Source organism: Poecilia mexicana, unplaced genomic scaffold (assembly GCF_051168715.1).
Source record: "Poecilia mexicana isolate PSO_F unplaced genomic scaffold, ASM5116871v1 scaffold_20, whole genome shotgun sequence".
NCBI classification, from domain to species: domain Eukaryota; kingdom Metazoa; phylum Chordata; class Actinopteri; order Cyprinodontiformes; family Poeciliidae; genus Poecilia; species Poecilia mexicana.
In genome coordinates, this window is record NW_028263389.1 from 19,601,215 (window position 1) to 19,889,572 (window position 288,358).

A 288,358-nucleotide genomic window follows, 5' to 3' on the forward strand; every position below is an offset into this window, starting at 1 on the left:
TCAAGGGAGAAATCCCGCAGGAGGAACATAACCAGAGGCGAGGTGTCCACCCCGAAAGGAAGATCCAGTTGTTACTGCTGGGTGGAGTCCTGTATAATATATGGACTTCCTTTGACTCAGTGTGAGTAATGTCATTAATGTGTTGAGAGGGAAGTGGAAGATGCGCGGCAGAGGGACCTTTGTATTGGGTTTTTGATGTAGGGGATATTTCCCCTGTGACGACTTTCATATCTATTACCTGGAGTGCCTCGCTGTCAGGGCCACAAATGGAGATCCCACTTGCTCTTTATCATCACTCTGACAGTCAATATTAAAAATACATTCAAGCTTGATTGAATGTTTGATGGCGTTATTCAATGACTATATCTGCCAGCTGCATATCATTTGGTGTATTTGCAGAGGCGGAAATAAAATATTACTTCTCCCCAGCAGCGGTAGCAGCTCCTCCAGAAGTTTTATTTTTTGTTTCCTGGTAATCATCACTGCTGCATTCTGGGAAACGCGGCGGTCGGCTTGTGCGTCATGTTAATGGGCATTATGAAAACGTGCGAGATGAGTACAAACAGCAGCTGAACATTAATCACGTTTGTTCGCTCATTATCTTCATATCGAGGTTTCTCATCACAGACTCTGGAGGCAGAGCTGCGTTCCTCCTTATCAACACAGATAATCGTACAGAAAACATCACAATATGAAAGGCTGACGGTCACCAGCACAGAACAAGACGGAAGCCATCACTCATCTGACACTCAGCCCCTTTTGTGGCCTGCAGAATGAATAACCATCCATCCCACTGAGGTGAGGTGGAGGCTTTTAAAGCTACTGGCAGCAGCCATATTGGAGGTTTAGCTCGTTATCCACAATTAATATTTAAACATAAATAATCTTATAGGTACATGAACATGTCATACAACAAGAACAGGTGATGAAACTGACATTAGAGGGGTAGCTCTGCAACTGTATACTCTTTAGCTTTTGACTGTCAACATGAACTTGTTAAGCATGCGATTAATCTAAAACCTTTAACTCGTTAATATTACATAGCACGGATTAATCGCACGACCTATTTTGACCTGAAAGCCTCTCTAATGCAGAGGGTTTCTTAGTTCATAGCACAAAGCTACATGGGCTAGTGCTGCGTTCTGCAATGCAGAAGTGAAACGAGTGAAAAGATGAGCGAGGAGAATCAGAGAGCTGAGCTCAGCGATAGAGAGGCGCCTCGACCCGGCCTGCTCAGTTCGAATCCCGTCTTCCGTTCTTTATCCACAAGTCTTTTCGCCCGTCTCTCTGCCCCCTTTAGATTACTGTCAAAAGTGCCAAAAGAATTCAATAACTGTTTGGATAAAACCAAAGAGGTATATCGCCTATTTACTGCAACGCTGAATTATCCTTCCACCGACGCACAACCAGTTTATAGCCAACACATCTGAAACAAAATGACTTCAAAACATTGCATTTTGTTTATAATGCTCCTTACATCTTGAAATCTCAAAGGGCTTCTTTTAAAACTTCCTGACCATGAAAAACTGAGATTTTTTTTTTTTAAGACAATAAGTCATTTTCTGCTAGATTATTTTTTTAAATGTGCAATTTTATATATCAAGCTTAGGGTGCGATTAATCTGACTAAATTATTTGACACAATAAAACTACAAACTTCCATATAATTAACACATAACTGCCATTTGAACCCCTCAGTATTCTCAGTTGTTAGAGTATCCTTGAATAACTGACACCCCTAAAAACCTTTTAAAACACTTATAACTGCTTATCTTAATCATTAAAAACACAAAATATACCTTAAGATTAATATGTACAATGGAAACTGTCTTAAAACTGCAGCAGAATCCAATTTTTACATTCCTCCTTATTTCTGTTCTTGGGTTTATAACCAATCAGCGCCAACAAATTATCGCTCCTGGATTGCATGTTAAGAAGCATCGTATTCATGTATTTCAGCTTCCTAAGCTGCATTTCCTTTTGGAAATGTTAGATATGCTCTACACTGTGCCCTGATACCTTAAATGTAATCCATTGTACTTCATAGGTCATCTAATTCTAGATGATCTGCTTTGACGTACGGCGTTGCTGCACTAGTGCCTTCGATGGTTTTGTGTCTGTAGCGAGGGATTGCTCTGGTCAGAACCCACTTCATAGCCTCACCCTCCATCCATCCTCTGGCTCTGGTCTGTCAACAGGAAACCTATTAGCTATGCACTCCACAACTCTGGCCTTTATGGAAGAGAAAGTAATTAAGAGAATGACTAAGTCCATTTTTAAGCATTACATTTCGTTAAGGTGTATGAATATTTTTGAAGGGATTATACATGAATAAAAATAGTGGAACCTTCTCAGTTCTACTATGATACTTGTTTTATTTGGGGTTCTGAACCTATTATGTTAAAAATGATACTTTATCAGCTCATAACCTGAATGTTCGGTCATTTTGTACCACTAATCTCTTTTTTTCTTCTTCTGTGAGATAGAAACTTATTAGATTTTCCATCTTATTGATCTCATTGATTTTAACCCTTCTTTTTATGAGCTTTTATATCAAATTTATTTGATTACCCAGGAGAGACACTACGAAATATTGCTGAATTGTATCGTATTGAACATTTGATAAGACCCAATATTGCTACATTATTTTGCAACTGTTTAAAATCCGTCAAACTCTGAGTTTTATGTCCGAGTTGCAGCTCTTACAAAAGTAACAAAAAAAAGGCTTGCTCAACTCCCCGCGATATTAATTCAAAAGAACCTGGATAGTTTGAGTTTTTTGATAAATATTTCAGGAATGCACAAGTGCATCATTCATGACGTGAGCGTCTTTCTTTCCGACAGGATCTGGGAATGTTTTCAGAGGCACGACAGTCGGCTCTTGGTTCAGCGGAGTTATAATGACCACACTTGACTGCTGCCGATGTTGTTGCCATCGCTGCAGTAATGAGGCGCTGATAAGTCAAACTGTGATAGAAGCACAACTCAATTACCTGGTGACAACAAACAAGGATGTGAAGAGGTGCCGATTCGTGATCCTGAGAAGAAACAAAGCATCTTGTTGCTCAGTCGAGATTTGTTGGAACATAGTGATCAGGCTGCTTTATTTCACTTATAGAGCCCTCCAGATTCACTAGCACCTCTGGAGAAGGTGTGTAAAAGGTCTTGTTTTAAATCTGTGTTTTATTGCAAAAACAATGTTTCACTGAAAATTCAATTCTATAATTTTAGTACAAGTATTTTGAAGGGAATACTCTTGGTGACATTATAATTAATATATTATTGAACCACCAAGGCCACAATTATTGGCACCCACAGCAGTTCTCTATAATTTAAGTGTAAAAGATAATATAATACAAGTATCTAGGAGCCACTAAGCAGTAGTTACACAATGGTACATTAAAAAAAAAAGATTTCAGTTCATTTAAGGGAAACAATTTCTTCCTTTCAAAAGTGATGTTAACATTCAGATGGATGTTGTTTTAGGTGCCTGGATCAGTTAAGTGCAAAAAATAAAAAATAAGCATAAAATTGTGGCTCAGTCCAAGTTTATTTCCTCAACTCCCAGGCAGCAGAGTTGGGAGACAGCTGGGGTTCCTGTCTGTCTTGGTGTCACTTTTTACAGAACATTGCATTGCACACTTAGTTCTGCACAGATCTGGCCAGACTAATGACATTTTTAGTAAATGTTACAGTTTAAGAACCTCATACCAGCCTGTCCCTCTCTACACAATTATTTTAGCAAAAGTAAATGTCATTCTATTCAAACTATGCCTAAAGTAAGGTTTCAAACGCCTGTGTGATGCATCTCAGCATTTCTTTAAGCCATCAGAATAACAATGAGAAGTGACTGTGTTTCCAGAACAATTCTGAATAGAAGCAGAGTTAATAAAGTGCCATCTCTAAATCTTTGCCTGCAGGGTTTTTCAAAGCCTTCAAGTTTAAAATCACTTGCTCCCTCCTGTCTCTGACAAACAGGTCAATATGAAGAAACCCACGTCTTCCAGTTATTTGCCAGTGAAGAAGGCGTCCATTTTTGTGGTAAACAGAAAGAGCAATGGCTGTTGATTAACATAGGGCATCATATTCAAGTTGGCAGCCCAAGAAAAACAAACAGTCCACACTTTAATTAACTCTGCAGAAGAAGGAGTATGACTGAGTCAATATTTATCACGTCTAGCGATGGAGGCCCACGCTGGTATTCCCCCCACAAGGCCCGGCGCTAATTACCTGAGGGCCAAACGGAGCGCTGCTCACAAAAAGATGAGATGCATGGCAGATTGCTGCTCAAACTCCGACCAAGTGCCATGGGTATCAAAACAGATCACATCAAGAAAACGATTTTTAAGAAAAAAAATGACTGGAAATGGATCAGATGAAGGGATCTTCAGTCATTAAAACTAAAACTGTTTTTGCTACTGTGTTCATCTGATGGGAAAGGTCATGCTAACCCAAGAAGTGACACCTTTGATTGGTTGCTTAAAAGAAAAAAATATGAGAATGTCTTTGGTATTACAGTTACAGTATTGCTAATCTCCAGAAATATCAAAACATAAAAGTCAAAGGTCTTATTTAAGAGCCGTAGCAATAAAAAATATAGGAAACAAAGTAGATTGTGTTTCAACTCAGCTAAATATTCAAAAGTCTCCATTTTTGTTGTTAAAATGTAGTCATGCATGTTCTAAAAACAGGAAGTAAGAGACACAAAGTTATCTAAAAAAGTACTAAGTAATTCTTACTGTCACTTTTAACTTTAAGCCCATACTGTCCACTCCTACTAACAGCCATTTTGTGTTGCAGCCAGAAAAAGCTTTCAACTCCCTCCTGGTGCCTGTTTGTTAGGTCTCCAGAGAAAACTTTACTTTCCCCTCCTCTCTGGGTACATTATCATGTTTTCACTGCATAAACTTAAAATCATCACTCTGGATAATTTTGTTTTATTCTCAGTTGCCTCATGCCCCACCACCTTTTTTTTTTTTACATATTTCTCTATTCAGGACATGGAAATGAATTTAGCCACTGTGAGCAACTAGTATCTGAACACACCTAAAAAGGAAAAGTTGTAAAAATGATAAGACAGGCTTTGCTGCACATTAGGAACACAAATAGTTTAAATGTCTGAAAGTGGGTAGAAGAAGAGTCTTTCTGAAGCAATCATCTAAGAATACTTGAAGTTTGCAGGATGACAGTGAGCCTGCTGTTAGGCCACTGAACCAAAGAGATAACATATTGCAGCTGCTCAGCATGGGGACGATTTCTTATCGAGCAAAAAAGTATGTCTTTGAAGGAACTATTTTAATTAGACACTCTTAGACATTTTGTCTCTTTGTATCTTTTGCTTTCCCTTAATGCTCCTCAGTCTCGCTCTCTTTCTCCCTCCGACATGAAACGGTTTCAGGCACAACTTGCTTCCTGTAATTGTCTCCAAAGTAGAGCTATGAAGGTCGAAGCCGAGTAAGGGTCATTTGAATAATTTGATTATGCCACATTTTTTAACCTGCAAAGCTCTTAATCCTGAGATGGTGAGGGAATGCTAATGAGTCACCTGCCTTGTTGTGTTTGCTGATAAAAAAAGGGAGGATCCGCTTTGTTTCTCATTTTTTATTTTGTTTGTCTGAAAAAAACCCCTAAACTACACCCATGTGCTGTGTTGTAGGACTATATCTAACTCTTCAGAGTATCATTTGCGACCAAACGGTAATAGCCCCCAGCTGTTATGCACAGCGGTAACTCATAAGGAATTAATGAGACAATGTGACCCCAGAACACAGTTTCACTTTCTTCACTTAACAGAGCTGGAACCAAACAGAGAAAGTGGTAGGTGATCCCAATTATCCCTGTAATATACAATGTCTTCCACATTTACCGGCACAACTGATAAAGAAATGCCTTACAGTAATCTGCTTTACTGTATTGAACTGTTGAATGTTTGTTTTATTTGTATGTCGTTTTATCTTTTTTTGTTGGTTTTCTGCACAGCACCGTCTCATGGTTTGTTTGTAAAAGGTGGTTGACAGCTGAACTTTACTTACTAGTACAGTGGACCCACAGGGAGGGGGGGGGGGGGGGTTAATGTGTAACTGCAATTTATTTGTGGAAAATTCACCTAATGCACATTTTTTTGTGGAGTTTGTCTAAGATATTAAAAACAAAATGCAGCTTGGGAAGCTGAAATACAATAATAATTATAATAATGATAATAATAATAGGATATACTGTTGGACAACAGAACCAACTGAATCCTTATAGATTGGATATTTATGCTTCATACAGCTAATAAGCAAACATAAATAATTTGTTTAATTAAGGTATAATGATATTTTAAATGCTCCTTAGTTAATTTCTTGACAGTGTAGGTCCCCACATGACCACAGAGTGGTTCAGTTCTGTAGTTGGAGGGTCACAAAGTTTTCGACATACATTCCAGGATTTCCCAGTGTAAATGTGTCAAACCTGCTGAACTTTAACTGGAATTGGTGTAAACTCGATCAGATGAGACTAAGATGGTTTCAGCACCCAACAGTCCAGGTGGGTCTGGTGAGCAGGACACATGAAGCTATGGGTCCGTTTGCCTTCCACACCGAGTTGAAGATATCAAATTCATTAGATATAAAATCTTGATTTTTCTATTCAAATTAGGCACAACTCCAACCAGAAAACCTTTCAATACAAAGCATCTTGATTTGAGGCAATTAATTCCCTTGTAGAAAACAAGGATGGAGTCGGTTTCTTCTGATGTGTTTGAGCAGGAGTTAGAGTTTCTTAATTTAAAGCCACAACCTTCATTCGTAACATCATTTTACCTTCTATATCGTGTTGTATTTTGCGGCGTTGTTTCTCCTTAACGAGAGTAAAAACATGTTGCTCTTTATTTGCTAATGAGACACATATGGGCAATGAAAGGTTGTCATGGAAGAAAACGTTGATATTATACTGGTTTCAGAAGGTATTTCCTGTTTCAGTTTGGTTTATATTAGCAGCCACTTTGACTTGCACATCATCAAAATAATTTTTTGCTCATATAATTTTTTGTACAGGTAACTAAAGATTCGTTGTTGTATCCAACTCAGTTATCTTTTATTTAAACAATTTACAAAAGATATCAAGACATCAAAAATAAAAAGGGACAAAATCACCCAGAATTCCCCTGAAACGACCTAGCGTTGTCATAAACGTAGCTTCCTGCTCATCTGGATGTACAACACACCGTCCGCTGTGACTCATTATTTAATACATAAACCAGAAAGCAGAAATTTCACACTTTATTAATCTGTATTCATTGTGAAGCAAAGACACAGGCCAGCACGGGAGTTTCTTGCTGAAATATTCATAAGAGTCCCGCAGGGCTCGTCCCATTAAGACACTGGAAAAACAGAAAGAGCAAATAACATCCCAGCTAAATTCATTTGGGGGTAAACATTTTACCTTCCAAAACAAGTCACAATTACAGAGATTTTATGCTGATTTGCCTCAGTAAAGACAGAGGACAGATATCATCTCTTTTCAATTTCTGGGTCTTTATGACAGGCCGGCTCGGTGAAATGCATACTAATACCTGCTGCTAATCCCAATGCATACTAATAGTCTGAGTCGTGTTTGAACATTCAACAATCAGTGCCTTTTCATCTCACAATACATACTTAAGAAATTAGATATTACAACACCACAGCAAAGAACAACACCATAGTGGAAATCATTTTCATGATTTTGTATTAAATCAAAGTGAAGCTTTTGGCTGAAGTTGAAAGAAAACAATGTCTGGTTTGCAAAAGTTTTACAGGTTGGTGTGGTTTTATATTCAGCTTCTCTGAGGTCTTGATAAAGATTTCCAATTAGCTTTGGGATCGCAGGCATTCAAACACACGAATAAGTTTTCATTTACACAATCTGAAATTGATCTGGACGCAAGTTTTGGGTCATTATTCAGCTAAGTTGCCTCAGTTTCAACGTGTTTTCCTAAACAATTGCCCTGAAACCAGCTTCAAAGACTTATGTATCCAGACTATGCCTCCAAAATTTATGCTTCTGTCATAAACATAATTCTATTAAATGTTAGTTAACTATTTCAGATTATTTTGAAGTTACAGTGACAAGCTTTATCTTATTTTAACGATCTTCATCATTCGCCACCAACATAATTCACTGTGAGCGTGGGTGGTATTATATGCAATGTGTAGGTTGTTAATTCTTTAGTCTCCTCTGTCCAGAGCATCTCCTTCCACGTGTTTGTTGTCCTTTCACATCTCCTGCAGGCTCTTCTTACGGCATGATTGGTTACCAAGTCTGGACAGAGTTGCAGTTGTACCAAAACTGAACTTTCTCAACTGTGAATGTTTAGTTTTACAACTTACAAAAACACATGATCTCATTAAACCTTTGCTACACAAACTTCACCGGCAGAATACAGTTTAAAGATTAATTCAAGCTGACAAAAGCATAAGCAGATACATTATGAAAAATGTCACCAAAGTGGGCGGGGCCACGAGACAAAGAGGGGCGTGGCCTAGTCTGGGGGATGAGCAGGGAAAGCTCTGTTGACAAAATGTAATGCGTTTGGCTCGTTTCATAATTGATGTTTTTATGATGTAAAGCACTTTGAACTGCCTTGACGATGAAATGATCCATACAGATAAACTGGACCTGACTGTTGCCAACAAAGCTGCAATGTCTTACATATCTAGGAACTTTTTTCTGTGTTTTTTTAGATTTGAATTCCTGTCTCACCACAGGGGAATCAGGTTTTATCAAATGTGTTATTGTAACACATACGTCAGCCAAGCTGTACGTTTGTAACCAATAAGAAAATCTGACTGCAGTAGCCAGAATTCAACCCAAGGGGGCAGCACGACTTGCTTTTAGGTCAAATATTGTAGAAATAAACAAGTTTACACAAACCTAAGGCACAATTTATACCTGCAAGATAATTTTATTTTGAGGTTGAGTTACTCTTTAAAGTAGGTCTTCTCCTTCCTCAAGGAGCTGCTCATATTCAACTAACTCCCTTTGCTCTCAAGCTTCCTCATGTCATGTGTGAATAAATTACAAAATAATAACTGAATTTACAAATTCAGTGACTTTTGAAGGCATTTGGTTGCCCTACATTTTAACAGTGTGTTATATCAAGGCAGGCTGGACTGTATCTGAACCGTCTTTTATTTAATATTGGATAAAATCTTAATGAATTTCACAGAAGGTTTTGAGTAAATGTAAAAAAGAGCTTTCAGGGGAAATTAATACTTTTTCATGAAGCTATGGGTTGTAGCTGTGTACGGCAAGCAGTTGGTCCTCATTATTTTACAGCACGACGGAGGTTCACTGAGGCACTCCTCAAAAGCCTGTGAAGCACAAGTGTCTGCGCCGTTTGTTGCTTTCCTTCCAAGCACATATTGACAGACTGAAGTGTGTTCATCACAGTTCCTTTGGACGTTTGCCTTCATTGGAAGCTGAAATCCGAACGGTGCTGAGACTCTTCATCGCTGATTGCCTGCAGGCTGAAGCGAGTGAGATTCAGCCTGAAACTAATGAATCCCCAAGTTTGTTCTCGCTTGTTTCTGACAACTCGTGGAACAATGACTAAGCAGCTGTTTTTTTCAAATCTACCGTCTGATTTCCGATGTGTAACCTCAGCTGCGCTGCTGATCTGATGAAGGCGAGAAGCGTAAACATGCGTGGAGACACTCCACCTCCCCCATCAACACTCTAATCTGCATGTGTGGGGAAAATTGGATCCTGAGGCTTGCAGATCCACCAGTGTGTCTATGACAGTACATACATCTCCCATAATTAACTCAAGTAAAAAAAAAAAGAAAAAGTCTGGATTTCTTTGCACCATTGCAGTTTGATCGTCACAGCGCCGGTGTGGACAACCAGAAAAACAAACCGTGGAAGGAAAACTAAAAACAGCAGAAATAACTGCAACGTGGGACGAAGGCAGGATCAGAAAAACAGACACATAGCAAGACAAATACACCGTCAGGAAGATTTTCAATAAACTAACATGTTCTCACATTTGAGTTATTATACAAAGCCTGTTTTCTGTCACATAACACCACAAATACTTTCAACAATAAAGTTTGCTGGGCTTCAGAGTTAGTATAGCTTTATGTGCATGTGTATCTATAATAAAATTCCTAGGTTTTGTTAAAAATAGAATGTCTGAGTTTGCTTCAGTTAAATAAAGGGAAAAAATGAAACAGAAAAAAAACCCTGTAAGGCTAAAAGGACACCCTTGGATTTCGTGGTATTTTGGGAAATCAATTTTTAGAAACCTTGGGATAACCTTCGACTCAGATTTCACGTTTACGTCAAATCTCTGGTTCAGTTTCTGTTACAAGAAATGCTGCCGAACTTAACTGTATTTTCTTTCATCACAGAATTCTTTTATGCTTTTGTTGCACCTGTCCAACCAAAACTTCTCTGCACCTGTTGTAGTTTGTGCAAAACGCTGACGTTAGGTTCTTGACTACATCTTTCGTGCTGAAGGCAAAGTGTCGGGAAGAGCAGGAGCTTCTTAAAGAGACCAAGACCAATTTCAAGAAGTCAAAGTGAAGTCAAACTTCTTTTAAGTTATATTTGACATACAATATGTTTTTGACAACTAAACATAACGGTTACTTGGTTGTGCTGTAAAAGGTGCCTGGAAAATACTTAATGCTGCTTTTTTTAAAAGTCATCTAAAAACATATCTTTTTAAATCTGCTCTTAAATACGTCTTGTGATTTCTATTCCATTTTTATGATTTTTATTTTACCTCTACAGCAGATTCCCCTCTGTCCCTCAGCTTGGGAACCTGAAATACCTCAGCAAAATTTGATGACATGCTACTGGCTGCACCATTCATTTTTCTTGGGCCTGATTGGCTGTTTTCTCAAGATGTTAGCTTCTGCAAAAGGGCAAAGATGGTTTTGACTGTGCATATTAATGCATATTCAGATATATTTGGTGTTTGAACTATTAAAACAGCCTTAAGCATATTTAGAGATAGTTTTTAGCTATTAGCAGTAAGGGACCACAGCGTCTCTTGCTCCTGTGAATGCCAGGCGTCCGCTGTATGTAATAAAGCTGTAATCTTTGCTTCTGTGTCCCTTGCTTTTAATGATGCTGTTTGTTCATTAATGTTCTTTAAGAAACCCTCCAAGGCCTTCACAGATCATTTGGTTTTACACTGAGATTAAATTAAGCACGGCTGGACTCTGTTGACTAATTAGATGACATGCGATGCCAATTGGCTGGACTGGATTTCACCCAGGTGCATCATAGTAAAGGAGGGAAAGTACAAACCACTTTCCAGCAGCACACTCTCCACGTTTTTATTTGATGCATGAAATCATAATAAAAATCCCAGTAAAAAAAAAAACAAAGCATAAAAATTTGTCATCATGTGGGAAAATGTGAAAACGTTCAAGGGGTATGAACACTTTTGCTGCGCAACGTGGTAAAATGTTTGCAGCTCGTAATGCATGACTGTAATCAATGACCAGCCTCTGTGAGAGTGGGTGGCAGAGCCCTGAAGCCCTAAAGTGTTGAAAAATGATTCCAGACATGACAGTACATCTACATATGGAATCTCATTTGTTTACTGCTCTAATAATGTGGGCAAAGCGGCCGTGTTGTGATAAGATCTCCCTAAACTAATGCATAATTTGTAGAGGTGAAATGTGCTCAGTATTCAGTTCAGTCGGCTGCTCAGCAGGTTCCTGGCACTGTGTGTGAGGATGCTGCTGCTTAGCATTAGCTCCAGCTGGCAAGATTTCCCACAGTCATGCTGTTTAATCTCATCTGTGCTTCCTGGCCAGCAGAAGAAGAAAAAAAAAAGCCAAGCATATTTTCAAATATTAGCTTTTCTTTTCACATTTAAAGTAAATATTTTCCAGCAAATATTAAATAAATCTTGTTATAGTGTTTGCTGAAGTATTTGCTGATGTGTGGGCTTTGTCTGGCTGAGCAGAGAGAGACTGTTTCTGGCTACAAATAGATTCTGCTGCTGACACGTCAGCCCTGCCAGATAAAAGACCATAAAAGTGAGTCAGTACAGAAGTTATCGATCCAATTTGAAGAAAAAAAAATACTATTCAATGATTTTTCATTCAGACATAGAAGCCGCATAAAGAAATGTAGTGGAATGAAAAGAAACCTGAAAAGGAAACCAATGGTTTTGGTTATTTAAGAAAGTTTCCTAAAATGTTGTTTTTCCACTGAATGACTGTTTTCATTCGGTTATTGGCATCTTGCCTGAGGATACTTCATAATGAAGCAGCGCTCCCAAACCTTAGTATTAACCCTGAATGGGACAAGGAACTCTGGGTGTCACAGTCGTATGGAAAGAGGAAGAGTAATGTACACAAACCTCAGAGTTCAGTAAACTCTGATTGTGGGCCACAATTACAACATTTTATACATTTTCAGCTTCTGTGGTTCACTTTCACACTGCACTGTGTCAAACAAATCAAACCCTTTGAAAAACCTGTTCCTGCCCTCACCTGTGGTGGCGCTGCACCAGGAACGACTGAAGGAAACAACACAAAAACCGCAGAAGAAGAGATGAACTTCACAAAATGTCAGATTTTAACAGTTGGAGGATTTGTCTTTTGTCTTTGGTACTGCAAACAACGTTTATGGGCGTCGCGATGTTGAAATTTCAACTTCATAACCAAAATGCTGTTGCCGTATTTTTCGGACTATAAGCTGCTACTTTTTTCCTAAGCTTTGAACCATGCAGTTTACAACCCGGTGCGGCTTTTCTGTGGATTTGCCTTCAACCACCAGGGGGCTCTTTAGCAGGAAGTGAATCATTGGGAGACAAAATTGGCAAATCAAAGAAGAAAGTTCTAATTTTCATTTAGAACAAGCACATGCTAGCAGCAGGCATGACGGAGAAATGTTTTCAAACTCCCCCCTCCTCATGGAAACAACACTAAGTAGTTCATATGAAGCAGCTTTTAAGTTGAGCGTTACTGATCTGGTAGTACAGGAGGGAACTGGAGCCGCTGCACGTCAACTCGGCGTGAACAAAACCAATGGTTCGGCGTTGGAGACGCAGGGCTGCGTACTTAATAGCAGATTTATTCAGGACGCTTAAAACCGAGAGCGGCGGAGATACCAGCGGCTTATACCCTGCCAGCATGCCTAGGTGGGCCCCATGTGGGGAAAAGGAGGGCAGGCCACATGGGTCCCATATGGGTTTGTCCGCGGGTTCCATGATGGCCCCACATGGGTTTGCCCATGTAGGGCCCATGTGGGCTGTGGCCCTACATGGGCAAACCCATGTGGGGCCATCGTGGAACCCGTGGACAAACCCATATGGGACCCATATATCAGCCCTCTTTTCCCCCACATGGGGCCCACCTAGGCATGCTGGCTGGGTATATGCATGTTTCCAGTTTTTTTTTTTAACTTTGTGGGTGCAGATTGTAGTTTGGTGCACTCTATAGTCTGGAAAATACGCCACCTCCAGTCTGACAGCACACCAAGCTCCAACTTATGACTTCCTAGGTATCTGTTGTCCCTCCCCTGACGAGATTTATTTGTAAACAGACCCCCGCATGAAAGTAAACTAGTTCCTACTGGGAATGTGAATTTAGGCCAAAATGTTCCTCCAGAGAACTCTGAACATGAATTTGGTTAAAGAAATGTGGGAGCAGAACTTAAGACCGGTTCTTTTGAATAAGTGACAGATGAAAATGTCTTCACAACGAAGATACAAGGAAACAAAACACTAATAATTGTTCCACTGTGAGAATTGCCATAGATGGTTGCTCTCTCAGTCTCCACAGACTGTAAGTCAGTGAGCCAGGGAAGAACAACAGGCTGCTTGTTGTCTACACCAAACTGTTGCTTCAGACAAAGCGTGCAGCACCTTTGAAGAAGTCAGAGCTGTAATTGCTTACTTCAATCACCAGAGCCTATTATCTGCCCCTGAATCAAGACTTCAGTGTCATCCTCTTTTAATTAGCGTGACAAATAGCACGATGGGTTTCAGCTGTTTTTAATCCTTGGTGGCACTGTGGGGTGGGGAGCTGTTATTGTGTTTAGCATCAGGAAGGTTTTTTTTTATTATTAAAAACGAAATCACTTCCTGCCAGCATGCTTCGAAGGTACCACAATCCAACAATCACACCTGCACTTTCACTTTTCGCGCTACTTAGCTGTTGTCACCTGCAATACCTGAGACTCAGCAGATCAGACTCGGCACCTGGGGTTAGCAAATTCATCTTGAAGAGGAACCTGTGCTCAGTTTTCAGCTCAGTGTGTGCACATTTGTCCTGTGTGGAGTTCTTTTCAACCATGATTGCCTTCTTAGTAAAAACACTGTCAGATTTTTTTTAAGCTGAAGCAGAAAAACCTAGGTGCAATTCTACTTGATATATTATTGACTGGCATTAGCAAAGCAGCCCATCTGGAGTGCCATTCATTTTCTTGCCACTGATTGACTGTATCCCCGAGAGCGAAGACAAGGAAGTCTGTGGATATTAGCTTCTGCTGTAGTGCAAGACGGTTTCCACTGTGAATATTAATGCATGTCAAGGTGTCTGAACCACTGAAATATGCATCTAGAAGAGTTTCCAAAGGGGGTCTGAGGTGTTCACACATTTCACCTGATCCCATGAATAACTGGGATCCACTGTAAACAACGAGATAAAAACCTAAGTATCAGTTTAATCTCACAGGTTTGTTTTCTCACAGGTTATCGTCATATATAATCATACAACTTTTAAATCAATCAATGGCTTAAAGCTGCAGTGTGTAACTTTTATGAAACATGCCTGTTGAAACTCACTATGTCGCCTCTTCCAGTTCTAAATAGAAACAACCAATCAGAGGCAGGATGTGGGTCTTATCACTGATCATAGCCCCACACTACAGTTAGCATAGGAGTACTCAGACTAGTTAGCATAGCCACCAATGATGGAGGATAAATAATTTTCCTGTAATGATAGGTTGTTTCATCACCATTAGCACATTTAGCAACACACACAAGATATTGATTGGCAGCGCTAAGACCCTCCTCCTGGCTGTGATTGGTTGTTAATGTTCAGGATTAATACACTGTCATTAAGTTTAAGATTGTTTTTATCATCATTTATGCTTGCTGCCATGTCCTTCTCTGTGCACTGAAAGCATCACACAGGACCTCGAGGTCAGACTTTGACGTTTCCTTAGTGCAGAAGAGCTGCATGCACAGTGAGTCCTCTGGGCTTCTATCAAACACATCTCTGCAGGAACGGCAGACCTACAGTGGTAGTGGATGCAATCTGCAGTCTGTCACCAGCGAGCCAAGCATCCATTATGAACACCTTACTTTTGTCCACATTGATCTTGTAAAACTGGGAACAGTGGATGATATAATAGAACATTTCTGTAGCCATTCCTCTATAGAATCCCCACCTTTACATTTGGCAGTTTGTCCCTAGTAGCTGGACAAATGGAGACATCTTGACAGACAACTACATGCATTGTTTTAACTCTTGGCTGACAGGTGTTATTGCAGTGACCCTTCTATTAAAACTGAATCGCAGTTTACTTTATTTATAATATTAAAAAATTCAACCACATTTGCTAAAAGCTTTTTAAAAATCACTAAATATTCTCTGGCATTTTGTTAATGGTCTTTGGTGATTAGAGCCTTGACGAATCCGCTACACAGCTGATGAATGACCATATTACCTGCAGCCAGCTCCAGGTTTCAGCTCCATCAGCATGGCCAGATATTTTCTGAGCCGCAGCTCTGGCCCTGGCTTCTAGTGTCAACAAGTCATTTACTAGGATAAGCAAGAGAATTTTCCACAGCAGGCAGCTAAAAGGGCTGGGATAAAATGAGAAATTTCTTCACTCAAGCATGATCTGTGACTCATCTCTGCAACAAGCCAAATGCACATATAAACAGGACCAAGTGAACATTTCAACTAGTTTTCTGTTCACTTCCTTCAGAAAGAGACGTCTAGTAAAGGCAGATTATGTCACCTGGTAATTACGTGGAAAAATTAGAGTGTATGATATGAATCTTCATTTCCTGGTTTCCACTTGCAGTTATGTGAGACTTAATTGAGCTAAGTGATTTCACAAGAGTCTTTTCTTTCTTTTATATGCTCAAACCACAAAGATTTGTGAAGATGAATGTTCATCAGACAGACTCATCCATTGAAGAGCGACATCTACCAGTGTGGCATAGACTCTGGAGTTTCTAAAATCGATTTAGACTGTGGAGAAACACATCACAGAGCAACGTCCAAACCAAAGCCAATAAGAATGGCTGCCCTGTCCAACTTGTTAGGCACAGCACTGGATCAGAGAGACAGTTGCTGGCAGAGCTGCTGTCAGAGATAGAGGAGAAACCTCCTTTCCTCCTTCCTCTGTAAGCACCTCATGTTGTAGAATCCATGTTTCCAATCCAGGCATCTGACATTATCCGGAGGAATTTCTGTTGAGAAATGTTCAATGACGGATTAACCTGCTCGTTTTACCCTTGGTATGTGGTTTCATGGCAATTAATTATTGTATTTTTTCTGTTTTCCACAGCCACTAATCCTTACCAACCTTGGAACCTTCTATGATTGGGGGATTTAATCAAAATGCTTGGGAAGTCTGCATACGAATGAATAGCACCTGCAATTATTGCAGTCCTAATGGTTGTTGCTGTACCGAGTTTTTCACAAGTTTCTTTTTAAAACTCATGTCATTTGTCATAACTTTAATACCGTAAATGTTTTGGTATGTCAAAAAGCGTTAATGTTTCAGGACCAATTGCAATCATTCACTGTGCGGAGTCATCTTGTGTTAAATTCAGACCTCTGTGCTTTGTGGGGATTTTTTTTTATTAAAGCTTGTAGAGATGCATATCTTTCACCATTTCTCAGTTCAATTCCAGGTTTTAGGTAATTGATATAAAAAGAACTTTTAACTCAGAAAACACTCTTATTTATTTACTTATTTAAACAATCCTATAAGGTTACATACTGTTTCAAATTCCACTGGTTTTTATTTAAACAAAAATAGGTTTGTGCATAAAATTCAGCAAATTAAATTTCTATTATGTTATCTTGAATGCCTGACTTTCTCACATAGAAAGACATTTTAAAAAATATTCAAAATATATATGGTGTGCAAGATGGCTTTGTATGGTGGCCAGATGGAGACAAAACTTTTACAAAGTATTTTTTTTGTTCAAGTGCAAATAACTTAGTAAACTTGAAATAAGACAAAACTGGTTGTTAGTTCCACTGGCAGATTATTTCTCTTCTAAGATATTTTTCCATGACATAAGTGAGACAGTCATCATTGTTAAGGCATGACTGCAGTAGGAATAAGACTAAGTGTCCCACATGAGACTGGTGTTTTCTATTACCGGGATTCAGGGCTGGAAACACACAGTGGAAAGGTTATCTGCAGCGCTTTAATCTGTGCTGGTTTTATAATGACTACTTTCACTTTGTCATTAATGCTACAGGGTTCTGGACGTTTCTGCAATGTATGAAAGAGGGGAAATCAATTTTGAGCCAAGCTGATAAAAGTCTTGTGCAGTGACTGTCATTAGCACACACCACTTCTTCTACGAATCCTGCTGATAATTACTTTCCCTATTCACACATTGGCTCAGTCACGGCTAGACTGACAGAGCACCACCTGGATTTCATCTAATCTGTCTAATTAACACCCAACTCCCTTTGTTCACTGGTGTCACAGAACTGCCTTCATGGTTAATACATTTACAGTTTTGATGCATTTAATGTGATTTTCCAAAATCTGTAACTTCTCACGTTTCGAAAATATTGAAATGGCCTGAAGGTTTTCATGAATTAATGTGAGAAATCAACAGGAAGGGGTGCAGAACTCCATGAAGGGCACTAAATCTATGCTTTATTGATTTAGACATGTAGCTAGCTTTGCAAATCTAGAGGCAGAAGTTCTTTCACCCGTTCTTTACCAAATGGCACAAGATTAGTCAAATTTGATGGAGAGCATTTCTGGACCTCAAATTGAGGTTTGCCATAGATTCAACAGGAATTAGCCCTGTAGTTTGACTAGGTTGTTCTAACTTATGAATATGCTGTTTTTTTTATCTAAACCATTCCAATGTAGCTTCCAATGTATATTTCATGCTTGATTTCACAATAGAGTAAAACACAAGAGCATGTAAATTTGAATTTGCCATCTATGCACTGGTTTGTGTTTTATTGTATTCCAATAAAATACATTAATATGTGAAGGCCATAAATATTTGTACAAAGGAACGTAATAAACACACAGCAGTAAAACCAGCTGACCAAATGTACTGGAGCTCAGCACGGGTTGCTAGGTGATGGGCTGGGCTTTGCTAGGGTTGCTAGGCAACAAGCTGGGGTTGCTAGGTGAGGGGCAGTGCTTGGAGATTTGTGACGTTACATTTCGGAGGTTTTTGAAACTAATAATTTTCCAGGCACTAGAAAACGTGACCTTATTGTCAAAAACTGGCTGCTTTTTTTTTTTTTTTTAAACACACTTGCTCTGTTTTTGAAGCAGCAGAATCCCAAGTAAAAAGTTAACAACTTGCAAAATGTGAATGTTGCATTATATGTCCCCTATAACCAAGCAAAAAAGATTGAAAAGAAAAAATAAAATCGGAAATACATTTCCACAACATGAAATTAATTTCATGTTGCTTATTTGAGCATTAAACCAACTCCATCCACAAACACTGTACAGGTGAAAACCTGCTGTCTTGACTACACCAAACTTCATAAGACCTATTGAAGCCAACTTATAGAAACCTATTTTCCCCTATTCTTGGCTCCTTACTGAGAACTTTCACACTCCTCACACCGCGTACCAAGGCGGAGTGAGATCTTGTTGCTGTCAGCAATCCCAACACCCTCTCTTATTCAGCTCCTGGCAGCTGTCATTTTAAAGTGCAATCGATGCATCCAACATCCCCTCAGTTCACCTTCGCTTTTCTTCACATTCAGCCCAGGAAGTCACTCATTAATGACCCTCTTCAGGTTTTCATCTGTCCGCATCCGTTGCTCCATGTGTTTGTCGTTTGCCATCAACAGAACTATCCATTGAGACCCGACTCTCTCTCGCTCTCTTCTGCTTGAAGACATGATTGCCTCCACTGAAAATTTGCAGGAAGCTCACATCCCTCCGACTTTCTCCCTGTTGTGCAGACTGCATCAAATCATTTGTTCAATAAATCCCTGTGGCCCGCTCTCTGATCGTGTTTCCAGAGTGAAAATCAAGAAAGTGTACAGTTGAAAGTCATGGATGCCTCATTTGCCAAACCAATTCGCAGAGCCCTGACTCGGCAGATATTCAAACTCGTTCATATTTTCTTCTTCCGAATGCAGCAGTCAGCACATTTGGCTTGCAGAGAGAAGGAAAACACAACAAAAGCAGACAGACAGCGGTATGCAGCCGCAGCGTGGCTCCGTCGAGGAGGGGAACTGATTCTGTTGCAGCAAGCGGTGCATGCTGTTAAAATGCGTGTTAGAATCAGAGGAGCATGAATCTCTCCGGCATCTCTGCACCGAGCCACACTTTGATGGTAATCTTTTGCATTTCTGAATATATGAATACAGTGTGTTGAACAAGTATTAATAGAACTTTAATTTTTTTCACAATTAACCAGATTTAAATAAAAATACACATATTGCTACAGTTATCCGCCGATTGAACACTCGTGTTGGAATGGCTCAAAGATGACAGATCACTGCTCCATTTGAGTTTGAGGTATTTAACAACGAGGGATAGAGATGCATTTCAATCTATATTCAAATGTGAAACTCAGGAACAAGTTGATAGAGCAGAAAGAGAAGAAAAGGAAAATATTTGAGATATTTCTTTTCTTTCAAAGTATCCCAGTTGAAGTCATGAAGAAACCATTTGGTGAAACCATTTACATAGCAGTTTCAGAGGTTGTAAAATGGTACATTTTGTGTTTGAATTCAGCTTGTTTACAGAGTAAATCTGACCGGCAGGAATTTGAGTTTCAGGTTGGGGAAATGCACAGCTGATTAAAGTACCAGCTTTCTTTGGGTATCCACTCTGCTGTTATTGGTTTCGTCCAGTAAGCTGCAAGTAGCAAATGGCAACATATCAGAATCTGTTGGCACCACAACATTCCAGTAAGATAACCAATGTCCTCTTTTATCTGGACATGTCCACTTTCACGCTCCGTCTGAGGCCTGCAGGGCAGAGGGGGTTAATTTGAGTCTGGGTTTTCATGGTTTCTCAGGTAGTACTTAAATTGCCTGGTGTGATGCTTTGACTAGGACGGCCTTTCCACAGATCCGTTCATAGATGGAACAGAAAGTGCATTTCTCTCTGCTCTTTGCATCCATTTCAGCTCCTTTTTAACTCCTCAAGGTGTGTGTGGTTGTAGCTCCACTGTCATTGTAAAAACAGAAACCGTTGCTATGATTAAACAGCATAACTGTCTGAAAGTAAAAAGAGCAAAAATCCTTCCAGCTGCACAGCCTCCAGAACCAAAGGCAATAATGTTTGTCAAATAAAATCACAATAAAACTTACTGAGTTTTATGGTTGTAGTGTGACGATATATGGAAAAGTTCAAAGGTCAAGGGGTGTGAACAGCCTTGCAGGACTCTAAGAACTACTGGTTGCTTTGTACTCAACAGCTGACTTTCCAACGGTCTGATTGTACCAAAGCAGCTGCTGGCTGCGGTCGTCATACATGACAAGACGAACGGCGTCATCCATCAAACGAGAACAGAGATGGAAGGACTGGAGCCATTTAAATGCTGCTCGATCAGCGAGTTACCAATCAGCGATGATCGTAATGTTCTTGTCTTTGCCCGCTTTCCGAGTTGAGATGACAAAAAGATCACGTTAATGAATTCCTCCTACGTGCTGCTATAATGTGGTGTCATCTGTTTCTGCGATATTGCCTTTCTGACAACGGCCCCCATCAAGCCGTGGACGAATCTCCCTGACATACCGCGAGGAACTAATGATGTTCCTCTTCCTCAGCAGCTGTCGCAGTACATTCTCTTGCTCAGCCTGTGACTGATTGTATCTTTTCTCACAGGTTCAATTGAGTATTTAAAGGTCAAACCGTGTTCTCCAGAGACCACGAATTGCATAAATGATTGCTAAATGTCAAAGCCAACTGATCAGACTTTCTAATCAGCCAATATGAATCTTGATAGGACAGTCCATCTTGTGGGGCTTAATAAAATATTTTCACTAAGTCCTAACCTCCACTATATCCATTTATATTTCATTAAATAGGTGAAATGCAAAGAGTGAATTAATTAAGACTTGTCATGCACACTTCTTCACTCGTTTACTGAGGTGAAATTGCATCATTCATACCCAAAAAGCTGTTATGGAGCATTATGTTATGTTCTGTGTTGGGTGCAGAACTGACTTGGTTCTACATTTAAAAACTCAAATAAATGAATGTCCAGCTCTCTGCATATTGTAGGCTACTTGGTGTTTTAAATGTATTTCACTTTAGATCAAACACATTTAAGTAAATTTTAATTATTTTTGTTGTCAAATGATTAAAAGTGTTGCTAATTGGATAAAGTAGATGCCACTTTGAACACATCTGGGTTCAGCCACCCATGGCAGCAAAACCTGCCATCAAGTGTTTCCATTATTTGGCAGCGATCTTCCATGTCACTGTTGTGGACGTCTGGCCTCTCCTCTTTGTGCATTTATCCTAATTTAGAAATTCAACAGCAGTGGAGAGACCGTAACAAAAAAGTTAGTTGTGCTAATCCAGTCATATCATAATCGTAAAGATAGGTTCTGCTAATGATGATGTGCTACACCAACATAATATTTAGTACTAACATCCACTAGGTCATGGCAATTTGGCTTAAAAATAAAATCTCCAAACCTTTTTTTTTTACACCATATCCAATTTCTGATGTTAATTTTTTTGCTTTTTTTTCTAAATAAAAAAAATGGGATCAGACAGAGTGGGGGACTGAACCAGCAACTGATTATGAACATGCGACATCCATACCTTCCGATTTGAATCCTTCCATTGCAGCTCTAGCTTTATGCTGAACATTGTTGAGCCTCAGTCAAATCTTTTGCAACCTTTACCAAGTTTTCTTGCATCTGTTTAGTGCACAACTCCAGTGTGTCCACTCAACCAATTTAAAACTGTTTAAATCATTTGGAAAGCATTGTTCATACTACTGCTCTTTCATTAGAAAGATTTAAAGTTGGTTTAAAGTTCACACCAACTTTAAATCACAATCAGAAGGATTTAATAAACTTTTTTACTACAACAAGTTGAATTCCAAATTGAAATGACACACGACTCTTCAAACTGGAAAAAGTCTGCGATATACGCCTTTTTTTATCCACATCTTTCATTTGAAAAAGTAGAAACAAAAACATGAAAGACAGAAAGCTGCTCTCATAAATGCAGATGACAGCCAGGCAGCAGATGAGTGTTGCCTTTGGCCTGTGGAAAACCCTGAGAACAAAAGCAGGAGCATCCATCCGGCTGCCACTGAGCAGAGCTTCCCCTGGGGAGCCATGGCGAACACGGCTCTCTCCTCTCCGTCTCTGCCGCAGAGCTTGCTGCAGAATAAGGATTGCTCCTTGCTATTCGCCTGTGCACGCAGAGGAAACAATTACATCTCTTTCTTCTTGGAAGAATATAGCGGGGAAGGAGTCGGCTGGTATTCGGCTGCCACCTGATTTCACTGCGTTAAGAGAGACAAAGTACCGGAATGCAACTCTGACCTTGCTGCTGGTGATCTCTAGAGCTCTGTCATGTTTCGTGACAGCGAGATACGCTACATCCATTGCACAGTGTCGCAGGCTAATTGTAGATTTGGATCTTGAACCTGACCGAATGACACTTGGAGCTAGGAATACCAATTAAGCCAGCGAGTGGGGTTTGTGCAGGAGGCGTTTGAGCAGCATTCACTGAGCAGCTGCTTGGAAGTGTGTTTGTTTATGCAATGAATAAGTCATGAATGGTGAATTATCTGGGCAGTTACACTGTTAAAGCAGTGTTGGGACTATGGGATGGTGGTTTAGGGACTTCTTATTCCAATAACTAATGAGCAATTGGTCAGTTTTTCAATACAACTTTGACATACTTAAGGGTCACATTTACTGTAAAAGTAGCAAGATCATATTTTTTTCTTTACAATGTTTTACCTCTTTTTGATAGCATCCAGTCATATTTACAATGATTTCCCAGTCAAATGTTGATAAAGATGTAAATCGGCAAGGAAGTAATAATGAAATTCTATGTTGAAGATTTATAGTGAAACCCAAATATTGATCCAAACTGCATTAAAAAAAACAACTAAAAAAATATTTTTCTTTTAATGACCGACAGTGATTCAGAACAGATGTTGGGTCAGTTAAGGTCACCACAGATATTTGCTAAATGCTGGTTAATGAAGGAGAGAAGCAGAAACTTCTAATAACTTTCTACAAATTAAGATGCAAACTTTAAGATTACTATGATTTTAACAACTTGGGACAGTCTGGATAACAATGCATGACGAGAAGCTCATCCTGATGTTTAATGGTCTTTTAATGTTTCCTCTTTGCAGGTCTCTCTTTTCAGATTGAGACTGAAGTCTTACGGACAAAAACTTTTGATATTTTTAAATATTTGCTGAATAATGGGCTGCAGTATTTTCCCTCCATTTAAGAACCGACTAACTGTGTGTTTGGTTAGTGTGCACAGCTGCACCAATCCTGGTTTAGCACACATGGAGACGATACCATTCATCTGTCCTCACTTCAAACAGAGAATTATTTATGCTCTAGTTTTTAACTTATGACCCCAAATAATAAACATTTTAATACGTTTTAATATTTTGTCATCTAATGTGCTTTAACACTGTAAAAATTATGTTAGAGACAGCTATTGAAGCATTTCAACCTCTGATCACAAAACATACATACATACATACATGTATATCTAATCGACTTTGGTTTGGTGAATCATTTATGAACTGCATTGAATGTTTTTCTTGAAACAACTTCAACTTTCAGTAGAGTAGTATTAGTAGTTTGTCAGTTATTCAGTGTTTTGGTTTTTGAGAGTTCAATGAACGTTTAAAGGGCAAAAAAACTAAGCTAAGGGATTAAAAGTGACATAAATGACTGATAAAAATTAGTTTTCTAGATATAAAAGTGTAATAGATATATGTAAAATATGTACTTAAATACCTTTTACCTGAAAAATGTAGGAACTTCCAATAAACCCTCGCAATCAACTCAATGGTTTCCAAAAGTTTGATGTGCACCATAAAGTATTTTTTGATTTCTTACATGCTTTGAAAAAAACTATAGAAATGCGGATTTTTCTTCACGGTAAGTGCTCTACAAATAAGGTTAGACTGATTGCTGTATTCAGTTTTTTGGGACCATGCTGCCCTTTTATGTCTCAAAAATATATTTCCTCTTTAAATCAGGTAGTTTAGCTTCCACTCTGCAGGGGGTTTCCATTTTTAAAGAAAGACTGTAGCTTATGGAAAGGTTACAAGTTCAAATTGTAAATGCAAGACAGAACATCAGTCAATCATCCAGTGAGTCCAGAAGAAAGACCATTTAAAAATCACCTTTTGTGCAATGGTAATTCACTCTGGATAACAACTGCTTCAAGGTTCTTCAAATCAAATCCACCTTGTGTACCACTACACAGCTGGAGAGGGCTTAGTGGAAGTTCAGTCAGACAGAGGGCATCATGAAATAATCATCCCTCTCCTCCTCTAATTTTAAAAAGCACAGCCCATCGCCGGCTTGCATCAGACAGTTAGCCAGGCTAAAGTCCTCCCACACCTACTGAGGAATTAATCAAGAATCAATAAGATTTTTTATTACTTTAAAACAACCTTTGCCAATTAGTGGATTTCCCCGAAAACATCAAAAATTGAATTTTAAAGAGCTTTTAATCTTTAAACTGGAAAGCATCCTTCATAAATATTTTAGAGATGTTTCGCAGAAGATGGTGTCAGTTGCCTTTTCGACCTAAATTTGGCTCGTCACCAGTGGGATTCACAGATCTGAAACGCATAAACAAACTACATACAAACATCGTCCAACAGCTGCTGCCTCGGTTGTCCTCAGTTAATTAGCAATTTAAAAATATCACCTGTGTCAACTTTGATGCCTCCAAAGATGATTTCTCGTGCCATCTGTGCTGCTGTTCCTCAGCGTTGAGAGAGGAACACGCTGCCCTTTCCACAACTTCCTGCTGTCACAGATCAGTGAATATGAGACCTTAAAGAGCACCGAGCATTTCCACATCATTATCCAACAAATGCAACTAGACTTAAACTTGGTCATTATTTTTTTCTAAAGAAAGAGTAAAAACACTGAAGAGGCAGCAGACCGTCCCATCGCACTAATTTAGAGACCAATACTGGAGCTCCTGCTGCTACGTAAGACCACCACAGTTGTTCACAAATGACTGCTTTCACGAGTCACATGAACATTTCCTGCAAACTTTGAATTTGTTAGATTGTAGTGGCAACAGGTCCAGCAACTAAACTCAGACATTTCATAGCCCAGTGTCTCTCCACCTCATTCTGGAGGATCCTAAGGTTCTAGGTTGGAAAAAACAATAATGGAAAAGCTTACGAGGCGGGTTGAATATAGGGCTAAGTAGAGTCACTGGAAAGGGGCGCTGGATCTAAGATTAGAGGAATAAAAGAGAAGATAAGATATAAGGCTGCAAGGAAAAAATACAGCTTTGTTCCTGGTCATTGTGTGTAAGTACAGATGAAATAGCAGCACAGAAGTTGTCTTTAAAAAAGTATGGAAAACAATAGAAATGTTGTTTATAAGACAGACCACAGAGCAGCAGGTAGAATAGAGAAAAAAAAAAAAAAAACTTCATGATACGTGTCGTCATTCACAAAACGTTTTTAGACCATATTGTGAAAAATGCTCAAATTATTTACAGACATGGTGAGTCGAGTCTTTGGCTCAGACACAAGTCACACTCAATTTGTGGAAGCAAATGCTCAACTTGCTGTGTATTCCTTTGGTCTGCTTGTTTTGTCCAGACCAAAGGCAGAATTTACTTTTTCCATTTGGCTCAGTTGCGTTGAAGTTGTGCTCACAAACTATAAACTGTAAAAAAAAAAAGAAAAGAAAGGCAAACAGTTTGCGATGATCTTTGCTTCCGTTTGACAGAAACGACGGGGTGGGACATGTAACCAGGAAGGAAGGCAATACGGCGACTGAATATCATTTCTTCAGAAGATTAATGATGTCCCTTCTGAGGTACTGTAGTGTACATAAAAAACTGGTTGTCTTGGTAATAATATTCAAAGTATAAATAGGTTCTCTGGGTCGTTTTATCCGTCTGGTTTTTAATCCCTTCATTCATCTATCATGTCCGATCAATTCAGTCATTCACCCATCCCTCCAGCCACACTCCAACCCACAAGACTAACGATTAAGACCTAAAGAATTAAACTAATTTAGCAAATAACATTAATAAAGAGGTTCAGAATGAAATGCAACAGCCATGGGATACTTGCACCAAAATAAGGTGGTGTGTACGTAGGACTGTTGTACTCCGTTGACGCCAAAATTGACTTTCTTTTGGAGCGCATCTCTTTTCTGCTCCTTCCTTTCAGCAGCAGTGGGGCCTAATTTAAAGATGTGAGACCAATTTATACATGTAGACTCACAGTGAAGGCAGATTTGTGGTGCACACCACCGTCTCCTGTCTTCAGTGGGACTCCTGTGGGTTTCCCATCATCTTCCACAGGGATGATGATTTCAAACGCCATCAGTCCTCCAGCTCTAACTAGGAAGTTGAAAGGAAGACAGGAAACCACATTGCGAGGAGACTGAACATGTGAAATGCAATACTTTCAGGAATTTTTTTTCCAGCAGGTAATGAAAGGACTTGCCACTTTAACCTTGTTGGAGATCTTTTGCTTAAAATATTCCTACCAGGAGCTTTTGGTGCTTTGAGGGCGGATTTTATTTTAGAGGAGTGATGCTGAGAGGAAGAATAATGTGCTGCAGCAGGTCTCTGTGTGCATGGAAAAAATGACTGATGTCTTTTTTTTTTTTTTTGAAAGTCATTTTGCAGACTCACATGGGCAAAGCTGGTTTAGCTCTGTCAAAATAACAAGGCCACAGGCCTCAGGCTTCGTGTTCCACTGGTTAAAAAAGCAAAGTGCACGTAGGAGCCATTTCTGCTCTTACTTCAATATCAGTTGTCGGTTGTTGAAGCTTATACCAAGACAGGCAGAATTTTTCTGTTGGCAGCTGCAGCAACAAGATTTGATGGAAAATACCAAAAGGCCATCAGGATAAAGGGTTTTACAGGTGTTACCTCAGATCAAGACAAGCATTCAGAGTTCATCTGGGTGGAATGACACCTGGGTAACCTGACTCAGTGTGGGATTTTTTTCTTTTTTTAAATTCATACATGGATGAAATGCTTCCTCATGCCCACTTGTAAAACTTGGCAAAGCTAATCTAGTTTAACTGGAGAGGCCAACAATCCACGTCTTGCTAATACGAATTATAATGGTGGCTCTGTAAATGCTGTATGGCCAATTCAACCATCTTTGCTCTGAAGATTTCTATCTTCATCGCTCTGAACCCTCCTGATCTCATCAATTCTCCATTAAGCCAGTTTGCACGAACTTTTGTGATTTAGGAAAGTGGACAAAAACATTCCAGTTAATATTCCACCCCCTGTCGGTTTTGGGCCCATTACCATCATTTCTTGTATTAATGCACTACCATGTCTGCAGTGTTGAAAAGCTACCCAGTTATCATTATAATTACTCTGCCAGATAGATAATATATGTGTCCTTTGCCCTTTCACTTTGGAGGAAGATAATATCATGCTTGATGCCCTGACTTTATTAGGTCATGAATTTTGAGCTCTAATTGTGCATGATACATTTTAATTAGAAACTTATTATGGGGAGTTGCACTGCACATGTGGCGCTGTTTGCAGAGAGCATGACACCTTGTTCTTCTGCTTGAATTTTTATTTAGGTGTAAAAACAATGATGATCCATCCAGCTTTTGTGGAGCTGCTGTGAAAAGTGTTGAGTGGATCTAGTGAGTTCAGGTATAAACTTCTGTTTTAACTCAAATAAAAATATATACAGCTTTTTTAAACTATTGGTAATTTTACTTCAATAGCTCATTTTAAAAAATATGTATATTAAAGTAGTAACACTCCTGAAACAACTCATGCTTGGGTGAAAGATATGAAAGTTGTAACCCATCTTATAATTATTATTATGATGTATTTTTTTTAAACTTCCAAATATTTGACCAGTCATGTTTTCCGTTATTGTGTTTATATGTTCTTCTAGTCATAGTTGTGATGCATTTTGCTCTTGCAAAATGTAGGTGAGTAATTACTTAATAAACGTAAAGTCAGCAGAAACCAGCCATTTGTAGCCACTGCACACTTTTACTGTACTGGACTCAGCTTGATGCATTCATTTTGATTTAACCACTACGATGCAATGATAACAAAAACCTTCATACAGATGAACATGTGGCTGTTTAATCACTGTAGTATTCAGCTGCTCATGAGGTCGGTCACAAGCATTTATCCCTCACTCATTTTTCCAGGCTCAATTTAGGTTCTGGGAACTGAATAAACCGGTGACGCTCTGTAATGATTAGCTTTTCAGCAAGAGCCAAATTGTGATGACTCGACAACCGGGTCAAACTATCGCCAAAACTACGACTCTCGTGGCGCAAGCCGCTCCGCCGTCGATGGAATCTGTCAAAGTTATCCAAACGAGTAGCAGCAGTGCAGCGGCGACTTTCTTCTCAACAACACAGAACCACAACACTGCAGTGAAACAGACATAAACTGAAGTGCAACAGCTTCTTGACACTTTTGTAGTCTGCATGTTGGTGAACAGGAGTCACCCTACTGGGCTTTTAGAAAGTGTTTTCAAAGGATCAGTAGGATGTCTGAGTCTCAGTACAGCACTAGAACATTTCCTTAGATATTAAGAGAGTACGTCTTGCTGTTGACATTCTCTAACTCTATAAAGCACCACCATGACACAACAGTATGTTCACCTACCAGCAGCTTCCCCATAGACTGTCTATGGAGGAGTACAGAGTAAAGTTTCCATGGTCGTCCTTGTGGCTTTGTTGACAACAGAACCTCAAGCACTTTCCTCAGCTGTTTGCCCTTCATCACCTTGCAAACTGTGTCGCTCCGTGAAAAGAGAGGTGACACTTGTTTAGTTACTGCAGAACTGAGCGAGTTAAGAACAGGCAGCAAAGTGGAAATGAAAGATAAAAGCTGAAAAAGTTCAGCTCCTTAAAAAACTTGATTCATTTAACTGTAAGCACAGTTCTTGAGTGTCACAAGTTTTTCAGACAGGAGTCACCGTAGAGACCCCGAGACGCCACGGTAACGTCAGCGTAGATGTGTCAGCCGGGTTGAGATGACTGAAGGCTTGTCACACCAGATTTTCTGAGACCTAATGTCACGCTGTCATGTTTAAGGAATTTTTAAAAAAGAAAATCAAACATAAAACGTGTAATAAATATTCAGAGGCTCCTACATGGATGCCATAAAATGGAGACCAAGTAAATGTTCTCCTTCTTTCATCAAGTATGATCTATTCCTGAAGGTCTGGAAAGAGGATTGTATATTGTGAATCTTTGTTACAGTATATAGTGAACAGGTAAATACAGGTTCAGACAGAAAAATCTATGAATAGGTGAATCTACAAATATAAGGAAGAAAATGCAGTTTGGGAAGCTAAAATATCTCGGCACAAAGATACTTAACATGCATTTACAAAGCAGCCAATCCAGAAGTGCCATTGATTTTCCTTGATGCCGATTGGCTGAACAGCCAGGAGCAGAGTTAGGAGGACTGTGTAGCTTCTGTGGTAGTGCAAAAATGATTTTATATTTGGTGTTTGAATTATTAAAATCTGCACTTATAGGTGTATTTAGAGGGGATTCCAAGTAGCCACTGATTACAGCTATAGGCAGGCTTTGGAGTGCGTAGCATTGTTATTGTTGCCAAATGCTCTAACTGGAAAATTAAGGAGCAAAGATAGCCTATGATGTAATTCTCTTATATAAATAATTTCAAGATAACTAAGAAAGAAACATCAGATCTAAACTGGTTTGTTGAAGAAAGAGGCCTCAGATCACTGTGTCCACAGTTATTACAGTTATGCTACTTCTATTCTTATTTTTCAGTTTAATGTTCCCAGGTGAATTCAGAGGATTTACAACCAAATATGAATTTAACATTTTAGTATTATAAAGTGGCAGGGGATGAAACTGGCTGTAATTTTGCTATATAAATAAAACTGGAAAGAAAATAAATAACTTAATTTGATACCAATCAATGTCTAATTCTAAAACCGCTACTCTCTAGCCCAAGAAGGTAACCCAGTTCCATTTTGGTTCCTATCAACTCCAAAAACATTTGAAAATTGTGGTTTGAAAAGAAAAAATGAACTGGAAAAACACCTCAAGAACCTGTCACCATGACATTTGTCCAATTTGTTGGCCACATACAGGAAAACTGTCATTGGATATGAGTTTAAGTGAAACAGATTTAGCTTTTTTAATTGAGTGTGACACTTTTACATAGGATGAGTTGCATGCAGGTTGGTTTACAAGGAAGCCGTCCGTCTCCTGATCAGCTTTACGTTCTGCCTGATGTCTGCCACAGAACCAAACCTGATCAGAGAATGGCATGACCCTGTTAGCTTCAGCCTGTTGAGCCTTTTCATTGCTCCTCGAAACCTGTCAGATGTGGAAGTAGACTGATCAGGCTGATGGATGAATTAATCCCAACAAAATGGTTTTTTTTGGCCAGAAAGCTGGTTCTCTAATGAAGAAAGCACATAGCTCACATAAAAGCCTGGGTGTAAAGGAAATAAAGCAAAGAAGCACAAGGCATTAATTATTAACACATGGTTAATTACAATGTCAGACAGACGCATCTCCCTTAACATCATCATATATTGCACTCGAGTGCGTTTGTAGGAAAAGTATTTAGCAGATCCTTGATTAAAACCTCCTCACTGTTTCTGTTTTTCTTCCTGTGATTATAAAATATTCCCATTTCCTCTTGAATTGGCCTCCCTGCATCTGCCTGTGCTCTCAGCGTCGAGCAGCGTGTCAAACACTGCAAGGCTGGATGCATCTAAACTGTAAGTTACGTTGAGGCCCGGGCGATGACTGGGCTCCACTTAACGGCGATGAACATCCCCAGAATAAACATAATGATCTGCAGACTATCACCAAGCTTTTAACACAAATATATCCTGTAACAAACTGGATGCAGTTGTTCCAGGCGATGTTCCAAGTCATTACATGTAAGTGTGTAAACAAACTGAATTAGAAAGGCAGCACATGTTAAATTGTCCTGAAGCATTGTTTTTTTTTTGTCTCAGCTATACAGGTGTGGATTTGTTGTTTATACTTAAACCATCTCAGATTCACAAGGAAATCTTATGATAATTATTCCCATAAAGCGAAACAGTTTTCCAATTCAGGATGGAAAGCAATTGCAATGAAAGTGTTGGTGTTGGAGACGGAGCAAAAAGAAGAAGCTTACTTTATAACAACAAACTGTTCAAGATTAAGGGTTTGGCTTCATTGTTGTGCCGTCACTGGTCCCCGTTTGGTAGGTTGGGGAATCCTGATTTAATCAAGTAAATCATGCAATTAGGAAGTCCCTCCAGTCCAAGAAAACCAACAAAGACTGAAACCCAGCAGCAAAAACAACGAAGAACAGAAGACTAGAGCAAAAACAATCACCTCCAGTAAATCCTGATTGTTTGGGACACCTGGACAAGCTTTTGTGCAGAAATTAAGTTGAGCACCCTCACGAGAGCCGTAGTGCCAACACTGAAGCATCCTGACATATTTCACATGTGGAGTTGCTTTTCATCCCAGAGAGTCAAAGTATTCTCCAGGAGTGAGTTATTTTAACAACTGAGGCACAGCTTGGTGATAATCAGTGTGTTATCTGGCCAAATGGATGAAAGGGTTAAAAACATTTAAATGTTGACTCCATGGTTTAGAAACTCCGTAGGTCTCGACTGCGTCGACAGTAAGACGTTGTAATTAGACAAGATTTGGTCCATCAGTCAGAATATGGTCCAGAATTTAATGAGTTAAGAAGGAGGGTTATTTAGAATAAAAGGAGGCCATTTTGGACTAAGAAAAATCTAATCTAAATAGATAGATATATAATATATGAATAAAGACAGATAGATCCAGACAGACACTAGAATCCTGTTTTGACTTTCAATAAAGAGAAAAAAACAGCTGTAATATAATTTGAAATGCTGAGATCTATTGAACAAAGTGTTCAATCTAAGATCACTTGTCAATAAACGGTTTTAATGTTTAAGCGCGTGGACAGAAAACCGAAAGGTGGCGACACAACGAGCCCGTCTTCTTCCCCCAAATCAGAAAGGAGCGAGCTGAACGGGCCACTGCTCTCCTGCACCTCTGTGACTTACAGTTAGCCTCTCTGGCTTTTTACTCCATCTCTGCCTCGGCTTCATTACCCATTGACTACAAAGGCTTTCTTCTCTCTGGTGACTCACTGCATGATCACCAGCTCCTGGCAGTCACCGTGTGTGTGTGTGTGTGTGTGTGTGTGTGTGTGTGTGTGTGTGTGTCTGGGCTTTATTGTTCTCATTGCTCATTTAAGTTCTCCTCTGAGGGATGCAATGGCAATATACACAACTGTATTAGAACACAAAATGTTTCCTTCTCTCTCCTGACCACTGAAACGGTCACTAGGATCGATGGTCCTGGCAGTGGGGGTGACAACCGCAGGGTCACTCACCACATCAGGCAGCTGATAGCAGGAGAGGATGCAATTGTGGCTGCCTCAATGGGTTTTTAATTAAAGCATTTATTGGAAGGAGAACTGTAGCATTGCCCTCCAGAAAGTAGCACTCATTCTCTTCAAGGCCGACCTTGGAACAGGAGGAGGAGGAAATGTTTATCAGTGCAAAATCTTCCTGCATCCACAGCATAGAATGTTAGACAATCATTTGCTTCAAATGTTGTGAAAAGATGTCAAAGAGTTATATTTTAGCAGCTGATTTTACAAGGACAGTTGGGTCTTATGATTGAGTATTGGTCACAGATAAAAGAAATGAAATAATGGGAATTATGTATTGTAGGTCAAACAACTTATCTCCAGTCCCAGATATTTTATATTTCATGGGACAAAAACAAGCACTGAAAGAAAATGTTGGCATTTTGCCGACCTTCACATTTAGTCCTCTCTTTGCGTTCCTGTCTTCCTGTTAAAGCTGCAGGTAACTTTTATAAATGTGTTGTTTTTTTTGTTTTTTTTACATATTTGTTGTTAGAACTGTCTCCATGTCCGGTGGAGTTGCCACTAATAGGCTCCCATATCTCCTGGTTCCCACGCCTAATGTCGACAGTCTCACAGTACCAAAAATACAATTCTTACTTTTTTAGGTGAAAAACAAGAAACCCTTTTTCCACTTTATTAGTTCTCAGCTTCATTTCATACATGTTTGGAGAAACAACAGTTTAAATAAAACTGATCTGATAATTTGACTACAATAAATCACCTGATATCATAATATTTGATTGTGGCCTGAATAATCTGGTTCAAACGTGGATAAGAAAGTTAAAGAAGCTGGTGAGAAACCTAAAATCTTTAAAAAATATTCAGTGTATGTAGATATCAGATTTCAACTGTAGTTATATTTAATTTTAGTAGAGCCTCTATGCATTATGGGAGATATAGAAATGCAAAGGCGGAGTACTGCTTATTTAAAATGTACAGGATTCCCAGTGTTCATCAAACTTACATAACATACAGACTTCAAGAACAAAACGATGTAAATCTGATTTTTCTCATGACCCAAAAAATGAACGTCTGTAATTCCAGTCAAGAAAATTCAACGAAGCTTTTAGAGAAGTGGATTGTTCATCTTGTGTGTCTTTCTGTAGGATCTATTATTGACCAGCAGCTTTTCCACAACACCTGGTATCCCACCAGATGAGGGTCAGAAAAGAACCAATTTAATATACTGATGCTTTATTTGGCATCATTAAATCTGAGTTTATTTTTTAAGAAATAGGCAGTAAAGTCAGCAACAACCAGCGCTCTCTTCTATTCAACACAATTAGCTGTAGTCTGCATATTGTTTCCCCTGATGGTCCTTCCTTTGGTTTGATCATTGAATCCAACCATGTCAGCTTAAAATACCAACCAGCATTAAAACTCTACAATCCAGTCATTAAACCCAACTGAACACTTTTGAAACAGCAAAGTCTGAAAACACTGTCGTCAAATGTCACTGCTGCCCACAAGCAAAAGGACTTTCTTCGTCCCGGAAGGACAAGTTTAACTCTAGGGTACGTACACCGTCACCTGCGAACCCAATTTAAGATGATTATGCACAAAATATGGCAACCTAATCAAATCTATAGTGAAAATTCAAGTCTTTGATGCTGGCAGGCTCTCATATCAGCAGAGCAAGTGACAAAATAATTAGCAGTGCCGACACCAGCAAGAACAAGCACCCACTTATTTTTGAACTTCCCTCTAGAAATGAGTTTGGAGGAATCTGAAACTTTCCTCTGATTTCTAATGACTGCTGTGCTTTATGAGGACTGCTGGTTGTGTATGCAGAGGAAAGCAGTAATGTTGGCTGCAATTCATCAACTGTCAAAACAAGAGAGGCAAGAATAGCTACACAACCACTACTGGTGATGACTCAGAGTTTCTGCACGTTGCAAATGCCAAACTGGAAAAAAAAATAGACCAGAAAACATCCTGGATGAGGCATTTTGACACAAAGTGGCATTTAGGAATTTACGGTCACTCATCATGAGCATGAATGTTGAGTCAAGTGAGTTTTTCTCAGGATGGGATGTTTATACAACCATATGTTGATCAATAGAAATATGGGTTTTGTGTCCCAGTTTGAATGCACAGTGGAGTTTCTCCAATCCAAAAGATTTAAATACATATTCTTACCCACTAATATCTGCTTTCCATGTCCCTCGTCAAGCTGCTTTGGCTGTCAAAGCTTCTGGCATAATTTCTGCTCGACACTTGACTGGTCGTCTTGGCAAAATTTGTGGATTTCCTTTAAACTGGCTGGTCACTGCCACAAAGTGAGCTTTTAGCATAATTCATGCAGGGGTGAGGTCAGACTTTTCTACAAGCACAATGTTAGCCTGCCTACTCCATTCCAAGGCCAGTTTGGATGTGTTTTTGGGAACATTTTCCTGTAGGAACACCCAGTTTCATCTTTGCAAACGACAGCCAGTTGCATGAGAAGTAGCATTATGTCCAGGCATCTCAGCTTCCCAGGCTGCAGTTTGTTTTTAGTATTAAATGAAAGGGAAAACCTAAGAACACTGGACCAATTGCCAAGCATGGTGGAGGCAGCACTGACGGCAAAATAAAGAACCATTACCTCCAAATGCCACAAATTCATCTCCAGTCAGCATCGAGATGATTGAAACTCTGCGTGCCAAACGGACAACGATCCAAGAAACAAATGGTTGGAATGGGCAAAGCAGAATAACATTAGGTTTGTCAATGCCACCAAAGTCACACTGAAAATTTGTCGACCATGTTTAAAAGTCTTGGAAAGCGACTGATTTGCATGAATCCTTCCAGTTCTTCCCTGAGGAGCCATGAACTATCCAGCCAGAGTTATTCCAGGACGTGGTCGACGGCTATATAAGGAAGCATTTCCTGTGCAACTTGCTATGTAACCAAACATTAGTGGGGATGTGTGTATGTCTCAATCATAATTGCAAATGTATGCTGTATGATAACTGTTTTGTTGAAAATGATGTATCATTATGCAAAACACAAAAAAATCCAAAAGCTGAAAACAATTAAACAGGCAATACACACCTGATGGGCCCCATTATAAAGACATCCAAAAGGTAACAGTTATTATTTTCAATGAATGTGGATCTCTAATGTGTTGCCTGCCACCAGACAAATGTCTGTACATTTCCAGAGTTTAGTCTTAATTATCCAAAGTGATTAAGCACTGTGAAAGGCTTTCCAATCGCAGTCATTATGGCACATTGAAATTCAATCTACCAGCAGGCAAAGGCTATTACAGCCAGCATAGATTTTGATTACCGATTATATGCTTGGATAGCTTCAAACCTCTTCCTCACATCACTTCACACGTCTGAGGGGGGGAACAAAGCCACCTTTCATCGGCATAAATTTGTCACTTCTCTCTTTATCTCCATCTCCCACTGACCTTAAACCTGAGAATAATGGACAACACAGGATTTCCGTTTGTTTATTTGTATTTATTGTTTTGCTTTTGTGCGTGTAATGCACTGTGCATCAGTAGAGCTGTCGTGATGCAGGGGAGCCATCCTTAAATTGCACCTGCATACCCTCCAGAAATACAAGAGAAGCCAGGTGAGGCTGGGCAATAACCGGCAGCCAGAGGACGTGACAGAAAACACAGGAGGAATGCAACTCAGCCGGACAGACAGTTTCTATTTGCCGATAATGACCGCTGACTCCTTCTTGATGCGGCTGCAACACGCTGGGCTGGAAACCAAGAGTCACGGTCAGCCAGAGCCAGACCGGCGTGTGCTGCAATATTCAAAGGATGAGTGGGTTTTCACAGCGCGCAATTTTATAACTCTCCAAAAGGTTTTGTTTTACTTATTTTAATCAGAATACCTCATCTAAGCTGAGGCAGATTTTGTATCTCACCATTTATAGACTTCCAATCCGCTGTGTAATACATTCTTTCTGTACTAATAGATAAGACTTTTACAATAGTATAAATTAAAATCTGCTCTAATCAAGAGAGGAGTTGGAGGCTCGATAACCTTTTAAGACGAATGCATAAAAGCGGCAGCCTTTATCAGCCCCACACTTCCAGGGACCTGCTTGTCTTTGATATATTACAAGAAATAGGTTTGTAATAAAGGACTTCCATGCTAATTTAAAATCGCTCTTGTCTTCATCTGCAGGATGTGAGGGTTATTAGGGGCAATTGTAATAGACTGTGCTCTATAAATCTCTCTACATCTGCAGCACATACAGTTCCTTGAACGTCTATAATTTAAAAAAAAAAAGAGTTCAGATCCTTTAAAAGTAAAAATTTCACACCTTGTGACAACTGGAAACCTCGTTGTATTTCATTAACATTTTATGTGACAGGCCAGCTCATGTCACAGCATTTTTCTCTGCTGAAATTAAAAATGTGCATAGTTCAAAACTTCTCTACCAGTAAAGATCTGGGAAGTCTGACTGGAATCATATTCAGCCCCCTGTTCCTGATACCCCTCAATGAAATTCAGTGCAAAAAAAAAAAAACCTCCCCTCAGTGTTTGCCTAATCAGTAAAGATCAACCACATTTGCCTAATTTAACCTCATTGTAAGTTCTCAAACAAACAGTGAACAAACTGTTACAGTCTTCAAACACTTCAAACATCCTCTAAAGATGCTACTGTAAATGCTCAAAGCACCAGATGGACACCAACAGGATTAATTTCCCACACTGAACACCGTCTCATAGAAATGTTCAGTAACTGTAGAAATTGTCAGGAGTTGTAAATATGTGCAAAAATATTCATGTTACTAATCTTAAGTAATCTTCCTGCTGCACCACACACCCATTACTTTCATCCCTGGCTTTAGTCGGCCTGCAACACACAGAATCTGGGAATTTGGGTATTCTGCTCTAATCCCGCTTTTGCATTTAATTAATCACCACTTCAGAATGCTTGGTGCGTCCTGGCTGTTTTCAAAATAAATATATATAAAAAAAATATATAGCAGGAAGTCGAGCAGCTCTCCACAGCGCAGCATCGCGCCCAGGGAGCAGGGCTTGGCTGAACAATTGCTCATACTCCTCACATCCAAGCCTCATTAGCATATCTGCCTGCCTGCACAGACATTAAATGCAGGTGAAGCACAACCAGGGTATTATCACTTTGTTTAGAACACAAAGGCAGCGCCTGTGCTCCCTCCTCTCCCCCCCCAGCTTCATTTACCACAGACACAGGAGGCATCATGCTTTGCATTCTTATGCTTCTAATTGCCGGTTTGGATCCCGAATCCTGACCCATAATCTCTGCTTTCAGCCTCTTGTAAAGCACTTTTCCCTTTGTACTCTTCTTTTATTTAGACGTGTTGTTTCATTGTAGCTCAAAGCGTTAACCCAACACCATCTGTACAATGAATGCAGATGTTTACGTGCCAGAGTATCATGTTAATTTTGCTGCCAAGTCCATGAAACTGAATGGGATGAATGAGCGTTCACAATGCAGAGCATGTTCCTTCTCCAGACTGTATTTAATGTAATCTTCTCCTGTTTGTGCCGAGACCTAAGTGGTCACGCCAGCACGTCATTTTTAAGGTTTCTTTGTTAGACATTGCGTGACTGTTCACAAACCAAAAACCCTGTGAAATTACAGCTGGAAACCCAGACGTGACATCCAGAATAGATTTAGCTTTCATTCAAATGTGACTCAAATTAAATCCAAACCAACACATTTTAAGTTTTAGACTTGTGTGTTTTTGTTTTTTATTCTCTTTTTCAGAATACAAATGAAAATGCAAAAGATTCAAAAATAATGAACATACATTTTACCACCAGGACACAAACAAAAGCTCCTACAGTCTGTTGTGGCCAATCAGGTCAAATTATTAAAGGTTTATGCTAACAGGGGGAAATTATTTCTACTTTTTTGTATAGAACTTTATTACCATCTATCTGCCAGTCTATAGCAGTTCTATAGTGTTGACTGAGTATTTTCAAAGTTTAGCTTCTGAAGGAGCTTAGTATCACTCTGGAAATGACCACAAACACACAAGGCTCGAGTGGAAAATGTTATTAAAATCATCAAAGACAAATCTGCATTTTTTTTTTTTAACATTCCCATTCAGCTAAAGCAAATATCTGAAGCTAGAGTCAATGCCAGTTAAGAAGCCACAGTTTCTATCAACTCAGTGTGGCTGTTACAGATTTCACTGCAGTATGGAATCATTGAAAAAGAGCACAAAAAAATGAAACATGAAATATTGTGCAAGCATTTTGTTGCATAATATATTAAAACATTTTTCCCTTTAGTTGTAGTTTCAGTTTTTTTTGTAAATAAATCAATAAACATCGTGAAACAACATTTTCTCTCCATCATAATCCAAAGCATACAAAATGACTGAACTGGAAAACCTCAGTTTTTAAAATGCTAATGGGTCCAAAGCTTTTTTACTAGCTTCTGATATAGATTGTAGCACTAAGATATCACATTTAGCTTTATATCTTGCAGCAAAAGAAACTTTTGGAAACTTAATCTCTGAAATTGGTTTAAATTGTGAAATCAATTAGATGCTAATGACTAATGAACACAGTTACAGGTAGAAAGTTTTTCTTAAAACGGCTTCTCAAGCAAGCCTTTATTAGACTGACAGAAGCAGTATGAAAACAGGAAGTCCTATAAAGTCGCAGTGACTCTTTTTATGCACTGCAGGAAGGAAGAAAAGAACATTTCAGTGACGAGGTACTGAAGCCTGGATTGAACGTCCTTCACCATGTCTGCTTATTTTTCTGCATGAGGGACTCAAACCAGCAAATATCAGCTTTATTTGGAACAAGCAGTTTTAACAAATAACCTCACAAACACTATAAAAAAAAACATAAAATGTTTAATTTTAATAGAAGTTATTATTTATGACAACATTTATTGGGAGACTATGTTTTCCTGATTTGCTGGAGATAGAAAAACATTTTTAACTAACACACATTCTCCATGTTAACAGTCTAATTAGACCATTTACAGTTCACAGTGGTAGCAGACAGAACGACGAGCGAAGCTGGGAACATCTAATTAGTTATGACACTCCTAAACACAGTGGCTCTGTGATAACACGCTGATCATCAGCAACATGGAAATGGAGCAGGCAGGCTTCCCTCCGCCTCTTCTGTTCCCTCAGTTTCACACTCACCTGATGATACGATGGCTCATTCATTCAGCCGCTTGTCCCCCAAACACATGTAAACACCTCTACTATTACAAGACCCTTCCTTCTTGGTTATTCACAAATCAGTCAGGTAGGTTAATCCACCAAAGATTTGTCCTGAAAAGCCACAAGCTTGTAATAGGATCAGGAAAAACAGCTCCATGTGTGGGAACACTGTGCAGCCTTCAACTTCGACGAAACAAGGATTTTAGACAATACTAAACCGCACTCTACCAGGACCTAATGACCTTTAATATAGACAGCATTTGAAAAATTAGAGGACTAATCTACACATCATCAAATTTAGTACCAATGCTAATAGTTTCTTTTCTCTATAGAGAAAACAAACAATAAAATTATACAATTAAGCTCCTCCTGCCGTCTCATCTGACCCACGTTTCCTTAAGAAAGAACATTTACAGGATTAAAGGATTGATGTTCCAACAAGATTTAAAGAAACTCATCCACGCTTTAAAAAAAAAAAAAACTAAAAAAAATCTTCTGCCTTCTCACTGAAACCAGGAAGGAAGAGCAAATCACCCATTTCTAAAGTCCTTACTGGCTTCCTGTCTTTAAACATTAATTTCTTAGGTCTTGCAGATGATTCCTAATCATACCGAGGCCTCTGACAGTTTTGATCCAAACCATCTGCAGTCCTGTCTGTATGTTTAGATTGTTTTCCTGCTGGATGCCATTCCTCCTTTCAGTCTCCGACATGTTTCCTTCCAGGATGTCCTGCATTTAGCTCCATTTAACCTCATAAACCTCATCCAGGTTCCCTGTTGCTGCTGAAGGAAGCATCCCCACCATGTTGCTGCTCACCGTTTTCCACCGAGTTCAGGATGCTGAGTAGCTCTAGGTTTTCACCATACTTTGTGTTTGGCCAGTAAAGTAAATATTTGCAGTTTTGTTTCATTTATTTGCCAGGTGCCATATTTGCTGATATTTTAAAAGTATCCAATGTTGCTGAAATAATAATAATAATAATTAAAAAGTAAAAATCTGCAAATGAGGCTGAACCAATTACATTTAGGCCACTTTCATCCCAGATAGACTGAGAATTGTTAGGACAGATGCAACCCCCTGCATGAAAAAAAAATAAATCATTAAAAACTACTTTTTGTATTTGCTCAGAATCTTTGTTTTTAAGTTAAAGAATATGTAAGGGAGCAAATACCTTTCCCACAACACTGTAATTGCCTATTTGCAAACCCAAGTCATTGGTGGGGTCACATTGACTCCACATGAAGCAGTTTACTCTGTTACACCCTCAGAAGCTGCTTATTCATACAAATGGTGGAGCTCATTAATATGTGGATGCTCTCTGCATGACACACAGAGGCCATTACCAGCAGACACTGGGTGCCATTATCAGACAGGAGGAAGTGAGACACAGCTTCTCTTCACTCCATCCATGGCTGATGTTAATTTAAACCTTTGCCACTGGGAGTGGTATGTTTTCCTAACAATACTCTCCTAGCTGGTAATTAGTTGGGACATCTACTGCAGACAGGTTCTTCTGTTGGATTGTTTGAACTGTGCAAAGACGGGCGAATAGTGGGCAGTGTGTGTGACGGAGTGCAGGGAGGACGAGCATGCACACACATGTTTGTTTTGCTATCTTTGTGGGGACTTTCCATTGACTTCCATTCATTTCTACAGCCTAAACCTTACCTTTACCCTTTTCCTAACCATCACATACCAAACCCTAACCCTAACCAAAACTCAATTCATACCTTAGCCCTAACTCTGACCCCTGACCCAAAAACAGGGTTTCCCCTCGTGGGGACCAGGCTCCGGTCCCCACAAGGAGCAATTGGTCCCCACAACGTAGTATATGTCAGGAAAATCGTCCCCACAAGGTATTACAAACAAACGCACACAGAGACACACTCACACACACGCAGAGACACACACACACGGTTCGGTGTCATTGACACGAGCCGAGATGTCCCCTCCCGGACTTAATGAGTCATTAATCATGGAGCGCACCGAGAGCGGGACGACAGGAAGCCAAGAGTTTACACATACAGAATCAACATCATAATGACACAGTCCGCAGGAGAGCGTCGCCAGTATGTGCTCTGCTTGATGAGGTTGTTGCAGAGATGGAAAGAAGCTCACGTCCAGGTGACAACATCTGTCAGTCAAGAATTGACAAATGTGTCAGAACAAACCGAAGAAAACGCCTCAGAATTAGTTAGAAGACAATTCAACTTTGTTGTTGTGCAACAGCAGCTTCGGTTCATCAGTTACTGACTCATTTAGATCAAAATGACCAAGTAGGGGCATCGCCGGATTATTAGGGAATAATAGTCAAATAGTTTTCAGATATCTGAGGTTCAGTACTGATACAACACAGAAAAACGTTCAGAATTGACTTAAAATATTTAATAAATGTACTGAATTACAAATTTATTTGTTAACTCTTCACCAGTCCAGCTCACTTAAATACACCACGGCTTCACAAAGTTGGTCAAACATGAAAAACAACTTTAATTTGTTTAGTCACTGCAATCAGATTTTAACAGCAATGTGGAATAAAGAAACTGGCAAAACAGGTCAACAATCTTGACCAAACGTAAAATAAAATAAACTGCAACAAAACTTCTGTCAAATTGTTCAGAAAGTGGAATTAGGAATAATAAATATAATGTAAAAAAATTAATAAAGCATTGCATCATTCATAACACAGGCACAAAATGATCATTGTCACTGATATCCAATCTAGAATTTTTTTTCCATATCGGGTCCAATGCAGATAATCGGCACTTAACTATTAATTATCTGCCTAGATATTAAATAACACATGAAGGATTTAAGTTTGGCATCGACATGCTCAAATAAAATTTATCTGCACATAATGCATGTATGTAAAGAACAAACAGCTTCTTTCTCATATGTATGAGCTTAAAACTAATTCAACCTTCCAGATAAAATGCTCAAACTGACGAACACAGTTCCACTCGGCCAAAGTAAAAGGGAAAGAATAATGAAACTAATTACCTAAAAGTTAAACAAGAAGAAGAACAGAAAAATAACTAGTAAAAATGATGCGTTGATGTCACAATTCAGTATGAAATTAGTAATAAGATGCATGTTGTGCACGATGAACTGCCTGCATCACTCAGCGTGACGCACAGTGCGCCTGAGGTGAGGCGCAGCTCATCATAACCTCACCTCACCCTTCTTCCATGTATTTGAAGAGGCCATAAAAATAACCACTGACCATAAAAATGTGGAAGTCATACATAAAAAACTTTCTACAACATCAAGTGGATAAATGTATTTTCTCTTATCTTTTTTAGTACCCATTAACTTTCCTTGATGACTGCGTATAACATTAGCCACCAGTCTTAGTACTGTACGAGCTGGCAGTTAATATGTTGTTGACGTGTTTCATGTATAAAATGCATCGGATTGCAATGTTTAAAGTCACTAGCTTGGTCCCATTGGTTGTAGTAGCACAGCAATAGTTTGTACCAGATAAGAATATAAAAATTAATACAAAAAAAAAATCCAATTTGATGAACTTTAGAGTAAGTGTAGGACAATTAAAAAAATAAAGAGTTGCGTTGTATGAATTAAATATTATGTAACTGTAGGAAAACGTGTGGACAACAATAAGAGGAGAAGCAGACAGAATGAGGTTACCGTTTCTTTAATTGTCAACATCATTACTTATGTCCACCCACAGGTCTCAGACTTTACCCGAGGGTCCAACTAACCAAAACACTGCACACAGTGTGCACTCAATTAAAACACGTTCTTTAGCTCCTTCTTTCCAGACTGAGACGAGGCGAGTGAGTTTGATGTTGGTATTTTTCTCTAAACACAGAAATCAGTCAGAAAGACCCCACAACCCACATGGGGGTGGGAATATGGTAATGGGTTGATGGTTTACATTAAAAAGATTTAAATAAGTAATTGCTTTCATTGAGTAGTCTCTAAATCAACATTCATGACGACATGGAAACAAAGGATTTTATGCAATGAGACATTCCTGGCTTCAGTCATCAACATGAAAAAGGTTCAAGGGAACAGTATTATACATTTTCCAGGCATATAGCAATGTTACCTTCAATTATAAACATGCATATATCAAACGTGACTTGACGTCTTGAAATTGGGCCTCTGTCTCTTTAAGAAGCTCCCACTCTTTCCAGATGCTCCTCCTTCAGCACGTCATCACAATTTTCTCTTCTAGACATCAATAATCACGCTTTGGAGTGAGACTGAGTTTGTATAGTAAGCTCAGCAGTGCCACCAGGTTTGCTACTTGCTGCTGCTAGTCTGGAGGAGCCCAGGGGGGGGAGAGGCAGAAAGAGGTGCTTTGTGAAGTAGAAGCTCCGCTATTTACCATTCAAAGATCATTTCGGATTTCATTCATGGATTTCACAGTTAAGGGGCTTTTAATGGTTTTTCAAAGTCATTAAAAAACCTTTAAACTTTTAAATGTGTTGGTACGTCACACAAAATTCTAATAATATGAATTGGAGATTATGATGGCAACAAGTGATTACAGTTTTAATACCATCAACATGATATTTATGTTACTAATACTTTCTGCTGCCACCTGCATGTAAAGCAGGGCCAACCAGCATCACAAACTTCTTCAAGTTGCTTGTTTATCACACGTAGTGGCTGCAATCCGTCATGTTGCCACAGGCTCTGTCAGCAGGGGTGTGTCACAACAAATCGGAGTTCAGCCCAGCATGATGGAGTGTCTGACTTCTTCGCTGTGATTTACTTTCTCCTGTGCTCAAACCAATTAGGACTACATTAATCAAGCCCATGTTTGACCTTGATAGATTTTGTAATGTGGTTTTGGGTTTCATTTCATGAGTCAACATCTGCACAATAACCCCAAAAGTTTTAATGTTAATTTTTTTTCCTACAAGAGACTGAATCTATTTTTTTCTACCCTCGTTGCCATGGCTGTGAAATCTCTCTTGAAGTGTTGAAGCTGTTAAAACATTGATGGCCTGGACCTACATAGTCCAAACATGCCAAACTTACTTGTTTCATCACTTCAGCCGCTCATATATAATAACTTCAACGTAGTCACCGACCCTTCGCAGTTCTGTAAGTATGTATGTCTCCATAGTGAAGAATCCAGAACATAAGGAACTTCAAGTCGAAATCTTTCAAGGAACATCCAGGTGAGGAGCCAGACAGTTTTCACACTGGAGGTAGAGGAAGATGGAGCAGACAAAAGATGTGCGGGTGTGTTGTTGAGTGAAGATGCTTATATGTACAGACAAGAACACACAGAAATGCTCGTGGTGAAGGAGAAAAACAGAAAAAAGCAGAACCCCAGAGAGTAAGAAGGAAGAGAAAATATTCTTTGATTGTTGGTATTTCTGGTTATTTACAGGGGGAAAAAACCCCATAAATATTTAATTTCACATGTGCTCTATTGCAGGTGAATTTTGGGATGTAGTGAAGTATTATGTTAAGCTCCTGTAAAGCATTGTGCACACAAAAAAACATGTTTGGATCACTTTGATGGTAAAATGTGGGAAAGTCATGAAAATTACAATGTGAAGCTGTAGGGACTACATGTAAAGAGGTAAACAGACTGACTTTATTTAGCGCTTTTCTAGTCATGCCAATCAGCCCCAGCAGAGCGTACAGAGCGCACCGAACGCCTGAGCATGTGGCAGCCTCAAGTGTTGTCCACTGCAAAAAAGTGAGAAGTTGGTACTGCACATGTTCTTTGCAGTTCTAATTTAGTCACAGCATTTTGCAGAAGCAAATTACAAATTTATTTAGAACCAGTGAGAAAGTTCAGGTCCACTGAGAGAGACTATGTAATCTGGGAGGCATTTCTGGAAAGGATAAAGAAATGGATAAAATGTACATGGCACATTTTGACAACTAGCTCAGGGTTTTTTCTTGTAATGACTTAAACAAGGAATTAGGGGCTATTGGTTGCACATAGATACTTTTGAACACACAATTCCACTTTAGAAACCTTCTAATTAAATGGTCATAAGATTTCTTGAAAACGCATTTAAATTCTTCTGCAATTGCAGTTTGCTAGCCAGTAAGAATGTCTCTTAATGCAATAAAAAAGGGTTATTTAGCATGCATGTTCTCACAGCTGCTCCATCTTTCGATATGTTTTTAAACAGATAAGAGCAAAATCATGTCAGAAAGGTCAAAAACCTCCATGTGTAAATTACATTGTGTCACAACATGCCAAGCACATTTTGCACACAGGTTTCCACATGTGGTAACATGAAAGGTGTGGGAAAACTTCCACAAAGTCTAACACATTTGGATTGTGTTCCTTGTGCATTTTTTTCTGTAACGTTAAGCTTCAGTCATGCAGCGTTAGGCGTTAAGGGAAAAGAGAGCTTTAAAAAAGAAAAAGGCTGGAAAAATTCTCAAAGGAGATCGCAGCACCTGACAGCCAAGGCAGCCAGTCTGCAAATGTTACAAAGCAGAGAAGGTCCTGGTCACTTATGAACTGGAACAGCTTGACTGGCCTTTCACTGGAGCGGTCAGGTGGCTAAGAGATGGATATAATAAGAAGGGCCATTGTGTCTGTATGGGTATGTGGCAAGTCAGGGCACCGAAGGTCTAATGAGGCATCATGTTCCTACAATCGCACATGCAGGATGGCCACCTGATCGCTGCGCTTCCGGCAGAAATTGAACAGCTTGTTGGAAATAATAGAGTGTGCAAACCTCTGCCCTCAGATGTAAACTGCAACGGGATAAAAAGCAACTGGAAGTAATAAACTCAAATGTAAATACACTTGCAACAGAAGCTTATTGGATTCTAAGACTTGGATACGTTGATGCATCGTTTCCAAAAAGCAAAGAGAGCTGCTTTGTCAAAATTAATCTAACAAAATTTGTTTGTCGTTATTTTATTGTACACGTAGTAGCATACAGGAGAATGAGACGGATATTCCCTTGAAGTTTTAAATCTAAAAGTGTCAATTTGCAACACAGATTTTCTCAGAGAGGTGGGTAAAATATTTTAACATGCTAGTCTTAGCCTTCATTTCACCAGCATTTAGTCAGCGAAGGCAAATATTTAGCAAAACATTCATATTTATCCATTCCCTGCACCTTTTTCTACATTGAACAGATGAGATCAGCAGGAGCCATAACTTCCCACACCAGCATAAAAAGTTTAGCAAAACTGTGTTCAATAACATGCTAGTTAGCATCATTGTTAGTAATCTGTGGGGTTTCTCTTTGCTCCATCAGAGCAAAGCTGAAATATTTATGACTGACAGAAATTCAAACAATCATGAAATAATAATTTAAAACAAAACAGCCTCCTGTGTGGGCAGCTTGTAAGCACACTACAGACATATCGTAACTTAACCCCCCGTAGAGGAGTTTCACCTAAATGCAACTACAAAGCATTTATGGAGAAGTCTGTGCTGCTTCACATACAGTCGGTACATCGCCTGCGACTGCTGCAGGTGGGGAAAAAAACATCAGTAAGCTAAAACAGATAAACTATTTGAGGTTCACTGCATCTCAAAGGCTTTACAGTTTTGCCAAGTTGACCATTGAAAGTCAGTTGGATAGAAAGACTTGATCAATCACTTCACTAGGAAGAAGGCTCAGCTCTGGGTCTTGTTGAGTCAGGCTGAGCAAGAGTCAAATAGCATATCTGAGGGAAAAGTTTGGGTTTCAGAAGTTATTTGTTCTTGTCTTCTTCAAAAATATTCTGTTTCCACTACTTTGAAAACAGCAAGCAGTGAAAACTCTTGCTGTAATCTTGATGTTAATATGTTTTAATTTAATTTGAGTGCTGTAACTTTGATGCCAATACATTTTAGTTTAATTGTGAAGCTACACATCTTACAAGTTGTAATTTTAAAAAGGTTATATGGTTACAAATGAATAGGTGTCTTTGTGTCATTAGCTTTCAAGAATGTTAGAAGAATTGCTTTATTTTGGTAATTAATATAGACTTAAATACGACCTTTAGCACAATCTTTTCATCTGCTTTTAATAGTGAATTAAAGGTTACATAAAAAGTTTTATATTTTGTCATGGGACCCAAAATTCCTGGTGCTTCTGATGCTGTCGCTGACATACAGGCCATGATAGCCACTATTCTAACTTCCTGTCTTAGCCAGCTGTGCTGCTGCTCTGTTCCTCTTTTATATGCAACAGGAAATGGTGTCATTTGTTATTCCTCTAGAAAGAATCCACAAAACCTCATTAAAAAAAAGAATAAAGAAACTTTATGAGTCACCGCTTTACCTGGTGGTCAGAGTGAGCAACGCTGATCGTTTTTATCCCACTTTGATGAGAACTGCAGAAGCAAAAGAGTTTCACCTTAAGTGCTACATTAAGACTGCTCACTCATTTTTTTCTGACTCAGGTGGAATTTGAGAGTTTTTTTTCAAAGTCAAGCCTATTTTGTTGCAATTTGTCAGTCTTTGATCTGTGAATAGCGCTGAATGTACCGCCTTGGTGAATTTGATGGTTCTCAATGGAGGATTATTTTCTCAGATGTGTAAAATTGTGAAGTATCCTGAGTGGGAGGCCTGTGTGCGGCCGAGGAAGTGGCGCATCATGCAGCAGCAGCAACAGGAACGCCTCGGCGTCTAATGCAGTAATCAGACCAGAGAAGATGTTTATACAGGCCTGCAATCACATGGTTTTAGATCCAACCAGAGACAGGGCGGTGATTTACAATAAACAACCGAGGGCAATCAACAGCAATCTTCCTACCAGCAGCTTTTCATCATTTAATTTGGTCACACTTCATTTTTTCATCATATCTACTTTGAATATGCTTAAAGAAAAAAAAACTGGTTTGAGATGATCAACTTTTTGAGGCATAAATTCAAAGCATGTCTGATTTTTTACTGCAAGACATTTTCAATTTATTTTATAGAGGGAAGGCTTTTTTATTGAAAAATCTTAAACATATGTTACAGCCGAAATTTACAAGGCACCTGACAGATATATCAGTACTTATACAACACTGCTGTGCAACCAATGGTGTAATAGGAATTTTTACATCTGTACCACCCAGTGAAGTGAAAAATCTCCTTTGTGGGACTATGTATGTTGAAAAACGATGGTAAAATAAATCTCAGTGAAATTCTACATTGGCAGATTTATGTCCTGGTACATTAGTTCATCTTTCCACTGGTGAACTCTGTTGTGGATGATGGTTGTTGGGTAAAAACAATTAAAATTTAGTTATCGATGTAACATTTGACAATAAAGTCAGAGGAACAGAGATGGAAGGTGCTGTGTAAAATAAAACTAAAACTGGTTGCAAGAGAGCAAGACTATGAATAGATAACAGGAAGACTGACCTAGAGTCAAAATTATTGAAGCCGACGGCAGGTTAAGGTTTTAAGTCATTTTTTAATGCTACCAACATGTATACAGCCATTATATAACCACCTGTGAATGGCTATACTTGCAGCCCCTCTAATAATGCTTAGAATTGCCTATTTTGATCACCCAGACACCAAATATACCTTAATATTAATTAATTTGAACAGCAGAAACAGCCTTAGCCTTCATCCACTGTCTTCTCCATCTCTAATCAGCAGCACAGAAACTGAATGGTGCTCCTGGATTGGCTGCTTTGCAAATGCCAGCCAATGGTGTGTCAGGAAGCTTTGTGTCAAAAACAAAAGCTAAAAACAGTTAGTCTTGTGCATTAATTACAAAATGTCAAATTGGTAAGATTTAAAAATGTTTGTATTTCCACAAAAAGTTTGTGAACCGTTTTACTACATGAGAAAAACTGAAGAATTTCTTTGCAAAGCACAAAATCAGGATCTTTTTTTTTTAAAACTTCCACTTTCTGTTTAGTCTAAGGGGAAATCATAACACCTGCACTCAATTTTGCAAGAAAAGTTTCCCGTAACAAGGTTTAAAGCCGATTCCTAAAACAGCTGATGTAGTAAAACCTACGTTTGTGGACATAAGTTATTTTCTGAGAAGATTCTAAACAGATGCAATTTCACACCATGGGCCAGAAAAATCCTTTTTAATTTCATTTGTTGTGTTTGATAGTGGATGTTTCATAAGGAATTAGTCACTTGTATTTACATCTTCCTTCTTAAATATTACCATCATCCAGGGAAGGATAATAAAAAGTGTTGGAAAGCGAATTGTTTATTCATCCTTTAGCTTTATATTAAACCAACCTTCTTTGCAATTTTGTCTCATCTGCAAGGGCATAGCTGTACTATCAGGCAGCCAAACTGGAGGTAACATGTATAATCTGCAGAACAACCAGGACATAACTCCATGCTGCTGTATGAATTCAGCATGTAACTCACACGTGTGCTTTAAATTTCCCCAGAGCTTTAGCAACAGCGTTCATGGAGCTGCAGTTTTCCCTACGTGATTTACTCTTGATAACTCTTGATAACTTGATTTAGCCTTATTCTGTGCAAACACACCACAAAACAGTCTGACCTTGAATTTTTTTTTTTCCATATCTACTACCGTTCATATCTACTCGCCCACCCTTTTGCTACTGATGCAGCAAACTCTCAATACTAAAACTTTTTCTCTCTTCAGCGAGTCAATCCAAGAAACAATGCCTTCCAACAGAATACACACTTCTTGAGCCTTTGCACACTGCTACGTTTCATCCATAAACAGGATATTTAACCAAAATATTTCTTGTGAGACAATCTAAGGTAATGCAGAATTGTATAGAAGAATAAAATATTCTTGGTTTTCACATTCCTTTTACAAACAATCTGATTAATGTCTCATGCATTTGTTTTCAGATACAGTTCAAACAGCTTCATTCAGAAGTAAGTTGTGTCATCTGTGTATGAACAGAGATCCACAGCTTAGGGATTGAGAAACTGTTGATAAGAAAACTGCTCTAGGATTGGATTGAATTAGCGTTAGCATGATGAACCATGACAGTGTTTACAAAAGCATTTTACGTTTAGGTTTCGTTTGTGTGTTGCAACACCATGTCTCCTAAACTCCTCTGGCTTTTTATTAGTTTTTAAGATAATATTAGATTGATTCGGGCTAAAGCAAATTACACCAGCATCATCCTAATGAAGGTCATTTTCTTGGCTGCCATGGTGAAACATTCAACTGCTTTCCATATCAACAAGGTTTACTTTCTTTCATAATATCTGTTCTTGTAATGGTGTTTTCCTTCCATTCTTCAAGGTTCTGGATGATTTCTGAAGCAATGAGAATATATTTAGTGTAATGAAAAGCTCATATGCTAATCAGATAAACATTCAAACGCGGCATGAGACCGGGCAGGATCAGCAGCTGAACGTCCCCTGAGGCTGGTCTCAGTTTGTCTTTTTATCCACAGATCAAGAATAATACAGATTCATCTCAAGACCCACATAAATATGCATAATCATAAAACTGCAAACAGGAATGAACACCAGGAATCTGCATTAGCTCTGACTTGCTGTTTTGCTCAGCAGGTTTTCACAGATCACGGTATCTCTACTGCTTCTCAGCTCTATAAATAATACCACCACAGTGCAAACATTGCTGAGGGGGACCTGTTACCCAAAGGAATACTTCATGCTTTTTTATTTAAACTGCTGCTATGAATTCTGTTTTTTTTTCTTTATTATGGCTGTCAACCAATTGACAATATTACACAGGGGTTTCTTTCATACCAACAAACTCAGAAGATCTGAACTGTCTGTAAGCCCATTTTATTCACAGAGTGACGATAAATAAGGCTAACCAGGTCGAATAGAAAAAAACCAGCAAAGCTTCACTTGATTTCCTGAGATAGTCTGTGTTGCAGATGATATTACAGTTGCTCCCTTTTAAGGGTTACAGATAAGTTTAAATAAAATGAGGCTTTTCAACACCAAAATTAACCTTATAATATCTTGTAGAAGCAAATTATTTTATATCCCAAAAAGGTGTCATATATTTCTTCTTTTATTTTCTTGGTCATACTCACATCAGGCAAAAATATGAATAAATGGGGGGCAGGGGGTAATGCAGTTTTAAAATCTAACAATTAAAGCCCAGTTAAGCAATAAATTAATGGTCTTTAAGCACAGGATCTAAAAAATTCACACTACCCACATCTGGGTTAATGCCAGACTTAGAAAGTCAAGAGATCACTTAAATGCAACATGTCTGACAACATAAAGTAGGCTGGAAGAGCTCAAAGAGCAACATACATCGCCCTGGTCGAAAGAAACTCAAGAACGGATGAGTATCAAAGTCACTGACGTCCATCAGACTGAAAAGGGTCGTAAAATCATCAAACAACAGTGAGAGCAGCTGCTGTTTGTTGTTAGGAGTATTAGCAATACTGACAGCACAAGCAGTAAATATTGTACTAGCAGCAGCAAATGTAGCAGTGGTAGCAATAGCAGCAGTGTAATATCACTGGCACCAGTGGCAAAAACAGTAGCAGCACAGGAAGCATCAGTAGCAATAAACGTGGCAGTGCTCACATTTGCAACAGCAGTAGCGATATTAGCAGCCCTAATGACAACAATAGCAGCAGCAGTAGCAGGACTAGCAGCAGGAGAAATACCTTAATAGGAGTAGCAATGATAGTAGCAACAGCAGCAGCAATAAAACTAGTTATGGTGGTATAGTAGAAGCAGTATCAGTAGCACTTGTACCAATACTGATAGCATTACGAATGTAACAGTTTCAGACAGTACTAGACAAATTAGTGGCAATAACAACAATGAAGAAAGTGGCAGAAAATGCTAGCAATATTAGTACTAATACTGAGGGAAAAGCAATAAAAGAAGAGCTGGTATCAGTAGCCACTGTAGTACCATCAGTACTTGCAGCAGAAGTAGGAGTGGCAGTAAAATCTGAAGTAGCAGTAGGAATGTCAACAGTAGTCCTAGCAAGCAAAGAAGCAGTGCTAATAGCAGCAGTAGCTAAAACAACAATAGCAGCAGCACTACTAGCAACAGTAGTCATAGCATCTTTAGTGGCAGTAGCAATAACAGCATGAATTAAGTGACTGTATCATTAGTAACAACAGAAGCAGTCATAATAATACCAGTGGCTAATGGCGGCAGCAGCACTGTTAGCATTACTAACAGATGAAGCACCACTGTATCAGTAGTGTAGTAAAACTAAAAGTGGGACTTGCAATAGCTAGCAGCAAAAGCAGTAACTTTACCAATGAAGTAGCAGTTGTGCCAGTAGCTACAGCAATACTAGCAACCAAAGCAGTAACTATACCAATAGCACCAGGATCAAAAACGTTAGCAGTAAAAGTGCTCTGTAAATGCCGTAGGACTTTAGGTTATTGTAGAAATGCTTATAGCAAGAGAAGCAATACCAGCAGCACTAGTGACAGCAGCTTTAGCAGTACAAACAGAAGTAGTACCTTGATCGCAGCAGGAGGCAATAATCCCAGTAGTCACAGCAACAGGAGAAGCCCTGCAGGAGTAGCAGCATTCATGCTTGATAGCTAAATGTTTTGCTAAAGTTTGCGTTTGTGTTTTTAACTCTCACTTGATTCTAATTTGTTCCTGAAAACACCTGCCGATGTTGTGATTACCTCAATCTGGATCTGTTATTGCCCACTGTCCTGACTTCATATTTACCTGCTAGTAATTAGATCAAAAGATCTAATTTAAAACTGGTTATTTACCAGGTGTAAAACACTCATTTATCCCTTTATTGTGGGAGCTTTTTAATACCTTAAAACCTAATTTGTCAAATTTTAAAACACTTTAAAATTTGCCCCAAAAACATTGTGAAATTTAGTGAAAATTAACAAATGTCCAAAGAAAAGTTTTAAAGGGATTTCTGACAAAGATGTTTGAACAACAGTACAATGATCCTTTCTTGTGAATAAAAAATACTTTCATAAAGTTGTTAAGGTAAAAACATAATAGACAGATAGTTTTAGTCAGCTTAAAATGCGCTACTTACGCTGACGGTAATGAGATGTGATGTCGCCTAATACTTTATTTAATAGTCTGCCCACTGTTGTGTCTACTGTCAAACTTTCTAGACTTCTTGGATCAGGTCAAATACATGTTAGTGCTGCCTTCTTAGCTGCTGTGGTTTAGCCTCATTATAAAAAGGTACTTTCAGTTTTATTTTTATTTGTAATGAACTGATATAACATTCACTTGAGTTTATTTATTCCTTTTTGACAGTGAAATATTCTAAGTTTGTGTCTGAGGAAGATCTCAGAGAAAATGATGAGTTTCTACAGACAGTCTCTACCATCACACTGGAGTCCAGATTTGTTCACATTAACAGACAATCAGCTGGCAGAAAAGAGGAGCTTCATAATGTACTAAACTGAAAATCATTGTTACTATTGTTGCTTAACAAGCACCAGGTTTCACACCTTTCAACAATAACATTTTTAACAATGGCTTTTTTTAAATGCAAGACAAAACCACACCACTGCACTTCATCAGAAGACCTCATCCTTTCAACAAGGGTAACTTATCAAACAAGGCTCTTTTGTTAGGTTTTTCCTTTATATGTGTTATTAGAAGTAAAATTCTGCAGTGGCCTCCTTTCAGAAGCATCAGCTTGAGAAATCCTGGGTTTTGGAAGAAAATCAGATACTGTTTTAAAAATCTTCCGTCCCTCCGACAGCTGAATGTCAGAAGCACTCGTCAATGTCTCCCTAAAGACCTCATTATCCTCTTAATTTCCAATTATTTCAAAGACAAATGAGGAGACCTGGCATCCTAAGCAACCCTGTCAATGACGAACATGGAGCACCGAGCCATCCTCACCTCCCTCGCTGGAGATAAATGGGACGATGATCAAGACTCTTTTTTTTTTTTATTCCAACTAGAATTTCCCTCTTTTGAATGAATCCTTTGTTTTGCATTCGCAGGTTCATTTATTTCTCATTAATTTACTGATGCTGTGTTTTTGTGATGCAGCCTGATTTGATCACCCTGGGTCAGTTTTGAAACAAGGTCACAAATATCTGTTATCAAATATCTGCAGTAAAGATAGGAATAAACTATTTGAGACAGGAGTATTTAGTTCAGTACCACCAGGGTATCAGATGACTGGCAAACAGCTACATGTGGCCACAGCTGGGACTGTGTTCTTTCCAATCAGCTAACATTTAAGGAACTGCTTTAGTCTCTGTTGGTACTTTGTTGAGGCCAAATTCCTGCAGGATCTCATCCATTTCCCAATGACATTCCAGTGCCTAACTTGCCATTTGCCCAGGCTTCTTCACTAAGCGAGGGCAAAGGGCAGCTCAACATGACCTTTGGAGGCAGTAGACAGTTGGGATGGTGATTTATCCCTCCAAACTCCTTGGCTTGTCATTCTTGTTCCACTTTGTATCCTTGAACCATGTCAACTTCAACATGCAAAAGCAAATTTTTCTTGTAAATTTTGGGACACAGGGTCAGAAGGTGTTTCTCAGTCAGTTTGTATGTTCAATTTTTAAGTTTCCATAGGTTTCACATCCTATTCCTACAGCCTTTTTCACTGGACTTCACTGTGTATTACCACTCCAACACGTTGGTCTTCTCTGCTCTGGTCTATGTAAATCTTGTTCTGGTGTACTTCTCATCATAACTTCCTGTTCCCCCAATATTTGACGTAGATTTTGTCAGTCCAGGTAGTGTCAGAGCTAAAATTACTTCCCTTCCTCATCTCTTCATGAACTGAGCTCAGTTTTGATGGACACCCTGTTCCACATGAGGCATAAGAATGAGTTAAGCCTTTATCTGCAGCTCTGCTCTGGTCTGTCATTCTGACCCACAACAATAGATATGAGATATGAATGTTGACTGAAAGAAACAGGTCTTGTACACAAGTACCTGAAAGAAACAAAGAGCAGGATGGCTGGACTCAACCTTTGAGCTACGGTGAGGAGGAGCTCCTACATCCAAACAGTCAGCTGAGATTCTTCTGTCGTTCAATCCGGATGTCCACTGGATGCCTTTGGAGGTTTTTATCACGTCCAACTGGAGGAAGACCTCATGGTCGACCCAAAGCCCTTTGGGAGGACGACATAAATCTGCCTGAATGTCTGAAGGTTTACTGGGTAGAGATGGTTCATATCGCCCAGTCCACCTTAGAAAAGGACACTCAGTCCATCTGCTCCACTGCTCCAGTGCATCTTTGCCCTTGGCTTATTTGTACTTTTCATTCTCCTGTGTTTCTTTTAACGATGATGTTTCCTCCAGTGGAGCTCTGTGTTGACATCTCAAACACTTTAACTATCTGCTGTGTATGGATGTGGGGGTGTAATTAGGATTTCTGGAGGGAAGAAATGGAAGCTTGCTCTCATTCCACAAAGCACTTTGGTATAAGTAATTCATATTGACTTTGCAGTGTTTGACCTATTTTGCAAACTATAAAATACATGTATGCTAAACATTTTAAGATGGATCCGTCTTCCTTTTGGTATCTCAGATAAGCATCCTAGCTTACAGTTCACTGACCTACATTAAACCCACAAGCAGCCAAAGACATCAACTCATTTTAATTCAGTGCAGAAACCACAGCGTACCAACTGAGCACTAGGAATAAATAAGTCATTTCATGTGTGGTACATGTGGCTTATTTCACATTTTATAATTTATACTGTTGATCCTTTCAACAACTTGAAACAGTCGGGGGTACTGCAGCAGCTAGATTAATTGTTAATGTCTGCAAAGCACCTTCAGTAATCTTTTGTTTTGTGTATGGGGTTTTTGTGAGTGGATAAGGTATCAGAAGAACTGCACACATCGGCTGCACAAACCTCAGGTTTTGAATTATTAAATAAGTGATTCAATTCAATCATCTAACACGTTATCTTCTTTGATTTTGGAGGATTTGTCACTTGAGCTGTAACTGTGAACATCAAAAGGAGGGCAACTCTTTCCAAACTTCTTCAATGGCAAACAAAAGGAACAATGTTGGTGTCTGTGGGGAGTGCTTTCAGCGGATGAATCAGTGTTTTCACACTTCAACTGAAGCGTAACAGACTCAACCAGATAGCGACTGCTGTAACACACTCACATTAGGGGGCTTTGAAACCTTAATGTAGAAGGAAAGAGGATGTTTTGTAATTCATAAGCAGCACAGTAGTCCTCCGTTTCTCAGAGGAAACATTCAGCTGTGTTCTCTTGTGGTCTGTCTTTCCTCATAGTTTCCTTCATAGTCCAGAGAGGCTGTCACTTTGTCGTTTAGAGTCTGCAGATGAACAAGGACAACTTGCCGATCTTTACTGGATTTGTGAGAGCCTTTCCGAAGGGACCACCAACACGAGTACCTGAGCTCATTTTTTCCTGAGTTTTTTCTCGAAGTCTCGCAGGATCTCTGAAGTAACACATGTGTAGTGTAGTTGGCTCCACACCACTTTCAAAACAAAAGCTAAAGTGCAATAATTGACATCCGGATCTTTGTAATTTTGGTTTAGTCTGGAGGGCACAGGGGTCACTGCTGCCATAAAGCACAACCAATCCCTCACTCTGCCTCTTTACATTTGTTATTTCAGTTGTAGCAAAAGAAGCATGTCAGTCAAGGTTGCCCAATAATCATAATTCAGCATTCTTGGGGAGAAGTAGATGAAAACATCTGACCAGAAGTGCTTTCCAGTGAGTGTATGGATGATAAGTCGATCCCTCTTGAGAGCTGAATGTGTGACGTTGATGTACCCAGTATTGTACTGATTGTACTTCCCATATTTGGATATGTTATCTGTTGTAGGCCACTTTGAAATTAACCTTTTGGACCACTAAGGCCAGCCACTTGAACTTTGTTTACAGTCATTCCCACCTGTTCTTTCCTCTCACCCAGAAGGAAGTTTTAGTTTCTGTCCTGGATGAGAAGGCGCTGACCTGCTGCACTCTTTGTCGAGTGGGGATTGATGTATAATTCCACTTTTCAACAGCATTGGTCTTTGACAATTGGATGCTTTTTCGCATGACTATAACTTTACATAAACATACCCATAAAAATGTACACAAAATATGTCATTTAAATTTGGATCACATGAGACATATGTCTTCCTTATGAGGCATATTTAAGGGGGCACAGACAGAACAAAATTAAATGTATCCTAAAATGACTCAAAAGGACAAATAACCTTCAAATTTGGGTGCAAAAATGTAACATTTCAAATTGGAGCTTTGTGATTTGTCTGCCAGCCTCCATGAAAAGCTTTTCTTTCATACGCATTTAGCACACGATCTGTCTCAAATTCATAAAGAGGTTTCAGTTACATCATGTAACTTTAACTTAATCACACAAAAAGCAAGTCACTTGCAGCAGCCTGCTTCCACTCCCCTCCCTGCATAACTTTTCATGTCTATGTAGGTCAGTTGTCTCAGTGATGCTGCTGCTGTGAATCACGGTTCTTTTAGGCCTTTATTGTTCATTCAGTCATTTTACTAGAATATGCATGATCCAGTAGTGGGAAAGTATGAAAAATTAAACTTCTAATTAAGAAACTGGCTTATTTATGGCAGTGAAAAGCCACAAAATTCAGCTTAGTGTGTTTATTTAGGGAACCGATTTTGTTTTCAAATGGTACACAGCCTCCTGCTGCTCAGGCTTTCAGGTAAAACAGCTTTAATGATCACACATCATTTTTAGTTCCTTTGATCTCATTTATTTCCAGTTCACCTTCTCATACTGCAGAGTCATGAACATTTATAATATGCAAAACCTTCCTCTGAAGCTTTCATGTTGGGTGCGATTTAACAAACCTTCTTGGAGGCCGATGACGTCAAGCGCTATAAAAAGCGTCTTGCCCCCGCCTGGATGTGCCGGGCCTCAGGTCTCGCTTCCAAAATAAACAAACCAAAACAAATAAAGACAAAAATACCCACCACACCTCTCAGATATGCAAACGCAAACACATATTCATCCTTGACCTGATATGCAAACTGCAATTAAAGCTGTTTTGGTATGCGAACATGCGCCCTGTAAACAAACTCCACTGATACGCCCCACGATGCAATTCCAGCAGATAAGAGGGAGTTAGGAGTGAAGGAGGCAGTAAAACATCATGGAATCCATTAACACTTGCATTGGGACTGTTGCTCTCTCAAATAATCCATTGTGCTTCTTTTGTCGACAGATAAAACCTGGGGAGCTGTTTCCACAACAAATATTCTCATTCAGCATGTGAGACATTACCCTTGTCTTATCTCAGAAACATATGGGAAAAGCTTTGATAGATTGTGTCTCCATAAAAAGCAATCTTTAGTCAGAAAGCGACACTTTAATCCACCTAAACCTCTTATAGTGTCTATCGTTCATCTCTCACTGCACTTTGTTTTTGTGAAGAAGCACAGCTTAGCTTTCAGGAAACTTTACACCACTTTTTAATTAATTAACATTTGATTACATTTCTCAGCTTGAGCTGTGAGTCTAAGTGTCATGTATGCCAGTAATTGCCTGGAGATTAGTTTTGCCAGTCACAGATGGAAAAATCTGCGCTCCCCAGTCTGTGCTTTTAAAAAGCTTTCTTGTCCACCAGATTTATCCTCCACACAGATTGCATGCCTATGGATTAGCTGAGTGCTGCACTAACGGACGATACAGAATCAGATGAGGGAATTATGTTGATCATCATTAGCTCAGCAAAGAAAGATGGCAGTGTTGCACAGAGAACACGCCATCCATAAAGGGTCAAATGTATTTCTCTCAAATTAAATGAGATCTTTAATTACACATAATAAAATCAGTTGATTGTGCTCTGAAATAATTTAGTAGAAATAAATGATCTACAGCCTGAAGGCTGATTATTAATGAGACTCATGCAGTGCAAAAGCTGTTTATTTATTGGATAATTTCACCCAAAATCCTGCAACCTGAGATTCTATCCGAACATAAAGTTTAAAGTCTAGCAAGTTTTAGAACCACTGTCCAGTATAAACCAATAAAGATCCTGGAATTATTATAAAGATGGCCCCCGCTACCTAAATGTTTAAGGCAACAGAAATCCAATGTGCAAGAGAATCAGGAGGAAATATCATAGTAAGACATGCGACTGACAGACTGAAGCACTAATCATTGCAGAACTGGAACAGAATCCCAGTTTGGCGATAGAGGCAGGTGTCTATCACACTCCAGCCCTCAAGGGACGCTGTCCTGCAGCTTTTACATGTCTCTCTGCTTCTGCACACCTGACTCCAGTATTAGCTCATTAGCCTCACTAGCACAGCATGCTAGTGTGGCCATTTAATTAAAGTGTGTAGGACATCAGCATGTGTGTAATTAATCTGTATGTGTGTGAGTTACTGAAATGATAAACTGTTCACTTCTGTTGGAATTAACCGAGATTCACCTGTAGAGAAAGACAGAAGTACTTCCAGTTCTTGTCTGTGTACAGACCCAGCTCTCTGGGGCAGTTACAGGAACATCTGTTGCCTAAAGAAATATATCTTGACTCGGATGACATCAGTAAACCGAGGTGTTGCAGGCTTTACTATCCTTGGCAACCACACCAGGAAAGAGCGAACATGAGGGTGAAAGTAAAAGAGGAAAACATGACAGACATTAACTAGTGCCTTAGCCTGATAATTGAGTCATATTGGCTTTAAGTCAAACACAGTTATTGCAGTTTAAGCCGCTTCCTGTGTTTCAGTAAAGTGTGATGAAATAAACAAACACTAATTGTGCAGTCTGGGAACTTCCATTCTTGCCATTGGCTAACTTAAATGACCTTTGCCGTGGGCCAGCCGCAGGCACAAAGCACATGCTGGTGAGATTTCTCAGCCTTTTGCTCTGGAAATTAATGAATAAAAAGACAGAGGACTCTCACAGTGATAATTACAAACTGAATAAATGGGTGACCTTAAATATTCATCATCATAGTTTTAAAGACAATCAAAGATTTCAGTGAAAAAATTATATCAAACTGAATTAGCGCATGAAACACGAGGTGTTTTAACACATGATGGTTCGATTGGCGACCAAAATTGTTACATTTTCATCTGGTGCGGTTCGCTTTCACACTGTTCTGTGCCAAACAAGCCAAACCCTTTGAGCAACCTGTTCCCCCCTTGTCCTGTGGGGGCGCTGCAACATGAACCACTAAAGGAAACAACACAAAGATCTCTGAGTGCCCTGTGCTATAATCCACTTCCATGCATTCAAACTTCACTTCAACTCAGCCAACAGTTTTTAGACAGACCGAAGTTCACCATTTTGGTCCGCATCAGAGTTCAATCGCATATTCACACCTCCCCAATCAAGCTGGACCTCATAGGTAGACAAGGTCCTGTCTGATGAAAACTGACTGGACAGGGCTGGTGTGAATGCAGCCATACAGATGGTAATACAACAGAACATATGTTTCCTTTTAGTTCTTCTAATTCTGAAACGTGTGGTTGAGATGAAACTTGGTAAGGCATTTCTATCAGGGTTAGTGGATGTATGGGAAGACATTTGAGCCTGTAAGCATAATTTTGAGGCCATGTGAATTTTAAAAAAATGATTACAGATGTTTGTTCTGCAATCATTCCACTCTGGGGGAAAAAATAAACTGGTTAAAATAAATAAGAAAAAGGGCCAAAGTAAAGTTTTCTCTCTGCACTGATGATCCATGATGCTCAACATTTCATCTTACAGAAATAAGACAAATGTACCAATTTTTCACATATCCACTCAAATGGATTTCAGGACTTTATTGATCAATAAAAAATATACACCAAGGAAAATATCATCATTTCCCTTTTTCCTCATATTTGATCTTCTCTTAATTTTTAAAATCTGACAATTCCAGACGAATAATCCATGATCCAATGTGACTAAATAAAAAAACAAAAAAGAAAATATAGAGCAGTCGATTTAGTTCACCAGTAAAAGTTGAGGACCACTGAGACTGTCTGTGTCCGTGTTATTCATTGAAAATCTGAAAAAAAGAACAGGTTTGGAGCGGATTTGGTTTGAACGGGAGTGAAATCACAGACTAAGTGGTCACATCCGACTCTGCTTCTTCGTAGAGTTCTGCTAGTTTCTGGAACTCGGGTCCCCAGTCCTCCAGGTAGGTGTACTCCTGCTCCGACTGCACGCCGGCAGAGTCCAACGGGCTTATGGACCCTGTGGACGAGCCCTGCCCCTCGTAAGCGTAGGTCTGGAGCGAGTCGTAGGGCGGCACGCTGGTGTCCATGTCCGCCTCCACTAGTCTCTGTTTGATGAATTCATGCACGTCCACCTCGTCCAGCTCCACCGTCGGGCTCCTGCAGGGGGGCATGCCACAGTGATTCCTCGCGTCTGGGCGAATGTCTCGTCGGAACTTGAGCTCCTCGGCAGCAGCTGGATTTCGCAAAGCAATGATGTCAAAGGCCTCTGTGTCCTCCTCTCCTCCGCCCTCGTCGTCGTACGTCACCACGTTTTCTCTGATGTCCTCTTCAGCGATGATGAGGGGTTCCTTCTTGCTCCGCTTCAGTGTAACAAAGAGAACCACGATTGCTGCAAGACAGAGAAATACAATTTTTGGTATTGATTGAAAGATAAAGCTGCCTTATAGGTAAAAGAAAACATTTACTTTGGAGCAATCAGCAACAGGAATGACTATTTTCTCCATTGATGTGAGGAAATGCTGACCTTTGAGTTGTTTCACTACAAAGAAATTGCTCTGAACTCCAATCAATTAAAGTGTGATTATGTGACTCTGTCAGGACTCTGAAATGGGTTGAGCATTGAAGTCAATACCAGGCAGTGGCTGTCATTAGCATTCTTTAAATCTAAGCTTTCTGTGGTTACAATGCAAACTTTTTAATAGTACATAGTATGTAAACTTCAGGTCACACAAGGTGCCACTCATGTAACATGAAGGTTTAACATTCCAGGAACTAAAAACACAAACATGTACGTCACCAGATTCTAGGATCCTTTACTTCTGTCCCTCATCCCTGCACAATTAAAGCAAAAAAAGTAGCAAAAGGTAAAACATTTCAGCTACTTAGTTCTGTGATTATTTCCGTCAAAGGACAGTGATCGCAAACACAACAACAGATCTACAAAACAAATGAATCAATGCCCCATTCAAAGACAAGACATGAATTTGATTAAATGTCTAAGCTGGAAGACTCAAATGTCTGCTAACCTAGAGGAGGTAATGTTAAAAAGAAGACGGGGCCAAAATTCACACAGAAATCTACTACTGAGGGTAGCTACCATCCTGCCAGTGAAACCCATCAGAGATTCACTTATCTCACCATTTTGCTAAATTTTTCCTTTGAAGTTTACCTCCAAGTTATTTGAGAAATAATTTCCCTGATTTTATAAAACAGAACTAAAATATTTATAAGAAGGCGCTGCTAAAATACCGTGGTGCAGTAGTACTTGACACGCTAGCGGCTAGCATTTACAAAGCAGCCAATCCAGAAGCAGCATTTATTTTCCTTGGTGCTGATTGGGCAATCCGTGGTAGAGCTAAAATGGTTGGTTCTGTGCAAATGTATATTTGGTGTTTGAATGTTTAAAATAAATAGTTATAAGCCTTTTTAGAGGAGTTGCTGTTCCAAAGTCCCTCACGCACAACTTGTCTTTTCCCTCAAAACTCGGGAAAAGAAAGAGGTTGCATTTCCTTTCTTACCAAACTGGGTGTCTTACGCATCAATCTTTAAGACTCAGGAAGAGTTGACTAATGAGGAATAAAACAAACTTTCCAAGTTTAAAGTTTTCTTTCAAATGACAGGTTCTAATTAGGATCTGCTTTGAGCTGCTTCATCACGCTAATGATAACCTCTTTGAAAAAGATTAAGCTCACATCAATTTACAGAAAAAAGCAACAAAGAAGACACTTTTGTACAGGTGAATTGTCTAGAAGGAGATCATTTGCAGGATTAGCTGAGAGAAGTGGGATATATCCGTCTTTTTTACGGAGGTAATGTTGCCTCACAGTTGCATCGTAAAATGTGCAAGAAGAAGAGGAAAAAACCCATAATGATACAAAGGAACATAAAGAGAGATATAACTGATAAAACTGCTTGGAAGGTGACATAAACAGAAAATTGCACATGTGCCAGAGCATTCTGTCAGGGTGAGATATCTGCTAGCTGTTAAAAGGTGTGAGACTGGAAGGAGGAGGAGTGAGGAAGGACTTATAGGACTCAGCTCTCTTAACCTAAAGCAACAAGGAGGTTTGGACTAATAAATGTACCCAGGCAACTCCTTTAGGATTCCTCTCATCTGGTGGTTATTGAAACCTATTAAACAACAAAACACTTTCAAGTTCTCCAGTTCACTTAAAGCCAGGTGAGAAAGAAAAGAGCAGGTAGATGGAAAAAGTGGGTAAAAGATGCTTTAGGCTTTATAGTCAGAGATAAAATTCAGAGAATTTAGATTTTAAACTAGATTACATTGTTTAGCCAATTACTCAACTTTCCTCTAAAGGTTTTGCAAAGTAAAAACCAGCATCACTACAACATTTTAGCTTTTATCATTCAGATTAACATATTAAGTATATTTACCATGGCTTAAATTCAGATTTTTATGTTTTGTAGCTTCAACTCCCCAAAATTATGACAGATTTTTTTCTTTACTTTTTTTAAGAGCACCCTTAGACGTATTTCCACAGATGCAATTAAAAGTTAAACACAAAGTTCAGCAAAGAAATGTTTCCTTTATAGCTTTAATTAAAAATAAATAAGTTGACTGCGCCCCAAGAAAAAGAAATTAATCATTTAGATTTGAGGCAATTTATTAATTGAAGTTGGAGGTTTGTGTTTTCGGGAAACATATCACAACCTGCACATGTGGGGAGAAGGAAGAAATCATATCCAACTTTCTTCCTGCTGAATTGGCCCGTCCGATGTGGGGTCAGAGAGGGTAACAAAATGCAATTTGTCTCCGACAGCCCTTATCGCTCTGCTAGTTTAAAACACCCAATTACAAAATGCAGAAATGTAGGGCTGCGTGAGGTGAACTGGGTCATCACTGGGGGAAATTTAACTTTTGTTCCCTTATTTTCTTCATCATGCAGATTTCAGGAACAACACATTGTTTTTCTCCACCTCCTCGTTCTCCGATCTGCACTTTAGCACATATTAGTAAGTAACTTGACTGTGACAGAGTGTTCCTGGTAAAACCGGGTCTGAGTTTTCACAAAGTGGACTGCAGTGTTAACAGTTCATCGGTTTGTTGTGTTTTTCTATCCACTCTGCTTTGTGTTGCAGAACATAAGATTCAGACGTTCGTTGTGTGGTGGTTGAGGTTCTTACACATGTCAGGCTGAGCGGACTACAGGAAGCCAAAAGGTTTTCTGAAAAACCTAAAAAAAGGAAAAGAAAAATGTATACGTTGCTAAATGCTACTGAAACTTTCACTGGACGTGGAAACAAAATGTCTCCTCCTCTTCTTCTTCTTCTTCTTCTTCTTCACTGATGCTGTTTTGATCTGATGATGGCAAACCCAGGGTGTTCAGTGCTTTTTGGGAAAGCTCCTCACGCCCACGTTTAAGTACGGTGAAAGACTGATGATGCTGTGGGCCTCTCTCTCTCTCTCTTCCCCCAACCTGGGAACTTTTCCACAACACGGCATCATGAACTCTCACTTAGTTTTTAGTCATTTGACAAAAATGATGCAGAAAGGCTTCGGGAGTCATTAAACTGGCTCTCCTCCACGGTCATCTCAGTTCACAGCCTTAAATCCTGCAGAAAACCTGCAGAGTAAGCTCAGGTTGTACAGAAGGGAATGATGAAGGGATCCTCTCTCTGCAGGCTTCAGCCTCATAAAATGTTCACAGAAGAATAAGGGCCGTCGTTCCCTAAAGCGGGATGTAAATAGTTGTAGCACCAGGAGGGCCAATAATCACTGAAGTCGCTTTTAGGCAGCATCCTCTGGATATGGAAAATTACACTGGAACAAAACAGAACTTGAATTAAACTGAAAATCTTAAATAAAACCAGTTTTCTTGTAAATCCTAATGGAAAAGACTTTAATTTAAAGGGGATGTTCTTGCTTTCCTGTATCATTTGCCAAAGGGATTCGACTGAATTTATATGACAAAGTGAAATCTATTCCCCGCCAAGCAGCCGTGTGCTCGCTCTCCTCAGCCCCTTTTTGACTGTTTAGTGATATCAAGTTGTTGATGGTTCTTAATTGTTTGATTTGAATGTAAAACCAAAAGGTTTTATTTAGTCCAAATTGCTCCAACAGTGCTCTGAAAGTCTGTTGGCTTCCTACTTATTTCAGTTCAGTTAAAATGTATCGTCTCTAAAGGGGAATTTGCTGCAGTGAATAAAAGACAAACAACCTCAAACTGTCAGCAGAAAAAGGCCGATCAAACACTGGAATTTATCAAACAGCAGCGTCGATGAAAGATTTGGGTTTTACAGGGTTTCATTCTGTACCTAACCTTGACGGCCAAAGTTAAGTCAGACGTAATAATCTTAGCTTTCCTTTCATTTTCTATATCCACTTATTCTTATGGGGTCGCAAAAGGTGTTGGTTCCCGTCTCCAGCGGTCATTGGTCAAGAGTCTTTTTATTTGTTTTCCAGTCTTGCATCAGCATATAGGTCCAACCCTTTGCTCCATTTTGAAGGCATAAAAATGCCTCTGCAAAAAGACAAGCTCTTTTAGGCGACGCGTTTTTGTCCCACTTGAAAACAAACATTTACTCCATTGCTTTTAACTCGGTGTGAAAACAGCAGATTAAGCTTATTAAAGTTTTAAATGATTGTGTTTCTGTCTTGAAAAGATCTGAACAACTGTGATAAAGTCATAACAGGCTTAAAGAAATGCGCAGAATCACTTTAAATCCTCTTTAATGTAATTACATTAAACTGACTAATGCATTTCTACACAAATGTAAAGAAATGAAGGAATGTTGTAGCAGTTATCATAACTACTCATTCTCTGTAATAAATTGTTGGAATTGAATAAATGGTTAGATGTTTAATATATTTGCCGGTTGAAACCAATTAGTACTGTGATGCTGTACCATTTTCTCTGAAACAAAATTAGTATTTGTAATTGAATCTGCTTATTAAAATTATCTAAGTTGCGTGGAAATAAAAGCATTATCCGGCGAGTCACAGCCGTTCAGAGTGAGTATTCCTCTCTGGTCCGCCACAGACTTAATTAAGGCGGCTTATTAGTGAGCGCATAGGTAAAGCACGGACATTAATCAGACAAATGGAAAACAATCAGGCATAAACAAATAACAGAGACACTCAGACATGAGCGGGGATTGAATGTATGAGCTGTGGAAATGTTATGCTCATGCTGTGACACTTTTGTTCTCAATACGATAAAAAAAAATCAACTTTTTCTGCCATCGAACGGCCATGCGGTATTGCGGTGGGCTGATTTGCTGTTTTAGTTAATTAAAATTGTGTGATTGAATCTGGTGGGACAATAAGGTGAGATATTCAAAAAGAATCAGAAAAACACATTTTTAAAGGTGATTTTCATGACTAGCAGTTCTGATTGAACAGTTTTTCCTTTGTTTGGTGAATTTGGTAACCAAATTGTCCCCAGTTAGGGTTCAAGCTTCCCAGTGTTCACCAGTTAACATACCAGTGTCTGTTTCTTGTGCACACAGAAACAGATGCTTACACTGCATGAAAATATGCAGAACTTTTTTTTTTCTCCACTGTTCCACATTAAATCAGGGAAAACTTTTCCTGTTTTAGGTCAGTTAGATTACAGTTTACAAATTCACTCCTGGACAAATACTTTTATCTTCAGGAACCTGAGATCTGATGAAATCAAAACTGAATGAGGCAGACACAATTACCCATAGAACCATCCAACTATGAAGTAAGGAGGTGGTGGCATCATGCTGTGGGGTTATTCTTCTGCAGCAAAGGCTCTCAAAACACACGGCATCGCAAGGACAGAACTGTATGCGCAAATATTGAAGCAACATTTTAAGACATTGGGCAGGAAATAAAAGCTTCTGGACAAATTGGTCCTTACTAAACCACGATGACCCTGTGTATGAATAAAAACAGAATGTGATGATTTGGGATTTCTAAATGTTTAGTTTACAAATTATTGTCTTTTTGCAAAGTTTCACTTATTTGGATTTTGATCACTGAGCAATGTTGCAGATTACTAATCCAGGGCAGCAAGAATCTTGTCAATACATTTGATTTTCCTCTAAATGTGTGTTCCCAAATGTTATTAAGCTCTGCATTCAGAGGAATCAGTGTGTTTAATCTGAGTCTGGGATAATGCAGCTGGAACACTGTGTTCACATTCTTAAAAGGAGACACACACACACACACACACACACACACACACACACACACACACACACACACACACACCAAATGTCCACCAATAAGCATAAACAAACCCTGAGAAAGCTCCATTTTGTAAGTCAAGCTGCCAAGTCTTTCTCTGCAAAGAATCATTCAAAATAAACAATGCCTGTGCATGAAGTTATCAAGAAAAATGAACCTTTTTTTTTCTAACCCACATTTGCAAATATTTTTCTTGCAAATACGTTACAGATGGGAAATAACAGCAACGCTACTGACAGTTACCTTATATGGAAGGTCATTTATTTGGCTGGCACTTACAGACAGCCTCAGGTCTCTGGGGTTACGGTATGCTTAATGGCTGAGGACACAGTGAATGCAAACGGCAACACAATTCAATCTTCCTCTACAAAAAATAAATAGGAAGCCGATATTATCACTTCCTCAGGCTCAACATGTCTGTTTGCCTTCCTCATATCTGCATTGTGCTGATGTTTAGGTATTCAGCAGGCATCCGTGACCACGACCGTTTCCTCCAAACAGCGGCGATGGCCTTTTGTTCTCCTCAGCCAGAAGCTCCGGGTTGGAGGAGGAAGACGGTCTGTATGATTACGCATAACCTTCACGCGCTAATGTCCACAGACAATCAGTAATGAGAGGAGGGAAGAGGAGAGACTCAGTTATTAGACAGTTTTATCTAATCACGTCCAAATGCGGAGACGCTGTAACACCTAACAGAGCTGATGGCTGATTGTTTACTTGTGGAAATTTAATGAGCTGCCTTTCATCTTTTTTACTTTTATTTCGGTCTTTCTGTAGACATTTCCTGCGCTTCCAGGGTTTTTTCCAATTTAACCTGTTACACCGACTGTCCACCCATCAGACGCGATCGTGTTTGCAAGTTCAAGCAAAAATCATTTGCTGTCACTGGAAATCTGGGTTGCCATAGGAACACAGTACAAATTCCCACTAAGGCAAAAGCTGTCTGGCTGCTAATACAAGCAATACTGAAAAAGTGTTTTCTGTTTTCGCAGGATTTCTGACGGTCTTTTGTATTCGCGGTGGAATGTGAAACAGAATCAGCAGGAGTGGAGGGCGTGTTGCTCCTCACGTCGGTTGTTGATGTTTGCTGCGCGACCGACGGGACGCAGCGTCTCACGCTCACAAGAGAGTAAAACTGAGCTTTTCACTGGATAATGAGATCCTGGGCACTTTCCTGTGAATGCAACAAGAAAAAGTGTTCATCTTTTAAAAGCAAGCATAGAAATATAAAAAAAACTAAAAAAGGTGGTTCTTTTTAGTTTAGTTAAAGGTGTAGAACAGCTGATTTGCACAATCAGCTGTTACACATTTTTAGCTTAACTTTATTAGTCATACTAAGAAAATGCATTTTTTATAAGTCCTTTTGAATTTTAAATTTGTTTACAAAACTGCATCTACAGTCTTTGAGTGAAGATGATGCAGCCAAATGCAAAAAGTATATTTTCAAGCTATTTCTGTAAAACACGACACAAAAAAGGAGAGAGTTTGGACTTCAGTTTAACTTCTTTCTGTAAAAGACACGGTCCAAAAAAATGTGTTTACGGAACAATCTGTTAAAACATTAGTAAATAGTTGTCTTTGCATTGGACAGGTACATCTTTTCACATTGATGTAAAAGATAGAAACTGCTTTACTTTAATAAAAATAACATTCAACTGAGTTTGAACATGTCTGTCTGTGGAGAACCTGTCCTGCAGTGGTGTTGACTTTTGCAGGAGGAAACTCACCAAACAGATGATTTCAGATCTGCTGCAGTCCAGACTTTGGGCTTTCAAACGGCTCTAACTGACAGTGGGTCTAATTTCTGAGTAGATGTGAATGAAGCCATTAATAATCAGTTAATGCTGAACATGAATCATCATTCACAGGTATAACTTTTCCCTAACATGAAAAAACTGAACACCACTAACTTTGTTCTTTTCTCAAATTTTCTTTTCTTTTTTTTTTTTTAGAGTTATTTTACCTTCAGACATGCTTGTAAAAAGTGGGATGTGTTATAGTGGGATTAGGCTGTTTAATGGGACTCCTCTGAAAGCAGCAGAATCGATTTATTGGTCAAAGTGTCGACCTCTGCTACAACAGTTGTCAATAAGCCCCTTTCAGCATGTTAGTTTAGTTTTTTCTTGCTGACCTATTGCCTTGGAGATCAAAACAATTGACAAGCAATTTGGCTGGAATCAAACAACAAAAAATATATGAAATACCAAGTGCTTTTTGAATTAGCCTTGGTTCTTCACTCAGCTCAGGGCAAAAGACTTTCTTCTTGACTGGGTTAGCTCAAGTCCAGATAAGCAGCTAAATTTAATGATTGTTGTTTTCGCTTGTCCATTGTTAGGAAATTCAGTTTCTTGGTGATATTATAATGTAATTGTACTGTTAAAGAGGCAAAATAAGCCCCTGTGTCTCTCCTGGGATTTAATTTGTTCAAACAGAAACAACAATTGTGCAAATAAAATGTTGATTCGTTTGAGAAAGAGCGATGTTCAGGGTTAGTAATGAGTTGCATCTGAATGGATTGTTGTAATTAAATACCTCCTCACCCTGTGACACTTATGGATTATATACAACGCTTGGGGTGAAGCGAGCAAAACATCTCAGATTTGTATTTGTGGAGCAGTTTGAAAAACGTATTTATTTTACATCTCCATTTCATTCCAGTTTATTTAAACTGACCTCAAACTTAGAAAAGAACCCAGCAGAACAACTGGGCTGTTTGTCTTCCACTTTTAAGGCGTCTCACTCTGACAGCTGTGTTTAGTTCTGGACACCGTTTAGGATCAGAACCAAAAGGTTCTGCTGACTAGATTGTGGGGAGTATGGGGGATGAGATGAAGAAGCAGATATTAGATAAATGAGACAATCCTCTGTGCATTTAGTGCTTAGTGTAAAGATTGTAAAGATTTGATATGAAATTCACACTCCTAATGTTTCATGTGTTCAGTGAGTTGGGGATAATTTAAAGCTAAATATACTTTTTTGTGGGGATTCATGTGTGATTAGAGATGTACCCAGTAAGACTGTCATTTTTAGTTCATGAAAGATTTAATTTATTTTTGGGGTTGTATCAGGACTTGCCCCTTTTATGTCAGAACTTTTTCAGGTCTGAGGATTTTATGAATCAAGAATCGTTTATTGTATTTATGTGATCACATATAATGAAATTCTGTTTGGTAACTCTCATTGTTATAAGAGGCCAACAAACTTTTAAATAATACATGTGCATTTGTTATTTTTTGTACAAATATACATAAACTCTGTAGAACCTCAGTTAAAATAATCCAAACTATCCTTTTACACTCTTGTAGACTATTGTTGATAGTTTGAATCCCACTAAAGCTTGTTGATGCAGATTTTACACATACTAAAAATATTAGTATCACTTTCTCACCAGTTAGTGGTCTAATTTATGTCTGATTTAGCTACATAAATCCTGAACCTGTGTATTTTAGCCAGGTTAACAATAATCTCTTCCAAATTTAGCATCTGCTTGACAGCAAAACCACCGATTACTGTTGACCTTTGGTATTTACAGGGGATAGCTGCCAATAAATAGCTTTTAACTGCCCATGTTAGTAGTTCAAATGCAAAATATACCCTGGTATGCAATAATACATACAGCATTTATTGAAAATGTTTTAAATAGTCTATGAAAACTGTGAATATTTGAATTTTCTGCAAACAATTTGGAGTCACGTTCTACAGAAAATATGTCAATACTCAAGTGGTATTCCTCTGTAATTTATGTTTTATGTACTTATGAATAAATTCAAAAAGCCCTGGTAGAGATTTAGTTTTAATTCTTTCTGGCAATGGCTTCATTGCCACCATGTTGTTCATGCAAGATAGAAACCAGCAGGATTTACTAATGATTGTGTTTAGTGACCTGAAAATGATTCAAACCAAGAAGACTAAAGATGAGATGGATGAAACAGGCATAAAAGAAAAAAAGAAGATAACAATCTCCACCTCTAGTTTCACCCAGAACAGGCAGGCGACCAGCTGAATACATTTTCCACCTTATGTTTTATGTTTCAGGTGCACAGAATAGAAAATAGCGTCCCATCGCTGTAGGATTGTTCCTGGCATCCATTCAGCCGGTGTTGACCGGTTCTGGTTTTTGATAGCCATTGTCCTGCATGTTTTAGCCGTTTGGGTGAAACTTCAGAGAATGTCTTGGAAGGACTTGTTCAAAGCCTGCAGGACACTGATGCTGAGGACCAACACTGGACACCTCCGGTTTCAGCTGCATATATTTCCCTCCTGATTGCACCGACTCTCCAGCTGAACCTTCTCTTTCCACCGGCCTCCTCCCTCTTCACTCTCTTAAGTCCTCCACATACTTTTTGACCCTCCCTGAGTTGTACTTACTCATTTGAAATTCCACCAATATCTCTCCATATCTATCCAGCCCCCTCCCCATCTCTGCCCTTGTCATACTCCTTCAACCTCCCACTCTCTAACTCCTCCACGGTCCATCTCCTCCATCCATCGCCCTAGGATACCCCCCCCCAGAAGTCCCAGCCTTCCGCGGCTCCCCAGAGCGTCTGCCCACCAACTCACCCAGCAGGATGACGATGCACAGCAGGATGGCGATCAGAGCCCCCGTGCTGAGGCCCGCAGAGGAGAAGAACGCTTCCCCCTGGCAGATCCGGATCTTGCCGTGGCGCTGGCATGGGCACACCCGCAGGGTCAAGGTGCTGGTGCCACTGAGCGATGGCTCCCCGCCATCCCACACCACGATGGGAAGCTCATAGAGCTCCTGGGTCAGATGGTTAAACCGGCGCCGCCTGGCAATGATGTTAGCTGTGCTGTCTGCAAAGACAAAATGATAAAAACGGTCATACCCTTGGGCTGAAAGACTAACTGTGCACCTCTTTCAGAGAAATATGCAATTACTTCTATATTGGTGACAATAGTTTGCTAAACTTAGTCTTGGCATTGTTTGTTGCTTTCCTTCTGAAAGCATCCAAATACAGAATTATTTACTGTGTCTGCAGCTTCTTGGCTTGCCAAGGCTAATTAATTTTAAAGGTGTTTGTTTAACTCTTCTAATATGCAACAAAAGAACAGTTTACCTTGATCTCTGCACAAACACGTCTGTTATTGCCACGTAAATAAGCAGAAATAACAGGGAGCAAAAAAAGAGCAAGACAGCCGCTGGAGATTTTCTGACAAGATCGGCAATTTGTCCCAGACAAGCAAATGTATGAGGGCTGAAGTTAATGAGAAAGGTTTGGTTTGGTGATTGTAGCAGGAAATTATTTCACACCTGAGCCTAAACGACCAGCATTTATTATACACCATTTTACTCCATAAAACGACAGTACTGACAAAGTTCAAGAGTTTCAAACTGAATGAACCCTGACCAGAGATGATCTCAATTTGATCAGAAATAAACTAAATAATATTTAGGAGTTTCATAAGGCGGCTAAAAGTGTCTCCTGTTCTTTGTCAGGTGAATCGGTCTCGTTCGTTGCCGACATCTAAACAGCAAATAACACCAACTTTGAGCTACTTCAGGTTCCATGTCACACTTTATTTATTAAATTGAGCCACTGAAGTTTCAAATTACTAACATATTTATTTTATAATGACTGTTTCCGCATTTAGGCACAACGATTTTATTAATTTTATTATTTTAAGAACAACCTAGCCAAGGTGCCCTTAACAAATATTGAATCAACTGTAATGAACATTTATTTTGTTTTTTTAGTTAAAGTTAAAGAAATGAATCTTTAGCTAAAGAAATCCATAAACAGATTGGAGAAATCACATCAAGTCAAACAAGTTAAACAACTAAATGACACAAACAGTCCCAGGGTTGAAACGCAGCTTTTAGACTTAATGTTTAAAGGAACAAAGACTCATTTGAAACTTCATAATCAACTATCAGTAGGGAAATAAAAGGTTTGATGCCTGTGCAAACCAAAAATATTGGGTTTTGCTAAAAACAAAACTCATCATGACAGTGGAAACAACAGTGAAGATATAAAGATATAAAATATAAAGATGTGGCGACAGTTTTTCTCTAACAGTTTTTAAAACTCTGTTTTTCACACAAGATGCCAACATTTTCTTAAAAAGCCAATTTAAAAAGTTTTATCCCTACATTTGCTCTTTTTTTTAAGTCCTCTCTCCGTAGGATTCATTTTACCATGTAAGACAATTCCAGAAAAAATGTACTTTGCATATATAAATTGCACAGCTTTTTTTTCTTACAGTGTAGAACGATTAGGCTAACTCAGTAAGCCTCAATTTAATAAAACATGCAAAGCAGTGAGACAGGACAGCTGAAGGGAAGGAAGAATCAATAAAATAAGTTTTGTCAGCAGGTTTCATTGTATTGATTGCAGAGTCGGGATATGTGGGCATATTTCATCCAACAATTTGCTCATATTAGCTGCTTATATAAAAACTGGGGTCTCTGTGTTCTTGGTGTCGAAGGCAAAACTTCAGCTAAGCTAACAGAGAGCATTCCTTATTTTTATTTTACTTCTCAAAGTCAAGCAAAAATGTTGAACATCTGTTTTAAATAAGAAAATATCCTTTAAGAATATCATGATTTTACATATTTTCTAAACTACTAAGGTATTTTTAATGCTGCTAATTAATTTCCGTGCCTTCTTTCCTTCTGCTGGTGAATTCTAAATTATTTAAAGAGCAACAAATTTATCACAGCCAGCTGTGCAGAACATCCTCCTCTGACCAGATGGATAAATCTGTTCACCGAGCGCCTTGTTCATTAAACTAACACACTCTGTTCACAAAGGAACGGACAGTTTGTTCAAAGTAGCACGGTCAAGTTTTAGAAAAGAAAAAAAAAAATCTGATTAATCAATTGTGGTGTAAATAAGCACATTTTCGAATAAACTCAGTACAAGACTGTATAACACACTACTGTGAACCAGGTGACACTGTGAAAGAGGCTTTTAGGTCAAAATAGTCTGCATTATGTAATATGAACACAGTTTTCAGATTAATTACATGCATTAATGATGACAGACCTAATTACAAGTCACTTATATTTACATCCATTTAGAGGCTATTTTAACAGTTACATGGCCTCTAAACAAAGACCAGGACGTATTAAAGCAGCTTGAAGCTGGGACTCTGGTGAAATGCTTGACAGATTTGAGTCTCGACTTCTTTCTGTCTTATTGGACCAGACAGAAGTCATATGTGGGAAACCACAAGGTTCAATCCTGGGGTCTCGCTCGATGTATCAAAAATAACTCAAAGAAATGTGACTTTGTAATTTGATGCCTTGAAATTGGGGGAGGGAGTCTGAGTCTCATGACCCAGGAGTCCTGCCTTCAGTCAAACGTTTGAGATCTGTAAAAACTAAAACCAAGAGGCTGAGCAACAGTTTATACCCATTACACCATCCTGAATGATGGCTAAGCAGTTAATTTGACCTTATCTATTTTTATCTATAATTTTGTACAGTTTTAAATTAACATTTATCAAGTGATGAGTGCAACATATATTTTCTATTGTCCTTTTTTCAAATGAGACATTGTTTTTGTCAGGAAAATTGCACCTAAGTTGTTTTGCTACAAATGCAATCACAAAGCTTGACACAGATTCTGTCAAAGGTTTGATCGGCGAATGAGAAAGGTCATTTACAGATGATTATTGAACGTGCCACATCTTTTCATTGGAGTATGATAACGTCAGGAGTCCTTAAAGATACTGTGGGTGAAAACTTAAGACAACTTAACTTTGGGTTTGCATACTGATGACACACTGTGCGCTGATCTCGATGTTCACGCTATTTAAGTTCTGAAAATGCTGAATCGTGCAGCAGGGCAGCCTTTGTCCCTCCGCCCGGTGAAAACACCTCCGCCGTGCTGTACTATCGAGCTGCTGCCGCTCTGAGACCTCGCCTCCCACTCCAATCTCGACTCCATCTATGAATAATTATTATGATCGACAGTTGGAAAGACATCACGTACTTCAAGCTTTATTAAGCCAGGACTCGTGTACCGCCGCATCAGCACGCAGACGGGCGGAGGCTTCAGAAGACGCAAATGGCACAGAGGAGACGGGGATTCAGAGGCTGGACGTCTGAGCAGTAAGCAGAGAGCAGGCTGGGTGACAGCCGAGGCTGAACCAGAGGAGGCTCAACAACAAAAAAAAGAAATAATCAGTGTGGTGTGTACGCGCAGGTCCTTGTACTAAACACACAGAGGAAGCTCAGATCCATTATGCTATGGTAATTCACATGAACCCATGTCTCGTCACAGGTGAGAGGAGGAGAGCGGTGTGATTGCAGAGTGAGTGTGATTAATGCCTCAGCGAGACAGACCATCTGCAGCCAAACTGCATCCACACACACACGGGACACCACGCTGAATACAAGTTTGACCGTGGCAACCGCAAAAAATGACCAGCGCTCAATAATTTGGAATCATTAGAATTATGTATTTTGCATAAACCAGGTAATACAATGGTCCAGTTTAGTAAGCCGCCCAGCAGTTTCCCCTCCACACGACACAAACACAGTAATTAGTATGCACTGCATGCGAGGCTCTCCTCACGCTCTGGTTCCGCTCGGCGCTGGCAAACAGGTTCTTTTCCCCAAAACCATCAACACAAGGCAAGAGCCACTTGGATAAGTTTCATATTCCCACAGTGCATTGCAAAATGTTGCAAAGCTGCTCCCAGTTTTGTCTTGTTACAACAGCTAAGTTTATGAGATTATTCTGAGGTAGGCGGGGAAGGGTCCAAGATATTTGGAAAATAAACGTTTTAAAAGTGTGGTGTGTGTTCGTATTCAGACGCACTGATAAAAGTTTAGCACAACCAAGTGCTTTTTTCAATATACATGCATCTTGTGTGGAAATCTGAGAAATAAGCTACAAAATAATAAAAACTCACAACATGAATAAGCTCAAGACTATGCAACCCATCAGACAGGTTAAGGAAAAGTTTGAAAACAAGAACCCACATTTTAAACATCCCAAAATGATTCATCTAAATATAGTTTTCCACCAAAACTGACAGGCTGACCAGGAAAAACAAGAAGATGCACAGATCCAGAGCTCAGGTGGGAGAATCTGTTGACATTCGTAGGAGAATGAACTGATCTGGTCTTAATGAAAGCACTGAGAGGAAACAAGGAAATTGTTGGAAGAAGACAAGGAACGCCACTGGCCGTTTGCCAAAGGTCATTCAGGTGAGACAGGAAACGTGGAAGAAGTTTCTCCAGTCAGGTCAGTCTTAAAATATTGTTTGTCTAACATGCAAAATGCTGAGCTTTCAGATCAGCAAAGGAGACAGGCGTGATAGGAGGATAAGGATAAGGAGACCAGGAAGTAATGCTGAAATAGAAGGAAAAGATTTACCCAAAGGTAGAGAGAGAGGAAGAGAGAGAGGAAGAGAGAGAGAGAGAGAGGGAGAGAGAGAGAGAGAGAGGGAGAGAGAGAGAGAGAGAAGGCTTGGGGAGCAGAAGCTCCAGTAGGAAGGTCAGCTTGGTGATGCTGCCATCAACTAATCATTCTCACTCTCCTGCTGTTAACTTTTTACTTTTGTGAACATCAAAAATAATCCCAGTCAGTTAATCTGTTTCTTGTTGTAAATTGGGCTCAAACCCCCAGTCGATCTCATTCTGCTAATCCAGGTTCTGGTTTCTTCTTGCTGCATTTCCTTAGACAGAAACTCTCCAAGTCGGCAGCAGAGATGGGTGGCGAGGCAGAGCAGATTCAGTATCCGTCAGCCTTTGACCGTAATCCAGGGACATGAAGCAGAGGTTGAAGGCAACATCAGACATACAGTAAGAGCAATCAGGGAGCAGGTAAAGGTAATGTTCAGGATCAGGAACTCAAGATAGAACAAAGGTGTGGTAGGGGGATTGATGACAGGACAGGAGGGGCAGAGCAGAGAAAATATGACAAGTGGATGAAACTTGTAGACAAAACTCAACAGATCTTTAACAATCTAGTTTATAAAACAGATGAATAACGTTGCAAGGGATGCATCTTAGGTTTTCCCTTCAGGGTTTAAGGTTTGAGATTGAATTTTTCATTAAAAAAAATAATTACTTTACTGTAATGTTGAAACTGTTTTCTGCAAAGTTAACTTTCAGGCCAAAAGTATCAAAAATAGTCAAATAAATCAATAGCACACAGACACGACACAAACGTATCTACAGAATTCGGAGTTGCCTACACATGCACTCGGTTGCGTTTCTTGTAAACGTTGGTGGGAGTGAGTAGGTGCCAATGACTGGAATCTGCAGCACTCCAGTTTGCACTTGAAAAACGGAGCTGTGGAAATCCCTTTCTGGAAGAAACGTCTCTGTTGTGTCCTAGTTTATAAGTTAAACTTTGGCTGTTTCTTCTCCAAGTTAAAGTTTGACTGTCAAGAAAAAAACCCAGTTACATTTTTAGTCTCCACTTTTACAAATATTCTTCACATTTGCAGAAACGCTTCATCTCCTCAGACAAATAGACTTTATAGTTTGGCTCTGCTTAATTACATAGTACTTCTATCAAACACCCCACAAAATATCTATTTGAATTAGATTTATAATTAGGAGGTAGCACTAAGGAAACTTAAAATACACAAAAACAGAAAACAAGTTCACACATTTGCTTGAAGTCATTACTGTCTTTTCTTAAAAATAACTGATACTCATTATGGAAATGGAAATAAGTGATGAAATGCATCCAACCTGGTATAACTCCAGCTGTTTCCAGCCTGAACGTCCTAACAGGATTTATCCCAGAGAGGATCAATTACCTGGATACCTTCAGAGGCTGAAACAAACCCAAGAACAGAAACTTCCTTTGTTTTCTACAGATGGATATCTGCAGTATTCTTCATTTTTCTTATGAGTAAAACAATTACTTGTCTCTTGAGCTACAGCTGTGAGCCAACACAAACTTCAAACACCCTAATGAGGAAGGTGTCTGGAAACTGGACCATAACTGTCTGTTTTAGTCTTTTTTGTTGTCAGTAATAAAGTCCAGTTTTCCCTGATACTTTAATTCAACTATTTCTCTCATATTAACTTTGGTGTTTGCACTTGGTTCCCTTTAGGACTCTTCAATTCAGAAAATGAACACAGCTGCAGTGCTTGGATGCTCTAATTTTCCATTTGCATGTGCTATTATATTTTGGCTTACAGCTGCTGTACAGTATAAATCTGTGTGTTGCTTAAGCTTTCCCCCGTGGCAGATTAAAAATCCCACAAAGGAAGCTGATTTTAGTATCGATAATTTAATCCTTTCATTCATACTTACTTACAAAACTTAGAATTCTGACTTTTTTTGCTTAAATTGTTTATGCACAATCAGGCAAGTTTTAAAACTCAAATCTAAGAACATATTTTGGGACAGAGATTTGATTATTTTCATATGCCATCAACATAACTCACATTCATTTGTATTTTGATATAAAAGGACAAGTTAAAGTCAAGATCCTGATGGTTTTCAGTAAGTTTTCAGTCAGAAGAGAAGAGTCTAATATTGATTCATAGCATGTGTGCGTATGACTAAATTTATAATTAAACAGAAAAAAAAATGAATGCATTCATTCTGAAAACAATAATTACACTTTACAACACTGGCTTAGTTATTACTCACAGTTATTTTCTGAAACGGAGTCATAAATCTGAGTTAATAATCCTGACCTTTAAGCAGAAGGCAACCATTGTGCTCTATTTGCAACTATTTCCTGTGTGATGTTGAGAAAACCAACATCACTCTGGAGCTCTGCCGCTCCACACAGCCCAACTCTTTCAATAGATCATCAACTGTGAGTAAAATGAGCATGACATAAAAGCTAATTGACATCCTACGTATCTGACAGCCGTCCTCTCAATACGGCCTATTAGCTGTAATATCACAGGATCCTCTCTGTGCGCATGGGAAGACGATGCTGTCAGAAATCAAGTGATCAGTTTAAACATGAGGCTTATTTATAAATCACAGCATTAATTGGTTGTTGAGGTGAGATGTGATAGAATGAGACAGATATCAAGCAGATCAAAGAGCCAGTCAAAATTTCAGCCACTGTAAACGATAAGGGAGGTTGATGTATTTAAATTGACTTCACCAAAGCAGATTTTCGCCACAGAAGGATTTCCAACTTTCTACCTAAACGTCATTTTAACAAAGATTACAGTTTCTTTGAAGCTAACATTTAGCACTAAACCACTACACTTATCTGATTCAGTGAACAAGAGCTGGCTCTCTTAGAGGTCTCAGTAGCAGAAGAATTAACCTGTTGTAATAAGATAATAGCTTGAAAGAAATCTAATATGAATAAGCGATAAAAATGTTCTGGAAAAAAATCCACAACAGTTTAGTTAATAGGCTCTCTTTATACCCATTACTGTCAAATTACCAAAAAATGAGAGGAAAGGATGAATCCACTGCAGGTATAATTGACTATTTAACTGCAGAGGTTTAAATGAGCAGAACCTCAAATTAAAAATCTAATTGTAAATTTAGCAACAACAAAAAAAAACTTCAAAAAGTCAAGTTCAGAAAGATCCTGAAATGAGATGCATAAGAGACGAGGAAGCGATTGGTGTGGATGAAAGGTAATTTTTTCAGCTGCCCAAAAACAGATGGAGGTCAGACGTACAGACGGCTGTAGGTCGGATGGTTCCCGATATAAAAAGGTATCGGCGATCAATACCTACAGCTAATTACCTCTTTATTGTAAAATAAAAGTTCAAAGTGCTGCAGTGAATCAAGTTTCAGGAAAACACTTTAATGATCAAACTGCAACTGAGAAGAAAAGGAGGTCATGAGAGAGTTACTGGTGTGAGAGACTGAAAGGGATTTTCTTCAGTTGCACAACAACGGAGGGCGGTATTAGGTCCTGGCACAGCGAAGCCACCAACTGTTAGTCTGCAACAACAGGAGTGAAAGAAGCTGCTCCGAGTGTGAAGAGCTTACTTGAATTATCAGACACAGGAGTCAACAGTACGATGCGCCGTCTGGATTTTTTCTTCTCCAAGTTCAAGTGCGAATGCAGCCTCTAATTGAGCACATTTGACTGATATCAGGAAAAGCCTGAGAGCAGCAGCTTAACTTTTCACAGGGAGCTTTATGTAGATAAGGCAGCTGGAGAGAGTAAAAGGCAAATACATAAGTAACATTAATTCAACCAGAACACGGATTATTGAAAAAGTAAATAGGTAAGCAGTGAATACAACAATATAAATATAAAACAAAATCGACATTTTTCAGCTTCATATCATGTTATAATGTTATTCCCTTCATCAAAAACATACCTGGAGTGTTACCTTGACCCGTACATGCATGTGTAAGAAATCCTTTAATCTCCGTGGCAACCATTAAGCTGTGGGTGGACTGAGCTCCACCTTCGAGTTGCAGTTTTCACGCTTCAGAGTTTCTGTCTCATAGAGCAACCCTCCATCGCATCTCCCTCCCTCAGCTCCTTCAGACTAGTGGCAGCAACGAGCAAACACCTGGTGGAACTGCAAGCTGCTTCTCAGTGCAAAGCTGGTAAAAACATTGCTAAAGAGTTGAAAAAGGAACGATGCGATGAGGTTTCAGAAAGGGCAGGAGTTCTTAAAGAGACAGAGGCCCAATTTCAAGGCATTAAATCGTGAAGTCAAATTTCTTTTAAGTCATATTTGATACATAAAGCATATATTGTTTAACAACTGAAAGTAAAAATAGCACTATGTGCATAAAAAATACACAATACCGACCCTTTAACAATTCTGGTTTCATGTTTTAGATTGTAACAAAAACAAAAATACACTCTGATCAAAGTAGAGAACACATTTTGATGGTAGGTTATAGGATATGCATTCTGATAAGGTTCCTTTTTCTATAAGCAAGTGTTAAATATTACTTTCATTAAGCCAATATGTTATTATTATTTATTATTTTTTATAATTTTTATTGATTTGATGCAATATAATGTAACATAATTCTAAATGTCAGATTTTCATTAGTTATAAGCAGAAAATCCTCATAACATCAAACGAACTAGAGTTTGATTAAAGTGGACAGAACAAGGCTGGTGTGAATGCAGCCAGAATAAAAATCCTTCAGCAATGAGTCCTGAGGAGCCGATGTTTAGAAGAAAACATTTATCAAGAGGAACAAAGACGGCATCTCATATCAAACGTCTTCTTTCTTTATACTTGTTTCTTGGGGATTTTTTCCCCCCCTCCTCTCCTTAAATTTATAGTTTTCAATTAGTAGCCTTTCATCATCAGCTTAAAGTGGAAATCTCTTTGAATTGGGAACATAAAATTCCTGAATATAACCCATTTAGGCTGCAAAGGCTTCAGGGCTGTGCTGAATTTATGGTCCTGTCTGCTTTTCCCATTTATTGTTATCTCTGCTGAGTCAACACTCACACAGGTATGATTTACTCATCTGTTCCTTTTTTATGCCTTTTGTTCAGGGCAGTAAGTTTCTGCACTTACTGTCATTGCATTTCTGAAAGAGTTATGCATTTCTACACTGAATGCCAGAACTCTGACTATTTCAGTGGGCCGTTCAAACAAGAATATTCCACTTCTCAAACGTGATGCATGTTTAAACTCTGCAAGTATGAAATTCATGTCATTCTTATAAATTATGTAGGTTTACATGATTCATATTTTCTATCAGTGAATGTCATCATTACTGCCTTAAATGCACTTCAAAGTAAAATTTCAGTGCCTGTATCTTCATTTTCTTAATTCTTGTCTTTTTTATATGTATTCAGTCATAAAATTCAGGATAGTTGCATTTCCATGTAGTTGATCTCAGGGATCAGAGGATAATATAATATCCATCCAGTATATGTTTGATCCTAAACATTTTATCAAATCAATGCTACACATGCAGTGGATAAAAGAAAAGTTGCTGAGATGCAGTCAAATACGTTCTCCGTCATTTGGCTCAGACACTGAGAAAAACCTGATGTAAGCTGATTCTCATAACCAAACATGCAGAATCATTATTTGTACCCAATTATATTTGTCCACTTGATAAGCTTTGCTCACAAACAGCTGACATCACCTTAGTGGTCTGGTTTTAACTCCCTGCTCAGACTCTCTCTCCTAGCAGTAGCATTAACCCTTGGTGTTTTCCTCCCTCATGTATGAACTGTTGCTTTAAATCCAATATTCATGTTATTTCATAGTCCTCTGGCAAGAAAAGCAGGAGGGTTGTGCTAAACAGAAACGATATCTGGAGGAAATGTCCTAATTGTGTTACTGACCGTATTTATTCAGAGTTGGGGTTTGAAAGTTAATGAGTTATAAACAAATTAAATCTGTGACTTTTGTAAACCAGAACACCATGTATTGCTGTTTTGGATGAAACATGCCGACAACACAAGCTTCTACAATGTACATCGGTTTGGGCAAAATACCCTTTTGTTCTCTCATATCTACACTGAAAAATAATTAAACAAGGAAATCCTGCCCATCCCACATAGGATTATATCAAATAATCTAATCAGAGAAAAACAAGAGCCTGTGGGCTGGCATGCATCAAGAGGTAAAGAACAAATTAAAAGGCACCGTATCTCAAAACAGCACTAAATCAAAAAAATCTGTTATTAATCCTTCATAAGAGAAGAGCTTTGAATATACATTACAGCAGGGATTTAAATTTTACAAAACAAAAATATTAAAAAGTGGATAATTTTATTCTCCTGTATACACTTAAAGCAGATCTTGTCCATGTTTTAAAGGAGCGTTTGCCAATTAGTGGCCTCTGGTTCATTCCCTGTCCAGTCACCTCGTTCCAACAGAACAAAGATAATAAATTAAACCAAATAAATCAACTGTAGACCAGCTCAGTTGATTTAAAAATGTATTTGTCTTTTGCAAAAGGTAAAACTTCAGGAAAGTTATAAACATAACAAGTATTACCAAACCTTTGACAAAATAAACATTGCTAACCAAATATAAATGATCCTGGAAGAAGTTTTTATATTAAGTTCATAGATATTCTTACTCTGAACAACTGCTAACTTGTGACCAACTGTCTTAAAATAGCATTATGTGAAAATTATCTGAATAGAGAAAATAAAAATAATTTGGTGACAAGACATAAGAAATAGCATGTCTTTCACAGCACAGTCATCATTATCACACCCAAGGTGAAAAGACAAAATATCACTTTTCAAGTAGGTGAAAGTTAAGTAGAGATTGATTCAGTTCCTGGTGTGAATATTTGGAGCCTTAGAAAAGCATCAATTCCCTTTAACCTTGTTTATATTGTTTTCATGTTTCAACCAAAAAAATTCAGATGGTTTTCAGATTTCATGTGATGCAAAGCAATGCATAATTATGAAGTAAAAAGTAAAAAAAAGATTTCAAATGGTTTTTATAACAAATACCAATCTGAAAAGTGATTGATACATAGACATTAACATCCTTCCACATTAGCACTTCTAAATGTCATCACACCAATGTTTAAAAAGATTATAGATTGTTTCAGATAAGGTCTCAAAGTGGACGAGGTTTTGTCCACTGAAACTTCCTCTGGTTGCCAGTTTTACTGGAGATTGTCTTCGACATGTGTCCTCTGTTTACAAGAAGAAAAATAAGCTAATTGCAAAGTCCTGGCTTGAAAAATTAAGGGAAACTGAATCACTAAGGCGAGTTAGCATGATGGTCAATACAATTAGCATGCTAAGGCTAGAGCAGCAGGCGTTCAGCATCGGACTGCAGGCTAGCTACCTACATCAATACCCAAACTAATTAACCAGATAATAGCTCAATAAAATCCCACAGCTTATTCCCACTGATGTAGACTTTAATTCTTGATTTTTCTAAATCTCTTTAGCTGGAATTAGTTGATAAATCATCTGTACATGACAATAATCACTGATTCATTCAAGTTCTGTCATTCGAGTGGATATTTACGTAAAAATCTGTATTTTTTTTAATCAAGATGCTAATAAGGTAAAGCCATATACAACACTTATGACTGTAATAATATCTTGTTTTAGCTGTAGATACAAAATTATTTCTTTTCCTTTTTAAATTAAAGCAGTTAAATCCTGTTTTGTTGCAAATGCTTTGTGTTCAAAGAAGTTGTTCAAGCTGTTAGATTGTGGCTCAGTTTGCCTTTTGTAATAGAAATTTGTCAAATTTTTACTCTTGCAAATTAGATTAACATCCATAATTTCCTCTGAGGAATTTGTTGATGTTGTACAGACTGATGGCTCAGAACTAAAACCACGTAACTAGAGTACTTCTCCCCTACTTTTCCCACTCATTCTTTCACTTCTGATGTTTCACTGAATTCCGTTTTTTGGGGGGTTAATAAGAGTAAAACTAGAACTTAACAACCTTCTTGTCCCATATGTTTGTTTAAAGTCAGTAGTTCTTTGTTCTCATGGAGTCTTTGCAGGCTTGGCTTTGCTTTTATTCTCTTCCACCTTGAGACTCGCTGATGGTCAAGAGGTGAGGGATGTCTGCAGAAAAGCCCTGCCTCAGAAACTCGAGGGAGGCAAAGACAGGCGTATGATGGGAAGGAATTGGACAAAGAGATAAAACGACCTATCTTGTATGATCAGGGATTTTTTTTCTTCTTTATCTCGCTACTGTGACCTTCATCTTTGTTTTTATGCTCCTCCATGGCATCCGGAGTGCCGTGAACTCCTCTTCTCTGTGGGTAACCGTGAGATCTTCTGGCTGAGAGCTTATAAAAGCCCTGTGATTGCCGACCACCCCGGGGCTAGGTATTCACCTGACACTGAAAATGGTTTCCACGGCAACGCCCGCTCGCCAGCCACAGGCAGGCTCGATATTATACACAGGAGGCGGCGACAGGGAGCGGCTGAGCGAGGTAATCCATTTGACAACACGACGCGCAAACACGGCACAGCTCTGTGACTCTGCTTAACGCAATCAGAGGGGATCCCACTGAGTCTGCAGCTTACCATGCTCACTTGTTATAAAGCGTGTGGTTTTACTGCACCACAAGGGCACGAGAGCGTCAGAACGACTTGCTGAATGCTTAAAACCCGAGCAGACGGCCAAAAAAAACCCGGAAACAAAACGAACAAACGTAAAGATCATCTCGGTTACCTCCGTTGTCCTTTAGGGTGAAGTTGGGGTTAACTGGCAGTTGGCTTGGCAGAGCAAAAGAGAATCTCTGTCCATTGGCAAAGTCGTCCTTGTCCACTGCTGTGACGGTCTGGATCAACTGAGAAACAACATGAACATACTTTTAAAATCATTACTACAACATTTTTACTTTTTTTTTGTTTTTTTTTTGTCATGCCTGGAAAGTAGAAAATCACATGAAACATTCTCCTTCAGCTGTGCACTTTGCTTGAAGCATCTAAGATTAAAAAAAAAGAAGAAGCTGCGATTTAACACTCTAGAATGGCTCCACTCAAGCTGGCAGCGGATTGGAGAAGCTCTCATGTTACTTCTGATTTGTTTGGAGACTTTTGTTTTTTTCAGTTGAGGCTCTGCTTTTATTTATTTTTTTTACACAATTGTGATTTTGGATGCTGTGCAGCTGGAAGGATTTTTGCTCTTGCTTGTTGTTTTAACCTTCATACAGTTGTTCAGATGTGCAACCGTGGCAACAAGGTGATTTTTTTATACAACCTGGAGCAGTTGATGAACTGATTAGTTTCAAAAAGATGAAATAAAACCCCAAATCCCAAAGGTGTTGAAATCATTTGGATGTGATACAGCATGAGTTCTGTTGTTAGGGAGATAATTGGGCTTTATTAGCTTTATGATTGGCAGTAACTCTATACATTTACAGTTGTAATAATTAAATGAGGACAATGACTGTAAAATCAACCAATAACTACGTTCGTAAGTTGTGGACCTTTGTAATTGAAACATTTACGACTGGATTCATTTTTCAATTGCTATGAATACTTGAGCAAATGTAAACAAACAGAAATACATTTGAAGGAAATTATATAAATTATAGAGTACGAAGCGCAGCCAGAAGAATAAGCGTGATACGCCTACATCTTTTTAGAATCAATTTAACATAAAGGGCAGCATTTACTTCTTTCCCACTATAGAACAAGAACAAAGACTAAACATCATCAGCCGGGGTGGATTTCTACGTTTTCTTTTACAATAAACTGGGAATAAAAACAACCAAAGCTGAGTTTCATATGTTTGCCACATTTTTTTGCACATATTTTCTGTTAAATCTTCATGAAGAAGACTGTCTGAATTATTCCAGATGTTTATTCCATGACAGATTTACCATTTTCTCAGTTTATCCTTTAATTATGTCTTTTGTTTTATATAATACTGCAAAGGTTTTTATATTTTTTACTTTTTTAATGTGTTATGTCACATCAACTAAAATGCTAAAATAAGTTTTTAGTACAACTGAGGGTCAAATATCTGGTTTAACAAACTCTTACAATTAGAAAAAGACTGGCCTCATCATAAAATTGGTTATTCCTAAATATAACATTTTTCTTGAGAAAATTTAGGTAATTTTATAATTTCCAAACCATTTTTGTCTGACAGTCAGTTCCTTTTTGTTTATCTGCAGAACTTTTAAAAATGACATTTAATTCATGATGCATCCCATTTTTGTGTAGTATAAAAAGTTTAGGTATCCAACACACAACCAAGTGGTACACAACATTAACCCTTAATTAGTCAAATGTGAACTTTATCAGGCTAAAGGACAGATTCAGTTTCCGTACATCACATCCATGCTTGGTGAAGGATTCAGATTATGAAATACTTTGCTCTAATGTGGAGGCAGTGTGTACAGATACATTGTTGCTCTTATTTATCGAGTGATGCACAGTTAGTCTAATATCATGACATCTGACACTCAGGTGGTTGGAGGAGTTTTGGAGTCTAGTAAGTCATAAGCAGTTCCTTAAAATAGCATTTTATAGTTTGAATTAGCTTCTCCAGATTTGCAAAAAATATTTGATTCAGTTGCACTTTCTGATGTAAATGTGAATCATTTCCAAATAATTACCACAAAATGAATATAATGTTGCCCCATGCACATTTCCTGCTGAATGCAAAAGTTTTACTGCATGCAAAACATTGTGATTCTTTCTATTTAATCCTCCGAGGCAGGAACCCTGAGCTTGCAAACCTTAATTTAAATTTAATCCAAACTTTCTTTTAGACTCATCTTAAACCAGCTCCTAACTATTAAAAATGTATTTAGTTGCGTCTTTCGCTGCTTTACTCCATCATCCTTTGCAAAACCACACTTTCAGCCATTTCCAAGCTGCTGATTGCTCTATATCTCAACAACCTTCTTAATTTGAATGAATCAAAGACTACTGTGAGCAAATTGGAACAAGCTTCGATTTAGAGCTGTCATGGTTTGCTGCTGAGATACTCATTTTGTATAAGGGATGATTAAGCAGCCTCTCTGCAGCCCCGTCTCTACAGCTCTGGTCTCGCTGAGCAACTCAAAAATTGCTGAGGGAAACAAGAGTTCAGCACAAAGAGGTGCGGTCAGGGAAACGGCTGTGGTTAATGTGCAGCTCTCCACACTTTCTTCTTTTGAGTTCAAGGAAGTTTTGAACATGTGAGGCCAGAGATAGGGAGAAAAACTGTAAAGGGGTGTTTAGCATTTTTTTCCTTCCCCAGATGGGTTCCAGACACTCACCTGGTCGAGCTTTGAGCTCTCGCACACAATGACTTCCTCGTTGGTTGCTATTTCTGGTGGATTGTCGTTCATGTCCAGCACCTGCACGGTAACAGGAATGTGCCTGAGCAGACTGGGGTTGTCTGTAAGCAGAGAGAGTAGGAGGCGGAGGGAGAGAAGCCAAATTTAGGCTTTCATTGTAAACATTTTAAAAACAGGTAGAGATACTGGAAACAAGGAATGCCAAAGCTTTAAAGGTGCCCTATTGAGGGTCAAATATCTGGTTCAACGTGTTAAGATAGGTCTATGGCAAACAAAACATGTCCATTAACGTTTTTGTACAAACTCAGTGTTAGATAATCAGATTTCAGTCTGGTCAGTTCTGCCTATTTTGAGCTCATTTCAACATGAGCTTTTTATGGATTCTGTCTCTTTAAATTCAGATAAGCTGCTGCTGGCCACACCCCCCGACTCAATGTTTACAACCACAGGTGAAAATGGCTGCAAACTTGAAAAACATTAGTAAGGACTCCTGCACAGCCAACAGAAAGTGGTTTCTAAATAGTAAGTCAAAAACGAAACACGTGTCTTTTCCAGCAGCCATTGTACAGTGCATACAGTACAACCAGCTGACCAAACTAACTGGATCCAGTCTCAATTGAGACTGAACATTTTTGAAACACCAAAAAGCAATAACTAATTGAACAACTTATTGCTGGGTGTTTTTAAGATACTGTTGAAACTGGAAGCATAAAAATGTGCAAAATAAGCATTTTTTTCATATTTTAAAAATGTTTTAATGTTTTTCATTATAGTTTAAGTAATTCAGCTACACCACTTTCTCACTTGTTCCTGAAACTGGACAAAAATAAAGCTTCTAAACTCATCTGAGTTTTACTATTTTATGAAAAGTATGAACACAAAGTAAAACACTCACTTGTTGCTTATAAGCCAGCGACTTTTTGTTACGTAGAAATATCTACTGTATGATTAAAGAATACAAAGCTGCAGTGATTTTCCACCAATTGTGTCAGTTTATCTGCATTGAGAAAAGGCTCTTAAAGTAAACTTGTCACCTTCCAGACTGACAAACGTGACCTTGAATTTGAATATATTGATGAGTAATGCAGTAACCGGTGACATCGACTTGTTGCTGTGCACCAGAGGACAGACGGCAACTCAAAGGTTACAAAGCAGATTCCTCACGTTTGGTTAAAATTAGAAAGCCTAAAATTAACCTAGCAGTGCCCCTCCCCTACTTGTTGCTGGGTACTGCTGTTCACCTGGCTTAAAGAAAGGTTCCTACAATTATCACTAATTTACAGTAGCTGCCCACAAATTATGTAATAGTAAATCAACCAGTATCAGATATACTGCAAGGTTCACTTTTTATCACTGGCAGACTGTGGTAGACTCAAACAAACTGCTTAAACAACTCAGAGTATGCAGGACCTTCTGTGGCCCTGAAGTAGGGGTCCTTGAGGAATGCAGCTGCCTGTCGACCCGTGAAGCACCTCTGTCCAGGACTGCAGAGTGCTTTTACTGGGTGGCTTCCAGGAGAGATAATGATTTACGGTATGAGTGTGCAGTAGAACGGCTGAGGTGAAACACTGCGTTTGCTCAGCGAAAAATATCACTAACGAGAAAAAAGAAAAAAAAAAAAAACTATCTTCAGGTGCTCAAATCCCCGAGGGAATTCCTGGTTCTACATGTTTACTTTTTATTTTGTCTTTAGGAATATGTGTGTTTGCGTGTGCATGCGTGCGTGTCTGTGTGTGTGTGTGTGTGTGTTACTAAATAATTTATTAAATTTATTAAATAAATTATGAACGGCTGTGTGCTTTGTAATATGCTCATCATACATCGATATCAGAATATTCCATTCCTATTCTATTGTTATAGCCACTAAGCATATTTAAATATGATGAACTATGTATAAAAAAAAATACTTAAATAATCCAATTGTTTATAAATGTAGCTTTGATAGATGTTTAAATATGGTTTACAGTAACAAAAAAGTGTGTTATGATCGATTAAATCCCCTGATACGTCATTGTGCTGCTAAACACATAACGTTGAGTGGAGTGGTGTACCGCTCCAAGATGGCCGCCCTAAATCTCGTCAGCGACAATAGGCGAGAGCGGTCCATGAGGCGTCTATCCTTATATTATGTCTATACTCAGCACTCTACTAGTCTGCCGTCAGTTTTCTTCCTCTACACGTTAATTCACGTACCGATACAAAGCAACTATAGAGCCCTCTAGTGCAGGGATGTCAAACTCAATTTCACCAAGGGCCACTTCAGCATATTGGCCACCCTCTACGGGCCACATTGATGGTACAATTACCCAATTATACCCTAACCCTTTAAAGATTATTAGTCAAAATTATATACATCTAAAAGACACGTACTGCAAATATCACTTGATTCATTTTTTTAACTCTATAAATATCCCCACACTTAGTGAAACAGTTAAATCAGAGCTGGATATCCCGATATCTATAGATGAAATTTCAAATGCAATAGATAAATTAAAATCAGGAAAAACACCCGGTCCGGACGGGATCCCTTTGGACCTTTATAAAATATTTAAAAACAAACTACTACAGCCCCTCTAAAAAATGCTTGCAGAAAGTTATACCCTTAAAGAATGACCTCCTTCTCTACGAAATGCAATCATAACAGTACTACCCAAACCTGGAAAACCACGCACCAGATGCGAATCTTTTCGACCGATCTCTCTTATAAATTCTGACGCCAAAATGATATCTAAAGTAATCATTATTTATTTTTGTTTGGGCTTGAGAAATTTTTACCATCTCTTTCTGAACCTGATCAGAACGGATTTATAAAGGGGCGGCAAGCCCACTGTGGTGTACGTCGTGTGCTGAATATAATCTATGCTAAATATGAACATCCCGATACAGCTTTCACTTGATGCAGAAAAAGCATTCAATAGAGTGGAACATAATTATCTATACAATGTTTTATCTCAATTTGGCTTGGGTAGTTATTTCATAACCTGGATTAAAATAATTAATAATAAACCCACAGCCTCAGTTATAACGAATAATATTATATCAGATTCATTTAATCTAGCTAGGGGAACACGTCAAGGGTGTCCCCTCTCACCCCTTCTTTGTTCTGGCAATTGAACCATTGGGTTTTGCCTTAAGGAACAATCAAAACATACGGGATGTCAGAATAAAAAGTATTGAATCTAAAATTTGACTGTTTTCAGATAACATTATGTTAATGTCTAATCTGAAGCGCTCAATCCCTCAACTACTTAAAATTATTAACGCGTTTGGTTATAATTTTGGTTATAAATTTAACAAAGCTAAATCCGCCATCCTATTTTTAAATCAGTCCACCTCAAAATTAACATGGGGACGCCGACTAAATCTCGTGGACTAAATCTCGCTCAAGTTATCACGATAACGAACAACAATGATTTCTAACTTGGCGTTTGGACTGATACTTAGCCCTCTCTTCGCAAGTTCTGCAGGCGGCGTACTTTGACTTATTAAGAGCACGAACACCATAGATGTCCTCTTCTTTTGCCCTTTTTTGGAGCACAGAAGTTAATGTCTGGTAGTCTGGTCTCCTCTTTCCAGAGCAAACGTCCTCAGCCGAGGACGTTTGCTGTTTTGGAAGATTGGCCAGATCTTCCCCTACGACAGCTCTCTCTTGAGTCCGGTCTTCCAACGCCGCTTTTGTCGGTGCAGAGGTTGAGCTTTTAGACTCAACAGCCTCCTCTGTACCGCTAACTTCCCCAGCCGGGGACAGATCTGTCTGAAAACTCATTTCAGACACAGCCGTCTGAAATGAGTTTTCAGACACAGCCGTCTGAAATGAGTTTTCAGACCGATCTGAGTGACTCCCATGATGGTCTGACTCACCGCAAACTTTTCCAGCCGGAGAAGTTTGCTGAGAGTTTTCAGACCCATCTGACTTAAAACTCCCACAGTGGCCTGATGGACCACAGCAAACTTTCCCAGCCGGGGAAGTTTGCTGCGAGTTTTCAGATCCACTAGAGTTTAAACTTCCGCAATGGCCTGATGGGCCACAGCAAACTTTCCCAGCCGGGGAAGTTTGCTGCGAGTTTTCAGATCCACTAGAGTTTAAACTCCCGCAATGGCCTGATGGGCCACAGCAAACTTTCCCAGCCGGGGAAGTTTGCTGTGACTTTTGGCTCTTCGGGGAAGTTTGTGTCACGGTCGGGGAAGGGTTGAAAAGATAGGCGTCGAATTCGTCGTACTCAATGGACTCATCCTTGTAGCTACTAATATCGAAAGTTACGCCAGGAAGGATCTTATTAAAGATCTTCCTCACTCCTGTGGTGATCAAATATCCTGCACTAAAAGTTAAGGGGAAAAACACGGTAGCTACAACCTGTTCCATCCGTAAAATCGCTAAAAAACACAGAGATAAGAGTCAAAGAGAGGCTTGGATATAACCTCCTGTTTTGAGATCCAAGTATTCATAACCTCAGATGTTCTTTGATCTATGTCATAGATGAGGTCATAGCTACAATGAGTCACTGTAGTTCTGGGGGAATGTCTTGCTTCTGATCGTTGCTATGGAAACGGTCAAACCAGTTCTGCATGACTCAAACTATTAGCCCTTTGCAACTGCATCACTTAATCATTCGGGCGCCATGACGGACTTCAGAAGGGTATATTTCAGGAGGCTAGGGATTAAAACAGGGATTTTAATGGTTAAATATTAAGTTTAGATTGACAATGATATATTAAAACCATTAATTTAAGTCGTATTTTTCATCATTCTATCAGGTTTAAAATTTTGAATCATACTTGACTTAAAAATATCTTAAACGTAAAATTAAATGCAATGTACAAACATTTGCTGTGACAAGAAATTTTGCCTGTTTGGAGAAGAACTACAAAGAAATAATTTTGGTTTCATAATTTTGCATGTTAGCATAAAAATAGATTAAAGTATGATCCCAAAGAAATGGAGTTGCCGCTCCATATTTGATGGGTTGTAAACGACCCACTCAAACACATTTGTTCTGTACAGTGCGGAAACATAAACAATAGAGGAACTGGGCATAAAGTTTCCAGGCTCTGCCTTGCAAGCTTGACTAGCCGGTTATAAAGCCAAGTTTACTCTTAGAACATTTTGTAAATAAACACCGACATTCAAATACAACAGCTAGCATTTGGCTAATTAGCTCTAGCAAATTCACCAAGCGCCCGTTTAGAACAGATGACAAAAAAATAATCTCTCACCACGTTGGGCAACACCCAGGAACAGCAGTAAGATATGATTTTATGGGAGATTCAGCTTTTTAGTTTCAGCTAACGGCAGCCTCAGCACCACAGACATAATATAAGAGCACTGGCTGTTCCGGCGCAGGACTCACCGTAAACTTTCCCAGCCGGGGAAGTTTGCTGAGAGTTTTCAGACCCATTTGACTTAATGACACCCGCTGACGGACTCAAGGTTCTCTAGTCTGACTTTAAGGATGATAACAAGGATAACAAATCAGTGTCTCAAGATGACATTCTCTTTCTGAATACACTAGAGCAAGGCATTTATAAAAACTATGAAGGACATTATGAAATGCCACTTCCATTTAAGGAAAGACCTCTGTTACCAGACAATAAAAAAATGGCCACTGTATGACTGTAAAGCCTCAAAAACAAACTGTCAAAAGACCAAAGATACAAGGAACAATATGTAAAGTTTATGGACAAAGTCATAGAGAAGGGTGAGGCAGAGGAAGTTCACAATGAAGCAGAAGAAGGAGAAAAGTGGTATATTCCTCATCACAGAATATATCATCCTCAAAAACCAGACAAACTCAGAGTAGTCTTTGACGCCTCATCAAAAATACAAAGGAAACAGTCTCAATGATCATTTAATGTCGGGCCCAGATTTGCTGAACAATCTAATTGGTGTTCTAATGAGATCTATGGCATCAAGTTGCATTACTATGCGACATTGAAAAAATGTTCCATCAATTTCATGTGCACGAAGCAGATAGAGACTATTTAAGATTTTTATGGTGGAAAAACTTAGACACGGAACCCCAAGAGTTTCAAATGAAGGTACATCTCTTCGGAGCCACATCTTCACCAGGATGTGCAAATTATGGACTAAAACATTTTGCAAATGAAAACAAGACCCAGTTTCCCCTTGCATCTCAGTTCATAATAAAAGATTTCTATGTGGATGATGGTGTAACAAGTACTACAAGCATCAAGGAAGCTATTAAGCTCATCCAGGAAACTCAGACACTTTGTGCTTCAGGTGGCCTCAGACTCCACAAGTTTGTAAGCAATGACAAAACAGTGTTAGAAAGCATTCCACCATCTGAACGGGCCTCTCCACAGCAAGCATGTGACCTAGCGTTTAATGACTCTAAACTTGAGAGAGTGCTAGGTATTCACTGGCACATTGACTCAGACACTTTATGGTTTCGCTTTCGCCCCAACAACCAACCTGATACAAGGCGTGGGATTCTATAGTTCTATAGTTGCATCGTTGTACGACCCGTTAGGATTCATCTCCCCTTTTGTGCTCACAGGTAAAAGAGTGCTTCAAGAGACATGCAAATAAGGTACAAGCTGGGACAATCCCCTTCCCAGTAAACTAAAGCCAATGTGGAATAAATGGAAGGATGACTTAATGAACTTGGAGAAAATAACAATACCACCCTGTTATGTTCCTAAAGACTTTGGCCAAATAGTAAAAACAGAGCTGCATCACTTTTCTGATGCCAGTTCATATGGTTATGGTCAGTGTTCGTATTTAAGATATACAAACGAAGATGCTAAGGTGCATTGTGTTTTGGTAACAGGAAAGACCAGAGTTGCTCCTATTAAAGTAACAACAATACCCAGACTCGAATTGACAGCCGCTGTGATCTCCATTACTGCGAGCAACGTATTAAATGATGAGCTTGGATTGACACAGATTAATTAATATTTCTGGACAGACTCCAGTTTTAGGCTACATCAATTGTGAGGCACGCCGTTTTCATACCTTTGTTTCAAATCGAGTTCAAAGAATAAGGCTCAATAGCACACCCCAGCAGTGGAGATATGTCTCTTCTGAACAAAACCCAGCAGATATTGCCTCCCGAGGCTCAAGTGCAAGTGAGCTCATTTCATCTGACTGGTTCAAAGGGCCACAGATTCTGTGGGACAAAGAAATTCCTCCATCTGCAAAGATAGATGTAAACTTGCCACTTGGAGATCCAGAAGTTAAAAAGGCACAAGTACTAAGCACCTTCAAAACAGAAAAAAAGGGTTTGGCAGACAAGTTAAAGTTTTCTTCTTGGTACAAAGCCACCCAAGTCACTGCTAGACTGATTCGTTGCGCCCAAGGAGATAAAACAACGAGTCATAGCACAGTACAAGAGAGGCAAAACGCTCAAAGTGTTATTCTAAAGGACGTACAAGTAAAAGAATACGCCAAGGAAATAAGGATGCTGAAACATGGAAAGGCTCTTCCTCATCATAAAAACAAACTGTTTCAAATGGACACTTTTCTCGATAGTGACGGACTCCTTAAGGTGGTAGGAAGGTTAAAGGATGCTTCTTTCTCTTCCTCACTGAAACATCCAATAATAGTTCCAAAAGGTCACCACGTCACTCAACTGCTAATTACTCATTTCCACGATAAAGTGCAACATCAAGGGAAAGGACTGACAATTAATGAGATCAGATCAAATGGAATTTGGATTCCAGGCATCAACAAAGCCGTAGCAAAGTTTATACACCAATGTGTAAAGTGTCGCAGACTCAGAAGAGGAATAGAACAACAGAAAATGTCTGATCTACCAACAACACGCTTAGAGCCATCGCGACCGTTTAAATTCTGTGGAATGGATTCTTTTGGTCCTTTTATAACCAAACAAGCTCGAAAGGTGCATAAACGTTATGGACTACTTCTTACTTGTCTATGTTGCAGAGCGATACATATAGAAATGCTAGACGACTTGACTACAATCGCGTTTATCAACGCGCTCTGTTGTTTTATAGCCATAAGAGGAAGAGTCAGCAAGATAAGGTGTGATCAAGGAAGCAACTTCGTTGGAGCTAAAAATGAACTGCAGAAAGCTTTAAAACAACTGGACTCTAACCGCATTACCACATTTCTAGCCGAAAAGCAGTGTGACTTCAAAATGCACACAAATCAGAACTGTTCGAAATATTCTACGCTCAACAGCTTCACTTTCTTCAGGCAGAAGAAAGTGAAGAATGTCCATCTTTAAGGACATTCTTTTATGAAGCAATGTTGATTGTGAACAGCAGACCTCTTACAGTGGATAACCTCAGTGACCCAAACAGTCCCGATCCATTGACTCCAAATCACCTGCTCACTATGAAGTCAAAGGTAGCCCAGCCTCCTCCAGGTAAATTCATCAAAGACATTTATGCACGGAAAAGGTGGCGGCGGGTGCAATATTTAGCAGAGCAGTTTTGGTCAAGTTGGAAAAGGGAGTATCTATCCAACATTGCAACAAGGCAGAAATGGCACACTCCAAGAAGAAACTTGAAGGTCAGAGATGTTGTCATGGAGGAGACGGATGACTTACCTCGTAATGAATGGAGATTAGCACGTGTGATAAGCACAGTAACTGATAAGGACGGACTTGTAAGAAAAGCGAAGATTCGTTTTGGAGAACGGAAGATGGAGAAACGACAATGTTCCAGCAAGGCTTCTATAGTGGAACGTCCAGTGCAGAAACTGGTTCTACTACCGAAAGTAAGACAGTATCTTACTTTCTTTTTATCCCCAAAAGCCCCACTATGTCTTACTTTCGGGGTATGTCTTATATTGGAAAAGAATTGTTGAATTTTTTGTTTTAACCATAAAATTAACATTTATTAACAACCTGAACAGTATTGTATTCACCACAAAACGGCGCGGTGATGTATGGAGAGGGGGACGGCGCAGGCGTGGGCAGGAGGCGGCGCTCATTTGGATCAGACGGAGGCGGCAGACACGGTGACGTATGGAGAGGGGGCGGCGCGGAAGTGGGCGGGAGGCGGCACGCAGCTAGATGAGAGGTGTTTCCCCGAAAAGTAAGACATATGTCTTACTTTGGGGGTACGGCTTATATTAGCCGACCCCCCTGAAACCCCCGATACGTCTTACAATTGGGGGTGTCTTACTATCGGGGATACACGGTATTAGAGACTGTTTAACTATAAGAAATCATTATCACTCCACTTGTTAAGTTAAGTTCTAATGATTTGAGAGTATTGTGTTTATTAAATGTGATGTTTATGTTTCGATATGAAATGGTGTTAATATTTGATTAACTGTCAAACAGTTGGAATACATTTTAGTTAATGTGTAATATAGAAATGTTAGTTAATTAAATACATGCATTGTAAATTTAATGTTATTACATAAAGTAAGGTTTATAGGTTAAGGTAAAAGGTTAAAACCACTAAAGGCGCTTTTGCACGGAATGGTACGGTTCCAGCCCTGTTGTGTTCGCATTACACTGTATTACCAAACTGGGCAGCTGCAAGGTGGAATCGTCAGGCTACTCAGTACATGAAAGAAACTGGGAACTTTCCAAGTTTAAGGCACTTTATGTCATGATCCGTGGTTTTCTGTGTGTTTTTGAGTTTTTCAATGTGTTCCTGTTTCCCTGTGAGTCTCTGTCCTGTCCTCCCCGTTGATTGTCTCCCAGGTGTGTCTACTTACCTGATTACCCTCCATGTGTTTTTAAGCCCACCTGTGTCTGTGTTCTTCGTCGGATCCTTGTCGTTAATCTGTGTCTAAGTTGTCCATGTCTAAGTCACGTTTGTTTTCGCTCCAGTAGAACTGTGAAGTCCTGGATTGCGTTAGCTCTCGTTTTTGTCCTGTGTATCAGTTGCTACCGGTATTTGGCTGTGTGCCTGTCTTTCTGCCGTGCTGCCTGTTTTTTGGACTGAGAGCTTCATCATTAAATTCGTTATCTTCACCATAACCTGGGTTCTCTGCGTCTCTCCTCACCACCATCAACCATCGTTCATGACAGTAGGATCCGACCAGATCGGTGAGGAACATCATCATGGACCCAGTAAACACCCCAGCAGCTCCACCTCCGTCTGCCCGTCTCCAGCCGCCACCTCCGTCTGCCCATCCCCGAGTCCGCTGCCGGAGCGCAGCCGCCCGAGCTCCCCGAGTCCGCTGCCGGAGCGCAGCCGCCCGAGCTCCCCGAGTCCGCTGCCGGAGCGCAGCCGCCAGAGCTCCCCGAGTCCGCTGCCGGAGCGCAGCCGCCAGAGCTCCCCGAGTCCGCTGCCGGAGCGCAGCCGCCAGAGCTCCCCGAGTCCGCTGCCGGAGCGCAGCCGCCAGAGCTCCCCGAGTCCGCTGCCGGAGCGCAGCCGCCAGAGCTCCCCGAGTCCGCTGCCGGAGCGCAGCCGCCAGAGCTCCCCGAGTCCGCTGCCGGAGCGCAGCCGCCAGAGCTCCCCGAGTCCGCTGCCGGAGCGCAGCCGCCAGAGCTCCCCGAGTCCGCTGCCGGAGCGCAGCCGCCAGAGCTCCCCGAGTCCGCTGCCGGAGCGCAGCCGCCAGAGCTCCCCGAGTCCGCTGCCGGAGCGCAGCCGCCAGAGCTCCCCGAGTCCGCTGCCGGAGCGCAGCCGCCAGAGCTCCCCGAGTCCGCTGCCGGAGCGCAGCCGCCAGAGCTCCCCGAGTCCGCTGCCGGAGCGCAGCTTCCCCCCGAGCCAGAGCTCCCCGAGTCCGCTGCCGGAGCGCAGCTTCCAGTTCCCGAGTTTCCAGAGTCTGCTCCGCCCGAGTTTCCAGAGTCTGCTCCGCCCGAGTTTCCAGAGTCTGCTCCGCCCGAGTTTCCAGAGTCTGCTCCGCCCGAGTTTCCAGAGTCTGCTCCGCCCGAGTTTCCAGAGTCTGCTCCGCCCGAGTTTCCAGAGTCTGCTCCGCCCGAGTTTCCAGAGTCTGCTCCGCCCGAGTTTCCAGAGTCTGCTCCGCCCGAGATCCCAGCCGGCCTTCCTGCCGGCCCGGCGGACCCGCCTCCACGTCTCGGCTTTCTGCGCCGGAGACGCCGCCCGCCGGACCCGCCTCCACGTCTCGGCTTTCTGCGCCGGAGACGCCGCCCGCCGGACCCGCCTCCACGTCTCGGCTTTCTGCGCCGGAGACGCCGCCCGCCGGACCCGCCTCTACGTCTCCGTTTCCTGCGCCGGCGGAAGAGACCGCCGGACCCGCCTCTACGTCTCCGTTTCCTGCGCCGGCGGAAGAGACCGCCGGACCCGCCTCCTCGCCTCCTGCACCGGCGGAAGAGACCGCCGGACCCGCCTCCTCGCTTCCTCGCCCACCCTGATGGGTAGTTTTGTTTTGTGTTTTGGACTGTTTTCTGGACTCTGGCCCTCCTGCCGTCGCCCCTCCGCCCACCCTGCTGGGTTGTTTTTGGTTTTTGGACTTTTCTGTTTTTGTGGGCGTCTGGTATCCGCCCTTGAGGGGGGGGTACTGTCATGATCCGTGGTTTTCTGTGTGTTTTTGAGTTTTTCAATGTGTTCCTGTTTCCCTGTGAGTCTCTGTCCTGTCCTCCCCGTTGATTGTCTCCCAGGTGTGTCTACTTACCTGATTACCCTCCATGTGTTTTTAAGCCCACCTGTGTCTGTGTTCTTCGTCGGATCCTTGTCGTTAATCTGTGTCTAAGTTGTCCATGTCTAAGTCACGTTTGTTTTCGCTCCAGTAGAACTGTGAAGTCCTGGATTGCGTTAGCTCTCGTTTTTGTCCTGTGTATCAGTTGCTACCGGTATTTGGCTGTGTGCCTGTCTTTCTGCCGTGCTGCCTGTTTTTTGGACTGAGAGCTTCATCATTAAATTCGTTATCTTCACCATAACCTGGGTTCTCTGCGTCTCTCCTCACCACCATCAACCATCGTTCATGACACTTTACTGAGTTCATGTCCACTGAAGCTGAGATTGTGTGTAATCCAATTACGTCATTTCAGGCTTTTCACTCAACAGACTTCACCAAAATAACCAGCAAAGTTAACCAGAAAGAAAAAAGGCCCATCTCCAGTGTTCTCCATATGCAAGTGGTAACAGAAACAGAAGGCACAAAACAAAGGTCAAATGTTAAACCAACATGCATGCTCTGTCAAGGACACAAACTTCACAGTTGCCCTCAGTTCAAAGACAAACCACTCGAGGAACGAAGGAAATACATAAGAGACAAAAGACTTTGTCATGGGTGTCTTGCGCCGTGTCTGGGTTTAAAGGACTGTTGTTACAGACATGTATGTGAAATATGCAAGAAAAAACACCCTACCTGCCTGCATGACTTTAACTATGACAACAACAAATCACAGACAAACCAATTTCAAATGAGCACGGAACAGACTGCAACAACCCTGTCTCTCAATGCAAGAACCAATGAACAATGTATAAGCACCTCTATGATCGTACCAGTATGGGTTTCTTCAGAGCAACAACCAAGTAAAGAAAGGCTTGTTTATGCACTCTTGGACACCCAAAGTGATACAGTGTTCATTGACTGTGATGTGTCTAACGCTCTCAAAGCTAACGCAACCCCAATAAGGTTAAAACTTACTACAATGCTTGGTAAGGATGCAGTTGTGCCAAGCGAGCGTGTCTCAGGTCTCAAGGTGAGAGGATACAACTCTTCAGACATAATTTAACTCCCTCCTGCTTACACTAAAGACTGTATACTGGTTAACTGCTCTCACATTCCTTCCTGTGAAATGGCAAGGCAATGAGATCATCTCAAGGTAATAGTGAATGGGATCCCCCCACAGCTAGAATGTGAAGTTGGGCTGTTAATTAGCTACAACTGTTCCAAGGCATTAGCTCCAAGGCAGGTCATCTTAGGAGAAGGTGAACCCTATGCTGTCCGCACAGCATAGGGCTGGAATATTGTAGGCCCCACATCATCTCACAGTAACTCTTTTAGCTTATCTGCTGCGTGCCACAGAGTCACAATCAAAGAGCTTCCTTTAAAGAGAGACGGATTCTCTGCAGCATCGATGAATCTCGCATCGGATTTTGGACTCAATCTCAGCTGCTGAATCACTCTAAAGCTAGAAATGCTAGGCTGAAAAACATATACAGATATCTATATCTATATATATATATATATATATATATATATATATATATATATATATATATATATGCTTTATATACATATATGCGTGTGTGTGCGTGTGTGTGTGTCTCTTTTTTTTCTCCAAAGTCTAATAAATATTTAAAATAGGATCTGCTGTTTTCACAGTTCAATGTCTGCAATGGGGATCCAGAAGCATTGAACACAAATAACAAATAAAAGAGGAAAATAATTAATTTCTACATATTCTATATTTATATTTTAGATTGAAATAAGTTCAATGTTCTTCAATATTAAAATTAAATGCGTCAATAATTTATCCAAGGTAAAACTGCAAACATTGTGAATTCCCTTCAGACTCTAAAAGGAGTTTTCTTCTCCAACTCATGGTTATTCCTGCTGCTTCTGCAACTGTTTTCACACCAGGATTTTCTGATTCAACTTTCCAATAACATGCCTCAATAAAAGACTCTGTGAACCAGCATCTTCTTTAGCAATGACCTAAATTTAAACTCTCTAATTCCTTTTCCACTTCTGTCTTCGTCTATGAACTTCTAACCTCTATAAGACAGTTTGCAACATAACGGAAACTGTCTTGGTTTTCTTAATGTAGCTGCATTACTGTGCCTGGGCTTATATTGCTGAACACTAAAGAGAGATGAAGAGATAAAGAAACATTAGCATGCATGACCATTGGCTGGAGATTTGCCTAATTGTGATTACAAATTATCCAACTCACCGGAGGTTAGGGGGCTTCGCTGATTTAATTAGTTACCAGACTAGGAAAGGACATTTGAACAGTAGAGACCGGTTCGATTTTATAGGCAATCCAAGAGAAATGACCTGCAACATGTATAAATACAGGATAAACAATGTGCAAATGAAATCAACCCAATACTTTCTTTACCTAATATCTTCATAAATATGTGAACTATACAATGCTTTAAATGTATAATTTTACTTGCAACTGGACATTTATGTAAACTGATGTGACACGATAAAGGCCAGCAATTACTGAGAGAAAGATGAGTTTCTTGTTTTTTTGCAAAATATACTTGCTGAAGCTATGAAGAAGGGACTCGATGCTTTAAATAGTTTTAAAATGACAAACTTTGTGTCTGAATTCAGCCTGTTTTTAGAGTAAATCTGAACTCACAAGACGTTTCACAAGACGGTCGCTGTCAGCCTGGTTGGAAAATGGAACAAAACCTGAAAACGTCTGGAAATATATATTTCTCACTAGATAAGACAAGTCACACCTGTTGAGAGTAGCACTGACGTTCATGAGCGATCCGATTCTTCTGAATGGCTCTTTAGACTGAACAACAGGAGTCGAGTCTCAGCCAGTGAGAACTGTTCTTTGTTTTTTATGACTCAGCTCGGTTTTAATGTTCTGCACACACACCAATAGATGTTACTATTTTATGTCATTTAAAATTGTATTTATTTTACTGCCAAATAAATACAATGCAGAAGAGCGGAGGATAATTCTTATATTTAATGATGCAGAAGAGGATGTTTGCTTCTGCCAAACTATTTTAAAGCTAAAATATGTATTTTAAAAAATGGATGTTTTGAATCTTCTTTTTCATTTTACTTTTATTTCTGTGTGTTTGACTTCATTAGAGCGCTTAAACCCGTCACTTTCAGAATCCATAAATAACTCAAAATGCCCCCGGGGAGACTTGTTCCTGGTTTTGTCATTTTCAGTCACAAATACTGCACCATCTTTCATCTTTACTGCACCACAGTTAGATTTTTTTAATCGCCTGTCCAGAGCGTCCACAAATCAAACCTGCCAAGCTCCATTAACATGGGAAAACGGGTCACAACAGGTGTTCATGGGAGCTGATTATGGTATGATTAAGCATGATCTTTCCAAAGATGCTACATCTGTCAGCATGCAATCTAACCAGAGTGTCTTTAAATAACACAAACACTATCAAGTGCTCTGTACTTATACGATGTGCAACAGATTTGATTCTGTAGCTGAGGGGAGCATGTGTGCTGCTGATTCATGTACTCATTGCTTTTTATGGATCCCCTCTTTTATTGATATTGATTCTGACTCCTGTGTTACTCTCTATGAATTTGAACCCGCGCTGCCCTCTGACTATACGATCCCCTCAGGGTGTCCTGTTATCTAGAGGGAGAGAGAAAAAAGAGGCAGAGCAATAGGCAGGGCCTTTTTCCACTTAATTGTTTCTATCTAAATCATGCTGCCATGGTGAAGGACTTCTATTTGAAAGCATCTCTGAAGAAAAAGATGTAAACACTGCATGGGAAACAGAAAAGCATGTAGTAATCACCTTCAAAACTCAGATTCATCCCTCCTCATTTTGCTTATTTTTATAAATTCTAGTTTTCAGGACAATCATCAGGATAAATGTAGGGTCTCTAGAAAAAGTTGCTATTGTGAGATCATCAATCATTTGGGGGTATTTTTTATTCTTACTCACCAAGTTAATCAAGGAAACTGAAGTAGTAGAAGCACCGTTTTCTTTCTGCTAAAGGTTTTGCAGAGGTGCAGAAACCACCTCAACATTTACGAGGAGATTCTGAAGAATTTCAGCAAAGATTCTTGGTAAAATCTGGCACCAATAGTAAAGGTTCAGATTGAAAAGCAGCAACTTGAATATCCTGAAGATCACAGGACATTTAATCCATTGTGAAGGAAGCTAAACGGGAGTTAAGCATGTCTGCAGACGCTTAGAGGAAGAATAAAGCTGTTCTTAGGAAATATCAGCCAATTCCTAGACCAGCACAAAGATGCAGTCTAGATGTTTATGAGTAAGTCAGTGCAATATGTTTTTCATACACCTGGGTACCTACCAACCTCCGAGGCCATTACAGTGATGTTGTGCCAAGGTATGTCTTCTCTATCCAGAGGCTGTGTTGTACGTATGACTCCGCTGCTTTCATCAATCCGGAAGTATCTCACTCCGTCCTCTTTGCTGTCCAAGTAATATCTGTCAAAAAGATAAATGCATTTTCAGGTACTGAATTAAAAAGCATTTAGGTGTACATACGCATCAGGCAGTCATTGTCCCAAAGATTAAAAAAAAGAGGCGTACACAGATTCATTTGAGCGTAAACATATGTGCCAAAGTGCAAAATGCATACACATACATATATATAAATATATATAAATGCTGTGCTTTCTTTGAGTCATTACCTCTGGCAAGCGCTCCTTAGAGCTGCTGATGATATTAAATAATACACAGTGACTAATAATGCTCATTAAAACCAAACAAATCTCTATGTCTGCTTTGTCTCAGAAGTATCTGGTTGCGGTTTTCTGCTCTCAGTCTCAGGTTGAAAGGTTTGACAGAGAGGCTGGTCCAGACGAAGCAACGATCTGACAGCATGACTGCTGAGTAAAATTACCACAAGTTCATAGTATGAAAGTATTTACACAAACTAAAAATCTAATAAAGTTGTGTTTAATTAAAACCACAATGTCTATGATTATTGCTGTGATTGCTCTCTTCTGTGCTTTCATAAACATTCAATTAAATTCCTAATGCTTCAACAATAATCTGCTAATATAGTAACAAAATCTCATATATTATTACACATATAGTGTAATTAAAAATCTGCATCACACACTTTTCTATAATTTGGAGTTTTATGGATATTTAGCAAAGCGTAGTAATGTTAAGATACTTCGTTAAGTCTTTGGTTTGATGGAAAAAACAAAAAACACTCAAACACATGAATACCACACACACCAAATGCTTTTTGAAGTCACAAATTCAGACCATTAAAACGGCTGTGGAAAAATAAAGTCCAACTTTCTGAAAACACCAAATATATCTGATTATGTTATCCAAAAACTCACAGAAGAAAAATTAAATATATCTCATTTAATTTCCCATTATTCTCTCATGAACATGAGCATATGAGAGATCAACTTTTTTCTCTTCTTTTTTCAGTGGTTATGTTTTTTCATCTCATAAGAATCTAATTAATTTATAAGTAAGTATCAAAAATAACCTTATTATCAAGGAGGACCTACAATCATTTGATTAAAATATGGTATTTTCAGCTTCTCTGATGTTGGTCAGATGAGTGGGAAAGTTTTCCTGCTTCCAAAGGCTGTTTGGGGAAAATGTGAAACTCTGTAGAGAAAGAAGAACTGGACCCTGAAACATTACGATATCCGAAAACAGATCAACTAACCCACCAAAGAGAGGCTGAGGATTAAGAAAAGGAAAGTCCAAGGCCAAACAAAAACTCCCTCACATGCTGTGAGGTGACTTCAGCCTGGCTCTACAACAAAGTAAATGACAAAGCATCTCACTGCTTTATATTTTCACACACGGTCTCACGTCTCCCTCATGTACCTCAGGGAGAACTCCTCATTAACTTTATGGCGTTGTGCCGGACAAGTCCTGAAACACTTTTGCACAAAGCTACTTGACATGCTATTGGCTGCTGTTTGCAAAGCAGCCAATCCAGGAACGCCATTTATTTTCCTTGGTGCTGATTGGCTGTGCCCCCATAGAGATAAGAAAGACAGTAGTTAGCTTCTAATGGGGTTTCCTCTGTGTGTATTTATGCATGTTTGGGTGTATTTGGGGTTTGAACTGCTAAAATTGACATATTTTAATAGCTAAATGCATTTTTAGTGGGGGGTTTGATGTATCCATGGATTTCAGATATAAAGGTGTTTTAATGCACCAAATGTTTCATTCATTGCTTGATTTACATTAAAATGTAACATTTCTCCTTAATTTAGACTTTGGCAATAAAAGTCCAAACAGCTATTTTATGTTATAGTTTCTAATTTTTAATATATACAATAAAAGTATGCAGCCTATATTGAAACAGTAAGAAGCTAAAGTTTTAAAAGTGAAATCAGAATTGGTTACAATCAGTGTTGACTAGTAAAAGCTTTAACAAACATGTGAAATGCATGTTGAGCTGGGCAGCTCTGCTGCCTGACAATAGTCTCACTCAACAGAACTGCAGGACAAATATCTGTGGTCTCAGGCAATTATACTGTCCTGTTGTCACGCCGCGTTCAGCACCAGCCTCCGTCCGGTTTTAAAAGGCCACAACGACCACAGGGCATTTCACAGGCGCAGTAAAAGTCAGGTGAAGTGAATGAGCTCAACAGTGCAACCAGACGCACAAATGATTTGATTCTAACTCAGGGAAATGGGTTTCGCTTCAAGACTGCAGGAAAACTGAACGCGTGGAATATAAAAATGTTGTTAAAGCACAAAGTGTTGGTTTGTAAGAAGCATGTGTAAATCTGGAGGAGTGTTTGTTGCTCCATGTTAAGGAACAAACAGACGTTATTAACATGTGAGGACATTTTCAGTAGCCATATTTATACAGACAAATATTATCTTCTGGAGCAAGACGCAAGAAAAGTTTGAGTTTTAATAACTGACCTCTAACACAGAACCTTGAACATTTCTCACCTAAAATCTTAATTATTTTATATAGATTTTATGTAATATATGAAAACAAAAGAGTGTGCAGTTGATCTGTGCAAAAGATTCATAAATTGTACAGCTCCAGTTAACTCCACAGCTGTGAAATTCTGGACAAGAGTTTGTTTTTCTTTGTAAAATCTCTTTGTTTTTCATTATTATACTGTGTAAAAGTCCAATGGGTTTCACCAATACTAATATAAAATATTAATTTCTCACTGAAGTCATGCTTACTTTGTTTTGTCTGTGTTTGTTTTCAGGATTTTAAACAGGCCTAAAATAGTAACGGAAATGAAATGCAGCCTCCTTCCTTAGAGACAACGCAAAACTCGGCAGTGACTGATTTTACAAATGAGGCAGCGTCTGATAGAAATCACCAAACCAGCAGCTGAATTTGCGTATAAAATGATTTTCAGAAAGTTGGTTCATATGCGCACTTCATAACCCACCTATCAGGACTCGGCTGCTCTGCAGAGCAAACTGAGATAAAGGAGGAAAAGCCAGTCAGTCCCTGCATTTTATGGACTTTGTTTTTTTTACCCCCTCATTCTCAGAGAGGGCTTTTATAGCTTGTCCTGCACATTAATGGATTTCAAGTCAGATGCTGAAAACAGACAGACAAAGTAGCTAAATTGTAAACAATGAGACGCTGTGATTCTGCAAGTCATCGCGTTTCTTCGAGGCACAGAGAGAAAACAAAAGGAGGTCTGCAGTCTGAGTGGGAAGAGATATACACACAGCAAAGGTTTATCTGACAGCGAGCAGAACCGTTTGAATTTATTTCTCCTCTGAAAGAAAATATCTTTATAAAACAGAAAAGGGGAGATAAAGCATAAAAAAATATGTGTATGGACTTAAACCTTCCACATTCATGCATTCCATCCTCACATGCTCAGGTTAGGAGATTCAGGAGAAGACAGAAACAAAGTAAATGTCCTAAAGGCCTAATACTAATCCAGCTTTTGACCCACAAACACATGGCGCCGTTAGTCCTGCAGGGTTTTTTATCTCTTCAATATAAAGAGGTCAAAGGTTAGGGTGGCAAAACAACAACAGAAAAGATAAAACAACATTATATCTTTATTCAGAGCTGGGCCGAGTGTTTCACATGTCCTCCCAAAGTCGACTCTTGCAAAAGAAATCTATATATTTTCTGTTTACTGCTTTTTTCTTTTTTCACTTGCAAGTTTTCTCCCTCGCCACAGCTTGTGCTGCTGCCGCCCACTCCATAAAGCAGACAGAAATGGCAGCTAATTTTACTACAACAGAGATAAAAAGTGAAACAGAAACAACAGTAGATATCAAATGCTTTGAGAGTCAACCAAGCAGAAATGTTCTGTGGCGAAAACTGCAAACCAAAACCAGCTTTGTGTAATCATCATTTTGGGACGCAAATCTGTTATTGACACCAGAAAACATTAACTTGTCGGCAAAAAACAGCTGGGTGGGTTTTTTAAGCGCTTGGGCTGTTTTTATAAGTAGCAGAAAACCCAAATGGAAGAACAAAAAGTACAAATGTGAATTTTGTGTAATAACTAAGCCACATTGCCATAGATTTTGGGGTATTTTAAAACAGTATTTGGCTTTACTGCAATTCAGAGACACAATATAAAATGTGTATAGACCAAATCTAAGGTTTTGAACAAAAAGGTTCATTTAAACGCCTCGGCAACGACCAGATATAAACGTCTGCTCATTTCATGCTGTGCTATGCAGAAACTCTGTCGGCACTGATGAAGATTCCCATTATGGTAAATGCTTTAAGTGGGCGAAGAATGGAAGTGGTACTTATTTTCTGAATATTTCAGTCAATATTTAGTTGAACTGTGTTTATACAGTCGTGTATCATTACAGTTAAATCTCAGACAACATGACGAGTTTACTTACTTGTTGAATCAGAAAAGGCTAAAATAACTGCGAATATGCAAAAATCTAAAAATAGGTGAATTTTTCACAAACAATATAGATACGGTCAACAGAAAAATACTGAAGTGAAAGAGGCAGGTCCACTGTACAGCTAACCGAAAGCACTACTTAATATGCCAAAAAGTCCAAATATAATGTTGCCTTTGTTTACAAATACTGGTAAAATTGTTCATAACATAAACAGCTTAATGCTCATAAGAGGAATGACTGAAAATAATATTCTGAATATTATTTATTATCTATTTTTTAAAAAGAGAAATAAATTAGATTCAGTAGTGCTGGCAGGTCAAACGTCGCAGAGCAGGACGTTGAAAACTGGCCACAAACGCCTGGTTAGTACTCCAATTAATTTTAAAAGTTTATAGAAATTCACTTCTAACTTCTAAGATCACATGTTTGATGGAAGTCTGAGGCGTGTATGTGCTGTGAATGGAGTCACATTAATTAACCAACACGATGAAAATGTTCGAAAAGGCAGGCAGACGTCGAGTCATTTATGCAATTTTGTCCTCGGCTTCCATTATTGATGTCCTGAATCTCAAATGTTGTGACAGATTTGTTCTGCTCAAAATAACAGGCGGCAAAGGATCTTTCATGTAATTACTTTTCTAATTTAAAAATTTAAAAAAGCTTTTGCAAATGATTCACGTTTAGCTAATTTTAAACAGTAATTAACGTATTAGAGGGTCAATATCAGCCTGACGTTTTATTCAACAAAACCTCCAACAGCAAAGCCAAAAGTTTTCATGTATCTCTTTACCTGGTGATGTATGTTTAACCCTTTCTGCTCTCTCTTTAGCTTAAACATCTGAATAACTGGTTGTACAATGTAACATGGTCACATATCCTTTCCTGATTAAACAGTTTTGCAGAAACTCCAGGATCTCCAGCACCCAGCAGCTGACCCGAGTGTCCCGACTCAGTGAGGAGCAGAGAAGCTGAAGGCAAACAGCAGGGTTGCTACAAAATAATCTGAAACCAAGCCTGGTAAACTGCACCCATTCTGGTGGGAGACACAATGTTTTTGTCAGTTTGCTTACTTTAATATGAAGTTCCTGAGAGTAGTTTCCTTTTATCGGTACGTCTTCGACATTCCTCAGTGACATTCTTACGGAACATTTCTGTTATATTTACTGCTGCTCCAAATCCAAAGGGAGGCAACCCAAAGCAAAAGCCAGAAGAGGTCAGGTAACTGGTCCCGCAAGGAGCGACCTCAGGGCCGACTGAACCTCTGCTGAGGCCAAAGTCACTCTCAAGTTGGCAGAACAACAAAGCAGATATTTAAGTGGTTCCAAATCAATAACCAGCTTCGTTTGACCCACAGTATTCCTGATCTTTCTCTGAGGTTCCGGTTGAGTTCGATGAACGCCCAGGCAGGCGCTTCCTGAAACTTTCCTTTCTTTATTTTCTCCACTCATGAACCCTGAAATTACAGTTCGATATTATAACTCAGAATTAGTCTGGACTTCTTTAAACTTCAGAGAAGACCAAGAAAAGTTTTGAGAAACCTGTAGTCACCTTAGATAATATTCTGAATATTATCAGGAGGTAGTTTTTTATTCCTAAAACTACCTTCGCTTAGTTTTATTACCTCATTTGTTTAAATTTTTATTAATTAATTCACAAGGAAATACACTTTAGGCCAACAGATGAGTAGTCTTTGATTGTGTACTTAATTTGACAGAATGAGTAATCTTAACATCCACAAACTCAATTTATAAATTATATAACTCATATTACATAAATATGATTTATTATACTAATTATTTAAGTTCCATTTTAAACAATACATAAATAAAAACTACCACTAAAATAGGTACATTTGTATTTTTTTCTCCTGTGTATGTAGAAAAAGAAAGAATGATGGTATTAAAATGACACTTTCATCCCAACATGTCTACTGTATATGCAAAATAAATCAAAACACTAGTAGCAATAAGCACATTTTGTTACTGAAGAAACATGAAATTGTGACATTTTTTAATACTGAGCGTCTTAAACTAGACTATGCCGATCTTGTGATCCCTGCCTTTTCCCTTTATGCCTCTATGATGTTTTCCTTTTATTTGTCCCAAGCTGCCTGTCAGTTACAGAAGGAATGATCTGTCAAAAACACCCTCAGACATGTTTGAACTCAGCGTGATAAAATGCTCCTTGTTTAATGGAAGTGGGAGTTAACCGCCTGGTACAGAGGCTTCCACCTGTTGCTTCACATAGTTGTGATTTCTTGGTGTTACAGCAGCTCAAAAAGCAGAAGGATAAATGCCTGACTTGGCTGATGGTGCCACTAGCTGTCATGCTACCTGTCACACACTTTCACTGCCCTCAGCGTTTCAGAAACATCCACTACCACAGCGTGAGCGACACAGACCGCCATACAGAGCTCCAGGAAGTTCTGGGTCCCGCCGGACTCCTGTGGCTGCCAGGCTGTTTATGTTTACAACATTTTGTCACAAGGTACAAGCTTTACACCTGTGTTTGTTAATGTGTATTATTTAGAAAGATCTTCCATTATGGAGGGGCATGTTGTGCATGCTGGGTCCAACCGGTGCCACGTATGCAGAGGTTACTATGGGGTCAAGTCCTGACCTGAAGACCTTAGCTGCATGTCTTCCATCCTTCTGGTTTCCTACATCTCCCTTCTGATTCCTGTTCATAAAGGTCACAAAAGTTGCATTAAAGTCAAGTTATTTCTTACTATAGAGCAAGAGAATCAAACTCAATGTGCCGAAATGAAGACAAATCTAGACATATGCTTTTTATGGAGCATATATAATATCATACTACTGGCTGGCATTTGATAAGCAGCCAATCCAAAAAGAGCCACATTTTCCATGCTGCTGACTGACTGTTGTCTGTAGATTATGCTAAGATAGTCTCCACTGTGAGCATTAATGCAAGATATTAGTGTTATTAACTATTCATTTTAATTATTGGTTTGCCTCCTGTAAACACTGGGTGTCCACTGCAGATGGCTTCCCACTGGTCCAGAAAGATTCTGCTTTCCAACTTCTGCTTGACCATTTTGGTGGACTCTACCCTGTACCAGCAGAGCATTCTCAGATCTGCAATAGCAGTTTTCAGGTGTCTGTTAGCAAACTAGCTCTATTAGACTCTTAAAAATAATGTGAAGGTCAATTAGGATTAGACTGCAGGCAGAATTTGGCCCCCAAGCTTGACTTTGACACAAATGCTATGAAGCAACACCAGGATCTGGGAGGCGAACACTTCTAGAAGCAAAGTTTTTATGTTGCTATTTTCTGCTGCAGCAATCGAATAATAAAGAGAATACAGTGGGTATATTTTCTTGCAAATAACCCAATGATACATCAACCACCAACAGGTTATGTCTTTCTGTTCATAAATCTTAAATGCTTTTTATGGACCCTCTGGCCTCTGCAGCACCGCTAAACATACCAAATAATCTCCCATTACACGCTGCAGCAACAGAAGACTGTTTCTTATTGATGTAAGACCAATGCATTACCTCTTAAGGAGTATCAGGTTCACAACTATTCCATCAGTTTTGTCAAGAACATGAAGCAAATTCAAATCATTACAAGCGCTGTAGTTGCTGGAGTGTACTGCCAAGGAACAAGGCACCTGTTCAGCACGCTGCCTAAGGCTAGCATGAATTTTTATTTTTTCCTCCCCCCATTTCCCACCAGCATACAAGCATCTGTTTAGAGTGCATATAAATGTGCAGAGTAATTGTCTTGCCTCAGGTTACTTCTCAAGCTTGCAGGAAAAATAAGCAGATTCCTGGTGAAGCCAAAAAACTAACATGATTTACAGGGAACACTGCAGAACTCCCTGTGAACCCTCTGGATGATCCGGAAGTTAAATAAAAGGGAATATAACAGTAAAGAATTTATTTTATAACATTACAAGTTTTACTTCACTGAAAAACAATGACAAATTTAGAACCTGTCAAAAAGAAGATCCTGTGCGAAGCCAAGATGATGTCACCAGCTTGAATTTATCAAAACATACAAAGGGAAGCACAGTTTGGAGGAGAAAGTACAATTTTAATGTCAAAGTCACTGAAAACATGGCGTACAGGAGTAGACTATCGAAGGATGATGAAACTGTCAGGTACTGTGTCACACCTATGTTCTGTTTTTTAAAAATGATTTTCAGAAACTAGAAATGTTTTTCCAGGACAGACAATTCCTCTTTTGTTCCCGACTCATTTACTTCTCTGAAATTCATCATCTGGAGAACAACTGATGCAGAACACCTTGTAAGACTGAAGAGAATAAAACGTCTATTCACATTTTACATAAGCTACAAAAAAAAAGCTATAAGGCTTATTAATAAAGTGGAATATCAGGAACCAACTAATACACTTTTAAATTAGAGTAATATTTTAAAATCTAAAGTCACTGAATATGACAATAATCCTAATGCTATAAAAGTTGATGTAAAAGGCTTCAAGGAATAATTTTGTATTCAGAAATTATTAAGATGTCAATTAAAATCTGGATGTTTCAGTGGAATAAACCGAATGATGATCTAAAATTAGTGAGCTTTAAAAGAGCCTTAAAATGTTGAATTATAAATGTTTATACTGTTATGATGTATACGTACATATTGTGTACCCATGTTTGTATTTGAGAGTGTGTATTTATGTGTATATATATTCTGGGGAGCTGGGATTTTTTAAAAATCGTCCATTGCTGAAAACATCCTGCAAGTGTGAGCTTTGGTTATATAAAACTATTTTTGAGATAAAAAGAATATGTTTGGTTCACATATCCTCCAATCTGCAAATACAAAACACCTTTTGATTTAAAATCAAATCACCCAAATGCTGTTTATCTGCTGCAAGTCAGCAGAAAAAGTGCTGAGCCTCAAAATAACCAAACTGCTTTATCAATGCTGGGCTTTCTTTGCGTTTGCAGTGTGTAAGTCTAAAGGAACAAAATCAATTTTTCAGAAGTTTTTGCTCAGACTGTACGTTCAGATTTAATGTGACCGAGTCTCCTACCTTACAGGACTGTTTCTGCTGTCTGGATCCCGGGCCGTAACCGATCCCACTTCAGTTCCACTCGGTGAGTTCTCGTAAACATCCAGGATATAATAATCCATAGAGAAGACGGGGGCTTCGTCCACATCGCCCACTGTGATTTTAAGGGTAGCCGTGTCTTTGAAAGCGCCCAGGTAGGAAAACCGTGGATCCACATGTGTATTCACTCCTTCGATGTGCAGCATGTAGGTCTTCTTCCTCTCATAGTTCAGGGGCTGCAGGGAAAATAAAACGACACTAAACCTTTGTTTGTGGCACAAAAGAAAGCTGTGAGAATTCTGTATAAAAATGAATGCAAGAGAACAAACAACAAACTGTCAACTCAATCAAATACCTTGAAACTAAGTGATTTGGTAAAGACAGAAAGAGACTATTGGCAATTAATTGACAAATGTTCTGCCTTAAGCTCAAGTGACAGAAATAAAGGAAGGAAATATGATTTCAAAGCAAACCTGCTTTAAAACAAATGTGCATTTTAGTGCATGGAGTAAAATTATGGATTTTTTGAATGATGAGTTGAAAATGTTCTACCATAAATCAATTCAAAACACTTTATGAGAAAAAAAATGCTTAAGTCTTAAACACTTTTGAGTTAAAATGAGAATGATCTACTGTTTGCAACTCATATTTTAATTTACACATTTTTTTTTTTTTTTACAATTGAGGAAGGCGCAGGTTGATTCAAGATTAAATGTTAAATGTAAGAGAATGTAGATTAAATTAATGATGAAATGTGTTGTATTCAAGTGAATAAACTGATTGAAGTGTACATATTTCTTTTGTAAAATGGCTGCCACTCAGGGATGATATTTCATCAAAATAACCTTTAAAGAGTATTTCACTCGCTGTGTGAACATTGTAGGTGTCTTATAAAGCATGTCGGATCCAAGAACATTTGATAAGCACAATATGAGGACCTCACCATGGTGAGGATTCTTAACAAGGTGCTATTGGTCAAAACTAAATGAAAAAAACAACAAAAAAAACTCATATACCAAGAGCACCACCTGGGAACATTCATTTCTAAGTCAAAATTGTTCATCATGTGGTCTGAAATTCTGAGAAAAACTTTCTTCTTGAACATGACAGAACTGGTTTGGAAAACTGATGGACAGACAGATGGATTTGGAGAGCAGCCGGTGTTTGTGTGGCTGAGGGACAAAGCCACAGATGAATGGCTGAAATCTGGGGATATGTGAAACCCCCTCTTAAAACGCTTCCGGCTATTTTAATAGTTCAAACACCAACTATCCCCCAGTAAGCATTAATACACTCTATGGAAACCATGTGAACACTACTGCACAAGCTAAATTCTTGTTTTCCCACGTCCACTTAATCAGCAATAAATGGTCAAGTAGCATTGGACCCAGGTATTTCATTTGAAAATTTTAGATATCCTAATACAAGAAATCCACAAATAAGTGACTCTACAAATACTGAACCACAAATAAACGGGGATCCAGCATACAAAATGAGAACATTTAATTAAAATGTAAAAGTATATCTCCAAGACACTTGTAAAAAAATTACTACTTTCTTCTTGTGGTCAAAAATCTTACACTACAGAGTATTTAAGCAACTTTCATTTCAAAAATCTGATCAAATTTATTTTACCATCCAAGTACAAATAGCCACAGTACATTTTTATTAGATGTCAAAGAGTAAAAAGAAGAACCCAAACTGTACATACAGCCTGTCCTAACACAGACACTGAAGGCTAAAACTTTATGGTTCTGGGTCAAATTATCCCTCCAGGTATTTGTGTCTCCATAAAAACTTCCTTTCATTTGATACCTGTAAACAAACCCTGGACGCCAGCCGCTTACCTTTCTCAGGCTGATGATTCCCTCCTTTGTGTCTCTGTCTGTGGATATGGAGAACATGTTGGCGCCCTCCGAGTTGACGATGCTGTACCTAATGTCCGCGTTAACACCGAGGTCTTCATCGTTGGCTTTGATCTTCCCCACTGGTTTCCCAACTTGAGCAGATTCTGGGACATACAGCTGGTAATTTTCTGTGAATGAACATCCATTTATATATAAAAAATCAAATTAAAAATCTCTACTGCACCAAACAGTTGAATATCTATCTGACTGTTTACCGAAAAGCTTGGCTAAGCAGTTTGACTCTGTCACTATTTGTTCCTGAGGGAATGTCATTAAAAATACTCTGCAGTGCTTCAATTGACATTAAGCGCTAAACTGTGGTTGATAGCACTGCAATGAAGCAGATATTTATTCAGGGAAATGTTGATGGTTCTTTGCTGCAGAATAAATGGGAAGTTCGTTGCTGAAGGGCAATATTCTTGATGATGCTCTGTCGTTACTTACATTTTTCATTATAATCGAGAGAATTCAGCCTGGGAAACAGAGTGGTTTGAGCAATATTCATCTGGTTTTGCAAATTATAGAAAACAAAATAAATTTAGACTTCTGAGTTCAAAAGTTGTGATAAATTACAATAAGAATTACTGGCTGATATTATTAATTAATGTTCATGTTCTTCAGCAAAAAGCTGCTAGTCACTCTGTCCCTATTACTGGAGCTTGTTTCTTGCTTAAATTAATTTTTAAACTTTGTATTTCAGAGGCGATCCTTTCATCTTTTACCGATGAAAGGATTGCACGGTTTGTAAAAATACTTTTTAGGTTATAAAACTGCACCAGGTAATTCTTGTTGAAAACTTCTTTCAGCTCAAGGCTGGAGATGTTTCAGAGCGGTGCCGTGCTCGGTTTGACAACAAGCATGGCTTTGAAAAATGATTTTAAGCAGGAAGGGAAAAGCAGAAAATACTCCAGCTCAACCATAAGCTTCACATATCCAACCTAAATGGGACAATTTCTTCAAGTTTGGTAAGCCACGTATAGAGGAATCTGCTTTTTTTGTCGACAACTCCACTGTTACGGTACTTACTTTGGGGAAACTTGGGTGGGTTGTCATTGACGTCTGTCAGGGTGACGTTGATGGTGGTGGAGCCAGAGAGCCCTCCAACTTGGCCTGCCATGTCTTTGGCTTGAATCACAACCGTATAGTGTTCTTTGGCTTCTCTGTCCATTTTTGGTAAGGCGGTTCTGACAATTCCTGCAAATTTAATGCAAAAAAGCAATTTAAGATGATAAAGATAACATGTGGAACATCTAAACATTCATTTGTTGTTTGAAAATTGCAAGACCAATGCACCCCCATTCTGGTTCTTATGAAGGAGGTTATAGCTTAAACTCTGCTTATGTGATATGAATTTGTTCATTTATGTCAGGTCATGAGGATCCATGCACTACAGCCTGACTCCCATTCAAAAGAAGAGAAAACCTGAGTCACTGCAAGAGTCAAGGAAGAAAAAATAATAACTTCTTTGTAAATAGAGTATCTGAGATCGACTAAAGCCTCGTTTCACACACTTCCCACAAAGGAAACAAAAAACGGACCCAAAAGATTCTGCAGTAGAACAGAGTGAATGAAAAACTGGGCCATGCTTTAGAGAGTCTAGATAAAGTTAAAAGGTTCATTTTCATAATTACCATCCAGACTGAACACAAAATAAGACGGTTAAACGTCGGAGCTTTGTGCATTTTGCATCTATCTACAAGTTTTGGGGTGTACATTTTCACAAACTATGATTTTCGAATCATCAAATGTATTGAATAAGTTACTATACAGTGATTAACACTGTTACTGCTCAGAATATGATCAACACATAATCTGGTAACAGGTTAATAAAACTCATCCATAACTGTATTCCATCTTTTCGTCACTTCCCTTTATTTTTCCACTGCAGTGTAATGTTTCATGCTTGTTTTATGTTTTCATCATGCAAATCAATTTAATTTGCTTTATTGACATGTGCAATACAAATAAAACCCCTTGCCTATTGTAGAATTAAAATGTAGTAAAAACCTGGTGACAGCAGCAGAGAAGCTGCTGTATTTTAGGAGAAGATTTTTGGTACATATAAAAAAATAAAAACAAAATTCAAACTTTACATTCAGGTTTTAACAGAATGCTAATGGATCATTTATATACTAAAACTATCAAATTGATACTGGGGGTATCTTCTTTTTTTGATGAATAAGAATATTATTTTTATTATCATAAAGGAATAATAAAATATATTTGTTAATATACTGACTGTATATATACTTCACATTTTGTAAATAATATTGTTCGTAAGACAGATATTTCTTTCCTCCCAAAGTTTCAGGTTTATTTCATAGTACTGAATGTAATAATGAGCCTCTTTCATCTTTAATTCTGTAGATCCTTGATCGCCTTTTCCTTCCGATTCTATTACAGCTAAATATGCTTTGCAATCTTCAATCATATTATACTGTAACACCCTGAGGCTCTTGCACTATCACATTTATTCATAATGCAGAAAACAGGATGCTCAGCCGTGAACCTTCATAATATGATATACGATTGGATCTCTGACTAAAAAGAAACCGTCCCTGCGACACAGCAGGAGCCTAAAACAAAAGATGAGTTTGCTCCCTGTGTTGACTTTTTAAAAAAGGGTTTTGTGGCACGAGTGGCCTCTATTTGCAGTAACCAGACAGGAAATGGGCAGAGGTGCAGCAGGATCTTATAAGGTCAATGTGTGCTACTTTATTTCTTCCAACAACTGTTAACAGGGGAATTTACAGCCTTGGCTTTTGCACAAAAAAAAAAAAAAACACCACATAGGACAAGAATCCATATGTTCACACTTGTTTTGTTGTAAATTGTGTTTTTGACTGGCGCCAGGACATTGTGGTCACCGCTGACCTTGTGCCTGCAACAGATTTAGAGATTATACAGAAACATTGAGACCTTGAGGTAAACAAAACACGGATACAATGACTAAATGGATGTTAGCGCACCAAAACGTGTAAAAAACTATAGACCATAAATCTTTTCTTATTGGTATGTTGATAATTATGTGAGAATAATTATCCCAAACATTCTGTGACTCTATCTTGGCCCTAAGAATCCTGAAATATTATGGTGACTGTATGATGTTTTTATGACTTTGTACTGTTGTGGTTTTATGAAGTAAAACACTTTGAAGTGCCTTGGAACTCGAATGTGCTGCACAAATACACTGAATTGATTGATTGACTGATTGATTGATTGATTGATCTTGAGGCATAATATTTAGAACTCAGAGCAGAACATTGCAAAGGGATGTTATGACTTGTTCCCCAAAAGTAATGCTCTGATGTTTTATATACAGCCCAGTTTGCAATGTCTTGAACTTGTTACAACCAAAAACCACACAGTTCAAATATTCTCTACATTTCGGTTCCACCTGACTCAACCACGTTTTGTCCCATCTAAGCTGGCTCTCAGAATGGCTCCAAGGCAAAGTTTAAGTAAGATTTCTTAAGGATTTCTGTGTGTAGTAGTAACAGTAGAGCTTACAACCAGCCTTGTCCGTCCTGAGCTGTAGATCACTTCAGGTCCTCCACAGTTTTCATATTCAACTTGGCTTTTTTCTGATTAACGCTGGTCTTTTTTGAGCCTGTCAGTTTTGACAATACGTTTGATATATTTGAGAAATCAAGTTGATTATTCATACCATTATTCACACCTTACACGATTTCTGCACTTGTATAATATCGGTTAGTCAAAATAATAAATACATTTTTGTGGCCTTGTTTAGGTCATAAACATTTACAGCATTTGCAATTATTCTTTTTTTTTTTTTTACAATAAAATGAAAGTACATCAAATTTATTAAGATGTCTTTGAAATACTCTGTCAAGCTAAAACTCAAACTACTTCATGGGTCTCAGTTTCAATCCAAGCAGCTTGAATTTCACCAAACCCCATTTAGGAGTTAATGGATTCAGTTTTATTATTTCCTGTACTTCACAAAAGAGCTAGACATTGGCGTGTTACACAATATATCATTTTCCTCTCTTGTGCTTTCAGGACTCTATAGACAGAAAGTAATCCTTTCGCATCAGGCTGAATAATCATTAAAAGTGGGTCAAGAAGCCAGGCAGGCAACAGTATTAAGATCTGAGGTTACACATCATCCGTCACGGTGAGGCTGGCTGACGTCCAGGCCGCTGATAGTGAACCTGGATTTACCAGGAGGTAATCAACAGAAAGGGCTAAATATAGGTGGTGGATGTAGATCTGTCTAAACAGAAAACTTAGAAAGCTGTAATCAAGATTTCACCTGTCAGATGAATTTGCAATTTTAATGTAACCTTTCAAATATAAACCTGTCAAGTTGAAGATATTCCAGCAAGCGAGCAGTAAACAGAAGTTTCTACTCTTGTATTAGTATGAATAAGGATTCATCCTCTTTATGATACAATAAAAAGGGAGACTGGAGCGCAGCTGATGAAAAAGACAAGTTTTCAATATAAAATGAGACAAAACACTCCATTCATAAACTTCTACCTCAAGGCCACAAGTAAAACCAGAGGCTGCGTTGTGTAAAATAAAGGAATAATAGGTTGAACCACTTTCGCTCTTAATAAAGTCCATGGGACTATATGGTGGCAGTTCATTCTCAAGTACCACTCTCAGTAGCAACGACTGCTTTCACAGTGTGGTTCTGTGCATATTACCTCCGCTTGAGAAGATACAGCAATAAGTAGGGCAGCAAAGGAAGCTGCTTTTATTTCAAGGCATGTGACAGAATTTAATTTACTTTGGCCTACAAGGAGAATCCTCACTAACAAGGTTGATTTTTGTAGTCAACTGCAGATCCATTTTACTTTCTGATTCACACTGCAAGACAAACACAAACTTACCAAGCATTTAGGTCCAGCTTACAAACAGAAGACAGAAAACTAAAGAGATTGAAAGAAACAGACCTTGACATTTCCCAATCAGACATCCTAACTTTTACAACTACACCCTAAAATCCTGTTAATGAACTTCATAAAGGATCCAAGACAAGAGGCAGCCATGGAAAAGACACAACGCTCCATCCTGAGCTGAGGATAAGACATTAAACTTTTCTTTATGTTCCCAGAACATAACAAAAATGGTGTCGTACCCTCCAAGATGTGGACATACATTGCAAAAACATAACATTTTACCAACTAATTTTGGTCTAGTTAGTTTCCAGCGAAAATATCAGAGTACATTTGAAATAAAACAAAACTAACTTAAAAGTAACTTTTCAACCAGATATAGGAGCTTATTTTAAGTAAATAATTCCTTAATATTGATGAAAAATTATGATTTCATTGGTTTATAGAAGGGAAGTCTGAAGACACAACCCATCCTTTAACGACACATAAAAACAGCAAATTATTACTGCTGGAGTTGGTAAAGTTCAATAATGTGAAAAGACATCATGAAACTCTCTCAAACGTTCAAGACTTTGATAAACTGCAGAGCCTGGCAGACTGAAAGGGTAATGGCTTCTAAGAAAAAGAAAAGATGCAATGCTTTATATAATACAATGCAGTTTTTCCAACTCCCACAGGGAATGAAAATACATTTTCAACTAAACATTTTCAAGACTCACAACCTGAGTAGCGTATTGGCGTCAAAGCGTTCTGCTGAAATGCCAGGTCTCAGCAGGGATCTGCTGCTGTTCTTTGTTCCAAAAACTAATCAAAGTGCTGCTAACAACTTTCCTGTAATGATACAAGCCCTGCAAACTGCACTGAGAGTCCCTAGTTATTACCCTCAGCCTTAGCAACATTTGACCTTAAGTCCTTGAGACACACTACTTGGAAAGTGGTCAAACTTTTTGAGTAAAATCCAACTAAGATGGACGACCTGACCTTTCAAATTTCATATTACCTCTTTGTTCATAAAGGTGTGACATTCCTGAACAATATTTCACAGCTGGAACCAAACCAATAAGCACATACAAAAAAAAAAAGAGAGAGATTTTCTTTCTGTGGCTATGAGAATTTTGCTTTTATCCACCAGCAGAGAGAATGACCAACTGTGAGTCACACAAAGTAAAACAAATAGTCTTAAAGGTTTTCACACCTTCAGACTTTTTTCCATATTGAATCCCAAAATGTACACTGAGAATCTAGAAGATCAGGAGCACAGCAGGTCAGGGAGAAAGATGAGGAGACGCTCGAATTAGAGATGTTTTTAAAACAACATCGCAGGTGGAGAGTCTACTGACGGGACGTCTAAGAGTTTTTGGTTAGGAGGAAAAACATTGCAAGACGAAACAAGCTAAAAATGTAGAGAAGGTTTCTCTCATTAGATGAGACTCAAATCTACCATTTTTGGTTTGTGTGGTGGATATATTAAACTGCATATTTCCCAAAACAAGTGTTGCAACAATTGAAAAATAAAAAAAATACTACGAGGTGCTCATATTATATTCTTTCACATCTATGATTATAACATTGGCATCACTCTCTGTGACCTTTAATGTGTTTGGTACAATTATGTGTGTCGAGTATGAGAATCCACTGCAGTTAAATTAAATCCAACATTCTGGATGTAATAAAGTATATCATATTTTTTACCGTGCAATATTACTATTGTATTCAATGATATGAAGTGTTTTCATCTGGTTTCTAGTACAAATATCTTAATACACTTGAAATAAGACAAAACTAATTGACAGGAAATTTTTCAGCTAGATATAGGAGCTCGTTTTACATAATTTTCATTAAATACATTAAGACATTTTCCCATTTTACAAGTGAAATATTCTGCCAGTGGAGCTTTTCATCAACATGTAAGGAACTTGATAAGATTTTTTGTTTTTGCAGTGTAAGCAGATAATTCAGGCTCCATACCTGAAAGGACTTGTAGCTGTAATGGTTGTGTTGACTCAGGGGTCTGAATACAAAAGCACCTTTCACACTTTGGAAAAGACTGATTGATTGGTGTTGGTGTGTCACAGAAAATGCAAATGACACTGAAGTTCAAGGGGTTTGAATACTTTTAACACTGTAAAAATGTCATCAAGGTTTGGTTGCCAAATTTTATCTGCAGCCTCTTCATTCGTAAATCAAATTATCTTCCAGCACTGAAAAAGTCACTGGGGCATTCTTAGGAAGGAAGCAGGAAACACACATCAGTGTTCTGACACAAAGATCAGACCTCTGATCTCTCTTCCCAGCTCAGCTCTGAGCCGCATCGCCTCAGACCGTCTCTCCTAAATCTCTACGGTGCCCGAACGTTAATTCAGAAAATAATTGAGAAAGAGCCGACTTCCATGAACCTGGCCTCATCTGACACGGTGAGGTGGTTAGCCTTTTCCTCAACCTCCTCAGTCTATTATAGTCGATACTATCGCACTATCCACCTCTTTGTCTGGCGGGAAACTTCTAAAGGAGAACAATCTCCCAAGTGAACAAAAAGGATTATAGGAGATTACTAAAGCACTCTTCAATCTCCAGCTCTAGGAATCTTGGTTTTTTGGCTCATCTAATACAGTCTTCATGCGAGTACAGTTGGAGTTTGAGGGGAAAATGTTGGATGAAAGCAGCAGCTGAATTTAAGAAGTCATGAGAGCATTCTCCTCCTTTACAGGTACAATAAAGACATTTTTATACAGTTATTATATAAATACAAAGCCAGGAGAAGTGAGAGTCTCTGAAGATTTATTCCTCTGTTTTGGCTTTTACATCACACTTAAATGTTTAAAATAGAATAGAATATTGATCTCCAATAATAAATCATTTACTAGTTAAGCTAGGTGTTAAATATTAATAATACAAATATAATAAGCGATGAAATTGGTGAAATACATACATATACCTAAGAGTGACGCAAGTATTTCAAATGACTGAATATAAATAAAATAATAAGCTTGCACATGCAATTATGTCCATCTATAAATAATCTATAAATGACTGCAGAGAAAATTTGATCCGAGTTAGGATTAAATGAACTACAAACTGCACTTTTTCAAAAGAATATTTAATGTACAATGTGCAGAAATAAGGTTCAGTTGCCTATTCAAAGTGAAATACCATAGAAAAAAGAAACCATTAAAAAAAGGAAACAAGGATGTACACCAAATAAAAAGACACTTTTTCCCTCACTGTCCAAAGTTAAATCAACCAAACTTCTCTTTTAGATTTGTTAAAATTACTACAATTATTTTAATTTGCTAATGAGAAAAAGTAAATGTCAGATATTTATTTATTAGTATCTAAAGAAATCAGTTTATTTATTTAATCACTTTATTTATATACTTTATCAGTGAGACAAACTACTTAGAAAAAGGTCGATTTTTTACAGTAAAATCCACATCAAGATGGACGACCGGACCGTCCATCCCTCTCTGTTCATCAAAGTGCAAATGTAGTCTGGAATCACTTTATAAACAATTTCAATTAAATCAACCAAATACTCTAAATAATCTTAGTTCTCAAACATTGCATTTAATTCAGTTTATTCAAATTTGTTTAAAAGGTTTTCTATCCCTGGATTGCATCAAGTCCTTGACTTGTGCCATTTATTGTTCCTGGACACGAGACAGTATATAATCGATTGCATCGTGTCATTGACTTTAGAGAGATCTTTAATATTAAAGCATGTGGTGACAGTGGGGAGGAAAAACTCCCATCACACAGGAAGAAACCTGAAGAAGAACCAGAACCTGGCTACATGTCAGCAACCGTCTGCCACGTCTGAGAGGGGGTTAGAGAAGACAGCAGATACTCAAAAAACAGAATAACTGATGGTGGGACTTTCTATGTTAATGGAAAGTAAAATGCTAATAACAGGAGACGGAGAAGGTTTAGTTGTTTGCAGCTAAAACATCCAAGAAAGCATCACAGCCAAACAGAATGCAGGGACATTACTATGAGAAGTCTGTGGAAGAAAACCCAAAATGTTTGACATGTTGAAGGCAATTCTACCAAATACTGACTGACCAACACGTTTGGTCTGATCAGACGGTGAGGATAAAAGGTGTGTTGTTCTGTTGGGTTTATGCAAACTTATGGTTTCAACTGTGGATAATGTGCCATCCTAATACCTTTAAACCCTTTAAGCAATTCTAGAAAATAAAATAAATTCCTCCACAGTTATGTTAAAGACGCATAGCTGGTTACTGTAAACACTTAAAGTTTTGCTACTGCTATCAAGAGAGGTACAGTTAGTTTCTGGGTTTAAAGGACAATTCAGTTTTCAAATCAAGCCAGGTTGATTAGGATTACTTTTATTCTTTTTATAATTTGAAAGTGCTGATGTGATTAAAATTTTAAAACAAAATAAACCTGTAATGGGTAAAATATATTTTAGTAGTAATAAGTCTTGGAAGGAACTGCTTGGACTACATCACCAATGATTGGCGTCGGGAAAGATTTTCCTTGATTTAACCAGAGCAAACGCTTAATCCACTAAGTGCAGAAACATCCTGATCTGTGTCAGCTCCTTCAATAAACTCAAACACTCACAAATCCCAGATCAGCAGTCAAATTAGCCTATTTAGGATTGAAAGGGGACTCTGGGCTTCGGTAATGTAGAGAGTCTTTGCATGCGCGCGTGTGTGTGATGGAGTACAGATGTGAAGCGCGGTTAAGGGGTATTCGAGCGTGAGTCTTGAGAGGAACAGCCTTGATGTCTCGGCGGGTAAGTGACAGATGCACAGTGGTGAAGGGGAAGACAGGAGTTATGGCCAAACTATAAAAAGGATGAATGCAGCACCACGTCTCAGATGTGCTTTCAGCTGAGATATAGAAAGTGCTTTACCAAATTCCGCTGGCTTGCAGTTTTGAGATTTGCAAACCATGTAATCAAGTAAATCCTCTGCAGTGAATGTTGTTGAACACAGTTTGAATGTCACTAATCTTGCTACAACAGCCCAGTTATATTTGCAAATACAATATTTCCTCTGGACTGGTTTGCATTCGTTGGTCGTCACTAATTCTCTGCTCTCCTTGTGCGTCGCGATGAGCCTCAACATGTACTGCAGGCGGCAAGTTTATGGATCTTCATCCAAAATGATGATTTTTAACCGTTTTTCAAAACTACCCTGATTGAATATGCAAAAAAAACAAACTTTTACCAAGTATTGGTCTAGTTTCTTGAGCAAATATCTTAGTGCATTTGAAATAAGGCAACTTGAAAGTAACTTAAGCAAGAAATGGGAGTTTGTTTTAAGTCAGCAAATCCCTAATATTATTGACAGATTACTTCACCTGAACATGAAAAAATGCCTTTTTGAAAGTGAAACAATTTCCAGAGGAACTAGCAACTTTTCATCAATATTAAGGAACTAATGACTTATAACAAGCTCCTATATGATGCTGAAAATGTACATATAAGTCAGTTTAGTCTTATTTCAAGTGTACTAAGATATTTACACTAAAAACTGGACCAAATACTGAGTAATATTTGGTGTTTTTTCCAAAACTGAAGCACCAAATGAAGTAAACAATCCAATGATGATTCCTAATGAAAACAAACAGCAATCCCTCCAATGCCAGCCAATAGAATGTCAAGTAGCATTGCACGTTTTTATTCCACCATCCCAAACTGTGTTGTCTTCTGCATATTATAGATATGCTCAACAGAATGAAAAAAATACAAATAAAGAAATTAACAAATTTTATGTGAATAATTTGGTGTTACTTTCCACAGAGAAATCAAATTGTGAATAGGTTGGAGATGGCTGTATGACAAAACAATTCAACTTATGTTTTATCACACCTCAGATTCATTTATTTTTTAATTCAGGGTTTTCTCCATACATGCATTTGGTGTAAGAGTTTGTTGCTTTTTGAGCAATGGCCACATCCTGTGTGGGACCGCCTTCCCAGTCCAGGGTTTACACATGAGTCTTGCTTTTGTTCTGGGGTTGAAATCCACACTTTGCTCATCTCTGAAACAAAAATCTGTTCCTGATTATGGATTATCATACTCCCATTAAGCTTTTGGAAAATAAAAGGCGGATCGGCTTGGTTCTCTTCCTGACATGTTGACTGATGATGTCACACAAGGAATGTTTATTTGGGACGTTTCCTTAAAGCATATCTAAAAATGTTTGTTTTTTCATACACTGTAAGTTAACGTGTGGTTTCAAATGTAGTTCAGGCAGCCAAACAGAGAAACTGGAAGCTGAAACTGTTCATTAGCACTGACTGAAGGAGTTGAGTTCCCTGCTCGGCTGTCACCTCTGCCTCGCCCACTTTTCTCTTCCCCAGTCGGGTTTTTGGGAGTCTTTCTCGAATGCAAATCAGCATGTGCAAACCAACGTTCAGGACCGCTGCCTTCGCTCGCACCACATCCTGCCTACCAGCATGACTGATTGGACCCGAGTCACAGTACCGGGCTCTAATCAGGCGCCAACAATCAGCTGCACCTGCTGCAGAGAAGTGCAGCTAATCTGTCCGTCAGGGTGGCTGTGGTTTCATGTGAGCAGCTTGCTGTCATGGCTCCCGGTGTTTTATGTTGACTCGCTGGTGATTACAAGTCACCAGTTTGGCCAGTTATAGTGACTGGTTTTTGTTTTTATTTTTCTGTGAATTTAGCTGCAGCCGTTTGAAGCGCAGTGCTGACACTGTATTTGTGCAAATCGGTGTGTTTCCTCACTGAGCTTTTTTTAGGTGTTGGGACACTGGATTTATGTTGGGACTGCAGAAAAGACCAAATCCTGTTCAGTCCCCTGTTCTAATGCAGATGATGATGTTTGGTCAAGCTGCAAGGCTGACTCTCCCTGAAGTAGTTTAATATCATCTAGCACTTTACATGTTTATTCATTAGAAGAGGAGAGAGAAAGGTTTAAAATTGCACAAGCGTTTTGTCGATAGTGGGTCCCTTTTAGGACAAATTTCCTCTTTTTGAACAGGTGAGGCCTTCCTTTTCATATAAAAAAGTACTTGTATTTTCATAACTATGTACATTTGATCAAATAAAAGTTCTTACTCAGAAGTAGATGTCTGTGTAAATAAGTGAACCATGTTACCAAGAAGAGATGACAAGAACAAAATATGTAGTCTGGAGAAAGAAGATGGAAAACAATTAACCTAAACTCAGGAATAAAAAGTGTGAGTAATTTTTCAGACACATTGTTGAATCTGTTATGAAGAATCACAGCAGTTTGAAAGCAAAAGTCCCGGGTTTGATTCCCGGCCAGGGGTCTTCCTGAGTGGACTCTTCATCTCCTCCCTGTGGGTGTGTATATATGAATCAATAGAGCGCCTTAAATATTGTGAATGCTTTCTGCAGTGAACAGAGGCCAGCGTAAATTGTTTTTTTAAAAGTCCACAGCCGTATATGTTCTGACAGTCTCAAGTCAAAGGACTATACTTTCCCCTCTTGGCTCCTCAATAATTTCCAATACAAGCATCACTGGCTACACGCCAGCTGAAGGTCTGTGCCATCTTCACTTAGGTCCATAACAAATTCAATCGTATCCCAAGTTTCCGCCTGTTTCTGCATTTTAGATGAAACCATCACAGTCCTGTCAGTTGTGATTCCATCATGGCTTCGGTTCTTTTTCTTGTAGGGATGAGAAAATGCCTCCGTGTGATTTCAGCCGTAATTATAAAGAAGTATGAACTCATTTCTTCTCACCCTTTAGCACATCTGTAAGTGACTTTGAGATGTCAACCGTCTAAAAGAATTAGCCTTTGATTTAGCAAATAGGCCCGTTTGACTGTTACACAATTAATGTCTGCTAATCAAACTGAGGCAAAAATTATTATTAGCTCAATGCATTCTGAAAACATATTTTTTATTTCAACCAATACATAATGGGCATATCATATAATGTCACAATTTACCACTGCTACACAAAATTGTGAACAAAAATACCATTTTGGTCCAATTTCTTTCAAAGTTTGTCTTTGTTTATTTTCTGAAGTGAGCAGCCTTCTGAAAACACTGACTGAATGTGGAACCTTTTTATTCCGTGGGCTCTAATTTGCAGCAAGTGTGAGAAAATATATTCAGTATATGTAGTGTTTTAAAATGGCATTGAGAAAGTTCCCTTACAATATATTGTCATTTCACAGCATCCAGGAGGGAAAGTGTGAATGAATATCTGGGTGCAGACAGGTGCTTTGTGCTTTAAATGAACATGAAAGCGTTGCAACCTTGACTGCAGCTGGTTCCTGGCATGCAATGGGAACAAAACAAATAAAAAAAAAAACACCTTGAGCTGCTGATAGTGCAGCATTAATCCCAACACTGTGCATAATGTCAGCATGCAGCAGGAGGAAAGAAAAAAATATTGTTTTTATTGATGCTTGCTGCCTCAGACATATATGGGTTCAATTCCTTCAACAAAAAACAAACACCCAGTGTTTGCACTGTAAATGCATGCATCCGTACGGACAGCTAAGTCAACAGCCTTGACAGTCAACCTGGAGACACTGTATGCAAAGCAAAGTGTACATGAGGCAAGGCGTAATAAACAGTACGCCTTGCCTGGGACACGCAGAGGAAAGAATGGCTCTACAGGGACAGACTCCGTCCACACACACAAAATCAATTCTGATTAAACAGTTCAACGTTACTGCCAGGGATTAAGCTGTTTTCTATGTTAATTTCATTTATAGTGTGACCATAACAGGTGTGGGTTGTGTAAGCAGAGATTCCACATTTCCACTGGGAAGAAAAGCTTTACAGTTGATAACTTCAGGGAGTTTCACACTATAGTCCATCTGCCTTGTGCAATAATAATGTTGGATGACATGATGCCAGAAAATATGCTGCAGCATCACCTTATCATGCAGCTTAAACTGTAAGCAAACAAAACCTGCCACAGATTTTTAGGACACGTTGGAAAAACTCCATGACGACGCAGTGACCCAACAATAACATGGATTATTCTCACAGCATCCAGAGCTGTCTGGACTTTCAAGATTCCTTCATTCCTTCAACAAACCACATGCTTGAAACTGAAACTGACTGTATTCATAAATGAAGAAAGTGACGTCATGAAAAAAACTAACACATCTTGTCCAGATGATGAAGAACATTAAGTTTAACATCCTTGACCCCAACACACATGGACTACTCAGAGCAAAGTAAAAACAAAACGCACTTCAACCAAATTCCACCTCGTAAGAAGCCTGGACTCATTTTGCTCTTGATTGTGAGAAGCAGCATGTTTTGGTACATATGTCAAGACAGATGTGTTGAATTTGAATTTCCAGCTACTCTGAGTTACAAGCCTAAACAGCTGAAAGGCTCACATATGTAAACTGAAGAATGAATCAGAGTTACAGTAGCATCTGCATTGGCTCTTAGCTGCAATAGCTTAACTTCATTAAGCAGCTGCAAGCCATTACGGATATTAAAGCCATATTTAGTGAGCATTTCCAGAGCTGTAATAAACGTTCATGATTGCTTTGGAGATAACTTCATCTCTATTTGTGACATCTTCCCAGGTTGAAGAGATCTCTGCCGTTTCATGCAGTTTGTCAGCAGTCAGACACGTCTGCTTCTGCTTCTCCAGTCATTCTGGGATCTGAGGGGATGTTATCACACCAGCCAGGGCAGGAGAAACAAAACTGAGTGAAAGTGGTCACTTTGACTCCTGCTGAGGATTTGGGTCAAGTCCGAGGAAATCCCTTATGTCTTTCTTCAGCGCCATGTGTGTGTGCCAAATGCCATGATTACCTTCTGTGCTTAAATAATCTTCAGTCACTTCTATGTCAGGATGCCAGCCTTTGCTCAGAGGGGAATACGCTGCATGTGTGAGCGCTCATATAACGCCCCCCGAATAGTCTGTGAATTTCCCATGAAGGTGTCTTTGCAGGTTAAGCATAATGGACGCCGAGTACAGGAGGATGTGAGGACGTGTAAGCATGATAATGCACCGTGAGACATCTGCAGAAGTGGCTTCACCTCTCCGGCGGGGGGCTGGAACGTGGCGCTGCGCCAGCACAACCGCTTTAATACCCGAGCCGAGCGTGTAAAGCATCAAACCAAAGTGCAGCTCGCCGCATGCGTGCGTCCTCCGCTGACCAACAGGAGTCCGGCTGCTAATTTTAGAGACAAGGCCGGTGTGCCGGTGACAAAAAAAGGCAGCAGCCTACTTGTATAAATTAATATGTGTGGGTGGAGTAGTGCTGTGTGGAGAGAGCAACTGGCTGAGGCCTTCCATCACGTCCCCATCCTCTGCACGCCCCACGCCCAATTAGAAGTCAGACAAGCTGCAGCGTCAGCTCAGGCAAAGTGAGGCATCGGATTCATCCAGAAGGGCTCAGTTTATGGGCAAACGGAGGGAAAAACTGCACATATCATCCTTTTATCTCCATAAAGAATGATTAAAAAACATCAGGTTACAACTCGGCTTGATAAATTCTTATTGAAGTTATTGCAATAACTTCAAGGACAATATTAATATTGTTGTTTTGAGACCATTTTCAAGTAATATAATAGTCCAAGTACACCTGAACGTTTAACACTGGAACTGGAGGGGCTTTTCAATCTCCAAAATAAATGAAAAAAACAACAAATAAAATGAATTATAAAGTGTCTGTAAACAAAAACGGGGCTAAATGAGACCAAAACACCCGAGTGAAGTAAATTATGCAAATGGATATTATTGAGCTCATTTTAATTTATCATATGATTAATTGATTAATTGATTTATTGCCGATTGCGACAGTCTCCAACCAACCAACCATCCATCCATCCATCCATCCATATCTTTGCAAGTTTTATATTGTAGAAATATGTTACATAAAGTTACAAAAAAGTTGAATTAATAACTTAGTATTAAGTCAAAAAGGCAAAAACTTGATGGAATCAGCTGGGCTTCCTCAGAAACAAACTTTTTAAACTGATTTGAATAATGAAGTGAACTAAATGTACCGTTTGAAATGTTTGTGTGATTGAATTGAAAAGTGCCTCAAGAGGACAGAAAGTATGGGATGTTAAAGTGAACAATGTGGTGAAGTGTGTGAAAACATTGGGTTTCCACTGCAATAACAAAACACAGGATGTGGTTTCATTAATTCCCAATCGTCTTTCTTTTCCTCACGGTAAAGTCAAAACGTACAGCTGTTCATTTGTATTATTCATTCAGCATGAAAATTCCCGTTTCACATGGGCGGTGTGGTCTCTCCGGAGGTGGCAGTGTGTCCCAGACGGCAATGAATCAACTCATACAGGAGAGCAGCGCAAACTTTAGATGCAAGAGCAGCGCCAGGACAAATGACCGGGTAAGGTTCAGAGATAAGAAATAAAAAAGACCTATACACGCTGAAAATGTTGCATTTTTTACATCATATAAAAGTTATATGTGTTGTACCTTAGAAGGCTTATTCATGTTTAATAGATTATAGAAGACGCCTCTCAAACAAAGGATGAACTTTAAAAGACTGAGCACCGCTGAGCAGGAAACAATGGCTTTCTGGAGAGAGTTCTGCAAATGTCTGCTTGGTCCCAGGAGAACTTACTTATGGTCCACAGTGAGGTTCGCGTGCTGCACAACATGACTCAGCCATAACTGTAGCTTTAACTTTTATGATGTCAGATGTGGTGAAAATAGCACCGGAACGTCCACAGCAAAGATTTCTTACACTTTAAGAGATAAACAACAATAGTTGAACAATACCCTGCAAGAGCATTTTTACCCAACAATCACTGGGTTACATTAAGACAGCAATCTATGTTGTATTTTACTACAACTTTAGATGATAGAACAACAAAATGTGCAGTGGACCTGTGAGGGGATCAAGAGTCACCTTCCATCAACTTCAATTACCTTCAGGCCTCCTCTAAAAACGACTAGAACTGCCTATTTTAAGTTAAAACATTAATATACACAATGTCCATGTTAGAAACCGTAATGGCACCAAGGAATCTAATATCTGCAGTTTTCCTTATTTCTGCTCCTGCATTTAATCAACTAGATTGTCTGATTTGCAAATGCTAACCAGTAGCATGTCAAGTGGCTTCTTTTGAATATTTTATATATAATCTACTGAAAAATCTCTGAAAAGTGACAACAGTGAAATTTTCCAGATTTTTAGATAGCAAACTAATAATGATCTCATCTGCATATTCGTCCACCTGAGCTATGAATGTAACACAGCCTCTTAGCTGCTCATTGGATTTTATTCTGAAGCATCAGAGTAACAGGAGCTGAACAAAAAATCTGCTTGTCAAGTCAGAAAGATCTTTGAAAGTCACCTGTTCCTTTTGTCAATGTCCCAGTAAAAACATTCAGGTTTGTAGTTGCCAAAATGTAAAGAAGTTCAAGGAGTGATAATACTTTTGAACATTGTTTTTAGTGCTTCTATGCAAATAGGCGTTTACTGCAACATTTTATCCCCAGCAAGCAGGAATACGGCACCTGTTTTGGGATCCACGGAGAAATATGGCTGTCCTTGTAAAATACTGTAGACTATCCTGGCGCTGTTTCCGTAGGTTGGGTCGTCAGCATCTGTCGCTGTGACTTGCAACACGGACGTACCTAAAAATAGAAGAAAAGAGAAGCAGAAGTGATTTCCTGCTTTCTTTGTAAAAAGGTTTTCGAATGGCAGCGTAGGGACACTCTGTATAATTGTGCGTTGGTTTGAAATCTCCTAGCAACCACTTCTAGAACATTAAGATCCCAGAAGATTTAAGGTCACATGGCTGGAAACAGAAGAACAGTTTAAATACTAGTCAGACTTTAAACAAAGTCACCCTGTGTAATGTAAGGAAACAAGGAGCTGATTTAGCATGTTTCAACCCTGGTTAACATTTGGCTGGAAAAATCCTCTGAGGTTCTTTGATGCCTGCAGTGAGTCTGTGGTGGAGATACAAGATGCAAAGAAAAAAATATACTAAATAGTCGGAGCTTATGAATAATCATCAAGAAAGAAAAACAGATTTTTCAATATCTGTGTAACAAATGTAATGGGAACATTTTAAAAAAATCATTTTGTACTGGGCATGACCTCCATCACATGCAAGTTGTTGAGAATGTTTTTAACAGCCTTTTCCAAATGAGAAAATATTATGAATGCAATTGCTTTAATGAATTAAAAAAGCACCATAAAACAAAGACAAGTGATTAAAAAGCTGAACTAATGCTGACCTTTTACTTAGCAGCTCATTGTAAAAGCAATTGAGGTTCAATTTTACACACCAAGTGTTGCTCACATGGCATTACAGGCTTCATTGACCCCTTTTAATCACATGATGAGTGCGCTGTAATTGCACAACTGGCTTATTTGATGCACTGCTGTATTTATATATGGAAGCACGACGGTGCGATCTGACGTAAGCAGAATGATGCATCCTGCAGCTGCCTGGACTCTCGCCTTGCTTTCCTGAGCTTCTTAGGAAATCACACAGTGAAACTCCTCTGAGTCCTACCAGATGTGATTTTTTCCCTTTTTTCAGTTACCCGGTGGAGCAGAGTGCAATGTCAGCCACCATAAATCATAAACAGTGCACAGCATGCCGGTTAGCTGTGAATGCAAGCAGCCATGCAGGGCTGGTTTTAGTGGAAACCATCAACTCCTTTATTGCTTTGCAATCTAAATATGTTCTAAATGAATAAAAGTTAGAATCCAATATTTAACACAGACAGCTTTACTCCTGTTTTTATGAATTCATCTTTAATGAACAGTATCTATGCAGGTTGCATAAGATAACAGTGCATTCATTAGATATTCACACTTACACTTAAAGCTGCAGTGTACAACTTTTATAGACAATGTTTTTACAAATTTGTTGAAACTGTTGCTATGTTTGTAAAAAAGTAAAAATCATGCTCCTCAGCTTTCTACATGTAGCTCTACTGACATCTACAGAAATACACAATGAGAAACAACCAATCAGAGCCAGGAGGTGGGTCTTAGCGCTGTTAATTACTCCTGTGTATGCGCTACTCACACCATCCTTCCCCTTACTCTCTGCTACGTTACAGCTAGTTAGCATGATCACCGATGACAGTGGATAAATGGTTTTCCTGGAACAGTAAGTCGTTTCTCTGCCATCAGTACAGGTGCAGCGTGTACATGAGGTTGATTGCCAGCGCCAAGACCTTCCTCCTGGCTCTGACTGGCCGTTTCTGACCGGGAGCGGTGCATTTCTTCAGACCACAGGGAGGAGGTAGATGAGCTTGATTTTTTTGACAGGTTACTTGTGAAGCATTGCTTATAAATGTTACATACTGCAGGTTTAAATGGAAATGTTAAATCAGCCATAGCACTTTATATTTACAGTCAACAAGATGATGATAATAAAAGGTTTGTAGTCATTAAACTCAATGTTCTGTGTGCCTGTTTTTATAAACTATTATTCAAAAATAAAGCTAAATAACAACCTTGGTGCATCATAATGAAAAACAATCAACTTTTCACCTCATTAAAACATCCTTTTACAGTCTCTGGGTGAGACACAAAGCAAAAGCCAACAAACATGTTTTTGTTCTTTTCAATAGAAGCACGCTCAGCCCAAAGAGGAAAATCAGTGTTTATGTGAATAAAATGAATGTAGTATTTTCTGTGCTTATTTTTAGTTGCGGCGAATTAAATAGGCCTTCATTTGGGAATTTTCAGAACATTTTCCAACAACATCATTATCAGTGACTCATCGTGAGGAGCCTGTTTACTCTCTGCTTTGGAGTTTAGATTGGATGGGATTAAAAATGGAAGCGTTTGTAGTTGCAGGTTTTACTCTGAGCAGCGTCAAGTGTAAGGAAACAGAAACACACAATGTTGTAGAATCTTAGAGTGTTTTCAGAGATAAAGATGCCAACAAACTGTGTCTCATGTTGACACGTAAATTGGCTAGAACATGAGGAAATAAACCTTATTTTATAATAAAGATAAATCCAAGTCCTGCTGGGTGTTTTAAGTATGTGTAAGACTTTCCATGTCATTGTATTTTGTGCCTCATGTGTTTGTCTTTTTCTCTCTGGATGCAGAGATCTAAGTCCATGACTACACCCAGATTTCAGGCCTGATCAGGAGTTTCTGGCAGTGATGGCTGAAGCTGCAAGTTGACTATTGATCTTTAATCTTTTTGTACAAAAAATGTCAGTTTTTGGGTCTTTTTCAGCTGGAGAAAGCACATTCACACATTGACTTGTTCAATGATCTACTCAGCCCTTGAACTGTAATATTGCAAAGCAAAAGTAAATAATGTGGTCAATAGCAGGTTTTAAAGCCAAACTGCTGTAAAAATCAGAATGATCTTTTCTTAATTTCTTTCAAAAATGTATTTTAAATGTCTATTTAATTCGGCACATTTTTACATCCACTTATCACACCTACTGACAAACATCAATTTATCCACTTCTTCAGCACTTACTGAAGTCAGCAGTCGCACCGAGATGCATAATGGCCTTTTAAGAGATCAAAGCTGGGCTCTGAAAACGGATCGCGGGTTCTTATCATCCTTCTGCAACCAGAATCAAGGCATTAAGCTTGAATTTTTTTTAAATCTGCTGCACTGACATGAACTCCCAGTGAGATGTTATTTGAGACTTTATAGGTCAAAACTAGGTGTCATTTTGATAAGATAAAATGTGTATTTACAAAGGAAACAGCTGTTCTTTTGGAGAGATCTGCCTTCAGTTATTTTTCCATTTATATTTCATAACTGAAATATAAACAGACAAGTCCTATTTTGGGTTTTACGATGAGTGCCAGCATGGAAACACTTCTAAATCTTTTAACTTACTTCAGATGAATGTATTGTGATACTAAAGACACCTTAAAGATTTCTGGTGGTCGGGCTCAGCGGAGAGTTTATGAGTCGTTAATATGTCCTGTCAACATCCTGTATCGTTAGATTTGTGCCTTCTCCAACACACCTAATTCAAATTCAATTTACCCCCTCAGTATGTCACTGAGGTCTGCAGAGGCTTACTAGTTAATCACTCATTAAGTTCACTTTTGTTGAACCAGGAAATCACCTAAACATGCAGGACAGTTGCCCTTGGACACCACTGCTCTAGTCAAGAGGATCTTCAACAACTTCCACTTTAGAAAAAACATTCAAATATTACCAAGCTGACAGATATCCAAAGTGGGGCTCAGACCCAACTAGATTATGTTTAATATGTTTTCTTTAAACACCATTAATATATAATGATTCTGTTTCCAACAAACTTCAAATATATGCTGAAAAAGTTAATGCTTGCAGCAAAAGAGTGCCAAATAACACGCAGCTGGTTAGGAAGAATATATTCATGTGTTTAGCCTAGCACTCCTTTAGCCGTGCTCAAGATCTTCCTTTGTGTTTTGAAGTTTTCATTCCCAGCCACAAGCTTAAATCCAACAAGTGCATCAACATTTCTGATTGAAATTCTTGACACAGATTATTCTTCCTCGATCTTATGATCCTTCAGTCGTTCTTCATCTTGTCACAGAAGCTAAATGCATCTTTAAACCACTGCTGGAAAACAACTACTGCTGACTTGATCCCCTTTAAACCAGCACTCACTACAATACTATGTCCCCAGTGAATATAGTAAAGATCATGCAGCTGAACTACCTGACATGTACCCAGCTAATCACTTAAGACGGGGGAAAAGGAACATCACAAGCAATTAGCTGCCACAGTCCAACACAGACCATTCCTACACTTAGGAGATTTAGTATTGACAAATGTGGAGGGGGGATTAGTGCTGTGGAGTGTGAGGACAGTTGATTGTTACAGCCGATTTGACGCTGAAGACACTCGGCTGAAGCCGATTTACTTTAATGACCATGGGCAAAAGTATAATGGGGGCGGGCAAAAAGGATAATTGCTTTACCCATCAGTGGGTAAAAATGACTTATTTCTTTGGGATGTCAGTGGTGATTGATTTTATCACATGCAACTGATGATTGAGTTTGTGCCAAAACCTTGGAATAGGTAAGGATGAAAACTGAGACGTTAACTTCTCAAGAAAACAGACATTCTGAAGTATTGACACCCACAACCTTAAACTTTAACATAGTTTGAAAGGGAATCCTGCAAAGTGAAACCAATCTGCAGCTATCGTTTGTCACACTTGCATGTTTTTCAGGGCGCAAAATGTTTGCATCAAAGAACCTGAATGCACAAACAGGTAATTGTCCTCTGAACATCACCTGCCATCAAGTGTTTCTTACATGACGGAGGAGAAATTTTACCTCTCTTGTCTTTGCAGAATTGTTTCATTTCAGCCATATTGGATGGTTTTGAAGCAGACACGTCTTTTTTAAGGTAACGCCAGTTGAGTCGTCGGTGTCACCTTCACACGGACGTCACATCTGTGTTTTAACACCCTTCACTTTTCCCGGTGACAGGATTAAACACCCTCACGTTTTATGCATTTAGTTAAAAACTTTATGGTATTACATTTGTGCCACTGTTCTGAGCGTGCTGTGAGACTGCTGTGACTGCATGCGTCTATGTGAACAAAGAATTTGGGAAGTTAGCATTTAAATCTCACACAAGCTCTCCCAGTATGTGTTCACACCAAGTGGCTGAAATTACAAAACCAAACTGTTGAGTTTAAGAAAAACTCAACAGACTATTTAACCTTGCACTCTACATAGTTTATTTTTCTCACAGGACTTTTCTGTCAAGCAAACGTTTGAGTCACGCACAGACATCTTCACAGTCGGTTGTGGCTATTGCTAACTAGCAGCTAATAAACCCTTGTTAGCTAGATACATAGTTTTAATTGGCTGGATGACATTCTTCTCCGCCTCTGTTGTTTCCAACTCATACAACTCTACATGCATTCCTTACTAAAAAGCCAGGCACTACTGAAATATACAATTTTGTGGTTTTCTTTTGTAGATTTATGTTGTGATACAAGTTTTACATTTCATTCATAGCGGTCTTAAAAAGTCTTAAATTTGAGTTAGTAAAACCTGCAGAAATCCTGATTTAAATCAGTCTTGATTCAACAGGTCTAAGAATATGCAGTCCTTGGTGTTGCTTGACTTCTTAATTAAATAAACTTTAATTAATTCACCTGATGGTGAATTTATCCATTCTAGTTATCAGCTATTAAAATCAGTTTAATAATCTGAACTGTGACCAAAAAACCCCAAAACTGAATAAATATTTAAGTGGTCTAACTATTGTTTTCCAGCACTGTACTTGTAAATTTGTAGTTCCGACATCATCATGTATGTAATAAAGCAGAGGCGGTATAAATACTTTTGCACAGCACTGAGTTTAAGCCACTTTGCTTTCCATTCAATCTAGAGGTCAGGATAGAAAAATTAAACTCCTTCACAGTTGGTTAAAAATGTATGATTCTCTCCCCTGGTAGCAGCCAACACATTTATCCCTAAACCAACACCTAAATATTTATCACCTGCGATTATGAAACATTTATTTGACATGCTTTAGTCAGAAACCTACACAGTAACAAGCAGAGCTCTGTGTGCATCAGGCCTGGCCTGCTCATGAATATTCATGACAGCAACCATCGAGATATTGACCGTATATAAAGAGGGCTCTGACAGACCTGTCGAGCTCTGCATGTTTAATCGGATTCCTGCATCTCCTCCGACCCAGATGAAGCCGTTCATTCTCTGATATATTTCTGTGGGTGATTTTATACAGGACAGAAATAAACGGGATGCTTCCACCTCACTGTCAGTTCCACAAACCTGCTTCTTTATGTTGCATTTGAAGCAAAATCACTCTGACAGCAGTTTGGCTGCAGTTTGGGCCAGCAACAAATCATTTTAAAGTATTAGAGCGTCATATTTTAAAGCTGTTGTGCCGTGAGGCAAAATCCACTGGACTGAGAAAAAAAAACAAAAAAAAGCAGCAGCTTTTGTTCACCCGAGCTATAAAAGGAAGCAGAAAAAAAAAGAAATAAAACATGGATGTTTGGCCACATGATGCTAGGGCATGAGAAGAGTGGCTGTCTCAGCGAAGGAGGTTGGAGGCTTTACATTCCTCCGTAGTGTGGGGGTAACTCTGCAGTGGTGATGGTGGAGGCACTATTGAGTGCTCATAAAGACCTGCCCACCCAAGAGAGAGAGAGAGAGATGAAAAAGAGGACTCGGGCTTAGAAAAGATCAAACATACTGGAGAAGATTGTCAAACCAGAATGCAGCACAGGGTAAATGTTTGATTGCACTTTTTCACATTAATACCGTCTTTTCCACTGGGGCATTTTACTCTGAGTAGTTTTAAATTATACACAAGGGTGAAGCCAAAGGTCCTCCCTTGATATTTTCCCTTTTTACTGCAGAGCACAAACGTAATGATGGCATGAGTGTTACATAAAAAGTGGCAAATAAAACCACTCAAGTTCATTTCTAACTGTCTTTTCCATTCTCTCTCTCTGACTTATGGCAATTGACAAGAGAGGACAATCATGTAGAGCTCCAGGTTATTAAGCTGCACTACTCACCCACTTCAGACATCTCGGGCACCGTAGCTACAAAGGGTCCATCTGGAAACTGAGGTGCGTTGTCGTTGATGTCTTGGACTTTGATGATGAATTCCGACATCGGTTCCAGGGCCTCCTGCGTGTTGCGGTCCAAGGCTTGAGCATGCAGGACATAATGTCCTTTCCTCTCTCGATCCAGGCTCTTGGTGGCATGAATATCACCCGTCACCTCGTCGATGATGAATATAGACCCGGCTCCCTCTCCACTCAGAATGTATCGGACGGATCCATCGCCTTTATCTGAGTTTGAGTGAAGCTGCATGGAAAGCAGACAAAGAAAGGGTGTAAGAATGTGGAGGACAAGATGTTCCTAAAACATTTAAATGCTTTTATTTTTTTAAATCAACTGAAATGTTGCGATGGAAAATACAGCAGCTTGTAAAAGTCTTCACACGCCTTTCACTTTTTAATGAGACAACTACAAACATCCATGTTTTTTAGTAGGTTTTTAAACACAGACCAACAAAATGTAGAGCATAATAGTAGAGCACAAAAAAAAGTCACATGGGTTTCAAATCTTTCATAAATAAAATGTAAACAGTATATCATGCGTTTGCATTCGACGCTCCCGACTCGATACCTTGTAGAATCGGGTTTCGCAGTAATTACAGAAGAACTTTTCATGCTGATGTCTCTACCAGCTTTGCACACAGCAAACCTTGAATTTATCTCCTTTCTTTCAAATCTCAGTCATATTCTATAGAAACCATTTATTCACACAGGTCTATAAGTTGTATGCCTGATTCCCAGTGGATTTATGTCTGCATACTGAAAGGACCAACTAACAAGAGTTGGGTGTTTCGAACCAGGCGTGATGGAGCATGTAAAACAAGAGGAACTCTGGGTAAAGAAACACTTAGCTACACCATTACATTATAACTCTGGCTGTATGTTTGGGTTGTTGTTCAGCTGGAAGGTAAACCTTTACCCCAGACAGCAGTTTTTTTGCAGCCTGTACAGGTTTTCCATCCATCTTTCTATTGTTAGTTAATGGATCTAAAAGAGCTCTAAACATTCAAGAAGTATAAACATTTTTGCAATGGACATTTAAAGCTACTTAGAATACAAAACATTTATCATTTTATTCATCACTTAGAAAAATTGGGAGAGCCATGGGCATTTTCCTCCTCAGGACAGAAACTAATGAAGAGAAAAAGGCTATGAGTTGCATCTCAATAAGCTGTACTTTATGTAGAGGCTCTGAACTCCGTAGAGTAGTAGGCTTTACAGGATTAATTCACTGCATGGTGGTCTCTGGCCCACATTCCTCCCCTTTAAAAATCGGTCAGACATCAAACTCAGGCATCACATTATTCAATATACCTCTCTCAGGCGCTACTATACCCAAGCATCCCTGTAGAACCGCATCTTTAGAGATTAAAGGTTTGAAGGAAATCCTTACAAGTGTTCCCTTTTTTCTCTAACCAGAACCCACAGGAATAAAGCAGAAGCTAAACCATTGGTTCAGCCATAATTGATACCAAGAGGATTAAGACTTTTATGCCAAAAGCTCAGCAGGGAAGCAGTTTTACATTTTTCCAGTGAAGCTGAATTTCAAAATAAAGGTGGCATGCTAATACTATTAAATATAAGAAGTATTTTATTAACTGAGTGAAACGTTGCAGCAAAAAAATCACTGTCAATCAAACAACCTTTGGAATAATATATGAGTTAGAGTCTATTGGTAAAATAAACAACCCACTGAAAGCTAGCTACAAATGCTAAATACCTGACAATCATCAGCTCCTGTGTTTTAATGGTACTTAGCAAAAACAGTGGGGTAGAAAACATGCATAAACAATCAAACTCCTGAAATTATTATAATTTATGTTATGCTATAGTTTGAGATGTGTCTTTTAGCAGTAATAAAAGTTGCACTGATTTTCTTTTTAATTGTACATTTTTGTTAAAAAAAAACTTACATTTTAACACTGTAATTCCATGAAGTCCGTGTATTTCTCTCCTGTAACTGGGTCATCCATAATGGTTACACAAACCCATTAGGGTAGCAAAAAAATAAACTCACTTAAAAGTTCAAGAGCACCTAAAAGCTCCACATGCACAGAGAAAATCTGAAACTAAATCTAGATCTTGTTGATCTTCAGGTGATTGTGCTAACTGTCTAACCACTGTGCAGCCCTGCTGAGCGAGTGATTATTGTAAATTAGGAGCAGTTAGACTAATTCCCTGAAATGCATAATGAAGCTGAACGGCTCTAAAAAAAGACATTCTGCATCAGACAAGATTTTGTACAATGTTTTTGTTTTATATAACCAGAAGACCAACTGTGCAAATTAGCTACGTGGTATTTGTTGTTATTTAATACTTAATTTAATTAAATAAATACTATTGAAATTGAACATGTGGTTGGTTTTATGACATTAGAGGATCTAAAATGGCTGGAAAACTGTAACAAATGGAGACACAAAGTTTGAACGTCTTTCATTTATTATGTCTCATAATTTCATTCTGATAGTTTCTTGATCTTTTTAAATTTGTTTCTGTAATCAGTGCACTGTTCAAATTGGGACAATATTTTAGAGCCCAGGATAGAGCGAAGGACAAGACAGTCTACTTTCACAGTAATCTAAATATAGAGGCTATCTATCATTATGGGGTACTGGTCCAGTGTGACAGTCTTAAAGAGACCACCCTGTTATAATGAAGCTTTGTGCAGGAGCTTTTCTCCGCTCTCATTGTTTCATGTTTAGCATTTCCTTAGCTTGACCTCCATCTGCTACTGTGGCTGTTAGTTTTACGACTACAAATATGGCTGCATAATGTAAGGAAATTACATAATGAAGATATATTTGGAAATAATTGTGATGGCCATAAATTCAAAATTTCCCCACTGCTTCTGTGTCCCATATACTTTCCTTTTCAGCCATGTCTGTAATCTATGTCCGGTTGGGAAATCTACTGCTGTGAAGCTCTATTTAACATTCCCATGATTACAGTGGAAAGAAAAATGTGACCTCATTGCAGCTGTAGTATCTTACTCAGCAATTACTCCATTTCAAGCAATCCTTTGCAATATTAATATTACAAGCGTACAGAGATGTTGATATAGTTGCACCATACGGCGAGGCTCTAACACAACAGCTTGACTCTTGCTACAGGTGACCCATTATGCTTCTTTGAAGAAGTACGTTTACACTCACACATGAAAATGGCTGCAATTATACAACCGTACATCTTTAAAAAGCAGAAGTGGAGCCTCCTACACAACCAACAAGATTGAAGTAGATAGTTTCTGAATCGTAAGTCAACAACAAAACGCACGTCTTTTCCAGCAGCCATTGTACAATGAAGAGCAGCAGTAAAACTGATCATGGTAGTATTTTTTCATTGTTGTTGTAAGATTTTTTTTCTGTACTTGTGGGCTTTATTGAACATTGAAAAGGCAGACTATGGGGAAGACAGAGGAGGAGTAGACATGCACCAACAGCCTGAGACCGGGAGCTGAACCCAGGAGTTTGATTCATTTTGTCCATTTCAAACAAAGAATGCAAATGTTCAGCCATGAGGTCCGGTCCAACAGGCTTAGCTTAGCATCAGCATTAAATACAAGTTCATAACAGTTGAAATATATTAGCTAACACTCCAAATAGTCAAAATAGTCCTAATCAGACACTAATACTGTGATGACGTTATATTTACGATATATTGCGCAGCCAGAATGGATGGATGGATGGATGGATGGAAATATATATATTTGCAAATATATGTATGTTGTACATAAAACATAATGTTTTTATGTACATTAAGCAGAATTATGAAATAGTAAAAAATTTGGAGAAAAAAGGAAATACAAATATTTCCTTTTATTTTTCATACTTATCCAGACCTGTAAACCTTAACATGTTATGCTTTTCCATAAATCCCCAAACTGCATGGAAACACTGATAACTTCCTCTGCAGATCCACGTCATGAACGTTTCTCCTGGCTGATGAGTAAATATTAAAAAAACGCATTAAAGTGCATCTAGGTGGATGTTTAATAACAGACTAAACTCAATATCTATTTCAATGCACAGACAGTGGGTACTTAACATATCGAAAGGTCTGAGGGCCACTTCCAATCAAAACCTGAACTACTAAATGAATTTCCAATTAGAGAGCTGCTGTGTATTCTGGGCCTGACTCCTGATGAGCCGGCTGTCCTTCCCGTTGTAAATATCCAGCCTGTAATTAGATAAGGAGTCATAGATCCCGATGAATCAGGTATTTAATTAGAGGCTAGATATAACTAATAAGAAACACAACTTACAGAGTGCAAGGGAAAATGAATTGGACATTGTTTGCATACAGCAGCAGTGAGGGAGAGCCCCATTACCCTGTTGCTTTGTTGGTGGACTGCAGCCTGTGAATGCCTACTGCCTACTCTCTTTTGATTTATTGTCACTTTCGCAGAAAAATTCATGTTCCACCGCTGGCTTGAGTTGGATAATCAATTCCCAACTCTAAATTTATGATTTCAGGTCAAAGAATTAGAGTTATTACTTAACAACAATCCAAATCCATACCTGCTAAAAGCATATATCCACTTCAGCTCAGCAGCCTCCACTCCACCTCATAAATGTAATTTTGCCTTCAGACAGACTGCTAATTTAGCTATTGACTTCCTTTGCAAGAGTCAATAAATCATGAACCGCAAAATTCGAACCAATGATGTATTCACAGGCTATTGCCTTCCCAAATCTATTGGTGATAAAAGAGTCAACAGGTTGCATGCTATTACATAAATGTTACAGGCTTAATGTAAGGCAGTGCAGGCATTGTGATGCATCTGTGTGTGGCTTTGTTTACACTAGGAAAAACTGGATTAGACTCAAATATGTCAGTTTGTGCCATTATACCAAGAGCTTATTTAAAAAGATGAATAAATCACTTTTACAGGAGTCCAAGCAATTTATAGACAAATTCCATCAGGAACAGAGTTTAGAGGAATTTTTCCAATCAACTTTTTTTAATTTACAAAGACTTTGCATAACAACACACTGTTTAATTCAGAAATGCAAAGAATACAAATCAACATAAACCTTAAAGCATTGCTAAAAAGCAAATCTAATCACTCACCAGTAGCAGAAGTACAATTGATGTATTTTGGGGAATCTCCGTTTTTATGTACATTAAGCAGAATTATGAAATAGTAAAAATTTTGGAGAAAAAACTAGCCGAAGCTAGTAATCTTTTCAGCATTTTTGTTGACAAATTCTCTCAGTCTTTGTTTCTCCTTTCACAGCAAATAAATCCTTGTGTTTCAACAATAGCTGAGAGGATTCAGAAATTGTCCAATTTACTCAGAAAGCTCTTGTAAAACTTAAACCCAAAGGAAGCAGCATGCTATTATGAAAGACCAGCGCCGTTTATGACACCGTCAGCATGAAACACCTAATGCCTGCTGAAACTGTTCATCATACCGAGTGATCTGAGTTTAATAGTTCTTCAAAATTAATTACTGCATCAAAAAAGTTATCAAAATCTGTGTTAAAGTTCTGTTTTTGGTTTTTATTGTTTTGTTTTTGTTTTACTTTTCATCACACAATCTGGCTGAAGTGTTCTGGAGAAACTTGATCTAAATAAGTTAAGTTTTTCTGTTACTGAGTAAAATTAAGAGGCTGTAAAAATGTGAAGAAAACACAAACATTTATGTTCCAGTTTAACTTTATATCACTAATTGTTGAAGCATATTATCGCAATGTCTAAATATAATAATTACATATGTATATTTTTTTTACTAAATACACTTCCTTTTTAGTGAGTCAAAGGAGTATATCATTCCCACTCTGCAGCTATGTTAAAAAAATGAGCATTAGTTGCTAGTTTTAAATAAATCAATTTCTAATATGAAGCTACAACAGTATGGATTAGACTAAAACAGTCTAACTTGTACAGTTTTAAGTATTTGTTAGGACAAAAATATATTTTTTTCTCTTATCTATTTGAGAAAAAAAAAAAAAACTGTAACTGGATCCAAAGACAGATGCACATGTGCTGGAGTTGGAATGTGTTTGTTTCTGCATGTAGTTGGAGAATCCAGAGCAAAATTAAAGTATAAAGTTTGTGCAAAAAATGAGCAAATTGCATTGCGTTGTAAATATACCACTGAATTTTTCTCAGAGCGTTTCTATTTGATTGTTCACAATGTTACACAAACAATACATTTTATCCTAGTTTACATTGCTCTGCATTTACAGCACACACATCAGCCTGGGTGCATGGTGACTGTGTGAGTCTAAAAATGATATTTTTAAAATCAAATGTTAGGTCCTAGAAACATTTCCTGATTTTATTGCTTTTAGAGAAGGATTTTATAAGTGGTGAAAATAAACAAATGTTATTTTAAGCAATAGTTTTACTACCCAATCTGAAGTAAAAAATAATGCAAATGTAATTCTAGGGATTCCTACGGCAAGGAGAAGCATTTCTGAAGGAGTCGGCAGAAGAACTGGAGAGGAGTCAATTTAACCTGGATGCTGTTCCCTCATTTGCACTGCAGGGATCTGGATGCAAAATGAAAACACAGTTGGTTTTCCACGTATGAGTACATTAACATTTCAGATTCTTTGTGTGTGTGCATGCAAGTTTTGTGATTCAAGTCTGCAATCTTTTGATGGAAATAACACCCGTCTTTAAATATAGCCTGAGGATTTCTTATTTTCACAACAGCGTCCATTTAGTTCACACCACATTCGGTACACAGAGATTTGTTAAAACCCTTAAAGTAAACCATTTATTGCAGCAAAAATAATCTCACTAAAAACATTTTTAAAAACTGCATGTTTAATCTGAGCGCCATGTGGAGAAAATCCCACCGTAAGACATGATTGTCTTCAACAAGATCCCCAGTGCCAATTAGTCACTCAAGCCATTTCTAGAAAATAAACATAAATTAAACATTAATTGTTAGTTGTATATTAAACAGTCGCCTGCAAACAGCTGAAGTTCATAACGGCTTATTTTAATATTTCAAACATCAGATATACCTTAATGTGCATTGATGCACACAGAGGAAACCATCTTAGCAATACTGCAGAAGCTAACATCTGCAGACTTTTTTGGGTAGTATTGAAGTGCAATAAAATATTTTTAATGTAAAATGGCTGCTTCTAAAAGATAGATTATTGGGGGATAATCACATTACAGCAGGTATTAATAATAAATATATTTCACATTCCTGCTTTAACAATAAAACACATCTGAACAGCTGCAGAAAAATGTCCATTTATCTTCACACAGCGCCACCACAATGTTTTATTTAATCAAAGTTCATTTTAGCCACACAGAAAATTTCCTGGTAGAAAGCTTTACCCCAGTTAGAGTCAGTTTTTTAAGCTACACAGCTGAACTGATGTAAGTTTAACATACATCAGGACTAAGTGCAGGACAGTGGAAAAGATGGGGAGTAAAAAAACAAAACTAAGATAATGACGTTATGCTGTAAATAATACATGAGAATTTCTGAGAATCATATTCATGCTGGTGAGAGCAGAGGCATCGCAGCTTTATAATGAACTTGATATATAACCTCTGCCACCATGTTGTGCTGTCATATCTACACAAAGACTTTGAGAAATCCATTTCATCTACAGGGCATCAAAACAAGGGATTGTGTTTATCTCCAGGTCTCTATGGGCGACTTTATTAAAGACTAGTGGGATAGGTGACTGGTATGAGGCTGGCAGCTGGCAGGTGGAAATGCATTTCTGTGGAGATAAAAGTAATCAGCAGAGTCTGAGGTTCCAAGGCCACATGACAGAAAAAGAGCACTCCAAGCTCAAAGCAGCAGGCCCAAAAGTTTTCATCTTCGCCTCTCTCCCTCTCTCACAGTGAAGATTCAGCAAAGTCTTTGCCAACAACTAGACTTACATTGTTTGTGTTCACAAGCTAATCGGTACTTGCAACCAAACGGCTTACTGCCAGTGCCACTTGTCAGGTGCCTAAGTCAATTACAGAAAGGCAACAGATTTGAGGGAGAAATCAAACCCGACAGAAATCTGTGCGAATAATGTTACTTCTGCAAGGCAAAGCGGTAATTCTGCTCATTTTGATAATGAAACTTAAGCTGGCTCTTGTGATTACAGCTGCACAGCCAATCAGTGGATGTCACATCTCATCACAACCGAGAGGTCAAAATGAAAAAAATACAATTTCAGAGAGGAAGAATTAGAGTAATCTTTAATGGCTGAATTGATTATTGCTGCTTAATATTGATTCTAAACAAATCTAAACATATATTACAGGGTTTTGTTCAATCTTTTAAATATTTGTCATCTGCATTAATCACATCTTTTATTGTTAAAAATAATAGGTCTATGGGCTACATAAAAATATTCATTAGATATTTTGCACAAAATTATTCTTAGATTATCAGATTTTATTCTGTCAGTTCTGCATTTTTTAATCTCCTTTCAGGATGAGTTTAATCAACTCTAAATTCAGATTAACTGCTGCTGGCCACGCCCCCAGCTCAACATTTACACTCTCATGTGAAAATGGATGCAAACCCATGTGCAGCTATGCAATCATACATCTTTGAAAAGCAAAAGTAGAGCCGCCTGCACAACCAACAAGAAAGCAGACTTTAATAACTTTTCCAGCAGCCATTGAACAATACAATGGAGCTCAGTTTGCGTGGCCAGGTGACGGGCAGGGGGCCTGAATTAATCACATGTTGATGATCCAGGTGTTTACTTGAAGATAGTGACTTTCTGGACGAAACCAATAAAAGCGCGTGAATAGTCAAAAAAATAAAAAAATGGTATATTAAGCTGAACAAGCTGAATTCAAACACAAAGTTTATCATTTTAAAACATGCCAAACTAAAATATAAAGCACAGGGTGGATTCTGCATAACCGCAAATGGTATATTTTGCGAAAGAAGAAAAGTCAACGTAGTTTTATCTTTTTTTTCTCCATTTCTGCTCTGGCGAGTTGTTCCTGTTTTACGTGTGCATGTTCACCATGCTGCTTAGCTGCTGCTGCCTTTACGTAGCAATGCCTCTCTCCATGCATGTGGACTTTTAGTTATAATCTAGGGCTGGTATTATTGGAAAAGTGCAGAGATGAGAAACATGCATGTCATGCTTCCTGTGTGGGTTCTCGCTCAAAAAGCACCAACACTAAAGCACATTTAGTCTTATGCAGCACATTTAGACATAAATATGTAAATGTCCTCACACTTTGAAGGGTTTGGGTAATCCCCTCAAAGAACTCTTAGACACAAGAGCCACAGCAGAGCCGGTCGGTGCTGGTATTTTCCTTTAAATCCTTAATTCAGAAACGTAACGACTGTCTGATAAAGGCTATCTCTATTTTATTGCATCTGAATACCAATAAATCAAATTCTAGTAATTGCTTGCCCTGTTAAGTGCAGTATTGTATATTAGATGTTACATAAGGCCAGGTTGGATGTGTTGAATGTTTTTATTCTTCTTTCTGGAATCTCTTTGTATGATCTGAAACATTCCCATACGAGGCAGCAGAAGAATGCATCTTTATTAGATTTCCACCTGACTGTAAAAGTTTAAGAAAAGTGATGACACACTCGGTGTAAAGAGCCAGATATGAATTCTGCCAACAGAATAATCACTGAGTCATTCAGTCTTTTCATCACTATACGTTGAAATGGATTCCATTACAAAGAACCATCAATACCTCCATCTTCCTACCAGTAAATAAAAAAAAAGCACCATTTGTTATGAACATCCTCAGAAGGAAAAAAAATAAAAAGTGTGCAGCCGGTGGGGGCGGCGTCTACCAACAACCCTATTCGACAATAAAACATAACGGATAAAATTCTCTGTTTATGCACAAAGAGAGCTGGCTGCACATTTCCAGCATTTAATCTTACTTCAGACATAAGCACCATGCCAATTATGCTATTCCTGCCAATTTGTCTGCTGAACAAATATAAGGCTGAGTGGCCACCTGCCTCTGGAGCCATCAGCCAAAAGCTTTAGGAGTGGCAGCAATTCAAAGAGACACAGCAGCCATTTCAGGTGAAGTCAAGGAAATTACTTAGTCTGACTGAAAATTTTATTGGAATATGAAGAATAGCTGTTTAAAAGAGACTCACCGCACATAATATAGTCTTTAGAATCCAGCAGACTGGTGTAAAAATGCTCTGTGGAGGATCATATAAATGTGTTTAGGTGCCATGAATTCTCTTTTACACTCCGTTTCTGTTTTCAACCGCCCTGGCTTTGTGCTTCCTGTTGTACAGACCCTGAATTGTTGGACTGCTTTACTGGTGGACGTTCTTTGTAACGACTTGGCTGAACTGGGCGTACGACGCTCGGCGTGTGCGCCTGCCTTGGATTGTTTGCTTTGTGTTAATTTAAAGAGGCGCTTCCTTTACTGCTGGAATATAAGAGAGAGAACTAGAATATTATGCAGGAAAAAAATGCTGGTGAAAGCAGAATCTGAGATGAAAAAGAAATTACATTACATTGGCAATGCCTTTCCTAATCAAACCTGTATTGATTTCTAATCGATTTTGCAGCAGTTATACCCACAGAGATCCTGGACTTCATGTTTGTTTCATGATCCAATTAGGGTTACAATCCTGAGCAACATTTAAGGTGGAACAAGCCAATATTTCAAATTGTTTTAGAGCTAAACATTAATACATTCCTCCTCATTACGTCTACTTGGACTAGGTGGGGATTGTGTCTGATATATGGAGCATTTTAGTCAAATTTCACCTTAATTTACTATAATAAAAGAGAAACATGCACTTTTTACTTATTATGACAGCCACAGTCAATATATTATTGATCATTTCAGGCTTCTAGACGTAAGAAAGACTTCCTGAAGTTCAAATGAAGCATCCGGATGGATTGGAACGGAGAGTTAAATGACAGTGAAGTATTTCAGAAACTGGTGATTTTCACTCAACCATGTCAGGTTTACAGTATACAGGCTAAAATGCTCTGAGTGGTCAGAGGACACAGAGTAGGTTGGCTTGAGGTTACAGAAGGGCTACATTAACTCAATTACCTGTTAATCATAACGAAGGTAAAATACACAGATCCATTTCTGTCAACTAACAGGAAACCGAGGCTTTTTTTAATGAGGATGAAACATGAACAAATCCACTATATGCACAATTTTCATGAGTTTTTGAGAATTATACAACATGATAATATGTAAGCACATTGTCTTTGCACAATTACATAATTTCAACTTTGGTCCGAAAAATTTGCTGCAAGACTTTTTAAATAAACATTACTATTACCCACCGACTCTACAGGTTTGTTTATTGCAACTTTGTAAATCTTTAAACACAGAATCTGAACGTCTCTTTAAAACTTTTGTCTAGAATTGAAACGTTAAAAGTGGAAATCTTGGTATTCCAGCAGCACACGCTGGGCCAGGTAGCAGACGGGAGGGAGAAATAAAAAGACGACTGAACATCCAACCAAATGTGATGATCCGTTTCTTGGCTTCTCGTTTTAAAGGGGAGGGTTTGTTGTTGATTAAATCCGGGCTCCCATACTTAACTCAAGGGGACTTAATCTATTTCTTTCTTATGTGGGTGTGCTTGATTGACTGATTATCACCACCTTTTGGCCATACTCCCTTCCAATCAACTCCTGTGAGCGCCCCTTCGCTTTGATTGATTTGCAACAGTCACAGCGAGCCCTGATGACGGAGCGCCTGCCTAATGACCATACATCAAGAGGAAGTGATGAGGGGCGTGCTGAAGACACGCCGTTAATGCACATCGCGCCGATCCGCCCCAACAGTTGTCCTCTTTTTTGACATCTGAGAGGAAAAATGGAAACGAGTTGCTGTTTTCCCCAACAGGGAGGATTGTTATATTTATTTATGCTGATGAGATGCTCTGAGTCCTGGGAGCAACTTGGTAGCAGCTGCTGAAGTTTAGCACACTGTAAAAATCGAGCTGTCAGATCAGAGGTTGTTACCTCATGCGGAGTCAGAGGCAAAGAGAAATTGTCTTAAGTGTCAAAGTGGAGCTTGTTTTTCTGTTGCACATAAAAAAAACAGAGCAAATCACTTTTGAAATTATACATTATAGTTTCTGTTACACAGATTTAGCTAATCTGGACTAAATCAAAGATACAGCCTAAATTAATATTTGATTTTGAATCAAATCAAACAACAATAAAAGTTTAACAGTTATTTTTGCCCTTCCTTTTTCAGTATTTTTGTAAATATCCTATTTACAAAATACTAGGATTTAATTTAGTCTTGAAACAATTTTTCAATTGCTTATTTTAAATAATTAATATTGATGAAAAAGTACTTGCTCCATTGACAGATTATTTCATATATAATATGGGTAAATCTGCAAAAAACATCTGCAAGTCTAATAAGCACCTTTTCACCAATATTAACTATTTAAAACAAACTCATATTTCTTGCTGAAAAAGTTAATTTTAAGTCTTTTTTTTTTTAAGTGTAGTAAGATATTTATATTGGGAATTAAACCAAAATGAACTGGTAAGATTTGTGTTTTTGCAGTGCTGTGTTGCATTTATATCCTTTTTGTATTTCAATTTCCCCTTCCTGTTCTGATTCTGTCTAAGCAAAGGCCAGAAAAATTGAAATGAGCAGTCCAGCACCTTGGCTAAGCTCCCTCAAACCTGGAGGGCTTGGCAAAATTCATAATATCCAAGGCTTCAGAAAAATCACAGACTGAGATCAAGGAGCAAAATACAAGGAAAAATAGACGGAGAAAAATAAAAGCATGCTTAAAAGTGCAGAAGCAGTGACCTCAAACAATGAGAAATATCGACCCAAAAGAGAATACATGCACCAAAAGAACGACAGTTATGAGTCATCGTTCTCCTGAAACCTTTAGCTGAAGTATTTTAGGCTAAATTACCACTTAGGAAGCCCACATTTTAGTTTGCATAGCAATGCTTGGTAGCAGAGGAGACAAAAAGGTTGTTTGAAGACTTTTAGGAAAGACGGGCAGCGACATGCACGGCTAAAGGCCAACAACTCAGGCACTGATGCTGAAGTTTGCATCTGATTTTCATTTAATTCTTTCAAATCCATCCATGATTATTTAAACCAATACATTTTATTGCTGTAAATGTATAAAAGAACAATTTTGTTTTCTGTTTTAGCCTGTAGTCACAGCAACAAAGTGGGCATGGAATAAGCAGCTTCTATTTCACCAAAATGATTCCCAGAGGCTCTTTAGGAATTAAGACCATATTTAAAAATCTGAGTAAAGCTGAAAAAAACAAATTAACTGTAAATCTTTATTGTATTTGGAAAACAAGGGTTCATTATACATACTTTTGTACAGTCAACATCCTAGAAGTGTCAATCATAACTTTCCATTTTCAAAATTATACCATAAAAATAAATGCAGATAAAATCTGTGAAGTGAAAGAAATATAGACAAATGAATGGATGGAAAGTTCAGACGGTGCAACTGTAATACAGACTAGAAATGTATATTTTTCATACCTATCCAGACTTGGGAAAGAACTTAAATCTTGTCATTGTTCAGTTTTCTTGTTACAATTCAGCACATGAATAAAATGTGCTGATCAAAGCATATGGAGGTTTTTCTTTGCATGAACAGTTTTTCTTATGGTAATTTCCATAAAAACATGAAGAGTCTTATGTAATTTTATCAGGGCTAATAATTCTGACCTCAGATGTACACAGAGAACCTCCACCTGTTCGTGGTTCAGATTTCACAGATTTGCATATACTCACATTTCTCTGTGGAATGGAAATAAAAATTATTCAAAGAAACAAATGAAATGCATCCTGGGAAGCTAAACTACTTGACGTTTGCGAAGTGCCATTTATTTTCTCTGGTGCTGACTGGTGGTACCAAAGAGGAGAGATAAGGAAGGATATAGATATTAGTTTCTGCAGTAGTGCTAAGATGGTTTCCAATGTGTGTATTAATGCATATCAAGATATATCTGGTGTGTAAAACCATTAAAATAGGAAGTGATGAGTGTTTACAGATTATGGTTCACTGTAATCAGGTTATCTTTGCTTGGTATGAAAATCTGATGACTTAAAGCACATGAATGTGATAAAAAAGCAAAAACAGATCAAATATGTAAGGCAGCAAATCCTTGCTGCAGCATGAGGTGTTGGTTATTTTAACTTTCCCGTTGCAACCTTTAAATTCCAGTCTTAAAGACATTAAAAGTTTCTGTGTGTTTTGTATGGTTTCCTATTCCATCCATGCTGTTAATTATCGTGGTTCAGGTTGTGAACTGTTCCTTGTCACACTTCCAAACGGTCCAGTTTGCAGGGACTTATTGCATGAACTGCGGGTTCAGGAAGAAAAGCGCTTTGAGAAGCACATGACTTTTCCTTCCTATTGTTCAGATCTTACTACACACACACACAACGTTGTTGCCTGATTCTGTCACAGAGCAACCCATTTTCAGATGCGTGAATAAAACATTCAGGCACCTTTCTTCAAAACTGCGGGTTTGTTATGCAAATGAACACAACATGAGACAAGGAGCATTACTCCAAGTCCGAGCTGAAGCATCCATTCTGTCATATATCGTACAGCTTACTGTCTTGTTCAGTAGCAGAATGATATCCAGAGATATATCAATGTTTTCTGCCCAACAGCCAAGTTCCTCTTCTCCAAACATTCAACCTCATCCTGCTGCTAGTTCACAGCAGCACACCGTCTTCCAGGGTGTGGGTATTTGCATCATCCAAAATTACCATCCAATCTGTTCTCTGACTACTTCAAAGCGGCATGCTGAGCTGATTGACACAGAGACATTCATACCTCCCATTGGGAGAATGGGTTGTCTGCTGTCTGGTATCTGGACAAGTCCTGTCCTTTACTGAGCATTTGCGTCTCACTCATGCATGAAGCTGTCATTTCCCCAATGCGTCAGCCCACCAGAAAGGTGTCACAAGGGATTAGGAGAAGCCTAAGGGGGATTAAAGTGTTCTTGACAGACTGGCCGCTTCACTTGTTCCAAAACTTTATTTGTATTTTTGTTTGTGGGAAAGTATTGGCAGAAATGCAACTAATACGGCACAGTCAAGACCCTTTATAGACAAGTGAAGAAAAGTTTTTCTTCACTTGTTCATAGAGGGTTTTTTTATAGCAGTATCACTATGCCACACATTAAAAAGATTTGAAAAGTCAATCCTTAATGTAAGCCCTATTCTTGCATGTGAAACAATGCCAGTTTTTATCCACTCTTCAAAACAGGAAAGAGAAGAGAGCATAAGTTGTGACAGACTGAAATGGTGACAAGAAAATAGATATTTGCTTAAATGTGATCATTTCTACAGGAAGGATGATGAAATCAACTCTGTTACAAAAAAAGATCATAAAGGACCAATGACCAGATCTAATAAGGAGGATCTTAAGAAAAACGGCTAACACCTTCTACTGACTAACAAAAAGCCAAATCTTGTGGTTACCAAGTCTATTAAACTGCTCTTAGTTATCGACATGCTGTAGTAAATTCTTTTCTTGACACAGATCAGTTCCCATTGAACTTGAAAAATGCAAAAATCAAACCTAATGCTTCACTTATAAGTAATTATCATATCTTACATAACATGTTTTCCAAAGATTATTGGAAAGGCAAACGATCTTTGGCTTTAACCCACAGCAGCAAAAGAAGTGAATGACACATCAGTCGTGACAGCAAAGGATCTAAACGTCTGTGTTGGTTTGATCTTTCTGTAAACAATCTGGGTGAACGATTACATGCGGCGTTCCTCATGGCTCCATTCTCGTGACAATTTTATGCCCTTGCTCTTGTTCTGATTATGGAGTTTTACAGCACCTGATGATGCAAAGGTTCATATTTCTGTCATCACATATCATGGCCTCTCACTGAGTCAAAACATTAAAATCAATATTTTCAACCACCATTAATTGGTTTTTATTCAGTAAATTATGTCACTGTAATGATGTGTTTATTCATCAGGCAGCTCTATTTAATATACTCCATTGGGTATTTGATAACACTGGCATGTCCCCAACTGGATAACTGTACTTAAAATAAAGTTTGGGTTTTTCCAAATGTTTCACAGTGAGATTATGTTGCAATAGAAGATTATTCCATAGCTTCTGGCTTTTCACACAACTTTAAATATAATTATCGATAGCGTTGTGCCTCCTATTTCCAATTTCCATTTCATACATTATAATGTGATTGTTTTCACTTTATGCCTCAGCACCTCTTTAATTTGTTATCCACATTTCACCTCTTATCACCAACTTTCTCCTATACTTTCCAACTTTTGATGAACCAATTATCGTCGAAGGGGCTGTTTGCGATTCCCTGCAGTCGAGCCGTTCATTTGCTTCTCGCTAATGTCCAGAGTTTTTAATCAAGCAAAGAGACGACGAAGGAGAAAAAAAATACAGTGTGGGCCATGCAGAGTGTATTAATCCTCCTCCTCCTTCCTCTCTGCTATTTTCATCTAATTAAGGGTCATTCTGTCTCCTGGCCACATTAGGACACTGCACACCCATCTCAACCCACATAATTAAATGTTTCTTTGTGCTTGCCATCTGGAGACCTCATCTCTTTAAACATGCATGTCAAATTGATTTCCTAATAATGTTTATATTTCTTTTCACCGCTTTGTTATCATCCAGCCTTAGCTGTTTATGTTTATTTTGCTTTCATCAGCAGCACCATCGCACGCAGCCATACACACACAGCACGCTTGGAACAACAGAACCCTTGAGGTAGTTTGCAGCACCAGCACAACACAACCAGCAAAGCTGACATAATGAAGTTCAAAGCAGCCCAACAATTTAATGTATAAATAATTGCATATTTATGCAGTCAGGGCATCGCTAAGCTGGCACTTTGAATATGCTGCGAACATCCTCGTTGTAGCTTTCACCGAGGACACAATGCCTGCTCAGTTGTTTTTTGACGCGGAAGATTTCATGGTTCATTTTTGCATCAAAGACTGGCAGATTATCCATGTTTCAACAGTAAACAACATTTCTCTGTCAGCCCAACGAGGCGATATGCGATTAAATCCCCAGGTTGATTCAATAAGCACACATCTGAAGCGCAAAGTGATGTTTGCTGTTCTTTTCCAGGACCCATGTCCAAGCGGATCATCGTCTCCTTCTCCCCTTCTCTCTCGTTCTTTGGTGCTATCAAATGATAGTTAAAATACAGACATATGTGTAGCCAGAGACGCGTTGAGCGCTTCTCATTCTTTTTTCTCTGAGTGCAGTTGAGGATTAGTCTGTGCCTGAGTGCCTAGAATAATGATCACTGCAGCAGAGAACCACATTTTCACATTCCAGGAGATAAGGGGTAGGCAATCTGCAAGCAGAGGATTTACCCGGCTCCCTGTGGCTTATTGTGAAGCTAACAGAAAAGTCACCACCAACAGCCAATAACTGGTCTTCAATGTACCATGCACCAGCAGGAAGCCGTCTCAGTACTCATATTTTTTGGACCCAAAGGAGTATAAGTCACTCTGAAAAAGGCTCTGAAGGTCTAAGCAGTGCCTTGCAAAGGTATTTTTATCCCTTGAACTTTTTTTCACAATGCAGGTAAAAACATGGCTTCCAAAACATTCACAAATAAAAACCTAAAAAAACGGTGTGGGACACTTTCTTCTACTCTGATCCCCATAAACAAAATGGAGAAATCACCTTGTTTTCTAGAGGTTTGCACAATATATTACATGCAAGAGTGAAAGTGCAAATTGGAAGGACAGCAGTGGACGCCTGCACCTGACAGGAGCTGTGTTTCCATTACAAATGTGCAAAATGTTGGTGATATTCCGCTAATGTCAAAAATGCACAATTTCACTGTTGTGGTGTTTCTGTTAAAATTAGAATCACAACTGACGTCACACATGAAAAGGTTTGCAACAAGTCAACAATCAGCATGCTGCGCCGTCATCCTCCCACCACTGTATGTCGCCGTCTTCATGTTTCTGTCGGCAGCAACATCTGGTTGTTGATCATGTGACTCGTGATGCAAAAACACTTTTTCCACTGCAGTTTTGAGAAATACACAAATTTTGATACAACTGAAAAACCAAAGCAAGAACTTGATTAAAAAAAACTTTTTTTTTTTTTCAAAACTGCTGTGAATCCATTAAGAATCACATTTAAGGCATCAGGAAATGCAGCTACTGATAGTTGACAAGATGTGCTGGCTGCACAAATTAGAAATGCAGGGTGGAGGAAAATGTTGATTTGTTGTGATTGATAACAGCATCTCAATATTTACTAATCATTTAGCCCCAGGATGATATCAAAGTTGCTCCTCATGGTCGATCAGATGTTGTCCATGTCTGGCCTGAATCTTTTTACCTTCCAGATTGGTGAAGGAGGATTTTATATCTACACTTTGAGCTCCTCAAGTAGGTCAGAAAGGTATGACAAAGTTTTGCTAGGCTCGGTGTTAGCTTAGCTCATCTGTTTGCCAGACTTTTATATATTTTCTACTTGACTGTCAATGATCCATTCCTAAAGAGTGTAAAGGGGAGAAAAACAGCAAGGTTGGCCAAGTCATAGTGAGAAACAACAGCCACATCCTGTTCAGTCTACAAGTCTCCTCTGAAGGTTGTTTTAAATACCAAAGCTGTGTGTAGGTTCATCCCAAGGCTCAGATCAGACCTCGGTCCAGTTAGACAAGACTTGAAAACTGATTTTTATCAAAACAAAATCTCTTCATCCAGTCTGACTGAGTTTGAGTTCGATTGCAAGGAGGAATGTGCAAAGAGGTTCAAACATACTCTAATACCACTAATGTTTTTCCCTCTAATTCACAATTATGCTTTAGTTTGTTGGTCAGTCACATAAATTCATATACAGTATATTGAAGTTTGTGGTTTTACCAACAGAAAGCATTGTGTGACAAGCAGCTTTCATGGTCTAATCTTAGTTTATTTCCCTTAACAGAGCAAATTATGCATCTTAAATGAAAAATGGCTTGATAAGGAAAGCCATTTTCAGATTTAATGCATTTTGAAGAACTAAAATGACAGAGACACCAGGATGTGCTTCTGAAGAACTCAGAATAAAACATTTTCAGAAAAGAACCATTAAACTAGAAGAAATATCTTTAAAAAAAAAAAAAACACTCACATATAACACCCAAATCACAAGACAACAAAAGCTTGCATAATGCTGACATGATAATCTGAAACAGCAGAACAGCTTGTTCTGTTTGTAACCCATTTCTCAATAAACAAGAGGAGCGAGAAAAATGCCAAATAAGCTGTTCAAAACGCAGGCTCCATGGGATGGAAATAATTCATTTTTACACTCTGAATCTGTTCAGTGAAACTCCTACCTTTCCCACATACTGTGCATCCGGTCCTATGTGTTCTTCTAAAACAAAGAATTGGTTCCAGATCCAGCCACGCTTGGGTCTGTGGTGCACCTCTGTCTCCCCGTTGGCCAATCTGGTCTGGTTCTTGGAGGGCACTTTGGTAGGGACGTGATGGCCCGTCCCAGAGCACCTCTGGATGAAGCAGAGGCAAACCAAGAAGGGACAGAGGCAAGAGGTGGTGGGTATCCTCATGATGGCGCGGCGCTGTGCAGCTGTATTCCTTTACTCCGAGGCGGCGAGGTCCTCCCACCACTGCCGCAGCAGCCGCCTCCAACAGCCACCGCTGCAGTGGTCCAGAGAAAACGACAGTTTAAATCCAAACTACAGAAACGATCTTCGAAGGGGATCCTCTAAGGTTCATGGTCCAAAGCCAAGGTACATTTACATTATGGAATTTCCCAGACTCTGATCGACTTTTCAAAGGAACGCCAACTTCTGGGTAGCTCTCCCTCTCCCTAAGAGAAGGGGTTATTCCAGGAAGCCATTCTGGATGTCCTGAAAGAGAAAACAGAGGAAACACAGATTAATTTGATGGATATTAGAGTCTAAATGTCCACTAATTCCTCCAATTAAATTGCGGCTCATAAATCCTTCTAGACGAGGACACACACGTCAAGCTGTCTGACTGAGAGAGCACACAAAGGGAACAAGGAATCCTGCTGCATTATCTCAGCTGTTTCTCTCATTACGCACATGATGGAAATATCTTCTGACTTAAAGAGTAGAGCTGCTATTAAGAAGGTTGTCTCAGCCTGTACCGTCAGAGGTCTGCTTGGTCACTGATATCGCCTGATGAGATCGACATCATGAGTCACAACCATGAAGCCTTGGGAATCTGCCTCAAAGCCTGACTTCACTTCATTAAAAGTAACTCCATGTGTTTTGATTTGGACGTTTTAACAAGAAAAATTAGTGCGTTTCTGATGCACGGTGAGTAATACAAATGTAAGTTTTTACAAATTGGCTGCAAAACCTTTAAGTAGGATATTACACGAGTAGTGAGTGAATAGAAAATGCTGATCGTTTTTAACTTTTTTATGTTTTTACCAATAAGAATTCAAGAGTTGGCGTTTATGTTCAATCACTTTGAGTCAATATTCTGTAGCGCCTTCATTCTCTGCAAATAACTCTCTTCTTGGGTATGTCTGCAACACTATGAGACTATAAACCCTACCCAGAATTACATGCAAAACATTTAAATCTAAAATATAATGGATGGAGAGCCTCTGGAGAAAAATTTGTCTTCAGGTTTGCCAAAATTGTACAATGGATTTAGGTGCAGACTTTAACTGGACCATTCTCACACATGAATATGCTTCAACTTAAACCCTTCCATTACTATTCCATTATATAACATTTCATGGTCTAGTTTTAAGTCTCTTACAGCTCTAACAGATGTTCTCCCATCCCCACATGATGACACTGCCACCACCGTGGGGATAGTGTGTTCAAGACTTGCTGAAGTTACTGTGGGCCTCTTGATTGCTTCTTTCATTATTGCTCTACTTGCCCAGTCTATCAGTTTAAGTGGACAGCCATGTCTTGATTGCTTTGCAGTAGGGATGTAACAATTAATCAAATTATGATTAATAGTTTATCAGCAATTAGTTCCTTTTGATTAACTATAATGGCAGTTTAGACCTTCTGTCAGTGTTGTAGTGTGGCTGTATTCCAGCAGAGGGCACTGTTGGTCATCCTTAAGTGGAGTCAGTTGATACAGAAACAAAGATGGCAGGGCCATACTAGAATAGGAATGAGAAAAGGTCCCAACAGAGTCCGATCCTTAAGTTTTACATGAATACAGCTGACTCAAGAAATTAAGATGTATTGATGTGTCCTTTTTTTTAAATTCTGCATATTATCAAAAATATAACTCTTCATGTTATCGAAATACAATCAGCCGTCTTGATAAAAGAGAAAACTCAGGTTTTCTCATTTAATCATTAGTCGATTGATAAGTTCAAGCAACTTTAGATTAAAAGATAATCCAAAACTTGCATCCCTGACTGCAGCTGAGCCAGTGTATTTATATTTTGGGACAACAGAATGGTGCTTTGGTCACTTCAGAAAGCAGTTAGCTGCACTTAATTTTATTTAGGGGTATAATTATAAAAGGAGTCCAGTACTAGTGCAGATCATTTAAAATTTCTCCTAAAAGCATTTAAAAGTCATTTCCTTCAACTTCATAATTATTCACTACATTGTGTTGGTCCATCAAATCAAATAACAGGGACAAAGTTGTTGTTTTTTTGTTTTTTTGTCAAAATGTGACCAAATATAAGAAATATTCTCTATGAGTACAAAAAGTTTAGATAGGCAGTATATGCATGGTTGAAATGGACCCTTTTCCTATAGTGACATGTATCAAATTTCTCAAATGTGATTTAAAAAAGTGCATCTTAAGTCGACATTAGCAAAAAAAAAAAAAAAAAAAAAAAAAAAGAGAAATTTCTAAAGACTAATGAGAAGAACAATTGAAATTCTGTCTTGGTGAGCATTCAGGACAAGTTCTCTCAGCCACTGCAAAGAATATGGATAACAGATCCACCAGAAAGCATCAGTGAGTAAACTGTCTGTTCTTGGTTTGGATTTTAAATGTAGATTTGCTATTGTGGTGATGCTGATGCATAAAATCAGTCTGTTTCTTGCAAAGAAGAATGAATCATTTGACCTTCCTGTTCTGTGGTGTCCTTAAAGCTTCAGCAGAAAAATAAGATTTTAGACAAGAAACTGCTGATCTACTGAAGGTAAGGTTGAATCCTGGAATGTGTCAGATTTTTCTATCATGTTTTAGTGTAGATGGAAAGTACAACACTACAAATACCATCAATTTCATTATCTAAAGACTGATTCAGAAAATACGAGCCTGAAAATTTCAATGACTGAAATGTACGAAGAGATCATTAATAAAAGTTAAAACCTAAATCAAACTGTTCTCAGATATACCATACTCTGTATTGAAATGTAAAGTTTCTAACACTAATTTATTATCAGTTCAAGTCAAAGCCTTCACAGTTTTAGTGTTGCATCATAACCTCTGCAGAAAAAAATAGATATTCAGCAGCATTAAAAACTCTCTAACCTTCACAGAAACACCCAACTGCAAGCTCTTAGTTCCCAGCCTGCTCCTTCCTGAGGTGCTAAAAAGATGGTTGATCAGAGCGTTTGAAGATTTACAGAAAAGAACCTAAACACAAAAGAGGAGGGCTGACTGAGACTTATCCAGAGGATTATGTGACAGCCATGGCAGAGGAACAGAGGAGCTGCTCTACCTACAGTGATTCTTCTGCTAGGTAAAGCTTGTAGTTTGATGTAGAATTCATCTCAGCAAAAATTTGGCATGAATACATTAGCATTAATAATAGCTTATGTTTGCATATAAACACTAGCAGAAAGCATTTGTTATCGCTGCATTTCATCACACCAGGCGTCCATGGACACCTGAACACAGGCAGGATGTGACTCAAGGTTAGAATAACATATATATATATATATATATATATATATATATATATATATATATGTCCAGCCTGTTAGCAGTTAAGTTGCTCTACACCAATATTTCAGTTATTTTCACTTAGTCGATGTTATTTAAATTGACTGTAATGCAGTAATAGAACACATACATTTTGTGATCACATCAGTATTAGCACTAGACAGAAAAACAGGATTAACTATTTGTAAATAGGGACAAATTAATCAAATTTAGTTATATTTGCCATGTTTTTGCACACAATAAATTTGACTTCAGTTATGCTTTACTCTTCGTGAAGGCATACAGAAGATAAATGCATAAAAGGTTCGTTTTATTTATTTTTTTCTAATCTACACAGTGAACTCTCAGCTATTTACAGTTCAGTTTTCACAAAATCACCTTTTCCCCTTCTGCGAACCACAATTCAAAATTTTCATGGAAAATTTATCTACTCACATTTATTTGTTGATCACATCTAAAATGTGTTTTTTTAAATGCAGGTTGCAGAACTGCTGCAGCTAACAACATTTAGCATCATGTTAAAAAACCGTTTCCTCACTTTGACCTCTGAAGACCCAAATTTTCTCCACTAACTGGCTTTGTTTAATTACCTTCAGTCTTCTGTAACAGTATTAGAGACATTTAGCTATAAAAATCACAACAGATAAACATGAATCCAGGAGTTTTGAAGAAATGTCATTAGGGAATTTTAATTTTCAACTTTTCTCTCTTCCTACGGAGGGATTTAACTGCCGTTTAGTTTGGTCAGATATGCTTCAAAGTAACACTTGATAACACTTTAATATGACAAAACAGGGACAATGGAAGCACACTGCTTTCATTACAAAATAAAAATTAGAGTCAAAAAAAGTACAAAGTGCTACAAAGGTGTTTACGTCCCGTATTATTAATAGGATGTAGCACAGTTTTAAACGGCCCTCTTGAAGCTGAGAGCACGGAGCAGCAGCTTTAAAGGGATTATGGAGGCATGTATTTGATATTTAACAGGATATTGGTGCTGAAAGACTTCACCATTTCTCCTCCTCGCTATCTCCTTTAATACACGCGACAAGATTAGAGGGGAAAAGCCGCAAAGTAGCAATAATGGAACTTTTGATTGTTACACACTTTGAAGAATAATTATTAAAATATTTTTCAAAGAAAATAAATATGTTTTACAAAACCACATGGATTAGGATATGCTTAGAACCCTTTGACTAATCCAAATGTTTCTAATACCTACAAGCTAATAATGTAGCTGAGCAGGATGCACTCCTGGTTGCTGGGCATGTTGACTAAAAGAGAAAAGCCACACACTAAACGTGTAATCTGGGAGACAGTTCTCATCTGCATGCACTCTAAATCCCAAGTCCGGTTTTATTTCTTTCACTGAAAATGTATATAAAACCCCAAAGAGAATAACTAATGAAGTTTTTGAGACTTTAAGGGTTTTTTTTTCCATCTGCTACGTTGAAAAAAAGAGTTCTTTTGATTGTATCACAAAGACTTGTTGAGACGTTTGTGGCACCTCAGTGAGTAACAACAAGAATAGCTTTTCCACTGGTTTCACTTGGGCCTCCTGGGGCTCTCTTCAATCAGTCTCCTAATTGTCTGATTATCATGCTGATTCGAAGCAAAATACATTTCAGGGAGCCGTGAAATCAACAGCATCTGGCTCTATCAACAAAAATAATTTCTCGCATTCCTGATGATGATGATATTGTTTCGAGCGGGGCCCGTCGCTCACGCCGTGTTTGTGCACAGCATATGCAGAGTCAAACAAGACGGGTCATGATGCGGGAGCTGAATCACAAATGTGGTACATTTACACGCTCATGTAATTTAGCTTGAAATTGGATGTGCAAACTTCATTACAGGAGGTTAAAGTCAGAATGTAATTTTGAAAAATTCTGTTATGACTCAGTTTTTACTTTCCAGAATAAAACAAATGTGTCAGATTGGTAAAACCATAATTGATTCTTATCTTATCAACACTTTTGCACAAGAGAAACTCAAAGCAGCAGGATCTTTTTTCTGAAGCAGTCATTGAGGACGGAGGACGAGTCACAAGTACATTACAGGGAGACAGACACACCACCACACACACATGCACACGCACATGCATACACACATGCACACGCACACACACATGCACACGCACACACACACATGCACACGCATACACACAGACAAATTAGAGCAACCACATGATTTAAAAGTTATGTTTTTGGACTGACTCTCAGTAAAAGGCTGCATTTCCTTATGATTTATGAATGATTTCTCTAACATCCTTAGCTAAAATCTGATCTCTAAAGTGGTAACAACACTCTGCAATGTGGAAGGTGTTACTGAAGGAAAAGTAATCAGAGATTAATTTATGAGGCCCTCTAGAGTCGCACACCAAGCCAAAATAGATGACAGAATGTGCTGTGGACATCAGCTTCTGTAGTCGTGCTAAGATGGTTTCTACTGTGCATATTAATGTATATTTGAGGTTCAAAAAATTAAAATAGGCAGCTTTAGGTATTAGTGGCTATGGTCCTAACCTCCACTGTGGTCCGTCTCGGTAGAATCTATTTAGAATTAAAGTTTCAGGCCAACAAAGACGGCATAACACCATGACAGTTTTAGTTTCTGTTTTTGGAGTTTTCAGAAAACAAAACTGCAAAACGCTTCTCAGATTGACTCTTAGTGATCTTTTATACATGAACTAAAAACTTATGCACTGACAGCTAAGACTGTAACAAACTGGTATTGTGATAAAATATAGGAGCTTTACAAGGGTGAATAAATACAGAACATCTGTATAACATGCTGTCCTTTACCGTGTTCATGATCTAAATCAGTAGTAACACAAAAACATCACATTAATTCATATTTTTGTCTCAGGAACGTTTCTTATTTCAGATATTTTCTCAGTTTTGTTTCCCTATTTTCTCCTTCCTTGCTATTTGAGGTTTCCTGCTCCAGCCCTCTGGTATACTTACTTACTTACTGTACTCAAGCTCAGCAAAACATCTTCTGAGACTGCAGGCAACAAACAGTCCTTTGTAAACAGGCACAAAATGCTTAATTTCTTTTCTTCTGGTTAGGTGAAAAGTCAAGATGCTCTTTGGCTGCGGCCGCCTCTCTGCGGCTGACCCTCATTGTTCCGAGAACGCAGCAGAGCCCCAGTGCTGCATGTTTTGATCCGGCTGGTAAGCTTGACATCAGCAGAAAGTCAGAGCCGTTAAAATCAAACGCGCTGGATGAGCTATTAGCAGAGGGGGCCAAACATTAGCTGTTTGCAGCTGAGGAGCGCGCTCTGCCTCTCAGCCCTGCTGGATCAGGAGCCTTTCTGTTGTTTCTTTAAACATCTCATCCTGTGCATTGAAGGGTTTGGTGTCATCACTGACCTATTCGCTCTACTTCTGGTCTCTGGGTTCTCTTAAATCTGTTAACATGACCGTGGAAATCCCCAGTAAAGTTTTTCAACAGATACACTGTCTTGGAAAGCGTTGCAACCTCTTGAATATATTCTATACCAAATTTATGCATGAGGTGTTTTTTTTTTTTTTGTTTTCCTGCAAATGTACAACTTCGACATCAGACAATATCCAAGGTTCTCCTTGTAAATATTTGTCTTTGGTCGACATTTTACTCCTCCATGGCCGAGTATTTTTTTATTTAAGCTACAATAACCCCAACACTCTCCTGTAAACTCGTGGGAGATCATCTGAGAACCACTTTATAAAAGTTTCATTCTTAGAAAGTATTGTTTTTAGGGTGTTATGGAACTTTCTTTTTTTTTTTAGCCAGTCTCTTCTTTGTTGGTCAAAAAGTTCAAACATTTCTATGTGGTGTTTGTGGAAACCTGCGCTTGCTAAGAGACATTTTCAATTGGCTTTTATTTTGCCAATCAATAAAATCAATAAAATTTAATGTGCATGACTAATCCATTCTCCTGGATTGCTTTGCACTGGATTTTCATTAGTGGTAATAAAAGTAAAAAGAACAGAATGCAAAAGAAGTCAACACTTTATAAGTTTTTAGTTGATGTTTTAACTTTGACGTTTTCCTTTCATTTCACAACTCTGCTCTACTTTCTATTGGCCTAGCTGAAAAAAAATAAGTAACATAGACCAAAATTTGGTAATATAACATTACAAATTGTGCATCAAATAATTTAGTAATCACTTAATCATTAACTAAAGTTTACAGACTCAAAATAGTTATTGAAAAACCAACATATTCAGAGCATTGCATTTTAGGCAATAAAAAGTTTACTTTCTTATTTAATGATATATTTTAATACTGCATTAAAAAACGACCTAAGTGGTTAAATTAAAATTGAGTAGAATATGCCAAATTAGATTCAATTAATTGATTAATAAGCAATAATCTATGACTATAATTGTTAGTTGCATGCAGACATATATGTTTATATGTTAAAGTGTTTTATGAACCTAAAATACTTTTATTTAGTCTCAACAGCCTCCGATGAGACGAACTCCAGTCGGGAAGAGAACATCTGTGGCCAGAACGAGGCAGCTGGCAGATATCGAAAGTTGGACCAACATAACAGGATTTTATGAACCTAAAATACTTTAATGAGGCTGAGCGTTTGGGTTTACTCCTCTCTGATAAAGCATTTTATGGACATCTTTTTTTATAGGAGAGTGATTCCAAACCAGGGTGAGAGGAGTCAGATTTTAAAGCTAAAAATATTGTCAATATGTTTTGCACATTTACAAAATAATAAAAGTCTACATTAATCTTTAATCGCCTCAAATTTTGCTGCATTTCCAAGTACGTAACTGTTTTTGCATGAACATTGTTTTTGACTTATGGACATATTCATATGTCCCAAATCGTCCCAATTTAAACTTCAAGTCCAAAAGACTCTACAGGCTGAATAAAAAGGTTAAGTTTGGAGTTAAAATATGGACACAAATGAAAAATATGCAAGTTTACAACATGCTTGGAGGGGATTAAAGAACCTTTTTACTGTTGTTTACAGGCGTTTTAAAGGAACCCCAAGTGTTACGAGCCTCATCAGACTGATTCAGAGGGAGAAGATTTCCCTACATGATGATGACAAAAAGTCCAGAACTGTCACAAGATGTTCAGTGTCAGATTAGTCTGTCATCCCTGAATGTCTGAATTCAGCTGCTTGTAAAAGCTTCAGACATTGAATCCCTGGACAGAGGCATGAGAGATGAAGGTCGCTGTTAGTTTTAATAGGAAAAGATATGCATCTGGAGTATATTTCGTCAGAGGACTGTCTTCTGATTCTGAAACCTTGATCATACTAAAGCCGAATGTTTTCATGTCTCTGGGGACGTTTAAAGAGCCGCTGCTGTTCTTAACATAGACACTGCTCTTCTATTATGTTAATTCTTTTGAATTTTTTTACATTTTCTGTGTATTTTGACTTTACTTTGATCCTCTTTAGCTTGTAAATGTGCAAATGAAACCGCTGTTTTGTCAGTTAAGTTGCCGCATCTCTAAATGTGTTTTTTGTGCATTTAAAGGTGAAGAAATCTTTCACGTGTATAAAGTTTGTGCATCACTTGTTGTCATTTTGAAATCAGTTTTATTTTTTCAACATTACATAAAAAAGTGAGTTTATGTATTATTTGAACAAACATAAACCAGTCAGGCCATCTGCACTGAAATAAGTGATCAAATTATTTAACAGTTTGTAAACAGACTTAAACATTCATATCATTTATTTTATATCAATGTCTTTTTTCCCAAAGACATTTCCAGCAGGACTGACCGAAGTGCTGAACATAGATCAAATAAAAGATATTACATACAACTTGGCAAATAAAATGGCTTGTTGGGTGAAAAGCCAATGAACATGAGGCTTTATGAACTAAATTAGTTTCTGGTGTTACATTCATTTAATTCTTTTTAATTTTCCTCAATTTCCTTGATTATACGTAGCAGTTTGCCGTTTGTTCGTTCAGTGCTAAAATATAAACCGCTCCAGTTTTCCCATTCCTCTCCACCTGGAATTAAATGCAGCAAAATGGCAGATCTTGCGATTCTCTGACAAATGACACCGTCGTCTTTTACCATAACTGTGGAAATATGTTTGATTGATCGGAAACGGCTCTATAAATAGGCGCTTCCCGCCGGCAGACTTGTGGATGCTTTGACCTAGCTCTGTAGGTGAAAGAAAGCAGATTAGTGTGATCAGCTTCACAAGCGGGACAATCCTCTAACTGTGCAACACACCCTGGAGGCTCCGCAAAACTGAAAGAGACACATAGTTTGGAGAGCGGTGCCAGCAGTTTAGAGGTTCAGCCAACCAGAGTACAATACTTCCACAATGTCATCTCACTGAAATAAGACGAGAGATCCAAGCAGGTAAGTTATTCTAATAAACCAGGTGAGCAGTTAAAGCTCCTGGTCTGGTAGATGCACCGTCTTGAAGAAACAAAACTTCAGGAATTTTGAAGCCAACTCAAATACAGTGGAAGGGAAATTATTTGATTTTCAGCAAGATTTTTAAAGTTTAAAAAGTTTTAAATAAAAATCTGTAACATTTTTTTTATCTCTTCATTAAAAATTTAATATAGAAAATCAGGTGCAACCAAATGCCATCAAATATACTAACTAGCTAAAGATTGTTGTATCGATAATTCTGAGGATCAATCAATTAATCGGATAAAGAAATTGGGACAATTTGCTGATTTTTTTCATTTGACCACAAAAGCCTTTTTTATGCAATATTACAAAGACATTAAACAATCCAATTCATTTCCTTTTCCAAATAACATTTTGCGTGCAGTTAATCATTGGATAATACAAATACAGAATGGGGCTGATCTGTTGATTATTCTTTATGATTAACCAATTAATAATTGGATAGCAGAAGTTGCTTAGTAGGAGATTTTGTTTCTACAGAATTTGAACCAAGTTAAGATAAAACTGACACTTGAGGAGTTCTGAGTAGAACAGACTTCCATACAAAGTTTTTTTTTTTAAATGCAAACTCTATATAACTTTGTGCAGTTTTGGCTAAATTACTGCTTTGGGCATGTTGTTCTTTCAGCAAATGAACTTTTTTGACTCCATATAGTCTAGTTAATGGTTAATCAACTACTCATTTTGCACAACTGATACCTCATGATTAATCAAATCGTTTCAAAATTCTGAGAAAAGTCAAAATTCAGAGATTAAAGTCAGAGTTATTTTTGTCAGTGACTAATCCTCTTCCATATGCCAATGCCAAACACGGTTTTGTTTTTAAAACAAATTCACATTACAAATACCAATTGTTTTACTCAATTTAAAAAGAAATGTTTTTGCATTACAAAAGCATTAGCACGCCATTGTAGAAAATCTCACTTGCCTGAACTGTGGAAGCTCCGTTCACACCTGGCATTGAGATGCGCCGCGGGTCATCAGACCAGGCAGCGGACGGCTCTAACTATGTCAGTTCACACTTGCCATTAGAATGTGTCTGCATCCGTCTCAAGTGACCACTTGTGATCAGATCTCATTTCCCCACTCTATATGCAAATAAACACACAGCCTGACCGACACGCTGGAATGTAAAGCACCGCCAGCTGTGGGCAACAAACAGGACATTATAATGTCTCGTCCACAGTCCTAAATTACATTCATCGGCGTATTAACGCAGATTAGGGTCTTTAAATGAACACATGTCAAATTACCAGCTGTGGTTTAATTACACGTTAGCAAAAAGTTATTTAGTGGAGGCTGAAAATTAAAACTTCCTTCTCAGAGGCCTGGTTGATGCTGATTTCTTTTGTCTTTAGCAGATTGAAAAAGTCATAAAATTCCAGAATGTGTTCGACTTTAAATGTGTTTTTCTGAATTTGACAAGCTTTGAAGTTCTTTTCTGTACTGAAGTACTCAAGGCCAGAAATGCAGATATATAGGGTATAATACAGACATGTAGGATTGACGCCACAGGCATCGCTTCAATAATGACGAATTACATTACAGAAATGTGTCTGTATAGAGAACGCAGCACCTCGTTTGACTCATGGTTAGCATGGCTGGGTCACAGCAGGGGGCTTCAGCGGTGGATTGTCAGAGGGGGGTTCTGTGCAAGAAGCTTGGAGTCGTGCCTGGGTGGGTTTTCTCCATCTATAGCCCCCCTGCCAATTTGAAGAGGATAACTTTTTTTGTACTTCTAAGTTTTCTGAGGTTTTACTTTTATTTTCTGAACAACTTTAGTGGTTTCTCTAAGCAAGAACTCCATTTTCAAATAGAAATATTAGTGTGCTTTATTTTACAGTGGGTTCCAGCAGGGTTGGAAATAGACATACAGGCTGAAATGTAATATATACACATTTATATATTTACACCTCCCTTTATATTTAGTGAAATGTTTCTAATCGTGTTGCAACTCATCCTCACACTTTGTGTAGCCATCACCAATCTTCTCTTATAACCCTGGCTGCATATCCAACTTTCCATCCTGGCAGAATTGATAGAATTCATTTAAATCGTCTGGTTTTCTGTGAGAGGCCAGGCTTTTCAACCGAGAAACACCCACCCACTCAAAAATCGACAGAGTTATGCTCAAAAGAAATTTGCAGTTGCCTACATGGACAAGTTGAATCCCCTCAGTGAAAAAGTTTCGTCTTCAGACAAAGATTGAGCTACTGGATGCAAAATGGTTCCTTCACTTTTGAAGAAACCAATAAAAGGTTTTGTGAATGCAGGAACAGAAAAAGTTGTCAAAAATGGCGGCGTCAGCTGGATTACCTCCACATTATTCACCCGAGTAGAACAGCTAATCGTTTCACTTTTGGGTTATTCTGTTTAAACTAATACATTACATTTGAGTTTGTGGTTTTAATGTGTAAAAATGTGGAAAAAAGTATGAAGACACCAAAGTTTTAGTCTCTGAATATCACCATAACACAATCCTGCTCCATAATGTCTTATTATACCTAAAATTGGACCACAATCGAATAGATGTGAGGAGCATTCAGCAGAAACTGCACTTATTAAACACTATTGTGAAACCAATAACTTAAAATTAGTTTTGTCAGATGAAACTTCCGATCAAAACAAAGAATTTCAGTCTGATATACTGGAAGTGCTTCATTTCCCACATCTCCGTGACTTCATCGAGCTTTTCCAAATACCTAACATCGCTTCCATAGTTCCCCAATTTGATGTAAAAGTACTTAAAGATTTCTCCCATCAGGGTAACTTAAGCTCACTTTCCAACACCTGCAAGGCTGGAATCTTGATCATATTATAGAGGCACAGGATGGTGGGCACAAAATTACTTGAAGATCATCTAATAATCATGAGCTGGCTCTATGCATATCACGGCCCAAGGCCTGTCTTCTTGTCAGATCTGAGGATCTGAGACCCTCTCCTGCCTAATATTAGGAAGGTGAAGCAGAATTATATTTCAGGGTACATATAAAATAATTAAAATAAAGTGTGGCTGTTGATAAAAAAAAAAAAAAACTATCATCAAAGGTAGTTGTGTGAACAGTGAAAGAAAACCATTTTAAAAAGTTATGAGACACGATATACAATAAAAAAATCGTTTTTTCTCGTTAACATCAAATAAGACTAAGAATTTCCTTAGTGACAGTTTTCACGTGACGTCATGCATTCAGAAAACGATCCACTCCTTGCCAAAAACAGACGGTTGGTAGCCTAATATCACTTCTATTCAGTTGATTTCACTGTAAGAGAGGTCATGCCTGCTGCATGGTTGGCTGCACAAACAGACAATGATGCAAACCAAACTTGTAATTTAAAGTAAACCTTTTGATGAGGAGGAACAGAGATGGATGGCAGCTGTCAATCATAAGGGCTGGCAGACATTATCTATTCACAGCAAACACTTTTTACAAGGCAGGATGATTAACATTCATATATTTTATAAGTATGATTAGTAAGATGCAATTAATATTGAATTATGAAGAAGGTACCTGTCTAATAATTAGTAATCATGGAGAAAATGCCCCACCAACACGTAGCTTAGCAAACTGGTGAGAATCTAGACTTTTGTAAATACTGCTGACCAAGAGCCCCAACTATGTGTGGTGCTTCCACAGAGCAATTAGCTCGACTTTAACAAGTAGAAGCCATGGCCATGCTGGCAAAAACGATGTGGGTAAACAATCTCAGCAGCTCCATGCAATCCTCCTTTCCCTCACTTCTGGCGTCCATCATGGCACCTTGCATGATGAAGTGACGTAGTTGCAAAGGGTCAATAGTTAATTTGTGGGCAGATCTTTGTGAGCGACGTGGCTTACACACCTGACCTAATTACACCGGTTCTCTTTGGAGAAATGACGTCTCTAAGCTGTGACGACGGATATCAAAACACCCGAGTCAGACAGATTATAGAGCAGTTCTACCAAATATTGAGAAACTTTAGGTACATTTTTGACTAAGAACTCTCAGTCTGATTTAATGTCAGACGGTTAGAAAGATGCCTCCCTGTTGTTTTAACAAAGTATGTAAATAACTGGTTCCAGCTGCACATATACAGAAATATAAATGAAAAACGTTTGAATTTCAGTCTTTTTTCAACCCCTGTAGTGAATTACAATATATAAAGCTCTTGTTCCAACACTCAGAATAGCCTTGAAGGTAATTAAACCTCCTCCAGTAATGACTCCCACAGCATCCCCGTCACCCCCTCCCACCATCCTTCCTAAAGTCAACAGTAACTCGTCCTTCCGCTACACTACTCCCCAAATACCATCTGTCCTAATACTCGGTTATGATTACCTCAAACCAAAAACTTCCTCACATGAACCAGCAAAACAAAGCTTGGCATAACTGGAGCCTTTGATGTTTTCATCTCCTTGTGTTCTACATGCCAAGCTAAAAAAAAAAAAAACTTATTTATATCAGGGAATGCGTTTTTGTTACCGTCTCTTTTTCTCCCTTCGTGTTTAATTAGAAAACATGCCTGTACTCCTCAACCCCCACTATATGTTGTTTGGCTGCCTAATGAGAACTGGGTAGAAGATGGAAAATATCCCATCTGTTGTGTGTTTAATGGCTGGATTCTTGAGCTCTCATCATACAGCAGGAGCGCTGGGATGGAGCAGACAGCACCCATCTGCTGGCCACAGCACAAAAAAGAAACAACAAATCACAGTTTTTCAGCTCTCATCACCGTCATCACTCTCCACGCTAAGTGCAGAGGTGCCACAAAACATTTAGATGAGGGTCCATCAGCAGTAGACAGCATTGACATATGCCTGAACGCAAGTCTTCGAGCCAGCGGAGTATTGCAGTTGTCAGTCAGAACGCTGATGATCTAATGAATCAGGCTTTTGTCAGACGAAAACAAAACGCTTCTCACAATTCAATGCGATGGACAGCCTTGGGTAATTATTCAGCAGCAGTCGCTGTCTTCTTGATGTGATTCAAGGATGTAGAAAGAAGCTGAATTTGAATTTGATTTAAAATGAGAATCTTGAACGTCGTTGAAATTATGTTGTTTCCACGCTTCCTTCAGGTTCAGAGCACAACAGAGAACTGAAGCTACTGGGAAATTAAGAGACTACTCCTTTAAACGTCTATACACAAACCAAACACATACCCTGATAGATTTCATATTCATCTAATTATTTTCCCTTCTACAGTTCGAAACAGTCATGGAGTTCCACCAGGCCCTTTGTTCGGACCAATTCTTTTTACTTCATATTCAGTTGCTATGCAGATGGCACTAAAATATACATAAAACCATTCAAGAAGTTAGACTACTGCTATATGGAAATGTATGAAACAGATGATTTTCCTGCTTCTAAGAGAAAACAAATATCTAATTCTCCTTTATGTGATGTTTATTGAAAAGTAGGCTTCAAGAAAAATGATAGTTTCATCATTCTGAAAACAAATAGACAAAATCTAAAACCCTAAGATAAAACATCTAAAATCACGTGCAAAGTTAACTGCTGCTTAGCATTACAAAAATGAAACAGCCAAATATTTAAAGAGTACAACAATTGCTTTTCTCTTGACTCTCGGAAAGAATGGCTTCATAAACCAAACAGGAGGATTAAACAGTCTTTATTTCTCTGTATTAAACAGGGTGTTGTGCTCGGCAGCATCACTTTCCTCTGAGCAGAATAACGATCCATTGATTTGTAAATAATCCCCAGACATACTAACATGTAAAGTGTCAGTTATTATCCCTGATGCTGACACAATATGTAAACTTCTAAACTCAAAGAAAGTTGCAAAACATATATATTCCTACTACATTTATGGCATTTATCTGGTAATTCTAACTAACAAGAGACGTTTTCTCTGATTTAACCTCAGAAAGTGAGAAAAAAAGTGTATGTGTCTTTTTATTCAGTGTATGTAAAATTCTGGTTTTAACTGTAAAAACTATACATAGTTTGGCAAGAATTGCAGCCACTTCAGCTGCTCTGTTTTCTAGAGACGGCCTTGCTCTCTGTCTAGGTGTACACTGTTATTGCTGCTATTTTTGTAATACAAATGACCTAAATGGTCTAAACTGCTTTACTGATGTAATGTGGAACAGAAATAGCAAATGATGGTCGTACAAAAGCAAAAGCACAGTCACATTCGTGTAGGTGTAACAGCAGCGACTCGTTACACGGAGGATTAATCCACTTTGAAAGTCTGAATGAGCAGAGCGTCACTTTGCTGACGATCGTTTTTTAAGCTTAAAGAAATGATACCAGAGCTGATCGCTGTCATTACTCTTTGATTTTTATTTCATATCTGATGTTAAAATGGAAAAAGAGCAAATACTTAAATCGTTGTTGATAGTTAATTTCATTACAATTTTCCAGTAAATTACTTCATACACGCCTGTAACACACTGTGAAAACTCATGAACTCACAAAATGTTCGTTCCTCCCTCCCACACAAACGTATAAAAAAGCTGCAGATGGCGAGGCGCCGGTGGAGGACAGACTGTATCCTTGAAACATTACAGCACATTAATCAAGAAAATGTTGGGGACCACAGACCTGGACTTGTAAAAATGAAAATGTATGCAGTTTTTTTTTTTTTTGCAAGGAAATATGCCAATTAATTTAGTTTACAAATTGTTTTGTTGCATTCAACAGAGAATCTACATTTATCATCTGAATGCTGGATGCTTCCTATGGAACCTCAATCTGTTGCGTTTTGGAATCATTTTATAGGAAATTAATGGGACATCCTGAGAATTAACTGAGAATTGTGGGCAATTTAAACAATAGAGGTTGTTTAAATCTATTTCATTTTTATCTAAACATAAAAATAAACACGTTGGTTTGTCAACGGCAGGCAAGCAGCCAGGAGACATTTTCATTTTAAACTTCAACATCATCCAACTTTTGCAGAATACCATCAAAAGAAGTTACTCTACTTTGCATATGGCTACAATAGTTTTGTGGTCTGGTTTTGTGAAATTTTACTCTTCTATCCCATCTACTAACAGCTACCATAAGGAGACAATCAGTGTTATGCACCTGCCAGTAAATATAATGTTATAGAATTGAGGTGTTTAATAACAGATCATTTGTGAAATTGGTTCCATCTAGCCTGGTAAAATCCAGCCCCTTGATCTACGCTTTGCTTCGTCCAGAGGCCCGGGTCCTCGGCTACTGAGAAACGATTTGCTGTAGGATGGACTCTGATAAAAGTTTTAAATTTCACCCAATCACTAATATTTATAAGTGAGACCAGCATGAACTGAACGGCTTTGTTCACTTCCTCCGCTGCCGATATCAGAATCACCGACAAATTATAATTGTAAAATCGACGTCAACATTCACAGCTTCTCCTGTTCACTGATTGGTCTGGTAGAGATTCTACTGCAGGGAATCCAGTTGATTCTCTGTGGCTGATGCTCTGATGGAGCAGTGAACAGTGGTGCTGGTAAGACCGTTTCCACTGCATATTTGGTGTTTGAACTATTAAAATAGACAGTTATAAACTTTGTTTCAAGTAGTCAGAAATCTCAGGTGTTCATGCATGGTTGTGGTCAGTAACTCCTCACCGTACACTGTATTATTACACCCCAGATGTCCAGTGTTGATAGACCAACTATTCGGTTTCTGATAACCTTCATTTGTTTACAAAGAACAACCCGCATATCAACTTTTGAATTCCTCTCATAATGAAATCAACCTGGAAAGAGCAACATCATCATATTCAAGCAGCAGCAATTAAACACATGAATGGCTGACTGATTAATCACAGTTACACTGTTTGGCAAGTTTTCCATCAATCCACTAATCAGCAAATTACAGATTTCAGAACTGCTTGACTGAATGTCGAGCTCTTGGGATTAATGTCGTCCCTTGCCAAACAGAACAAAAGACAAAGACACAAGGTGGATTCAGGATGGTAATATATTCATACCTCCTCCAGCACTGGGCTTCTCCTCCTGTTTGAGAAGTCTAAATTCAGGTTGAGGCCACTGGGGTTTGGCAGAATTCACACTTTCAACAAATGCTAAAACACACGGAGCAGGTGGGTTTTACAATGAGGAAAACGCATCTGTGCTCTCATCCACGAAGTGGGGCCGCGGCTATTCGCATTTCATACACAGATAAGCTTTCCTTCTCCCTGCCAGGTAGGTTCCCACATGAGTGGATGAAGTGTGAGAGATCTGGGGGTTTCACAGATGCTTGCTGCGTTGCTTTTCAACGGCCCACAGCAACTCGTGTAAGTGTGTGTGGGGGGTTGTTAGGAGCAGCAACAGACAAATATGCCTCATCGTCCAAATAAAGAAGAAGCTGGTGAGACAGACAACAGAGACGAAGCTGCATGTGAAAGGAGAGTCTAGCTGGGGGGTTGTGTTGATAAATTTCTTTCAATCCTTTTAATCCAATTTTGAAAGTGTTTAAAAGCGGAAATTCAAACAGTTGCATTGCTTTCTCCTTCACTCCAGGTTTTATTATTCTGAGTTTTTGAGTATTTTCTTGCATCTTCTTGTACTGTTACTTGGAGTCTGATTGAAGTATATTTTACTTCTATTCATTATCTGTTTCTAGAGTTGCTCATGGTGGCAGCATGTTGGGGTAGCCCTTAGATCTGAATTGTTCTTTTTGTAGACTTTGTCTTTTGTTTGACACTGTTTGAACAATTACTCTCTGCATTCAATGTATCGTTTTACAACTGGGAGCAGCTGATTAGCATCTCAAAAGCTCAAATAATACCTGAACTAGAACACAAAATCCCAGTGGAGTTGAAACAGAGAGAGGAAGAGGTTCAAACCATCTGTTCAATTGGTCATAATGGGCAAGAATCATATCCCCTACTCCAACATCTCTACCCGATTTCTGGCCAGACAGAAATTTAATGAAGAGCACCAAAAACAGACGAAGTGGATTATCAGTGCTTGCCACCGATTGATGTTATCCAATACATGCTATTGCGAAATATTGTCTGTGTCCGTGGACTGAGCTGTTAGCATCCTACTTTCTTCAGTCAGTGCCATTTTGTAGATTTGTTGCAAAACTAATTGCTGTCGGAAATCCTTCCAACATCTCCATCCACAATAACACGTTGAAGATAATTGAATGATATGAGTTACAATAACATTTAATTTTGATTTTAGGACAAATTAAGCACTTTTGAATTGCACTGAACTGAATGTCAATTTCTTCACTTTTTCCTAAGTGACCAAATCTTAACCTGTTTTTAAATCTTTATAACAACCTTTCAAAAAGCCTGCAAAGGGATAGAAAGAAATGGCAAGCAACTAATTTATCCACAACTGGCAGAGGAGAGAAGTGACTGGTACACACCAAAGTCAAGCTCTTTGTTGAATGAACAATCGACTCATTTGTGCTCTTAACGCGTTTCGTGACCTTCAGCATTCTGGACACTAATCTGCACCAGGCGTAGACATCTACTGCAGCAAGTCACTTAGAATACATTAGACAAAAGTTATTGCATTCCAAATGTCCTTTGCATTTTTGATATTGCACATTTCGTCAGCTCAGTGTAAAACAAATGTGCATCTTATATATGTAAGCATAGACATGTGAGGAATATTCCCAAGGTTATCTCTAGATTTCAGACTGCAGTGTTTTTTCCACATTAGGCTATAATGGAATGCTAATGAGTAATATTAATATTAAATAGCAATCACATAATTTTAGTACAATAGCAGAAATTGGTAAGTCTGTGCACAGGTTTTAAGTGTCCAACACTGAATTAAATGACTGGTTAAGATAATAAATATGTGCTTAATATTTAAACATGAATAAATAACTACTTTTAAAACACTCACTAATACACTATTTTCTTAATGCACAAAGAGTCTGGAAACCCCAACAACTGGACACATTGTACATAACAAAGTGTGTTATATTTCAAACACTTGTGTGGGAGAGAACAGAAGCATCAATAAAATAATCTGGTTCTGTCTGGAATGTTGTTTTTAATCAAATATGCCCAATATCGCAAATTTGCATCATACCCAATTCAACACTCTTAATAAATGCAAATAGATGCATCTCTAATTAAGTACACTGGCAGCAAAAATCAAATATATTTTTGACTGGATATCAATTTAAGAGAAAAAAAAGTGATTTTTCAAGCATTGGACATGGTAATAAATATTCAGAGGTAAATAAAAAATCAGTTAATTCATTAGTGCTTCACTGCATTGTGGTATCTGTATTTCTGTTCTTTGACTAAATAAATCTAAATTTGTTAGATCATGAGCTCTAATACAGTGAAACAAGATCTCACACTGACCTATCTACATTATAGATAAGTACTGACGAAACTGTTAACACTGATTTCATCAGTTTGATCATTTAAAAGAAAAGCTTTAAACTTGGAAATATGGAAGATTTTCAGTCCGTACATGACCTTGGGTGAAGAATGAAATGTCAACAGCCTACAGATTTTTCAATAAATTCAAAGTACATCTAAATTATTTTTCTGATTGTAGATTAGATAGTTATGTTTACATTATTTCTCACATTTTTCATTTAAGTGAAACATTTTCTGACACTAGGGAGAAACGTATTACATAAAACCATTTTAACATTGAAAATGATTTTAGAGTGAGTTTAGAATCTGGCTGCCGGCACGAGGCTGTTGACTTGTTTCCCTCTAATTGCTTTCTGAGATTCATTCTGATACACAGAGAGCAATTTGACACTTTGGAACATGATCTGACAGCCTGGCAGCAGCTACCGAGTACAGTAAAGCCCTTGGGGTGAGGAAGTGGGCAGATGTTGCAAAGTGAATGGTGCAGTCACAATTTTGGAAGCTGTTCCAATGAAATCTGATTATGTACTGCACATCTTTATGGAGCGTGAGCAGCAATAGCAATGCATTAAATTGTATTGTTGTTTTACACTATGGATGAAACAATGTGAATTATTGTGGTGTAAAAAGTTATTAATATGTAAAGCTACAATGACATAACTTACAACTTGAATATTAATTTGAGTAACACCTGACAAACTTCAGTGTATTTTAGTAGGATTTTATGTGACAGAAAAGAGATGAATAAATCAGAAATGAAAATGATGCATTGCTTTAAAAAAATATTGAAACAAAAACCTGATCAGTGTTCAATATATTTGTATTCAGGTAAATAAGTGTACAATAGAACGGTGCTTTGCTGCCATTTACAGCTCCAGATGTCGTGGGGTTTGTTTCTACCAGCCTTGCACAACTTTCACTTTTGATGCACTTCAATTCTGAACTGTGATTGTTTGGATTGGCATCAAGGTTGTGGAAATTTGCACTGCTGTATTGAGACATTACTTTAGTGTAACGTAAGTTAACCATATTGTTTTATATATATAAGCTCTACAACTGCCTCAAAATGGCTGGACAATTATTAGCTGACTTAATCAGCTAATATTTGCTTGTTTTTTTTAAATATTACTGTGTCATACACCAGTAACGGTGATAGGAGAAGGCGGGTTTACAGTTGATGAATTGAAATGGGAAGGAGGACATGTTTCACTCAAGATTTGGAGGGTGCTCTTGCAGAGTAGGTTCTCCTGTGTTGGCATATTGTTTAGGTAAAGTGGTTAAACTTCTGCCATGTGTTTGCTATGAGCACTGCATGGCCTGTAAATGTACTTTCTCTGCAATTACACCTGCCAGACTTTGGGGATCTATCGCTACTAGCTTTTCACATGTAGTTCCTTCTTTGTAAAATGGGTGTGAAGAAAATGATTCCATCAGCATGACCTTTCGAATTAAGGATTGTGTTTTCAGAATGAAGTGTTAGCTTTCCTGCACACCTAGCATGTTAGAAATTATGCAAAACTGCAGTATATTTCCGAATTGGGTTACTTCAAAAGCAGCATGAGTGTAGATATTATTTTCAAGAAATATTTTTAAAAACCAGTTTATTCCAGTTCAACAGGATGTGTTACTTTTTAATGGCCGATCACATAAAATAACAAGTTTGTGTTAAAACTGCTGTCAAAACTTGATATTTATTTTTCTTACTGTCTATGACGCATACATCTACATAATCCTTCTAGCTAGTGAGTTGGAAATGGATCTAAATTCCAGTGCATTCTGGAAAACAACAGCTTCAGCACTGAATATATTCTTTGCTGCAAGTATTCAAGTTGCATTGAAATTCCGATGGCCGTCTTAACTGGAGCGGACAGCCCCCCACGGCTCGCCTCTCATCCACCACAAATCTGCAAATCACTATGGATGCCATGTCCATCACCTCCTCACCTCCTCCTCTTTCTTATGAGGCACTGGCATGGTCCAATTAACATCCCAGCGATGCATCGTGAAGGGTGAGCCGGCCTGGCAGGCGTGCAGCACACTAATGTTTTATCAGTGCCACGCATTTGGCTTTCTCTTTGCACTGCGACTCTGACAACTACCTGACACGACTCCCCCCCTTCCACCCTGTCAGGACTCTACACAGCTTCTAAAATAGACTCTATACAGTAATATATGCAGGGAATGTAAATTAAAAAGCCACTCTGCTGCTGTTCCACAGTGGAGGATGTGTGAAAACACATGTTTTGCACTGTTTTATTCAATCCTTGTCATTTTATGTTCACTCCAATAATGCCCATCAGCATGCTTCCACTCCTATCTGCTGAGCTCTCCTCCAGCAAACTGCTGAATATCTACCGCCCCATTCTGTGATTTGCTGACTACAAATGTGTAAATGAAATGCCTGAAGCTTAAAATGTAAATCTGGCGGGGGGTAAGCGTGATACGAGACGCACCCAGGTGACTAGAACACAGCTCTTCCATAAAAAAAAGAAAAAAAGGGTGAGGCACCCAGAGTGAGACCAAAAGGCATTACCCATCAACCCGACGCTATAAAGCAGAGAACAAAAATGAAGCACTTTGAGGCAGCCCCCAGGATGCCAGACACAAACGCACAGCGATTACATAATGACAGTTCATCCTTTACAGCTATTTAAAAAAGGCAACGTCTCTGAGCAAACACTCACGAATGGGAGATGGAAATCCAAACCCTCTAATAGAGCATTAACTATTCATGCAGCATATTGGCAATCAAATGGCTCTGTTTTCATATTCTGCAAAGTCATTCTCAGGCCTAAAAAACGGAACAAAAATGCAGAGGGAATAAGCTCATATCCATCAAACCGGAAAATATGTTTTTTACAATATATCAAGCTATTCAAACTTTTTAAATCTCTAGGTGAAAATAAGTTTTTTTTCATCTTATTTTACTTTGACTCAAATACAGATGAGCAATGCTTTCCTGATGCCACATGGTCAAAGCCAAACCCAACACGACACCTCAAGTTGGTGCTGAAGCATCTTCTGGCATAAGTGCTTCTAAAACTAAGAACCTCTCAGATTTAAAAGAACTACACTGGCAGGAAGTCAAGCTTTCATTTTTCTTGTAGTTTAAAATGCACAGTCCTGTGAATAAACTATTTTTCTATGATGAAGAAACTGCCATTTCTGGTGAGGATCGCCACATTTATTCCACTTGAAATATTTAAAACAGCATCTATTCGTGGCTAAGTATACAAAGATGTACCTATTCGTTTGGATTTTCTCTGGAACAAAATGTGTAAATATTCACAGAAAATGTGCCTATTCATGTTTTTTTTTTTAAAGACCATCTATTACTAAGAATATACATCTTGGGAAGCTGAACTACCCAAACACAACACTACTTAACACACTATCGGGAGCGGTTTGCCGTCCAGCAGTCATCTTCCACCTCATCTGGGTTTTGGTCATGAGCGCATTTATTTTTTCTGCTTTTGTTTTTGTGCCAAACCAGTTCCCACTGTGTGCAGTTCTGGATCAGACTTCAGTGAAATTATTGAATATTCGATCACACTTATTTTCTGTTGATATTGATCTTTTGAAATGTACATTGTTACTGATTTTATGCTCGGCTCTACCTATTGTCACATTCACCCATTTCACTCATTAATACACAATCTCACACATTCATCCACCAATCAGATGATCAGCAGGCAGCTTGTGGTGAAGTGTCTTGCCAAAGGGTAAGAAGGAATCAAACAAACAACTATTTTATGGCAAGACACCCACTGAGGCACAGTTACCACAACATATACAAGTAGATTCTTTCCACCATGGCAACATGAATACCTAAGATAAGAAAATAGAGCAAAATCAATAACCTGATACAGACAGACTTGTAATGATCACCTGCATTTGACAGTACTACAATATGATTTGAAATGGTCTACCTGTAACTGGTTATGATCAAACACTATACTACTGGAACACAATAGCAAACTTCATTTCATGATACTCGACTGCTTGAATCGCATTTTGAGTTCTCAAGTCTAAAATGTTTAACATTTACCAATGAAAAAATCCCTGGAAGGTGATCTAGTGCAGTGTTTTTCAACCACTGTGCCGCGGCGCACTAGTGTACCGTGAGTGATCGTCAGGTCTGCCGTGGAAATGATCCAATTTCTACCATATTTTCCGGACTATAAGCTGCTACTTTTTTCCTACACTTTGAACATGTGGCTTTTCTGTGGATTTTTCTTCAACCACCAGGGGGCTCTTTAGCAGGAAGTGAATCATTGGAAGTCGCTAATTTTCATTTGGAACAAGCACTGCTAGCAGCAAGCACGACAGAGAAATGTTTTCAAACTCATATGATGCAGCTTCTAAGTTGAGGAGTATCGATCTGGCAGCACAGGAGGGAAATAAAGCCACTGCACGTAAACTCGGCGTGAACAAAACCGGATTTGGAGACGGAGAACTGCGTCCTTAATATATCCAGCAGTTATTAGGACAAGAAAGTTATTAGGATAAGAAATGTAAAATATGATAAAAATAAATTTTTGGGTTTATTTGATTCCTATTCAAGACACTTTGATAAGAATGACTATATATGTAATATAGGCGGCGACAGAGTATCTTTGTTTACATTTTTGGTTGGTGGTAAGCCTCGTGATTTTTTCACTTAAAACAATGTACCTTGGCTCAAAAAAGGTTGAAAAACACTGATATAGTGAATTATTGAGCATCAAGAAACCTCTAAAGCTGTTGTTTTTTGGTTTCCTTGAAGTCCGTGCAGGAGAGGGTTTTCATTTATCGCGAGCTCTTGAGATGAAAAGCATAAACACCATAATGCAGCAGCCCACTGTAGATGCTTGCCCACAATCAAACTTCCTTTTACAGTGCTGAGAGCTCTTAAAGGAAATGCTTTGTTGGTCATTCGTCACTGCCAGAGAGAGTAGGAGATGAATCATTCTAATGTTACTTTCACCCATACTGAAGAAACCAATAGTGCAATAATGTCAGGGTGATGCATACTGCTCTGTGTCCTACTGTAAAACTCCAACATCGAGATGAGAATATGACAAAAACATTGATTTCCAGCTAAAAGTCAACACTTTCTCAATAATGACTTCCTGATATCATTGGTGAGGTTCATCAGATTGTATTGTGCTGTCAAACTTCGTATGCAAGTGGAACCGGTCTCCTGTTGGGTTTTTGTTGTGGTAAAGTTTCAAGTTGGTGGAAAAGCAGATTCTGTGTTTTGAGCAAACCTAGTGTGGATTTACAGAATAAAACTCTTGTTTTATAGAGTTTTGTGCTTTTTTCATTGTGCACAAAGAGAGACCATCAGTGCAAACATTTAAATGAATAATGCCCATAATCGCAAAGATCCTGATACTCTGGTGTTTATGAACAGGAATCTTCAAATAATGTCCAACAGCAGCTGATATCATTACTAACATAACTAAAGAAACTTATATGAAGTAAATACAGAGACAAGTCATGTGACAAAACCTATATATATATATGTATATATAAAAAATTGGACTTTAAAACAGCAGCTGTACTATCAAGAAATATCAGTGAATATGTAGATATTCACTGACAAACTATTAATGGCAGTAGATGTTTTTTATTTTTTTTTTATTTTTTAGAAGCTCTAGTAATTAGAAAAGCAGGGCTGAGCACATCGTTTATCATTTGTCTTGATAAATGTCTTGTCACGATAAGAGTTTTAGTTCTTTCACACCTCTTTATGCACACATATGATAATATTTTTCAAGACTAGTATTTGTGTTTGTGGGGCTGTGATTGCTGTACTATGCAGTCACACCTAAAAAAGAAGAAATACACAGTTCTTATTGTCACATTTATAAGCTGTTAAACTACAAAGTAGGGGGCATCTTGCATATTTAACTAGAATTTACATTTCTGATAATCAATCTTTCTCTGCATCTAATGGAGTCAGACCAGGTGGAGTTTTGTCTCCCGTTTTCTTTTATGATTTATCTGTTGAATGACATGATTGTAAGTCTGGGCGTACGACGTTTACGCTTCTTGTAAACGATTCAATACATGCAGATGTGGTGAGTAAAGTGAAATATTTAAGCCATATTCTAGGAAGTGATCTCTGTGATGTCGATACAAAGAGACAGCTCTGCCAGCTCTATATGCAAGCTAATATGTTGGCAGCGCCGATGTTGAAGTGCTCGATTTTCGAGCCTATTGTAATTCTCTTTATACGGCTCACTTGTGGTGCAACTGTACTAAAGCTGTAATGAAGAAACTGCAAGTGGCTTTTCAGGAAGCATTGGGAATCCTCCTCAGACTCCCAGGACGGACATCACCAAGTCAAATGTCAGTCATTGAAGAACTAGATGAGTAAATTTGAATGAGTCAAATAACCTAGTAGTTAGCGCTCCGTCACCTCTACCAAATGGCAACACAAGATATCCTGGGAGACGTTCTGTGATGGTTGGTTGTTCTCTTTTGTTGGTTTTATTATGGTATGGACTCATTTTGTTTAGATTAAAGGTTTATATATTGACAGTAGTTACTAGACAGCAAATTAAAACATCAGAGCCAAATCTGAACAAGGAGTGTGTAAAATGAAAAAGCAGCACTAACCAGTAATTTTTACCCACATCAATAGGAATATCAAAACAAAACCCATTCAGGGATAATCTAATTTTCACTAGGTGGTGCTCTGTTTTCCCCGCTGCGAGCTGTTCTCGCTCCTCGCTGCCTGTTTCCTCTTTAACTAATTTCAAATGAACAGCTGTGTCTGCTGCCAGGAATCTGAAACGCAGTGTTTAATGCACGTTTGATGCTCGATGTGAGCACTCATGTTTGTTTGAGCTCAGCACACGTCCCTGTCGGGGTAAGCATGTCTATGAAATGTAACACCAAAAATTCTATGCATCATTTATATCTGCAAGCCACACCACCATGTGACACGGGTGCATTTGGAGCAGGGGGATTATTTTCCTTTATCACCTTCTGGATTTAAAGAAAAGATGGCATCACTGACAAGGCTCATCAACACTTGCCTTTTCAAAGCCACAGCTCCCACAGGAATCAAAGCCCTGAGTGGCAGGACGAGCCAGTCACTTACCAGGTTTTGTTTGCCATGATGGGAAGAGAATGTAGGGGGGGAGGAGGAGGCGTGATTCATCTTTTAAAAAGCCTTGCGGCTGTGCTGTTATAGTAATCCACTATTCTCCCTCCTGTCTAGTCTGCGAGTGATGTGACTGGAACTGTACTGGGCTCACTGTAGCCACCTGGAGTGAGCCAATTCTAACATGGACCATGAATCCTGGGGGCAGCCTGTTTGTTTGAGGTTGTTTGTACTCTGTAAAGAAAGCTTGCTCAGAGTTTGCAGTTATAGCTTTCTTTTTAAGAATATCTGACCTTCTATCCAAAAGTAGAAGAAGCTGACTTTAAATGTCAAAATGTTATGTTTTTACTCCGAATGTAGCATTTTAAAACTATATGTGACATGAATTAACTGTTCAAAGCAGAAACCAGAATAATAAGACCTGACCTTCATCTTTAATTGCCTCTTAAAATGTGAAAATTCAGTGTCATCTCTGATATATTGTCAGTCTATTCTATAAATACTGCTAAGACAAAAAGGTGAAATGTCTGGGAGAAAACTCTTCATTTAACAGCTTCATTTGCAGCAACAAGTTAGGGTAACGCAGCTATTCTCTATAGGTCAGGAAAAGTACCACAGTTCCTAACACATAATTTAAAGGAGTTTTAAACTGCTGTATCAGTATGATGATGGTTTGAATAAGCTTGCTTATTCTTGCTACTTCCTGTCGTCTTCTTCGTCTTTTCCAGCAGTAGTAATGTTTGGATGTTGATGACGACACAAGATGCAAAAGAAAAGTTTCCATTGCTTTTTGTGAAATAAAAAAAAAAACACCTCCTCCTAGTGCAAAAACGTTTTATTGAAAAATGCGAGTTTTCTGAAATTGGCATGTTTCCATTAGGTGAATTTATTTTCATAATTCCAATGTGTACATTTATATGGTGAATGAAAAGGCAGCTGCTTCTGGGGTGCCTAAAGCCTGACTTTAGTGTTCCTGTTGAAAAAATGTCCAACGACATTTCTATTTTTATTTGGGATAAATACAAGTGGAAGTTCCTTTTATTAGACTCTCATGTACAGATGACTGCTCGAAGCAACACTGCATTTAAAACGGGGCTTAAAAGTGTAAGCGCAATAAATGGAAGGTTTTGTAAAAACAAGTGGTACACCTGTGGAAATCTGCCCCATACCTTCACCGTATATGAAGGAAGCTTCCTTAATCAACAGCACAGCACCAGTAAGTCAAATGTGTGATGTAAATTGCACTTTTTGATGTGTTAAATGATTATTAGCAAATACTGCAAATTGCTGCCATGCTGCGCAACATGCCCCATTAAAATGTATGCTGTGTTTTGAGTGTGACTGATGCATACACAAGCATTCACACTTCGGTTGACAACACATCAGGGGTACTTGCCACTGGTGTCAAAGGAGGATTACAGTGATTTAAACAGTTTATTTTTATTGGGGTTATCACAATACCTGCATCACATGCCAGCTTGACTTGTAGCATTCAGGTGTGTGTTTAGAGGAAACGATGCATCGACTGAACCACTGGGCTCCAATGATGGCCCAATTAACCCTGAGACTCTTTCATCCACAAGGCCAGACAAACATGCACTATTATATGTACAAGCCGTGTCAGAGGGACCAGTTTTTCATTTCAGAACATCTGCAGTTCATCTCGGATTACTACTGGGCAGCTGATGGCCGGTGCACGCCGAGGGGTCCTCCATCATTTTTATAGGTGGTCACTGACGCTCAGAGCAACTGGTAATCTCAGCTTCCAAATGGTAAATGATTGTTCTGTCTGCTTATTACCACGGTGGTTTTTGCGGGTGTGATTCAGCAAACATTTTTTATCACAGCACTGAAACACCCTAAATGTAATTAAAATGTTTTTTTTTAGTCTAACTACTCCTGATCAAATAAATGTTGCTATTCAGGAAATCAAACCTTAATAAACAATAAATAGAGATATCTTATAATTTATAGTGATATGAAAACTGTAACCACTGCGTTAAAGTGATACCTGGTATTGAGTCGTTTACATCACTGCTTGGCACCGAGAACCAATGAAATGACAAAATAAACTCCAAAGATGTAGACAACATTGAGTAGCATCAGACTTTAGCAGTAGGATTTGCAAGAGTTCCCTCGTTTTTGGCAAAAGACCACAAGCCATTTCTCCCACTAGCGTCAGACTACCACATTTGTTTGGGTTGCAGTTACCCATAATGCCCTGTGCTGTAGTCTGCTTCCTGCTTTTGGAGCGCTCTCCGGCCTGCTTGCACCACATATGCATTCAAATCGTCCCAGACTTCACTTCAACTGAACCGAGACCGAGGCTTTTAGGAAGACTAGAGTTCACTTTTCTGTAACGCGTTTAAACAAATGACTTGGGGTTCAACTAAAAGAGACTAAACAGGACTGGTGTGATTGCATCATTGATAGATGAAATAATTTGAAATTTCATTGCTCATTTTGATATTAAAAGACGTTTTATGAACTAGATGACAGTCTATAAGGGAGGCAAATACTTATTTTTCTTTTCTTTCAGGTGTGAACGCATAAGTGTGCCTAGTGGTGGAGATAGACACCTGAAACCCTGAAAGGATTAAGAAGGTAGAACAGATGGATGGTAAGTCAGATATTTTTCTGGCCATTGCCACTAAAAATATCAACGTAATGGTGTTCATCTAATCCCATCCAAAGTCTCAAAACACTGATATTTTTGTACATCTGGTGTGATTTATTCTGCGTATGTTAATATTCCAGAACGCTGCACTTGCCAGATTAAACCGGGCATCTGACCAGAGCATTTCAAACTCCAGCACTGGCTGTTTGAGCTTCTTCAGAATTAAGTGAGTTTCCTCATTTCCCTTCAACACCATCCATGAAAGTGTTGATGGCGATAGCGTCTCTGAAAGAGACCACACACTGGTTTTCACTTCAAGCTAGCTGGAACTGTTAACTCATGTGCTACTGGAAGATCTATGGTCGAGTTTTGGGGAACATTATGAAAGAAATGTATAAATAAGGTAAGAAATGATATGTCTGACATATCGGTGAGGTGTGCAATGTGAGGCCTTTTTCTTTCAGACAACACTTCTTGTTTTATAGTATGTCTGATAAATAAAACCATGAGAATCATCCTAAAAGTAGGATGATACCACCTTTAAAAAGTTGCATCACCCTTGAAATAAAAAAAAAATACTAACTTTGGACACAGTAATCAAGTAGACTGAGATTCCCATGGTGACCAAGGTGGTTGCAGCAACATAATGTGGGAATATTTTTTTAAATGACAGGGAGACTTGTCATGTGCAAAGCTGGAGTAAAATAGTTCAAACCAGGTATCCCTCCAATTTGACTGAGCTGAAGCTATTTTAAAGATATTTGAGCAAAATCTCTTCAGGTATGAAAAGCCTTCCAGACTATTGCCTCTGAATAGATGAATATAAATGTGCAGCACACATTTTTTAAATTAAATATCATTTTGCTTCCATATGTTTTAGCATATAACTAAAAATCCTACAGAAATACATTGAGTATGTGGTTTTAATGCTGCAACATTTACTTTGCATTGTAAATAGATGCTACCTTTATTGGTAATTAAGTTGTTAATATCTACTCTACACTAAATATGACAATAACTGCAATACCCAGAAAGTAAGAGCTCCAAAATCCCCAGGGCCCCAATTAAGAGAAGGGAAAAGCCATCTCCACTTCTTCTGCTTTCTAGTGATAGAAGTAACACCGACTTCCATTTGTTGGATTTAAGACAGCAGCAGGCAGATAACGTTTCCTTTACCCACTGCAGCCCGAACACGATGAGAGGTGAGCACCTTTAAAGGATGCCATGCAAACTGGCAGCCATACGGCTCTCCCTGCGCACAGCCGAACCCCGTCAACGCAACATGAACGTCGCATCTTTCCACGCACATCTGCACAGAAATCCAAACACAACACAGATGTCTTTCTTTTTTGCCCCCCCCCCCTCTAGAGGGAAGTGGACGGAGACTGTAGTCGGATACACTTCAAACAGAGGCTGCAGTCCCTGAGAGTGGACTCCTGTTTCCTGCAGTGCGCGTAAATCCCAGTCTGGCCACACATTAAAGATGGTGTTGATGGAGGGGATCGGGCACCCCCTTAGACTCTTACTGTTATTCAGCCTGTCAATCATTCATAAGTCCACTGAGGCGTTGTGTGCACTCATTACAGGAGGGGAAAAAACGACTGGTGCGCGCAGTCCGCGCCGTTCTGTACGCTGGCACAGTCAAAACTCGCCTCGCCAAACGCACTTCATTTCATTTAGCCCGACTCCAATCTAATTGACCGGCTGAAGCCAATTTGCGGGGACGCACACGCCCGTCTAAAGCCGCGCGCACAGGCGCAAATGTCAACTTCCAATCGCTCCCATGCACAGACACTACAAAAAAAAAAAAAAAACTTGTTCATCTCCTTACCTGTCCGCGCGCACCCTCCTCAACACACGCGACAGCTTCCGAACGCAGAAAAGCGAAGCACGAGTTAAAGAGTTTGTTCCGTATTTATCCGCCCTCCTCCGGTTTCCCGCCTCGGTCAGCCCGCTGCCATCCTCACCGGGGCAAAGCTTCTGTGCGCGGCTTGCAGAGAGCCCACTCTCTGCTCTCCTCTTCTCTCCTATCCGCGTGTGTGCGCGCGAACGGCTGCGCGAGCGCATGCACCGGCTGTGCGCACGTTCTCCAATAGAGCGCGGATACTGCGGCGGCTCAGGCCGACAGACGGCGCCCCATTGGTCGCTTTGCAGCTCAATCCGCAACTGCAACACACGGATCCTCTTCCTCTCCTACCTCCCTTTCTCCATTATCTCCCCCTCATCCTCAGCTCCCGTCTTTCTCTGTTAACACGTGATTATATAAGATAGTGATCAGGAAGTGATACCTTAGCTTCCCCCCTCCTGTCCCTCCATTCCTATTTTCTCACACCCTTAAACACACACAGCCCACCTTCCAAGGGTGTCCCAACTGAATGCAGAGCATCACAAGCCTGAATGGAGAGATGGACGTGCCTTGAAGGAGGAAAAATAGAAAAATTTACTTTTTAATGGTTTAACGTTTCTTAGATTTACATACATTTAATTAAAATAAACGCAACTTGTTTTTTCTTTCTTTGAGGTTAAATCAGATCAAACTTCTCTTGATTAAAGTCAGCTGGAATTACAATAATTGTTTCTATTATCTAAAAGCCACAATAATGAGGGAAATAATGACAGAATTTTTTATTAACAACCTCTATGACAGAAGGTTACTTACAGAATGATTATTATCTCTAAACAGTGAGGGGAAGCCCTGACCAGGTTGACTGGCACTTCTGAGTTAATTGGAGGCTCACCTGTGGATGTATTTTAACACCTGAAACAAACTGCTTTCTGGTTTGACATGATGAGAAAGTCACAAGAAATCAGCCAAGATATCAAGAAGAGTGTGTGGAGAAAAATGGTGACGCTGGAAACTCAGGAAATGTCAACCCAACTGTGAAGTGTGGGGGTGGCAGCATCATGTTGTGGGGCTGCGGTGCACTTCATAACATAAATGGAATCATGAGGAAAAAACAAAAAGTAGAAATATTGAAGCAACATCTAAAGACATCAACCAGGAAGTCAATGCTTGGGCATAGATTGGTCTTCCAAATGAACAATATCCCCAAACATACAGCCAAAATGGCTACAAAGTGGCTTAAGGACAACAAAGTCAATGTTTTAAGTGTGAAGAGTAGATCTGGAAATGCATGCGACTCAGACAGCATACAAACCTGTCAGGAGGAATGGGCCAGAAGTCCAACAACTATGGAAGGAAGGTTTGTGGAAGGAAATCCAGAATGTTTGACCCAAGTCATCCAGTTACAGGAAACGTATGTAGGACTCTGGTTTTGAAGACAATAATCAATAAATCTGAGGTATTCTCTCATCATTGTGGCATTTGGCACGTTGAAAAATGTGTTAATTTGAACTGACATGAAACAGAAATGCTTTCATTTAATGTAAAAAGAAATTAGAGGACATAGCTATACATCTTCTACTACATTCACGGTTACTCAAAGTAATAAAGTATTTTTACTCAAACATGCAGAGTTGTCCCAGTTTGCTGAGGAATAAAGAGGAAAGTCCACTTCATCTTTCTAAGTGAAAGGATGTTTGTGCTCCAGTTACTTTAAGTCCAAATTGGACATAATGACCGTTTCTGGGGATCAAAATAATGAGGGAAGACAGCCACTGTTTGGACCGGGGGGGTGGCCAGCATCCTTCCACTGCTTCCACCTGAGAGCTGGTGGCCGTGGAAGCTGGCAGCTGCGTTTGTGATGTTTAATGATCAGTGTTCTATTTCAGGACCTTTAAAAATAGTAGCAAGATGTATGCAGTCTAAGAATAAAACAGTTCACAACAAAAAAAGTGCTGAAGAAGCACTGGGGATTCAGTTTTAAATTTTATTGTCCAGAATCTCGACAGTGCCATTAGCAAAGCACAGCTTCCAATTATTTCTGAGTTTAGAAGAACTGAGGGACCTGTAGGTCCACATCTGAGCTGCAAAAGTCTAAATGTTCATGAAGTTTAATTTGCTTTTCTGGGTTTTGCTCTAGAGGGAAATATGTACTTTAAATTCAAGGACATTTTTCACAATATTAAAGTTATGTACTTAACAAAACCTTAAAATGGCAGGGAGATAATCAAAATGTGGAAAGAGGAAAAATTAAGCGCCACACTGGCAGATTACACCTTTCATCCCAGCACACATGCAATAAACTGAACTAATTATACAGTGGGACCTTGTTGCAGTGTTAGGGAGCATGGTTGTTTGCTAGTAATTAAATCCACAAATACTTGAAACTCCCTCTAAAAACACTTATGGCTGCTTTTTAAATACATCAAACACCAAATATAGCTTTTTGTTCACACTGTGGAAAACATCTTGACACTATAACCACACAGGCCAACACCCAGGGTCTTTCTTATCTCTTTACTTATACAGACACTCAATGTATTTTGAGAAAAGTTACTAATTTCACCTTTAGAAATGGAGCAAAACCAAAGAGTTTAAGAAAAAGTATGCTGGCCTTTCAAAATAAAGCTCATAGCAGTTCTGAAAAGCAAAATAAGAAATCTTTCATGATTAGAATTTTGCAAAATTAGGTTTCAGAGTTTTAAATCAAACAACATCAAAACAAAAAAATGGAATATCACCTGCATTGTGTCGCTGACTTCTTCTTGTCTAGTTATGACTGCAGCTATTTTATTACACTTGAAATAATACAAAGCTAATTTACGACTTTTGAGCGAGAAATAGGAGCTTGTTTTAAAGCAATATGACAAAAAAAACAAAAAAAAAAAACACTAGCGCTCCGCCAGCAGATTATTTCATTATAACATTTTTCCCATGCTATAAGTGAAATAATCTGCCAGTAGAACTACTACTTTTTGTTAATATTGAGGACAAGTTCCAGCATCTTGCTCAAAAGTTACTTAGATTTTTACACTGGAAATAAGACCAAAAATACTTTGTGATTTTGTGTTTCTGCAGAGAAACGGAGCTAAACAGAGACGCCTGTTCTAGAGACAGTTTTCTACAGGATGAAAGAGCAAAAGCTTCATCCAGGAGAGAGACAGGGTTAAACATCCTGGATGTAAGGAGAGGGAGACAGACAATGAAAATATCTCAAGGAATTTTTGAGAACAAATGAGTGCATATATTCATTTTTGATCAAAAATAAAGTCAACCAACAGATGAAATTATTATTCTTTTTCTTTTCACACATCATTCCTTGTTTTGGCAACCGTTCCTCCACGCTCTGCAGCCATCACTTTTCAGTTTAATTGCTCACACTCTCCTGCTTTCCAGTGCTAATAGCACCGTTTTAAACACTTTTTTACAATCAAGCTGGGCAAATCTTTTGACTTTCACTCTTTCCTATTCTCCGTCAGTCAGTCACTCTCCCACCCACCCACACTTTGAAACACTCATTCACGTCACACAGGTACCCCTGGGCCAGCTGTTGAGTCTGCTTATGAATTCAGCCATGCTTTTGCTCTCTCTGGATCCAAAGGGAAACTAAATGAATAATGAAGACAGCAGCGAAATGGGCAAGTGGAGGTGGAGGATAAGCACAAGAGTGAGGGAGAGGGGCCACTTGGGAAGAGAACAAGATGGAGAGATGAAGGGAGGGAGGGGGGACTTGTTAGTGTTCACCCATCAATTAAACGGCGGTGGAGGCATGAAGAGAATGGAGGCCGCTGTGTCGTGGGCAGAGACACGAGGAGAGGGGCTGCAGGCCTATAAACCACAGAGAGGGCTGGCTGAGGAGACAGATTAGGCACCAGAGACGAGGAGGCGAGAAGTGCGATGAGGATCTGGAGGAAAGTGGACGAGGAGAGACGGAGGGAAACGGGGGTCTCCGAGGCGTCAGGGGCTCCTCAGCACACTGCCTCCAGCCTCATCTATCATCCAAGCCCAGTTCCTTCTGCCAACACAAGTTCGTCTCTGGTCCACATCCAGAGCTGGCATGCTGCTTCAAAAACTCCACAAAGTGGATGCTTTCAGCATGTTAAGCCAAAGTAATGACTCTCCTTGAAACAGGCAGACAGGTGTTTTGGTTTGCAGCTCCAAAACCAAGAACACTGATCAGATTGTTGGAAATGGACATTTTTTTTATAAACCTGGCAGATATTTGGGCTGTACTTTACAGCTTGACCTACATTTGGAGGATTAGTCTGTCTACAGATCTCAATTAATCTAACATATAAATATCAGGATAAAGACAGCATATGGGGACAAAAATGTCACAATATGAGCAACTACATCATGGTGTCCAAAAGTGTGGCCTGGGGGCCTTTTGTGGCCCTTGCACTGATTTTGTTTCTGGCCCCAAGCTGCAGTTCAAGAATGAAGCAAATATGTTTCTTAAACTTTTTGTTTTTAATCAGGGTAAAATTATTACCAAAACATTGAGTACAAAACAAAATATTCATCTTTTTACAGCCAAGCTCTTATAATAAGCAGAACCACGTTTATCCAAATGAATTTATTAAACTCGGCATAGCAAGCGTTTTGACAGAAAATGACCCTGTCATGATGTGTTGAGGAGAGCGGTGAGAGAGACGCCGGGGAACCCAGGTAGTCATGATGATAAGATGATTTAATGACAAAAACCAGGAGGAACAACAGAAAATCACTGGTAGCACAGGAACAGAACACAGACGTGAGACGAGGGTGTAACACGACGAGGATCCGACGAAGAACACAGACACAGGTGGGTTTAAATACACAGGGAGGGTAATCACAGGAACGACACACAGCTGGGATCAATCAAGACAACACAGACTCAGGGGAAAACAGGACTAGACAGACAGAAACTCAAACTCAAAACACAGAACCTAACAGTACCCCTCCCTCAAGGGGCGGCTACCAGACGCCCCAAAAAGGGCACAACAGAAAACAACCCATCAGGGTGGGCGGAGGGGCGACGGACGGAGGGCAAGAGTCCATAACAGAAAACAACCCATCAGGGTGGGCGGAGGGGCGACGGACGGAGGGCAAGAGTCCATAACAGACAACCACCCATCAGGGTGGGCGGAGACCCAGGAGGCAGACCTCTCGAAAGAGGTCCGGCGGGCGTCGCCGGCGCAGGAAACGGAGTCCCGGAGACGGGTCCGGCGGGCGTCGCCGGCGCAGGAAACGGAGTCCCGGAGACGGGTCCGGCGGGCGTCGCCGGCGCAGGAAACGGAGTCCCGGAGGCCGGGCGTCGCCGGCGCAGAAGGCGGAGTCCCGGAGGCGGGTCCGGCGGGCGTCGCCGGCGCAGGAACCAGAGACGTGGAGCCGGGTCCGGCGGTCTCCTCCGCCGGCGCAGGAAGCAGAGACGTGGAGCCGGGTCCGGCGGTCGTTCCCGCCACCGCAGCAGGAGGCCCTCGGGCCCGTGGGACCAGCTGGAGGCCCTAGAAGGCCGGCAGAGAGGCCAGCCGGCAGGAGGCTCGGACGGAGCTGGCTCGAGGAGCTCGGGAAGCTCGGGGTGCTGCGCACCGGAAGCGGGCTGCGCACATGCAGACTCAGGAAACTCGGGGGGAGCAGACTCAGGAAACTCGGGGGGAGCAGACTCAGGAAACTCGGGGGGAGCAGACTCAGGAAACTCGGGGGGAGCAGACTCAGGGAACTCGGGGGGAGCAGACTCAGGGAACTCGGGGGGAGCAGACTCAGGGAACTCGGGGGGAGCAGACTCAGGGAACTCGGGGGGAGCAGGCGGCTGCGCGCCGGCAGCGGACTCGGGGAGCTCTGGCTCGTCTGCAAACTGAGGGGGCGGAGCCACAGGAAACTCTGGAGCGGGCTCAACGATCTCGGGAAACTCTGGGGGCGGGGGGAGCAAACGCCGCCTCGGTGCGGGGACCGGCGGCAGCGGGGACTGACGATGCCTCGGTGCGGGGACCGGTGGCAGCTGCAGGCGGGGCCCAGGGGCCGGGACCTCCGGCGGCTCAGGGCTGCGGCGACGGCTTTGCCCAGGGGCCGGGACCTCCGGCGGCTCAGGGCGGCGTTGACGGCGTGACCCAGGGGCCGGGATCTTCGGCGGCTCAGGGCGGCAGAAACGGCGTGACCCAGGGGCCGGGATCTCCGGCGGCTCAGGGCGGCGGAAACGGCGTGACCCAGGGGCCGGGATCTCCGGCGGCTCAGGGTTGCAGTAACGGCGGGGTCCGACTCCCGGCGGACAGAACGCCAGCCGAGTTCCCACCCAGGGATTCAGGCTGGCTGGAGCTCCGCCACAGAACTCCTCCGCTCTGGATCCCCGCCGCCGCCTCCGTCGCGGTCCGCGTTGCCTGGGTACGTCGAGGTCTGAGGCGAGACCCAGTTCCTCCAGCAGCAGCGGAGAAGGCAAGATCTCTACGTCTTTGTAGAGATCCCGTTGAGCCAACTCCAACTGCTGCTGGAACCAAGCCTCGCTCCCCCACACGCTGGCGTCCTCACCACTTTTCTGGTCGGATCCTACTGTCATGATTCGTGGTTGTTGGTGGTGGTGAGAGAGACGCCGGGGAACCCAGGTAGTCATGATGATAAGATGATTTAATGACAAAAACCAGGAGGAACAACAGAAAATCACTGGTAGCACAGGAACAGAACACAGACGTGAGACGAGGGTGTAACACGACGAGGATCCGACGAAGAACACAGACACAGGTGGGTTTAAATACACAGGGAGGGTAATCACAGGAACGACACACAGCTGGGATCAATCAAGACAACACAGACTCAGGGGAAAACAGGACTAGACAGACAGAAACTCAAACTCAAAACACAGAACCTAACAGACCCAAATCCTGGTTTTACAACAGAATTAATTTGTTACTTTAAACCTAAAAGAATTTGAAAACTAGCTGCCTTTCCTTAAAGGGGAAAAATCCTGATTAGGTTTTGGATCTATGGTGAATAGAGCAGAATGTCTAGAAAGTTTCAATAAATGATCCATGATTAGTTTTTTTCTGGGGCTGAACTATGAACAAAGACCCGTTTCTCTGAGACAACGCCTTAAAACGGGAGACAAACCACGACATTAGATTATGACAAAATGTCTACTGCTGTTCATACATGCAACACTGCTAAGCACGTTGGAGGATCTGTGACGTTGTGGGCTTGACTCCTTGGGTATCCTGTAAACTGGAGTTATAAACCAGAAAACTGAGAACTGCTCATTACTGGGGTTTTCATCAGGCAATAATCTAAAACAAATGATCAAATCAACACAGAAACACAATCTACCTTATTCCATGGACGATTTAGTCTTCTGACCTAAGTCCTGTTCAACATCTGTGGAGTGAGTGGAAAACGAGTGCAAAAGAAAGGATGCAGGACTCTAGACGGAACATGAAATGAAGAAAGGTTCAATGTTTCTTTCTCTGCTGCTCCACACTCATGAAATCCAGTGAGAGAAAAGTGAATCCTGCCTTATTGACAGAGGAGGGCTGTAAAAAGCATTTACAGCAGGGGGCCCAACAATTATGACAGCGGTCGTTTTGTAAAGAGATGTTTAGCTGTAGTTTTTTCAAACATTTTAAGGGCAAGATCCTGCAGAAAGAAAATTATTTCTCATTTTTCATGGCTCTTTGTGCAGCTCCATTCTTTGTGGGGCACTATTTGTGTCAATCACGCCTGACACATGCAGCATATACCGAGTGATAAAACAAAGCTTTATTTATTTCCTAAATTACACAAAGGCTTGAGTCAACAGCTCCTTCGTTCTTCCGTTCACAGCGTGTCAATTTGATCAAAGCTTCAGCAGATATTATTCAGAGGCGGTGAATAAAAAAAGCAGCATGTGTCAAAGTGGGAGCATCCCGTATAAACAGAAGACACGACCTTGCACAAACAGCTGACAACCTTTTATGCTGCATCACAGCAAGATTCCTGTCAAAGTGCCTGACAATGTTGCTGAGAAAAGTTCCTCTGCCTCTTTATCAGCAGGAACAGATTCTAATTTCAGTCTGGGTTTCAAACTATACAAGTGGGCTTGAGTATGACATTGGAGACAAGAGGGGAATATAGTTTCTGAACACATCAACGTTTTCTGAAGGAGGTCCACTGACATAAATTTACTTCAGATGATTGGAACAATCCAAGTAAACCCATCTAAACATATAATCTAATAAAACTGGAACAAATTATTCCACAAACTAAGTTTAGTCAGACAACTTATCTGTCAATCCTTAAATATGTTTTATTCAGCAATGTAGCATGTTTCAATTTGCCTCTTAAAGGGGCAGTATTACCCAGGGTGTTGCTTTGGATGTTTGAGAAATATTTTAATCTCCATGGCAACCATTCAGCTTTGCAAAACGCCTGGTTGGACCTAGCTCTGCCTTCGAGGTGCAGCTCCTCCTCTGAATTGACGTTTCCAAGTTTTTGAGCTTCCGTGACTTCCCTGCTTAATTCCTTCAGACTAGCCAGCAGCCATTAGCAAACACCTGGTGGAAGTGAGCATCTGCTGAGCTCATTATAGCAGCTACTTCTAAGTGAAACACTGGTAAAAACATTGTTAAATGGTTAATAGAGGAGCCATGCTTTGATGACTTCCTGAGTTTCAGAAAGAGCAGGAGTTTTTAAAGCAACAGAAGCCCAAATTCAAGGCATCAAAAGAAATTTGACTGCAATTTCAGTCATATTTGATATATGCAAAATTTCTATAAAAACTGAGGTTAACATAGCTACTATATTGTGCAATAAAGTGGCAGTATAGTACCACAGGATGCCTTGCAGCTTCAACAGACCACCCAGATTGTTAGGGTATGTTTGAGATACTGAGCAGAGTGTGAAACATCACATGTGAAGCAGCAGCACGGTTCAAGCTGAGTGTCTGAACTAGTGAGCAGACAGCTCCTAATTTATGTGTAATGAAATAGAATGGCACAGGGGATGAGGACTGAGCACATGATGAACAAAAGGAAGACAAACTTGCTCTTCTTTGATTGGCAATTCACATCAGCTGGTCTGGTCTTACGCACTGGCCTATGAGAAGCTTTCTTCTTATTATTAGCTTGACACCATTGCAGCCTTACTGTTGCATGTCGTATTGATGTACGTTGGACCCCCAACTATTTGCGATGCAGTATTAGCAGGTTTTTCTGTGGTAAGTGGCCACTTTCTGTTTGTGGAACAGTTTTCTATTTGTGGATTTTCCCATAGACCATATTTGAAATATTCAACAGGAAATGCAGCTAAAGTAGCAGAAATACCTTGGAGCAAAGCTACTTGACATGCCATTAACTAGTGATCCAAGATTATTCTTCCTTGGTGGTGATTGGCTGCATCTCCAAGAGGAGAAATAATGCTGCTGTGCCAAGATGGTTTCTCTGAATACCAACAAACTTTATGGTGTATTTGATGTTCAAACTAATAAATAAAGGAACTATAAGCATGTTTTGAGAGTTAGAGTATTGAATACCAGGGATTCAATGTTTCTAAATGTTTTGTTAGCTGCTACTCACAAAATTTGTACTGTGGGTATAATTCAGGATTTAAATGAATTATAAAAATACTTTTCTGGGAGCAAAGACCATTTGATGGGGGGGGGGTTCCATCAAACTGTGATTAGATTAATTGGTACTCATGCTTACAAACAGCAATGCTGATATAGAAGCAATTTACTGCTGGAAATAATTATTCTTTTTATTGGTGAACAGCAGCCAAACAAATAGTTATTTGCGCCCAAGGTAGTTTAAATAAATCTAGTTCTAAAATGTGTGTTTTACTCCAGCTTTTTAATGCTACTTGTGTGGATCAGATATTATCTGATTAAAATTGTGAATCAGTGATAATCATAATCCATCGATTAGACATACTGTGAATCTGTCATTACTTAAAAAAGTCATTTTCTACTTTGCATTTCAGTTTATATTCTTGTATCGTTCCAGTTTGTGACATGTGGCCTTATTAATGCCAATATCCCCATCAGAAATATATTTGCTGAGAAAAACTAAACACTTTTTTCCCCACTCTGTATGCAGAATGATTTTCACAGGTCTGTCACTAAAGGTAATCTGGAGCAAAACAAAGGTCTGTAAACCTCCATGACACTAATAAGAAGAGCGCGGCTTCACTAATGAGGAACTAGAGAAGTTCCCCGAGAGCAAAACTCCGTATGTATGAATGCATCTGCCTAACAACGAGCTGCAGAGCACTCCAGAGCTTATTTGGTTATTGATCCAAAGGGCCATTTCGATGCATGATGTGCATTTCCCTGACGGCTTTTTAATGACATGTCTGTAAATCATTTTGTCAGGGGAGTCTAATTGGTGACTATCCTCCAACGGTGTTTACAATGTGTTCCTTGGACAAGTTTGCAAGCGATTATCTTATAAGAAGATAGTTGTGGTGAACCACATCTTTTTTTTTTCTTTCTTCCATTTTTAATTATGAAAGCTGTGTCTGTGGACCCTTCATATGTGTGAGATATTTGGTCAATTAATCACAATGAAGCAGAACCGAGGGATTATGCACTTGAGTGAATCTCATTTCAAGCTACTGGTGTGGGTGGGTGTGGGCACAGGAACCGCTGTGGACACAGACAAATGGCAGAGACAGAAGCTGGGAGACAAACATCGACAGGGTACGACTGGGAATTCAGTCGTCTCTCACACTAAATCTAATTTATATGTGGCCAACGAGCATCAAGGTTACACAGCAGCCATTTGGGATCCATCTACAACTCTCGCCTCTGTGGGATATTCCCACTCAGGAGCTCTTAGACAGTCAAAACAAATCACTCCTCAGGAATCCAACAAATCTTCGTCTTCGCCGTCAGCTATGAAAATGTATCGTTTCCTCATTACAATGCATTAAACGCTGCACTGACAAATACAGCGACTGCTGCAGTCTCTAATGTACAGTTGTCTTGTTAGATATGAGCAGTCAGTATACATAAGAAAATTTCCTGTAGGTGGCAAAAGGAGTTGCAATTTTTCAAAATGACACAATGAGTCTGGTAAAAAGATTGGTTTTGAAGTCATTAGCAGAAAAAGGGAGTTTTGAACGCATGAATAAAACAGTAGGTGCATATTATTTCAGTTCTTTTCTGTAATGGAAAACCTCAAAGCAGCTTTTTATGCTCTAGTTAATTATGTCATGTCTTGTTGGCACATCGAGGTATAGATTTACAAGGCAGGTTGTTTGCAAGTAACTCAGGCAGACAATGAAACATCAAAGTAACTCCAAAGTAGGTCTGACATGAAATATCATCTGTAACGAGGAAGCAGTCGAAACAACTGGGGCAACTGACACAAACGAGCAGACAAACAGAAACCAAGTGAGGAACAAATTGATCCTACGACAACACAGACATTGACTGACAAACCTACGTAAATTTGCAATTGCGTGTCAAATGTCACCATCTTTAGGGCTTCGAGTGCCAACTGAACACGGGAAATAGACAAATGAGACTCTCAAGGGTGGTTGCATGGAGTTGGTGTTTTCTCTTTCTCTCTACACTCCCCTTCTTGTGCTGCTGATCTTCTGATCTTGTCTGATCCTCTTACGGTGTAAGAGCACCACTGGGACTCTCCAGTGTTGTCATATTGTACCACTAATCAAGTTGTCTTCAAAGATTACAAATTACTTCATCCTTGTTTTTGCGTTCAGACCACACCGGCAAAACGTACCTGGAGTATCTACCATCAACCATAACAACTCATTGCTGCTCATGTTTTCTTGGTCAACCCAAATTCCCTTCCATGCCTGAAACCCACACCTGAAAACAGGTGAGGGTTCAAATCTAAACATGACCCCAAGCAGCAAATGTCTGAACAATCTTTGCCTGCTGCACTTGTAACCAACTGCATCCATCGTCCCACGTCGCCTACAAAGCAAAGAAACAGTATCCAAGCGCAACATATAGTAACAGATGTATCTGTGGTTTATGTCTTTCTGAAATGTTTTTATTTCTTGCTTTTATTGCACTGAAGTTCTCATTTTCCAGAGTTTAAGCAGCAAAGCAGCTAAAGACGGATGGGTTTGCTGTGGCAAACATTATACTAACTGACATGAGTTTATCGTGACATCGCCAAAGAAAGCCTGTCATTGTTGGTCTAAACTCTGATGCCTCAGCTCCTCTTCTCTTGATTTACTTTCTCCTCCTCTGCTTACATCTCAAGAAAGGGAGACATGACAAACAGAAGCAAAGAGAAAAGCAAAATGTAAGATCTGGTTCTGCTCAGTATTAGTTTAGTGAGAAACGGAAGTGCTCCAAATTACAGGTGAATAAGAATCGGAAAATAGACTGAGTCAGTGTAATATATTGCTTCTCAGGTACAGAATGTATTCTTAAATAGCAAAATATTTTAAAAGATACTAGTTTTGCTGTATTGTAAACAAAAACTGAACATGTACATAAAACTCATTGAACTGTAACATCACATAAGGAAATGTCTATATTTATTCGTTTTAACCTCAAGTTCAGTGAAATAATATTTGTCTGTATTTAATTTATAACAGACACTCTTAAAAATCAGAGTTTCCATCCAACTTGTTCTAGTAATGTTCTTCCATACTGTCCCTTTCAAAGGAATAAAAGACAAACTCAAAATTCAGTGTATTTTATTGCCATTTTATGATCGGCCTACGCAAAGTAACATATTGTGAAGGGGAAGGAACATGGAAAAAAAAATCTAAAAATTAAAATGCAGGTATTTTATGTAAAGCTATGAAATCCAAAATCTTCTTTTGAAATATTGTCAAACATTCTAATTTGGATTTAGAACTAGACTTTAATTAGGCCATTCTGAAAGACATTTTTGCGTCTGTCTAAATGAAGCATTTGTAATTCAATAAGGGAGCAGCTTTCCTGCTCCTGCTGAAATATAGCATGCTCATAGCATGATGCTACCACCACCATCTTTGTCTTTGTCGCCATCTTTGTTTTACACCATAAATACCATTTAGCAAGTAGGCAAACAGCAGTACTTTTGTCCTGGTGTTTGTTGCTCCCTGCATAGAATGAGACCAGCTTTACTTTCTTTCTGCTACTTTTCTAGAAAGCCTAAATTTGTTGTTTACACCTCTAATAGTTTCCCTGATAACACATTCTCACACCTAAGCCGTGGCTCTCTGCAGCTTCGTGGTTATTTTGGATCTATCAGCTGTTTCTTTAATTAGTGCGCTCCTTCCCTGACATGTCTGTCGGTATGCAGCTCTGTTTTCTTAGGTTTACACTTGTGCCATATTTATTTTATTCACGGTTGATGGACTGAACAACTGAAAGTAACTAGCCAAACAGAAATGCACTCATCAGATTTCAGGGCTTCAGTTCAATTAGAGAAAATTCTTAAAGTTTAACCAAACAAACGAATGCAGATGACTTCTCTCTTGCCTTGAAGTTGTAGAAGATGATGGAGAAAAGACCAAGAAACTCAGTCATGTGGTCTGACTCCAAGGTTGTGCATAGAGCTATCCTTCTCAAAATACTTTACAAGTTGTCGTGCATGTTCCCCCATGTACGGCAAATTCTAATAATCCCCAACATCAGCCTTGAATTTTAAACATCTTGCCAGGTGCTGCAGTCATGTACATAGGACTTTTATTAAAAATAGGATTAGTAATGCATATGTACTGGCACGCAAAGTTTACTCTGTAAATCCGTAGACGTAAGCTTGACTTCTGCCACTGCTTGGTTTGAGAACGGTCTGAAATGTCATTTTGGCTTTATTAAGTATTTACCAGCCTAGACTCACATTAAAAGGTCACATTCTTCGCCTCTGTAACCAGTTTGAAAACTTCTCTTTCCCACCTTACATCCGACCTGACTGAGATGTTGCCTTGAATCAATAATTCAGCCTTCCATCGGAAATGCATTGCTCTGTGAAACATGTTCATGTGAAGCTGCGAGTGGATGGAGGGCATTCTTGCCATCTGGAGTGAATGATGTTGCGTTGCAGCCATGATGAAATTATAACGTGGTGCCACAACCTATACATGTTTGGCAGGTTAATGTTGAAAACTCTGCAGCGCTGAGCGCTCTTGCCCCTGGCGCTGCCCCAAGGACGTCTGTCTTCTCATGCATATAGATCTTATTTGCAGATCCTGACCAACCAAATCAGGCCACACTTGGTGAATACTGAGCTTGAAGCAAACGCTTAAAATATATGTATATGAAAATAAATAAAAATCTAAATGTACAATATTATCTGTGTTCATACGTGTTATTGTAATGAAAAATGTTTTCTGTACTTTCTAATTAAACAGACGAGTCCAAAACAAAAAGAAAATCTGTAAATAAAACAATCGAGCAGTTTATTGGTTCTGTGCTCAAATCCAATGACTCAAATCTTAACGGTGATTGATTTAGTTCAAAGATGTTTCTTCTTTACTTGCATGAACATGTTAGCCGTGTTAATAGATGATTCTTGGCATTGCATTCAAACCACTAGTTACCATTTAGATTGCATCATATGGTTGTCAGTAAGCTTTAAGAAATGTGCTTTACCTTTAGTAGGAAAACCTTGAGTCCTCAAAAGTCTAATTAAACCCCAACTTAAATAATGAAGTTAACATTAAATGCTTAAATTCCCTTTATGTTTGAGAGATTTGATAGGCACCAACTGTTTGTTTTTGTTTTTTGATGTTTTGTACTTGTTCCTATCTGAGTAAATTCACCTAAAAGTTGAACTTTTATACTTTTCAGTTTGAAATTGTGCTGCTGCATAATTTGTTTGTTTTTTTACAGAAAGTTTCTCGGATTTTTTTATTTAATTTGAGATGCTAAACAGACATTGATAAGAGTTTACAATAAATGAACGTAAGATTTTGTAAAAAGAAAAAAAAAGTCCAAAAGATGTCATCACAGAATTACTACTCGGAAGTTAATCCAATCCTGAAAAAGCCTTTTCAGGCTTTATATTCCACTTTTCTCTCCATTTATTCTCTTTCTACAATGAAGACTTACTGTTGACATTTTCTTGTTTCTGAGATTACCATCTATAAAATAAATGTCTCCCTAAATTCGACTGGTAGCGACAGTATTTCCTTATTATTATTGTCATTCGTTACTTGCTTGTGAGCCGCTTTGCCCTTTGAATCATTGATGTGATCAATAATGCATCCGACTCCTGCACATGTGGATGAAATCCAAGTCGAAACTCTAACATCCGTGCAGGCCTGGTGACCACAAGGCATTGAATCATGTGTGATAAAAGTGGGATCAGAGACGGCATGGTGGATAATAGTTACCAACTGGTGCATTAAGAAGCACGCTCTGGAAAAAGGAAGAGCTGAAAAACATGGATTCATTTCATCTTTCGGGTCAACGACCTTGTAAGACAGCTCATAATACAGAAAAATTTATGGCCAAGGGAGCAAGCATTGTCCCAGTGAAATGAGAGGCGATTACGCCCAGAAATGACGGTGTAGATTTTGACTAAGGGGGAGCGAGCCAGTGAAGATTGCAGTGAGTTGAAGAGTATTTAATTGGACATCATATTTTTGCAAGAATGAGGTAGCTAAATGTTTTAGCATCTAAATTCAACAAAACGTTAATCAAAAGAAGCAGGAAGTCAGCTTCCTCATAAGCTGACTGGTAAAATAACGTTGGCTTCAATGGTGATGTAGACAAAAAAGACAACTTAGCAAAAATAAAAAATAAAAAATCTGTTGGTCGTTTTACATACAAGCTAGCATTAGCACTGCAGCAGAACTCGCTAGAACAGGAAGTTAGAAAAGTAGCTGCTCTGTGCTTCTCTGAGCCATTTCATTACAGATTGTAGAACTACTAATGATTGTCTTTGTGTTTTTTTAAGCATTTAGAGAGAAAGTTGTGTTCACTGGTAACAACCAATGAACACAATAAAACACGTAGGTGCAATGGTACTTGACATGCTAATAGCAGCAGTTTGCAAAGCAGCCAATCCAGGAGCTTCATTCATTTCCATGGTGCTGACTGGCTGAATGGCTGAATCCCTAAGAGCCTAAAGAAGAAAGTATTTGTGGTTTCCACTGTGCTTATTAATGCATATCTGGGAATATTTGGTGTTTGAATAATTAAAACAGGCAGTTATAGGCATTCTTAGAGAGGGTAGTCCTAGGTTTGGCTGTGGTAAATAACCCCCATGAATGCTGGTGATAGTTCTCACTCAAGTTGGTGGTCATATCCTTACTTACTAAATCACAAAAAACTTATGTTGGAAAGACTTGAGGTTTGACTAAGACCAGTTTAAAATAATCAGTCCAGCATCAATACAAACAAATGTTGACATGTGAGAAGTGCAAATAATGACAACGCAAAGGTTTAGTCCTTCTAAAAGATCAGTCATTAAATTTCATTTTGTGCAAAATGGCATAAAAGATAATGCAGCTGAAATAATCAAGGCATGAAAAAAAGATAAAACATCATCATACAAAATGTTGGTAAGTGAAGCCAAGGCCAGAAACAACTGTACACTCCATGTGACCTTCAAACCCTCCGGCAACAACACATGAGAATCTGTCATACCTTTGTGATCAATGCAGTCATGTGGGGTTAGGAGTACCATGGAAAAGCATTGTGATTCAACAGAGGAAGCCACTGCATCCAAAAATGTGACCTGAAAGTATATAACACAGGAGGAAGCAGTACATCAGGTCCCTGCACAAGCTGTGCTCAGTTCTTTCACAATGCTGCTGGACTGAAAAGTAATGTACGCGTCCACTCTTTAAGGCAGGAAGATCAAAATGTCCACTGCTGATTCAATATAAAGTTGATGCATGGATGTATTATTGAACATAATAAAGAAATTTAGGTGACATCTTTTCCCAGAAGTCGTTTGAACCTTCCAACAGCACATAAAACAGCTGGAACACATGGAAATGTGTGACGAAACAAAGAAATAATTGTTAAATGAACTAGACAAGGATTCTTCAAGACAAAAGTTTTAGTGTTTATTAGTAAAAACACATTTTTCATCTTAAGATAAGCCAAGCATAAAAACAGCAAAGTATCTGTACAAAGCAAAACTGCAATCCAATAAATAATCCAAGCTGAATGTTTAAGTTCAGCAAGACTTGCTACGTTTCTGTATTCTGCTAATGCCGAAAAAGCTGAATTTTGCAACTGTGGTGTTTCCATTAAACGCAACTGAAAACAAGAGTGAATAAACAACATGCTGCACCATCGGCCTCCAGCTACTTCCTGTTGCTTCTTCATGTGACTCATGTGATGCCAAACGGTATTTCCATTGCAGAATTGTAAATTAATTCAATTTTGATACTGCAAAAAAAAAAAAAAAAAATTAAATAAACTAATCCCAGCACCAGCAATCGAAAAATAAGAGATTTTTCAAAATTGGTGTGTTTCCATTAAGTGAGTTTATTTTAGGAATGTCAAATTGCACAATTATATGGTCAACAGAAACAAAGCTACTGCCCACAGCATCATCATCATCATCATCATCATTAGCGACTCTTGAAATGCATTGATGGGATGAGTTAAAACATTTATATGGGAAAAACATATTTTTTGGCATTTTAATCAAATCTAATTAAAATGGCTAAAAACAGTGGAAGTTTTAAGAAATGTCTCCTTTCTAAATAAGAAACCCAAAGCTTTAAGTCGCTGCTGTGCAGCAGTAACATAAGTACAACATTTTATGGCAGGCAAAATCCCATTTATTTTTCGTTTTTAAACTCCAGGGTTACACGGAAAAATGTACAATTGAAGAGGACAATTACAATGACATGTTTTTAAAGCTGTCGTCCCTGTCAGCCTGAGTCTCGGCATGAATCCTGAACACAGCCCACTATCACTGCAAACACTGAGGGGCTTTGCTAACGGGGCTTGACGATCGTTTTTAGTGTATTTTACAAATTCTCACATGGTTAGGCACAGTTAGTTCCAGGGCATTGTTGGCGAGCATAAAAGTTACACTTTGGAAGGGGCTTTTTAAGAGCTTTTTCTTTCATTATGATGAGTCAAGAACGTTTGATAAGACATAAAGTGACAAGTTTGTTTGCCACAGCGACACCGCGTAAGCGTCTGAGGGATTTGTGGCAGACGAGACGAGCTGAAAGCTGCCTGAAGCCCGAACTAAAACTGTTCAGTGGAAATCAACACTGTCACATGTCATTCATATAAAGAGGAAGCGATGTAGAGACACCTGCGTCACTCAGACTGTCTTACACTTCAAGAGCAGAGCAAAACATGTACTTTAAAAAGTTGGTAAGCAGTGATAGACAGTGGTTGAGTGAATAAGCAGACTAAAAACGAAAACCTTTATCAAAAAGAATCTAAAATTAGACTCTGATTTCGGGGGAGATGATTGTTTGTCCAGTGATTGCTATCAGTAATGACAGAAAAGCAGCCGTTTATGTTTTCATTAAAAACTAGATGGGGTTTCCTGTTTTTAGTTTAATGGAAAACAACCACAAGTGATTTGATTATTTTTGCAAACACACAACCTCTGCATCTGCAATCTCTGCTAATTTAAAGCACAAATCCAACCAAATTCATGAGATGGAAAAAAAGAAAAAAAAAACTAGCCTGTGTTCTTTGGGGCTTTTCTCGTTTACCAAGTACCTGCAGGAATATAACCAGACCTTTTACCTGAATCAGAATAAACTGGTAGAAATGAGTACTTTTTCCCCTCAATTATGCATGTGTAGATGTCCCAGAGTGACAACAGATTTTATGGAAAGACAGCGTTTCGTGAAATTCAGCACATGAACAAAAACACAACTCAGAGTTAACCTGGAGGCAGACGGCACAGTTACCAAAAACCTGTGGTCCGACGTAGTTCCAGCATCCACTTTGGACGATTCAGTCAGAAATAAGCAGCTTTGAGAAGGAATAATCACAGCTGGCAACTAAATCCTTCCTCAGTAATCAGATCACAGTCACACAAACAACATGAAGAAAAGGATGCAACGCTAAAACACAGCAAACAAACAACCCATGGAGTCATTTACCTGACTGTAAGGTTGTCCAGTTGGAGTAAAATGATACAGTAGAAGAGCAAACTGTTGTTTGGTAACACATTACTTTAATAAGAAATCTACATAAAAAAATAAAGGAAATGTGGACATCTGGCTACATCTCAAACTACATTCAAAGTTCCCAATGGTCAAATATATTTATTAACAGCATTTCTGCTTTTGCATATCTAGATTAAAATGTTTTATCCATTCTCTGTATGTTTTTGGAAGGAATTTTGCAGATATATTATACGAAGATAAATATTAGATTGTGTAATTTCTGTTTTCCATAAAAGTGAGCCACTGTGGTCTTGATGCAGTAACATGCTGACCCAGTGAGAAGCTAAAGTCTGGCTTTAAACTGCTTGCTCATTCCCTACCTGGTGGCTCTCAGTGCACAAGCGTCCGAACAAACAGTTTAACGGTTTCCATGAAACAAACAAGCACAATCAGATCAAACTCTCTTTTTTACATTTCCTTTTTAACCCGATACCTCCTCTTCACTTCAATGTTAAATGAGAGAAGCTGCTAAGAGTACAGCAGTCAATCTGATGTGTTTACCTGACCTCCAAGGTCACAAGAGGCCAATCTGATGAGATCTGATGTTTTCGGTAGGAAGCAAGTCTAATCCTGAGAGATCATATCCCACAAAGAGAGCTCAGTGGGTCTGTCCCACTACCAGGCCTCCATCAGTCAGAGCTACTTCTGGCTTTACCCCATGAATTTTACACATTTTGTCACAATGGCTACATTTTTTAACACAAAAGTATAAAAAAGCAGCTACAGGGAGGCTAATGAGACGTTATGTGAAGATAAATGGAACAAGGTGACCCTGAAGAAAATCTCCTTGGGGCTACAAATACACAATATACAGCTAATGTATCGTCATCCCAAACGAATATCTGCTAATATATTCCAGTTGTTATGGACTTGATTTTATGTGCAAACATTCAGCCAGTAATTCAGACTGAGGTTAGCCTGCTTTGCAAAGAAACATGGGAGAGGGACTGGAGGAAAACTTCTGTAATTTAGAAGAAACGTATCCTAAAAGACATTGAGCTTCTCAGTAACCTCGTTGTCTGTTATAGTGCATTTAATTTTAGTATTTTAGTGCATTAGGAAGACGATAATGGGAGGGGGGGGATCAAATCTCATCAGTGAAATAAGTATAATAAAGTTAGCTCAGAAATACTTCTAAGCTGTTGGCCAACTCAGAAGAATTCAACCTAATTGGCACAAATTAAGCAAAAAGGAGCGTCTTCCATGCTCTTCAACAACTTACAGGAAACATCAGAGATCCCACCTTCAGAAGTGAAAAGATGAAAAGCCATTTCAAAGACAAACAGCGCTCTGCCAGCTGTAGCAGAAATGCAGAGATGACATGTTTGCTTTGCTTTTGTTCTGATAAAGCCTAACAAACAACTTCCTTCCTCTTCTGCTTGTGGGCTAATTCATGTTCTAATGAGAGCAATGATTTTTGAAAGCTGGAAATGACTCGATGAATATTTTAAAAGCGCTGTAGCTCCTGCAACTACTTACTGAGGCTTACTCGCACTGTGGAGAATAAAAAGAGAAAGAGAGAGAGAGGAGGTCTGCAGGGGGAGGGGATTTGTGATGCTCAGTGTGCGGTTAAGGCTTGTCACTTGTCAGCCTTACATGCGGTTGATTTCCTCAGCGTTAATCTTTGAAAGACAGATCTGGGATTAGAAAATCAGGACGCTATCACCAGGTAATCCAGCTTGTGTCTCACTGTCCGAGGTCAAGCGTGTCAGTGTCTGCTGCTAAACGCCCCCTCCCGTCCGCCCCAGCCGGCGCGCCGCAGATCACCACAAGGAGTCCGGTGGGATAAGCTTCTCACCTATCCTGACAAGCTGTGTTTGTAAGTCAAGGCGTGTTCCTTACAGCCTGGTCCACCTGTCGATATGTGGGTTTCCTGAAGCTCTACATGCCGCATGCTAAGCTAGTCTTTACATTTTCGGCCAAACCTTGGGTAATTCTATAAACCTAACATATGTTTGAATCCCACAGGTTATTATCATTTAAAAATTTGCAATCCATAGTTGAGTTTTTGAGGTCAGATGTCTAAGCTGCTTTCATGGATTTCAGAAAACAAAAAACCACAAGTTTCTCTTTACAGCATCAGAAAGATCTTTGAAATCCCATTTTAGCCAGTGTAAGGACAAACAGCATCCTGCATCGCTTCAGACACCCCACTTACAAACCAGAGCCTCTCTACAAACAGCGTCCAGATAAAGATCGGTAAATTACAGTATCTTGATTGTGAACTCACATCGCTGTTGCCTTTACACCCAGCCCACTCAATACTTTCTGTCCTGCAGGTTTGCATGCATCGCAGACACTGAGCGGCATGCTGACCAGAAGAGACAGAGGCCCTTACCTCCTGGCCAACATGGAGGCTGAAATAAATCCTTTCATAAGGTCATAACAGCAGCTCTGGGGAAACGTGTTTCCAAGGAGCAATGCATGTACAGCTTGAAATGATCATTAAAACACCAGGTTGTTTTAAAAATGCATTTCATTTTTGTTACCCCAAGATGTAATATCTGTTTAAGTGTACTAAAAAAATAAACTGAAGCTGAAATAAATTTCAGGGCGTGGCATAAATACAAGTAAGACCCATAAAATGATGTTTTTCCTCAACACCAAATACAATTATCCTTCATTATTTAAAAAAAACTGTAGATCTAGAAGCCCCCCAGTGCTCTCCATTACACTATCTCATGTCTGTCTTATAGGTCAGTGGTGTGGGACCTTTTGCTGTGTTACCTACTCAGCTTTGCCTTTCAAAATGCACACAGCAGCTACGATGGCAGACCGGCCTATTTTCAGATTAATTCAGAAGAAAACTTGTTGACTTGGAGTCATTCATAAACCAAAGATGGTCTGTTAATCCCTAAATTTGTAAAGAATAAAATAAAACAAATCATGTCTTAGAAACATACCCTGTCAGAAGACGTTGTACATTGATACAAATGTTTAAAAAATTGACCTTACGTTTCAAAATTTCTAAAAATTCATCACCAAATCAACCAAAGCATACAGCATAACACCAGAACAGGCCCAACCCACACGGACACATGTATGCAATATGCTAACAAAGAGATCACCTAACATTTACACAGACGTAACCACAACCATGTAAAGTTCAGTATTTCAACCAACAAACTAGTCAACTAGCAGGCAAACCAACAACCAACCCATCAGTCATCTAAGTAACCAACAGATCAACCAGTAAACAGCCCGTAATTGAAAATGCGACCATAGCCAAGTCTCTTCAGTAATCCAATCAACCAGCAGGCAAACCAACATGGCTGCATTTTTGTAGGACATCCAAATAAAGAAATGACTCCAGTTGAAAGTAAGAGTGATGTAAGTTGTCTTGATTTGAGCAAATCTACATGTTTTAAACTCCCAATCATAAATAACCCACCTGAGTAATCCACCAACAAACAATTAGAAACTAATAACCTAACTGTTCAGGTTATTAGAGCACCAATAACATGACATAATTTACTCAATAATAATCCCTTTTTGTGCTACCAAGGTTAAACAACACAGTTTGTCAAGCTTAGAAATGTATTTTAAAAAAACCAACCAACAAATCAGTCTACCACAGTTCTGTTGTATACAGCAACATCTAAGTGACATAACTGGATCTCCAGCCTAGTCAATAAACAATAACCAATCTGTCAAATAAGTCTTCTGTTCAAATCAATGAGTCATTGATAGTAGCATGTGGTCTACACATGAATCAATGATTCCAGGATGTGAATGTTTCTTCATCACATTTTATGTTTCTAGCTAAAACAAAAGCAGAAGCATTCAGGTTCCTGTCTGTACACCACTGACTATTTAACTCCATTGTTTTGTCAAATTTGCAATAATGGACAAGGGAGATGAAAGCAATGTGTTTAGTGACGACGAGTCCTTTTGTAAAAGAAAATTTTCTTAAAGAAAATACCCGAGCAGCGTCATTCTGTAATTAGATCATTAAAAAAACCCTTCACTTAAATGAAAGGACGGTTTTCTGGCCTACATACAAGGACACCAGTAATTCATATCAACTAACTGCAAATTCCTTGGCAGGAAATTACATTCAGATGAGAGACTGGTGGAAAACCAGATGTCCACTCCATCACTCGCCCTCGAAACAACAGAGAGAGAAGTAGCTGCGTCGGGTCATTGTAAATCCAATGTGTTAATGCAGCTTGTGCAATGTAAGGGCAACATCTTAATCTCTTACCTCATTAGGCTGTATAATGTGCAATGAAATCCTCATTTTCGGCACAGAAGTGGAGAGTTTAGTGTGGAGACACAGACAGGGGCGGTGACACCCAAATGCCTCACGGACAGCAGGGTTTGTGTTACTGGAAACAGAAAACACAAAATGTTTAAGACATTTTCCCCATCAAGACATCAAGTGTGAATTGCTGGATGTTGTTATAATCAGCAAGAAGAAGTTAAAGCTTGTTTACTAAGGCATTTTCAACAGATTCAGTTTTCAGTATAGTTAAAGTATTCTAAATGCTCTCTAATCAATACAGGGTTGTAGTATAAGGCTCAGATATAATAACACTCTAGCTAATATTTGGTTGCTCTGCCGATATTGATGATGTTGATTGAAATCCATAGAGACAGGTACCAAGTTTATAGCAAAAAAAAGGCAGTACCAGGTCTCTTTTTTACTGTAAACCTCATATATTGATTGGGACTGAAGATGGGATCTCTCCAGAAGTTTAAAGTCTGCCAGCGTCATCTTCCACCTTTGTTCGAGTAACACAAATTTACACCTTTAGGTGAAATGAAAACGGTTTGAACGCTCAAGAACAACCTAATAATAACAAAGCCTCAACTTGATCACAAACTAGGAGACCAAAAGCTAGAGAGGAGAGATTAAAAAATAACAAAAATGACCTACATAGACAGTTCAGTTACTACTGAAGAACATTTTTATGGCTAAATAATAAAAAAGTAGTTTTGCCAAAATCACAAAAAGTGTAATTTAACCAAAGAATATGGCAGTTCGAAGTGATTTACATCGTGAAAATATAAACATCATAAATACAACATATAGTAAACAGTAAGGCTGGAACACTGTACCAGCTGTCAAACATGGTGGAGCTTCATATCCTGATGCTGCCTTGAACAAAGTTGACAGAACAATCAATATTAAGGACCACCTCAACTTTCTTAGTTTCACTTCAAATTAACAGGCAAAAACAGGATAAAACTTAGACACCAATCCAGACACAGGAAAAGATAAAGCAAACCGTCAAGAATTATTTGAAACTGCCTGATACCTGAATCCTGTTGAACATTGATGGATTAACATTAAAAGTTTTAGTAGTGCCATGAAGCCAACCAATTTAAATGAACTTCACCAATTTTGTCAAGAAGAGTGATTAAATATCCTTCAGTGGTTATTCCAGAGGCTTTTGGGAAACCACAGCTTAATTTGAATAATAGTGGGGCATTTCAATCTGCTTGAAACAATATTTATACTAAAACATCAGCTGGACAACAAGTGGAATCAGAAACGTTTGAATCAACTAAAGACGTTGTACAATTCTACCTAAAATATAACAGGTACAATGTGTGAATGCATTTAAGATGCTTTCTACAACGTTCTCACCACCAGTTACTCTTCTGCTCCAGTAACACACTAACAATCTATCCCTAGATACAGAACAGGTCGTCAGACTTGATGCATGTGGTAACAAACAGGCCACCTCATTGGTCCAGTTCCAAAGGTTCGTTAAATTGTCCCACTGCCAGTAAAATGTTGTACTCAGAGAGTTTGTCCAGCCCATAACCTCAGTTTAACATTCTTATCAGTGAAACAACCTTAAAATATCTCACCGATGTTAATTAATAGTCGACATTTTGAATCTCTGCGAGGCTGTCTGGATATTCCAGGGAGGCTCAAATCTCTCCCGCTTGTGCTGCCAAAACCCTCCTAAGGGATTTTCCCTGATTCAGAAATGTCCAAAGGAAGGCCTGTGCTTTTGCACCGTCAGTCCCAGTGATCTCCAGGAAGAGCGGCCCGGAACAGATAAGGCAGCCGGACAATGAGCACGTCCACCTGGAAAGGAGAGATGCTCCATCACCGGCCCCAGGGTTACTGAAGTGTCAGTAGCTCTGCCGGTGTGCTGCACTGAAGAAGTACCATATTCTCAATGGCACTTGGCAGCTACAGAAGACCTCCCGGCTCGGTTATTGCAGCACACAGCACAGACTGCAAGGTCAGATTGAATGCCGAGGCAAAAAAAAATTAATCTCCACTAAGAGAGAACGTTGCATGTACACAGCGGGGTGCAAGAGTGTGCAGCACCTGATACCAGGCAGGGGAGAGGAGCAGGGCGGCCGCTTTGTAAAGGCCAAATCTGGGCCTGTTTGACACAGAGCTACAAGCAGGAGACTAGCAGCAGATTACACACAGATGTTTACCTGTGCTGGCCTGGGCCAACAGGCTGACGAATGTATCAAAAGAAAGGAGTGGGGAAGTTTTAGCATTGCACTTACACAGAAAGGCTCACAAAAGAACCGTCATTATGTTACAATAGAATTAAATTGTACAGATTTTATATGTGAAGACGAAAAAAAAGTAGAATACATCAATAAATATTGATCATATTGATATTATCTTGGCGGTGGCGCAGGGGTAAAGTGTGACCTGCGTCTGGCGGCCTCAGGCCTTGATGCAGCCATCGCGGGTTGGAGTCCTGGTTCGACGTCCTTTGCTGCCTCTCTTATAACCCACTTTTCTGTGAACCTTAAAAAGGATTCTGTTGGCTCCAATTTTATATTTTAAAAAAAAAATTGTAATTGTCAATAAAGCAAGTGCAAAAGGGAAGGAAAAAATTAAGTAAAGAGGAAAGTAAATAAATAATCGAACTGGTAAGTTATGCAAATAACCAAATAGATGCATCAATCAATAAGTATACAGTGGTGAGTAGGTCGGTAACTAAGTCAATGATGAGTAAGTACTGTAACTTATAGATGTGTAATCTAGTAATAAATAAATAAGGTTTCTTTTGCACTATAAAAAGTGCAAAAGAACTGAAAATATTTGATCATCTTCTGACTTGTTGCTTATTTTTAATTGATTAACTGCACTTTTGTGAGCTCCACACCAACACCAGCTTCTTGTGTTAGTATTTCAACAAAATCCTTTACCAAGACGGGAAAAAATCACTTTGAAAAAACTGTTTGCACATACAGGGCAGTCTGGGATTTTTAGGAGTTTCTGTTAGAAACATGGCCCTCAGCCAAGGAGTCAGCAGCTTCAGCCACAGCCTGCTTTACTTCCTCCCAATAGACAGAAATAAAATGATAGACTATCACCTAATGTGCACTTCCAAATGAGCAGTGTGATATTGAATTATTAGGAAAATAGAATCTAGAAAATCAATATATCTAAAAAAAAAAAAAAAAAACATCAGGCCTTGAATGAAGGGAAGTAGTTTGCAGGTCATTTGGGCGCTGCAGCCATCCCTCTCTGTGCGACCAGGAGGGGCAGGTGTTGAAAAAAGTGTCGCCCGGTGCTTAAATCACACCAGATGGCTCAAGAAGCGACACAAGGAGTGGGTAATCTGGATTTATAACCTTGGACATATGCTGAGTGCAGGGGCATCTGTTGTGACGGGGTGGCAGCTATTTTAATGAAGGCAGGAACTCGCCGCTGGGCGGAGAACCGATCGCGTCAAGGTTACGGAGGGAGGAGTCCGGCGCTCGGCCTTGCAGTAAGAGACGCCTTCAATCATTCCTCCAAGAAGGTTTCGGACCACCAGCACTGCATCTTTCCCGTCCCGTTGAATATTTGTGTGGGGAACCAAATATCCGGCAGCAGTATTCCCGTTCCCAACATGATCCGTGTTACTGTTTCCATCCGATCTCGTCTACATCTTTAATTTTCTGGAAGGATTTCCTTGTAAACATGAGTCTGTCAATGGCCAAAAGGCTGCAGGTTATTAAAATCAGTAAATAAATGTTACAATTAAATAAATTAGAAATGAAAGCACCATTTGTTTTACTATTACTACTTAAAGTTTTAAATGACTATTATGAAATTAAAATAAGCAAACAGAAAACAGTTAAACTGACAAATATTTACTCAAGTGAGAAATAGCTGCTTTTGTTGCTTGAATGGTTATATGAAAGAAATGGTTTTTATTTGATCATCAGTAATTGTTGAAATAATTACATATATGAATGTGTTACTGTTTGGAAAAAAAAACAATAGGTGAAAACTGTTTAGTAACAACAAAAGTAGATTTTTAATCAGACCAATAACAAATCAGCTTCCCAAATAAGAAAAAGTTTTTAATTCAATTGTGATTCATTTTATGTAAGAATTTTATTACTTTTGTTCTGCCTTTGTTTCATGGAATGATTTAAATTTTCACTATAGCTAAATCAAATAGATCTAAACATCTGAGTGGTTAACCTGGACTTCATAACATATTTAATCTCTTATACGCGTTTATGTTTGTTAGTTTTAACAAATTTGAGAAATAACTTATGAGATATTAATTTATGACACTTTGAAGCTGCTGCCGTTCCTCATGTTGCTGCAACAGCAGTGAAAACGATGTAAACATATTCTGTTTTGGGACAGTTTCATCTCGGGTTATAAAAAAAACAAAACAACTTGCATGCCAAAATAAATATTTATAAAAAGAATGAAAAAAACTCTAAACTCTTATGATTCTGTGGAATATATATTTTTTGCAATTCTGTCTCAGCTCCAGGTACTGATATACGGCCTAGTTAAAGCGACGCAGCTGCTTCAGCAGCCCTTCCACTGCAGCACAAAGACGGATTCTGCCGCCGCAGCCCGCTCAGCTGATTTATTCCTCTGCGTCCTCCGATGCTTATTTCGCTTTACAAAGTTGCAGTTTAGTTTGACAGCTATAACACGTTACACCCGTATACAGATGATGATGGAGGAGAATTAAGTCATGTCACACAAATGGAGGTGAAAAAGATTGTGCATGCAGAATAAGTTATTCCAGAGAAAATGACAGCTATGCTGGCTACAGTGCTCTGGGAGCGCTTTAATTTAAGGATTTCTGTTTGCGCCGTGTTATTTGGGAAGGGAAAATTAGCCTCATCAATTAGATAACACATTTAATTTAACATGTGACCTGTTTCGTTCATTTGAACTGTGCTTAAAGCACAAGCTTTTTGACTAATTGCTTGTTAAACAGCTAAATCACAAACAGATTCCTGCCCTCTAATCAGGGAGAACCAACAACATACAGGCTGATTGTTCTGATTCTGAACAAAGACAAATCCTCATTAGCAAACCCAGCTGTAAGCTAAAACCAGAGTCATTTCCTACATTCACATGGAAAGCTGTGTTGGTTATAGTCTGGAAGGAAATGCGCTTTTCTCTCTCTTTCCAGGTAAAATAATAAAATCAGACTGCATCTCCCAGCATGAGCTTTGTGGACTTCCCAGAAGGTTTCAGACCCACAACACTGCATCTCTCCAATCCCTTTAAATAACTGGAAAAAACAAACGGTAAAATGAAACCTCCAGGTTTTTGGACGTTGGATTTCTTTTGCCTGTGTATGAAACATCACCACAGCGCAGCAGTGGCTCATGGATGTTTTTTTAAACAGGATGTTTGGTTTTTACAAACAATCATAATTCAAAAGTTCTGGGTAAATACAACCAAAAGCAAGCGTGAGAGTCTAGAGCCAGTGAAAAATCATCCAACCACTAAAATCTGACGCTGCTCCGTTTTTAACATTTTGCAAAGAAGGAAGTTCTCGTCTTGGGGGGTTTTTTGTGTGATTTCCTTCAGTGGTTCTCAGTGCAGCGCCACCACAGGAGAGGAGGGGAACTGCTTTTTCAAAGGGTTTAGTGCAGCGACACAGAAGCGCATCACCTGAAAATGAAGCAAATATTGTAACTTTGGTCTCCGATCAAATCGAGTCTTTCAGGTGTGAAAAGACCCTAATATCTCCTAGTTTTTCAAAACTGTTGCATCCCAGTTGAACTGGTGATCAAATTACAAACCGTAAAGTAACAGATTTGCTAAATTCTTTAGCGGTATCAGATTTAAAAAGCTTGAACAAAAATTAAAGTCACTCAAAATTTTTATCTGTGAACAGCAAAACTCTGGAAAACATCTTTTCTTTTCACTCCTCTTCAGAGTTTTGCAGGACTGTGTGTCGCCCAATTTTCTAAATGTCAAATAAGTCAAAGTTTGTAGTTGCAACATAAAAAATGGCTTCAAAGAGTTTAAAGGGTAAAGCAGTTTAGCAAAGCCCTTCAGTCCAAGGATTGATGGGCGAATCTTTAGAAATTTCCTCTTCCTTTATGGGTCCTGAAGACGTACAGGACCACACACAGAAACCTCAGATTTACAACACATCAGGAATATTGGTAACATTTCTCTTCTGCAACTCAGAGTTATGACGCAGCGTAAATTAAAGCAGCGGCGCTCAGTCCGAGTGACAACACTTTCCCGCTGATAAGTGATCCGAAGATGGCGGGTTGTGAATCTTGACTGATAAATACCTCTGGATTTATCAATTCTTCCCAGCTGTCCTGGCGCAGACGTGGTTTATGTGAAGCGGCGCGGGGAACCAGGCTTCATTTTCCTTTACAACAAAAAGATGGCGTGCCTTTGAAAACACAAACCGTAAAGCGCCTGGAAACAGCCGTCCAGGCCCGATTTTTCTGCTCAACGTGTAATTTAGATGGTTCTGATTCGCTGTGTGTTTAACATGTGCTGCTGAACTCTGTTTTGTCATGATTGCTTTCACCATTTAGAGCCTGTCAGATCTGCCTGTGGGTGATGGAGGAGCAGAGAGTGGAAAAAATCTGATTTCTGGGTCTCATTTTGCTTCGACTGAAATGTTTGGACCCGGGCCCGCCGCCCGGGTCCTGAGCTTCGTGGCAGAAATCCCCTCCTGCTCCTTCACACTCTTTGAAGTGCAATTAGTGTTGATGAAGATCCAATGCCAGCTGTGTAACTGACAATCAAAGCGGAGCAAAGTCAATTTTGGTTTAATTGGTAAAAAATGAACTGTGGAAGCGGCTTCTCCGGCACGCGCCGGCTTTTTAAACGGTGACATTTCTTCCTTTTCGACGAAAGCCTGCGTGCTTTAATTGACCGCAGGACGGTCCCTGTCACAAGCGTTCAGGGTGACCGCTGTTCACTCCCCGCATGCGTTTACACGCTGAATACAAAGAAAGTGGCTCCCTTCCTGAAATTGGGACAAGAGCACCGCTGTTTGACTTATGGTTGAAATTACTGTGCAGAGGTGATCACGCTGGCTTTTGACCCCCTGAAACTGTAATACGGCTAAATTAGAACCTTATGTGACCAGATCCAGACTCCCTAAATAGCCCGACTGTGTTTGGAGAATGTGCTAATCAGATTAGAAGGTTTATTACGAGTTGAACATCTGTTCTTTGTAATATCGCTCATTATTAAGCTCCGCTGTGTCGCTTATGAACAGACAGTAAGCCATTCTTGCAGCTTGTTTTTCTTAGTATGGAACATAAAGTGCTGTGAAAATGTGTTTGCTTCTCACACAATCCCTTATTTTCTTTTCTGTCATATTTAAATTATTTAGATTCGCAAGAATAGCAGTTATTTATAAGGTGAAGAAAGCTATCCTGCCTCTCTGTGAATATATAACCCATGGGCGTAGGTTTGGGTAGGGACGGTAGGGACATGTCCCGACCAATATTCACGGGATATGAAAAAGTCCCGACCAATTTTTGCCATATTGGCTCAAAGAACGTGGATCTACGATCTTTGATTAGCAGCAACAGGCGGTGCGCGGAACGGAAGCTTCTTAGTTTGACATTTATTATGAGCCTCCGAGACCGTGTCGGAACGGTGCTGTCGGGGGGGTGGGGGGAGGGGGAGTCAGTTGAATCGTCGGACGTTCTTTGATTAGCTGCAAAAGGCGGCGGCTAGCTGGGCACACGTGTCTCCTTCTGAGTCTCCGAGACCATGTCGCCACCAAAAAAGAAAAGGACAGACATTAGAAGTTATTTCGCTACGTCGGCTGTAAGTACAGTGAGTGGACCCATAAGTTAGATATCTATCACGCAACGCATTTGTTGTAAATTCCGGTGTTTAGTAAGGTCAGCACTGAATGTGAGGTAGAATAGGTCTGTTAATTATGTAATATTTTTTCTTTTTTATTTTATTATTGATTTCTTCTTATCTGCAATTGTGTTTGCTGTATCCAGAGGATATTTCTTTTGATCTTACTTGTAACGTTTGCTGAACTTTGTAAAGGAAAAAGTAAAGTGTTCTTGAACTGATCTGCTGAGTATGACTGTATCTGGTTGTATACACAAGATGTATGATATGGTTATGGTTGGGGGGAGGGGGTTATTAAGCCAATGTGGTTTCCCCCCCCTTCTCAAAAATGTTCGGTGCTCTTGGGCATTTCACTGTGCTGCCGAGGGGGGTGGGGGGGGTGTCAAGGTCCCTACCAAGGTCCCCACCAAAACTTAGACCGAACCTACGCCCTTGATATAACCCCTCCCCTTGTTAAATCAACTGTGGTATTTTGATTCTTCATTGCAATAGAAGCTGTATGAAGTAGGCTGAAAGCATCATGCCGTAATGTATAGAAAACGTTGAATAGATTTGAAACCATCTGCTGGACAGGAAGGGGCTCCATCCACATCCAGGCTGAGTGAAATAAACAGCAATCAGGTTTACAGCACAGTTACTTCCTGTCAGTGTGAGGTTAGTTCAGAAAGCAACTTCCCCTCATTAGTGGATTAACCCAGGATGTCTGTCTATGAAAATCAGTTTTTGTTTCATGTAAGTGTGAAGAAACAGGTTGAAGGTTTAATGGCTCTGATTGGTTGTCAAACATAAAAAATAACATTTTCCTGCCAACGCGGCTCTCCGTCTCCGTCTCGTATGCAGTTTGCAGAAAAATGACTGCAATAGTTTGCTCTTTTTTTTGTAAATTGCTAAAGGCGGACCGCTTCTTCTTGGTGCCTGGCGAGATGGCCGGCCCCTCTGAGCTTATCACTGATGTATACAATTCAGTGTAATTTAATGAATCTCATTTTTTCCCCTCTGCCTGCTGGTGCAGCTGAAGTGCATCGTGTTCGAGCCAATCGAACTTGATTGTTCCTTCTGAGGATGAGGTGGAGAAAATGTTTTCTTTTCTCTCAAACAGTTAATACTCTCTTTGTTTCAGCTTGTTGGGAAATCCTGGTTTGGGTTAACTAATTATATAAAACATTCTTGGAAGTCATACTGGCCGTCTGTCACATGGAAGCAATAAAAGTGCAATGAAAATGGATTGATACAAATGAACTTTACTAAAGGATAATACAACAGAACTACAAATTTGATATATGAAATGTCCACAAAAAAAAAAAAAAAGATTTTACGTACATTCGATTGTTTGATAAAATGTAGTGAATTATTTTTTTGTTGGAAGGAAAATTTTGTATTTTCACATTTTATACAGTTTTGTGTGGGTTTGCATTCAGCAGATCTTATACTTGTGAAATTCTGCCTTCTGCCCTCGGATTTAAGATTTCCCAACAGGGATCAACTCCGATCATCCCGTTACGACTTGGAAGGCCAACTCCACATTTCAATATGGCCGCTCCTCACGTCAGTGGAAGTAAGATATTATGGAAACATGTTTATTTTACAATACAAACATGTAAAAGTGCATCTAAAATCAAAATTACGCTCAGTGCCAACAAATCAATGCTGAATTGGTGCTAGCTTATGGAAAGTAAAAGTTTAAATAATGTTTGTAAAGTTATTGCAAATATCTGTGCACTGTGCTTGAGCTAGCATGCAAACAAAAGTTACCATTATTGTCTACCGTTACACTGTTTCACATTCTTATTTGCAAATAGTCTCGGAAACCATTTATGTTTCCTCTTATTCATAATGTTTTACTACTTTCTGTGTGTCATAAAATCCACTGATATTTGTGTCAATGGCAAAATGTTAACAAGCTCAACAGCTGTGAATACTTTTTACCCTGTAAGTGTTCACTAAACATTACTTGTTCCAACTTATTGGCAAAGAAACAAATAATGTCAAGTCTGTATCGATACATCACTGATTACCTCCAAACAAAACACGTATTTACAGTAATGACATTTTTCCTCTGTGTTTCTGTTAGGCTCATCAGTGCGCACCGATACTCATAAAAGGACTTGCAGCTGAGATTATCAGAGTAAATCAGAAAGCTTCTTAGCCCGCAGGACTTCTCGGTGTGTGTGCATGCGTGTGTGTGTGTGTAACCGTTTGGTGGTATGAGCTCAGCGGGGCGTATCTAAATGAGTTCAGTCATTCTGTGGGATTGTTCTATTAATTCATCTCCAGCTGATTGATGTCATCTCATGGCAAATCACAGAAGCCACAAGCTGCTGTGTTTACACTTTGTGAAACGACCTCTTGGTTTGCTTCAGCGAAATAATGACTGCAACCCTCCAAATGGCTTCACTCGTCCTGCCATTCGTTTTTTTGATGCCACAGTAGCTTTAATGGAGGCAAGTCTTAAAATACATAATTATACCTCCATATCTTTTAATTAGACGTCAAGATAATGTGCTTCTCGGTAGCTGGAGACTTTTTCTACTATAGATTATGCTCAAGGTAAGTAGCGTTAAGACAAAGGTTCATTTTCTGCTTTTATTGGAATAAAAAGGAGCCTAAAAGCTGATCATCAGTACTCTGATGAACGGCTCATTGCCAATAGTGTGCAAAACTTTGTCAATATTTTGCTAAATTCACAGAGACTAAATTGTGCAAATGCAGTGTTTAGGTTATATTATAAAATCTCATAAATAAGTTTGTCCACTACTACTGCAACTACAACAAATTCCTAAAACTGAGAACTGTTGTCGGATGTTTTATTAAACAAACTGCTGCAGCTCTTTATAGGACATATCTGAACTACGCTGCATCACTGTCGTTCTTTTTCTCCCCTTTGAACACCATGTAATCAGAGTTTCAGCCTTTTTTCCTTGTTTTATCAGTGAGGGGTCTGATCCAAGTCCACTCACACAACGAATGCAGCTAATAACCACAGAAGAAAATAAATTGGATGCAACGGGGGGTTTTTTCTGTTAGAGTCATTGTGAGAATTGCCCTTTAATTTGTAATGCTATTTCTGAAGTACCGCAATATCACGCCATTACATACATTGCCGGAGTTGAGGCCCTCCTATTTGATGGCTGGACCCTTTGAGAGCTCATCATCACTGATGTATAAAATTCAGTGTAATTTAATGAAAGTCATTTTTTCTTCCCACTGTGCAGCAAAGAGCTGAAGTGCAATATTTTCAGCCTAATCTCAGAGTTGTGTTCTTCTGCAGCAGCCGGGTTGTTCGGAGGGTGAGGCGTCTGCTCAACAGGAAACAAAACGCTCCTCTGCCTCCAATCGCCTGGAACCTCTCTGCGTCTGCCTTTTGATGCACACAGGTCGTCTCAAAAGTAAAGACAAGCGAATGAATATTTTAGTGCAGTAATTAGGAAAAAAATAAAAAGTAAAGAGAAGCATTCAAATGCCACACAGCAATTCTGACTGAATGGTGCTTGAGAAACGTTTCAGCTCAGCTTACCTTTTGTTTCCAACCGGTTTTGTTTTCCTGTTGTTCACTCACATCATTTAGACAGGATTTAGAAAAAGAAATGCAGACAGATCATTTTTCTTTTTCTATTTGCTCTCAACACCATGACAAGCTCAGCTTACAATGTCTGAAACACTCAAGGTCTGCTGCAGGTTTCTCCTTCTCCACTTATTCTTTTTTTGTGTGTAAAACCGACGTACAGCTTAAGCCTCATACTTGTGTTACATTGTGGATCTGCCTTGTGGTTTTATTGTGTGTGAAGATACTTGAGACTGAGGACACTGTGAAAATGCTTTTCTTTGGCAGCTCAACAGCTCAAATAATATGACCTATGACCCCAAATCTTAGAGGAGTGGGGAACTCTTCTTTATGGATGAAGAGCAGGACCAAAGAGCAGAGAGACGGAGGGAGTTCAAGCCTCTGTTCCAGCGATCATAATGGGGAAGGATCACATTCCTGACTCCAAAGTTCATCTGCCTGGCTCTCCAACCAAACAGCCACACAGATTTAAAGAGCAGCAAAACCAAATGAGGTGGATTAGCAGTCCTTGGCAACAACTGATGTCATCCAGGACATGTTACTGAGAAGTATCGTCTCTGCTGCCCGATATCGAGCCGTTAGCCGCCTCATCCTCGTCCAAACATGAGTTTTTCTATTTATCAAATTTATTTTCGTAATTCCAGTTTGCTAAATTTTATGGTCAATGAAAATGCAGCTGGTGTCTTCAGTTAGAGGCCTCTTCAGATTCGTTCCAAGTCTGACTGCTACAGGAGATCCTTCCTGCCCTCAGAAACATTCACACCAAGTCTTTGGAGTCACTTGGATGACAACAGATTAATTTCACTTTTGGGATAAATACAGAATTTTAGAACTGAATTGAATAGAGAGAAACCCTCCATCCAATCTGTTTTGTAAGGAATGTAAAATGATACCCCCAAAAGATTATCCTGTAGTCTTTGGGGGTCTAGATTCAAAATCCTGATACACCTTCCAGAGTTTTCTAAAAAGTATAATTTTTATCCACTATTGTGTATGATGTTAGGATGGTCTCTCACACAAAATCCCCCCAAAAATTGCATTCAAGTCTGTGGCTTTAACATGGCAAAATGAGAAAAAGTTGCAGGAGTTTGAACATTTTTCCGGTTGAGCTCAGAATCATTGAACGCAGCTCTCCAGCGGTCATGGCTGAGTGACGACAGCTTTGTGTTCTGGGCCACCTCACCATCAGCTCACAGCCATTTGCAGCCCTTTAGATCTTGAGTGAAAAATGAGAGAATTAGAGTCCAATTTTGCCAATAAGGCCCTGACCAGGTTGGCGCAGCACAGCAGATGATTTCTATCATTTTTTCTCCTGTTAGGGCAACTGAAATCTGAGAGAAGGTCTGCACTGATTGGGTCTGGACCCTGAAGAAGAACTGAAAGCAAACAGGCTTTTATCCCACTACAGCTGCATCATATCAGCAATCCTCCAGTTTGATACTTCATCTGACTGAGCACCAGTTGTTACTACTCTCTTTTGTGCAGCGAGAATTATTTTCCTCTCTTAGTGGACAAGAACAAAGACGGCACCGAGTTGAGACCAAGCGGTGTCTGTGTGAGCTGCTGTGGTTTTCTTCAGCCCCTGCTGCTGAGGAGGCTCGCGCTCCAGCAGCAGGCGGTTCTGCAGCTTAGCTGGGGTCTTATTGGAGAACACATCCTTGATGTGACGCTGTGCCTGAGCTCAAGTGCCGTCCATGCAGCCGAGCAACAGATGCCAATGTTTAGGAACACAGCAGGGAAGCAGGAGGGAGAGCGACGATAAAGCGGCCGCACCGAGTGAGAACTTCTTAATTCCTCTCTGAAGACATCAAATTGAAAAAGACTCAGAAGCGAGTCGAAAGTAAAAAAAATAACTTTCTCCAAGAAAAGCTTTGTTGGGACTGACATCTTGGGTTTTACTGCACATGAAGCAACTTGTAGGTCACGTGGATTTTAAGCTTTTTATTCAGTCGCTGATGCTGCACTCTGAAACTCAAGTAGAAACTGAATGTGTAGAAATGCAAACAAAACACAAATACATTTTCATTTAATTGTAACTTGTAACTACGCTCTAGTTATATAAAAATGAAACAAAAAAACACAACAGCAATTTACATTTCAAATTATTTATTTTGTATCTAGGTTATTTTCAAACTACAACTTCTCACTTTTAAATTTTGCATTATTGTTATATTTGTGTGTATTTAAAAACTGAATGAAGTTATATGGTCACTCTTTGCAGACAGGAATGAAACAAGAGTTTGAGGTAAAGATGTGTTTTTGTGAACTTGGTGGATGAGCAATCTTTGATTTTTTTTTTTGTTCATCGATCATAAAATCTGCACAGCTCTTCAGTGACAAGTCTCTGAGTATTTCAGCTTATGGGAAGAGATTTTTGTGCAGAAATCCATGATGTTTTATGCAGGCAGTACAATGACAGTTCACCCAGTCCAAATCAATCTTTGATTTTCAGTAAAGTTATGAATTTGTAGCAGTTTGGAAGAGAAATATTGAATTATTAAGTCAGTTATCTTCAAATTATGTAATGCAGTTCACTGAAGAATGATTGTCAATTTATATTTTTTTGCACTTATATGATTAATGACTTATATAATTTAATGAATTAAGCAATCGTTTATCAGTTACTGTCAGTTGATATCTGCCTTCTAGTCGAGGAAAACTGCATTAGAATTGACAAATGCAGACAGAGAGAAAACAAACAGTCAACTAATTGTCATCCTCCTTTGTTCTCATTTCCATCTCAAGTTTAGAAAGCTGTTGCACTCTTTCTGAGTGAATATAATTACGTCTTTTGTTGTTATGCGAGAGGACGGAAAACATCTCTGCTAGAAAACAGTTATGGCCAACGTTCACGACAAAGCAATCACGTCTTTATGCTTATAGAGCTGCGCTGGGCACTGAGCCGTGCAGAGGGACAAACACCTGGTTAAAGGAAGCAGAGGTGATGGCGGGAAGCATCAAGGAAGCAACATTATGAAAGACACGCAAGGCATGTTGTGCTACATGTCGCAGCTGCAGACGGCGTGTTGGTTCAGCGGGGGCAGAGATGAATGAAGTCGTGGCTCTGCTGCTCGCAGACTGAGAAACAAAAGACGAGAGAAGAAAGGGAAGGGTTCTGCTTTTCCCCAGCAAGAACTTCGTCGTCACTTTGGCTTTCACAACAGTCTAACAACAGCATCCAGAGAAAGCAGAAACATTCGAGCAGAATGCCAAACAAACTGCAAGTTTCACAGGCACTTCTGTTCTTATTTTGTTTCTTACATTAGTGGGAATTTCTAGGATTTGTATTTCACTCAATATGATTGCAAAGAATGCCAGCATAATTGGATTAAGTCGGTCTACACGGTTTGGTTTCATGTTGAGAGTCGTTGAGCGAGAGACGAGGATCCCTGTGGCAAACGGCCGTCCTCCACTGAGAAGAGAGAAGTGCCGATCCGAACGAGGCTGTTAATGTTAGCACAGTATTTTTGGACTGACAGACTGAACGATGTCCTTCACCTCCTCCGCTGCCGTTTGCTACAACTACAAACTACAAATCTAAAATGGTCCAGAAAACTGATGTCATCGCTCACAAATTCTCCTGGTCTCTGGCCCAGCAGAAAATCTACTGGAGGGAGTCCAGGCAAAGCCCAGTCACTGGGACGGCCAGGCTACCAGTTAATTAGTTGGTAGAGCTGAAGGTCCTGGGTTCGAATCCTGACCTGGGATCATTCTCCCCATGCCTGTGTGGGTTCTCTCCTGGTATTCCAGTTTCCTCCCACAATCGATAAACCATGACTGTTTGGTTAGTAAGTTTCTGTAAAGTGTCTTTATGAATGAGTGTGTGTGTTTTTGTTTGTTGTGCTTCTGTGGTGGACTGTGTATGAGATACACCTTGGAAAGACTTTTCCAGGGTGTGCCAGGCCTTTTGCCCAATGACCGCTGGAGACAGGCACCAACCCCAGCAACCATGTAGGATAAGTGGGTATAGGCCACATGTGTCAAACTCAAGGCCCACGGGCCACATGTGGCCCGCCATGTCATTTTATGTGCCCCCCCCAGAATTTTATAGGCCAATGATTGACTTAAAATAGTCCAAGAAAAGAAAAATCGATTTACAAGTAAGACTGTGAATGAAGATGTGTGAGTTGGTGTCAGGGCGGCAGGTCGCGCTAGACTTTTTTTGTTATCCGTTATCTTGATCAACAACATAAAAAATAAATCGGTTATGTAGCTACTATTTTTACCCGTGAAATTACAATCATATAATAATATAATAATAATAAATTAAATTAAGTGACAGTTACCATTATACATTTTGAACTGTTGATTTTATTTTTGAACCATTTTTTAATGACTCAAAAATATATTTTTTAAATTGTAAGTATTGATTTTGAACCATTTTTTTTATTTTGAAGTGTTGATTTTATTTTTGAAACCTTATTTATTGTAGTGTGTTGATTTTATTTTTGAACCCTTATTTATTTTGAAGTGTTGATTTTATTTTTGAACCATTTTTATTTTGAAGTGTTGATTTTATTTTTGAACCCTTATTTATTTTTGAAGTGCTGATTTTATTTTTGAACCTTTATTTATTTTGAAATGTTGATTGTCTGAAAGACCTTAGGCATGAATTGCCCCATATGGGGTTTGAACCAACAACCTCAGCGTTACCAGCACAGTGCTCCAACCTGCTGAGCTAACTCACCTACCTTACAAACTGTTGAGTTTCCATGGATTTATGAAGAACTTACATGATCTTACCACAAAGATTTGATAAAAGTGCTGATATTCTAATGTTTTTCAAGACAACATACATAATATTTTATTTTCCAGAGATTTTGTATTTAGAAGTGTTGATATTATTTTTGAACCATTTTTAATTTTCAAGTGTTGATTGTATTTCAGAGATATTTTTTATTTTAATGTGTTAATTTTATTTTTGAACCATTTTTTATTTGTAAGTATTGATTTTATTTTATAGCCATTTAGCCAAGTCTCTGTAGAACCATTTGTCTCTGCTAATGACATCTTTAATACAATTTCTTGACCCCAGGCTTAGTTTATGGACTGTAATGTGAAATTAGGCCCAAGTATAAGTCTGGCAGTTTGTTCACCAAGTTACTGTGCTCTCTGAGAGGATCTGTAAGTATTTAACATTGTTCCATGCCCATCGTTGACATTAGTCTCTAACAAAATGTGGATCATCTACCAGGAACACTGCAAAGAGCATGAGTTTCTGTAGTGTAGTGGTTATCACGTTTGCTTCACATGCAAAAGGTCTCTGGTTCAAAACCAGACAAACAGATTTTGCATGTTCTATTCACCACAGGTGTTTACTAAAGGTCAACAAGGCTCTGTGGTGCCATTGTCTGTACTCTGAATCCAGGCATCTGAATGCAAGCCTCAGTTGAAATTTTCATGTTGCATCTCACATCATCAACTTTGGAACCTCAAACTGAAACAAAGCAGAGAAGTTCAGTTCCTGTAGTGTAGTGGTTATCATGTTTGCTTTACATGCAAAAGGTCTCTGGATCAAAACCAGACAGAAACAGATTTTGCATGTTCTATTCATCACAGGTGTTTACTAAAGGTCAACAAGGCTCTGTGGTGTCATGGTCTGTACTCTGAATCCCGGCATCTGAGTGCAAACCTCAGCTGACATCTTCATGCGTTGCATCTCACATCATCAACTTTGGAACCTCAAACTGAAACAAAGCAGAGAAGTTCAGTTCCTGTAGTGTAGTGGTTATCATGTTTGCTTTACACGCTAAAGGTCTCTGGTTCGAAACCAGACAGAAATGCTTTTTGTAGGTTATGCATCTCTTGGGGTGCAGTGAGACAACAAGAGCCTTCCTCTTTGGTGATGGTTCATTTGCCAATCGACTTCAATGTAGGCTTCTTTGAAATCGAAGCTACTTTACTTTAATTACCAAATGGCAGTTCTATGGTGTAATGCACATGTGTCAAACATTAATAGATTTCAGTTGCCCCTGAGACTAAATCTTTGCGTAAAGTCTATAATGTCTGCCCATATGACTTGTTTTTATTTGTTTGCTTACCTTTAAACACTGATTTAAATATTTTAATTTTTAAACTGAGCAGTAATTTTACATCCATGGAAACTCAAATGTAATATTTAAAACTTCAAAACATAAAATCACTTATTTAACAATATGAGGTGTTTAATGTATTTTTAACATTGTATTTTTATACATTTATGCTAGGGGTGCCCAAGCCTAGTTTTCCAGAGCTACCATCTGCAGCTTTAGATGCATTCCTTCTCTAACACACCTGGACCATTGACTCATTATAAGCTTCTACAGAACTGATTGAGGGAAGTCAACCTTTTGTCTGGGGTGTTTTAGCAGGGATGCACTCCTGATTTGTACCGTCAATGTGGCCTGTTGAGGGGGGCCAATATGCTGAAGTGGCCCTCGGTGAAATTGAGTTTGACACCCCTAGTATAGGCAATGGATAGATGGGTATTAAACCTTACATTTGCATTATTTTATATTCACTAATTGGATATAGTGTGTGGACGTGTATCCAGATGGACACATCAGCATCAAATCCCCTGGACCAGTGAAGTTATTGATGCTGCATTGAGTTGCAGTGAGAAAAGACTAAAATGTTTTCATTGTCTTCTCATTTTTCATCTGGAGAGTGTTGTCATGTAAACAGAGCATGCATTGTATTTTCTTCTTTCCGGTCTTTTCTCGCCGAATAACATTTGCATTGTTATTCTAACAGCGACAGCAAAATTTACTGCAGGAACCAGCAAAGTCAATCTGACCACTTGTGGCGCACAATGCGGACAATCATTCATAGCCATCATATGCCACTGAACAAATTGCATTTGCCTGTATAGTCTGAGCATGTCTCCTTCCAGGGAGACTCCCGGCGCTCCTCCTGTTCCATTCAAACTAAGGAGGAAAGAAAGGCAGCACAGTAAAGGCGGGCTCCCGGCGGGGCCCTTAGACTGTAAACGTTTTCACACTGTGTCGACAGAAGTAGTGGAGTGCAGCAAACGCGTGACATGCATTCTCACACAGTTGCACCGCGTTTCAGCACAATCAATGACATGTGGTGGTCAGGTGAACAGGTCCTTAACCTTCACACCGGTGGAAGATGAATGGCGTCACGGCAAAGGGGGAAAGGTTTCTATTCAGCGAGCGAGCGCAGGTGGCAAATGGCGCAAGACTGAAAGCGCTCGTCTTTTACATCACAGAATATGTTTTGAGAAACAGACGACTAAGCGTAATTCAAAATCAGTTTTAATTAACTGTCAGACTGAGGCATCTTTGTCTTTGCAGGTAAATACAGAAGTAAGTTGGGATAATTAGGTGACGCTGCCATCTGTTAATGTAAAACTTCCAATTAGTGGCATTAAATGCAGAGACAGAAGCCCTGATGGCACAAGCGGGTCTGTAAATCCTGTCTTAAAAAAGAAAGACGTTTCACTCAGACATTTCACAAAAACAAAAACCCCATTTGATTCAATGTAACTTTGAAGACAATACATTATGGATTTTTCAACTTCTAAGTATTTAGATTAATCTCACACATGTAGTTATTACATTTCCTGTTGTGGTCAGTGATTACTCATATTTGACTCGTCTTTTTTGTCATTACAAACAAGGTTCATAAGTTTCATCTGTGTTATACATAAAAAGGCCACAAGAGCTGAGTTACAATTCATACTGTATTAAAATACCTTTCAAGTTTTCTTTAGTAGGTGAGTTATTAATGGCTCTACTTGGATTCTTAATTTATGCTGCTTGTGTATTCATACAGAATAAAACAACATTTTCAGCAACAACCTTTGAATGATTTCTTTTATAAATGTAGAGATGGAAAAAAAAATTGTTTTTTTTTCAAAGACAGGAATAAAAATAACTGTCAAACTGTCGTGAATATTTTATTGTCTATTGCTGCTAATGGAAATTAGAAAAAGAAAAACTATAAACCTCAAATAAACCACAAGATTGTCTCTATGTTGATTTCAGTGCTGTAAGATTATTGCTATAAAGTCTTCAGAAGTTGTTTGAAAATGATATTAGATTTTAAATTCCAGGCTAACAGCTGAAGCTGCATCTCCACTTAAAGTCTCTACATGCAAGCTAGCATTTGTAATGTAGCAGAGCTAGCTGATGTAGGAACTTAGAAATGTATTGTCCAGTGATTTTATTTCTATATAGTTTTATTTACTGGGTTTGCTCATGATGTAGCTTTTAGTATTGCTGGATAATAATTATTTTGATGAATTATTTTTATTCATAAGTGAGTGCACGCCAGTCAAAGTAACAAGCTAGTTTTGCTGTTTTCTGTCTGGTGTTTCATCAAATAATTTCGTACAAATTGCCGTAGCTTCACTCACAGGAACGACAGCAGCAGTTGTTTGTTGCAAAGTCACATATTTGACGTGATGCACACACTGCCAAAAACTGTTTTCTGTTTCCTTTACCAACTCAACTGTGGAACTAAAGACAACTCACACAACACACAAAATTAAATTAAAGTGCGACCACTTTTTTTCTGTCCCCTCCACCAAATAAAATGGCATTCACCATCTGTTCCCCCAGGCTACTTTAAGACGGCACTTCAGAAACACTTCAAAGTGTGAAATTTAAATTATTAAACTTGCTCTAATCATTCATTTAGTTCCGAAGTCTGTCAACGTATGCCTGCTAATGTGTCGTAAACGTGGCGTGGCTCACGTCGAGGCAGACGTATAGAGAGAAACGGGCCTCTTTTCATTTCTGCTCAACTTTTTAACAGGAGCCCAGGGGGGATTTTATTAAAAACATCTTTTCCTTCAACACAGTTTAGCACTGAAGAACAGAATTCATGAAAAAATACTAGAAAATTGAGGAGCAGCACAATAGCAGAGTGCTTTTCTCCAGACGCACTGCTGCTTGTATTCTTTTTTTTCTCCTGTCACTATAATTTCTTTCATGCATTGTAGTAAAAAACATTACTACAATGTCTCAAGGTTGAAGCAATGCATACTGATTTCCCAAAAGAAACAAGAAAAATTAATTCCCTTTTTAATAATGAAACATTTCAAGATTCTGGGATGTTTTTTTTTTTCTATTTCATTTAAACCTGATAAAGGTCATCAAAATAATACAATACGGTGTTATGAGTTCTTTGATAAGCCTGAGGAGTCAGACCTTAAGCATGTACTTGTTGAAAGGATCAACATACTCTGTGGTTATTCATCCTTAAAGGGCTTTTCCTGTCTGTCTTTCCTCTGCTTGCTAATTCATGAAATTGATCCAAAGTATTTAATAATTAAGGAGTTTTTTGCTTGCAGGCGAACATGTGGAGATTGAGAGAGTGAACAGCCACATTGCATGTAACGTCACCGTCCAAAAACATCGAGAATTAGAGTTAAAAAGAGCAGGAAACGGCCATCATGGAATAAAGAGACAAATGCTGAATATCTGAAAAAGAGGAACGTAAAACTGCAAAGGAAACCAAAAGCAGAAAGACGACAAAATATCAGCAAATATTTTGGTGTTGATTGCAGCAACAATCTGTTTTAGATATTCACTAGCTTGTTACAAACTGATTCACTAGTAGGGGTTTTTGATGTTAAAAGAATGTAATCAGTAAAACCAGGGCTGAAAACTGCCCAACACTCACAACATGAATCGTCAGGCTGACCGATTCCAACACAACGGAAATCACTACAACAATCTTAAACGATCATCTGATCATGTGGTTATTCTGCTACTTTTCTAGCATCAAACAGAAGTGAGCTGTGCTGTAATTCTGATGCAACCCATGCAGGGTTTTTCTTCCCATCTTACGGATTAAATGAAGTTTTTCATAAACATTTAGAATAGAAAAAATTGCTAAAGTTTATTTGAAGGGAATGCTCTTAGTGTTAATGTAGTTTTAGCCAAGTAACAGATTTCCTCTGCCAAGGGAGAATATTCATCCATCCATCCATCATCCATCCATCTTTCTGTTTGTTATTGTCATTTTCCAGGTTTCCCCATGCCTTTCTGGCCTTTCCTTTCCCTTTTCAACTTTTGAAAATTAGAAATGTCCAAAGTGGTTTTCTAGAGAATTTCTGAGATTAATGTCAAAGTTTTATTTTTTATTTTTTTGAGAAAATGTTTGACTTCTGATGCTTAGAAATTTCCAAGTTCTTTCTTGAAAATTTCTGAGATTAATCTCAAGTTGTTGGTGGAAGTTTATCCCTTTTTTTTCAATCTTCAATGCCGTCGTTGTCGCGAGCATCCACCACAAACAGATCCATCGAGTCTTGACGAAAAGTATTATTATTTTCCAAGTGTTTCAAAATAAAGTACATTTTGTTTGGAAATAAAACAATAATCTATAGCCTAAGTCTAAATGGGAATGAAGGGGAATGCAGCCTTTTCTTTCCAGTGGTAATAAACCACAGACTTCAATGTTTGGGGGAATTTTTAATGCTTTTTCTCCAAACTGTAGGACAACTTCTCTGAAAGCAACACTGCTCTCCCCAAGGACCCTGTAGCAAACAATCTGTACATTTACAGTGAGACTGTTTGGGAACATGGCCATTCTCCACTATGGAGAAGCAGAGAAGCCTCCCTTGGATCCATAAGCTTGTCAGTTTGCAATGAGCAGCAGGGAAATAAAGAGTCTCTGCCTCTGCAGCCGCACTGAGCAGCTGGACAGGAAGGCAGCCGCACTGTACGCCGCAGAACCACATTATCTAAAACACACTGAGGCAAGAGCAGCTCGCTCTAATCCCTCCTTCTGAAGCTGATCATTTGTGGCAACATCTGTTTGGATTTCATCACGCTCAGAAATTAGACAGCTGGCAAAACAAGCGAAGATGCATCCCATGTTTACGTCCGAGCTCCGTCTCTGATCCACCAAAAATCAGCGTGTGTGTCTGTCAGGATTATCTCCGCTCTGAAAACACCTGACTTGAAGCTCACTGGTCGAAACGAATTCATTAGAATCACACATGGACACGCATACAGTCTGATTGATCACTGTTTGTTATTTCTAAGAGGTAAAACCAGAAAAACTTAATTAGCTCATATCTCTAGTTGATATATTTACATATAAATTATTTGTGTTATTTCTATTTCTGAAATAGTCTAAAGAAAATGCAGCTTGAGAAGCTGAAATACAGACGTGTGCTAATTGGCAGGAATCTGCAAAGCAGCCAATCCAGAAGCATCATTTATTTTCCTTTCTGTTGATTGGATGAACAAGGAGCAGAGACGAGGAAGATTGTGAAAGTTAGCTTCTGCTGCAGTGCTAAGACGGTCTGCATTGTGAGCATTAATGGTGTATTTGGTGTTTGAACCATTAAAATAGGCATTTAAAAGTTTTCTCTATAGTATTTGTGGATGTTAGCTATTACAACGGTAACAGAAGCTACAGTGGTTGAAACCTCCTCATTGACTCCTTCCACCGCCTCTCATCTCTGTCAGTTTAGGAAATGGACATCAGTCAGTGTGGTGAAAGGTGGCGAACCCCCAAATTTAATGCCATCATGCTGATGTTTCCACTGCTGCTGCTGCTTGTATGCGACTGGAAATAAAAAATTTAAAAAAAAAATCACATTAATCTCCGTCCTGTCTGACGCTGGGCCAAGTAAAAACCAGGTGGGAGTAATAGGGAACAAGAGTCACAAAGTGATGAACCAGCAGAGGACACATTAAAGCTAATCGGAGGGACGACGCACACAATCTCTATTAGGGGGCGACTGTGATGAATGGACTTGTTTAAGAATTAAAACAGCTCATTTAAAGGGTGTTGATTAAAAGTAGGTAGAAGAACATGACTAAAAATAAGACTTGCTGCTCCGATAAACAACACCTGGAAGGAAAATTTTACTTTTATTTCAGTTTTTAAGTGTCCTGTCTTGCATAAAAATCTGAAGAATCTGTTTAGCAGCTTTACTCCCACCGCAGACAGAGATGTTAATAAATGCACTGTGTGTTGCAGTTCTAGCTGTGGGTGTTTTGGGGTTTTCCTCCAATCAACAAACTGAAATCCTCACCAATTCTTTTTAACAATAACTCCTGCTCAGTGAGACAGAATAAAAAGCATCTGTGAACTCAATTTAAAATACTGCCAGAATCCAAATTAGATGTAGATCTGGACTTTGACTAGGCCATTCCGTCACTTGATTATGTTTGCATCAAAGATCTGGCAGAATGTTTGTAAAGTGAACCTGAATGTTTTCCCACCTGAATCCCTGCAGCTTCCGACTCTTTTCAAATCTTTATTTGTAAAAACTTTTTAAAAAACACGTATTCTAACCCATACCTTCATATTTAATAATGCAATTTTATGTTAGTCCACAGTAAAACATGTCAATATTCTTCCTACAGTCATTGCTCGCGGATTGTTTTAAGCTTGTTTGCAGCAGGTATAAAGCAACTGGAAAATTCTGAAACAACAGAAAAACATACTTCCTCACCATTAAAGCCCACAGGGATCTCCTTAAATCTTTTGTTTTCAAAATCCATCTGCAGAGTAAAGCAGGGCCTGAAGCAGCACTGCTCAGCTCGGCTCCCCCCACAAAGCACTTCAGATTTCATCCAGATGCTTCCTCAGACCATCCAATAATACGAGCTAACCCCGTGTCATCACAAGCCACTTAGGCCCATGTAATTACATCGCCCTTCATAGGCTGTGATTCATGCTTCTTCCCATCATTCTCCTAGAGGAAAATATGCACCAAGCACAGTCATCCAAATGGGTTTAGTTTTAATCTACTCTGAAAGACTTTGTTTTTCTGGTCTTCCTGTTTACTCTATGAGAGTTTTATGAATGTTTGCACAATGTCTCTACAATTATTTACGCCTTTAACTACTTCTTTGTGTTCTCCTGACGGGATTTTAGTGTTTTATTTTCAGATGTGGTAATAATCCATATCTCTTTTTTTCCTCTGCAAACCGTAAGACCACAAACAGCACACATATTCATGTTCTAATGTTTCCCCAAGAATGCATTTGGTAGAGAAATTGCTGCTGTAGTCTCACCCCTAACAACACAATCCTAACTGAGACACAGCAGTGGCAGCATGATGCTGTGGGTGTCACTTTGATGGATGGACAAAGAGACTTCAGCCAGGAAACAACCATAAATACACAGCCAACAAAATTGTTTGGATTAAAGTATATCCATATTTTTGGATGGCCTAGTCAAAGACCAGACCTCAATCAACTTCAAATTCTTTAGAAATTTGTTGCTGAAAGAGACCATTTATCCAGTTTCATCTTTAGCCATTTCACTGACAAAATGGCAGATGTTTTTTATTTTATACTTGCCAAGAGGGTAGAAATAAAAAAAAAAATGTTTTTCTGTTAAGGAGCAGAAAAACATCTAAGGGACAAAAGGTTTTACTCTGTCTGCCAATGACACAGCAGAGATCCAAACTCTTATTTACACCATCATCTGTCTGTTAACACAATGCAGGAAGGTTAAATCTTTTTAACTGAGTCACATAAATTAGAAATGTTGTAAAAAAGAGCTGGAGAACAAGTAAAAATTTGCTGAAAAAGCTGAACTTTTAAAACCATTTCAACAAAACGGTGGATTCCACCTCCTGTGTGTTTCCTGCTCTTTCACCAATACATTTTTGTTTTGGTCTGATTGCAGCGCCAGCCTCAAGCAGACCCCTAAAAAATATTTCCAATAACACCCAAGCAACAAGCACAATGTTTTCTAATTTTAATGAGTAATAATGAGGCAAAAACCTTTCTGCAAACTGGAATAAATAAAACACTGCATCCAACAACCTGCTAAATGGCTGAACGCTGAACAGCAGCAGCACCGCAATGGCTGTAATAAGCTCTAATTGACTGGTTTGTAAGATTGCCAACCTCCACATGATGAAAGGCAAATAAAAGGCTTTGATGTTCTTTTTTTGCAGCTATTTATTTTTACTTGAAGTCTGAGGTGAGAGTGGGAGTCACAGACATCACTCAGTAGCCAAGAATCTCCAATGAAATACCTCATCCAAGCCTTCATCTGATCCTAATGAGCCTTAGTAATGAAATATGATAAAATAGCCTCCCACTGAAAACCAGGATGCTCAGCCATTACCCCGCTTAAATGTCAAGAGTAAACAAAATACAAACAAACCTTTTTTTCCATGAGCCAGTTTAAAGCTGAATTTGCTTTGAATCCAAACTGGAAGATTCCCAGAACAGATTCTTGCAACCAGTTTGGTTTTCCCATGTTGTCATGTTACAACTTCAAACTTCACTGCCTCTTAATGAGATTTTATGTGAAAATAATTGTGAAGTGGAAGAAAAGGGAAGCAAGAAAAACAGTTAACTCTTAAATTTGATCTGTTTTTTCTTTCGTGTCCGACTTCGGAAAAATCAAAGAAAGTAAATCTGAGTTTCTGAAGGTGATGAAAGGTGAAAAAGTCCAAGTGGTTTGAAGACTTCTTAAAAATAAACAAATCACCCTGGCCTTCCTGTTTGATCGTGAATTGTCGACCTCGCGCTGAACGGCGTTGCGTATTCAGACCAAGCAGGGCGTGGCGTTCCCTGCCACATTCACTCAGACTCGTCTGTTCCATCACACAACGATCTGAGACACCTGAATGAGACATTCACAATTCAGGCATCCTCTGGCGAAACCTTGGGCCCCGCTCTGATGTTCCCCTCTGCTGACAATGATGGATGCAGCCATCAAGGAGACTGACATGTTAAGCTAAATTATATTACATTCAAAGGCTTTTTTCAGTCCTTTTCAAGGCTAATGTAATGAAATGAGGCACATGTCATGGGAACAGTGGCATCTCAGAGGAAGGAAGGTGGCAACAGCTGGAGAGCACATTTAATCTTAAAAGTCAGTTTATTGAGAAACTAATTCTGAATATTTAACATTTTTGCTCCTTATTAATAATTTGAATACATGAATGTGCTAATCACTGATGTTTTATGGCCAATTTCCCATCAGAAATTTCAGCTCAGCCATTTTTTAAGCATCTTCTGAGAACAGAAAACAGGGATGCATCTTTAGTTTCAGAATCCATAATTAATTGAATTTTTTCAGCTTAAACATAAACAAAGGTGCAGTAAAGAGCTTTATGGGCATAGCTAAATCTTCTATGTATTCATAAACAACACCCAGTGATCCATGAAGCCGTGGACAACGGGTGTTTGGGTTTGATTGCCCTAAACGTTGAGGCGTCTTGTGGTGGAAAGGCCCTTTGATTGCATTTTAAAGTGCATAAATCCTTTTGGCTTTAGATTTTGCTCAGATTATGTCACTGATGTTCTTTAGGTCCTGCTTCCTGTATGTATTATGAATGTCTGCCTGTTTGTTCCTGTTAGTTCCACCTTCTGCGTCCTGTGGACACCAGGGCGGTCAGGTAACCATCACAGCTTCTCTTTCCCTACCAGACCTCTTTCTGGATATATTTTGATCTTTTGCTTTTCTTATCTTAATAGAATAAAACTTTTAAATAAATTTTCCAATCTCCTGGCTTCTGCTAGAAAATGTTTCTGTGTTTGGGTCCTCCATCCTCTACGTGATTTACAAAAAGCAAAGATAAACATGTTATGCATAAAGGAAAATATTTAAATTTTACGCATTGTTTACCTGCTCAAACTTCTCCTTTGAAGGACGGCTTTGTATTTTAATTTTATTTTACATCTAAAGCCACTTTGGCACCACCCTGTGGGTCAAGATAAATCAAACATTCCCACAAATCCCACGAGAGAAGGAAACTGAATTAACCAGATGAATTATTAATGTCAGACACAGCCCTATTCTGTATGAAAATGTTACAGCATTTCTCTTGGACAGTCGGTTCCCTTTAGTTGGCCGATGCTCATTTTGACCCTATTAGGGATAAATTAGCTGTCAGGTCGATTCCTCAACATCCTGCAGTGTATAAGTGCTTCGACTAAATGAGTGACTGTCCCGAGGAACTTTTATTTCTGAAGCAGCTGGTAGTAAATGCTTGGCAGCAAGGTGTTACACAGCTGGAATACGTTAAAAAATACTGTTTGTCATACCCAATTAAGCAGGTTAATTCCAAAATGAAGCGCTGTTGGCTTCGTAACATCGTTTCCTCTAACAAACACCAAGTCCTCTACACTCAGACAGGCACATCTGCAGGGTGTGGAGATTGACCGTACACAACAATTAGTGATGGTAGCTACCATGCACAGACCACCTGCTGTGCATGGTAGTCGACACATGGTCTTCACATACTGCAATATTCTGCGTGTCTTCCGTGTGTCATGAAGCCCAGCGAGGTCCTGGCAGAGCGAAGCGTTTCACTGGCAACCCAGTAACCCTGTCCTTCCACGAGCCGCCGCTTGACCTTGTTGCTGCATCGCCCAGAGAAACATGTCCTCGCTGGGTGTGTGTGTATAATGTCATGCTTCTGTCCACTTCATTACAACGTAATTAATTCCTCCTCTCTGGCGCAGTGTTGATCAGAGTGCCTTGCCCCTTACCCTAATCCCACTGCCACCTTTGATGTCAACATGAAAATGTTAAGGGTCTGCACCTGGGTGGCTGTTTCAGACAATTAGCCACCTGGGGAGTGACGGGTTTGACAGGGATGTTGCTGATCATGTTCAGAGAGCATTAGGGACCGAGTTCAGTTCGGTAAAAACCTGGAGACAACTTTTCATTAACTCGTCATCTTATCGTTTTGTGTCATCTCCGATCTTCCAGCCTGATTTGTTTTCACCTCAAAATTTCCTCTGCAATTTCTTGCTTCCCTACACAGAGGCGTGAGAAGGGTGACAGGTTTCTTATCACTTTGCTTCTTCTGTCATACTTATATGTGGCATATAAAGTAAAATATAGTATCACACAATAGATAGAAAAATCTGAGTACAAATCATTTACTACTGAATTCATTAAGAAGCAGAGGTTAAAATGGTTGCTCTACAGCTAACCTGTTTTAAACACAATCATGTTCTGAAGTTTATACCGTCCTTTTAGGAGCTCCAGGACAAGAGACCATTAATGCAACAAATCACTATGTACTAATCACTAAGGAGTCACAGTCCAGATTTGTTTAAGCTGTTCTACTGCAGTGTACTTTGCCACCAAGCCATTGTCTCTCTGTATTGGTTTCATTTCTCCAGGCCGGAGCTGCTTTACCCGCCTCTTATCTGCTTTCATTTCGACTCCTTTGAGTTCTTTGCTCAGCCAGAAGGATGGGATGGAAAGTTCACAGTCTGACTCCTCTTTTCATTTGACAGCAGTACAACTGAACATTCATTACTTTAGGGTCACGTGAGGGAATTAATAACCTTATTACTCATATTGGACATGCATAAAATAGAGGCCTGACCTTCTTTTAGCCTGCCTTAAGCAATAGATTGAGAGTGTCCATTAATTAAATTTCATGGATCCTGAATGCATTCACTGCAGCCTTTCTGTAAATGTTACTAAAGATCTTCAGTTAGTAAGTAATAATGTTGACTTTTCATTTTGGGTTTTTTCCCCCCACTGTGGTTTGGTTTATTTAGCAGCATCATAATGGCGCATATAATGAATAACGGCAGGAGATCATTTGAAAAAAAAGACGCAAGTCATGTAAATGTAACCTTTACAATATTAATACTGTTATTTCAATCATATATTATATTTTAAAAAATGTATTTATCCACAAGGCCATGAAGAATGTTGATGGAGAATGAGTTTCAGGGGAACTGAGGACAAAATGGAGAGGTTATTTAAGGATATTTTACTTTCTATACACCATTTGTTCTCCTCCCTCCTTCCCTCTGCCTGAAATATGTTATGGTTACTTCACTTGGCTGCTCTCCCCTCTTGCGGCAGAGGTTATATTTTATCCACAAGAGAGCCATTATTTAGCATCTCCATCTCCGCTGTCCTCCTCCCTGCAGCTCCAGAGACTCACTGCCATTCTCCTTTGTCATTCTAATCTCTTCTTCTGGTGTTACTACTTTGTTTTGACCTCCGGCCTTGCAGGGTGTCTGTGCACCTGCCTGTGTGTGCAGACACGCAAGCAAAATTTACATTCATGTTGATCTACTAATGGCAAAAAGAAGGTGATGAGGGGGGTTTTCTGCTGCATTTTTCTTGTGTTGCGTCGCCACCCCACATGCACATCCACGTTTACGAGCTCCAAATCTCACATGCAAGAATTTCGCCGCTCGCTTGGCTGCAGGAGGTCAAACTAGTGTCGAAGTCAAACTGCTGTGCTCACCAGTCAGCAGCAAATTTCACTTAAAAACACACATTGATGGAGGCTTTTATATAACCAAGGAAGTGTATAGATAATTAATAGTTATGTATACATATTACAATGATGAATTGTTCTTCCACCAAAGCATAAGAAGTTCATATTTAATAAGTTAAGATTTAAAACAAAGTCACTTCATTTAAACCTTCCAATAAAAACCTGGAAAACTGAGAATTTTCAGACTTTTGGTTTGAGACAGAAAAAATATTTTCTCAGTTTTTGAAAAAGTTTATTTTTATGCTTGAAAAATGCATAATGATTAATCATGATTAATATTTTAATCGACTAAAAGCACTGGGTTTTTTTCATATAGAAACACTATTGATATTACATAATTCCTTCGTCCAAACAAATGACACATCAGTCTTTGAAGAACATCCGTTTGGACAGACGTTACCGAGATTTGTATTGTTTTGGGGCATTACACCTCCTTCTCTTTAAAGTTTAATTACTTTCCAACGGGGATAGCCATTTAATTTATGAAACACCATCCAGTTTAGACATTCTGATTCATTTTCATCAAGTAAAAAAAATCTTAATACAACCCCAAATCTCATTATTAATGGATTTGACCTGTACATTATTTTATATCTCAACAGATTTCCCTTCATTATGGTTCTGGTGACAATTTTTGCCAGTGAACTTCTTTAAAATTATGACTCCATATCTACATAAAATTAAAAAAGAACTACCTCCTGCAGGCAGATATTATTTAATGGAGTCGCATAACTGTATTGCTTTACTACAGACACTAAAGAGCTCAAGAAAAAAATTATTTAAATCATTGGTTCAAAATTTCCCAAGGTGGATAGAAAATTAATGAGACATTCTGGAACTTGGCTCCATTTTGTTTTAATTTTTTTCAGCAAAATGGCTGAACTTTCAAGTTTAATTTCCTAAAAATTTTGCATGCAGTCTCTAAAACATATTTTTCCCACAGAGAAGCAAAGCGGAATTTTAATAATCTATCAATAAACCGGGTGAATCTCTGGTTCTGCACTGTTGGGAGGGCAGTATGAGCATAAAGCTGTGTCCACCTCAGTGCTGTGCAGATTATTACTTTAAAACAGGTTACAGTGTGTGATGACAGGCCGTCAGCTGACACCCAGAATCTCCGTCTGACCACCACCATCAGATATAATTGCCATCAATATTTCACAGAAAACAGTGACAGAAGGGCACGGCCTGATGCGGCTCAGGAAAAATCTAAATTTCTTAGCTGTGACAGATCGTAACTCAGCAAGTCCATCACAGCTAAAGGGGAGACCCAGAAGGAACGATTCAGCCCTGAGTTCAATTACTGCTTATTGTTGAACAGCTTGTTCTCTTGAACTGATAGAAAAAATACATTTAAGCATTTAGGTAAAAGTTGATTTCTATTTTGCACACATCTAATTAGTCAAATATGCATGTGTATCTGATCAAAGAGGCAAATATGTGTGACTTAACTGATTAATTTTGAAAGGATAGATAGGCAGGAATAATTTAATCATAGTTTGCTATCAGACTTATTAATAGAGTCTGTGTCAGTCAGTTACAGTACAGTTGGCAAAGCATAACCAAATGCAAACTATTCTCTGTCTGGCTACTATCTAATGTTAGCACCTTTGCTAACATGTTTTTATGCATTTTCTACATAACAGTGGCAAACATTTGCATTTTATCATGCAGTTATCGTAGGAAAATTGAGTAAATGCATAATAATCTCTTGGTCTAGCTAAAGTAATGTATCCATCTATCCATTCATTTGTCCCTGCAGTGAATAGATAATTAACCATTTTCTTCTTGCTAAAATAAACTAAGCTAGCACCAAGTTTATCACCAGGGAAGTGCTTACAGTAGGCAGAAGGAAAAATACTTTTTCTATTGTTTACTTGAAGATACTTTACTTTTCAACCAAAGGTTTGGTTAATCCTGAACATGGTTGAAAGTAACACTATTAGGGCACTAATGGGGCTTTTGGGAGTCACAGGCCATGTTCTCCATGGAGCTCAATAATAGGTCGATGTCTGTCCTCAACAATGACTTGAGTTGTTTTGGTCACATGTCCCAAGGTGTGAATTGCTGAAAAACTGCCTGGGGAAATGAATGAGGGCTGCAGAGTGGGTGTTAGAAAGATGAAACCTAAGGTCACCTCTCAGTTCAGGGTTTTCATGCCTAGGTCCAAAACAGTCATTACATTTGCTTCTACTTCTCCAAATTGAAACGTTTTAACTCATTTATTGGCTTTTCTGCCCTTATATTTGGTACAGTTCAGCTTATTTCCAGTTGAAATCATGCCACCCAGTTTTCTAGGTTTAAGTAAATGTCAAGCATTTTGTGCTACAGCTTGGATTTCATAGGATCCCTGCTGGTAAAAACCTCCAAAGAGCATCTTCTTTCTTTAATGCAAATTTATACACTTTTATCCAGTCTTACTTTGCTCTTTCCACAAGTCCGAGGGATTTTACTTCCACAGCTACCCACTATGTGCATAATGTGCATTATTGATTTTTGTCCCTGGGCAAGTTTAATTTTTAAAGCAGAGCCCAACAGCTTCAGTTGCCAACAGAAACAAATCAAATCAGTAATGTAAGCATTACCAGACTATTTACTACCTAATATATAATTTATTTGAAACATTTTCATCACCTCTCCCCCCAACCACCACCTTAATTTTAGTTCACAAAGATCCTATCATCGTGAACAAAAATGTCTAGGATGCTGATAGATTTTGCTTTCTAATTTTCTTTTTAAAAGGCATTGAAGCGCAAACTTTATCACTTTATCTTTGAATTTAAATCTAATATAAACTTTCCAGGCAGAGAAAATAAGCAGGTGCATAAATAATTCCTTTAATATAAAGTTCTTCTCTTTGAGAAACCAGGTTTTGCACAAGGTGACTATCAAGTCCCACAACTGTTAAAGTTTAAGCACAGCGGTTCTAAACGTTGCATTATTTACAGTCTGTTTTCACAGAAAGAAGCTACATGATTACAGAAGGGAGTAAACTGCGATTATTCCTTCAGTTTTAAATAAAATAAAATGTTTTTTTTTCCTTCACAATCGTCCCGTGGTATAATTCTTTTTCTCCATTTAACCTCTCCGTTAAATCTAAGAAGCTGCACCATCTCCTGTACTGCCCAGCGCCATGTGCTGCCCTTCGTAAATGCCAAAACAAAATAGCTGCTCAAATGTCTTGATTGTGAACTATTCAGTCTCCTCCTCAGCCTGACGCACAGGAAATTACTTCTAAATGTGAACCAAAATCACATTTGAAACTTTAGTCGCTCGCTTAAAACGGAGAGCAAGAGAGGACAACGTTGCTACTAAAATGTTTCCCAACTTTGAATAAAGGCTGTTGCTTTTCTTATTAAAAGGTTTGTTGTCAACAACAACAAAAGCTGGCTTCTAAAGCAAAGACAATTCTGGTTTGAATATCTATCAGCAGTGTTGGAACCACTGCTCTTCCACATTATATTGGTGTAACGAAAGTCACTAGATCCTTAGAATGCTCAGAAACATTTAATTGTACAATAAGAACAATTTTATGAGCATTGTGTAATTGGTAGTTTTAAAAATATATATCTTACGGCATTTCATAGAACACAGAAAAGGTTAAAAAAAGGGGTGAAATAAGCATAGAGTGTGTTGTGAGGGGGCTGCAGCCTCTTCCTGTGATGGCTAAAGGATCTAATTTCACTCAGAAACACATTCAAGCACCTTAGCCATGGTTACAGTTCAAACTAGCAGCAGCAATGGTGCTGAGGGTTTTTTTTCCCTCCAAAATTGTGATAGCTATCCTAAAAATGTTAACAGTTGCACCGTTACAGAGGAGGATGGAACGAAAAGGCAGCACTCAATTTGATTCAGCAGATGGAAGTCAAATGTGAGAATAGAGTCACTCCTGCAGGGAATTTGTTCAGCATCACTCTTAGCTCGGGTCCTCACATCTTTTTGTTATCATGTAAAAAAAAAAATGTAAATGACGACTGAAATAGTGCAGACTTGTTGCTGTTTCTGCACGAGTAACAGTTTTAAACTTCCACTATTTCAAACATCAAGTCAGGGCTCAGGCAACATTTAGTAAATGTTTATTGATTTTGATTTTATTGTTGTCATTCCATCCAGTGTTTTTCTTATTTTCTAATGTTGTTGATGGTCATTGTTGGAAAATCTCTGAGTCCTGAGAAGAAAGAAATTCAAAATGCCAGACTAAATAGAGGATAAAAAAATTAAACTTTAATTTTGAGCAAAAGGTGAATTATTTTCTAATGTCTGGAGGAAAAAAATCCTATTTTGGAATTTTATCTCAGTTGAAGTCAATTTGATAATATTTCTGCTCACGAATTTCTTACATGAACTAATTAGGACTAATTGTTAGTTATTGGGTAAATCATATGATATATAAAGTAGCTGTTTGGAACTGCTTTCTGAACGGCGCAATTACAAAGTAGTAGATACTAATGGCATAATGTTTTTAAGAAATAATCTCAGTTTCCTCTCATAAGACACTTTCAGCTGTTTTTGGTTCATCCTTAAAATAATTAAAACAAATTCCGACTCTAATTCAAACCGACATAGACAGATGTTTTGCTTCTTTAATTTATGCATTGGTATGTACAGCAGGGAAAACGACGACGGAACAAGTCGACATTTTTCCCAGTGAGCATCTCTCTAACAGGGAGTTCAAATGAAACTTGTGTTGTAAGTCTGTAACAACCCAAGTAATCCAAACGTGCCGATAAATCAACACAATTAAGTTAAAACTAAATAAAATGGAATTACACAGGGAATCAACATAAAGTTTATGAAGAAAAGAAACTGCAAAAAGCCGTACAGTCAAACATTTTCATCCAATAATGCCATATTGTTTCCTATTAATGCAATTTAATATCAGCTGGTTCAGTCTGAAGTGATAGGATGCATAAATCCAAATTCAAAATACCTTATTGAGCCAAAAGGGAAATTAAATTTTGTTGCAACTCATTAATTCTGAATTCTTTAAAGAGTTATTGTAGGTCGTGATGGCTGTAACAGTCTGTATTAAAGAAGCCTCTAACCCCTTGTTCAGACAGGAAGGTTGCTCTTTGCCAGCTCATGCCCAACTCTCTCAAAATGGATAAAAGCAAAGAGATCCTGGAAAAACTTTGCAAACTTTATTGTTGCAAGCAGGTTGGTGTCATTTCTAAACTTATAAATCTTACAGTAGGAAGAACTGGAGGTATAATCCAGAATTTGAGTAAACATGATTGTATTATAAAATCAATCATGACCAGGTGTTCCTCACAAAATTAATGACAAAACATGGAGTCAACACACATCCTTCAGAAATGGTCAGGTCTTTCCTTGAAAAATAATAAATTAATTTGCTATAATGGCCCCAATGCATGGTCACTGCACAATAATTCACTACTGAAGAAAAAAACTTATGTTCATTTTAAGTTTGCTGTCAATAGGTAGTGAACTATTGAGAGAGCATAGCTTTGTAATCGATAGCCAGAGGAGACTAAAATGTATCTATTGGATGTAATTCCAGTCAGCATGACTGGAGGAGGAATGACGCTGCACATCACCCCAGACACACCATGCCGACAGAGAGGGCTCCAGGTGATGGTATCCTGGTGTGGGATTATCTTTCACCACATGGTCCTGGCAGGCGTCCTTTAATTTATGAAAGGATAAATGAGGAAAAGAGTATTCAGCAAGACAATGATCCTAAATACTCCAAGAAATGCTCAATTGGCTTCAGAGAAAGAACATAAAGCTGCTAAAATGGTCCAATCAATCAGCTGATTTATATCCAATAAAAAAAAATCAGTGGAGAGATCAGAACATCAGATTGCACAGAAAAGACCCAGAACAGTAAAAACTGTCATCATATAGAAAAATACATTTCAGCAAAGTAATAAATCAATTTCAGTAAAATATGTTTCCATATGTAAATTATTTGGATTGTAACTGAAATCTGATGTGATTTTCATCCCCATGACTTCATAAGAAACATATTTACTAAGAACACTATTTTCTCTTGCTGAATGTGTTGCAACAGTTTATATAAATTGTTAACAGACGATGTGTTATCTTTTACAGCTCATTGTATTAATAAAAACATTTAAATTGGCTTCAAACTCAAATAAAAAAAAAGCGAGAAGAGCTAAAAACAAATTAAATGTTTACTACGACAATTTTAGCAGCTACAAAGGACTGTACTGCCCACCGACGCAACACATGCTTTGTTTTTTTCTTTCATTCTCATTTCCTGTTGAAGCTGACTGGGAGATGACAAATCTAGAAACTATTCTTATCTGAACTCCTGTGAGGCCACTAAAGTGTGAATCAAAATAAAATGCATTTAAAACTGAAATAATAAAGCAGAGTTTCTACCTCAGAGTGCAGGAAATTATCCATGTTGCTGTTTTCCGACTGATATGTTTAAGGTATGCATGAATCACAGAAATGGAAAAACAAAATTTAATGCATTTTACTCATGATGATCACATCCCTGGAAGGAAGATAAAATTTCAAGTAATATGGCAAAGGAAGGCTGCACTGCATCAGGAAGCTAATATAAAGTGAGTCAGATCAATTCCTGAAAAATAATAAATGTGGCACAAACACCAAGTCTGCATGGTTTATAATTGCAGAGCCTTTGACTGCAGCTGAGGACTTGCATAATTAAATCACTTTGAATCAAAGACTTTCCCGGGTTAGCTTCACCTTTCAATGTTACTGAAGCATTTCTGTCATTAAGCTACACACGCAAGCAATGATTGATGCTGCACATATTCACATAAAATAAAGGACACAGGAAGAGCTGTTAGATAATGTGTTCATTAATATTTCATTTGATTCCAACGTTCGCTGCCTGTAAGAACCTAAAACATAAGGCAATGTCACTTGATGCACATCCTTCAAAGAAAATGAGTGTTGCCTGAAAGCTAATGTACGGTGCACAAAGAATTCCCTTTTGATGGATTTTTTTAAATTGGGGGTACGTCGGAGTATCAGCAGTCAATATCATACCTGAAGCAAATAACTCTCTGAAAACAGACAAGCTAGGTCAGAACAGACTGTCCAAGCCGGATTAGAAAGGACAGACCCTCTACCTCTATAAACATCAATAACATCTATACAAAATGTGGAACAGAAAAAGACAAGATAATGTAATCAGTTCAACTACTTCATGTTTGAAGCTGAAATTAGCATCGTTTCCAAGCAGTGAACTGTAAACATGGTTTGAATCTGTGCAAACTGAATTTATAACTATTCATTCATACACATAAAGTGATATAAAACCAGACAATGATTGAGGGAACTCAGAAAAAGTACCTCTATTAAAATAGCATGCTGTGTTATGGACGGCTGCAAAAGCCTGCAAAAGTTAGAAATGAACCAAAACAGTCCAAAGATGAAAAGTTCTATAATTGCATTACTCTAAGACGAGACATATTTAATAAAATAATATTAGGGATAAATGGTGAGGACACGGTGTGAATGTATTTTAATTAATAGCCTGAAATTAATTTTTCTCCCTATCTTTCAGGCTAAGCCTTGATTAACCTTAGCATGCCTGAAAATTCAGAGAATTGTTTTAATGTCAGTATCATTGCATAGATAATGATAATATTTCATCACTCATGTCCAATTAGCTGAAATAAGAGCAAATTGTTCTGTATAAATGAGCAAAAATGCAAAATTCAACATTGTTACAAATTTATCAAGTCACAGCTGGAAAGCATCCATATTAAAAAAATAATGTGGTTATAATGAGAGTATTGAATATTCACCATAAACAAGAACATTCATCTTCAATGCAACCTCTGTGAAAACCAGCCTGGGGTTATGAGTGGCTCTCTTAATGTTGACATTGTTGAATACCAATACATTTATATGTTATTCACTGAACTAAATTTTACATTTCAGGCACAGTTTCACACACTGTGCACTAGGGCTGAAACGATTCCTCGAATGATTCGAGTACCTCGATTACTAAAATTCCTCGAGGAAAATTTACCTGCCTCGAAGCTTCGTTAATTTATGTTTTAATAGTTAGCGCACCGTGTTCCGGCCGGGACTTCATTTGCGTTGCGCGGAGCTCTCACTTCCGCCTCTGAGTTGTTGACAAAAGCTAAGTCTCAGCGGCATAAAGTCCAATCTTCAAGATTGGCCCGTGGGGATTTTATTGATTGATGATAATGCCCGACTTTTTAGCGTTTTTGGGGAACCAATAAGCATCCTTAAAATGACTGGGGAATGCCTGGAGTACGGCAGCATTTCTCCTCCGGGGCTGCTGGTTGAAAGCGAACGGCGGGAAGAGCGCTGAGGTGAGCGGATAGCCTGAACAGGGCGGGCGGCTGAGTAGCTGATGCTTACCGTGTAAATGTAGCTTTACCGACGAACCGCACAATAAACTTCATATCCCGGTCTGAAGAAACGGGTGGCGGAGCGCATCGTACATGGCTGGTAGATGAGTTTCTGAGTGACCAGTGAAGGTGTCGTAAATATCCCGTATTGCTTCCCCCCGTGTTCGTCCCCCGGTCTAACGGTTCGTCAGTCCGCTGGTCTATTTCCTCCCCTCCACCCTATGTTCGTTCATTCGCCCTCTCCTCCCACTCCAGGCGACATTTCCCGTATTTTCAAACCCAAAGCGTGACAGGTTAGGTGGCTAGGTGAGTTTAATTAATCTATTAAACTCACTGAAGATGAATACATAAACTAAAAGCTGGATTGTAGACATTTTTTATAAGGATATTTGTGAGCCTGCCTCTTTGTTATTAAATTCAATATAATTTCAGATTTTTCTATAACTTTTCTTCTGGTTAACTTAGAAAGTGAGCTATTATTGTTACAGGTTAGTTTTCTAAACTACAATAAAGCAACTGTTAGGGATGCTCAAATATGAAAAATTGGACTGACATTGATATCTGATAGTAACACCGGTATTATGCCAGATTTACCAATATTTCATTTTATAATTTTTTTTTATCCGATTACTCGATTAATCGTAAGAATAATCGATAGATTACTCGATTACTAAAATATTCGTTTACAACAGCCCTACTGTGCACTTTATGAACTATGCTTTAGTTGTACTCACTTTGAAAAACACTGCTTTCTTGTGGGACGGATTCAACAAGGTGTCGGAAACATTTCTTTTGGCTTGGGCTCAAACTGACATGATGGCATAATATAGCAACCACACAGTCGCGTTAGATTTGTTAGCTGGGTATCTGTGATTGGAATTTCCCATTCATCCACACAACAAACTTGTTCTATTGGACAGAGACTTGATGGCCATGAAAGCCAGAGTTCAACTGCTCTTCATGTTAAAAAACCAGATTAAACTAAAGGTTGTGATCAGCTGCTGCTAACAGCAGCCATCCGAGGAACAAAGTCTGCCAAAAAATATCCCCATAATATATTTATGGTGCCTGCTTTAACGGGGCCTCCAATAAAGCAGGCCCCATTTGTGGGGGTAAGCAACCACAGCCAAATGCAAATAGCTAAAACCTGCCATAACTGCCTATTTTAGTAGTTCAAGCACAAAATATACCCTAATATGCATACCTTAGTTTCCAAAGTCAAACATAGAATAACATAGTTATTCTATGTTTGACTTTGCCTTTTCAATAAAGTTCATGTTGGTTTGCATCGTTTGACCGCATTGCCTAAATCCAAAAGATTGTGCATCTAAAAAAAATTTAATAAAAGTCCCAATTTATAGATAGATGTTGATGCATAGCAAAAGTAATCAGCTAATATGAACAGTTTTCATCAATAAATGTCTATAAGACAAAATGAAATATCTGGGTTGAGTCCAATAAAGCTAAAAGCTCCAGGTTCCCCATTGCCGAGTGTCACTGCAAACCCGCCCACTATCCTGCCTGTATTCACGCCAACAGGAGACCATAATGGAGATGGTGCAAACTGGGATAGATCTGAACCAGACATTAACCAGAAAGGTTAAGACTTGACAATGGAGAAGATATTTTTCTCAGGTGTGATTTCCCCTAGAGGAGGTGGCCGATGTGGCCGAGCAGAATGACGTCTGGGTCTTCCTGCTGAGGCTGCAGCATCCGCCACCCGATCCTGGATTAAGTGGAAGAAAATGGAGGGATGGAAAAATTTATTTGACAGCCTTGCCCATAGTGAGTGTGCCTTGCTTAAAAGAACTGCATAAAGTAGTTCAGTGGTTTATTGGACAGTTCCTGAGAAAAGAAAGACAAAATCTTAAAGATTAGGCACAGTGAGGGAATTCAGAAAAAGTTTAATCTTGGCAGAGCAACAGACAAATGTGGTCAGACTAAAACTGCATGAACAACTCTGTCCTCATCTGGTTTATTCTAACCCAACAGTGACCATTTTCAAGATTATTCATCAAAAAGCATTGTGTGTGAATGCATAAAATAATGGGAAGACATTTTTGAAATCCATACGAATGAAAAAAAAAACCTATGAATTTTACATATATCATTTTTAAACTTGCAGTCTGCAGCTCAGCAGCCAGTCAGGGCTGTCAGGTTCAGTATTCAGTTGAGACAGAAACATTACTCAGCTGGAAATCTTCTTTAAGTAAAGCTGAAGATTATTGTGCTAAAGCTTTTAAAGGAAGAAAAAAGGTATTTTAAATTCCTTCTTAATCTCCTTAACTCAAGTCAAGACAAAGTTCCGCTACGGAGCTGACATTTGTTCTCATAACGAGCTTAAATAATTTAATGAAATGACGTACAGTAAAGAACGTCTCAGTTGTTTGTAAAAGGTGCATGCAGGACATGCCAATTAAACAGAAAATGAAAAACGAACTGCATGACAGGAAAATCAGTTCAGATTCATCGTGATCCGTTAACCGTTAGCAGTCTCGCTTCTTCACCTCTTAAACTGCAGAGCGATCTGACATCGGGGTCCAAAATAATAGAATTTAAAGGCTCTTGGTAAAAAAAAAAGAACTACAGAGTGTGCCAGGCTAGAACGAGTAAGAAACGCATCGATCCGTCAGAGGAAAATCGATCAGCCAGTCACTCAAGTTTAAGGTGACACAAGGATGATAGTTTTGGACAGCTGGAAGCTACAGCTGCAGTCTCCTTCTGACTCGCATTCAGAGACGAGGACAATGCGCCGTCAGTCATCATTGTTCATCTGCACTAAGGTACAGACAGAAAATCTCTCCAGCTCTGAAACTTACAGGGGAATCGGTTTGGCCATCTTCACCGCTTTCAAGCCGAACTAGAGAGACATCACAAGGAATAAAGTCTGCCGGGGTCTCGCGATCAATGATCTCAATAAATTGTTCAGTTCTTCAGTGACATTTAATAAATAAAGCTTTGAACTATGTTAATGCAAAAGCCTGCAAATCGCTTGAACGTTTTCCTCTTTTCTTTTATTATTAAGACCACAAAAATCAACATGTTTTTTTGGAAATGTATGTGAAAGTAGTGCATAATTGTGGAATTGTTTAAATTTTATAGCACAATCCAGTAGCTATGTTAACTTCAGTTATAAAAATGCCACAAATATACTACATATGAATTAAAAGAAATTTTACTTTGATATTTAATGTCTTGAAATTGTTCAAATAAAATCAAAACATTGTCTATTAACCCTTTAACAACGTTTTTAGTAACGTTTCACTGAGAACTAGCTCTTGTAACGAGCTCAGCACTTCCACCGTGTGTTTGCCAATTGCTGCTGGCTAGTCTGCAGGAGCAGTAACTATGTGACCTTTAGTTCACATAAAATGCTGCATCAAACATAACTTAAAAGAAATTTGATTTTGCAATTTGATCCTTGAAATTGGGCCTCTGTCTCTTTAAGAAGCTAAAGTACAGATACAGAAGATGAACAACCATGCACATAGATCATTTGAAGACAAATCAACCTAATTGTGCCCTGTGCAGCCAAGCTGCAACATATTGAGATGTGGAAAATTTGCAGCACCATGAAGACTTTTTCAAGACCCAGTTAAGGATAAAAGAAAATACAGCATACTGGCTTTACATTGAAAATGGCTCGACTTTCCAACAACATTGGGAATCATTCCGAACCATCTGCTGTGCATAAGTACCTCATGTTGAGACTTCACATGCGGTTATGGTGCAGACTGAAATATTTGAGAATTTTTTAGGAGTTGCCATCATCAGTGATAGCATGTATGCATCCCTCCCTGTCCAGGCAGGTGACTCCATAATGCGAGCGCAGGAAGCTGTGACCACATGAGGCCTGCTAACCATTTTTAAAATGCCAAATATCTGTCTGGCAGTGACACCAAGTTTCTATCCTGAGGGACATTTCAGCCATCTGTGTATATGGTGGCTCCACCTATTTATATATTTATTTTGTAATTAGGGTCCCTCTTCCTGTTCTCTGCCAGGACTTTTTATAACTGTTCAAACTGTCTTTCCATGTAACCTACACACAGAGCATGACATGTTTTAAGGAAAGCAGAGCCGTTTCATAGAGGTGCTATTGCAGCCATCATCTCCTTTCTTTTTCTCCCTTCATATTTGTAGCTGTACGAATGGGACAATTGGGATTCTCCTATGTTTGTCTTTGTAGTTTCTCCTCCATTCACTAGCACATTGCTGTTACTTTACACTCTCAGATGCCACATCTGACTAATTACTACCCAGAATTTTGCCATTTTGATTTCTCCTTTTTCCGACTGTTTCCAGTATCTCTGCAATCTGCATGTCTACCTAAAAATATTAACGTAAAAGAACATAAACCCAGCAAGGTTTATGTTCTGGGTTTGGGCTCCCTGCAGATTCTTGAAAACACTTTGAAACTCTGTAGGCCAAAACAATCTGAAGGGTTTTGGAGCTCATCACTTCACTGGAAGAAAAAAGGAAATAATTCTCTCGTGGCCTAAGATTCTGTGTTAACATTTAGATCATTTTAGATTTTTGATCAGATTTGTTGACTGTGTGTTATCAATCAGTTGTCCTCAAATACCATAGTTAGTTATGGAGTACCTCAGGGCTTGGTAATTAATTTCATATCTGCTTTCACTTGATAGAACAGCATGTGATACACTGCAAAAACACAAAATGTTACCAAGTATCTTTTGTCTTATTTCCAGTGCAAATATCTTTGTGGACTTGAAATAAGACAAAACTAACTTACAAGTAACTTTTCAGCAAGATATATGAGCTTGTTTTCAGTAAATAATTCCTTAATACTGATTTAAATCATAAATGTTCCACTGGCAGATTATTTCACTAACAAAGGGAAAATGTCTTGTTAGAAGCCCAAGTGCTTTAATGGAGATGCTAACACTTGTTGATAATCTGTTAGTAAGTAGCACCAGTCTGCTACGTTGTCTAATGTATTTATTGAGGCAGCAGGAATCAGTTTTTTCCACATACTCAGTTTAACTCATAATCACACTTCATGGCATCTTTAGAATGTAATTCTTTTTTATGTCCTAATTCTTAGAAATGTAGTGGTTTAAAAATATATATATGTTTTCCCTCATTACTGTATGTTTACATCCGAGTCGTCTTTGCATAAATCATATTTAAGCACAATGTTCATATTGCAACTAAGTGGCAACATGTTTGGAATGATATTTCAAAGACACATAAAACCAAAACACTGCAAACATTCACTCAATGAAAGTATTGGAATATGTAAAGATGATCTTTTCAGACCACCACTCAACGTTTTTGCAACCATTTACAGAAAAAAAAATCAGTTCAGACATGTTAAGATATAATAATTCATAATTCACCATGAACACCTTTCATCTACAGCTGGGAAGGCAGAACTTTTGCTTTAAGAGGAAGGGTCAGAAACTCCTTACTATGGTAATGCAATGCAAAAGCTGGAAGCAAGTAACCAAGCATTGATTTCTGAAATTGACATGCTGTCGCCATGACTGGGCTCCACTACGTTCAGATAAACAAACGTGCTGCTTGGAAAAGAACAATCAATTTGGCATTCTCAAGCTTTGAGTGTTGAGAAAATGATTATTTTCCTTGAAGGACCAGTACTATTACTATAATATTCACATTAATCTGTTATTTTCTGGGAGTTTTACTTTGGACTTCTAACGCTTCAGGGAGGATTTAAATTGTGCGATGGTGTGTAGAAGATGAGGATAATTTAAAGAAAACTAAATGTAATAGATTTTTTTTTATTCCCAGACATTTTCTAGCCATTGTCTGAGTTTTCTTCTAGTATTTCTTTGTCTTAAAGGAGTTTATGTACATTAATTACAGTTTTAGTTATTTCATGTTTATGATTTATCCAAATGTTTATTTCAGAGAACTTCCATACTTATTCAAATTTCCTTTGCAAAATCAGATAATTTCTCTAATCACCTCCCCAACATTTTTAAGCCTGTCAGATAAAATTGTTCTTCTTCAGATCCATTTTTATTTCTGGTCAAGCCAATTCTCCACTGACTATCTCATGTTTCTTGCCCCTATTTTCCTTAACTTTGTTTTTTCATTGTCTTATAAGTTTATTCTTCAATAAATAATTACCTCAAAATGAAACCACTATCTTCATTTGATGCCAAATCCACTGAAAAATAGACTTTTTAAAACAGTGTTGCAAAAAAATGATAAATTTAGGATTTTTCAGTTTGTTGCGTAGAGCCATAAAAATATGAAAATATTAGATTTTTGCTTGGTTGGCTCGGGGTTGCAGTTTGTTTTTGTTTTGTTTTTTTCATCAATACTCAATACTTGAAATATGTTTTTCAGTTGGAAAATTGAACAGGATTTGAAAAAATGTTTTACTAAAAGGTCTTCTGAGAATCACCAAAAGCAGCCAAAATGCCCCCATTGATGATTATTTCAGTTTCTACACAACTGGTTTAGACATATAGCACGCTTATTCACTTGCTTAAATCAGCCAGTAAAAAGACCTATATTCAATTTAAAATATTTAACATAACTGGAAGGTATTTTAAATATATATATATATATATATATATATATATATATATATATATATATATATATATATATATATATATATAAAATTCCCCTCTCACCCTCCGTGGGTGGTCTCTCTCATCCTCTGAGCTCGGGTCCTCTACCAGAGGCCTGGGAGCTTGAGGGTTCTGCGCAGTATCTTGGCTGTGCCTAGAACTGCACATTTCTGGACTGAGATGTCTGATGTTGTTCCTGGGATCTGTTTGAGCCACTGCTCCAGTTTGGGGGTGACTGCCCCGAGGGCCCCGATGACCACAGGCACCACTGTGGTCTTCACCTTCCAGGCCTTCTCCAGTTCCTCTCTGAGGCCCTGGTATTTCTCCAGTTTCTCCTTTTTCCTGATGTTGTGGTCACTTGGTATTGCTACATCCACCACAACGGCTTTCCTCTGTTCTTTATCCACCACCACAATGTCCGGTTGGTTCTCCATTACCATCTTGTCTGTCTGGATCTGGAAGTCCCACAGGATCTTAGCTCGGTCATTCTCCACCACCTTTGGGGGTGTTCCCCACTTTGACCTCGGGGCTTCCAGTCCATATTCGGCACAGATGTTCCTGTACACTATGCCCGCCACTTGATTATGTCTTTCCATGTACGCTTTCCCTGCCAGCATCTTGCACCCTGCTGTTATGTGCTGGACTGTCTCAGAGGCCTCCTTGCACAACCTACACCTTGGGTCTTGTCTGGTGTGGTAGATCTGAGCCTCTATTGCTCTGGTGTTTAGGGCCTGTTCCTGTGCAGCCAGGATGAGGGCCTCTGTGCTGTCCTTGAGTCAAGCTTTCTCCAGCCATTGGTAGGATTTCCTGATATCAGCCACTTCAGTTATTTGTCTGTGGTACATCCCATGTAGGGGCTTGTCTTCCCATGATGGTTCCTCCAGCACCTCGTCCTCTGTTCCCCATTGCCTGAGACATTCGCTGAGCACATCGTCCGTTGAGGCTTTGTCCTTCATGTATTTATGGATCTTGAATGTTTCATCCTGGACAGTGGCTCTCACACTCACTAGTCCTCTGCCTCCTTCCTTACAGCTCGTGTACAGTCTCAGGGTGCTGGATTTGGGGTGGAACCCTCCATGCATGGTTAGTAGCTTCCGAGTCTTAACATCCGTGGCCTTTATCTCCTCCATTGGCCAGCTAATTATTCCGGCAGGGTATCTGATTACTGGTAAGGCATAGCTGTTTATTGCACGGATCTTGTTCTTGCCATTGAGCTGGCTTCTCAGGACTTGCCTTATTTGTTGGAGGTATTTGGCTGTGGCTCCTTTCCTTGTGACCTCATCGAAGTTGCCATTTGCTTGTGGTATTCCCAGGTTCTTGTAACTGTGCTCTATGTCTGCTATTGTTCCTTCTGGGAGTGAGACCCCTTCTGTGTGGACGACCTTCCCTCTCTTTGTAACCATCCGGCCACACTTCTCTAGTCCGAATGACATCCCAATGTCAGTGCTGTAGATCCTGGTGGTGTGGATCAGTGAGTCGATGTCTCGCTCGCTTTTGGCGTACAGCTTGATGTCATCCATGTAGAGGAGGTGACTGATTGTGGCCCCATTCTTGAGTCGGTATCCGTAGCCAGTCTTGTTGATGATTTGACTGAGGGGGTTCAGGCCTATGCAGAACAGCATAGGCATGTGTGTGTGTGTGTATATATATATATATATATATATATATATATATATATATATATATATATATATATATATATATATATATATATATTTATTTATTTATTTATTTATTTATTTATTTTTTTTTTTGCTTTAGTTTTATAACTAAAGCAAAAAAATAAAAAATAAAAAAATTAAAAAAAACACAACCAAAACTGAAGAAATGGATAGTGCCGTTTCTGTAAACAAAAATGTCCTTCAAATAATATAATTAGAATGGAAATTATCAAGCTCATTTTAATTTAACATGCGATTAATTGCTTAATGCGACAGGCTTAAGCAGATACATACAAGAAGAAACAAAAGCACTGATCCAGGAGTACTTTCTATATGAGAGAAATAATAAGTTCATGGCAGTAGTTTCGTGGATTTTCGTACATACAGTTTAATATAAAGACCAAATCAGTTTGGTAAGCAGCAAAGCCTCTATTGAACATACCCTCTGGAGCCTGTTGCTGACTACTGCTAAAGCAGTGTGGTGTGTTCTGACATCAGCTACACAACAAAGAAATATTTCTGGATCCGTGGAATTCGCAAACAAGATTTGACATGGCAGTCCTTGTGCAGAAATGCAGGCAGAGTATTAAAACATTCAAAACACAACTCATGCGTCAGAGGGAACGTCTCGCTCACCCACAGAAGCCGACTGGAACACATCCGGGCCCATAATGGCAGCAAGATTTTATAGATTTACTTGACACTGGTTCAAGCTTAGCCTGATGTAGAAGAGAAGGGTTTGGAGGTGGGTACAGAAAACTGAGCTCAAGGCTCACGGACTGCCTGTCCGTTTTCAGCACTGGATGTGAAGTTTATTTCTTTTTTGCACCCAGTTGCATCATGTTGAGAACTGATGCTGTTTCCACATTTCTGTATTTGTATTTTACATTTAGAAAGTGATTTCTGTTGTGTCAAGTCTAAGTGAAATTCATAACATGAAAATGGAGAAGGAACCAATCAAAACCAGTGCTGTAAATCACACCTCCCTCCCTTATCATAAGTCATTTATAATAAATGATGCTGCGACTCTTTCCAATCATTATCGTCTGCCTACCAAACATTAATACTGCTTATCAAAGAAAAATGTTGCACATAGAATGAGAAGTTTTCGTAAACAATCCGAAGTGACAGATACAAGTAAATAAAAGAAAAACACTTTCTGATGTTTCTTTCAAAGAATCTTTTAGATATGCTCAAGGTGCCTTTTGGTGTAGAGTGATGACATTCCACCGGCGGCAATATTTCATGCAGAATGACATGCTCCACTGCTTTGAATGAGCGTTTTCTCTCAGCGCTGAGAGAAATAAATGTAATAAAGCATTGCAAACACATACTGCAACCCAACCATTAGAAAACAGGAAAACTGTAGATTGGAAAAAACATCATCAACAGGAAGATTTGACACATTCAGATGTTTGGCTTGTGAAATTGCCAAACAATTTCACAAGCCAAACATCCAGTTCTTGAAATAAAATATGGATTTATTTACTAAGGCGGGAAAAGCAACCCAAACCACTTGACCCTAATTTCGCCCTTCATTCAATTTCACAAGCCAAACATAATTATTGTCCAATTTGTAAAGTCAGTAAAAATACATAAAGATCTGCATATTGTTCAAGAATAATCAAGAAACAAAGGCATTGACAACTACCAGACAAGAAAATGTTACAAAGTCATTTCTCAGGATTTTGGACCTGAGAGCCAAAAAATCTACAGATAAAACATGGAGCAGTGGTGAAGCTTCCTGTTTACAGAAATGATCCCCAGAATGCACTGACAACTCATCCAGGAGATCACAGACGTACCCAGAACAACATCTAGATCTCTGCAGTTGTTGGGTCAGTTATGGTCAGTTTTTATGATTCATCAATAAGAAAAACTCTGCTGAAATGGAATAATTTCAAGCTATAAACTTCAATGGACCAAAGAAAACACAAAGGTCTGTATTAGATTTGCCAAAAAAACCTCTGGGTGAGAATGAAAAGGTCATACTAAAACTCAAACACTGTGGTGGGAACGTGACTGTCTGTGGGAGCTTCGCTTGCCATAACTATTGAAACAATGAACAGTTCATGACCTCAAGTTCAGTCTTCCTCCGAGTGCCTCTAAAAAGACTCTTCTGCTTTGTGCATTTCCTCGGGTTACTTTTGTTTAACATTAAAATGTGTTCCTTCATCTGAAAAATGTGAATTCTAGTATTTTTTTTTATTTCTTTAATTGTGGATTTTATGCTAACAAAACCAAGCTAAAACAGAACATGGACCAAAACCTCTCGTCTCCAGTTGTCTGCACATAAGGCTCATTTATTGGCCGTGACACGTCAATTTCAAACACCACACAGCAAGGGTTTGGGTAAGAATGAGAGATTCATTAAAGTTCATTCTGATGCCTCCAGGGAAATCAACAGTGATAGAGTCAAAGGCCTTCACTATAATCCAGTCTTCCCTGATATGAGTAATACAATCTGTGGAGCTTTATGAGTAATATAGAGGGGAATATTTAAGCTGCCAGAAGACTTCAGGGGGCAATCACTGAAGAGGGAAATGATTTAAATAGACAAAGACCTTCTTTGAGTTGTTACGTCCTGAAGCCCCTGATGTCAAGGTCCAGTACCTCGAGTGACTGACTTGAATCACGACAGAAAGGTACCTGAAAAACCTTTTTTTAAATACATAAAAATTACAATAAGGAATATCAAAAAGTATGGAATTAAAATGTGGCAACAAAATTATGAAATGCTCTTTAAGAAAGAAGCAAGGAACCCATCCATCCATTTTCTATACACCCTTGTCCCTTAGTGGGGACAAACAACCAGGCACACACTCACACCTAGGGACAATTTAGAGAAACCAATTAACCTAACTGTGGGAGGAAGCTGGAGTACCCAGAGAGAACCCACCATTAACAGGGAGAACATGCAAACTCCATGCAGAAAGACCCCAGACAGGGAATCGAACCCAGAACCGTCTTGCTGCAAGGCAACAGCTCTACCAACTGCGCCACTGTGCAGCCTGAAGCAAGGAACCATTAGTTTATAATATCTATTTAATAACAGTAACACATCTGGAGTGAAACCCTGCGTTTAAAAATGTTTTAGTTAGTTAGGTATGATTAATATCCTTCATATAATGGTGAGTAGTTGGGCAAAAGGTTGCCTTGCTCCAGACCGGCCGTTAATCACAGCAGATGTAGCTTTGACTTTCACGTTTGTGTGCTCATCACAGACATTAGCCTGAGACACACAGGCGACTTCTAATGACTCCACTTTATGTCTGAATAATTAAAGTTTGGCTTGTCGGAACCATTTTCCAGCCCAGGTCCCCAACCCTCAGAAGGATGGTGAAACCGCCACGTCAGCACCTTTTGAGGGCACCGCCTGTGATTTATGGCGTGTTGTCAACGATTTCGGCTGGAAAAAAGCCAATGGGGTTCATTTCGTTTTGGGTTCGTCTGTAAGCCGCTGCTTCAGAGACTTCGTTTGAAAGTTAATGTATTTTTCTTACCATCACTGCATTGTTGTTATTAGTGTGAGGCTTTGAATATTGGTTCCATGTGTGATTATTAATTTAAGAGAATGCAATTTTCTGTCTTGAGTATTATTGCGCCTGTCAAAAGGTTTATTGCTTCATTAAGGGAAAGCTTCCAGAACTATTAAGAGGTTTTGCGATGGAAGCTGCAGCCTTTTATGACAATTTAATATTTGTCTTTTTTTAATACAAGAATGTATTTAGCTGTAAGGACTTTGCAACTACTAGTTTGTCAACCAAATCTGGTAAATGTTAGAGCTATTTATTCTATATTTGTAGAAAAACAAGACAAAATTACAAACAGTGAGAACTAATAAATATGGCAAAGAATGCAGAATATAATTCCCAGCTCAGGCAGAGGAAAAGATTTTAACTGTTTATTTATTGACTAATAAAAGAGATTTGTTTCCCTCAGAGGAAATCTATAATTATTCGGTTTACTCCAGCAGATTCCCGTTCGATTTCATGACAGCGAGGTTTCCTGTCACACAACACCAGTTTCAGTGATTCTTTGAACAATAAATAGCCAATATTAGCGGTTTTTTCCAACAAAGAAATGCACAGGCTGTCAAACACATCAAGTGCCTTTGCTTTTAGTACTGATTACATGGAGGCGAGTGGGACTGAAACACTTTCTTTCATTCCCAAAGGACGTCGGCTGAAAGGCAGCAGTTTATTTGTCAAGGAAGTTTAGAGTTATGAGATTTGGCATTTAAGATTACAATTTTGTTGTTGTGGAAGAAGTGCAGGCTGCTAAGAGGTAAAGCTGGATGTCAGGAGCAGGAGGGTTCAACTGAGTTTAATTTTAAACAAAACTAAAGGAAGCCATGTCTACAGACCAAACAGACTAAGCTGAGACATATGAAACAAGAACAAAGAACCCCTGATGACAGACTAACGATAACCAAACTTGATCTGTATTAACAACCAATAGAATTAATGTATTTTGTGGTGTGGTACTTTCAAAATCTAAATAATTAACCATAAAACCAGAACCTGACTTCAAAAAAGAAACTAATATTAAACCTGAAGGAAGAAACACATCTGAGCCAATGAAAGCATCTAACAACACGAAGGAAATCTGTTGGTTACTTTGCATAAATCCAACTTTAAAGACATTTCAACATGTGTTTGCGTAATATTCCATAACAAATGAGCACACAGCACCATATATTTGATTGTGGTTCACTACACAATTAATTAATTGTGCTATAATGTTTCAAGGCACTGTAAATTGTTTGATTGCTGGAAAACAAAACGTGTTCTCTTGTATTATAGACACAACAATAAAGCCTTTACAGCTGACTCCAATTGCTGCCTCTTTGTACAATGATTAAAACAACTTATGGTGCAATTTCATTCAGAAAAACATCCAAATTACACATGGCCACCACATCCTATGACATTCAGTTGTAGGTACACACAGAGATAAGTGATGTGTGCAGTCACACTTTAACTAAACCACTCGTAAACCTGACTGTGATTGTACCATAATGCTATGGATGATTACACGTAACTGCAGATTGAGCTGCTAAATAGTTGTGTGCAGGAATTAAGTTTTCTTCAGTTATCTCCAGTTATTTATGTCCTGCCTGATTTCTAAATAATGTAGACAGGAATGCAGCTATAATGTAATGTGATTATGGTGAGTTAGACATTAATTTGCGATTATGTTTTGTTAAATGAAAAAGGACTCTGTGTGTTAAATTACCTCTCATGGATATAAACACCGATTGTTCTGCAAGGTAGATTTTACCTGGATTTACTGAGCTACCAGAAACAGAGTATCAAATTAAACTGTGTGTTAGTGGATCATTGACTGCATCAAGCCCCTAGCTTAGCTAAACACAACAGTGTATTTGTGGCTCCCCACCAGCCACAAATACACTGTTCTCCAAAGTGCCTCAATAAAATCACAATGTTTAACAATACGTGGGAGCAGAGCGGCAGCAGCACCGCACATCATCGGGGACACGTGACGTTCACAAAGCCGTGTGACTCAGTCCTCTCGCTACAAAGATTTATGGCGGAAACCCCTCATCTCTTAAATCTTCAGCCTAAACACCCCACTGGTTCGTTCTGCTGACAGGTGTTATTAGAATATTTCTGCTTTGTGCAAAGCAAGGAGAAACGCAGGCAAAAACTGTTGGCTCAGGTTTGGTGAATCCAGTGGGACTATACTCCAGATGCATGGTGGCAACAAACTCCGTTGCCCAGGTGGCTAAGCAGCACATAATGCCGCAGCTGAGCTGCTGCAGCAGGCCTCCTGGCAGCAACACAAGAGCTGCCAGTCAGAGGAAAAAACTGAGTCTCCACAGAAATGACTGGTTTATTTATTCCAAAATGAGGGGAACTGGGGACATAGGACATATTTCACCAGCAATAAATAATACAGCAAGTACTCAAACAGGAGTACCACTACTTTAACATATTCTCACTTGGATAGAAGTAAAAGAGTAAACACTAAGTAACTAAGTATTCAGGCTGGTTAAGTACTGAGTACTGCTTAGTCAGATTTAATTTGTGAAAATCATGTAATCAATCAGGCAAATGCAAAATAGTGTGTAGATTCTGGTACTTTGGATAATAGAAAAATAAATCTAATCATTACAAAATAACATTTTTCAAATCTTCCTTTTTTACAGCATAGAACATCTAAACAGTTTGTAGAAATTAAGTCAGAATGTGTTCTGTAAGTTTTTCTGAAAAGTAGCTTGAAGTATCTTATTACACTCAGTCATCTGTTAGTCCAGGAATGTGTACTGCATGTTTAAGACGTTGTCTGGTTACCAGTCACCTCAAAATACAGCCTGGTCGACTGAAGGATCTTCCAAGTTCAGAAAGGTGTCCTGTAAATTCAACAAATACAAACTTATGGAAAGTAACATGTAGGCACCAGATACATTTTGTGAAGTGATCTTTAACTTCTGAAAGATACCCTGTAAGTCCTAGCTTAGTAAACAATAAGTTCTAGAAAGCATCCAAAAATAAATCATCTGATTATACATTTCACTCCATATAGGACTCAATATAGGCTCCAGAAAAAATAAATAATTTCCAGTAGAGTGTTCTATAAGACATAGAGAGTACATTGTAAGTTCTAGTAAGTATCATATTGCTTTCAGAAGGTCATCTGTAAGTTCCAGGAAGGTACCTTGTAAGTTCAGCAAAATATTTTCTTAACTTTTGGGAAGTAACACGTAATTCCAGAGGAGAGCCCTGTAAGTTTCAGAAGGTATCTAGCTACAAGTCATCCCACAGCACAGCCTGGTCCAAAAAGGTATCCTGGAAGGTCCAGCAGGTCTGGGTCGGGTTGTGTAGATTGTTCCTCCCACTATGAATTAGTTATGGCAGCTTACTGAATGTGAAGTGTCTGGCTCTATACCGGTTTTAAATGAAGAACCTAAATGATACTAAGTGCTTCTTGCATGGATTATTGTGGACTTTTTATGCTTCATATACTACATGGAGATGCAATATCTCAAAATGCAAATGCACATGCAGTCCCCCTGATAATATTTTAATTAACTCTGTAATTCATGCAGCCAGGCGTTCTTATCTCTGCTTTAAGTGAAAGGACAGCTGTTTGACCAGATGAGGTTGAAGCCTGAGTTTATGTGCAGAGCACATACAAAATGCACTTTAATATGCCAAAGGTGCAATAACAAGAATTAAAGCTTGCATAGTCTCAAAATGACTAAGATAAATCTGCAGAGTCTGACAGGTGTGTTGATCATTCTGACAGTACTAAAGCAGGAACTAAGTCTTTCTCACTTTCAGAAATCTCTGAATGTGCTGTTGGAACTAACTCAGCAGCTCTCATATTTTTAGCTTCTCAGTGATGGATGATGGTGTTAGTGCCACAAGAAATTTTGCTCCTGAGCCAAAGAAAGTAAATGGAAGATTATTGGAGTGCTTAGTATTTGATATATACCCTCCCCACTTAATGTTTCTGTTATCCGCTCTAATTAATGTGACTTTAATATTTATGGACTCTGTTGCAAGCTGTTGTCACTGAAATCTGTCCAATTCTGGCAGAGGTTGACCAAAGTCACTCCCAGGCTCCTAAAGAAGCGTTTTTATTTACATTGTTGACTTATTACATGTCTGCTTTCTTCATTAAAGGTTTGCTTTAATCCAGGACAAATTCTCTTATCAGGGCCTAATGAGCAAGTAATTTCAAGTGGTAACAACAGTGTAGTTGATATTTATCACAAACAAAAGGGTCAAATTAGTCATCAAGGGAAATGTCACCGGGAGCAGCAACCTTTATAGAGGAGTCGGCCTTTGAGCCTCAGTGGCAAGATGGAGAGTCATTGGGTGGAGGTGGAGTGGTCCTGAAACATAATGAGGACTGCTGTAGTGTCTGAGGCAAAAAATAACTATTTTAGGATTGCATCTCCGGATGCGTCATCTGAAAGCTGCTATAGGCTGCACAACCAGTCTGTTTCTATAGATGCATACACATGAACACCCTCTTCCTGAACAATCTGGAGTAAAAGTCAAGGATTTACCAAGTCTGGATAACTATGGAAAAATGTTTTTGTTCCGTTTTTCAACCAATATACATCCACTCATCCAGCTTTCATGTGAAGTTATCATCCATCCATCCATTGTTTGGTCATTATCCATCCGTTTGTTGATCTTCCATCCATCCATTAGACCAGTGGTTCCCAAACCTTTTCTCCTGGGCCCCCACAGTGGTTTCAAAACTATTTCTGGGCCCCCCTATGGCTTACAAATAGCTGTCTGGTTGAACGATGGTTGGGGGGGGTTATCCTTAGAGACTCCCAGCCCCAGCTCCAGATGAAAAAGGGTGGGGGGAATCAGGGAATCAACTTTTTGGGGGCAAAATGAATCATAGCTGAACATAGACAACAACCCCAGCAGCCTACAAGCTACTTGTTAACAAGATTAAGGTGATGTATTGATATTAGCTAGTCATCTTGTAGCCCCCTAGGGGGCGCACCCCACAGTTTGGGAACCTCTGCATTAGACCATCGACTCGTCCGTTTAATCACCATCCTTTGACTTATCCATCCATCAGTCAATTGAATTGAATCTGTTTCAATTCCATTGAATTCCAAAATACTTTATTTACCCCAAAGTGAAATTAATATCTTCCAAGTTTCATTATAGATGGTGATGCTGTGCTTGAAGTATCTCTGGGAAAAGGCCTCCGACTGCGGACGGCTGACATGACATGCTTACAGCTTGTCTACTAATTCATATAATGTACTTTTGCTATGCTTCTTTGAGTCTCTGGAAAGATTGAGGCTCTTTGCCGCCGCTCTTTGGTTTTGACCAACCATGATGCCGCCTTCTCAACTGCACTGGGGTTTCGGGTTGTAGTTTTAGGTATTATTTGAGCTTTTGAGATGCTAATCTGCTGCTCCCATATGTGTAAACAATTACTTGCTGCCACGGTAACACATATTAACACCTGTCCAAAAGTTAAAAAGGGCAAAAATCCAATCACCTGCATAGCATTCAAAAGCCAAGGGAATAAACATGCAATAATTTAACCCAAAAAATATGACTAAAAGTCTAGAAAAAGAAGCAATCAGAAGTACCATAACAGAGCTACTCCAACATGCCGGCACCACAAACGGTGCAATCCATCATCCATTCATCTACTTATCCATGCATTCATCCATTTGACCATCCACCTGTCATCTTCCTTCCTTCTTTCTGCCATTTATTTTAGGTATCATATTTAAACTCTGATCACTGATAAAAAAAATAACTACCATAAATTCATGGTAGACATCTGTCTGTGTGCCCAAATAAATATTTTTTAAAATGACTGAGAACCGTGTAAATTTGCGTTTGGAAAAGTATTGAATTTTGACATGAAAAATGTGAAAGGACTCTGCAGCATGCACATTTAGGGCATTCAGGCACCGCGAGACGTATGAGAAATGGATTGGAGTGTAAATGCGACTTGTGATTTTATCGATGAATCACTTGAGTCTCGCTTGGATTATTTGGTCAGCAGCTTCTCTGTGATATAAAGCTGGAGATCTAGATTCAGCGCCGATATTGGAAGGGGATTTCAGATATATCCCGACCTCACTGTGATTCCCTGCTCCGCGCACTCTGCAGATGAATTAGTTTGTTTTGTTTTCATATACACCCCATGAGCACGCTGCAAGATTGAAATTTAATGTCAGGCTAAAACTCCCGAGGCCGATATTGATGTTAAACTTTAGCTTAAATGTCTGCGATGCAATCCGCGGGAGGTTTTACCTCTCTTCCTGAACAGATGATGTGACGTGTTTGGTCCTCAGTGCACTCTCTGTGCAGTCAGTGTGCAGCTTTGCTTGCATGATAAAACATCTTGCCCCAGGTTTAAGTCATAAAAGTGAAGCTGCTGGGCCAGAAAACCACATTTTCTGAGTAGGTAATCATGACCATTAATCATGTTGGCATTATTCGCTTTTTCGGCGACCAAAAGGAATAGGTCTGGGCTAAGGACTCTACCTCCGCGCTGTTGGTGAATATGTACTACCCCTCCCTCACCCTCCAGGTCCAAATAAATGCATATAACACAACCCACAATGCCTTTTTTTCTGACTCACGGCCATTTGGACTGATTTGTGGCTGCAGCTGTGTGAAATTATCTGAATTGTGGCAGTTGAGCAAAAAAATATATACAGCAAATTAGCCATGTGTGGGACGAAGTTTTCTTAGATACCCACGACTGTCGTGACACAAACAACGTGTGCTCTACTAAAAAGAAACATAGCAAGAAGAAATAGGAATAGATATTCTTACACATTTAGCTGTGGGTAATGTTGCTTTGAAGCGACAAATAAGAATATTTATCAATTTAAATAAAAGTTTTTTAAAGATCCAAAGTATCAGAAAAATAGAAATTAAAAAATTTAAGACAATAACATCAAAAATGTAAATCCAAAACAGCAGTATAAGACTAACAATTGAAAATACTGCTTTAATCTACTGCTAGATTATACTTTCATTTTATAGGTGTTTCTCTTTGCGATACCAACTTAGGCCGCTAGAGAAATACCAGAATATTTCAACAAAATAAGCAATAAAATTAATAAAAACAATAAAACAAAGCAGTATTTCATTGTTAAATATATTAAGTTAATTTATTAAGAGAGCCAAAGAATGACTTGTAGCTCCACAGCTGTAGGCTGCAGCACATATCAACAGAAATTGATTTAATATTTACTATTCAGGGTTCATAATGGGGTCCAGAACCAGTTCTACCAAGGATCTGGACCTGGTTCAGAACCGCTCATGTTGATGAGTTAGAGTGGTGCCCGGATTAAAGCAGACACCGCTACATTGATTCATCTTAAATTTCAAAAACTCCAGAGAAGGTAAAATGTTGTGGCGTAAACAGCATTGCTTTCCACTAATCAGCAGAGTACTATAAGCCTGGCAGTCCACCAAGCAGAGTACTATAAGCCTGGCGGTCCACCAAGCAGAGTACTACAAGCCTGGCGGTCCACCAAGCAGAGTACTATAAGCCTGGCGGTCCACCAAGCAGAGTACTATAAGCCTGGCGGTCCACCAAGCAGAGTACTACAAGCCTGGCGGTCCACCAAGCAGAGTACTATAAGCCTGGCGGTCCACCAAGCAGAGTACTATAAGCCTGGCGGTCCACCAAGCAGAGTACTATAAGCCTGGCGGTCCACCAAGCAGAGTACTACAAGCCTGGCGGTCCACCAAGCAGAGTACTACAAGCCTGGCGGTCCACCAAGCAGAGTACTACAAGCCTGGCGGTCCACCAAGCAGAGTACTATAAGCCTGGCGGTCCACCAAGCAGAGTACTATAAGTCTGGCGGTCCACCAAGCAGAGTACTATAAGCCTGGCGGTCCACCAAGCAGAGTACTATAAGCCTGGCGGTCCACCAAGCAGAGTACTATAAGCCTGGCGGTCCACCAGGCTTTACTTGGGCCCCCACCAGGCTAAATGTTGTTTTTTAAAACACCAGTTACAGTAAAGATGGATTACGCTAGGTATATACAGTAGTTGCACCAATTGCACCATTCCTTCACCTGCCTGTTGGCCTCACGTCATTTCAAAATTATGATGCCTGCCCAACCCCATCTGAATTTTTGTAATTTAAAAATTCATGGTCCCTAGCGCCCTGACCACCGGGCAGCAGGATTTCTGGGGAGACCCTGCTGATAATAAGCTGGTCTTCAAAGTAAATATCCCCAGCATGTTTTCTTCATTTTCGCTAATGTCATCAAGAAAACCACTAACATATCCAAAGTATGTCTTCAAAAGCGTTAACTGCTGGTTTGATACCAACTATCTGAAAACCTTCAAACTATTCCTTCACCACCTGGAAATCCCACTTCGGATAAAAGCTAAAACAATGTTTTAGAGTAGGTTGTAGATATTATTCCTTATCGACACTAACATGCGTCTTTTTTCTTGTAGTGCAACTTCTAACGGTGAATCTTGGTAAAGACTTTCTGTTGTACCGGATCGTCCCCAAAGAATTTACGTGACTTTTCATTCTATGCAGTGAAAGAGACCCACAGCAGAGTAAATTTAAGCAAAGTACCCAGTTCCAGCGAGTCCGATGTGAACGCTTCTGATGTGGAAATGAGCTTCTCTTTCACAATGCAGCAATTTGTTTTCTGTGTCAATACCTTGAAAGCAAGGCAAGCCACTCTGCTTATTTCAAGACTCCAATCGATCCAGAGAACTCTATACAAGCCAAATTGCCTTGGAAACAAGTAACACTCATCACTTGCATTCAGGAGACTCAAAGACTGAAGACAGCTGAAAAAACTGGCTGAAGATGAGCAGTTTTTGCTGTTTCACCTTAAATGTGGCTGCCTTTCAATTACCATGCTCTCCAATGTTGTTATTCCGCTGTGCCTTTTGGGAACTGGGTGACTGCTTGGGAGGATTATGATAAAATTAGGTCATACACACAATGAAACTGCTGCAGTTTGTCATTTTGCACTGTGCTGCCATGTTACCAACCCATAACAAGGTCGGAAAATGCCGCTATGGGTCTTTTTTTTTTCCTTCAATAATTTAAAAAGCAAACTGATAGCTGCAAAGCCCCTACCTCACCTTATACCCAAACTGCCACTGCTGGCAATGTTGCTGACAAACTGTGGTGATACTGGATAATGACTTCTCTCATGTGGTGGAAAGAAATAACGGAAGACGTTATTAGATTGGGAGCTAATTTAGAATCTGAGCCAGCTTAAACCGAGACTTTATCTCACCGGTGCAGCAAGTCAACGATGCACATAAAATCACCTCATGCTGTCGGGTGTTATCGTGGAAGTCTTCATGTCTTAAAGGTGGGGTTAAGCATCCTCTTCATGTTCATTTTGGTAGAGGAAGCACACAGCATGCCTGAGCTTTACATTATCTGGATTTATGTGTTATAAATCTAGAAGTGATTATCTGTCTGACTGGAAAATGAAGCTTATTGTTAAAACTTTTTTTTATCCTTTAATTTTATTTAAATCATGTTTATTTTAATTGGCTTGTCTCTTCCATCTGGAGGTCTGAGTTACAGTGGTCTCGTCTTCAGCTTGCCTCTTATTGCATCTGCTCCTTGTTTCTGGTGAGTACACCTGTTTCCACTTACCTAATCAGTCTGTGCAGTACTTCAGTTTTCTCTCCACTCTAGTTAACGCGATGCTGTGTTCCAGGTGTGTATGCGGCGCCTTCGCTCTGCTTGGTCCGTATTGCATCAAATACAATTTTAGTTTTTAGACTCTACAACCTGTTTAGATGTTATTAAAGGCTACAATCAATGTTTAGCGACATAAACCCCATAATTCTTTAAATGAATCATAATGTCAGATAAGTAATTTTACAATAAAAAAATTCACTGCAAAATTAATTTTTGGAGGTTGCTTGTTCCTGTAGATCATAAGGCTCACACTATTTTCTAGAAATAAAGACATTTCATAATAATGACTGATTAAAATGGAAAACCAGTGTACCTACTGGTCTTCAACTATGTGAAATGAAACTGGGAATGTTCAACTGATGATTATCAGGCACTCCTGCTCTCAGTTAAGTGGAATGTTAAATGCAATGCACCTGGCTTCTAGTTCCCACCACTCAGCCCTCTGAAAATTTCAAAGCCAGCTCTTATCTTAAGGATCAAATGTCCTGTAGAATTGTGGTGTATTACTTTTCCAAAACCTTATCATCTCCTTAGTCATCTCCTTTGGCAGGAGCTTTTTAAGTGCTATCAATGTAAGGTGTAGCTATCTAGCAAGAAAATATCAAAATTATACAGGATAGTGGATCCAGAACACCCACTATCCAAATTAGACCAATTATTGTTTTTGTCTCATTTAACAAAAGACAAGTTTAGTTTGTCTTAATCATTTCCTTAAAGACTAGCAGTGGTCTCAGCTTTACTTTAAACAGTTCAGGTTTGACACACACTCCTTGACAAAAACTGAAAAAGCCCTTCAGATTGAAGCAAACTGAAAACCTCACATCAGACACCAAATTCAGTTTGACTACCAAGCTGCATGTTGTCATACAATGTTTAGACTGGTCACAACACGTGTAAATGGCAGCTTGGCATTGATTAAACATGCCTACAGTAGACTGAAGTAAATCTGCATATACGCGAGACTGACTACAAATACCTGTTTTAGTATTTTAACCACATATACTTAATATGCAATATTACTACACACATTTGAAGCTATCATGGCAGAAACAAATGCCTAGAGTCGAATGGCAGCTCTGCATATCGTCATCTTTCTAAAATAACGGTCCAAGTCATTTTTTGCTAAGATTATTTAGGAAAAAAAATTATTTTGACAAAAAAAATAAATACTTCGGCCATTATTTAGGAAGGTGACAATATGCTAGCCAGTAGCGTGTCACGTAGCATTGCGCTGCCCCCTGGTGGAGCAATGCTCTGATGATGAGCCATATCATCCCTCTACGTTCCCAACACAGTCAAATATTTCAATGACCATCAAAAGTGTTTGTAAAACATATTTATGCATTATTAAAAAAAAATACTAATTTGTTACAAAACCACACAGGAGGTCACAAGGAACACAGAGGGTCATGGTGTGGAAACACCAGCCATCTCTCACAACAAGGTAATGCTATTTGGTTACCTGAGCAGACACGAGATTGGCGGTGGCTGCATCATGCTGAGGGAAAGGTGTTCTCTGGCAGGGATGGTGAAACTGGTGATGTGAAGATGGATGGAGCCAAATACAGCACAACACTGAACAGGAGTAAAAGAAACCGTTGGTAATTGCTAAGCAGATGGTTTCAGCTTTTAAAGTATGGCCAACAAACACATGAATAACCAAACTCAACCTGTGGAGGCTTTTACAAAGTGGAGTCACCTTTCAGGTTTGCCTACAACTGCATTTTTTACATCCCCATCTCATGCAGCTTTACTGTCCTCACCTGCAGCTGACTAATGATGAAGAAATGCCATCAAAGTAGCGTTTTAAAGGGCACTTCTCTCACACAGACGACTGTGCAAAGATGCTCCCCAGGGAGACTTTCTTTTATTTTTAATCTGCTTTTAAAGTCGCAGAACCTTAAAAGGTGAGAAGAAAATCTGGTTCCCTTTTCTGCCATCACTCTGTTCAATATATTGAAGGTTTATGGTTTTGATGTGATGTACAACCTCCTTTCTGTGCAAAAAGGCATGTTTACAAATAGAAATATTGACAAAAACTTACTGAAAATGACACCAACAGATCATAAACTGGATTATCATGGGTTTCAGACCAACATCTCCAAGCTGCTTGAAGTAAAGAGAACTTTACTTATCTTTTTTGGAAGACTCAAACTGAGATACTGAACAAGGTTTTTAAAGCTTTTTTAAAATTTGCTCTCCCCTTACATCTTGTTTCCAAATGCACCAGTTTTTCTTTAGAGCAAATGCAGCTCCAAAAATATATTAAGACTGTAAAGACTTATACTGTAGGCCATTTAGGTAGACAAACGTCTCATTTTAGTGTCATTGAAGCCATATGTCCAGCAAGGTTCAATCAGGGATGTAAAATTAATTTATTATCCCCACCATTATGCTGCTTGTGTCCCAGTGTTGGGTAGCAGCTGGGTAATCACACCTATCTGCTGGAGGCATTTTTAATCAACAGCTATAAGGAAAGTGCAACAATGAAATCCTGTTAACTCTGCAACCCAGATGGAAACCATCCGGTGTTAATGACCCTATTCAGGAGCAGCATTGTGTTTGTGTGACTAAGCTTATGAATTTTGTTCCTGAATGTGATGTTGTCGTTATAAAATCATGCAAAAATACAATTTTAATGTGCTTATTTTTCAATGTTTTTGTAGAACATCGTTTAATGTGAACTGCAACTGGGTACAGGTTTTTCGTTTCAAATTTCTTTTTGGGTCAGTTTTTCATGACATTATATCCGTTTAAGAACAAAACAAATGTCTGCTCGGTTTTATTATCTTTGTTTCCAATAAATCATAAATAATAGGGTGCAGCACATAGTAAAAGGTTTTTCGTTTTCTTTAATTTAGAATACAGGAAAATCCGGAACTGAATGTTTGGTTAAAAACTCATCCTTTAAACCACAGTTATGTTTTTTTTTTCTTATAAATCGGGAAACTAAATACAAAGAGCAGACATTTCTTAGTGTTTCAATCAAAATCCCAACAAAATGATGCTGTATACGTTAGACAATCTTTTTAAAAATATAGATTACATGCCTCCTTGTATATTGTGTCAGGATGATTTTGTTGTGTTTCCAGTTTGAATCCAAACAATTAATTTTACACAGTAAATTTATTTTATACTCCCAGCAAGAAAACTTTGACTATAATCTTTACAAATTAAGCAGACTATTTAAAAGCCATAAATGACATTGTAAACTGTTGAACAGATTTTTTCCCCCCTAAGTATTCAAGTTATCATTAGTGAGTTAATCTAGTTGATTGGTCTTATCAATCTACAAACAATTAATTGTTAAGTGGCCACAGGTGGCCATTTTAATGATTTCAAGAAAGCAGGCCGTTTTTACATTATAGGGCTATTTTTTTATATGCTTAATTTTTTTTTTTTTTTTAAATGACCATTTCACATTTTGTCAGCCGCTTTACATTCCCACTGAATAAACACAGAACATTGTGGCTTTTGTCACATTAATAAACTTAGACATATTTATAAAATATAACAGGAACCTCTTTAGTTGCTGGATAGAAAAATAAAAGATAAGGATAAAATATGCGAAACACACCATGAACAGAGAGACGTTAATACTGAAATGCCACCTGAATGTTAAAACTTCGCTCCATGAAGTGTATTTACTCACAATTAGCCCTTAAAACTATCATGTTTTTACCATCATGTTACAATTTTTCTCGATTATGCCTCCGCATTCAGTCATCCTCACCTTCATAGCAAAGCAGTAATTTTTGTTAAAGTTGACGCTGCTCCGTCATGCAGCTCGGCTGAGTTGAAAGGTGAAACTTAAGGAGCTTGTTGGGTTTTTATATTTCAAAACAGAACCACATAACGTGCATTTTACAAGCCGCACAGGACTCTTGTTTGGACCGTTTCTTTTTCCAGTTCCGTGTAAAACCCCGCCATCTTTCCTCCTGGCTCCGCTTAATGATGTCCAGCTGCGCCCTCTGCTGGATGGCGGGAAAACTACACATAACTTTTTCTAACCTAACATATTGCGAACATACCAGTATAATACTGATCCTTTAACTACGCTGACACAGTTAGGGTTTCCTTGGCTGTTATTGTGTTGTAGGTTAAAGCCAAAATTGTCTCAAATTGTAAAGCCATTCTACGGTGGCCCTGAGGTGCAAAACACTACAACATTAACAAAGCACAATTACAAATTACAAAATCACTACAACATTAACAAAAACACAACGACATTAACCAAAACACAACGACATTAACAAAAACACAACAACATTAACAAAAACACAACGACATTAAGAAAAACACAACGACATTAAGAAAACGGAAAAGGTAGGTCCCAGTGGAGACCTAAGGAATCGCTGATTGGACTACAGCTCGTTAGAAAACGGAAAAGGTAGGTCCCAGCGGAGACGTAAGAAATCGCTGATTGGACTACAGCTCGTTTTACTTCTGAACCGGAAGTTTTTCTGGAGACCCTTTTCACGTTGATGTCAGACAATGGGCTCTTTGCACCTCAGCTTCCGCGTTCGGGGTAAAGCGGCTCAATTGTTTCCGATCCAATACAAATATCATTTACATTAGGTGCTTGCAGGGCTTGGCCAAGGTTTGTACATCGATCCGAAGCCCCAACAAGTCAGCTGGAGAAAGGTTTTAAGATGTTCGCCTCGTTATACATTCACTGACACGAAGGTGAGTTTTACTTAAACTTTGTGGCTAACATTAACGTTAGCTTATGCTAGTAGGCAATATTCTCGGACATTGTTCTTGTAAAATGTGCTATTTAAGTATCTAAACATTCTAACGGACAATGTATTTATCTTATTTTCAAGTATATTATGTGTGTTTATTGTCGTTAGTGTCACAGACTAACGGGGTTCGGTTGGTTCGGGCTTTTTACTTCCGAAGCCTGACGAAGCTCAACAAGCCTCATAGCTTGACGTAGCGCAGCTCTGGTGTCAGAGATCTGGTTCAGCTGTTCAGGTTCAAAGTTGCTGCTTTTAGAAAAATATGACCGTGTTGCTTCATGTCTCCGTGTTATTTCGTTTTATTACCTTTGCATGTTTCTTGTGAAGAGCTCAGATAGGACGGTGTTTACAGCAGTATGTACAGGCGGATCAGTTGCTCGGCTGTCTGGCTCTGGTCTGCTCTCTCGTTCCCATAAACTCTTTAAGGCTGAATATAGAAGTGATTCCATGGAAATAACTCAGGGAGGCTCCTTTATTTACCATCCGTGTCCCCGGTAGTTTTAGGCTGACCCGGAGTGAAGTGAAGGCTGCAAACTTTGCTGTGCGGCGTTAGCTGGTAGCGACAAGCCATCTTCTTAATTCAGAATCGCTTGGAAATTAACGAAAACTTAAAAGCCCATTATATTAGGAAGACAACAATGTTAATAGTATTGTTTATTTGCATCTGAAATACGACTTGGTCTTTTCTACCAGTCATGGTAACTCAAAGCGGAAAAAAGTGAGCCGCATTAGCTCCTGGAGATGTGACGTCAACGCCTTAGGTGCAAAGAGCCCATGGGCGCCGTAACTCGAAGAGATGTATCTTTACTTCTGGTGTGATTTTGCCTCGGGAAACCTGACTGAAAAATTCACGGATACTCATTAGCTTAAAGATATACTAAAAGGTAAGGTTAATTACAACAGCATTTACGTGTTAGCCCTTATTACTCATTGTCAATCCACCATTCTCTAACTGTATATATAATAAACAGCCTCCGATCGGAGAATAAACCAGCTAGCAGCTGCTTTAGCCACAGTTAGGAAACGTATACACACCCCTGCCTGTCAGTGCTGTGTTGTTAAGTTTCACTAAAATCACTGACATCTTCCAACAGTTGTTTAGAAAAGCATTTTAAATATTGACTTACTGGGAATTACTTAGCAATAGTAATTTGTTAGCTGGCTAACATTACGTAGCCTTTCTGTTTTGGAAATAGAACGTATTTAGGCTCTAATCTTAATCAGATTTTTATAGTATAGACTGGGGTTGCCGCCTGTCACGTAAAATGCATTATCGTCACCCTCCTCATGTCATACGCTAGTTTCACCACCCTCTCAGTAGCGACATTACCTGTAGTCTCAAGTCCAAAACCTGACAGCTAAACTGAGAAGTCAAACTCTTGCTAAGATAGAGACACGAGTAGGAAGATAGATAGATATTAAAGTTTCATTGGAGGAATGTGATGAGCTCTACTCACATATGTTGGAGCCTATTAACCATTAGATTAATTTATTTTTTGCTAAATTAATTTTCGCAGATCTAGGTTATGTGAATGATAGATCTATTGTATATTTATTTATGTATTTATTTTTGCTTAGACCCTCTTCCTTGTCAGTCAGCCTCCTGCAGTGATTAACAGGCAGAAGCAGCTGCTGGGGTTGATCTGATTGTTTGGTGGAGGAGTGAGGAGTGAAAAGGTTTTTGTACCACAAATTAACGTTTATATTTGAAGTCAACTCAGACATTATTTTTTGTTACTTTTATAAGTAAAAGAAACCCCTTTCAAACAGGAGAAGTCTCTGCGAGTGCTTTTCATTTTTTCTTTGAGTGAGTTGAAAACCTCCTAAAAGACTACTCTTGCATTTTTTTTTGACTTTATTATGATGCAAGAGTGGCCATAACAATATATATTAGCTCATTAACTTCACATTTCTCCAATGAATATTTATCAAAGGTTATGATTAGAAGGATAAATTTCTTTTACTTTGTTTTCCTGCGGTTGTAGACTTGGCAGTAGAAAATTGATAATATAGGAATAACACCTTTATATCCCTTTTAACAGGTTACACTTGATTCTGCTGTGGTGCCTGTGGAAACGAAGTGCATGAAGTTTGTGCTCAGCTAGGAAAACCCTGTGGATCACATGGTGGGACTTCTGCTTCAAACTGCTCACTACAGTTTACCATTGGCTCTGTCACCCACCAGTTCACTGCAGACTGGCACCAGTTCACTGCAGTTCACTGCAGACTGGCACCAGTTCACTGCAGTTCACTGCAGACTGGCACCAGTTCACTGCAGTTCACTGCAGACTGGCACCAGTTCACTGCAGTTCACTGCAGACTGGCACCAGTTCACTGCAGTTCACTGCAGACTGGCACCAGTTCACTGCAGTTCACTGCAGACTGGCACCAGTTCACTGCAGTTCACTGCAGACTGGCACCCGCCAAGGATCCTACATGGATGTCTTCTTAAGTTGTAAACCCTGAGTACATACTGTTAAAATAAAAATATACCGTTTGTAAATAAATTTTCTCTATCAATGACTTAAATTGTTAACTGTGATAATTATGTTTGTGTAATGTTATATATATATATATATATATATATATATATATATATATATATAAAATTCCCTTCTCACCCTCCGCAGGTGGTCTCTTTCATCCTCTGAGCCCTGGGAGCTTGAGGGTTCTGCTGCAGTATGTATATATATATATCTATTTATATATATGAATCCATGTACAGTGTTTAATGTTTGCAAGAAACGGTCACAAACCTTATGTCTTTGTTCCACAATGGCAGCTTTAATAAGCTCCTCTCCTTTCTCATTTCCTCTCCTCCACATACTTCGTTGCCAGATGTGTAAGATTTACAAAAAAAGCAATTTAAATGTAAAAGTTGCACATATGTAGATTACTCAAGAGAAGCTATTTACAATAGTTTTTACAGAACTCTACACAACATCAATTTATTAATAGATACATATTGATATTAATTAAAGGATAGATACACAAAGATTTCATTTCTAACAGCTGCAGTATTGAGTGTTCATCCAAGAAGTGTGACTTGCAGGAGCAGGGAGGCTCTGTACTGGTTTGTCTCCTTTTAAATCAAGAGGCTCATGATAGTTTGATGTTAGGCAGCAGATGTCCCACAGCTGATTGACTGAACCTGCCATGGACAGAGGAACAAGACCATCCCAGATATGGTAGGCTAGGTAGGCTACTGTTGAGAAAGATGAACAAAACAATATGAGAAATTATGAATCACATCAGAATATGTAAATTATTTGGCAGATAGCGCTTAAGTCAATATTTAAAATGCTTTTCTAAACAACTGTTGGAAGTTGTCAGTGATTTTAGTGAAACTTAACAACACAGCACTGACAGGCAGGCGTGTATATGTTTCCTAACTGTGGCTAAAGCAGCTGCTAGCTGGTTTATTCTCCGATCGGAGGCTGTTTATTATATATACAGTTAGAGAATGGTGGATTGACAATGAGTAATAAGGGCTAACACGTAAATGCTGTTGTAATTAACCTTACCTTTTAGTATATCCTTAAGATAATGAGTATCCGTGAATTTTTCAGTCAGGTTTCCCGAGGCAAAATCACACCAGAAGTAAAGATACATCTCTTCGAGTTACGGCGCCCATTGTCTGACATCAACGGGAAAATTTCTCCAGAAAAACTTACGGTTCAGAAGTAAAACGAGCTGTAGTCCAATCAGCGATTTCTTACGTCTCCGCTGGGACCTACCTTTTCCGTTTTCTTAATGTCGTTGTGTTTTTGTTAATGTCGTTGTGTTTTCTTAATGTTGTTGTGTTTTTCTTAATGTCGTTGTGTTTTTCTTAATGTCGTTGTGTTTTTCTTAATGTCGTTGTGCTTCGTTAATGTTGTAGTGTTTTGCACCTCAGGGCCACCGTACCATTCCCCGTAACACTGAAGATACTGCTTCCAAACTGGTTCAAACCCCAGATTGGCAGTCCTGTCTTTTCAACACATAAAACATGTGCATAATTGTGTAGTGTGTTTGCTCAGCTTTCACAAATGTTGAGCAGCTGCGTTGCATCACACCCTTCTTAAGCAGTCGGGTTGAAGATCCTGACGTCTAAATAATACATTTAAACAATAGTAAACTTTGCAGAGCCCCACAGTGAAAGTGCTGTTTGTTCTCACCATGTAAAAATTTGCTTCTGGTGTACTCTGTCCTGTTTACCTTTGGGGTGTCTGGATTTGAGTTGTTTTCATGGTTTTAAGTGTGCTTTGTAATTTCCCAAAATTAACCTTTTTCTATTTTTCTTTGTTTTACCTTGGAGGGATTGTTACTGATGGTTTTCTATCACCTGCTGTTCTCCTCTTGCAGTTATCTTCATTGAGACCACCTGTGTTTCACCAGCCTTGGTGAGAACATATGATCTTGTCTTATCCTCTAACTCAGTTTGCCTGTCTGCTTCCTGTGACGTGTTCTGGATTTCTTGTATCATCCATTTTGGTTCTGTTGCTCTTTCTGTCCCAGGAGGCGTTTAGAGTCTTTTGTTCCTTCAGTCTCCAACAATCTTGACCTCTATAAGTCAACAGCCAAACAAACTGCCCTCCTTTCAGACCTCAGGCCTCCAGAAATGATTGTAAACATTCAAGAAAAGACAACAGTGTCAACAACTGAGTTTGTCAAAGAGGCCATGCTTAATTCATATTAGAAAACTGGTGGACTCATAAATATTTGAAGCCAAATGTAAAACTGATATTCAGCGCAGTGATAAGTGTTACTTTGCAGATTTCATTTTACTTTCCATTTACATTCACTGTACATGTTTCTGGTCACCAAACAAAAATTAAAATTAGCTAATGCTAGTGAGTATATGTAGTTTTAGCCTACTATGTCCCAAGGTTTCAGCCTTGGGACTTTGTAATAGATGTCATTTTTGCCCAGTTTTTCTTTCTGATTGTTGAATCATCAACACTGACCTTATGGAGTCACGTGAGCCCTGCAGTGCTCTAGATGTTGTTCTGGGTTCCTTGGTGACGTCCTGGATGAGTCGTCGAAATGCTCCCAGGGTCATTTCTGAAGGTCGGCCCCTGCTCTAATGGTTCATCACTGTTTTATGCTTTCTCCATTTGTGGGTAATGGATCTCACTGCAGTTCACTGGAGTCCCAAAGTTTTAGAAATAGCATTTCAACCCCTTTCTGGACTGATGACATCAATGAGTTTTCCTCCTCTGTTTTAAAATTTCTTTACGTTGTGTGATGATGTTTTGTTTGTTGAGCTCTTTTAAAATCATTTATTGAACCTTCAGGTCTCATTCAGACTGTTTCTTCTAATCTGTAAAGGGGCAAACTGTACAGGTGCTCTTAAATGTGTATCCTGGTTAATTTACAAAGTAAATGTAATCTTCTGGATTCATTTTATTACCTTTTTCATTTGCAGAAACTTAACAGCGTCTCGATTCTGCCCCTTTGAAATCCTGCTCTGTTCTCCTCAGTACTTTCTTACATAAGAGCACGTCTACAATCTGCCTCACTGAGGTCTTTTCCATTTTCCCCCTTTCCCTATCTTCACTTTTTTTGTTTCATCAACTGGTGTACTCGACATCTGCTGCATTATGAGACAGAAAAGGACCAAAGATCTACTCAGATGTGTATCGAATCAGTTGACTCCCCTGGGAAAGAGACGTGTGCATGTTACATGGGAATGTCTGTAGCAGAAATACTCCATGTTTTAACGCATACTAAAGAGGAAACAAAACAAGCTAAAAGCTAACTTGTGGAATAAATTAATATGCTGATGTTGAAGCTTCTCTTCTCATCAACAAAATGCACTAAAAAGCCACTCATAATCATAATTTCAGTGTGTTTCTGTTCACTCCCTTTGAGAACTACCAAGAACCCAGTGACTGAACTCTCATGATAAGCTTCACTGATTCTCTTTATGAGTTGGTAAAAGTAGAGCAGACTGTAGAATACCTGATTTTTGTCTGTGAGCGCACTGGGAGCTAGCAGGAATAGCAACTCTCAGTGGGATGTTAAACTTTATTGCATGCCAACAACTAACGCTCTAATGATTTCTAATGCTCCCCCTTGACGTCTTAAGACCACCAGCCATGTTCCTTCGTTTTCATCTTGTTCACTAAGCTGCCATAGCAACTGCATCGCCAAGTCTCTGCAACAAAAAACAAAATAAAAAAAAAAGAAATCATAAAAGGCTCAATATTCAGTGGGATGGCAAAGAGGATCATGCACGAGGCTTTCAAAGATGCACACAGCTGCGGCATGTTGTTTTGCACAACACAATTGTGCGAAAGCGAAGTCGCTCTTAGTTTTTCCTCTCACCTACAAACAGTTGCACATGCAGGGGGTGTGTTGGGTGTGTGTGTGTGTGGGGATTTACAGACGACTGACGCTCCAGGTTGAGGATGTTGTTCAGACGTTGGTGTACAGCAGCAGCAGAAGCTTTGAGAGGAAGGGAGACGCTGGGTGGGGGAGAGGAGGAGGAGGGAGAAAAAGAAGGTGCAAATGCTGAATAATGGATGACGAGAGGTGAGAGAGTGGAATTCAGCTGCCGCTCTCGCTCCCCAGAACGCAGAGCGTGAATCATCCTCGACATGGATCAAATGGCAGAGTCCACTGAAGGGCTGGGTCGGTGCAGCGAGCAGCGCAGAGGGTATCTGCCAAGTCTGGGAGTCTGGAAGCAGGAAGGGTGGAGGAGGGTGGAGGAGAGATGCTACAGCAAACAGAATGGGTGAGGAGTACCGCTGATGTTACTGGAAGTGAAACCCAAACACAGATGCTCATTTCTTTACATGTTTCACTCAACGTGTCGGGTCAGACCTCTGTCTCCTGAATGAGAATGAGATCTGACTGTAACTGATGGTTCTTTATTAAATCATGGGATCTATAACTGCGATTCTTCATGGAGGTTTCCTTTCAATATCACAGCCATTTATTCTTCAATTCTCTCACTGCAGATGTTTTTAAAATGTTTGATGCAGGTCCCAGAAACCATTGCTTCCATTGGTAGCAAACAGTACAAACAAACTATGTTCACACTGAAATGTTAACATCTTATCTTAACCAGGACAAATGGGTTTGCTTCGTGTTTAATCTTCTTTCAACTTGTTCCTTTACATTGTTTTAGGAACGTCAAATTGTAGCCGTCTTGAAGGATCTGTTCCAAATTGCAATTTTGTTTCCCAATTGAACCGGGTCTACCAGACTGTCAGAAAATACAGTGAACTGGATTCTTTAAACTGCATTGAGATTTTATATTTGCTATAAATTGGAAAGAAATAAACTGAAACAAATTAAACTTGAATTATGGCTCATCAGGCTGAGACTGGCACCTGGATGACTCAGCCATTTTTACTCAATTACTCATTGCTTTTTGAAACACGTCATTCTTTCCTAAACTAAACAAAGCAAACTGCCCCCTCTGGTCTCCTTATATTAAATATATTGTTATCTTCCACTTGAAACTTGAAAACATCATATTATTTATTTCTGTCCAAGCTAAGAATCTGTAACCAGAGCATTTCAGAATCAAGCTTTAATATGCATTAGTGAACTTTCACGCCTACTTGACTTCTAAGCTCTTCTGATCAAGACCTTGTTCTTGGTCTTTTCTTCCTGACTTAGAGGATGATTGAAGTGTGTGTGTGTGTGTTTGTTGTCCTTGGCTCAGGGCAGACTTCCTCTGGGAATCAAGACTTCAGGCTTTACATCACATCTGAAAACTCGTTTTTTGTCTGGATGTTTTTGTGTCTCACTCGATTTAGGATTCAGCTGCTGTTGTTTTGTTGCAGTTTTCTTCCTTTAAATGTTGTTTATGCATGTATTTGTTTTCTATGTATTCCCAGTTCAAAATAAATGTATTTATGTGCGCAGTGCAACATAATTCCTTTTTCTAAAAAAACCCACTGCATTCATTTACAAACCCACAGTTTCAGAAGGATTGCCTTCTGTTCACCCTTGTTTCATAAACATCCTCAGCAAATTTCTAACAAACATCCTTGAAGCATTTTCTGCCTTCAGTGTCTGTGTTTGTGGCAACAAAAATACAAACGGGGTCTGACTTCAGTGTATATTAGAAACTCTGTCAGCAAATTAACCATCCAGCATCTCCAACTTCATGACTGACTTAAAAATGAAAACCCAGACAATCCCAGACTAAAACCCATCAACTTTGCAACTTGAAGCCTTTCTCCTCTGCTATATCACTGTTAGTTACATTACATTGCATTACTTCAGTCCATTGTGCACTGAGTGAAAGCTGTGCTTTCAAGCTGAATACAATAAACTGGTTGAAACACTTCCTGCATTGATTGAATGCTTCAACATGCTGATCTCTGTGTTATCACCGTGCAGCAAAGGATGTTGACATGGTTTTTTTGGGATTGTTGTGGCCAAAAATGACTGATTTTTCGGTATCTTTTTCAAAACATTGCGGTCAAAGTTGCAATTTTTTAAAAACTTTATTTGTGCCATAGCATAGTCTTACAAAAAAAGCACATAGTCTCATTTTTTCGTCAAGTTATAATCCTTCAGAAGTGAAATTAGACGGGAGCTAAGAGGACAGATAAAAATTCAACCGAGTTGCAGTAATTCATCAGAAAAGAAGGAAACACTGAAAACCTTAAAGGTGATTGGTCAGATTTGCGGAAAGCAACGTTGATTGGTGAAAATTGCGAATTTAATTTCATTTAAAAAGGGGGAAGAGTTTAACTGAATCATTGATAATTAGTTATTATCTGCAGAAATGTGTTTATGGACCAACGTGGAACTCAGGCACAATGAATAGATTACACTCGCAGACTCAGATTGTAAATGTTAGTTTCTTTAAAGGCTGGATGGGTGAAAATCTTTCAGATTTATTAAAGATCCTGTACAAAATGAGATTAAAAACGTATGGTGTTCTCCTCAAAGAGAAATGCTCCGCCACACAGTCAACATGTTGATAGCCAGAAGAAGTGCTAAAGTACTTTCAAGACAGTCTGAGAACCAGCTTCTCTGCAGGTTGCAGTAAGAAAACAGACTGTTTTCAACTCAGACGACCTTCAGAGTGGAAACTTATTCCACACAAAGTCCATAATAAGAATGATTAAAAAAAACTACAACTAAGTCCAGTCATTAGACTTCACAAAAAGTTCAGTATAGTCACTTCAGGTTTAGTTTCATCAGACTGAAGGTCCTGCCTCCAAGCCAACGCAGACCTCTGTCTGAGGTTAATTTCTCTCTCTTACCAACAGATTCAAGGTCTTTTGCTCTAGATCTGTGGTTGACAGACACATTTCACATGTAAACACATTCATCTCTGAAACACAGAACCTGTCTGAGGCCAGATTTGCATCCTTTAATAAGTTTTAGAAGTCTGTGCATTGAAATAATGTTTCTTGTATGACTACAAATAATGTTTTGTTTTTCAATCCCTTTCCCCTCCAAACACTTTGCACCTGCTGTTTACCATCCACATTCTTCTGAGCTTGTCATTATAATGGGAGGGGGCCCAGAGGAGGCCATCTAAAACGGCTCTCTGATGTTATTTGAGGCGGCCGAGAGCCGCTGCGTGAGTCACATTTTCTCCTCTTTAAATCTGTTACTTACCATGAGAGACACGTAATTGGGAGGATTGCATGTTGGAGTTAAAGGGACGACGTTGACGTGTCTGCCAATTGAAATCCAGC

The 288,358-nt window shown here is 39.0% G+C and overlaps 1 protein-coding gene and 1 long non-coding RNA gene across 3 annotated transcripts; both read right to left on the reverse strand.

Annotated features, from left to right (window-relative positions):
* Positions 1-61,474: 61,474 nt before the first annotated feature.
* On the reverse strand, positions 61,475-191,728 carry LOC106919159 (cadherin-18-like). The gene is made up of 12 exons (XM_088001312.1): positions 191,379-191,728; positions 159,608-160,141; positions 140,286-140,580; positions 133,287-133,406; positions 117,005-117,172; positions 115,919-116,106; positions 114,054-114,307; positions 104,526-104,662; positions 88,661-88,782; positions 86,116-86,233; positions 72,645-72,896; positions 61,475-62,297 (listed from the first exon to the last, which is right to left on the reverse strand). The coding sequence occupies exons 2-12, from the start codon at positions 159,836-159,838 to the stop codon at positions 61,795-61,797; spliced, it is 2,388 nt and encodes a 795-aa protein (XP_087857438.1). The 5' UTR covers positions 159,839-160,141; positions 191,379-191,728; the 3' UTR covers positions 61,475-61,794.
* Positions 191,729-280,210: 88,482 nt separating this feature from the next.
* On the reverse strand, positions 280,211-282,342 carry LOC148153448 (uncharacterized). Of its 2 annotated transcripts, XR_015761664.1 has the most exons (4): positions 282,227-282,342; positions 281,459-281,907; positions 281,324-281,376; positions 280,211-281,175 (listed from the first exon to the last, which is right to left on the reverse strand). It is a non-coding gene; the product is annotated as an uncharacterized LOC148153448 (long non-coding RNA). The 2 variants fall into 2 exon arrangements; XR_015761663.1 differs by lacking the exon at positions 282,227-282,342 and having other exon boundaries at positions 281,459-282,016.
* Between the last annotated feature and the right edge of the window lie 6,016 nt (positions 282,343-288,358).

Excerpts from the sequence above, each read along its gene's own strand:
- LOC106919159 (XM_088001312.1), bottom strand. The coding sequence starts at position 159,838 with ATGAGGATACCCACCACCTCTTGCCTCTGTCCCTTCTTGGTTTGCCTC. Across the intron at positions 117,173-133,286 it reads CTCCGTGGATCCCAAAACAG|GAATTGTCAGAACCGCCTTA; the intron begins GTGCCGTATTCC and ends TTAAATTTGCAG. Across the intron at positions 114,308-115,918 it reads GAATCATCAGCCTGAGAAAG|CCCCTGAACTATGAGAGGAA; the intron begins GTAAGCGGCTGG and ends TTTTCCCTGCAG.